The 251616-nt window shown below is 37.6% G+C and overlaps 10 protein-coding genes across 10 annotated transcripts; 3 read left to right on the forward strand and 7 right to left on the reverse strand.

Annotated features, from left to right (window-relative positions):
• Positions 1 to 8488: 8488 nt before the first annotated feature.
• On the reverse strand, positions 8489 to 25200 carry zmp:0000001267 (b(0,+)-type amino acid transporter 1). Its single transcript, XM_056768151.1, has 6 exons — positions 24433 to 25200; positions 17500 to 17633; positions 17205 to 17334; positions 14140 to 14264; positions 12884 to 12971; positions 8489 to 8910 (listed from the first exon to the last, which is right to left on the reverse strand). The coding sequence occupies exons 1-6, from the start codon at positions 25144 to 25146 to the stop codon at positions 8680 to 8682; spliced, it is 1422 nt and encodes a 473-aa protein (XP_056624129.1). The 5' UTR covers positions 25147 to 25200; the 3' UTR covers positions 8489 to 8679.
• Positions 25201 to 35083: 9883 nt separating this feature from the next.
• Positions 35084 to 35928, reverse strand: gpx2 (glutathione peroxidase 2). The gene is made up of 2 exons (XM_056767721.1): positions 35707 to 35928; positions 35084 to 35461 (listed from the first exon to the last, which is right to left on the reverse strand). Exons 1-2 carry the CDS (start codon positions 35926 to 35928, stop codon positions 35084 to 35086), a joined length of 600 nt encoding a protein of 199 aa, XP_056623699.1.
• A 6951-nt stretch (positions 35929 to 42879) lies between these two features.
• Positions 42880 to 54629, reverse strand: exd1 (exonuclease 3'-5' domain containing 1). The gene is made up of 12 exons (XM_056768119.1): positions 54177 to 54629; positions 53255 to 53519; positions 53013 to 53081; positions 52864 to 52897; positions 52702 to 52763; positions 52537 to 52607; positions 52381 to 52458; positions 51340 to 51444; positions 49005 to 49089; positions 48578 to 48717; positions 45640 to 45831; positions 42880 to 43280 (listed from the first exon to the last, which is right to left on the reverse strand). Exons 2-12 carry the CDS (start codon positions 53388 to 53390, stop codon positions 43137 to 43139), a joined length of 1116 nt encoding a protein of 371 aa, XP_056624097.1. The 5' UTR covers positions 53391 to 53519; positions 54177 to 54629; the 3' UTR covers positions 42880 to 43136.
• Positions 54630 to 66603: 11974 nt separating this feature from the next.
• znf292a (zinc finger protein 292a) lies at positions 66604 to 94884 on the reverse strand. The gene is made up of 8 exons (XM_056767743.1): positions 94393 to 94884; positions 93511 to 93665; positions 87852 to 87930; positions 83778 to 83913; positions 83064 to 83266; positions 79306 to 79442; positions 74549 to 74687; positions 66604 to 74472 (listed from the first exon to the last, which is right to left on the reverse strand). Exons 1-8 carry the CDS (start codon positions 94525 to 94527, stop codon positions 68260 to 68262), a joined length of 7197 nt encoding a protein of 2398 aa, XP_056623721.1. The 5' UTR covers positions 94528 to 94884; the 3' UTR covers positions 66604 to 68259.
• A 5548-nt stretch (positions 94885 to 100432) lies between these two features.
• cga (glycoprotein hormones, alpha polypeptide) lies at positions 100433 to 101388 on the reverse strand. The gene is made up of 3 exons (XM_056767813.1): positions 100893 to 101388; positions 100617 to 100804; positions 100433 to 100530 (listed from the first exon to the last, which is right to left on the reverse strand). The coding sequence occupies exons 1-3, from the start codon at positions 100987 to 100989 to the stop codon at positions 100456 to 100458; spliced, it is 360 nt and encodes a 119-aa protein (XP_056623791.1). The 5' UTR covers positions 100990 to 101388; the 3' UTR covers positions 100433 to 100455.
• A 4810-nt stretch (positions 101389 to 106198) lies between these two features.
• fcf1 (FCF1 rRNA-processing protein) lies at positions 106199 to 112534 on the reverse strand. The gene is made up of 8 exons (XM_056767457.1): positions 112444 to 112534; positions 112243 to 112307; positions 111307 to 111378; positions 109672 to 109820; positions 108738 to 108810; positions 108403 to 108490; positions 108230 to 108324; positions 106199 to 106506 (listed from the first exon to the last, which is right to left on the reverse strand). Exons 1-8 carry the CDS (start codon positions 112444 to 112446, stop codon positions 106458 to 106460), a joined length of 594 nt encoding a protein of 197 aa, XP_056623435.1. The 5' UTR covers positions 112447 to 112534; the 3' UTR covers positions 106199 to 106457.
• Positions 112535 to 112541: 7 nt separating this feature from the next.
• Positions 112542 to 130253, forward strand: arel1 (apoptosis resistant E3 ubiquitin protein ligase 1). The gene is made up of 22 exons (XM_056767458.1): positions 112542 to 112609; positions 113247 to 113486; positions 113619 to 113787; positions 115129 to 115349; positions 115709 to 115780; positions 116031 to 116257; positions 116414 to 116651; positions 117446 to 117615; positions 117869 to 118049; positions 119679 to 119923; positions 120019 to 120096; positions 120464 to 120605; positions 120687 to 120808; positions 120912 to 120987; positions 121172 to 121281; positions 121956 to 122135; positions 124565 to 124690; positions 126191 to 126320; positions 126405 to 126463; positions 126550 to 126639; positions 126753 to 126928; positions 129052 to 130253. The coding sequence occupies exons 2-22, from the start codon at positions 113339 to 113341 to the stop codon at positions 129152 to 129154; spliced, it is 3063 nt and encodes a 1020-aa protein (XP_056623436.1). The 5' UTR covers positions 112542 to 112609; positions 113247 to 113338; the 3' UTR covers positions 129155 to 130253.
• Positions 130254 to 134319: 4066 nt separating this feature from the next.
• On the forward strand, positions 134320 to 160269 carry mthfd1b (methylenetetrahydrofolate dehydrogenase (NADP+ dependent) 1b). Its single transcript, XM_056768040.1, has 27 exons — positions 134320 to 134474; positions 135153 to 135237; positions 137979 to 138038; positions 138900 to 138953; positions 139053 to 139189; positions 139982 to 140082; positions 141635 to 141771; positions 144123 to 144234; positions 144553 to 144680; positions 145158 to 145255; positions 146887 to 147060; positions 147190 to 147326; positions 147574 to 147620; positions 147696 to 147803; positions 148192 to 148266; positions 150103 to 150205; positions 150348 to 150424; positions 151614 to 151754; positions 151833 to 151901; positions 152032 to 152143; positions 152725 to 152864; positions 153145 to 153186; positions 153410 to 153510; positions 153789 to 153966; positions 154049 to 154156; positions 156522 to 156674; positions 159910 to 160269. Exons 1-27 carry the CDS (start codon positions 134437 to 134439, stop codon positions 159997 to 159999), a joined length of 2805 nt encoding a protein of 934 aa, XP_056624018.1. The 5' UTR covers positions 134320 to 134436; the 3' UTR covers positions 160000 to 160269.
• Positions 160270 to 166285: 6016 nt separating this feature from the next.
• On the forward strand, positions 166286 to 169730 carry cd7al (cd7 antigen-like). The gene is made up of 4 exons (XM_056767992.1): positions 166286 to 166429; positions 167137 to 167490; positions 168856 to 168962; positions 169161 to 169730. The coding sequence occupies exons 1-4, from the start codon at positions 166372 to 166374 to the stop codon at positions 169353 to 169355; spliced, it is 714 nt and encodes a 237-aa protein (XP_056623970.1). The 5' UTR covers positions 166286 to 166371; the 3' UTR covers positions 169356 to 169730.
• A 50083-nt stretch (positions 169731 to 219813) lies between these two features.
• bmp4 (bone morphogenetic protein 4) lies at positions 219814 to 226069 on the reverse strand. Its single transcript, XM_056767688.1, has 4 exons — positions 225833 to 226069; positions 223257 to 223379; positions 221959 to 222317; positions 219814 to 221240 (listed from the first exon to the last, which is right to left on the reverse strand). Exons 3-4 carry the CDS (start codon positions 222308 to 222310, stop codon positions 220387 to 220389), a joined length of 1206 nt encoding a protein of 401 aa, XP_056623666.1. The 5' UTR covers positions 222311 to 222317; positions 223257 to 223379; positions 225833 to 226069; the 3' UTR covers positions 219814 to 220386.
• Positions 226070 to 251616: the final 25547 nt, after the last annotated feature.

Here is a 251616-nt window from a genome sequence, read left to right on the forward strand (position 1 = left end):
TCTACTCTGAACTTCACTCACGCGTCAGCAGTATTTAATGTTACTGTATGTAGTTTAAATCTATTGTACTTAGATGTAGACACACACATAATCACAATAGCCATATGATGTAACTTCACGTACATATAAAGATTGACGACCCGATTTCCTATATTTCTCATTCTGACATAGTTAACTACTTATTTTGTCCGCCAATCAAGTCCTACCCCTACACCTTATCCCCCTATATTTTAATTTAGAAAAATCACCATTTAGACACACACATACACAAGCTTACAGTCTGGTCCCTTTTAACTAAATCACAATAATAACACACAGTGCCTCTTAACTGTGTTACAGTGATTCTTTACCCATGAATGTGTGTGTGTCTACATCCATGAAGAATACATTTAAGTTAAACTACACAGTCACGTTAAATGCTGCTGACTCGTAAGTGAAGTTCAGAGTAGAAAATAATTAATGATACTGCACGTGATGTTATGGTATATGGATATAGCGATTCTCAGGTGTGACCGACTTGCATTAAAGCTCTTTGTTTTCATAAGCTCTTTTTGTTTTCATTTTTGTAGCCATTGAAGGAAGATTTTAAGTTTATTTAAAACTCCTGGGAACAGCTTGAGGTAAATGTAGGGTATATAAATCACAATGCTACTCAGTATGAAGAGAGTCACATAGAGGTACTCCATCTGAGGATCATCAATAATAACCAGGAAGACAGCAGCCAACAGAACCAATAAAAGAATAATAATGGGTACCCTTAAAGAAAATATAAGAAAATGTTTACAAATACAAGTGCATCTGGAAAGAGTTTATTGGACATGATTTGGAAGGGCACACACATCTCATCTCATCTCGGTCTGTATGGTAGAGTGGCCAAACAGAAGACACTCCTCAATAAAAGGCACATTACAGCCAATCTGGATTTGCATTGATTGAACATTTAATCATTGTAAAGACTGGAAACTGTTAATGTTTGTATGGATGTTTTTCTTAATGCTATATTCTACATTCTCTTGGATGTTGAAATTGTATAGACTTCACAAGTAGATACATGGACGCCGTAAAGGGGTGGAAGGTTAGGACGATTTTTAAGGGCACAGGCTGATTTAGGGCCCAGAAGAGCAGACCCCTTTATATTTTCCTATTTGTAGGGGGCCTAGAAATTTTGGTTCTGCTCGTGCTTCTGCTCGTGCTTCTGCTCGTGCTTCTGCTCGTGCTTCTGCTCGTGCTTCTGCTCTTAGCTGTTCATATATACCTGTTACCTTGTTCCTGTTCCCTCGTGTCAAGTAAGTGTAGTTTAGTGTTCGTTTCAAGTGTTTTGTTTTCTTAGTTTAGTATTAGTCAGTGTCTTTGTCTTTACTTATTTATATATATATATTACCCTGTCCTGTTTTCCCCCTTGTGGGTTTTGTTTTGCCTTTTTGTTAGTGTTTATGGTCAATAAATCCCTGTTACCCCTACCTACCGTCTCCATTTCTGCCTGCAATTGGGTTTTCCCCTGTCCATATCATAACAGAACGAAACAGCCATAACCGAACCCAGCAGGCGAAATGGAGGCAAGGCGATCAAGCCAGGCCCACCGCCTACTTAACTTGCGCCAGGGACACTCTGTGTTGGAGTTCGCGGACCGATTCTTCGAGGTTGCAGGGGAGATGGTCCACGATGAACAGGAACAGATGGTCCTGTTCAATGGCGGCCTCAATCAACCTTTAAAGGGGCGGGAGATGCAGATGCTGAGACCACTGGGCTTCACGGACCTGATCAGGTACGCCATGAACCGGCCGGAGCCCAGGGTCTCAGTTCAATCCTATTCTCCCTCTCCGCTGGCCGCCATCCCCGAGGGCCATACCCTGCAAATTGTGGTCGTGGGCCTCTCCTCACCCCCCGCACCCTCTCCATCGTCCACCAGCCTCACTGGCAAGCGGGGGAGACGGGAATCCTGGGGGTCCTCATCCGAGGCCCCCAATCCGGAGCCGGCCGTCTCGTCTTCTTCATCCCTTCAGCCGACCACCAGGCGGGTGGCTCGGCTGAAGAAGAGGCAACGCAGGTCGGTTCGGAGTCCGTTGGTCTCCAGTCCGGTGCAGCCGTTGCCCAGTCCAGTGACCAGTTCAGTATCCAGTCTGGTGCAGCCGGTTTCCAGTCCGGTGCAGCCGGTTTCCAGGCCAGTGTCCAGGCCAGTGTCCAGGCCAGTGTCCAGGCCAGTGTCCAGGCCAGTGTCCAGGCCAGTGTCCAGTCCAGTGTCCAGTCCGGTGCAGCCGGTGTCCAGTCCGGTGCAGCCGGTGTCCAGTCCGGTGTCCAGTCCGGTGTCCAGTCCGGTGTCCAGTCCGGTGTCCAGTCCGGTGTCCAGTCCGGTGTCCAGTCCGGTGTGTCAGTCGACCTTCGAGCCGGTGACTCAGCCGGCAACCCAGCCGGTGACTCAGCCGGCAGCCCAGCCGGTGACTCAGCCGGCAGCCCTGCCGGTGACTCAGCCTGCAGCCCTGCCGGTGACTCAGCCTGCAGCCCTGCCGGTGACTCAGCCTGCAGCCCTGCCGGTGGCTCAACTGGGAGCATACCTGGGTCCTAGCCATGTCCAGCTGGCAGCCAAGACTGTCCCTACAAGGTCCTCTGGGACTAAGACTGTGCCCCCCAGGACTTCTCCAGTTAAGACCCCTGGGGATTCACGCTCTCGAGCGTCACCCCGGTCTAAATCTGTTCCCCCCCATCCCAACCCTACTGGACATTCCCCCATGAACTTTGTTGTTCCCCCTCCCCCCCTCCCATGTTTGTTATTTTTATTGAGTCACCCCAGTCCCCTGTTTGTTCTTGCCTGTTTGCCTTTAATTTTGTTCACCATGTTCTGTCTGGTCTTGTCTGTATCCCAGTCTGTCTTGTCCTGTTAGTTGCCCCTTGATGAACACCTGGAGGTGTTCATTTTGGGGGGGGCTTATGTCATGATTCCACTATCATGTCATGGTTATTCTTGTCTTGCAGTGGAGTCATGGCATAGGTCCTTGGGTTTTGTGTGAGAAGGACATGTCTTTGCTTACATATTGGCTGACATGCGCCTTCTCATGTCTTGTCTGCGTTTTCCCTACCCTCCTGTTTCCTAGTTTGTGTTGATTACCTTCCCATTAGTGTTTCATTACCCACACCTGTCCCTTACCAATTATCCTATGTTTGTTCCCCTTGAAATACCTCTCATGTTTCATTGTCTTGTGCTGGTTCGTTGCATGTACTCCCGTGAGTCTCGTGTATGTACTTGTGCTTCTACTCGTGCTTGTGCTCTTAGCTGTTCATATATACCTGTTACCTTGTTCCTGTTCCCTCGTGTCAAGTGTAGTTTAGTGTTCGTTTCAAGTGTTTTGTTTTCTTAGTTTAGTATTAGTCAGTGTCTTTGTCTTTACTTATTTATATATATATTACCCTGTCCTGTTTTCCCCCTTGTGGGTTTTGTTTTGCCTTTTTGTTAGTGTTTATGGACAATAAATCCCTGTTACCCCTACCTACCGTCTCCATTTCTGCCTGCAATTGGGTTTTCCCCTGTCCATATCATAACAAAAATCACTTTGTCTCCTGCCTGCTGTTCTTCCCCTCTGACATTCAAATGTGCAATAAAACAGATCTATTAGTTCTGGCATATGAACAAGATGTAACAACAGTACGGTATAATTTTTCTACATTACATTACTCTACATTTTTCATCTACCTGAACATTTTGTACAGATTACCGTAAAGTTCACTCCATGACTGTACCAGACTGTTTTCCTTTACCAAGAGTAAAAGACTGTATTGTTAATGTGGGTTCTGCTTAGTTTGTCAGTAAACTGGACATGCTTAATACCTTCGACACCTGACAAATACCTTTGACACCTAGAGCATCTGAGATCTCTGCTTTTGTAACCCCTTATGGTTTCTTCCAGTACGAGGTAATGCCATTTGGTCTGAGAAATGCACCTGCCACATTCCAACGTTTGGTTAACTTAAACAGTCTGTGCAGGGAACACTCGAGAGATGATCACCGCCTATCACTCTCTTTAGGAAGGACATTGGTTTGCTCGTCTGTCTGTCATAATAAACACCTGTGGAGGAAGCCAATTCATACCAAAGCTCAGCTTACAAAAGCCCCCCTGACACCGGAACAAGCCGATTACTTCCGTCGCCAATGTTTCGTCTTCTTTATTCAGTACTTTGATTGGTGGTCTGTTGCCCTTTTGAGTGTCCGACACTTTTGTTTTTTTCACCTGGTGACAGTCTGAACCTGTGCTGAACAACCTTGACCGGAGTGTTTTAAATAGGGAAGCATGTCACATGGCTTACTTTGTACACCACATAGCTTTTAATAGCTGTTAGACATATTAGATAAGGAGATATATTAGGTAATGATAAATGAATGTAGGTTTAGATTCGGCGTCTTGACCCCAAAGACCTTTGTGCCTTTACTGTTGTATTCAAAAGCTAGTGTATGTTTTTTTGTTTTTCGCTTTAACACCGCTCATGTTATTTCCCTTCGTACTAGTAGTACCAATTGTAACTACTTGTTAATATTATATATATGCCTTACACCCCCTGTTGCACATATATTTTTTCATTGTAAATAAAAGCACTTCATTTTGACGTAACCCATTGGCCTTGTGTCTGTCTATCATATGCATACTTCACAGCTAACCAAAGCGAATCCAGGTTTTTCAAAGTTTATGTTCATCCCGTCATACCCTTAAACTACTATTCTTCTGAAGGAACTGTTTTACATTTATTTTGTAGTTTAGAATTTTATAGGATTTGAGGGCTTAAAATTGTATTTTTTTAATTACTGGGCATGAGATACCTAGAATTTGTGGCGATTATTCAGTGTGAAACACATACATACCTTAAGAACAGGAGATGTTTTGGCTACGCCTATGCCCAACCAAGAATTGAACGTAGTAGAGTGTGTTGCAACATTGATAAGGTGCAGGACACTGGCATCCAGTGCCCGCCACATCCAGCCAGCAGTCCAGCCGGAATCCAGTCTGGTGCAGCCGGAATCCTGTCCGGTGCTGCAGTCATCATTGTTTTAGTTCCCCAGCCTCGTCTTTATTTGTGCTCCCCCCCTTTGTCCCTTTATTGTTATTTATCATGTTTCCCTGTTTTTTGACGGTGTCACGGTCCATCTTGTCTTGTTTGTCACCTTGAGGAGCGCCATGATGTCGCTCCTTAAGGGGGTGCTTCTGTCATGACTCATCATGTCATCCATTTCTTGGTCTTGTGGCAGGATCAAGGCAATGCCTCATGTTTTGTGTGGAGAGCGACATTTATTGTTGTTGTGGCTAGCCATACGCTCTCTCCGGTCTCGTCTTTGTTCCCGCCCTATCGTCTCATTATTGCTTGATAATAATTTCATGCCCTGCACCTGTTCCCATCTTAAATTGATCCCTTCTTTAATGCCCCTGTGTTTTCTGTCTTGTACTGGTTCATTTTGATTGTGTGGTTGAGTTCCTGTGTCTTGTTCAGTTCAGTTTAGTCTAGTTTAGTTAATTGTAATTTAATTCAATTCAAGTGTTGTGTTAGTCTTGTCTAGTGTAGTTAGTTTGTGTTCCTGTTTATCTTTCATGTTTATACCCTTGTTCTTAGCAACCTGTAGTTCACAAGGGGAAGTTGTTGATGTCAAGTATGAAGATTAAAGCTCTCCTGCTCTTATTCTCAAACTGAATGGTGAGATATAAGAATAAGGATAAGTGAATGCATGCATATTTTATCTTTCCTCATGGTTGAACTATCCTTTTGAAATAATGAACCATTCCTGTACAGAAAGTAAGAAAAAACTAATGAAACGTCTAAATCAAATGGAGTCAGAGAGAAGGTAAAAAGAGAAGTGCAAACAGTCTGAAAAAGAGCAAAAAAAGAAAAATAATATTTAGTCCAGAAAACACCCGTGAAGTCCAGAAGAGATTAAAAAAAGTCAAATTTAACTTCCTGATAAATCTAACTGACATTGTTAAAAAGACAACACATGTGTATTTGCTGTTCTGTGACTTTAATTTTGTCTCTGAACTAAGTTTGAAAAAACATAAATTTAAAACAAATAAAATGACATAATACACGTAAATAATGTGAGAAAATAAGTCAAAGCCTTGAGAGCAGAGAATCAGCAACGAAAGGCCCTGAACTTTAAACTGCGAATGGTGGGTGATTTATATACATAGTTATAGATTTTTTGCTATGATTGTATGAGTTTATTTAAACATTGTTTTCTTTATTTAGAGATTATTAACAGAATTGCGGAGTTGCTGCCAAACAGCAGTGTAAATAAGCTTGCTGTGCCAATCTCCCTAACAAGTTCAGCTTGCTGCGCTACCCTTAAAACCAGAGAACTCTTCACATAGTTCTTCTGAACTAGACCATGTGAGAACGCTATGTTTAGATTTTATCGTCACACCATTTACATACGTACATTAAAGATATTGTGTGATTTAAGAATTGTTTTTGTTAGACACAGATTAAAAAAGATTGCCAATTTATTATTTAATGTGTATTGCACAGGTTGGAATCCACAGAAAACGAAATATTAAGAAGGATACATTCCAAGTGTGTGGTGGTAGAAGGGGCACATCATGGTCAGCCATGATCAAGGATTTAGCTGTGGCTGTTTTTGGAAGGAGCATGTTAGCTACCCATAGCCTTTCTGGAAAAAAATTAAATGCCAACAAATAATAATCACAAGCCAAGCCTCCTTTGGACCCACACAAGTGGAATTTACCGTAGGTATAAAATTGTTGAAGGTCTTTAAAGGACTAGTTTTACCAAAAATGAAAAAAAATTTGGGTCACCATTGACCCCTATACTAGGACAAAAGAGTCAATGGTGACCTAAACGGCTTAGTTAAAAACTTTTGTGATTTGTGTAAAGCACAACAAGGAAATGTATGAAGATTTGTAACAACTGCAGGGTGAGAAAATGATAACAGAAATTAGCAAAATTCTCTCATAACAAGTATCTAATACTAAAGTGTATCTTCATTTTTCTTTCGGACACTGTTCAGAAGAAATTTCCAGCCAACTCCCCATAAGGTTCTTCGGGCTTCTTACTGGGAAAAAAATTAATGATGAAAATAAACTTCTTAACAGGTTTTATATTCTAATTTATATTTTATATTCTTATCGCTATATTCTACATTCTGTTGGATGCTACATTTGTATTGTGTTTGAAATGATATGAGTTAAAATACTAAACTTGCACCTTTATGCATAGATTTATACTTATTCATTATACATATTATTGTATGTCCATAAATAACTCAAACATGGCAGCACGTCAGTTATAAGAAATTTATTTGGTTCATCATGTCTTGACAAATTATGATAGCATGATATCATGAACAATCCTCCTGAAAACAAAGCCAAATTGTGCTTTTTTACATGTCAACCAGAAGGCCTTCCGATGTCAGTCTAAAGGTCTGCCTCCGTCAACTTAAGGTCTTGCACATTGAGTACAGAATTTGCGTCCGAAATTTTCGCACGTTAAAAAATAAATACGACCTCAAGTTGTGTCAATCACATTTATCCACTGCCTCCACTGTTTTCATTCGTCATAAAAAAATTGGTTAGATTTTCTGTGTTTTCGCATCCATAGCAAGCATTTTTAGAGGTGTTTCGACAATTCAGAGACACCGTACAAGTGAGTACCAAATTTCAGGATGGTGACTGAGTTTATTTCGTCTCGCAGCACAAAGTACTGTGTGAGAAACAATGTGTGAATTACAAAAACATAGAATATAGAGAGAGAGTATGGCAGATAAGCAGATGATTGCGAAACACCATGATAATATAATTTATAGCCACTGCGCCAAACACGAGAAGACCTTTCCTCAACATTTTGGTAACGTTACCAAAATCCGGGAGACTCACGGGGTTCCCAGGGACGACCGTTTGTGGTTGCGTTTATGAGAGAAACTGCAATGCTGGAGTTCCACAGGAGAAATAACAAAACGTTTGGACGGCAGCAGATGGGTCTGAAAATGGGAGACTCACGGCCAAAACGGGAGTGTTGACAGGCATGCAAGAAAATGCATGCAGAGAGTGAGGACAGTCTACCTAGCGAAGTGATGTCAATAGAGTGAAGCAAGGGATGAAAGGAGATAAGGAGAGAGGCAAAGCGACAGCAGTGTCAGACAGTATTGTTTGCAAAAAAATTTGCACCAGATTAATTAATACGCATTAGGCTCGGTTTGCAAGGTTTCTGTGCTTGAGGAATTTTTAGATGACGAATGCAAAAAAACGTGTACAAATTTTTTTAGGAAAAACCCACAGACTGATGAAAATGCAGGACATATTCTCAATATGTGACGTGTGGGACAAGGGGTGAAAATGCAGTGCCGTACACACAAAGCGGGACGGGTGGTCACCCTATTAGACTACCTGCACCCCAATGCTGTTTTTTTATACAGTATTTCTAATACTTTTCCACATTGAGTTTTCCAAAACATTTACCCTCCCAATATAAGCAAACACTTAGTCAATTAAAACATTTAAAGCACAATTAGGGCAAAAGTTTAATAATTTACATTTGAATTTACATTGACTGAATGGTAAATCATAACATTATGACACTCTTATCTCTTCTGACCTTTCATTATTACATATGATTTGAAGAACCTGGTTTGAATAACTATTTATGATAGAACATTCTTAGTCATGAATTCATAAAAAAATAGTTTTCTCTGAATCACAGATTTTTGTCAATTGGTGCCACTTCTAGGAAGAGTTGGAGGAAGATTGTAAGTCTATTTAAAACTCCTGGGAAGAGCTTGAAGTGAATGAAGGGTATGTAAATCACAATGCTACTTAGTATGAAGATAGTCACATAGAGATACTCAATCTGAGGATCATCAATAATGGGTGCCAAAACCAGGAAGACAGCAGCCAACAACACCAAGATGGGGATAATTATGGGTACCTTTAAAGAAAATATGAAAAGTTTAATTTCTGTCAACATATTCTTTTAAACCTAAAACTGCAATCTAAAAATGTGAAAATTTTGCTTCTTTATTAATATATATTTTTCTTTTTCCAAAAAAAAGAATGGTACATTTGGCTGATGCTTTTATCCAAAGCAACTTACAGTGCAGTTTGAATGACCTCTTAGTCACTTTGGATAAAAGCACCTGCTAAATGAACCTTTAATTTCTTTATGAAAGACTGTAAAGTTGGGTCAACATGGATATTTTTTAAATATAAAATTGTATAATTAAAAAAAAAAAAATTATCCAATCAAGGTAAAATACAAATATGTGTCTAAAAAATTTACATAATATATAAAGCATATGTTAACAGTCAAATTTTCTTTTGTAGTGCATGAGACAGACCAGACACACACTTTCGTTACGTATTTCTTGAATATAACTATAAGACCCTCATCCACAAGCAAGCTAGGCAACACGGTGTCTGTAGAACTACCCCCCAAAGTGTAATTAACACCCAGATGCAGAACCGGACCCTTCTGTTGTCTCTTTGGAGTTTTAAAATGGTGTTTTTAAAACTTTCCACACGTGTTTCACTTGCATACGCATTCGTTGTTGATGAAAGATCGTTACTAGTCACAGACCGGCCAGTATAACAATGAGCATGAAGACAAGGACAAGCAAAGTCTTATGAGGTGTTATAGATGAAATTAGGCTTGTTTGATTTCCAACAGTGCCGCACAGACCAATTGACCAATGACATCGCAGTACTGAGAGAGTGATTTGAAAGCATACAGAGCAGATGGCTTAGAGATGACAAAGCTCGACTGGATTTAGTTATTCTAGGTGTTATTAAAAGTTTGGGTTAGTTTTGAGATCCTAGAGATTGTGATGGGTTGTAACGTGATAGAAGCTCTGTTAAGTAGGTAGGGGCTAAACCGTTTAGGGCTTTATAAATAATTAAAATAACTTTTAAGGCAATATGATACTTAATGGGTAGCCAGTGAAGGGTTGATAACATTGGGGTTCTGTGATCGTATTTTCTGGACGTGGTTAGAACTCTGGCAGCTGCATTCTGAACTAACTGTAGTTTGTTTATTGATACAGGACAACCACTAAGTGCATTACAGTAGTCAAGTCTTGAGGTCACAAATGCATGAATAAGCTTTTCTGCATCAGCAACACATAGAATATTTTGTAACTTGGCAACATTTCTAACGTGGAAGAAGGCTGTTTTTGTGACTTTTGAGATGTGATTTCCAAATGAAAGGATGGTGTCTAATATAACGCCTAGTTCTTTAACTGTATTTGTTGGAATAACAGTGCAGACTTGAATTTTCAGGTTATAATCCGAAATATTCGTTTTATTTGTTATTGGTCCGATAAGTAATATTCTGTTTTATTAGAATTTAAAAGAAGGTAATTACTAGTCATCCAATGTCTTATATCTTTGATGGATCCTGCCAATTTGGATAGCTGAAAAGGAATCATCTTGTCTTGATGAGATATTGTATATAGCTGAGTATCATGTTTTCTAATAATGTTGCCAAGGGGCAGCATGCATATGGAGAATATCACGGGTCCTAAAACTGATCACTGTTATGGTCTACAGTATCGAACGCAGCACAAAGTTCAAGCAGCGCAGTTTCAGTCCAATGATGTGGTCCAAAGCCTGACAGATTTTTTTTGTGAATGTCATTATTTTTTAAGAAAGAGCACAACTTGAGGACACTACTTTTTCTAGTATTTTAGACTGGTAAGGGAGATGTGAAATCAGTCTATAGTTTTCTAGTTCACTGGGGTCTAAATTTGGACAAGAGGCTTAATGACAGCAATCTTAAAGGGTTCTGGGACATGGCCTAGATTAATTGACAGGTTGCTAATGTTATAAATGGGCTCAATTGTAACATGTAGTAACTCTTTTAATATTTGAGTTTGTATGGGGTCTAATAAGCATGTTGTAGGTTAAGATGTTGCAATACGTTTACTTCAATCTTCCTTATTTAGCACTGTAGCTGTAGCTTTCCTTTTGGGGGTTTGGTACTAATTTATAGGACAGACTTGGAGGTTGAGTTTTTTGGAAAATTTTATAATTTAGATTAACCGTAACCAGGAACACTTCCTATAACAACTGATGTACTTTGAGAGCGGAATTCTGCTCCCAGTTGTCTTTTCTAATTGTTCTGAGGTCTGTAACCAGTCCAGATGGTGGAGCTGAAAGAGAGAGGCGGCGACCTGACATGTTCACACTACACAACAAAATTGCTTTGGATAAAAGCGAAATGACTAAATGTAATGTGTCTCCAGGGATCTTCTTGCCAACTCCTAGAGTCTCCTCATGTTTCGCCAATGTTCCAAGGACTCTGTGTTTTTCCTCGTGTTCAGTCGCTGGCCATCTGCACCTCGTCCATCCACCAACTCCTGGTAACGAACGTTCATCAGCACCCAGTTTGTCATTCCAAGAACTCTTTTCAGCCATATTCATACTATGAATATGTTTAAGTACTGGCTCCGCCCTTCTCGTAAGCTCGTAAGTGCCTTGTGATGGTTGGAATGCTTATAATTCATCTGGTGGAGGAGGCACTGACTCAGGTTGTAGAACCTGGCGAATGTATTGGGCGTAGCCCAACTCGCAGCTCTGCAGATGTCTGCTAGAGAGGCGCCCTGAGCCAGTTCCTACGAGGAGGCTACACCCCGGGTGGAGTGAGCTTTCACTGCCAGTGTCTGTTGTCACCATGACGCTTTCTCGAGGCCTGCCCGATCGGGACTCCAGCCCTGAGAAAGGACATGTCTGTCCAAGAAGCTAGGGTTGTGGCTGCGTCCAAAAAGAACACAGCCAGCGGTGACCACAATACCCTGATCGATATGTTGGAGACCCAGACATGTGATGCAGCTATCGTGCCTGTCAGGCTCGAGGACGAGCTGGCCACATTTAAGATAACAGCGGCAAAACATGCGGTGTGTGGTTAAAATATCATTTCAACCAAATTTGAAATTAAGTGAACATGTCAAGTCTGAATATTTTTTGGCGGGTGCACGTACGCCTTGAGTAAGGACCTATGCACATTTTTATAAATGAGACCCCAGGTCTAGTGTGTGCCCCCTGGAATGTGTGGGAGCTGCTGTTGGTGATTAAGGCAGTCCACGCGCGCTCCTGTCCGCTAGTTAACTTCTGGTTTGTTTTTGGCCAGTTTCTAATAATATAACTATCTATATTTAATTTAATTTATGGTAATATTCATTTGTATTATTATTTTGCTGTATACTAATTGTATTGAATAAACAATTTGTTGAAAGGTTCCTGTAGTTTTGACGCATATAAAGAAACTGTATGGAACATTTACATCTGGTGGATGAGCTTGTTATCGGAGTCTAAATTCTAAATATTGGAGAGACAAGTTTAGCCAATTAACGGTTCTTCTCGGTTTTTTTCTGTTTGTTATCAGAATTAATCTAAAGGCACTCTATTGTTTGTGAATGTGTACGGAAAGTTAAGTGGGGGGGTCACAAAAGTGTGCATGCGCAGTAATCAAAGAAACTACAAAGAACTACAAAATGACATGGGGAAACAGGACCTCAGGAAAACAAACAAAAAATCATCAACAAATCATAACAATAATCAACTGTTTTTCAAAATGTCATCATCTCTGATCCTGTCCACATATATTTCCTTTATTGCTTCTGAACGGCTTGACCCAGTATTTGCTATTTTCTATTTAGTTCACATTTCTGTACAAATGAGTTGTGTTTTTTCACCAAACTTGTTCTTACTGTATGCCTTTAAGACATTTGACATATACAGCACAAGTTGCATTTAAATATTTTTTATGATTTGAGTCCTTTTGAAGGTGATCACATTCCCATTAATCAAAGAAAGCTTTGGGGGTTTAAATGACACACTGGTGAGTTAATAATGAAAAAAATAGAAATTCTGTATGAATTATACACCCAAGTCTATGATCGTCTTACCGTAACTGCCCGAGGAAGTTCTGGCTTCTTGATTTTTAAATACAGAAGTCCCGATAATGTAACCCCATAGAAAAACCAGGCAGTGAAACTAAAACACAAATAAAAAAAAGATTATTAGTTATTTGACAAATGCCAAAGTCCAAATTACATTTTTTATATAACCCCTACAAATCTGGGGGTGAATTCACAAAAGATAAATTATTGGAACTTCGTAATAATGTTAGAAGCGGGTGGATTCTCAAACATTTCTTAAAAAGTTCTCACACATTTTTAAGAACATCTTTATTTTTTTGTAAAAATAAATGACATATGATTTGTAATGATTACACTTGCCTGCTCATGTGGTAACTATTTTGTTATATTCATCTTTACAATAAACTTTATTTGTGTAACAAGCACCTTGCATTCTTATGTTAGCGTGTAGGGTGTTAAAGGGCAATGTTACAATATTACATTTATTACTATACTTGTAACTGTGTTGTGCCAAAATATTTGTGACCCAGTCTGATTCAAGTCGTTTTGTCCCAAAATAAATGTCAAAAGCAATAAGTTTTTATAAAGCTGAAGTAAGGTAGCAAGAGATCATAGAGATCGCGATAATTTCCATACTATGGCAAGGTCACTGTACGTAATCACAACATTTGAATGCCCATGACATACATCGTACCGCTACAGCGAGGCTGGTTTTTACACACACTATACGGAGACATATTAGTGTTCAAACACCTGATAAAGGTGAATTTTACAGAATATATCTAATATATGAAGTTTTTCCAGAACACGTAACATTCCTAACTTTTTTCTTAAATTTGAATTATTTTCTTCTTAAGAATGTTTTGTGAATCCGGCCCCCGGTTTTACAACTGGATAATTAAGTAAAAAAACTAACCATTGACATCACTAAAGCAGTTTTTATTGTTTTTGAATCCACAAACTTTCTAGATATGCATCATTAGGCACCTACATCACATTGTTCACCATTATGAACCACATCGTTTCCCCTGAATGTTGGACTCTAAATTCAATATTTTCCCCACTGCAACAGTGCTTTGGTCTTAACTCTGTCATTTAACACAAACATTTAAGATGCCTCATCAAGTATCCATGAAATAATATGTGATGAAGCTAGATTACCATTATCTCATTAAATTACCAATTTGTAGTTTATTGGTTTTTATTCAGTTACATATTCTGAAATACATTTCAGGTTATAACTCAATATTTGCATATGAAAGAAAAAACATGAGTCACTGTACCTGAAGAAGTTGATTATCCCCTGAAAATCCCCAGGAATGAGCACAATAAGAGATATGATTGTGGTGAAAATGAGTGCTGGAGAAGGAGTGAGCCGCTTCATGTGAGCCATTGCCAGAATGTCTGGCTGTAAGAGAGAACAATCAAGGGATTACAGAGTTTGACATTTAAACGGAAATAAATACTATCGTCAACACTATGGGTGAGTTGCACCAACAAGGATTAGTCTTAAATCTAGATTTTATTCAAGGTTGATTTTGTCTGTTGCACCAAACTTTTGACCTTTTTTAAAATAATTCTGGGTTACATTTAAACCATTATTTTAAACCTGTATACAAATTGACAGTATGGCAAGATCAACTTTATTTTGTTGCACCATCAATATAAAACTTAAAACTTAAATATCAGTTACTGTAGCGTATCATGTAGCGAAAACCTGCTGTTTTGATGAGTTTAAATGGTCAAAATGGCAGCACTGGTATGGTGGATTGAAGATAAAAGACCTCCTTTCAGAAAAATAAAGGATAATCTCAATCCTGTTGAGTTTATCCAAAATTTTCAAGGTGGTATCGATTCAACAAGGAATCTGTAATAAGGTTTAATAAAAAATGTATTCTGCAATTAATCATGGTCAGGCCCTGTTCTATTTTTATTTATTTTTTCAAGATTTGTTTTGCAGTTTTTGCCTTTAATTGTACAGGTTAGTGATTAGAGAGGACAGGAAGCAAAGTGGAAGAGAGAAGAAGGTTGGTTCGGGAAAGGACCACGAGACGGGAATCGAACTCGGGTCGCCCAATACGCAACCGCACCACATTTCGGAGCATTGCCCACTAGGCTATCAGCTCTAACCTAGTTCAATCAGGAGTGTACTGATGTATTTTGTGTCTTCTCCAGACCCAGAACCCACAAGCTAGGACTTGAAACCCGCACCTCTCATCAGTAAGTTGTCAGAGAGAGCCGGTTTGGACTTTTTCTTCCGCTTGGCTGTTTGCTCTCTGCTCACAAACATTTCGGATGCTGGCGTGTGCTCAACCAGCCTGTGTGGATTATTTTTGTTCGTTGCGGTGTGTCAGGAGTACCCTGTCCCCTTTTTATTTTTATTTTTTTTATCACATGTGAATAAACTTTCTGTTAAGACCTTTTCCTGCATCTGAGTCCTTATGTTTCATGACCGAACATTGGCACAAAAAAAGGACCTAAGCAAGTTCAACGCAAGGCCGCAACAGAGACATCCGCCTGACGCCGGTCAGAACCCCACCTCATTTCCACTGCCCCCTACCTGGGCGAACCCACCACATTCCGCTGCTTCATGTCACAGGGTCTCTAGCAGGTTATAATAGCAGGTTGCACAATTTCACCACTGGCTTTCACAATGGCAATGGAAAAATATTCCTGGCATCACGTTGGGTTGTTGTAAGAGAATGTTTGAAAATGGGTTGCGCCTATCTCAAATCAGCATACATGGATGACATGACAACCATCACAACAGCCAAAGCATGTACAAAGTGCCTGCTGGATAAGCCCCAGGGGAACATTAGTTTGGCACAAATGGAGTTCAATCCCAGCAAATCCCGCAGCATTTCTATTTTCAAGGGTCAGCTTACTGATGACAGGTTCTATATAACGGTGGGCCCATACTAGCGGTCACACACAAGCCCATCAAAAGCCCTGGACGGTGGTACACTGCAGATCTAAAAGACGCTGAACAGGTGGAACAACTCAGACAAGAGACAGTCAGTGGACTTAAGAAAATCATTAACAGACCTCTTCCTTGGAAACTGAAACTCTGGTGCTTCCAATTTGGCTTGTTGCCATGCCTGATGTGGCCAATTTCAATGTATCAGCTCACAGTGTCTCACGCCAAGAACCTGGAGAGAATGGTGAGTACACACGTAAGGAAATGGCTTGGGCTACCAAGATGCCTTAGCAACATAGGGCTGTATGGAATGGAGCTCTCTCTCTTCCAATATCAAGGAATATAAATCAACAAAACAAGACTGGAGATGACGCCTAAAGAATCCTGTGATCCCTGTGTAAGACATGCTGCTCCAATGGTAGCGACAGGGAGGAATCGAACCGAGCAACAGCGGTAGCAGATGGGAGGGCAGCCCTCAGACATAGGGACATCATGGGGCAAGTTCAATATGACAGAGGGGGACTTGGTTTGGCATCAACCACACCCATATGGCACAAAGCGACACCAAAGGAACAGTGTCACCTGGTAGTGGTTGAAGTTCGGCATCAAGAGAAAGCAAGTAGATGCCCCAGAGCGATCTCTCAATCGCAGCAATGCTGCTGGATGAGATGGGAAGCTTGACTCACTTGACTTGCCAGAACTAACACTATATTCATGATTTTTTTAGAAGTTTATTAAAGCTACTTGGTTATTAAGTCCAAAGAGTGAATGTTTTCTCATCTCGATTTATAAATCCTCAATGCTCACTTTTTAAGACTTGTGTAATGTTGATTCTTGACTTTATATCTGATGTAAAACAATAATTGTTAGTAAACTCTAGTCACAATTTGTTGTTTTCAGTGAAGTGTCTTTTAAAAAAAGTTGTATTAAATTGACATGTTTAGGCAGACTTATATGTCATTTTGATTTCTATTTGTTGCTTAGACTGTACTGGCCTTTAGTACTTATTGGTTTTTTAACTTTGCAAGGTGTCATGAAAGGTCCTGAAAAAACATTTGACATTTGTGGCGCTATATACTGGTTTGTGTATCAGTGCGCAGATGTGTTATGTTGCGAGCTGGGTGTTGTGGGCCGCTCCTGACGAAGAAGTCCAGGGCTACAGGTCTATGTTAAATTTATTAGACTTTTTGTCTTCAACTGGGGCTAGCCTAAGGGGGCTGTGCCTCAAGCAAAACAATACTGGTAATTTTGAATGGGGGGATATTAAATGAGGGTGTAGGAAGCGATTTCAAACACAACGCCTTTCCTTTTCAACTAAAATTATGTCAGTGCATGAGTAGTCAGTGTGGTAATTAAATGTTATTAATTTCCCTCAATGTGTGTTATGTGTTTATATGACTCCTTTATTATTATTAATGATTTTTTACTTACCATGTGTCCCTCTCTTGCCGTCACATAACAAACACGTCCACCACTAAAAAAAGACCCATTAAGGGATCCAAAGGATGACAGTGCTGCAGCAACAGACATCACCCAGCCCCATCCTCCTAATACTTTATTCCTTTCACAGAAACAAAGTACATTCGCAAGGAAAATATAAAAACAACTCTGTTCAAACCTGAACAGAAATAATGCATTTATGAATGGTACCAACAAGCAATGTTTCTTATATAATGTGACGATACAATCAAAAAAGTTGAAAAAGAGAAAAAGGTTGATATCTTACCCCCAAGTAACAGCCACTGCACTAGAGGATATCATCTCTGTTGGTGTCATGACAATGAGATAACTGATGTTGACCAATAGGTAGAGAATGGTTACCATGGGAATAGCAATCATTAGTGCCCTTGGCAGGTTAACCTTAAAGAAAGCAATCACTTTAAGAATAAGATTATTGTGGTAGTAAACCATTACATTCAGCAGCTGTTCATTCAGAGAAATATTAGCATTAATCATCTTAACCACACAGCACAATGATATCACCTTGATTTCATAACCTCACTTCCAGTGTGTCAAGCATGCAACGCATATACAATACAGTTATCATAAAAATTGCAGATGTAGATGTGAACTTTATCTTACCTCTGGCCTTTTTACCTCCTCAATTACACAGTTTAAGTTAACCAATCCAGAATAGGACCATAGACATTGGTACAATGCCATTCCAATGGGACTGATATTAAGTCACTCTCCACATTGTTGAGGCTGACATAGTTTCCTTGTGCAAGTGTCACTATCCCTCCAATGACTATTATTATTAGACGTACAACTTTGGCTACCAAAAAAACCATCTGAATAACCAGAGCAAATCTTACATTTAGAATGTTGACAGTGGCAACCACCAAGATGCACGATGCAGCTATGCACTTCACTACCAGAGTGGGAGGTGTACAGCCTGGGTAAAATGGTGCCAAAGCATACTTGGTCAAGCTTAAGGCAACAGCTGTAATCCCAAATGGCTTAGTCACAAACAGGATTGTAAATGCCACAAAAAATGCAAGACAAGGTCCATTGATACGCAGGATGTATACATAGTTCCCTCCAGATTCTTTAATGATCGTGCCCATCTCCGCATATGAGAAAGCAGCACACATGCACGCTATTCCACACACTGCCCATTTGACCAAACTTGCCCCAGAACTCCCAACGTATACCAATACAAACTGCGGAGACATAAAAATTCATGAACCTATCATAATGCCTGCAACCATAGATACGGCGCTGAAAAGCCCCAGCTCACGCCTCAGATTTAGCTTTTCATTCCCCTGTAATTTCATGGTGTCGAAGCGTTGGAGAAAACTGTTGCGTCTGAGATCTTCAATTAAAGAGATGAAATGAAGAAACAGAAATTCTTTGGGTTCAAAGTTCTCCTTTAATATTAACTTCCCTCGCAAGAAAAGGTCCTTTGAGATAGACCAGGGATTTTCAAACTGTGGGTCAAACAGTGGCATGAGGTGGGTTGTGGAAATCCACTTGGCTTTTGAATGACACGCAAAAAAACAGTTTAGTCCAGTTAATGACGGGCGATAACAATATTTAATATAAAGTTTTTACATTTTACCATTACACATAGATAGTTTGGTATTGCGGCTTAAATTTATTTTATTCTATTTAGGGAAAATAAAAACTCTTCTACTTATAGAGATGAATGTGTATATTCTCCCCATATTTCCATTTAAAAATATTTTGGTGGGTCTCAAAATAGATTATACTTTCTAGGTGGGTCCTGGAACGAAAAAGATTGGGAGTAGCTGACATAGACGATTCTATGGCTGAACAATACCTTTGACAAAGAAAATATTATATTTTTGTGGCATGATAAATAATATTGTAACGTGTATCCTCTTTAATCACCAGGACATACTTTTAACAACAAGACAACATATAACGATACATTTAATTGTAGGACTGTTGTGTCTATGTAATATTCACAGACTTACATGTCTTTAATAATAACTCTAAAATTGCAATACTGGATTCTAGAATTCTGGAGTAGTTTTCAAGATTTTAAGTGATATAATACATGAATCTGATACAGATGCTGAAGTCTGATACATCTTAAACTACATTGTTATTAATGTGTTTAATTTTATGACCTGTAGTGGTGCCCAATTGTCATGGGTTTGATTGTGTGCGTGCATGTATTTGCACTGAGCTTCACACATTAGACAAGAAGTCAAACTTTTTGATGAATCATTGGACTCTCACATTATATATTGTAAGCTGATTTAGGATTAAACTTTAATGTAGAACAAGAAAACGACTAAGTAATCTTTTAGTTTCCATTTAATGTCAGGGAGGAGACAGTCAAGCGAGCAAGAGAGACTCGATAAGACTGGGCCGTCACTACCAAGGTGATCACAGTATTTAGGCATTCTTGGGTGTACTCAAAACAACAATGGTGGCTTACAGGACTGTTTTGGGTGCAGATGCATAGTATTTCCTTACAAAGTGACATGTGAAGACTTTTTGGAAATAGATGAAGATCACACTTTTTCTCAGATAAGATGGGAATGAGTGAGTCTGACAAAGTTTCTGTATGATGATGAAGAGTATGTGTAACGTGAGTTTCCGAGGTCTGCTAAGCAAGTGAAGTGGTGTGAGTTCAATACAAACAAATCCACAGTGATAATTTACATTGTAAATCTGAATAAAATAGGAAATATGAAGAGCCCTACCTCATTTTACCAGCTAAAGACTGGTCTTTTTTATGACAATGCTGTTTTAAGACAATTACAAAGGATACAAAGGATGTTGCAGATCATGGAATGTGTCTAACTTTTGATACTAAATGTATTTTTCAAGTAGAACGATTGTACTCACCTAGCTTCTTGTGTAACTGTGTGTTCGGAGGTTCAAACACAAGTAAAAAAACTCGGTTGTAAATGAAAAATAGAAAAGCATCAGTAATGAGTCATGGAATTCGGGTTGATTCGAGCGACTGCATGGAACCACAGAATTAATTATTTCCCCCAAGATGATGGTTTTACTTCAAAGAAGATGGGTGTACAGCCATTGAAAAGTTAATGTATTGGTATTGGCGTACTATTATTGAATTGGGTCGAAATACGACAATCTTGCTAGCCTGACTAATACTGTATTTGTTTACAGATGCCGGCGTCTGAACACTCATGTCACGTTAGCAGCGAGATAACGTGCCGGCAGCAATTGCAAATGGGAATGAACGAGGTGAAGAGCGCAAACGTAAACAAGCGGGTATATGGAATCACTTCCCGAATCTGCAGGGAAGATGTATGTGGAAATGTTGCTTTAACGGATTGAGCCTGTGGGCATGCTGCGTGGCTGCAGCGCTTTTTAACTCTGTAGGACCCCTTCAATACCTTACGTCAGCCCTGTGCTGATAAAAATCCTTCTTAGAGTTTATTTCTCATTTAAGAATAGTTTTTCAAAAAGCAAAAACAACCATGTAAAGCAAACAAGCTGCTGTGTTTGTGTTTGTGTCTATGAGCAACAATGTTGTGAAACGTCCGAGAGAATGGAGGTAAAATGGATTGACTACTTCTAGGCTGTTAGGAAGATTCCTGTGATCATCCTCGTTGATCGTCATTCTTGAATGATGTCTTGTGGTGCCATCATAAAATGGTAAAAAAAAAAAAAAAAAAAAAAATCGCTCTCACAAACCTTCTCTTGATGCCTGCTGCTACAAGATCAACAGATTCTGTGGCCATCTTTAAGAATCGGCTGAAAACACATCTCTTCCGTGAGCACCTGACCCGTCATTTCTGATTTCTATGTCTTCTCTACATTATAAATATATATTTAAAAAAAAAGAATGCTTACTTGAACTTAGATAAACTAAACTTAGCTATGTACACTGGAGGGCCGGATGGGTCCGGCTCCACGGGATCGGCTCCACGGCGTCTGGAAGCCCGTGCAGGACCGGTTCGATGGCGTCTGGAAGCCCGGATGGGACCGGCTTGACGGCGTCTGGAAGCCCGGACGGGACCGGCTTTACGGTGTCTGGAAGCCCGGACGGGACCGGCTTTACGGTGTCTGGAAGCCCGGACAGGACCGGTTCGACGGCGTCTGGAAGCCCGGACAGGACCGGCTCGACGCTAGGCATGTGCGTTACTGAACTCAGGAACCAGACCCTGAAGGGGGTCATCATCAAACCCCATCAAAAAACATGCATTAAGCGAGCGATCATTCCAGCTCACCTCGCGACTCAGAACGAGGAAGTCCTCGTCATATCTCTCCAGAGGACGGCCATCCTGGCTGAGATGGTACCTCTGATTGAGAGACGTTGAGCCGCAGATAATCCCTATTATGGTCGGTTATTCTGTCACGGGTAGACACGGAGGAGGAATGGAGATGCACACCAAACACGTATATCCAATCCGAAAGGGTTTTAATGAAAACAAACACGGGAGCAGGAGAACAGGGAAGACAAAACTTGGTTGACAATACAATAACCTACAAGGAAATGAGGAACACAAAGGGGTTAAATACATGGGAAAACTCGGGGAAAACAGAATCAGGTGCAGGACTAATTAATAATGACGAGGGACAGGTGAAAACAGTAACAAGTAAAAACACGTGAGAAACACAGGCAGGGGACAAGCTGGAGTGTTACACTTATGCTTTTTGTTTTACTATTGTTGACCCAACTGCTTCCATTGTTTCCCCAACTTGTAAATCGCTTTGAATTAAAGCGTCTGCTAAATGTAAATGAAAATGTGATTGTTTATTGAAAGCCTGCCAAGTTAATTATCTGCACATTCTCCCCCCAAACTTTGTTAATAACACATCATTAGTAAGAGGAGAAGGTTGAGCCGAAACTCTGAAAAAAGCACTAGTAGGGGTTGAAACTACTGGAGCTGTATCAAGGCCAAAACGAGCCAATGCAGCCTGAAGGGCTTGCTTCACCACCTCCTGTTCTGACTGTGAACCTTCTGTAGATCCCCATCCGGTATCCTCAGAGTCATTATAGGAGACCTGAGAGTGAAGCCCTGCAAATCCTCTTCCTCATCTCCAAAAAACTGATTGTGAGAAGCTGCCACTCACAAAACATCTTCCTCCTTATAACTTCATTGAAAAAGACTTTGCTACAGACTAACGTGCATTGACTTTGTCGAGTGTATGTGATCTGCAAATGAAGACACGGGCGCAACGTGAAAAAAGACAACAAAAGTCCTAATGATCAGTAATAATGTTCTAACTAGAGGCAACAAATATCGTGTTTATAATGGGGTTTATTGTCTTTGCTGAGTCACGACGAGACGTGGCGTGACACTGGTTGATCAAGACGGGCCAACACACTTATTATGTTACCATTCCCTGCTGTAATGCGAGCTTGTTTCTATCTTATACAAACTCTGTATGATGTATATGGTTGTTTGTTTATAGTCTTTATAACTATGTATATAAAAGGTAAAACAGTAAGCTTGGACCACTGCCTATACTGTATGTCTTTACTTCTCATCCAACTGCATCCACCTTGTTTGGGAAAGATGACACAGATTTATTCATGTATCATATTGTTGTACAAGTTCATAGAAATATCACTTCAACTAGAACCAAATGCATATTTGTACTGATTATTGAAATTTGATCATTTTAAACACAAATGTTGACATTTGTGTTTTGAAAATGTTTTTGATTGATGTTTTAACTTCTATACAATTTTCAACACAGAAATAGTATTTTTATTACGGCTAGTTAAATTATTATCAGCAACCAAAACCTAAAAAAAGTGCCTTTACAATTCCATACAGAATCGTTGCAGACCCTTAGATTTCCAACTTCATGTTGATGCTTCTCTTCAGTTCTGCAGATTCATTTTCTATAGGGTTCAGGTAAGGGAACTGGAATGACCATGCTTGGTTTTGTTCTCAGTGACCCATTTTTGTTTTGATTTTGATGTTTGTTTTGAGATCATTGTCCTGTTGGAAGACCTAACCGTGGCCCATTACGTGGCCCGTTTGTCAAATGGTCTTTGGACATCCCACTTTGTTTGCTCAAGCTTATAAAGTTTGACCTTTTACACCAGGAAGCTTTATCTGCAAGATTCTGCCTGCACTGAGAAGACTGATTCTCCACAACACTAGCTACTGGCTGGTGAAGTGGTGCTAGGAAACAATTAGAAAAATACCCTGGCCATGAGAAAAAGTGCCCTGGTGGATACAATGTGGGCCTCTGGAAATAAAACTTGTGTTTAAGTCATCCTAATGCATGTATGCCGTTCAATGTTGCCATCTGTCTTGATTCTTGGCTGTATGTGATCCTCGGATCGTAAAATTTCAAAAATAAAATCTCTTATTTGTAATCACTTAACACAATAAACAAATCTAGCCAACATGGCAACATTTCATTTGATCTTTTTACTGGAGGAAATAAATCACATTTTTGTACTATGCAGTAGGGAGGTTGACTATATGATACAATTTGACTAGTCAATGACGTCATTGATAAATAAAATAAGAGCTAGGAAATGTTTGCAACAAGATTTGATGGGTGTGGGCAGTAAGACACTTGAGTGTCTGGGCTGCGGCAGATTTGCTGGATGAAAAATAGCCTCTAAATATATAGTATCTAAATACAAATAAACAGTTTTAAAGTGCGAAGTCGATGGTAGCCGGGCTGTGCAGTAAAAGACCAGCGAGATCTGTACAGCAGCCTTATGTTACTTGAGATCTGAAACATGTGTACAGACAAACTTTCCTGACATATACAACAAGTCACTAATATGAAAGAACATAAAAATGTGTCGAGTTTGTTTGTGACGGGCTGTGACTTTTATTAGCCTAATGCACCAGACGCTTTATCACAGCGGACTTACAAACGTAGCACCTCAGTGACTGCAGCCAATATAAGAAAACAAAATTTTATTCTGTTTCTTTCATGTTTTATTAAATTTGGAACAAGTACAAAAATAGCCTATTATATTAAACGATCTGCGTGTAGAAGCTAGTGCCCTGAAACGTAAGGCTTTACCTGCAAGCTTTTTCAGCATCACAACAAATCGTGAATGTAAAACAGGACACATTGTGAATGATGTGTGCGGATGCATGACAAGATAGCATATATTATTGCCTGGACTGTGACAGAACCCCGCTGAACCGGTTGGGAATGACATCCGTCCCAAGCGCAGGTAGAAAAATGACGGCGCACACCTTTACAAGTGAATGATGATAATTACCTCAGGACGCTTGACCTCCTCAATTACTGCGTTCAAGTTGTTCCATCCATCAAAAGACCACAAACACTGGTAAAAAGCTGTTACAATGGCACTGGCACTCAGTTTACTCCCATCAAAGGACTGTTGTAGACTGTTGGACGTGTTTCCTTGAATGAGTAGAACGACTCCCCCAACCATGATCACCACCATAGAGAGGATTTTTACAGCCGTGAAGAACACTGTAACTGCAATGGACGAGCGCACATTCAGGCAGTTCACAACTGTCAATGCAACAATTCCTGCAGCTGCCAAACACTTTACAGCTCCATCTGGTGGCGGGCAATCATCATAGAAAGGCGCAAGAGCATTTTGGGCAAAGCTCAGTGCCACTCCTGTTATACCGGTGGGTCTCACTACAACAACAGAGCTGAAAGCGAATATGAAGGCCATGAGGTTGCCTGAAGTACGTAAGATGTAAACATATTCTCCTCCAGACTCACGTATTACTGTTCCTAATTCAGCATAGCACAAGGAGGCAAGCATGACCAATAATCCACTTGCAGCCCATATTAACAGACTTGCCCCTGGGCTCCCAATGTTAAGTAGCACATATTGAGGAGACATGAAGATTCCAGATCCAACCATGACCCCTGCAATAAGGGAAACACCACCCAACAGCCCAACTTCTGTCTTCAGTTTCAGTTTCTCAGGTGCATGGTCTTTGTGGGTTGACATAGCGGATTTAAGTTTCCTTTCTAATTTGATATTCTTGTTTAAGAAATTAGATATGGACAGTCGCTGACATGTTCACGTGAGAATGGAACAAAGTAACACATTTTACTGCTCATGACGTTAATAATTACCAGTCTGACGTCAACGTTAAGGACGACTCGACAATTTAGTTAACCATTTCCATACATTTTTTCTTTCTACTTAGCCTCTTGATATTATACATTAATGTATGCTACATGAGTTCTACTCATTTATCAACCTTAACCAAACATAACATGCTCAAACTTGTAAAGTAATTATTTAAAATGCCACCTATAATAAAACGTTTTAATTTGCAATAAGTTGAAATCTGCCAAATAGAATCAAAGAGAAATTTGTTCAAAAAGAGAAATTTTTGCCTGTAATTAATTGCCAGAATTTTAAATAATCTTAAAGTGGATGATTCTTTTCTGCAGCTTTGTTTGGGATTCAGACACACAACATGTGACAGGTACAGAATGTTACTCATTTAATTAGGACTAGATCCTTTATTTTATTTAAACAGCTAGCTATAAACACTTAAATCTTACCCTAACCCACTCTGCACCTAACTCTAAAATTCAGACAAAATTGAATGTTGAGATGCTTTATCGATAAATAACTTGTGACATCTTAAGATATTTAAGTGTAGTGTTTTTTACATGGTGGTCATAAAGGGATGGACATGGTCAGAAACAATGCTCAGGTAGGCCGTGGCATTTAAATGATGCCCAATTGGCACTAAGGGGCCTAAAAAAATCCCCCACACCATTACACCACCACCATAATTGCATTAATGAGAAATTGAACAGGTGTTCCTAATGATCCTTTAGGTGAGTGTTTTTGTACTATAAAACAACAGAAAAATGCTTAATAAGAATGTTCAGCCAGAACACAAGTTTAATACTCTTAGTAGGCCTACTACATAATGGTAAAAAATGTGCAAAATTATTTGCAAATCATTGCATTTGTCACTTATCCATCTGAGTTTCCCTGTTTAATGTAGACTTTGTCACTTCCTGTTTCCTGTGTAGTCCGTTGTAGTCCTTTTGTTCATTGTTCCCCTGTTGATTTGCTCCCAGGTGTGTCTTGTTATCTTATTAGTTCTATTAGTTAGTGTATTTAAGCCCTTATGTTTTTGTCTGGTGTCAGTCGTTTTTGCCATAAGAACACTGGGAGCGCTAGAACAATTTATGGACTATGCTTTGGCGTATGTGGGGTCTCCCTTCAAAGTGGGTACTGTGGAGGAGGAGCGTGTGTGCCCCACACTGAGGCTTCCACCCCAATGGTCCCAAGTCCGGTGGTCCCAGAGGCTTCTGAGTTCAGTCCCCCTGTCTACTGTGCTTACTCTGATGGCTACAGCTCTCGGGTTTGTTTGGGTTGCACATTGTAGTCATGCTCCTGAGCCTACACATGTAGCAAGTGCAGAAAGGCGGCACCGTCGGCTCAATGTCAGCATCTGCGAGAAGGTAATGGGCCAGAGTTGTGCTTACTATCCACACCACTTCTGGCTACTAAATGACTTTTCCTGTATAGGCCAATCTTGGCTGAAAGTAGTTGAACTTGTTCATATTAGGCGCAGCTGTGACAAAACATTATAGATAATTCCTACCCACTCAACTTTTTGTTGAGCATTAGTTTCAACAAAACTATTTTATTTGTTCATCAGATTGAATGTTTTACATATAAAGAACAAAATTGATATTTCATATACTTGTACCAATAGATGTTTTGAAACATATTTAAATAAGTTCCTGTTTTAATAAGAATAAAGACAGCAGGGCTGTATCCATAGTTGTTACCCAATAAAATTAATCTTATGTGTTTTTAATTTAAATTGAATGTAGCCTGTCTGCGGCACAGAAATCAAACTATTTAAGTGTATATATTTCACATAATTCGATTAAAGTCAAAATGTACCATTATCCATGGTGGGGATTATGACAGTGGCAACTAGTCAGTAGGAGAGCTGGGGCACCCGCCCATCAGGTTGAAACTTTCATATTTAATCTTGATTATTTAAACCACTATATATTGCAATATAGTTTTACGTCAGCATCCCTACACTACTTGCAGACTGATGCTGTATTAACGTGCAATTCATGCACAATCCGTACGGCTTCAGTGAAATTAAGCAAAATTTATGAATAAACACGATGGATTTATATATTTTTCATGATCAATATTGATGTCTTGCCAAAGTAAGATGACGTTGTATGATTTTTTTTAAATACAGGTTTAAATAATTTTACAGGTTAGGATTATTTTATATAATCCACCGAAGTACTGAAAACCCTGATGTTACACACCCCGGTACCGTAGGTGCGATATACTTAAGCAATAAACCCTGTGAAGCAGTGGATTACAGTGCATTTTATAACAGCGAAGGGATTTGTGGCACGACTGAGTAACTAAAACCCTGTAGCTGTTGTAAAATGCACTGTTAACCACTGCTTCGCTGGATTTATTGCTTTTATAAAACGGCTGTTTCATATGCTTAGCAAGGTTTCATAAAATAAAGTAAATAAAATTATATTTAAACTATGTGGTGCAACCAGCCGTTACATATTGGGGTATTTTATTATGGCTTAGAACTCTGCTGTGATAATCAGAATCAAGGACCAGAACTGACTGTTTTATAAACCGAAACATGTTGGTTGCAACCTGTCATTAAAAAGGAAGAAGGAAAATAACTTTCGTTGATCGTAATTTATGGTTACTTGCAGTTGGTGTGTTTTGTAAATATAGCTTGTTTCTAACTCAAAACAGTTAAAACTTAATTTGTGAAAATTATTCAACATTTTACTGTGGTTGTTTTATATGTTTTTTTGTTTTAAATATAAAATTCCCAAATGATATGCGGTCACATTTTTCATTTTTATCAATTTTTTTCATTTGATGTTTCATTTATTGTTCATTGCTATAATGTTTACTTTCTAAATACAAACCTGAAAGCAATGTCTGGATTTAGTAACATTTAAGGTAGGCTATTTAAAGGTAGGCTATTTAACATTTTAACAATATTTTGTAGAATTAAAACATATTTATATGCAAGTATTTATTGACATTACAAGAGTGCCGTTTCATAAATTACTTCCAGGTTGAGGTCAGAATTAGCTGACGTATATTCGCTCTGGCTTCGAGTGGAGGTGACGTATTTCCACTTTTAAGTGGAGCTCCATTCCCCCCATCGGCTGCACCCAGCCCCTATTGGGTTCAGTAGGCACTTACTGAAATTGAGTATCTACTCATTGAGTATGCCATTTCAGTCTCTGACAGCATCTGTCTCTGTCTACACTTTAGATTCAGCTCTAATTAAACACACCTGAAGAAACTAATCAAGACTTTCAGGACAGCTGGAAAACTTCAAGGCAGTGTGTGTTGAAGCCAGTCTTTCGATTGTTTGGATAATTATATTTTTCCTTAAGTTGTTTAGGTGCTGTTTGAAAAAATTATGTGACATCAAAGGCATACAATTCTGAAATCGAGACAATTATGATATCATACCTTGAAGGAGGACGGAAGAGCCATGACAAGAACATTTTAATTTAAAGTTTTGTTTATATTCAAATCAACACAGGTTGGGGGGCTTTGTGCGATGGCATGCCTGCTCTCAGCCGCTGAACAGATCGGGTAAAAGGAACTGCACATCAACTGCCTGGAGATGCAGGTATGGCTGGTCCTTTACAACTTACTGCACGTTCTATGTGGACACCACGTCTTAGTCCGGTCGGAGAGTATGATGGTGGTGTCTTACATTATTCACTAGGGAGGCGCCATTTTTCCCTGCTTTCCCGCCTCTTGGAATTGGCCCAGTCCAATCTGGGCTCACTGAGGCCAACACTAGTGCCTGGCAAACTGAACCGGGATATGTTATTTCAGAGCAACATCCATTCACACGAATGGACACTCCACCCTCTGATGGTTCAGAACATCTTGGAGATCTTCACCAAGGCAGAGGTCGACCTCTTTAGCTCAGAAGTCAACTCTCATTGCCCAACCTTCCTTTCGAAGGACAGGAATGCCTTGGTCCACGCTTGGCCCAATCGTCTTCCCTATGCTTTCCCCCCAATCGCTCTCATATCGCAGACGATCAGGAGGATCAGAGATCAGTCGCACAAAGTGCTGTATGTCGCCCCACTCTGGGCGAACCAGCCTTGGATCGGGCACCTGTCTCAGCTGCTCGTGGCAGGACCGTGGCACCTCTGGCCTCTCGATAGGAGCCAACGGTCCTCCCGGAGAGTGTGATGGATAATATCTCTCAGGCTAGAGCGCCATCCAAGAGGTGACTCCATAAAATTAAGTGGTCTGTCTTTTCCGCCTGGTGTGCAGCCCGAGGGAAAGACCTGGAATCTTGCGACGTATCATTGATACTTTCATTGATACTGCCCACACTCAAGGTCTATGTGGCAGCCATTTCGGCTTCCCACGTCCCTATAGCAGGCCAAACGGTGGGAAACTACCCACCACACGTTTCTTGAAGGGGTCCAGGCGGCTCTGTCCACCTCGCCCTCTACTATCTCTTGTAGAACGGCAGGATTGTATTGGTTCCACATAGCTTCCTGCTACACAGTACGAGTGAAGTATCGATAGGGATACTTCACTCGGTTACTTACGTAACCCGTTTACATGCGTTACTTACGTAACCTCGGTTCCCCTTAGATACTGGAACGAGTACTGCCTTCCTGGCCGTGCTTACAAGCTGCATGGTCATCGCTTCAGTCGAAGTAACCTAAGGACACTGCGAGGATGTGTCTGCTTATATAGGTACAAGCCCCGTCCCATTTGGCAGGCTCCATAACCATAGGTCCGTGCAGCTTTGCTGCCATTGGTTTAAAGTTTTACTTTTCACAAACCAAAGGCTGTGCAGTTTCACTGAGTTGTAGGAAAAAGCTTCGATCATCAGAGAAAAAGGTGTTTTCCCCATAGCTTCCTTCTACGCAGTACTCGTTCCCGGATCTCAGAGAACCGAGGTTTACATTTAATGGATTTGGCAGACGCTTTTATCCAAAGCGACTTACATTGCTTTATCCTATACATAGGTACTTGCAATCCCCTGGGCTCAAACCCACAACCTTGCGTTGTTAACGCAATGCTCTTACCACTGAGCTTACGTAAGTAAACGAGTACAATCTTTATTATCGTGGATACACAAAGTGACTCGACAATGTCTACATCGCACGCAAGCGGCACGACGCAGTGTACTTGGGTAAAGAGCAGGTGTATGATCCAAACATTGACAAAACAGCGTTCGTTCGGATATAAAATCAAGCCATGCAATGTTTTAAATAACGCTGACTCTAACTCTTGTATTGCAGCTATTTATAAGGAAGCTTCCGCTTGATGACACCATATTACTGATATTTTGAGAAAGCTGTATGAACGCTGTCTTTCCAGTAAATTGACAGAATGCTGTTGCTTGTGTGAACAGCACATTTGTGTATTTACCTTCAAACTGAAATAATGACTTTACCAGTTGATGTGTGGAAAGGGCTAATGTCTCTAACTCCTAGAGCTTTACAGTTACTGCCACCAAACTTGGCACATATCTTAAGACTCGTCTGACTTATAATTCATGTTATTGTTTATGTGTATATAGATATGTTTTTCTAAATATTTATTTACGGTTTATTTATTTTTTGTTGGGGAGGCTTTTAACAATCTTGTTTTGGTCAGGATTTTACATTTTTTTCGGGAAGTCTTAATTCTGGCAAATTGGCATATTAATTCTAGGGGAAAATATCGACCTTTAATGGAAGGTTTAATTTCTGAAAATTTTTAATGCTTTCAAGTTGCATGTTTTGGGAAAATGCATCAAAGTTAAACGTCCAAGTCGATTCTCTGCCGTATAAATCATTAAATATCTTTGATTTCATGACAGTATGCGATACAATATTAACATAATTTAACACAAATTCAACATGATTACCCTCTTAATCCTTACTGTTTTGTTCAGTAAAATAGAAGTTAACAATATTTTATTTCAATTATATAGTATTTTTAATCTTCGTAATTTACTTTGAATTTATATTTAATAAATCATTACGGTACTTTATTTTCAGCCCTTTTTTGGTCCTTCAGCCCCAGCCCTAGCAGAGGTCTGTGCATGCCACTGTTTCGTATAGTTGTAAAGTTTTGTGAAGAGAACTTGTAACAATGTAAAATATCTGTCTTTAGCCCACTATCTGTATTTTTTTTTCAAAAGTACATAAGCACATTACCTCAGGATGCTTGACTTCTTCAGTAACAGAGTTTAAGGTGCTCCAGCCATCATAGGACCACAAGCACTGGTAAAATGCCATTCCAATAGGTCTTATATTTAGTTTTGTCCCTTCAAATGAATTTTGGAGGCCATGGGAGATGTTTCCTTGAATAAGTCGAGCTACTCCCCCAATTATGATGACTGCCAGTGCCAGAATCTTGACAGTCGTGAGAAACACAGTGACTCCCATGGAGGAGCGCACATTCAGGCAATTCACAAATGTCAATGCCATAATCCCTGCAGCTGCCAAACACTTTATAGCTCCGTTTGGTGGTGGGCAATCATCATAGAAAGGAGCAAGGACATTTTGGGCAAAAGTAAGTGCCACCGCAATAATGCTGGTTGGTCTCACCACAAAGTTAGTTGTAAAGGTATATATAAAAGCCAAAACGTTGCCAGAAGTGCGCAAGATGTAGATATACTCTCCCCCAGACTCACGAACCACAGTTCCCAATTCAATATAGCAAACAGAGGCTAGCATGACTAATACTCCACTGGCAGCCCATATTAGTAGACTTGCAGCAGGACTCCCAATGTTAAGTAAAACATACTGAGGAGACATAAAGATTCCGGATCCAACCATGACCCCTGCAATGAGGGACACGCTGCCCAGGAGCCCAAGCTCAGTCTTTAGTTTTAGCTTTTTAGGTGCATTATCTTTGCCAGTTTCCATAGTGCAGCAGTTTGTCTTTCTGTGATTTGTTTGATAATTTTCGAATGAACAGGCTAAAGGAACAAAGTAACACTTTAGAGCAGGGTTCCTCAACTCTTACCCTGGAGGTCCGGAGCACTGCAGAGTTTAGCTCCAACCCTGATCAAACTTGCCTACCTTTGATTTTCTACTGATCCTGAACACCTTGATTAGCTTGCTCAGGTGTGTTTGATCAGGGCTGGAGCTAAACTCTGCAGTGCTCCGGACCTCCAGGGTAAGAGTTGAGGAACCCTGCTTTAGAGCTTACAGAGTTAATCATTTATAATTTGGAGTTAACATTAGACTGAAGTTGAAGTCACAATAATCAGCAGTCCTAGAAATCAGTCATAAACATAACATCATTCTTGTCTTGGCTATCAGTTTATCTTTCTGTGATTTAGCATAATTGTAACTTTTGAAGTGATTGCATGATAAACAAATAGGTAATATACAAAGTGTAAAGCATACTTTGCATTATGTCTATGTTGTTACAATTATTTAGACATTTTTGAAATCTTAAGTTAGTTAGTTATTTCCTTGAATACTAATAAAATAATGTTAATGGTCTCATACAAACCATTGTGGTCCAATAGTCAGAGCCAAAAATCGCAGTCCAAATATTTGAACTAAAGGGGTAGTTCACCCCAAAATTTAAATTAGCTGTTTATTCCTTTAGGCCATCCGAGATGTGCTGGGCCAAATTATCCAATGGTCATTATGGGCACAGGCCGCGAGGCCCATGCGCACTGAGCGCACAAGCAAGGGGAAGATAATTTCACATAATAGTCTTTCTTTTGTTCATTTTCATTCAATTCAGTCTACCGCTCTCTGGCCCGCATACACCCAAATTTATGGGAATTTGTTAGATAATTTCGCGGTATGAAAAGGCCTCGGACGATAAACAATTTAATATCGAATCGTGCAAAAATGTATGTTGATAACGGAGATAAGCACTGGGCAATTTTACTCGATAACAGACAATCGGAACAAAGCAGAAGTAAACACAACAACAGCCAGTCAACGTGCAGCTGTGAGCATGCGCATCAAGTTTAATACTGCACGAGGAGATGGTAAACATGAGTGGAAGCGGCGACGAAAGTGAAAGTAACATCGATCTGTCATTGAAAGGTGACGAAAACATACAGCATGTTTTTGTGTGAATCGAAGAATCTGATAGAATCATGGGAGGATCTATTGTTTTATGTGGAGAGAGACATTTTATAATTTTAATATTTCAAAATATTGTAATTTAGATGTTTAGAAATTCCAAATTTAGTTCACACATCTTTCCTAAAAATCACTAGTTGAGTGTTAGTCAGGAATTAAACACAGACATTCAGAGAATGGAGAAATCATAAATGGTTATAATAATTTTAGAATGTTGATGTACATAATGTTGTATAAGATAAGTGCATTTTTTTCAGCATTTTAGCTTCAAAATGTGACTTTGAAAATATTTTTTTAGTTTATTTATATAGCGCTTTTCACAATGTGCATTGTTCCAAAGCAGCTTTACAGGATGAAATAAGAAAAACACAGGAAAGGAAAAACACTGTACAGTGCATGGTGTTTATAGAACAAGCAATTCTAGAAAATATCTAATAAATACAGTCTCCCATTGAGCAAGCTACCACGGCCCTGTGGCGAGGAACCCAAACTCTAATGATAAATGAAAAACTCTGGAGAAACCGGTCTCAGCCAGGAGGGCCAGATCTCCTCTGACGTGTCACAGCATGGACTAAGTGATAAAAAGTTACTAAGTAAATGTTAATGAAAAATAATGATATCTTATTAGTTGTGATGTAGGTAATTTCATTTTTTTAAACTGTTTTGGTCTAATTTGGTCTAATATACACTCACATAAAGGATCATTAGGAACACCTGTTCAATTTCTCATTAATGCAATTATGGTGGTGGTGTAATGGTGTGGGGGATGTTTTCTTGGGACACTTTAGGCCCTTTAGTGCCAATTGGGCATCATTTAAATGCCACGGCCTACCTGAGCATTGTTTCTGACCATGTCCATCGCTTTATGACCACCATGTACACATCCTCTGATGGCTACTTCCAGCAGGATAATGCACCATGTCACAAAGCTCCAATCATTTCAAATTGGTTTCTTGAACATGACAATGAGTTCACTGTACTAAAATGGCCCCCACAGTCATCAGATCTCAACCCAATAGAGCATCTTTGGGATGTGGTGGAACGGGAGCTTCGTGCATCCCACAAATCTCCATCAACTGCAAGATGCTATCCTATCAATATGGGCCAACATTTCTAAAGAATGCTTTCAGCACCTTGTTGAATCAATGCCACGTAGAATTAAGGCAGTTCTGAAGGAGAAAGGGGGTCAAACACAGTATTAGTATGGTGTTCCTAATAATCCTTTAGGTGAGTGTATATATATATATAAAAAATATTATTATTGTTTGACTAAAACTGTATAATAATCCAGCAAAATGCATCATAACTCAAATGATATAAAATGATGTAAAACTGTACCATTTTGGTCATTTGTAGATAAGCAACAATTCAGCTTTAGCTTGTTCACACAATTTTTAATGACAGGCAGTCTGCTTTCTGTTCTTATATAGTAATTAAACAATTCAGAAATACAGACAGTTCCGCTGACAAAAGATGCAAATTTATGTTGAAACAGTTACAGCAGTAAAACATGTATTTGATATGGTAAAATAATAATATCATACAGTACAAATAGCATGGAATGTAGTAATATTTAATACTATAATAAAGTCTTTAATCTGTCTTTTGAATTACACAGTTTTTTTGTTTGTAGCAGCAATAATTTGCTAACGACATGATCTGTAATTCTTTTATATTTACAGTTGTCTCAAGTGATACCTCTTTACACTTTGCTATATCACTCTCATTAAGTAATATAAAAGAAAGCGAGATGATGCCGCAATGATGCTAAGTTAGTAATGATGCTAAACAGTGAATCAAACTTAATGATCACTAGCATGTTTTGATTCGTTTTTAGTCAGCTTTAGCAGTCTTTGGATGTCTGGTTCAATATCAATAGTGTTGAACTTTCTACTGTATCTTTTAAAGGGCTCACCCTCTGGTCCAATTAGAAACTTTTCAAAATTCCATGAAATATCATTCCGACTTATAGGGTTCCAGGTTAGATATTTAGGGTTCTGCATAAATGATATAGGGTCATCATCTGGATAAGGAAGCTTGTCTTTCAAGTAGGAAAAGACTGGATGTGCATCTTTTCCGTTTACATCACACTTCTCCAAAATGGAAAATGTGGGCTGAAACCCTTCACCCGGACGTACATACTTCAATGAATTCAGAATTTCTGCATTAGAGCAGTTCTCCTAAAAAGTGACATTGAAGAGAAATAATTAAATAATTTTTGACAAAAAAATTGTATAATCAGCAAAAATAAATTTACAGATATATCATACTAACATTTTTACAATGATATTTTTTTTAGTATTACTAAACACAAAATATTTAAAATGGAACTAACTTGTTCATTTGTGGATAAGCTACAATTTAATGGCGTTTAAGTTAAAATTATTAGTAATTACATGGTAAAACATTTCCTCCATGCACAAACCTGATATCCAAACTGGTTACAGGGAAAGCCCAGGACCACAAGTCGGTGAGGATATCTGCTCTGGAGCTCATTGAGCTGGCTGTAGTCCTGGGTGGTTGTCCCTCAAAGTGATGCCACATTCTCAATAAGAATGACTCTTCCTCGGAAAATATTAAAATCTAATGTTTCCCCTTCCAGTTTAGTCGCTTGCAGGTCGTAAAAAGTCTTTGCTATGAATGTCATTGTTCCGTCTTGCTGTGCTCTGAATGCCATAAATTGTGCCTCAATTCAATTATAATGTTGTACAGATCACATGATGTTATGCATAATGTATGTCTAAAGGCTTTAACAGAAATGTGATATGTGAAGCTCCTCTCTAATAAAATACTCTAAATAAATTAAGCAATGAAAAAGAATTCAGTGCGACCCACCTTTCTTTTATATGCTATATTCTGGGGGAATTATTTGGTAGTAAATGCTTCAATTTTGTTTTAATTTAATACATTAGGCAAGTTATATTGACAATATAACTGTTCAAACAAGGTGATGTGTGAGCCAGTGCGACTTAAGTCTACTTAATTCAAGTAGAGGATATTTTACCTATTTTATAAGTTTTATAAAACTAGCTAAATTACAGATTACCTAGAACAGGTAAATGACATGTTCGTAATTGTTTAACAAACATCCTTAATAGGTCTCACAATAAAAAGGGGATTTCTAAAAAGCTCTCGGGACACCATAAGAAACCATTTGTTTGATTAAAAGCTGTAGAACATTAAATACGCTGAAAAGTTAAAATAACCCTTTTTTAAGTGGTCGCACACAAATGTATTTGTCTTTAATTTAGATAAATACATTATGTTGAACTTGGCCAATTGTTTACCTTATCTTAAACTGAGTTTAGTATATTAAATTCAGCAACTTTAATAATTCAGCAACTCCAATCTAATATTTCTTTACAATCGTCCATAGAATGTTTATCAAGCATATAATGACACAACAGAGCCATTATTTCTTTACTAAATACATTTATTATTGTTAAATGTAATGACATTTTATTTGCATGTTAGGAACTGAGACCAGATTGATTTTCAGATGAAACACAGACATTCAAGTCAAGACAGTGAAAAGTCAAACAAAAGCATACACATAAAGGACAGGAGATGCAGCCGAGAGCAGAGAGTTGTGTAGCTTTGTCAGGGTCAACATTCTCTGAGGTGACTAGCGAAAGAGCATAGTGATGGTTGAAAAAGTTATGACAACAAAAATATGCCTCTCTCCGCACAAAACACAAGGCTCTATAATGATCCTGCCACTAGATCAAGAGAAACATGATGTGATGCGGCAGAATCATGACACCCTGGGAATATTGTCCATGTATCGATGTTCTTTGGATACAGGATTTCTTAATTCATCAAAAAAGCATCACTTAAAGGCACTTGAAAGTGTTATAAAAGTTTAAAAGCTTTTATTAACACATGGCTTTATCTAAAAACACATCGCACACATGCACTGACGTGCTGCGGAAATTTTGATGAGTGATCCTTCATTTTTCACTTGCATTACCTCATTTGTGGTATATCAATTGGATTAAAATTAAAACTAAGATTAAATTAAAACTAAGATTAGCAGAACAGAAAAATGCTATACGAATTAGTAATCCTCAGTACCCCATGGCCCTATTTGATAGAGATAAACATCAAGGTAATGCTAGTACATTGAAATGTTCATTGTTGTTTCGAGATCTATACGAGGAGGAGATATGATAAAAAGGTTAAAAACGAGTCCTTTTAGATATATGCATAGACATAGATATAGGCAAAGACATTTCGAGGTTTAAATGGAGAATACGATTTTTCAGCTTTTTAAAATGTTTTTCTCTTTTCTTTACTCGCTCCTTATTCTTTAATTGTTTGTCATTTCATTTATATTAGAACCAATATTTATGAAAAATACTGAGTTTTGAGTTGCTTCGATACTTAATCAGGTGACTATGTCATGTGACCAGATGATTGTTTAAAGGGACTTGGCTTGTGTTTGTGGTTTGACACCCTGATGAAGACATGCAAACGTCGTTGCACATGTGAAATGTGTTTTTGGATAAACCCATGTGTGTTTTGTAGCTTTTTAACTTTTATAACACTTTCGAGAGATGCAATTTAAATGGGTTATGTTATTTGCTCAACATGTTCTCAAAGGGAAGGCCACAAGAGGGATTCAGGGAAACCACAGATGTAGCATTTTATGAAATATAGAAATTTATAATAAATTTTGTCCAATCAAACGTCAGAAAAACAAGACAACCAACCAACAGAACCTCATGAATTTAAAAAGCTAAATTAATTGACTATTATTTAATTGAATAATTAGATAAATGAGCAAAATGTACTTATGTGAAAATTTAAATGAAGCCAAAAAAAGTTTTTGTATACTGTCCTGAGCTCTGTTGAATTTCAGCCATTGTATTACTTTCCGAGTCATGCATTTTTAATCTTGTCTCTGTCTCCATTACACTGCATGCTTTAAAAATAGATGGCTGCATAGTCTAAACATTCTCAGATTACCAGAGCGCGAATCTTTTATTCATTTTGTGGAAGTTTTTGTTTATGGTGATTGCAATTAAAAATGTTTGCAGCATAAAATGTATACGAGTACTCTCTGACTTTTTCTGCTGGTATAACTTACGGCCTTGACTGGTGACCTACTTCCATTTTAACATATTCAGCATATTTTTAAACTGTAAAATAATAGGTACAGACATTCCCACTACATAAATTTGGTATTTATGATATGATGACTAATGATTCTCAAGATTACCTAAATGGCTAAAGTACTGTAAATAACAAAACCTTGACTCTTAATACTTTCTAACTCATTGTTCTGTCGTTTTTGCTCTACAGTTGTGTTTAAGTTGTCCTTCGTGTTGGCTATGGATACGTTTATTCCCTGCAAGGTCTCATTCGTCCTTTCTCTCTACCAGTGGGTGGCTCCTTGCGCCCTGGCATTGACTATTCATTATAGTTTGCCTTCATAACATTACAGTTAAAGGGGTTGTTCCATGGAATCTTTTTTTTTAACTTCAGTTAGTGTTTAATGTATTTGTTTAAGCATAAACAACAACTGCAAAGTTGCAACACTCAAAGTTCACTGCAAAGTGATGTATTCTTTTTAACGGTGATCATTTACATTTAGTAATTTAGCAGACGCTTTTATCCAAAGTGACTTACATGTTGGGTAGGCAATGGAAGCAATTGGGACAGCATAAGTACAACAAAAGCATTAGTGCAATCAAAAAAGAAGACTGGTCTCATATAACCTAAGACAGAATACAGAACCATTCATATATATATATGTATTTTTTTTTCTTTAAAGAGAAGAGAAGAAAATAGAGTCAGAACAGATCAGTCAGATGTTGACGGAAGAGATTTCTTAAAGATGGCTTCAGAATCTGCAGATCTTGTAGTAGCGGGCAGATCATTCCACATAGGTGGAACAGATCCGGAAAAGGTGCGCGAGAGAGATTTTTTTTCTTTTTGGGATGGCACAAGACGCTGTTCGTTTGCAGAGCATAAGGATCTGGCGGGTACATATGTCTGCAGTAGCGAGTGAAGATAAGGTGGTGCCGAACCAGTGGTGGTCTTGTAGGCCAGGAGCAGAGTCTTGAATTTGATGCGAGCGACTATAGGGAGCCAATGTAGCTTAATGAATAGAGGAGTGACGTGTGCTCTCTTCGGTTCATTAAATATAACTCTTGCCGCAGCATTCTGGATCATCTGTAGAGGTTTGGTTGTGCAAGCTGGAAGTCCACCCAGTTGCACATTGCAGTAGTCAAGTCTGGACAGGACCAGAGCCTGTACTAGGACTTGCGTAGCATGCTCTGACACTAAGGGTCTAATTTTCCTAATATTGTAGAGGATAAATCTACAGGACCGGGTGGTGCTGGCATCTTGATCTGTGAAGTTGAGCTGATCATCAATCACCACTCCCAGGTTTTTTGCCTTTCTGGAAGATGTGATGGTTGATGAGGCCAGTTGAATGGAGAGGTTGTGTGCTGCAGGTGATGGCCATTCATCCAGAGCGAGATGTCGGCTAGGCAAGCTGAGATGCTTGCAGAAACAGTCATATCGTCTGGGCTAAAAGACAGGTAGAGTTGTGTATCATCCGCATAGCAGTGATAGGAAAAGCCATGTTTCCGAATGACAGAGCCTAGGGATGTCATGTATACAGAGAATAGCAACGGACCAAGCACTGAGCCCAGAGGCAGACCTGGGTCGAGATGTTGGGACTCAGATACCTCACCTCTCCAAGATACTCTAAAGGACCTACAAAAAGTTTCAACTTTACCAGATTCTTCAAGGGGTGTGTAAACCTTTGAGCACAACTGTATATATACATGTGTCATTAATTGTCATTACTACCTTTTTTGATCAGGTAGCTAGGAACAGGGGCTTTTGGAGGGGTACAAAGCCTTCACCCTGTGAATAAGAGCTAGTGGAACAGGAGAACTCAACACTCCATGTGATGTTAATGGAGGCAGCGGTGATAGAACTGCATGGAACACAAAGTAAACTAAAGTAAATATATATATATATATACTGTAGAGTATATAAATACGACTAGTACGAACAGCATTACCTGCCTGGTTCCTCAGCTTATTGCGTTGATTTTTATGTAAAATAACTCTTTCAGATCGTATTCTCCAATGGTAAAACGGGTCTCCCCTCCTCCACACAGTGAATGCCTGAAAGATGACTGTTCGAAACATAAATTTCCAGCCACGGAAGAGAAGCCACGCCACGAAATCTACATGTGAGCAAAAATATATTGCATCCATAGTGTTAAGCACTACCATAGAGAACCAATGGGAAAAGTTAAAGAAAGTTAAGCATAACCATTTTCGGCTCCCGCGTTATATATTCATTCTAAAAGTAAAATTGTAATAAGTAGTGGTGGGCCGTTAACGGCGTTAGTGAGACTCTTATCACGCGATAAAAAAAATGTCTCCGTTAATCTATTCTCAAAGTTGGGTTGGGAGCTGGGTCTATACTACGCAAGCTATGATGACTTTCACCTTGATATTTTAGCGCGGATGTATACCAGCTTAACTGCACTGTACGGGGCGAGAACGAGATTTTTCAACTCGCGTGATTCGCGGAAGCACAAGCCGCCTCATCATCTCATAACCAGGGCTTCATTCGCGCGATTCGCGCAGCAAGTAGGTCTATTGGCTCTTTGCATTAACATGTAAATCACTCGCGCTTGACACGCCATTCGCGTTTGGTCTGAACACAACATAACGTTACTGTGAAATTACCACATCAAACGTGAAGTGCTAACATGGATGCAGCTATGAAGCCGCCGGGTTTGCTTCAGGGAATATTAATTTTTAAGAAGCTTCCCAATAGAAACATCGACAAGACTAAGGTTGTTTGCACCTTGTGCAATGTGGAATTGGTTTAAAAAAAAAAACTTTCTCTCAACAGGTAGTGGTCTAGCTTTAGTTGAAACCAGTAAATTTGTATTGAGATCTAATGTATTATGGCTCCTGTATGACATATCGCTTGTTGCTCCCTCACTCTTTGTAAGTCGCTTTGGATAAAAGCCTCTGCTAAATGACTAAATGTAAATGTACTGTAGGAGCTCTTCCAGTCTCAAGTACCACCTAAACAGAAATCATCCCTTAGCTAATGCGGAAGTAAACACAAGTTCATCTTATTGAACATAATTTAATTTTCATCTCCAATTATCATAGTAGAACAGCTTTCTCAAGCAGTTTGTGATGCATTTTGGAAAAAGGGGAGATGAGCCCCTGGTCTAATGCGCCACCTGGCTTGAGAAACCCGTTCTTAAAGACTTACTTTTAGTCATTATTTGGGTAGCACACATATTCTGAATGCCTTCGGCAGGATTCAAATGAGCCATTTTAATCTAGATTAATCTAGATTAAAAAAATTAATCTATGCCCACCACTAAAAATAACTCTTTCCGATCGTATTCTCCGATTGTAAAACGGGTCTCCCCTCCTCCACACAGCGAATGCCTGAAAGATGACTGTTCGAAACATAAATTTCCAGCCACGGAAGAGAAGAAGCCACGCCACGAAATCTACATGTGACCAAAAATATATTGCATCCATAGTGTTAAGCACTACCACAGAGAACCAATGGGAAAAGTTAAAGAAAGTTAAGCTTAACCATTTTCGGCTCCCGCGTTATATATTTATTCTAAAAGTAAAATTGTAATAATAAGAGACTTCAATTACAGGGAAAAAGAATGTCCATAGCAGTGGTAGTCAAATCTGTCTCACACGTGAATCAATGCAGTTTGGAGAAAGCCCTCACCTTTCTGCTGACCTTCAAAGCAGACTAAGAGCTGCTCAAAGCGCCAGAAGCTCTCCGTGCATAGAGGTGCATATTTGACAGTTATTATAAGGCTTGGATTTCCTCCCCAGCAGTGCTGGCAGGTTCGGTACGTACCCAGGCCGGTTCCTCAAGTTTGGACAGGGCAACTCTCATGTTATTCTAAGTCACTCGTTTGACACAGAAAGCACGTGCAGGTTCCCAACCATCTTTATAGTGCGGAGCACTACTTGAATGGAACCCTCTCCAGGCCCATCCTCTGTCTTCTTGACACAATGTTGAGAGACCATAGAAAGGGAACTATGGTATTACTACAACAATGGTACAACTATTTGGCATTTTGAGTATTGGGTACAGCAATAATGTGGTAGCATTGACATACATACAGTGCAACCCTAAATTACACTTTGTGTGTATATATATATATATACACATTATACATTATGAATGGAAAGTAGTACATAAGTCTTTTAAAACCTATCTCTTGGATAAGAGCCCACTGTTATACACACAAAAAAATGAGAATAATGAGAACGGATGTTGGGCATCAATAGCTTGCATTAAAAAGCGACCAAGAGACAAAGAAAAATACACTCAAATGATCTTCATTCTGCAAGAAAAATAAAAGCCAAGAAGCCTGATAATTAGTTTTATGTTGTGTTTAGAAGTTGCCTTAGATCACGTTAAAATAACTTCAAGATATAATTAGTAATAGAATAAATACACATAGCATGAGTTCAAGTAATATCAGCAGAAAGAAGAATTTAATTATTATTATTTGGTTAATGCATTACACATCAATATAAAGAACTGAAGACTTATTAACCTGCTTACATACTCTCATAACTAAAATATGCTTTGATATTTTACAAAAATAAAATATATCAAGATAAATCACAAACAAAAAATATTAAGTGTTCTTTACATGAAAATGTTGCCGTTAAAGTTTGGTATCAATTTCAGATTTTAGTTGTACATTGGCAGACTAACCAAATAATGCTAGGGCTTATCACCTCTTTTCTCTTTTCATCTGCATTTATAGAATACCGTTGCAGTGACTGGAAATAACCCGGGACACACTGACTTAATAATCTATGACTGAAGGGAGGGGGGTTTAAAGCTTGAGCGTTCCAGGAGGCCATCATCAGAAACAACGTAGCAATGAGAAGCCCATTTCAATCGTTTCTGCCTCACTGCCTCCAATTCTCTGGCTTCTTTGGGGAGTTCATTTCCATTCTGCATACAGAAAAAAATATATATAATTCTCAATAAAACAGTTAAGAACACATTGCTATAATTTTTTTTATACTTTTCTGTATTTGTTTACGTTATTATTGCTTAATCAAAACATTTCAACAAAAAAAAACATGGTTTATTAAAATGAATAAAAAAGTTATCTGTTTTTGCAAATGAACTCTTCACATTTACTTCAAGGTGCTCTGTTCAAACAACACTCTATACATGTTACAGAGCTCTCAAATCTCACGGAGATGCATTTTTATCTATTCACACGCTCACGCGTATTTCTCATGCTGATAAAAAACTTAAAATAAGTGATAGCTTATTGAAATGGTGAACTGCTATTTAACTTAGTTTTAGTCTATTTTGCAAGTGAAATTTTCGGCAGCATTGAGTCCATAAAACTAGATGTGGAGTAGTTGATGACGCGTCCTGTTATTTACACATGCCATCTGGCTGTTCTGCGTCTATTAGTGAATGAACTGCACAGTTTAATAAACTTGAACTATATTGCATGTTGAATGTAATATGGCAATGTAATGTATTAAATGGGTTAACTTTTAACAGATATTAATGCATGCAACTTCAGCAATACATTTTTAGTTTTTCTAAAAAGGAAAAAAATTTGTTGTTCATTTCAAGAGACCCGTCTTATTTTCTTTTGTATATTTAGTATTGCTCTTTAATAAAGAAAAAGTTTATTATCTGAATACCCGATGGAAAAATATAGTAGAATACTCTTTTACTAAACTATTTGATAGCTGCAGCCCTACGTTGAAGTAAGTCAGTAATGCGCAGTCGAATTGCTGCGTAATTCGACTACATCTAATATTAATTCATGAGTTGATCAAAGGTATGTGCGCTCAATCTGTGCAGCATTCAAAACATAACCCGCTACCTGGCTAGTGATTTGACACCTGGACATCCATCCATCCATCCATTTTCTACCGCTTATCCGAACTACCTCGGGTCACGGGGAGCCTGTGCCCTATCTCAGGAGTCATCAGGCATCAAGGCAGGATACAACCTGGATGGAGTGCCAACCCATCGCAGGGCACACACACTCGACACCTGGACATGATTCTTATAATTTCATTCACCGTGACCCCGTCCAAAGATTCACCCAACTCATCCCCATTTTCAAAAACTCATCAGATCTACACAAATAACAATAATTATCCATTTTGGGTCCAAAACAGTAAATTTCTAAAATGTGACAATTTTATATCCCTGGTTACATCACCAAAAAACACCAGTGACTTGTAGTATAAAGACGAGGCTTGTCTGCACACCCGGCGTGGTATAAAGAAGACGCGTGTCTGCACACCCGGCGTGGTATAAAGAAGACGCGTGTCTGCGCAGCCCGCTAGGTATAAAGAAGACGCGTGTCTGCCCAGCCCGCGTTGTATAAAGACGACGCATGTCTGTGCAGTCCGTATTGTATAAACAAGACGCGTGTCTGCAAAGCCCGCGTTGTATAAAGATGAGTGTCTGCGCAGCCCACGTTGTGTAAAGAAGACGCGTGTCTGTGCAGTCCGTATTGTATAAAGAAGACGCGTGTCTGTGCAGTCCGTATTGTATAAAGAAGACGCGTGTCTGCGCAGCCCGCTTGGTATAAAGACGCGTGTCTGCCCAACCAGCATTCTATGAAGAAGACGTGTGTCTGCGCAGCCCGTGTTGTATAAAGAAGCTGCGTCTCTGCGCAGCTCATGCTAGTACCCGCCTCACATTATAAGCCTGACTGTTGACATTTTCTGATCCGCCAACCCTAATATACATACAAACATATGTATAATATATATATAAATATACACACACAAACACATACAATTATATATATAACCGTAATCCGATGTGTGTATCAGATAATGGTTACATTTTGTAAAAAGAGGAATACAATCAGGATTATAATGGTTTCCTTTAAAACTGAATTAATCAGTATTTTGACATAACTATTATGTTTGAGCTGCTTGATTATACAGTAGTTGTGGCTCTATTGTCAGTGATGACTTACGTGAGCCACCTGATGGTGCATGTGCAAATAAAAAATCTACAATCTCATATGCAGATTGAATCGCAGCTACTTCAGACATTGTTGTCTGTGGAAAAAAGGCACTAAAAATTATAGGAAATTTCATATTCCATTTGTTTTCAAAGAAGAAATGCAAATAGAAGTCTTGTAGAGTGCAAACCATACCTTACAGCAAAAAAATGAAAAAAATGACATTTTGGACCAAATCCTTAATAGATACAATTCGTTTTTTAGCATTTCTTCTTAAACTATTGTATTAAAGATGTGACCTTAAAGGAATCCAAAAGTAATAAGATTGCATTCCTTTTATTGTTATGGACTTACCCTGTCAAAATGGAGCAGGTTAACAGACTGGTTTTGGTAGCTGCACATGTAGGAATCTACGAGGTTCGTGTAGTCTGACATGAGGGCATCCAATAAAACATGTCGCAGAGGAAGCAGGTGAATGACTGAAACGGCCATGAGGGTCAGCAGGGCAGGTGGACAAGGACGTATATACCAGACCTCTGGGTTCTCCTGATAATAAAAAGGGACATGAAAACAATGTTGCAATAGCATATTGGGGAAATATTTGGATTTAATATACTTTTATTGCACACAGAACAATTTATGCTCAGATTAACGTATTAAAAATATTTCACGCAATTAATCCTTTTTTTCTGGCATCCTTTGTCTAGCATTACATTATACAATAACGCTTTTATCCAACGCATTTATTCACGTGACAGCAGGGGAGTGTATGGGGGGCAATTTTTTGAAGCTCCAGAAAGTGCATTCATCAATCAAAGAACTGCAGGACACCGCAGCTGAGGGATAACTTAAGTTAGACAAAATCATTAATAGTGCTCTCTATATGGATGTATATTTTTCTTAAACAAACGCATTGAATCGCTTCAGAAGAACTTGGTTAAGACTACGGAGCCATGTCAAGCAGTTCTTTGATCGATGGATGCACTTTTTGGAGCTTCAAAGTACTGTCCCCCATTCACTCCCATTCTACCGCTTGCAAGAAAGTTATGTTTAGTGAGGGTACCTTGAGGGTGAGTAAAACATGGGGAAATTTTTGTTTCTTGGCTGAAGTATCCCTTTAACTTCTCTTCGTGCTTGAATTAACAAAAAAGCACATGTTACCGTCAGGTCCATAAATATTTGGACATCGACACAATTCTAACATTTTTGGCTCTATATACCACCACAATAGATTTCAAATGAAACGAACAAGATGTGCTTTAACTGCAGACTGTCAGTTTTAATTTGAGGGTATTTACATCCAAATCAGGTGAACGGTATAGGAATTACAACAGTTTGCATATGTGCCTCCCACATGTTAATGGACCAAAAGTAATGGGACAATTGGCTTCTCAGCTGTTCCATGGCCAGGTGTGTGTTATTCCCTCACCATCCCAATTACAATGAGCAGATAGAAGGTCCAGAGTTAATTTCGAGTGTTCTATTTGCATTTGGAATCTGTTGCTGTCAACTGTCAAGATGAGATCCAAAAAGCTGTCACTATCAGTGAAGCAAGCCATCATTAGGCTGAAAAAAGAGAGATAGTAAAAACATTAGGCGTGGCCAAAACAACTGTTTGGAACGTTCTTAAAAAGAAGGAACGCACCGGTGAGCTCAGCAACACCAAAAGACCCGGAAGACCACGGAAAACAACTGTGGTGGATGACCGAAGAATTCTTTCCCTGGTGAAGAAAACACCCTTCACAACAGTTGGCCAGATCAAGAAAACTCTCCAGGAGGTAGGTGTATGTGTGTCAAAGTCAACAATCAAGAGAAGACTTACCCAGAGGGAATACAGAGGGTTCACCACAAGATGTAAACCATTCGTGAGCCTCAAAAACACGAAGGCCAGATTAGAGTTTGCCTTCTAAAAAAGCCTTCACAGTTCTGGAACAACATCCTATGGACAGATGAGACCAAGAGCAACTTGTACCAGAGTGATGGGAAGAGAAGAGTATGGAGAAGGAAAGGAACTGCTCATGATCTTAGGCATACAACCTCATTAGTGAAGCATGGTGGTGGTAGTGTCATGGTGTGGGCATGCATGGCTGCCAGTGGAACTGGTTCTCTTGTATTTATTGATTATGTGACTTCAGAATTCATCCTGCAGCTTTTGTCAGCAGTGTTTTGGGCAATATTATCTGCTCATATTCAGCCAAATGATTCAGAACTCATTGGACGGCGCTTCACAGTGCAGATGGACAATGACCCAAAGCATACTGCAAAAGCAGCCAAAAAGGTTTTTGAAGGGAAAGAAGTGGACTGTCATGCAATGGCCAAGTCAATCATCTGACCTGAATCCGATTGAGCATCTGCATTTCACTTGCTGAAGACAAAAGTGAAGGGAAAATGCCCCAAGAACAAGCAGGAACTGAAGACGGTTGCAGTATAGGCCTGGCAGAGCATCACCAGGGATGAAGCCCAGCGTCTGGTGATGTCTATGCATTCCAGACTTCAGACTGTAATTGACTGCAAAGGATTTAGAACCAAGAATTAAAAAGTGAAAGTTTGATTTAGGATTATTATTCTGTCCCATTTATTTTGGTCCCTTAACAAGTGGGAGGCACATATGCAAACTGTTGTAATTCGTACACCATTCACCTGATTTGAATGTAAATACCCTTAAATTAAAGATGACAGTCTGCATTTAAAGCACAACTTGTTTGTTTCATTTGTATAGAGCCCAAAATGTTAGAATTGTGTCGATGTCCCAATATTTCTGGACCTGACCGTATCTAGTATTTTCGTAAGCACAGTCTTTAACAAGGTAAATTGTCTCAAATGAATGCAAAAAGTTGTGTCAGATGTGCATAGAGCAGCATAAAGGGGTCACATTCTGTATCTGCAGCTATGACTCCTGACACTAATGTTAATCGAAGAACAAAAGAAGAAATCAAAGGGTCTCATATTATGAAGTATTTTGGTAAACCAACATGAGATATTTTGAAGAATTAAGAAAAGCATAAAGTTCTGGGGCACATTTGAAGGTAGTCAAAGCTAAAAAAAAATCAAAATATATTTCTTTGTGTTAATCAGAACAAATACATTTTTACAGGTTTGGTAAAACTTGAGGGCAAGTAAATAATGACAGAATTTTCATTTCGTGTGAAGTATCCCTTATATTATACCAAAAATAATACCAAATTATAGTTTTTCTAAAAACCTTACTGTTTCACCAAACTGTTTTACTATTTATATAGCAAAATTCACATCCTGCTTGAATCTAATAATAAACATTTCAGCTGAATTTCACCTTAGTGCACTGTTCTTGGGCCCAGAAAGGAAACATTTCACTTATGGGCACTTTTAGGTGTAGTCTGACAACTTCTTGCAGAGTGCTGACCCTGTCTGGTAGGAAGCCTCCTGTGTCCTTGTTGAAAAGCATTATATCAGCTACCTGTGGCACAAAAAAAAATGAACATGCTATTTAAAGGGATACTCCACCTAAAAATAAAATTCTGTCATGATATCCCCCCAAAGTTGTTCTAAACCATCTTTCTTTGAGTACACACGAACCAAGATAGTTGTTCAGGTTTGGAACAACTTTGGGTGAGTAAATGATGACAGAATGTTTATTTTTGGGTGGAGTATGCCTTTAAGGTATGGTGAAGAACAACGTGTAAAAACAACCGCAACCTTTGTTGTTTAAAAAAAAAATCATATAAACTTTGATAACAAACCTACCTGTGTGTCAAACACATTAGTAAGGCTCACTCCAAACTGTGCACTTAAGCAACTGGCAATGCACCGGCAGTCATGCGTGACCTAAAGAGGTGGAAACGTTAGTTATCATTTACTTCCTCAGAAGTAGTTTTCTCAGAAACACTTTAGTGTATCTAACCCCCCATCTCTGATGGAGGGAGAGAGGCGTGTAAATTACGTGACATTAGGGTTCTTTTTTAACTTCTGATCTCTCTAGTAATGTGAAGTGGTCAATAAAATGAGCATACCGAGCTCTGCACCAGACATACAGGTATAAAAGGAAGCTTCGTTCATTCAGATTTATGTATTCAGAGTCCTGACTCTATCAGAAATATTAGCAGGGATGTTAAGTAGGATACTTTTTTCCTCTCCGTAGTGTGATGAACCCGCATCATTCATAGACCACATGATTAGTAAAAACAAATAATGCTGATCAAGTCCATGCTGTTGAAATCTCTAGCTTTATGCACTATAATCAGTAATCAAAGGTGATATAGGGATATATATATATATATTGTGCTAATTAGGGGTGTCACAACATACCAGTACTGACGATAATTGTGACATTAACAACCCTGATCATCAATATTGTGTTAATTCTACACATGATAATATTGTTAATAATCAGAATACTTACGTGTTACTTTATTTTTAATGATTTTGCAATGATTTCAAACAAACTTCTTGACCGTTGTCATTAAAAAAAATAATGGAAAATAATTAATTTAATCCAGTTTGGAATTAGGCTGTAAAATACTTTACATGTAAATACTTTCCAAGTGCACTCTAAATTAAAAAACGTGTTGAAATTAGTTATTTTAATTTGATTAAATAAACAACTTGTTAAATGGGTCGTGTAACTTTGTCGCAAAACGTATGGGACATTGACTTCTAGCAGTTGAGCTTGGTAACCCAGTCTAAATATTGGGGGGCAAGTTTAGCCAAGCAACAGTTTTTCTCCGTTTCTTTTGCTTGTTATCAGAATAGTCTAAAGGCACTCTATTGTTTGCGAATGTGTGCCGGGAGTTATTTTCTGTCGACTAACGCCCGCACAAATAGTAATCTAGGGCTGTAACGATACATCGTTGTACGATATTTCGCGATACACATCGTTGAGAGATCCAACAAAATGATGGGGATGACTAACATATGACTAAAACTAAAATGCATTTTAGTAAAAAGATGACTAAATGACTAACTAAATTTGCTGTCAAAATTGACACTGATATTGAAAATTTAAATTGCACAATTTTTCAGTGACAAACCTGCAGTACGGAAGTTCAGTTTAGTCAATTCTTTATTAAGTTGTATGTGCAACGAAAAAGTGAGTGAAATTGTTAATATATTGGAAATAAACGTTATTTGAATTTTTGTTTAAAATATTATGATGCGTATCGTATCGTGAACCCAGCATCGAGATATGTTCAGAATCTTGATCTGAGTGTATCCTTAGAGTAACCTTAGAGTTTATGTTGTTGATTTGAAACCATTTGCCTAACTAGACAAATTCAAATTGATTGCGAATACCTCACGCTTGTGACGGAAATGTATCGCCACTTTCCATATTAGTAACATCAGCTTCCAAAGCATATTTACAGCTGATTATGTCATCGGTACTGTGTGAGTTCAAGCCCAATTATGATCCAGAAAATGCAGAATACCAACCTGATTAATCAGCTCAAACGACTTCAGCAGAGCATAACAGATCAGTAAGGTTTTAGTTTAAAAAAACTATTGGGTTTAACACTTAGCTAACTATAGGTAACATCTTAAACAGCCTGTGACACTGTATCTCAACACGAAGCGACAAAGTCAATAAAATGTATTAAAACATTTTAATACAGGATGAGCCTCCAGACCTGCTTGTAACTGACAGTACATTCACCACTGTTAGATGTATTGATATGTAACTTTAAGAGCCCTCGACATATCAAGCCGACGATTGGACATCGGTTATCTTTTGGTTAATTCTGCATGAACACTGCTTCCTTGCATCCACAGTTATATCAAAAGTTTTTCCCAGTTTGAATGCAGAGCGCCACCTCCTGGTATAGAAATGTAATGTTCTCAGAAGGTAATTGTTAGTGGATTGTCGACTGTAGTATGCAGGTGATGTGAGGAGACGTCTCGGTCAAGACACCTTGTTCTTTGGTGTCTGTTTGGTATGTCTTGGCCTTTAATCATTTTGATCATTGCATTTGAAACTCCTTTTTGCCAAAAGAACGCAAATAATATTAGAACCAATCAAACCTGCAAGAATTTATGGGCTCGACCTGTAGTAGCTGCTAGCCATAATATTTAAGATCTTCTTACCTTAAGTATGTACTGATTTTCCAGAATCATGCACAGTCCATTCCTAAAAGCTCTTCCTCCAAGCAAAAGGATATCAAAGAGGTACACCACGTTCTTAGTGGCAACCTGTATAAAAAAGCAAAAATGAATGCATTTAAGTTCCAAATCATGTAATTTAATCTTAAAGAGTAAGTAACATTAGATCATGAAAATGACATTTCATGCAGTGTGTTATGTTGCCGTGTTCGAAAGTAAGTCTGCCAAGTTGTAAGTCCGAGGGTGAATGAATAACAAAGTTATTGGCTTGTAAAAAAGGGAGTAGACTCTGAATCACGCAAAAAAGACGTACAGTATGGCTAATATTATTAAAAATGATGTTCAAATTTATGAAAATATCCAGCGAGTCACTTCACGAAACGTCAACATGTCGCCAAGAGTCGCTTTTTGGAATTATGTGCATTAGGAACTCTTAGAACGGTGGACCCCATATACTCCCATTATATGAAACAGAGAGGGCTGCGGATTTACCAAACAATCTTCTTTATGGTTCTACTCAAGAAATAAATAAACAGCAAATTGGAGTTTTTGGCTGAACTTTCCCTTTAAAATATGCACAATTTTCTCCCCCCTAGAGGAAAATACTTTTGGCCCCCATGGTCTCACAAAATGTGGGATACACTGCAGGCACATATAATTGAACTTACTGAGGTAAAACTACCCTGATAGCGCACATACATCTGGCTTACGTCTATATGATATACATAGTTTGCTCATCTGCACTACGTCTCAGAGATGTCTGCTGTCAGACGTCACATAGACATCTAGAAGATGTCTGTTTGATGTTTATGATTTAGAATGGATATAAAGCAGCTCTTTCTCAGACGTTTAGACGATGTTTTTACGTAGCAGATCTCCAGATCTTTAGCAGACGTATTACAGACGTTCAAACATCTCCGGGACGTTTTGCAGATGAGCAAACTATGTATTACAGATGTAAATGCAGACGTCAAATAGACGTAAACCAGATGGATTGTGCAATCTGGGTAAGTATATTCCACTAACCTTAAACCAACAAAGTCTATTTTGCTCAAAAAAGTCAGCTCCAATTCCGATCACTTTTTGTTCTTGGATGTGTGTTACCTATAAGGCAAATAATGACAAATATCATTGGCATACCATAATACATGGGAAATAAAAATGACAGGATTGACAACTCACCGCTGGGCCAAACTGTTCCTGGAGCTCGTCTATCACCACATAATTAATGGTGTCATCGTGTACATTGTGATCTATGAAAGCACAACATACACATATAAGTAAATATGTAATCATTTTAACTAATGTAATGCTAAGTTTTCTGACCAAACAAACACATCTAAGTACCCAGCATGGTCCTGTTTTTGCAAGTCTGAAATTTCGACTTGTGGGCTTCATCAACACCAGACCTAAGAGAGTTTTACAAATAAACACTCATTATTCTGCCTTAAGTAATGTGAAAAAAAAAAAAAAAAAATCTGCATATTAATCTTGTGAAGACAAACTTACATATTGTCTTGATTCCCAGAGAATGGAAATTCAACTAAAATAAAAGAGTATGCAAGATGTCTTATGTGGATTAACAGAACTGTAGAAGATTTGCTTTATGTAATATACTGTAAATCAAAATGTAACCAGATATTTGATTATGGATTTACCTTTAACGATGTCGTGTCCAAAAAAGAGTTTGACACCTGGAAATTTCTTCCCGCTTTGTACTTCGTAAACTATATCACAGATAAACATCAAACTCAGTTTATTATACATGCACAAATACCTTACAAAATTAAACATGGCTTTACTCCCAAAAAAACACGACGGTTTACTATTATTAAAGCAATGGTTAGGTTTCGTAAGAGCCAAACTTCACATAGAAGCAGACACGTGTTTGATGACTTACCGTCCTCTAAAATCACAGTCTTGTTTAGATTGATCCGGTTTATAACACCAATGACTTGTGTATCGAGGAGGGTTATTTTAACACGCTTCCTTTTCAAACATTCTAAAAACTTGCACTGCTCCAAAGACGATGCCATGGCCGATCTGTAGAGTCTGTTTGATGTCAGTCCCGAAAAACACAACGAACGAAGAAGAAATCTTGATGCGCGTTTTGATGATGCGTCGCATACACAGCAGCTCTGCGCTGATTGGCGTTTCTTTGCTTTCTATACACACAGATGCAAGCGCACAAACAAACACACACAGTCACGAAAATGTTCAAATCAAATGTGTGTAACTCACTCCCATAGTTCTATAAACTTAAACCAATTCGATATGTGCACAAGATGGCGCTGGAGAGCGTTTGGGACGCCAGAGTCGGCAGAGTAATTTCCGATGAAACCTGTTTTAAGAGATTTATGGTTTTCAAAGGGCGGAATTAAGATGAATATTCATGACTTCCGTGCATGTGCGCGAAACTGAGAATGCCAACCTTTTGAGTTTCTGAATGTCGAATTGTTTTATAAGAAGGTTAATAAATACAGACGTTTAAACTGCAATCGCTGGCCCAACCGTTAATAATATGCATGTGTCACCAGACTAAATGGATTTGCACTCACATTATTTTAAAAGTCTATTTAAAGTAACAAATTAAAGTGAAGTTCTGAGATAAACCAGGTTTATTAAAGCTGCAGTATGTAACCTCGGTATTTGACCACAAGAGGGCGCATTTCCAACAATAACAAAGGCGAAGCTTGATGACGCTATGAAGCAGGTGACGATGGGAGATGTCGTTTTAAATGCGTTTTCGCCATAGCGATGTATCTAAATTTGATAAACGAATCATGATCACGGATGAGGTAATTTATTTGTTTTTGTATTACCTGTCTATAAATACACTCGCGAGAGCAGAGTCTCTGTCAAGTCCAAGATTGTCGCGCAGCTCTCTCCATCTCGAAAACGCCTGGCCGATATTTATCCTGGTTTTATTCCTCCGTTTGTCACACAGTCTGCGTGTATCCAAATATGGACGCTTCCGTTTTACTGGCACTTCAATACTCGCCAAAGAGTAATCGTGATCCATAACAACCACTTCCGCATTTGACCATGTGATATTCTGGTCTACACCGGAACAAAGTATAGAGCGGACATTGCGTCACTGAGAGGCGACATTTCTTTTCCGGGACGGCCAGTTATTTAAAATCGGAATTTCTCTGAAATAAAAAATCTTTAGAGACTTTTGAAATATTGTAAGTACACAACTGGAGGAAATATATCACACTGTGCAAGTTATTTTCTGAAATTTTATTACAAAATTATTACATACTGGAGCTTTAAGATCACTTTTCTCGCTATGAAAAGTGGAATGCAGGGCCGAACCGGAACGGTCCGATCAGGAACTCCATCCAATTGGTCACAGCGCCACCTGGTGGCAGACAACTCAATCAAGAGAGAGAGAGAGCGAGAGCAACGAGAGGCAAAACAACCGATTAGGCATTGGATTCCTACCGGTGCAGGAAGTCCTGAAAAATGGTTGGTTTTTAATTAGGTGTTTTCAAGGTTTAAAATGCTTGGATTCGGGATAAAGGGCTTGAAACTGCTTGACATGTTAATATCTTAATTTCATATTAAATCAGTATGTGCAGTTCACTTTTTAGATCAAATAACTGAAATGTCCTCATTGATTCCAGATTCCGCGCACGTGGCTGGCGGCAAAATATTAAGAGTTCGGATGCAAAACCCTCTCAGAACAACCTCCGTCAAAAACGAGATGTGAAAGTCAACGTTATGAGAATGCTCTCCACACATAGTATACGTTACTCAAATCTTTTTGCTTCAAACCCCACTGAATACCACACTCTGCCCGAAAAATATATCTGAAATATTTGCTGGAAGTAAAGTTAAATAAAGGTGCCTGATAAAACCACCACTGGCCTCATGTTTTTCGTTGAGCCATGTTCCAGACCAGCATAATCAATCATTATTCTTTCCAATTTAAGTCACATAACAAACACCAGCGCACGCAGTTCTTAACGCCCAATTCCGTTTTTGTGACTATACCCGTTTTTTTGAAGACCCGCTTACATCTTCTTTAATAGTGACACATATCCGATATCTGCATTTACACTGCACGTGGCGATACGACCCTGGTTAGACCTACTGACCAAAGAAAGTTTAAACGTTATTCGCCATTTATTTAATAGCCTTTTCATACAGAGATCTCGATGGTGTCCCAAACTTTGTCTCCCATTGCGCCTTCAGGCTAAATAAGCTATTTGTTTGGGTTATTATTATGTAGCATATGTTGTTTTGTTTTTTCATTTTACTTAAATATATTTTACTTATGTATTTATTGGAAAGTGCAGAACGAAAAAATGAAAGGTTCTAAGAGATAGGTTAAACTCAGGCAATTTACAAATAAAAATACAAATTATAAAGGAATGCAGTAGAGTCTTGAAGTAAAAATGAGCTGCCATTTTTGTAACTGCAATATAGGCACAGGATATTACAGCTGCGCATTTTTCATTTATATGACGTGCAAAAAATGTGAGCTCAAAATTGACTTAATCGTTAATCGTTTATTTAAGTCAGAAAAAGCTTTTTATCATTTAGAATTTTTGAACAATCCCACGCAGACCGAACGAAAAAACGCTTAATAAAGCAAACTGCACTTTATATTACAAAGACAATATAAACACGTAGGTCGGTGTATCAACATTATGTTCATGTTGTTTATCATGTTTTTGTTGAGGAAAAAAATCATTAAATGCTCGGTCAAGTGCAGCCTGTTAGCGGGTGTCTGCAGATAAACCCGAGCTTCTCCGTTGTGTGGAACAGATAATTGCTTTAAAGGTTGGTGGGCGATAAAGTTTTGATCGATTAGTATTTTTGTGATGATATTTTTTGATATTGTGATGGATTTTAATTTTGATAAATTTCAAACTTTAAAACTGCATTTAAGCATACAACGCTATTCTCTCGTCTTGAGATTCAGTTTGATGATTAGGATGTGCATGCATTCATGCATGATTTAGGCCCCCTTTACACTGCCAGTTAAATGTGACCGTGTGATCCACACGTTCTTCCTCATGATCATAGGTCATAAAACTGCAGACAAGTACCAAATTATCGCCGTTTTAATTATACGTAAGGACCGCAATGCCTCAGAAAATCCGATCTGCCTCTTTACATGACAGTGACACAACTGATTTATATCTGATTTATTTCCACATATGAATGAGGCCTGAAACTGATCTCGAAATATCCGAATGCATGCGTTTTTTTCCTGTTTATATGGTGGGTCATATCCGATCTGTGCCACATTGAAGAAAAAAATCGGAATTGGGTCACATGATGAGGTGTAAATGCGGCCTCAGTCTATTGCAGGATTAGGCGGCGGTCTAACGAAATGATGCAAAACTCGTCTCAAATAATAAGCAGTATATTATATATTATATATATATATATATATATATATATATTATTTACAAAGGTAGACAAAATAACTGAAGTAATAAAAAGTGAAAAATATGTTATTTGGCAATAATCCCTCAATATTTTTCCATCTGTTACGTCATAAATCTTGCTAACCCAGGGCTCCAAATGTTTTCAGTTCAGGACCCACCGGCAAGTTATCGGTCTCATCAATTTTTAACACGGGGAAAACACATTCGTTCCCTTTCAGTCTTTTTTTTCTCCAAATACGTTTTATTACAATATTAATATACCTTATGGTAGGGTTGTACGATTATAGCAATGATTATTGTTTATTTATATACCCACTGATATTGTAATTGCGATTATTATTATCGATACATTTTTCATTGAAGTAGCTTATGCTTTAAAATATTTTAAATGCATAATGTATTCTGTATATCAATATTTTGCTCCTGAAACACTAGATTACTGTTGTATAGTCTCAACAGGTCAACATTTTACACATACAAAATCATAAAAAAACTGCAATAAATCATATATCTGTTATTTGTATAAATGGTCGCACATATGTAAAAGGATGAAAACGCGTTCAAACACGCCACTTACGCATCCATTATCCAATCACAATTGGCGACTGCGGTCAGGCCAGCCTCCACTTTGAAAACGTCGGTCAAGCCAGCCCTCACATTGGTTTTCTCTGCGCGCATATATGAAAGATTGCGGTAGTAGCGCGGGACGACAAATTTCAAAATAAAAGCGGGTTCGGACACTTTCATTTGTAAGTGATTTAACGGTTGCAAGTGATGTTGCTATGGTCACTCTTCAGTTTCTATAATGTTTTAATTGATTTCTAGGCCGTTGATTATGTATTTTGGTGGTTAGAAAAGTGTTGCTATGCAGTTTGTGTGGCGTTCTGGGTGGTTGCTAGGGCGTTGCTAAGGCTTCTGGTGGTTGGTTTTGACCTAGTGGGCCAGTTTTGGCCTAGTTGTTAAAGAGACAGACTCATATGGGTGACCATAACTGACAAATAGGTAATTTTTCATACACCATATCAGGACTTTCTGATGTGGAGTTTTGTAATAAAAGTCCCCTCAATGTCCTATATAGACTGATATTTTCTCTATGTTCAGATAGGGATTAAAAATAAACTACCTGTTTCTAGAAAATGATTTCACCTCAGAATCATAGAACACCATCTCTGATTGGCACTCAAACAATATCAGGACATTCTGATGTGGAGTTTTTTAATAACAGTCCCCTCAATATCCTATATAGACTGATATTTTCTCTATATTCAGATAGGGATTAAAAATAAACTACCTGTTTCTAGAAAGTGATTTCACCTCTGAATCATAGTACACCATCTCAGATTGACACTCAAACAATATCAGGACATTCTGATGTGGAGTTTTTTAATAAAAGTCTCCTCAATATCCTATATAGACTGATATTTTCTCTATGTTCAGATAGGGATTAAAAATAAACTACCTGTTTCTAGAAAGTGATTTCACCTCTGAATCATAGTACACCATCTCAGATTGCCACTCAACCAATATCAGGACATTCTGATGTGGAGTTTTTTTATAAGAGTCCCCTCAATATCCTATATAGGAAGTTTTTCTCTATCTTCAGATGGGGATTAAAAATAAACTACCTGTTTCTAGAAAATGATTTCACCTCAGAATCATAGAACACCATCTCAGATTGGCACTCAAACAATATCAGGACATTCTGATGTTGAGTTTTTTAATAAAAGTCCCCTCAATATCCTATATAGACTGATATTTTCTCTATATTCAGATAGGGATTAAAAATAAACTACCTGTTTCTAGAAAGTGATTTCACCTCAGAATCATAGAACACCATCTCAGATTGACACTCACACAATATCAGGACATTCTGATGTGGAGTTTTTTAATAAAAGTCCCCTCAATATCCTATATGGGAAGTTTTTTGTCTATCTTCAGATGAAAAATAAAAATAAACTACCTGTTTCTAGAAAGTGATTTCACCTTAGAATCATAGTGCACCATCTCTGATTGGCACTCACACAATATCAGGACATTCTGATGTGGAGTTTTTTAATAAAAGTCCACTCAATATCCTATATGGGAAGTTTTTTCTCTATATTCAGATGAAAAATAAAAATAAACTACCTGTTTCTAGAAAGTGATTTCACCTCAGAATCATAGAACACCATCTCTGATTGGCACTCAAACAATATCAGGACATTCTGATGTGGAGTTTTTTTATAAGAGTCCCCTCAATATCCTATATAGACTGATATTTTCTCTATGTTCAGATAGGGATTAAAAATAAACTACCTGTTTCTAGAAAGTGATTTCACCTCTGAATCATAGTACACCATCTCAGATTGACACTCAAACAATATCAGGACATTCTGATGTGGAGTTTTTTAATAAAAGTCTCCTCAATATCCTATATAGACTGATATTTTCTCTATGTTCAGATAGGGATTAAAAATAAACTACCTGTTTCTAGAAAGTGATTTCACCTCAGAAGCATAGTACACCATCTCAGATTGACACTCAAACAATATCAGGACATTCTGATGTGGAGTTTTTTAATAAAAGTCTCCTCAATATCCTATATAGACTGATATTTTCTCTATGTTCAGATAGGGATTAAAAATAAACTACCTGTTTCTAGAAAGTGATTTCACCTCTGAATCATAGTACACCATCTCAGATTGCCACTCAACCAATATCAGGACATTCTGATGTGGAGTTTTTTTATGAGAGTCCCCTCAATATCCTATATAGGAAGTTTTTCTCTATCTTCAGATGGGGATTAAAAATAAACTACCTGTTTCTAGAAAATGATTTCACCTCAGAATCATAGAACACCATCTCAGATTGGCACTCAAACAATATCAGGACATTCTGATGTTGAGTTTTTTAATAAAAGTCCCCTCAATATCCTATATAGACTGATATTTTCTCTATATTCAGATAGGGATTAAAAATAAACTACCTGTTTCTAGAAAGTGATTTCACCTCAGAATCATAGAACACCATCTCAGATTGACACTCACACAATATCAGGACATTCTGATGTGGAGTTTTTTTATAAAAGTCCCCTCAATATCCTATATGGGAAGTTTTTTGTCTATCTTCAGATGAAAAATAAAAATAAACTACCTGTTTCTAGAAAGTGATTTCACCTTAGAATCATAGTGCACCATCTCTGATTGGCACTCACACAATATCAGGACATTCTGATGTGGAGTTTTTTAATAAAAGTCCACTCAATATCCTATATGGGAAGTTTTTTCTCTATATTCAGATGAAAAATAAAAATAAACTACCTGTTTCTAGAAAGTGATTTCACCTCAGAATCATAGAACACCATCTCTGATTGGCACTCAAACAATATCAGGACATTCTGATGTGGAGTTTTTTTATAAGAGTCCCCTCAATATCCTATATAGACTGATATTTTCTCTATGTTCAGATAGGGATTAAAAATAAACTACCTGTTTCTAGAAAGTGATTTTACCTCAGAATCATAGAACACCATCTCTGATTTGCACTCAAACAATATCAGGGCTTTCTGATGTGGAGTTATGCAATATAATGCAATATAAATGTCTCATATCGGCTTTCTTCCACATTTTCAGTTGGGAAAGGGAAACTTTATGTTCCTAGAAAATAATTCCATTAGAAATCGAAAAATTTAGTTTGTGTTTTTATTCACTGCTGGATTCCTTAATTCCACCTCACTTCAATTATATCCTTTTTTGTGATGCTTATACGGATAAATTATTTAAAAATAATGACTACGTTTTGACAAAGATGTTATTTTTTTACTGTCTTAAATATTTAAGTCTATGAGATGGTAAAAAGTTTAAGCATCTGTCATTTGTTTTTGTTTTCTTAGTGTAGGTGTTGACTCTTTGCTCTTGAGTATGTGAACATAACAGCTTTCCCTGGCTATATGAATGTACATCTTATTACAATGTTTTAGAAATGATTCTGATTTACACATTAAAGCCAATTGATCACAATAGTGATCACAAATAGTCTTTTTTAATTATTCTGTGCATTCTTGATGTACCATGCTCTACACATGTTCAGATGGTTTAATGCTGATCCAGAAGATTTTTTTAATATTATTTAGCATATTTTAATGAAACTGATATTGACAGATATCAAACAGTTATACAAGCTATTAAATATTGGCTGTCCACGATTTTGCAGCTCACACATTTTTGGGGGAAATTAATTACCCAATAAAATCATATTATTATTAAATTGCTATTATGTTTTATCTAAAAAAGGATGTGAATTTTTTGTCTGCTTATTATTCACTCTTTACCCCCCCGATAATTTATAATTTGTATCAAATGTATCTATTTTTTTCTGTGTTCTAAATATCAATTTCAATAACTAACATAACAAATCACATTCAGCAAGTACCTAAAAATAAGAAGTAAGTGCCATAGGAAAACAGAGTGGCAGAACATAAAATGGAAAATAAAATGGAGAGGAGTGCTGACCCTTCCAACCCAGCAGGATGCCAGTAGCTGTGGCGTCATTGTCACCATGGTATGTGAAGTAATGCAAATTAATATGTGAAATATCATTACATTTTACAAGTTGGTTTGCTAATAGATTTTGTCTCTACATTACGTGCATTTTTTAATTTTAACCTTCAGTTAAAGGTTCTTCAAAAACAATCTGTTCCCCTTCAGTCGGTCTCTCGTTGTGTTGAGAGACAGACTGGGGTTTGATTCTGAGAACCTATCATCTCAGAGATAAAAATAAAAACGCCAATGGAGATTGGCGAATGGCCCACCTACGCCAGTCTCCGCCCCGTACATACGGGTATAAAAGGAAGATGGCTGTGGTCATTCATCATCCTTTGTTCTTCGGAACCTGATGCTACGGCTATTATTGCTCACAGTATCTTTCTCTTCGAGACTTCACTGCTTGATTTGCAACGCGGAGCAGCGGACCTTCCCCCATTGAGAGCGGACTTCCCCTCGGCGTTTCGGCAGAGAGCCACAAACCTAAAGAGTAAAGGCCTCTTTCAGGGCCGCTTTTTTCCCATAGCTGCGGGCATGTCTTGTAGCTGTGTCCTGGGTTGCGAAAGACTCATCCCTGAGTCAGACGGCGGTCGACTGTCCCATAGCGGGCAGGCTTGGAAAAGGGATGAGGACGAAGTGTCTGTCTATGCGTCGGACAGCTACCTTATGGCATCAGATGCAGAAGGCTCCTCCGATCTCCCGTCTTCGGTCGGTCGAGGTCAAGAGGAGTCCGAAGCTGAGATGTCAGCCATGCTAACCCGAGCGGCCGTGAGCATTGGGCTGTCGTGCGGTACGCCGCCTTCACCCAAGCGCTCGCGGCTGGATTCTTGGTTTCTGGGGTTGGGGCCGACCAAAGGCCGCACCCCGCCCAGGTATCTTTTTTCCCGGAGGTGCATGAGGAGCTGAGGATATGTTGACATCCCCCAGGTGGAGCAGGACCAATCTTCTGCAGAACCAAAAAACAGATATTTTGAAGAACTTTGGCTATTAAAATAATACAATGGCCTCCAAATCTGAGGCCATGGTTCTCAGTCGGAAAAGGGTGGCTTGCCCACTTCAGGTAGGCGGAGAGTTCCTGCCTCAAGTGGAGGAATTCAAGTATCTGGGGGTCTTGTTCACGAGTGAGGGAAGGATGGAACGGGAGATTGACAGACGGATCGGTGCAGCTTCCGCAGTAATGCGGTCGCTGTACCGGTCTGTCGTGGTGAAGAAGGAGCTGAGCCGCAAGGTGAAGCTCTCGATTTACCAGTCAATCTACGTTCCTACTCTCACCTATGGTCATGAGCTGTGGGTCATGACCGAAAGGACAAGATCCCGGATACAGGCGGCCGAAATGAGCTTTCTCCGCAGGGTGGCTGGGCAATCCCTTAGAGATAGGGTGAGAAGCTCGGTCACTCGGGAGGAGCTCAGAGTAGATCCGCTGCTCCTCCACATCGAGAGGGGCCAGCTGAGGTGGCTCGGGCATCTTTTCCGGATGCCCCCTAGACGTCTTCCCGGGAAGGTGTTCCGGGCATGTCCCACCGGGAGGAGACCCCGGGGAAGACCTGGGACAAGCTGGAGGGACTATGTCTCCCGGCTGGTCTGGGAACGCCTAGGTGTCCCCCCGGAAGAGCTGGAGGAAGTGTCTAGGGAGAGGGAAGTCTGGGCATCCCAATGGACTGTACAAAGACAAAACATGTCTTCAGTGTTTAGTTTTCAAAGACAATTAGGGTGAATCAATAACATTTGGTGTTTAATTTTCCTTGTAGGGTCAAATTTAAATTATGCATTTAGTATTAATATAAATATACATAAATAACAAATACATGCATGCTAAATATAATTTAAAATATTTATAAATTTGAATGCTGTATCTGCTGCACCAAATTAAAATATGTTAGCTAATATCTATAATATTATTTATGGTTCGATGAGGCCAATAACTGTGCCATGTGTTCAATGGCAAAACCACTACACACTGGGTGAGTTTTTTTTTCCTTTCACATTTCAGCGTCATTTCACATTTTGGTCTCATTTTTTAGTCTGTGCTGGTGTAGTAAAGGCTGAATATGAAGGATAAATTAATACAATTAAATTAACTTGTAATCTGAAGATATTTATAATTTCATTGAAATTTTACCATTCCACTCTAGATCCAATGTGACTGTTGTGACAGGTGGTTCCATGAACAGTATCTTTGATTGAGCACACAGCTGGAATTGTGTCTTAAATGTCTTTGAAACCAATAAGATTGTCATAAAACTGTCTGAATATTTTAATGAGCAACGAGAAATACGTGAATTTTAAAAACAGCATACTGTATATAGGAAATTTGTGGGGGGGGGGGTTATTTAAAAACGTATCCTGATATTGTGTGAGTGTCAATCTGAGATGGTGTACTATGATTCTGAGGTGAAATCACTTTCTAGAAACAGGTAGTTTATTTTTAATCCCTATCTGAACATAGAGAAAATATCAGTCTATATAGGATATTGAGGGGACTTTTATTAAAAAACTCCACATCAGAATGTCCTGATATTGTTTGAGTGCCAATCTGAGAGGGTGAACTATGATTCTGAGGTGAAGTCACTTTCTAGAAACAGGTAGTTTATTTTTAATCCCTATCTGAACATAGAGAAAAAACTTCCTATATAGGATATTGAGGGGACTTTTATTAAAAAACTCCACATCAGAATGTCCTGATATTGTTTGAGTGCCAATCTGAGATGGTGTACTATGATTCTGAGGTGAGATAATTTTCTAGAAACAGGTAGTTTATTTTTAATCCCCATCTGAAGATAGAGAAAAACTTCCTATATAGGATATTGAGGGGACTTTTATGACAAAACTCCACATCAGAATGTCCTGATATTGTTTGAGTACCAATCTGGGATGGTGTTCTATGATTCTGAGGTAAAATCACTTTCTAGAAACAGGTAGTTTATTTTTAATCCCTATCTGAACATAGAGAAAATATCAGTCTATATAGGACACTGAGGGGACTTTTATTACAAAACTCCACATCAGAAAGTCCTGATATGGTGTATGAAAAATTACCTATTTGTCAGTTATGGTCACCCATATGAGTCTGTCTCTTTAACAACTAGGCCAAAACTGGCCCACTAGGTCAAAACCAACCACCAGAAGCCTTAGCAACGCCCTAGCAACCACCCAGAACGCCACACAAACTGCATAGCAACACTTTTCTAACCACCAAAATACATAATCAACGGCCTAGAAATCAATTAAAACATTATAGAAACTGAAGAGTAACCATAGCAACATCACTTGCAACCGTTAAATCACTTACAAATGAAAGTGTCCGAACCCGCTTTTATTTTGAAATTTGTCGTCCCGCGCTACTACCGCAATCTTTCATATATGCGGGCTGGCTTGACCGACGTTTTCAAAGTGGAGGCTGGCCTGACCGCAGTAATCGGCGAGTGAATCAATGAACGGTTTGGGAACCGCGAAATTTAGTTGCCTTCCTGTAGATCAGTAACAAGAGGGTCGTGGGTTCGACCCCAGGGGATTGCACATACTTAAAAACAAATGTATAGGATAATGCAATGTAAATCGCTTTAGATAAAAGCGTCTGCCAAACGCATAGATGTAAATGTATCTGAAAATCGTAGCGCAGTAGCCAATGGACGGACATGAAGGGCATGTGCTCACCCACTGCTAAAAGGCCTAGTCCCAGCGAATTATTATATAAAATGTTTTCTTTATTAAAGTATTGTTTTTCATTGAGGGGGCACGGTGGCTTAGTGGTTAGCACGTTCGCCTCACACCTCCAGGGTTGGGGGTTCGTTTCCCGCTTCCGACTTGTGTGTGTGTGTGGAGTTTGCATGTTCTCCCCGTGCCTCGGGGGTTTCCTCCGGGTACTCCGGTTTCCTCCCCTGGTCCAAAGACATGCATGGTAGGTTGATTGGCATCTCTGGAAAAATTGTCCGTAGGGTGTGAGTGCGTGAATGAATGAGTGCGTGCGTGTGCCCTGCGATGGGTTGGCACTCCATCCAGGGTGTATCCTGCCTTGATGCCCGATGACTCCTGAGATAGGCGCAGGCTCCCCGTGACCCGAGGTAGTTCGGATAAGCGGTAGAAAATGGATGGATGGATGGATGTTTTTCATTGATTTGACGTTTTGTCATTTTACCATGGCTAATTAAAATAAGGGAGATTTCGCGATTTGTCTACAAATAGCAGGTACGAGAAAACTAAAACAGTTTTACCAATAGGATAGTCCTAAAGATCCTATTCATGATTAATGTTCAAAAGCCACGAAAACGTCCAGTCTTTGCTCTTTTTCTAAATTCCGCCGTGTAAATAGCAAATCCGCCATGCCGAGAGCACAACTGGCTGTTAAAGGGAATGGGAGACGAGACTCTGATTGGCCCAAACACACCCATGACTAATTAAGAGAATTGGGACAACCCTTTTAGACCATGCGCATAGCCCAATTTTGGGAAACATGCAAAATGTAGGCCTATTTAATTTGCCAGACAGTCAACAATTTAAGTTGCTAATGTCATTTTAAGATCTTTTTAGCGCAGTATCATTACTTTTTGTGATTAAGTATGTAGACTGACAAAGCATGAAAACAAACATTGAAAGAACTGGAAATGTCGTGGAATTTGACTTTGTGAAAGGTGTAAGAACCCATAAAATTATTTAAAATCTCTACATAAAACATGATGCAAAATGTAGCGCAAGAACGTCTTTTGACAATTTAAATGTAGTTGCGTAAACAGTAGTGGAGTAATTATTATTATTTAAAAATGTATTTGAGTGGATAGTAGAAGTTGATACCGTTGAAAATGTAAACAAAGTAGCCAAATAGATAATTAAATGCAGCATAACCAACTACATTTACTCAAATATTTTACAATTCTCTATAATAAACTAGTAATGTTCAAGGGTTTGTCTTTCAGTGCCAACAGTAATGACAAGGTTTTTGTGAAGTTCTTGTATGATGCTGGAGCAGCACAGTTCATCTGTGTTGTTTCATATGTAAACAAATCACTTCATTTCAACAAATCAATCTTAACTTCATTGTTGTTCGATTCCTCTTTTTACATTCGTCTCCTTTCGTTCACAATTATTATGTTTTTGTAGACTTATCTATAGCCATGTTCTTTCTGCTATACTGCAGTTACATAATGTGTAAGGGGCTCATACTAAACAGAAGACATCCAGCATGTAATTAGTATCTGTATATTCATAATAACAGGTGATGAGGATACAACAACTTTTTTCATAATGGTGACCCTAGGACTTAATTTTCAACATCTATGCAATCCAATCACAAATGTCAACGGTAACCAAATAACCAAACTTATAGAAAGTCAGTTTACATTCCATCCAACTTTAATGTTTTAAGTTTCAGACAACTTTGACTGTTAACATGGAAAAGTCTACCGCAGTTTAGAGATCTATTGAACCATGTCATTTTATTTCATAAAATAACTAGTAAAATTAAATGCAGAATCATATTGTTGCCATTTATCCTAACTAGTGCTGTCAATTGATAAAATATTACAATTAGTCACGGACAACATTACTGTTTAAAAATGTACTTTTAAATTCTAATAATTTCTTTTTTAATCTCCAAATCAATTTAAAAACAACACGCTGTCTATTTTTTATATTTCTTTGATGGCATCGTATTAAAATTAAAAACCTGCATCACTGGTCTAAGTACTACTACTACTACTGATTTTTCTATTAAAGTTTTATCATTTTAACATTAAATATAACTTATCAACATTAAAGTATAATTAAGAGCTATCAATTGTTACATTTATCAGGCTTGAAAACATTTAATTTAAGTGAACTCACAATCACAAGCCCATCATATCTATTTAATCATATATGTGCCCTCCGAAAATATATAGAAATGGAAAGTTCTCAAACACTTTAGAGTCTTTACCACTAAACTCTAGATTGAATACAGAAGAATTCTCATTAAAGCTACAAAACAAATTGATTTCTTATTTTCTTTTGTTCTTTGATTATTAATTAGTGACAGGAGTCAGGCCAGCAGGTTTTTGGAAGGCTGACTCATTAAGAGCTTTAACAACTCTATGCATTCATTTAAGACTTTATTTAGCTCGTAGAACTCTAGACAAAGATATATTCGATAAATGTGGTTTATGGGAAAATCTTGATACTGGTGCGCTGCCTAACAGAGATTCTGACAGATTCAGCGAAAGCGCTCCATACAACAGAGCTGTGCAAGAAACTGTCCATCCTGGACGCATCAAACAACTTTTTTAAACCGTGCTGAAATGGTTTTAAAGCCTTTGCATGAAAAAAGGGCGTGATCATATTATGTAAAGCTAACCAAAGGATGACAAAAACAGAAGCTGTGTTAAATATTTTGAAAGAATTAATCTGAAATAATTAATAACATGCTTGAGCATGTTTTTTGACAGCCCTAATACCAACTCATTGTTTGACAAATTAGACCTTAATATTATGAAGTGCTTCAACTGCTAAAGCAGCATGCTGTACTAATGTTTGTGATTTGAAGAACAAACTTGATTTATAATGACATTTTCTGCAACGGTGCCAAACCAGAAGCAGATACATTTTACACTGAGCAATCAGGTTATTTTAATTGAATATTAGATGGAAGACAAGAACATTAACACACAACCGTTAAGTTAAAAATAAATACTTTCCAAGAACAACAGAAATTGATACAAATCCCACAGGGATATATCATTCATCTTTTTTATCCTACATAAAACTGGAAATGTTAAAAATGTTTCACTTTTATCTAGGCATATTAGAAATACAAACACAATCATAAATACATCAAAAATGTATAGTACAAAAGGATTTTTAAACACAATTTTTTTGCTATTAACAAGGCATTAAAACTACTATAAATGTGTGAAAAGTGTAACTTGATGTACCTGCCAGCAGCATGTGATATACAGTATGTGGTCCTGAGTGCATGGCTTCGTAAAAGCAAACATCAGTATCTAACCAAACCATCAACTGTGTAGCCATTTGTTCAGGATGACTATGGGCTGCATGTCTTGAAGTTGTTTTAGCAGATCAGAACTAGTGGACATATTTTCATATACAACAATTTTAACATTGTTCACAGTTTCAAGTCTTAGGGGATTTCTAAAATTAACAATACACTGGACTTCATCTCTTTCTTGTGTGACTGGTTTAAGTGTTTGCTGTGATGTCCAATAATCTTTTTTTTGTTTAGCAGGTATTCTGGAGTCTTCATTGAACTTAAGGGTGGACGTCTCATATTCGGAAGGTCCGTACAGTTTTAGTGCAACTTCATTCCCAACATAGTTGTCTTGGTGATTTGACGGGTTCAGTATGGACCCCGAGACTTTCAGCATACATTTAACGCCATCACCAGAGCAGTTACGAAGACTTAGCTTTCGGTCAACACAGATTCTCTTTTTACATTCAGATTTTCGTGGACGACCCCTTTTCCGTTTGATTCCGGCTGTGGCAGTGACACAACTTTTACCGACTGTAACAGAGTTTGTCGAAGTTTGAACTTCTGGTCCTGTTATTTGAGAACTGCCCTTAGAATTGTCTGTTTGGTCTTCAGGTACTGTTTCCGCCATCTTAATTTCTTTGCTTTTCTTGCAAAATATGAACTGGCTCCTCTGATCTTCAATGAACCGCTCTGTAAGACCATGAGCAGTATAATGTTTCAATATAGTCGGTTCTGCACTCAACACTGAATCACAACTTTTGAGCATACACGGGTACTGTACAGGAAAGCCTTTATTGCACATTGCAAATGCTTCCTCTGTGGATTTAAGAACCGGCTTCCCAAAGGTAATCCAATTTTGGGCAATGTCCTCTTGTTTTTTTAAATTCTTCTTTTTCTTCTTCACCTTAGTGTTATTTGCAATATTCTCTTTTCCGTGGTTAGGATCCGTACTTCCACTTATTTTTTTGGTTTGAACATCACCTGCATTTCCATTATCCAGTTTCTCTTTCATAGTTTCAAAAGTTGCATGATGTTTCTTCATAACATGTCGTAAAAGGTTGGACTTGGTTGTATAAACCCTGTCACAACCTTGAAATTGACATTTGAATGTGAGGTCCACACTCTCAAAGTCCCCCTCAGCTGAAACTTTTATTGCCTTGTGATCGTTTTTAATGTGATCTATGTATTTCAAATGACATGTGAAGTGAGCTGGACATTTGGACTGGTCACACTGAAATGTACCTACTTCAACACCAGATAACAATGCACTTGTCTTTTCCAATGTGCATTTGTGAAGCAAAAGATAATGCTTCAATAAACTAGTAACTTTCGTGACTACTTTTGAGCATTGTTTGACTTGACATTTGTATTCCTGCACTAGGACAGACCCATCAGTGTCATTAGTACTGGGGCCTGTTTTTTCTTCACGTTCTGACTGATGCATAGCCCTGTAATGAAGAATCAGATTTTGTTGGATTGAAAAGGCAGCCACACATCCTTCATGCACACAACGGTATGGCCTATACAAAGTAAGTGTATCAGCAGAATCAATGTTAACCATTGGCATATTACTTTTGTCTTGAAGTTCCACCATTTCAGCTGATTCTGTCTCAACTGTACGATTGGACTGTGGAGTTATACTTTCAGTGCCTTTCGCTGGAGCATTTGTTGTGCCACAGGGTAAGGGACTTTCTTCACTCAACTTGTGCTCTGCAAAAACTCCTGGCTCATATGGTTCATGACTTTCTGGAGTCAGCAAGGTGCCTTGTAGCTTGTTTATATTTTTTGGAGCTGAATGCCCATCAAGAATTTTAATATTTGAAGCCTGTGACCATTCCACACTTTTGGAGCTAAAACCTGCAAGGGGGTCTTGCATAGGGCTTTTATATTTCTCGGTGGCTACACTGGCTGTTTTTGTCTTTACGCTGACTGCTTTAGTCTTTACACTGACTGCTTTAGTCTTTACACTGACTGCTTTAGTCTTTACACTGACTGCTTTAGTCTTTACACTGACTGCTTTAGTCTTTACGTTGACTGCTTTTGTCTTTACGTTGACTGCTTTTGTCTTTACACTGACTGCTTTTGTCTTTACATTGACTGCTTTTGTCTTTACACTGACTGCCTCTGTCTTTACAGTTGAATCTAAAGATTTCATGGTTAGTTTTGGATTAACTTGGTCTGGATGTTGCCCTGATAAATCATTGTCTGCTTTGGTTATGGGGCTTACATGCGTATCTTTGCATTCTTTTTTCTTTTCCTTTTTTGATTGTCTGATCTTTCTCCAATCACAGCCAATTTTCAATTGGCAGATTTCTTCTTTTGAAAAATGATGGACATTCTTGTAGTGGATTTTAAGGCCTGTTGTTCTGGTAAATGTCTTTGAACATAGATGACAGTTGTAAGGTGCGAATTTGTCTGGGTTTTTCTTCATTTCATTAATTCTTTCCTCACTATAATCATGTACCCTACAAAGGTGTTTAAATAGGGCTTCCTTCGTCATTGCTCCATACATACAGTCTTCAGTACATCTAAAAGGCTTCAAATTTAAGCTTGGATCAATATCCATCTCATTTTCAATTGGGAGTTTCAATTCACTTTTTGTTTCTGGTTTAGAACATTGATTATGCAGGTCTGTGCTCTCAGGCACAAGTGCGCCAACATTAAGCATATCAACTAAATCAAGACGTTCCAATGCTCTTTCAATTTCTACAATGTTGGTATCCTCATCTGCAGTATTTGCAAGCGTGATTTCAGATTCAGGTTTGGTTTCTACTGCTGTTTCTTGCATGGTTTGGAGGCAGAAGGTGGAATTTCCACTCACTTCAGAGGGTTCTTGAGAGGGTGCATTGCTGTTCTGAATGTTGTAATTTGCACCCTCCATGCTTGTTGAACTGTTATCAATAAAGTCATCCGATTCTACCGGTGGATAGACGAAAGATTCCAGGTTTTGATCATGTGTGGAATTTGTAGAAAGTGCCATCTGTACTGTTGAAATATCAGGATCATTGAGAAAATCAAGAAATGACGTTGGTAGATCAGCAGTTAGATCAATTTCATCTACAGGTTTGCACTGGGACCGTTTTGATAAATGACCTCCAAGTGACTTTGTACTTGAGAACTCTCTGTAGCACCTGCAGCAAATGACTTTCCCATCCTGTATTATTGCAGGCCATTTTGTTCTTTTAGAAGACTTGATTTTCTTGGCTTGTTTGGCTTCAACAGAACGTAGATCAATCTGTTCATCTGACTGTGGTCCCTCTGTTCCTTTTTGTGACAATTCAGGATTACAAAAATCCTCTGGATGTTGCTTATCAACTTCAGACACAGCACTGTCAACTGACAAGGATACATTTTCAGATTGTTCCTTAAAATTAGGGGCAAGGTTTGATAAACATTTGATGTCTGATAATCCATCAGTGCAGATTTCGCCCAGTGACTGCTCTGAAACGGATGCAGACGAAGAAAAAGATAAAAAATTTGGACTGACATTCTGCTCAGGCAAAGATGCAGTTTGCAACAAACTGGCATTGACAGAAATCCCACTGGGATGGTTTTGTCCATTCTGACTGTACCCGACATCAAGACTTGCTGACTCAACCTGTGACAAGTCAAAAGTCTGATCACCATTAAGGGCATGAAGTACTCTAAGAGAGCTTGACACATATTTTGAGGCTTCGTTCATGACACTTGAGGGTGTGTGGACATTCAAAGAAAGGGGGATTATGCCATCATAAACAGAGGGAGAAGCATAATCTAAAATGGCCTCAGAATGGTATAATGGGTTGGTTTGTTGATTATCAGATGAAGTCATAGGAGAGTAATTATTCTCTACATAAAAACCTGAATCCAAGTTATCTGTCGTAGGTGTTGCCCATGTCTCCAATAGTGGTAACTGAGTCAGTTCTGACGGATTTGGTGATGCACTATCATGAGTGCCTTCCAGCTGAGAGGACAACTTTAAATTTACATGTGGCATACTTTCATGACAAGAGAGAATACCGGTAGAATCTGGATGCGTTGAGTCCAAACATGTCTGTTTAATTCCTTCACCATGTTGACAAATTTGTCTGGAATGGCTTTTCCATTTCTTCATTGTTTGGGAACAAGTGGTCGTGTGCTCAGACAATGCTTTTCTTGCAGCATGATCAGCAATCCTCTTGTACTTATTTGACAGCTTCCACTCCTCAAATGCCTCTGGATGAACCTTTTTTACATGTCTTGATAAACTTTTTGAAGTGCTGTATCTACGTGTGCAAGTTTCAAATGGACAGATATGAGAAAGACTTTTCTCTGTTTTGGCTTCTTTCACAGCGGAATGTTTAAGCTGACTTGATGGACAACAAAACAACTTCTTATCTTTTAAGAGTGCTTGAGTTAAACTGTCAGAATTCTTTAGAGCATTTCCAAGTATAGGATCATCCTTGATAGTAATAGGCTCCAGTTTTACGTAGCAAGATTCAAGTCGCAACTGATCTGTACTCTCAATAACAGACTGCAAACTTCTACATGCATCAGAACCATCAGGCTGAATGGCAGATGTCTGGGAAGCAGTTTCACTTTCTGACAGGGCTGGACAAGTTACAAGATGCTCAGTATGTCCTGTAGAATCCTGAGTTGTGTTTAAAGTTCTGCTAACTGAGAATTCAATTTTAACCAGGCTGGGCTCTTGTGAAACCTCTTGAATGTTACATGGAGATGGAGATTTCTTTTGAGAATGTAGGCCCTCATCAATAGACAAGTGGTCCTGCTTTGCATGTTCTTGCTGATGCACATCTAACTGCATTGCATGTTCTTGCTGATGCATATCTAGTTCAGACAGAGTGTGAAACACCATGCCACAGTTATGTCTTCTGCAAGAGAAAGTCGTGTAGTGCTGTGCTTCATGATCATACAACAAGTACGTCTCATTGAATATTCTCTCACAATTTGGATAGGTACATTGGGCCTGAAATTCTGCATGCACTTTTCTGTGAATGACGAGCTCATCATGAGAGGAAAAGCTGCAGTTACATCCCAACTGAATGCAATAATAAGGCTTCTCTCCACAATGCATTTGTAAGTGATCATTAAGGTGAGTCAAATTGACAAACTGACGGTGACAATATTGGCACATAGCTTTCTGGCTCTTCGTTTCTAGGAAACATATTGCTTCCTGCTCATTTTTGTGGCCCTTAACATGTGCTACCAAATACTTGAAGTACTTAAAACCTTTTTGACAGCTTGCAACAGGGCATGAAAAATCATTAGTGTTGTTAACATCACCAATAGGGCTGCATTGTCTTGGAGATAATAACCTAATGTTAGCGTTACCGTTTAGACTGGGAATGCTGTTTGAAGCATATAAATTGTTACTGCAAAGTGGTGTTTCTTTGCTAACTTGCACAGCAGTCTTGCTGAGGTCCTTTTGTTGATTCAAGGTACTGCTCACTGGTCCAACCTTGGTGTCTAAACTGGGACATTTCTTGGTTGCATTCATAGCAGCAAGACGTTCCTTGCATGACTGTCTAACATGCAATGCTACATGAGGCTCTAGAACTTCCCTAGTTTGAAATGTTTCAGCACATATGGGGCAACGGAAAATCCCATCTTGGACATGCTTCAATGCATGTTTTACAATCCTGTGTCCAAGAAACTCTTTATCACACAAAACACAATACTGCATATAGGCTTGCCAGTTGCGGAATCGAGCTGACACAAATCCCTTCTCTTTCAACTTCTTCATTTCCCGTTTTTTCTTTCTTTCTGTTTCTACTTCACTAGGCTCATGAGTTAGGCTTTGTGTCAAATCCTTAAAATATTTCTCATTCGGATCTTGGGCGTCATTGTCTTCACTATCAGAAAGTTTGTCAGCAGACAATACAGCTGCAGCCTCCTGATCCATCAAAGAAATGCAATGGCGCTTTAGAGTTTTCCAGTCCCAGAACTCCGGATCAAAAGGCCACTTTGTCTTTAAGGCCAACAACAGGTCACATCGTAGTGAGTTTATAATTGATGGATCTTCCTCTTCAAGCTTTTGGTCCGGTTCATTAAAGACTGTCTCAACCGAATAAAAAGAGTCCACAGAAGGCTTGATCAGGAACTCAGTGAGTTGACAGGCGCGTTTGACTTCTATGTCTAAAGGCAGTAAACAAGATATTGTTTTGCAGATTGTAACATTGCAGTCCTCATTGTCATGAACTCCCATTTTTAGTGCTTGAATGCACATTTCAATACACACTGAGAGTCCTTCTTTGTCAGCCTGAAGAAAACAAAAATGCAATTGAGTGCCAATATCTTATTTTTCACACTGATAATAAAACAAAACCTTTACTAACCTCAGCCTGCACAACTTTAATAAGGAGCAGAATATGGTACACACTCCCAGACAGTTGTGCTAGTAGTCTGCATTGCTCCAAGAACGCTTGTTTTGATTCAAGTCGTATAAGAAGCTTGCTCCAAAACAACGTCAACTCCCTGAAAAATACATCAAACAGACACATCAATTTATCTGTGATTTTATGGTTAGTCTGTAGTGTTATACTGTAGTCATATCAAGTAAAAAATCAATCACCATACTTAACCTTTAACAATTAAACATTGATAATTTAAATGTTAATCAGGCATCTTTTAAGGGGTGATAGCATGCTTTTTCTTTGAGGTGCACTAATAAGGTCAAGAAAATACGATCACATAACCCCAATTTTATCATTCCTTCACTGGCTACCCATTAGGTACGTATTGATTTTAAAGTTCTTTTAATGACTTATAAAGCATTAAACGGTTTAGCCCCTACCTACTTAACAGAGCTACTATCACATTACAACCCATCACGCTCTCTAAGATCTAAAAACTCAGGACTTTTGAAAACACCTAGAATAACGAAATCCACCAAAGGGGGTAGAGCCTTCTCAAACGTAGCACCTAAACTCTGGAATAGCCTTCCTGATACTATTCGAGGGTCAAACACACTCCCAATTTAAATCTAGATCAAAGACACATCTTTCAGCCAAGCTTTCACTTAATGCATAGTTAATGAACAGCAGCTACGCTAATTATTCTCTTTCTGCCTCCGCCTCTGGATGCCCATCCCGAGGTAGGGATAGATTCCACAAGGCCCAGATGAACGTCATGTGCCCATACCCAACTAGAGTTTACGCTAGCTACAGCTGAAATTCCTGTGCCATCCTGCTGCGAGAGCTTGCGGACTGACTGACTATCCCAGCTCCATCTCAGGCAATTCCATCACCACCCATCTATTGCTGCAATTTTGTAAATGTTAAATGTAGTGTAAGGCCATGTTCAGACTTGATTTCTTTTTTGACAAGAAAAAGTTGACAAAGGCGCATTTTTAGTAAAAAAAAATAGCAGCTGCTTGCCAGAGAAGTAGATAGGCAGCATAATGGAAGTCTATTTGAATTATAAACAGAGAGCGTCTATGCAATTATCAGAAGTTGTTGAAAGTGAAAACTAAACTTACATTTATACAAAACTATGCTCCAACGGGCGTTTCATCCGCCATTTTATTTTTTTGAGCTTGAGCCTTCTCGACCAATCACTTTCCTTGAATGTTGTTATGGAAACAACAGGTCTCTGTCAATGGTTAGCTGTGAAAAAGGAGCTTGACGTAGGGCATTTTTTTCAGAAAAATTTAAAACCTCAAAAGACGCTCAGAGTTGCAGAAAAAGACGTTTAAAAAAGCGCTTCGGACGTTTTTTGAAAACACGATTTACTCCATAAGATTACAATGTAAAACGGACTCTAGCAGCTTCGAAAAAGAAGTCAAGTCTGAACACGGCCTAAATGAACAGACTTTAAAAGCTGCGATCAGACAAACAAAATTTGATGGGATTTCCCTAATCGCTAGCTGAATAAGATGGTGCAGATGAGCTTTTGGGACACCAGTGTTGGCAGAAAAGTAAAAGCATTATATCAGCGATGTGACAGAAAATCCTCTTAACATTGCTGAGTACTTGGTTAAACTAAAACAACTTGATGAAATGTCAATAAAGACTGATGTTGTTTTCTACCAGTGTACACAACTCCTTTGTTTCCCTTTGAGAAGAGCTCCACTGATTACCCTTTTTATTGCATTGTGCTCGGTTGGAAAGAGTATAAATAGTCATGATCAGGTGACGTTTGTATTCCAATCATCGTGGAATCAGGTGATTTAGACAGGGAAAACTCAAAAATAAATGCGTTTTATGCTTTTCTTAGTCCCCGAACTGTCAAAAAAAAAAATCTCTGTGTAAATGTACACTACACAAGCTAGTTTATGTATAAATTAATTGTTAGGATTTTGGTTAACCACGTGAGTATGGACTATAGTATCAAAGAAGAGAGAATACATTTTTTTTTATAATTCCATTATATCGAGTTGTTATGCCTCAACTAAGAATTAATCAATGAAAAGAGGATTTCTGTCATATTGCAGATATACTCATTGCTTTCTTTATCTAAAAACAACCATATTTGCTGGCCAAAAATCCTACTTTCCCATACATTAAATAACCGGAAATTTGTCTGCAGACACTGGCATCCTAACAGCTCACTGGCGCCGTCTTGTGCAACTTCCCCTTATCTTAAGTAAATAGATATTGAAAGGAATAAGTTAATCACACATACAGGACACACTCTTCACAGTCTTTAAAGGGGTCATGACATGAGAATCCAGAACGTAAGATGTGTCCGTCCGGACTGCAGAGCTTTTTGACATAATGAAATAAATAAACGGCAAACGCTATTTCCTAATGCAATCAAACGTTTACCAGGCACATCAAGGACCGCTCAGTAGTAGTTTGGGTCATATGGCGCCACTGACAGTTATGCGTACTATTGCTACATTCCTACATTCAAATGTGAATTGAACAGAGCCGAGAGCGGTGTGCAGTCAGTACTGTCAGTGATTCAAAAAAGTTAGAAATGTTAACGTTGAAAACCATGTTTTCTGAGATGAATGGGTCGACAGGTACGCATTTATTCATCCTGCATCGATGTGTACTAGGCCGGTTTGTCTCATTTGCCCGGAGTCTGTTGTGTTTGTAAATCCTGCAAGGTGTAAGTAATGTATTTCATTTCAATACTACTTTGTAATAACCCATTCATACGTGAGTTTTTATCTAAATTGCATGAGGCGGAAGCGGAACGGGGTGCTGACACGGGCAGTTCAAATCTGATAACACTTTAATCATTATTTTTTGCAGCACATGCACTATTTAGGATGCGAACATCCATTTTAACGAGTAAACATGACATGCTGTTTCTGTGCACACAATAGGGGAAACCGATGTCTAAAATCAATATGTTTCAGAATTTGTCTCGGCAGAGTATGGGAAGAAGCACGTGGCCCTGCAGGGGGGGCGGTCGCGGGGGTGGTCGCTGCGGCGATACTGTCTTCTGAGGGGGAAAAGGGAGTCTGCTGCCGCAGAGTAAGGGAAGAAGCATGGGCGATCGCTGCAGCGAAACTGGCTTTGTGTTGCATGGTGTCAGCTGCTTCAGAGCACGAGTTGAAAGCACGGGACCCAGCAGGGGCGATCGCTGTGGCGATACTGGCTTCTGTAGAAATGGTGTCTGCTGCGGCAGAGCATGGGTTGGAAGCACGGGGACCCAGTGGGGGTGGTCGCTGCGACAATACTGGCTTCTGGAAAGTTGGTGTCTGCTGCGGCAGATCACAAGTTGGAAGCACCGGCCCCTGCGGGGCGATACTGGCTCCTGGAGGAGTGGAAGAGTATGGGTATGATTGGATGAGAAAATGTAGTTGTAGTGTCCTCTTTCGTTTGATCGGTTTTGCTGTGCTTGATGAAATAGAAGATCGATTCAGTGGCCTGCTGCCGCGACCTGGAGGTGGAAAGCCTTGCCTTGGCCTAGAGATGGAAAACCCTGACTGGGCTCGAGAAGATTCGGAAGCCTGCTTCGGCTCATCTGCAGCTTTCGGCTGTGAAGCGGAGATCGAAGGGGGGCTTCTGTTTGCAGGCAGGCTGTACAGCTCGGCCTTGCTCAATCCGCCTGCTGAGGCTGACGTCCTGATCAGACAATTGAAGGTCCACTTCCCAATGGCTGGGAGCTCATTTTAGTAAATGCCTCCAGGGTGATTGGTTTTCCGGGGACTTGGCTGGGCTCTTCAAATGCCTTTGATGAGTATCATTGTCTGAGAGCTGGCTATTGCTGGGGAGTCATATATGACTATGTGAATTTTTTATTTCCGCTTAGGTGCCCTTAAAGTAGCTGTCTTGAGGTTATAAGTTGTGCTGAGGAGCTGAGGTCCAGAGCCAGGGTGTTTGGTTGGATATCGTCGGAGTGGCATATGCCAGTGTGAAGGTAGTGCGGGCCTGAGGAAAAGAAAGGAGGAAGGGAGGTGGCCGCCGGAGCATTGAACGGAGCCTGAGGGCTAATGACAGGTATGTGCCACTGGCTGAGGCTTGCTCGCACTGCTGAGGTGGCTTGAGGCAGTGGGCCGGCATGGGGCTGGGAAGGTTGGGGTGATGGGTTCGGCTGGGTAGACAAGCGGTAGAAAACATATGCGGCTGGATGATACAGACAGATTTTAGTTAACCCACATTCACTTTCGGAAGCGCGATCATATTAACTGTTCTCAAGAAGCTTACGTTCGGCTAAACTGCCGTTCGCTGAATGGTACTGGCGCCGAGGAAGTGCAACGTGCTGGCCAGCGATATCTTACGCTTGAGTGCAGGAGTGTCAACGCTGAGTGACAGAGGATAAAGCTAAATCATTTTTATTCAATTAAAATTACATTTAAAAGTCAAGACCTCACCCCCTTAAAAAGCATTTCTTTTATTTTAAGCGTGTCTAACTTGTCATGTTATCTTAAAAATACTGCACACAAGGTGACATACAGTAATGTGTCAGCAAATGATTGTAAATGTATGTAGACAAAAATGTTATGTAAAACATAGCTGTTAATATGTTGCTTTGGAGGTGGAGGTCTTGTCCCTAAGTACATGTCATGTTATGTCACAATGTGGTGTAACGGTTTTGAATTCTGAAATTTGCAGCATGCCTTTTAAGTTATAAGATCAGGAATTATGCTATTACATTAACATCTTTTAAATACTATGGGTGTAAATAAGAACCTTACCAGGCACAATACACATCTCCACTGAGAAGCTGACGCTTAAAAAATGCTGTACAAAGACCGAGAGCTCCTTTCTCATCTTCTTCAGACTCCAAATTGCAAATCATGTCCAAAGCATCTTTGCAGTCTACATCCTTTATCTGCAAAACAAACGAAAAACAAATCAAATTAAAAACATGATCAGTAGTAATGCAAATGATAAAACATACATGTAATTATTAACCAAGGCTGTGCTATCCTACTTTATAAATATAAAGACTGCAATAATGTCTTACAGCAAAAAACACGTTGTGTCAGATCAGCCCCTAAAACACTCGATTTTTGCCGTAATAATGCAGCAATGGAAGGATAAATAAATAATCCTTGAATGCAGGGCTCCAGACTGCACCTAAAATTGTCGCATTTGCAACCATAAATATTAATTTGCGAGTGATGTTTTCGCGGAGATTGCCACTGGCGACCATCCCAGTTTACTTGTTTTTAAATGGTTTCCAACGGAAGTCCAGGACTTTTTCAAAACCCAGCAGCAGGCCTTTCTCCCGCACGCTCAGCGCCAGCACTTTCCGTTTTCTCCACTATTGGTGTACCAAGGCCACACGGAATAAGTACCTGTTTTTCTCCGCAAAATCTGAAAAATCTCCGCAATGAGTCTGGGGACGAATAATGTGATATTTGAGACATTTAAAACAAAACAAACCACGAAGTGGCTCATTTCAGAATATGTGTGCTACCCAAATAATGACTAAAAGTAAGTCTTTGAGAACGGGTGTCTCAAGCCAAGTGGCGCATTAGACCAGGGGCTCATCTCCTGTTTCCAAAATGCATCACAAACTGCTTGAGAAAGCTGTTCTACTATGATAATTGGTGATGAAAATAAATTATGTTCAATAAGATGTACTTGTGTTTACTTCCGCATTAGCTAAGGGATGCTTTGCGTTTAGGTGGTACTTGAGACTGGAAGAGCTCCTACAGTACATTTACATTTAGTCATTTAGCAGACGCTTTTATCCAAAGCAACTTACAAAGAGTTAGGGAGCAACAAGCGATATGTCATACAGGAGCCATAATACATTAGGTGGCAATACAAATTTACTGATTTCAACTAAAGCTAGAGCACTACCTGTTGAGAGAAAGTTGTTTTTTCTAAACCAATTCCGCATTGCACAAGGTGCAAACAACCTTAGTCTTGTCAATGTTTCTATTGGGAAGCTTCTTAAAAATAAATTTTCCCTGAAGCAACCCGGCGACTTCAAAGCTGCATCCATGTTAGCACGTCACGTTTGATGTGGTAATTTCACAGTAACGTTATGTTGTGTTCAGATCAAACGCAAATGGCGCGTCAAGCACGAGTGATTTACATGTTAAATCAATGCAAAGACGCCATAGACCTACAAGCGGCGCGAATCGCGCGAATGAAGCTCTGGTCATGAGATGATGAGGCGGCGCGAATGACGCGAAGTGCAATTCAGCTAGGTATACATCCGCGCTAAAATATCAAGGTGAAAGTCATCATAGCTTGCGTAGTATAGACCCAGCTCCCAACCCAACTTTGAGAATAGATTAACGGCAACTTTTTTTTATCGCGCGATAAGAGTCTCACGTTAACGCAGCACGTTAACAGGATAACGCCGTTAACGGCGAACCACTAGTGTTTACATAAACAAAGTTATTATACAGAGTACACCAACATATATTAAATATAAATGATAAACTATTTTTTTTATTTTGCGAAAAATTTTAAGACTTTTTGAACACATTTACAAATTAATATTTGTGTACAAATGTAAACGCATTAAAAACTATTCCATTTTCACAGATTTTCCCCAAATTTTTACGTGGAATTAACAAAAGCCTGCAGATTATGTATGGCTATGCTTACGAGGAAAACAGCTTAAAAAAAACACTGTGAGCAAAACCTGAGAGGGTAAATGTACACACAATGGGAAAACAAAAAGTATGCGATACAAAAATGTAATTTTAAAAAACAATTTGGCGCCTGTTTTTCCCCTATACTAAATAGTTTTTTTTGTCTGGAGCCCTGGAATGACTTCAAACTTCAGTGCTTGTTCACTAAACACAATAGCCGGTGCTTGGGACCTAGTAATAACAACTGGGTGATTCTCTAAATATTCAAATAATATAAAAAAAAGACAAAAATTGCATAGTATATATAATGTGGTTTGATCATCTGTGGGTTTATCGGATTGTGTGTGAGATGCTTACTTTAGGCCGGATGCTAAACTCACTCATAGAAGACATTATTAAGATGACAGGCTGAACTGTAAATAATAAATAAACATCATATACTTTGAGATACATAAGAAATTAATCTTCAGTGTGAACTCATCGGGCTTGTAAGAAAAGTTTGGTTTGACATACAGCTGTGTTTTGCATGGAGGGGAAAAGAAGGAAACCTCAACAAATCTTTCGTTCTCGTTCTCATTTTCCTCATTATTAATTGGAATTATTTTCTTTTATCTTTACTGATGTCAAATTTACCTTATTTTATGAGTGTTCTGTACAACACTTTGGTCAGTGTAAGCTGAATTTAAATGTGCTTTATAAATTAATTTACTTACTTCTCCAGCAAAACAAGAATGGGATAGATTACCTGGCCCTGGCACATCAGACAGAGAAAATTTACGAGGATTTACGTTTGCCAGCCCCGGTGACCCTCTTTGTCCCATGGAAAGCTTTAAAAAATATCTGTCAATGCCGGAGCGTTCTATTTGCATCCTGTGCAAACTCAAGAGCACTGAAGTGTGGCTCACCAGCTGGTAGCTAATGATTTTTTTACCCATGAATTAAAATTGTTTGCGTTTTAATATTTTCCAAATCTTAACTGAATACTGAAAATTCTTTTTGTTCAGGTGGAAGGTATCTCACAAATTTAAACAAACCAGTTTGCGGAGCACTGCCGTTGGACGACTCTCTTATGCAGAACTAGAAAGTCACCAGGTCATGTCAGTGGCAGGCCACCAATGCGAGTTTGCGGTCATATTGGACCCCATCTTTGTCAGAAAGGAGGGCGTGGAGAGACATACTGACATCTACAGCCTCAACAAGCAAAGAAAAACAGTGTGTGGTGAAACAATTTCACCTTCAAGACTAAACCTGAAATTGAAATGCTGAGTTCGAAATCTAAGTCTTAAGGGATGAATAAAATTTGAGTTAGAACATCATTTTGTTTTTATTTAATTAAATTTATAATTAATTCATTAAAATAAATGCAATGATATTGCCCTACTTTATCTCTGTTGGATTTAAAGAAGGCAGAGTGTTAGAACTAAGGAGCTAGAATTAACAAATGCCATCCCTTAAGTAGTTTACAATACTTTTATTTTTGTTGTCATCAACAATAATTCATTAAACGATAATTAAACTTTTCAGTTAATCTCAATTGATGTTTTTAGTACAGCCTTCAACGCGATTATATATTATATAAAATGTTGCTTGAAAGGATATCATATGAAGGACTCAACTCACAGACTCTGGATTTTATACATTGCAAAACGTTGTTCAGTTCCCCATTTAATAAAAAATGACATTTGTCTTCTTCCAAAGACTTTCTGAATATATTTATATAAATATAACTTGCAGTATTATGTTATGAATGAAGCGGTCGCTTGTGCATGACATCCAGTTGGCCGATTGAATGATGATGACGACAAATACATATGAGCCCAAATATCCTAATCATGACTTCAAACTTAAACTAAATAAATTGTGAGGAGAAAGATTATTTAAAAAGAAACACTCACCTCTTGCATAAGTTCTTGCTGTGAATATATTTCACACAGACATACGAGGTAGATTTGTTTGAAATTCTTTTTTCCTCCAAATTCAGGAAACTCTGCACATGTCTTTGCAAGCCTTGCAGCTTTGTCCACGAGCTTCTGTTTGATGAGGTGCTTTATACGCATATGAAGAAGTTCAGGTCCTTCTCGTGTTAAAATCTCATGAACTATTAAAAGAAATACAAACCCATTCAATACAACAGCATTACCATTAGTTAACTGACATTTTTGTAGTATTAGACAAAATACTCAGACAAAACAAATGCTAAAAGTTGAGGTCGAACGATTGACCGATTGGGATTTTTAGTTAACCGGTATCAGCTGATGCAGGTGCATCTGAGAGCAACTAAGTTTCCACCGGAATAACACTGTGCTGTCCCCCTCTACCTGCTAAGTTTTTAACTACCTAAACTACACAAGAAAGCGGTAAGATTTTAATTATTTTTATTCTTTGTTCTTTATCTAGGCTTGTATATTTCATTGATTTTAGCCCAGCGGCTAAATTATTAACATAGTCCGCATTGTAAAGCTAGATAAACTCAGATTTTATCAATACTGTTAATGTACCGGAGAATTTCTCTCCCTCTGAAGCTGTGTGTGAGACGGATAACTTTCTACACATATCGGTCGACCTCTACCTAGAAGAATATTAAACCAATAAACAATAAAACATTTTACCTTTCTCTACATCAGGCATGTTATTTGACAGAAGGCTGCATAGCGTGATGTTGGTCCACACGCCACTCTCCTCCACAAGAGTCAACAGGGTATGAAGCTGTGAGTTCCCATGTCCCTGAAGGATGCCATGAGCCACCTGTCAAAACAGAAATCATCATGCAAAATGAATTGTAAAGAAGATTTTGTTTAATCTGAACCAATAAAGACTTCCATGTACATATAATATGGGTATAAGGGGTGGGCAATCTGAAGATCTTAAATCGCGATCGATCTTTAAGGCGTCCTCAATTCACTTTTCAACGGAATCACGAGGATCGTGACCTTGTCTGTAGTCTAAAACAAGAGGTGTGTTCTGAATTTAGTGTTCTTTAGCATTGCTGCTACCGTGTCATGAACCCTGCCCCCACATCAAACAGAACCGAACCGAGGCACTAAAACCGTGAACTGAATTCGTCAGAGAGGTTTATCAAGGCATGTGCAGCATACACTTACCAGCTACTTTATTTAAATGCTTGTTAACAAAAATTGTTAATCAGCCAATCGCATGGCAGCAACTCAATGCATTTAGGCATCTCGACATGGTGAAGACGACTTGCTGAAGTTCAAACCAAGCATCAGAATGGGAAAGAAAGAGGATTAAAGGGACTTTGAATGTGGCATGGTGGATGATGCAAGGCTGGTCTGCTGATCTACTGGGATTTTCACGCACAACCGTCTTTAGGGTCACAGAGAGTGGTCGAAAAAAGAAAAAATATCCATTGTTCAACAATTATTGCCGAAAATGCCTTGTTGATGTCATAGGAGAATGGGCAGACTGGTTTGAGATGATAAAAAAGGCAACAATACATACAACAATACTGGGAAAGACAATGTTATCGCATACTGCAGCCACATTTCAGAAGGTGTGGCAGTGAATCGGTTTATTGGTTTAGCTGACCTTGAACACTGCCATGCACATGGAGATTGGATAAAATGAACTGCTTGTTTAGCAATTGTAAACAAACCGATCATGATTGGTGGCAGAAGAAAATTACTGCGTTTGGTCCAGATGGCGCTGCAGTTAACATGGTTGCTTCAGGTGGAGTGGGTGCTCTTCTAAGAGAAGAAATAGGAGGCCACATTCTATCCTTTCACTGTCATGGTGGATCTTCAGAGATCTGTTCAAATCATTGAAAAAGTCCATGATTTGCTAAAGCTTGTATGGAAAACATATCATTTCAGCCCCAAAAGCAAGAGTTGAAAGCCATCGGTATGGAGTTTGGATGGGCCACACGAACACCCTCTGCAGTAAAGACCCAACGCTGGATGCCTCACATTTACCAGGCCCTTTCCGTTTTTCTTGTATCTGATCACACTACAGGCCAGGGTCAATAAACAGATGTGACACTTCGCTGCCTCATCCAAAAACACTGAAATAGGGGGAAGAGCAAAACACAACAAATGGAAAAGTTGTCTTTAGTGGCATCTTGTCCATTTCTCCATGACCTGTTTGGAGAAATTTCAAAATTGAGACATGTGCTTCAGAAGAACTTGGCTATTCTTCCTCTGGCTGTAGGAGCGACTGATTCCTGTGTTGGTACAATCAAAGGAATGAAGGACAAACTAGTGAGATGTGGAAAGTTGGAGGAATTTCTCAGTCATACAAATTTAATTTCAGTTTCTCAGCCTGAGAATGCGGTGCAGCAGGACAAAGCTCAAAAAGAAAAACAGACCAGATGGCAGAACAAAGAAGACTCATCTGACTTCACTTGCATTTCCTTTCAGAACATACAACTGAAAGGCTGTGATCTCGCAGGTATCAATGAAGAACTAAACCACTTGGAGCTAGAAAGGAAATTCTCCAGCAGAAGCAACCAACAAACAAAGTCAAAAGAACAGAAGCTAAACCTCTTTTCTTGACTCACTGCTTGAGTCTGGAGGCAGCAGTGAGGAAGAGAGCAGAGAGAAGATGCTGAAGAGGACCTCAATGCTCAGATAAGAAATGAAATCCTGGCTTAATTTGGTGAGAGGCCAAGGAAGCAAATCCTTTTAATTTATGGAGAGATAATCAGGATAAATCCCCATCTTGGTCAAATTAGCTAAATCCTACTTGTATCGCAGCCACCTCAACGCAATCTGAGCGTCTGTTCTCAGCTGCAGGTCACATAGAACCAGCCTCAACATGCTGACATTTTTGCCTTCCAATTCTGAATTTTGGGAAAGTGAATAAGAAACATGTTTGTATGAACATGAACAACTTTGAACAGTGACAGTTTTCCTGTTCTTCTTCTACCTCGTATCAAACAGAAACATTCAGTTTTGGTTATTATTTGTTTTGTCATTTAAAGAAAAGAGCTTTGATAAAAAAGAAAGGTCAAAATCCAGATACAAGCAATAAAAAAGTAATCCGCTCCTGACGACATATTATGAAGCGAATTGATCGTTGTCTAAAATAATTATTAAATATCATCTGTAAACTACTGTGACTGAAACTTTGGACGAATATCAATGGCACCCAAGTGCTTTACTCACTCTACTCAAGGGCAGAGCGCTAAAAGTTGAAATTCGAAAGGGAGATTGGCAACTGTCTCTCATAACGTAGCAGTTTTCGATCGGTGAACTGAATAATAAATATTAACTCAATTTTCTCTTTGACAGACACATTGTATTCGTCCCTTTCAGCAATGCTTTTCACATGCGCAAAAATCACGTTTAGGGAACCAAAAAATATGACGTTGTTAGCTGTTATCTTGATTCTGGTCGACCCAATGAATCCAGGTGCTGGACCAAAGACGTTTCAGAGGGTTGAGAGTAGACGCCTAAAAAAAAACCCCCCACTCAAGGAAAAAAAATCTTCAGATTTACACAATTCACATATATGAACAATTTTTGATTCAAAACGGCAAATCTCGCCGAAAAGTGACTAGTTTGCACGTATGTTATACAGTGAGACACATATAAATCCATGAGCATGTAACACGTTAAACTGTGCAACACATTCACTCATTTACGCAGAACCGGCAGATTACAGATTTAAATAGCAGGATTACGCATTTCCTATTTATTTATACATACAATTATTTATCTCAGAGTAATCGATTATCTTCAGAGTCTGCCCTAAACATACTCATGTCTGCTGGCCTGGAGTGGTCCATGCTCCTGTCTGAATTGAATATAAGGTATATGTAGCACGTATGGGTTCACACAGTAAGCCTCAGAACCTGAGGGCAAAGTCAGGCACTGGATATCAAGTGTGGGTGTGACATTGTCCACTAAGGCCCAGTATACATCCAACTCCTTGCAGCACTGACTTTCCTCAGCTGTGACCATCGTTGTGCATTTCCCACACAAGCAACTGTGAAACAAAGCGTGTTTATCTCGCTCTCCTGAGAGAGAGGTAATAAGGAACCGCTATATCACGTCACGTTAATGTTTACGGATATTTATGAGTGTGATGTACCTATGCTATTTTTCTATCCCTTTACTCTCTGGGGTCTCTAAGCTGCAATACCCAGTTTAAGATCATCAGATCGCCTACCCCTACCTAAGGCCATCCAGAACACTGAACACATAAAGGCCCGGTTTCACAGATAAGGCATAGCTTAAGCCAGGACTTAACCTTAGTTAAAGTACAGTGTTTAATTTTTTGGAGGATCTATTGATAGAAATGCAATATAATGTACATAAGTGATGTGTATAAAGAGCATGCAAGCATGCATTATGTTTTTATTACATTAGAATGAGCTATTTCTATCTACATACACCGTGGGTCCCCTTGCATGTAATTCGCCATGCTCTGTCATAGTGTTTCGAAAGGGAGGGGTCGAGTGAGGGATTGGTTGCAATTAGTAACTTTTAAATTAGGATATTTAAGGCACCAAAAAAACAAAGAATGGTTTGCTTCTTGATACAAAACTAGTTTAAGATATGTGAGGCAAATTTATTTTCAGTTTAGAAAGGGTTAAACATTCATTTTATTCTGGGACTAGTCTAAAGCTTTGTCTGTGAAACCGGGCAATAACGTATCTGCGGTCTATTCTCTTAATTTATCGTAACTGCACATGCTATAAAGAGACAGATAATAAAGTTTCCTACCGTGACAGAAGTTTGAAGCTCTTCCCATAAGGCACCTGGGATATGTTCAGTGAATGACAAAAGAAGATTCAGACAACTCCTATCAACAGAACAAGGATAACAAGTTAATTCATGTAGTCTCCAATGTACACTGCAACAAGTTAATTTGTTTATATTTATTTACATTTGTCTTTGTTTTGAATTTACTTGCCAATAATTGAAACAGGACAAACTGATGCGGTATTTGCAAATCTTAAATACTCCAAAGAAAACAAGTTCATATTCATGTTTAAACAACACAATGTTTTACATGCATCTTGGGACGGTACAAAAATCAGATTTTTGCATTCTGAGAAATGTTACAGCAGGTCACCACATACACTGGACTGGAATTGCCACAATACATGCAGAAATGCTGGAGAAAGGTAAAACTGCAACAGTCTCTTATTTGTAAAATTTAGGAGCACATTTTTTTAAAGAGAGTACGCATTAAAGGAATAATTTACCCGCAAAAAAACAAGTAGTGATGTGAAGTTTTGCAAGCTTTTTGCAAACAGGATCTTTCGGACAGTTCGTTTTTAAATGAACCGTTTGAAAAGAAAAAGTTCACAAGTTCACAGATTCTTTTGCGTCCTAACATAATGACGTCATTGCCCATGACGTGACGCGTCAAGTCTTTCATCCCGGCCGGCTGGGATAAAAATACACTCAGCACATTCAATTATATAAATCAGTAATCATAATTTTTGGCAGTTAAAACATCATCGTCATGATGTGACACGTTTCTTACATTTAAGTTTTGCAACTGAAGCACCCATGTACAGACACGGCAATATGCAAACTATGATATTTTAAGTTATAAATATATAAAGTAAATAAATTTATCTTCATAAACTTTGAACAGAAACTGTATGAGCCATGCATAATCCAATGAGATTTATTTTACCTATATATTTTGATATACTATAAACAAATAATAATTTAGAAATAAAAACTGTACAAATAAATTGATGTTCAGTCTTGTTCACCTTTTATGTTTTATTGTTCATGCAAACAAGGAGAAACTTTAGGAAAAAAGTGTGAGCAACAACAAAAATGCCTGTTGTTGGGGCAGGAACATTGGTGACACGCTTTGACACTTTACATTCATACAAACAACAAGTAAAAAACTGTCCAACAACAGGACAACATGTTGCTTGCTGGGGCAAAAAAATATTTGACATGCTATGACAGACTTTAGAGGTTTCTGGCAAAATAAACAAGCTGGTCAAAATTATCTGGCTTCAGACATGCCCTTCTACAAGTAAAAATGTGGCCACCTGTACTAAAAACCCTCTCAGAGGCGGAGCTTGTGGCCTGAATGTTGAAGTAACGTTGTGCCAGCACTGTAGGCTTACTTTGGGGAAATTATTTTTATAGACTTTCCACCAATCCAGAGGATTTGAGCCATAGTAAGCATATGGATACAGAAGGTAGTTCCCAAGCTCCCTCTTAGATCCTTGCCGTGTCCTCAAGCTTTCTGTGCAAGTAGTAGTAGTGGTGTCCATGTTTGAAAAAAAGCCAACCAGAGACCGGTTTGTTTTCTTGGCTGATGCAGAAAAGTCCCCCATGGCTTCTTCTATGGGCTCCTTTTCCCTTACCACAGCTCTCTCCCCCTTTAGCATGATCTCCAACACAGCTCTCTCTTTGATGTTTTTTCTCTTTTCCTCAGTGTACCGAAGCTTTAACTTTGGGTCAACGAGGCATGCCATGTCAAGTAGATTATCCATAACTTGGTAATCATACTTGTCGTTGAGGTATCCCATCAATGTTGTCTTTATGGTCCCGGTGAGCTCTGTGTCATCCACTGTTTGCTTCAAGATGGAGGTGTTGAAGAGATGCATCAATGGTTTAAGGAATGATACACTGACGTAGGACTTACAGGACAAGGTATCAGCGAACTCAAGGAGTGGTCTTAGAGCTGCATCAATAGACTCGAAAACATTTACATCTTGCCAGGTAGGAACAAGAAGCCTACTCTTCTTGTCCTTCGAGAGGTCCTCTGTGATGGCACTTTTCTGCTCCAGAACTCGCTTCACCATTTGTTGACGGGAGCCCAATCTGGTCGGTGTTTAATTTATCAGCTTGTGCTTTGGCAAGTGATACTCATCCTGAGCAGCTGCAAGTTCCCGTTTCTTCCTCCAGGAGTAGAAGAAAGGCAGCCATCAACTTTTAATAGACCCCAACTGCTCTGTCCCCTCTTGAACAGTTGCTTAACTTTTATCATAAGACAGAGAGAGAGAGAAAATATAGCAAATTGCAATGACAATGTTATATTTTAATAACAATTTAGTTTTTTATACTACTTTAAAATCAAATGTAAGCAAAATATTCTCCTGCTTTAGTTTTTTACATGTGATTCGGTAAAATAAACATCTGTGCCCACGCCAGTAAAACACTACCCGTACAATACCGTATAATCCATACAAATATGTATGTCTTGAAATAAATGAAATAATTCTAGCCTATAAAATAACCTAAATGGGGGAGTGAAATCACTTAATCAAAACGATGGGCCAATAAGTACCAAGTAATATGCTATTTAGTGTCTGGGTTTATGTAGCTTTATGCTAATTAGCAGAGCAGCCACTAGAGAGCACCACTGAAGTCAAGTGCTTTATTTCTTTATTTATATTTGTGTGAATATAAAAAGACTATAAATAAAGTACTGCTAGGATAAGCTAAGCCTATTCGCCTATTTGTTACTGCAGTGATTTTAGTAATATATCCTCACACCCCATTAATGAACAACAACAAACATTTATGTGAACTGTATAACTTACCAACAGCAGAGTTCAGTTGGTGCCCAAAGCATTTTAGTCTTGTCCATCCATTCAACTCAGCGGCTTTGATTATATTTGTCCCGCTATCCGTGGTGATGCAAACCTGGCGGTCCTCGCCGAGTCCCCATGAGGTGAGCGCATCCCTAAGTCCGGCAGCAATTGCTTCGCCATGTGATCCTCAGGAAAGTAGACCGTCTGGAGGCCTAACCTGACTAGCTTCCAATCTTGGTCAATAAAGTGGACGGCCAGGCTTAAGTATGGATGCGAGGTTCAGCTGACCACAGGTCAGCTGTGGTCGCAAAATACAACATTGACGTCAATTGCTCCTCCACCCTTTCCCTCACTTCACCATACAGTGTAGGTATGGCCGTGCGCCAAAAATATTTTCGGTCAGGTAGGACGTATCTGGGGTAGATGAGTGATGTAAGTTTCCTGAAGCCCACCTCTTCCACCATACTAAACGGCATCATGTCTTTAGCCAAAAAGTTTGTAACAGCCTTAGTAATGTCTTTAAAGCGTTTAGACTGTTTGTCATAAGGCATGAATCCAACCATCTGTGTTTGCTGCTGCACAGATTTCTCTTTTGACGTAATGTTAGTTGGTGTCAGGGCAGATGATGATTCAGGGACAGTTTTGCTTTCACTTTTATGGTGCCACATCTTCTCACTCTTAGAATGTACCATCGGGTGAAAGTACTTCAGATGGTGGAACAGATTGGTTGTGTTTCCACTGTTAGTCGGCACATCCACATTTTAAAGCACACTGTAACCTGAAGTTTATCAGATCTTCGATAACCGAACCACTTCCATACCACTGAATTAGTCTTTACTCTCTTATCAACTATTTCTTCTGCTTTCTCCTTCCTTGTGGAAGCTCGTTCTGTCACGTCTGTATTGTGATAAGGAGTACTCATTTTGCAGCTAGTTAAAACTTTGCGTCGGATCTTGCCCTCCAACTCCTTAGCACGGGCTGCTGTGTACGTCATCACTTAATGACAAACGCTAAATGTATATTGAATTACCAAAAATATGTTTAAAATTCATATCATCGTTATTGAAAAAAATTATAATGCAATATATATTGATATTCAGTTATTGACCAGCCTTTATCGGACATGTCCAAAAGAAACAGATCTTGGTTCAGTGTACTGTTGATGTGAAAGCTGCTGCAACCGGTTCTTGACTCGAGAACAAGAACTGCTCAGTTTTTAACTTAACCAGTTAAGTTCAGTACTGTAGGAGAGACTAAGTACTAAAATGGTTTATTTCGAATCAAGAGGGACTGTCAGACAAGCCAGGAAGTGAGTTATTCAAATAATTTGTGATTTAGTGCTTAGTGGAGATGCAAACTGTTTAGAACAATTCAGTTCGATTTGGTGAACCTGTTCAAAAGAAACCGGTAAACACTTCTTGTAAGCTGCTATTAATGGAGTTCATATAAATATACACACGCTATGTTAGTGATAGCCAGCACGACATGATAGCTTTTCCCTTGTAAAAATATGGCATTCAATATAATGGTGTTAAGTATAAATATGAACATAGTATCCACTGGGGCTTCTCATTAATATCACCTAGTATTTCATTATAGCTTCGTTATTATTTCAAAATAGGCCTATAATTAAGCTTTATGCACAGCAAGTTTAAATTATATCCTGTGTCTTTTGTTAAAAAATGTGTGTGTAGAAACATGAATAATAATTTACCCTGAGTTAATATACACTCTTTCCTGTTTTCATAACCAAGTTTTACTTAATGCACATGAATGAAGTGTAAAACAAGTACACAGCCTTATTAATTATAGGTTTAAATGTTTTCCTCATAATGTAAGGTTGTGCACTTTTGTTATACACTTCATTCTTGTCATCATGACTGGCCGATATGAGTCAATGAGCTTTGCCATCTCAGTTGCCACCCCAACGCTGACCATACAGTCACAACTTGAAAGCTAATCTAATGTACAAAGATTTTTTCATCATTTTGGAACCAAACTCTTCATATATTCAAATTTATTTTTTATACACAGTGTGTCTGTTTTTATACATATCATGTAGCCTGGAACTAAATAATATTTTTCTATCAGGATTTTGGATCAAATTCAAAACTATTTAAACATCTATGAGTACTTAGGCCTATAACAAGATTCTGCAGTCTTTCAGAAACAACAATATAAATGAGCACAAGTTTGGATTGAATTGTGCTGGGGAACAGACAATTTTGTGTACTTCTGCTTTGAAACAACATGCACAAAACCTAGAAGGGGTGAATTTGCAGTTTACACAATTTCTGTGAACAATATTTATCCTTCACTATTGTTATAAAGAAGCCATCATCATAATCATAACCTAAACCCTCTGCATTTTTATGTAGCCAAAAACATGTCAAAGTTAAATGAAACTCTTTTTCAGAAATGCTTATCAGAAAAAATGATGTGAACCAGACAATAATAAGAAATCAATAATATTCCTAATCCTGACAATGCAACTGCAAAAATGAAGATTTATATGTTTAGGTTGCCACCCCTCATTGTGCTCTTGTCCCCCTTTGCCACCCCATGTGCAAAATCCTGGACACGCCCCTGCATCAGTCCCAATCATTCCAGCTTTAACTGTAATGCACTTTCTTTGACAGTAAACCTTAAGTAATATCAAAACAAGTTATGCAAGTAATATTGCATAAATAATACCAAAGATGTATGCAATAAAGTAAAATAGTGATCACTTAAACAAAGCTTCTTCTCATTTACACTGAAGAAATCAGCATGAATCATGTAATAAAACACATGCATTCAACATAGAAGGTTATAGTTTTAAAACCCAAAATGACAGTTAAAACTTTATCACAAAAGTAATAACATACCATGATAACTTGTCCAGCACATCTGTGAAATGTTCGCATTCGGGACAGAGGAATGGGCTGGCCTCAGCAAAACATTCTATAGATACTGTGTACATCTTTAACAAAGACAGCGAATCTTCATCCTGTTTCCTCTGATGTACTTGATTCATCAAAACCTGAAATAAAGAAAAACTGAAGCATAACTAAACTGTCCAGTGTGCTTTAGGCCACTCTTTAACTTCTCTCTCAATTCTCCTATGAAATAACGTTACTTATACTTCAGTTAAAAATTTCCAAAGCAAAAGCAATAACTAGATATAGTATTAGTACTACGGATAAAAAAAACGTGGTATTTAAATTTGAAAACAAAACATATAAGAAGGTAAGTAAGTAGCCTACTGACGTAAACCTCACCAAATACAGTGTATTGTCTCATACCGTTTGTAACGTAGCAACTGTTTTTTCCCTTCTCAATAAAAGACAATTCAATTGAAAAATTACCTCGTGATAAAACTGCTGCTGATGTCTAGTATTCATATATCCGCATATCAATCATGTACATAAATATATATATATATATATATGTGTGTGTGTGTACTATTATTCAGTGTGAAGGACGGCTGCAGCTACAATAAGCTAAATGCGTTAGCCTACAGGAGCTCTAAACACTCACAGTTAAACATAACCACGAACAGCATGATTGCAATATTTGCTTACAGTATAAAACAACCATGCCACATCTCATCCACAAGCAGCATTGATTTTAGGTGTTCTTTATACTAAAACATTTGATGACTGATTTAAATAGTACTGTTGTATTTGTTATCGTCTGTGCGGCGATGCAAACATGCAGCATCGTCCATGAACAAAGCATTATAGATTAAAACACATAGAGACTCGTACTTTGCAGAAATCCTGACAAAAACTATTGGATGCGTCAAGCGGCGACTGGGAACTCCTTTTAAATTCAGATATGAGATCCTGAAATCTGTGTCTGAGGGCCACAGCCTCAGCCCCGCTATCCTCCTCCTCCGCCATCTTCACCACACTCACACGAGAGCCCAAATTTCCCGAGCTAGTACGGTCAGGGCTCGACTATGAATATTCATAAGCTATGCATTCGCTAGGAACGGCTTGCAGTTAACATGCAACAAAAGCCGCCGTAGTAGACGTCAGTGAGCAATTTCTTCACAACTCGATTAATGTTAATAAAAAGAAACCAAAGAAAATTTCTCCCTCGCGTAACGTTACAGCGGTGAATGTAGAGGCGGTAGGGGCGTCCCGCTTCAGGAGCGTTACAGTTACAGTCGCTATCCTATTGCAAACTCCCCCGTTTTGTCCCTAAATTATAATCTCTAGCAAAGGGAAGTTTCGCAACACTGTTGTTTATGTCCAGTTGTTATACTTAGTTTAGTTTGAAATGTTCACAATAGTTGAGGACATATTTTAGATTTTTAAACAACAGATGCAGAAAAATACTTGTAGATTATTAAAAGATGGAAACTCTTTTGAAATGAATTCCATGTATTCCCCCCATTTTCTAGCCACGCATATCAGTATCTGTCAGGTGACGTCACACACGCGAGAATCGAAGAGCGTCGCCGCCATTTGTGAGGTATCAAAGCCCAGGTGTTCGGTAGTTGGAGTTATTTAATTTGCTTTATTTCAATTATAAAATCAGTATTCAAATTGTATTAAAGATCTTGGGGGTCCCCTAACCCAATGCTTCTCAAATATTTTGTTGTAAGGCCCACTTTTGTGTATGGTTGCAGCCCTCCCAAAAACGATTTTTGAATCTTGGTTTTAGAATTTGAATTATAACAAAATCATATTCCGTTATGATATTCTGTAACATCATTTTTTTGATTGGTGGTCTAATTTTTAGATGTTTGAAAGCATTATTTATGATTAAAAAAAATTATACGTTTCATACAATGCCACAAAAACTGCACCCCACTACCCTGCGGATCCATCTTGGGGGCCCCACGTTTGAGTACCACTTCCCTAACCAGCACTCAATAAATAAAATAAATAGTCTGAGCTGTCAGTTCAAACATCAACCACATTTGCTGGTCGTTTCCACTTCTTTACTTTTTGAGTTTGGATCACAATAATTTGACCACTTTACATAGAATAAATGTCCTAAAATGTTGATAATCCATAAAGAAAATATTAACAAATGCAGAATAAAATAATATGCAATATGCAAAAGTCAAAAGTGGCTGTCTGTACAAAGCTGCCAAATAAGCCAGTGACTGTATGAGCCTTTTAAACGTGATTAATCTCCTGATAATGTTGATCAAGTATATGAATATTTTTTACATTTTATAATTCCCACTTCAACCCGGAAATAATTTTTGTCCAGATTCATGTTTACGTGTTGCAGCAAGGTTTAAATGAGGATGAAGGAAGGAGACAGGTTCGTCTTGGGTGTGACTCGATAAGAATCTCTAATGATGCAAATTAAACTGTGTGCCACTGCACTATTCAACAATAACTCAGAAAAGTAAGTCTTTGCTCTCGAGGTTTCTTTCTTTCCGCTATCAGCTATCCTGAGCTCTCAGGCACTCTCTCTCTCACTCCTCTTCCGCTCGAGCTGGCTTTTAATCCTCTCCTCAGCAATCACTGAAACGAGATACAGGTGTTTACAATGTGTGCTTGACCTACTTACACACCATTCTTCTCCTGCCTCGAGCCCTCGGAGCAGACCTCGCTGAACCATGCCCCCTTGCCACAAACCCCCATCGCCCGACTCAGGCCGGGGACCCATCCGGCATGCAGCCTCCTCCCCCCTCTCCTGGGGAGAAAGTAAGCTAGATACCAACGGGTGATCCACGCATTGGTATCCTTTATGCGGTACAGGCATTGGAGGGGTGTGGTCCGAACTGAGCGTGAACTCGTGCCCCAGGTGATAATAGCGGAGGGTGAGGACGGCCCACTTGATCGGTAAACATTCCTTTTCAATTGTGCTGTACATCGTCTCTCTCCCTGAGAGCTTGCGACTGATGCACATCACCGGTCGCTCCGCACCCTCTACCTCCTGGGAGAGGACCGCCTCCAGCCCCCTGTCCGATGCATCGGTCTGCAACAGAAAGGGAAGAGTAAAGTCAGGAGAGTGCAATAACGGGCAGCCTTGCAGAGCAGCCCTGACTTGGGTGAAAGTGAAGTCCACTGGACTGGATCTGACGCCTTTTTTTTTAGTGAGGTCCAAATAATTAGGTTTAAACTTCTGTAATATCCCGCAAGCTCCAGGAACAGCCTCACCTCCTTTTTGGTCTTGGGTCTAGACCACGTCGCAACCATTGTCTTATCAATTTGGGGACGCACCTGACTGTGACCAAAGTGGAAGCCCAGATACCATACCTCCACACCAAGGGCACACTTCTTTGGGTTAGCCGACACCCCCAGCTCCTCTCAGCGATCCCAGAACTGCCCCCAGATACTGCATATGCAGCTACTGTTCCGCGGTGCTGATGTCCGTAGAGCAGCTCGAAGGGGGAAAACTCTTTTTCGAAACAGGCCGTTTGCTACGCTTTTCACAGAAATATTGCGGAGTGCCACTTCCTCAGGGTATCACATTGCATATTCCACTATGACAAATGCAAAGTGATGCCCTCATGCAGATCGTTCTAATGGCTAACCAGGTCCATACCAATTCTCTCGAAGGGGACCTGTACGAGAGGAAAAGGGCACTCGATATAACCTGTCCTTTAAAATGGCAAAGTAAGGATCGGAGAGCGAACACGTTGGGTGGAGTAGCTGTTCGTCGATGGTATGGACCTGATCAAACGCATGTTTGAGTGACTCATCCTGAGACTGTTCCAGGGAAAGATCGTTGCACTGAGAGAAATTTCTCCCCTCCACAGCGCTCAATTCCCCGGAGTCAGATCTCAGTGGTCCCAGCTCAGCTTCTACCACCTGCGCAACCACCCCCTTTCGCTGCCCTCCGTTCTGTCAAGAGACATCCGCCCCAATAAAACAGAAAAAATTGACCAATTCGTCACCAAAATTAGCGGATGTCGGAGGTGCGGGTTAATGGCCACCTCTAAGCTATGTTTTTGGCCCCGGAATTGTACAGCCAGCGACACTAAATGATATTCCACCACATTTGGCTGCTGATGGGGAGTGCCAATGAGCATAACTTCGGTTTTGACCATTTAGAGTAAGATAAGACCTGAACCAGTCAAGTACTGTCTCTGATAGGCCAAATACAGATTCAAGATGGCTAAGCAGCAATGCATGGTCAATGGCGTCGAAGGCTGAACTAAGATCCAAGAGACTGCGAACAGACAGAGAGACAGAATGAAAAGCTGTTAGCAAGTCATTAGTGACCTTGACCAAGACAGTCAAGGTGCTGTGCAGTTTACAAAAGGGTCAATTGATGTGTATTGAAGTTTTAATGAGTATTTAATTTAGAGTTTAGAAGTAAAGACTGTAAAGTTTTTAAAAACTTCATTTAATTTCTGTAAATTTTCTACCCGTTAGATTGCCTGTTAATAGTTTATAAATCTAAAGCTTTTGAGACATTTACTTAGTTTGGTTTAATTTGTCCATTTGGTGTAAATTTGTGACCAGTAAAAGGGGGAGTTGCCCTTTTTTCAGTTTCAGCACATGCCCCTCAAAAGTTCTGTGCATGGCCCTGCTGCTTTGATTAAACATGAGATTCTGTTGCTGGACAATAAACCAGTCCGACTGTACATCCTCATATTAAACAGCTTTTGAACTGTAAGGTGATTACTCGTCCCCGATTGTCCTGGTACAGAAGATGAATGAAACAATTAGGATGTGTGTTGATTATCGTCAATTGAAGGCAAAGACTGGAAGGATGCTGTCCACTGCCAAGAATTTTGTCTCTGGGTGGTTTGACTGGGGCAAGGGCATTTTCTACCTTTGATCTAGCAGGCTGGTACAATCAGATTGATATAAGTCAAAAACAACCTTTTGTACCCCATTTGGGTTATTTGAATTCAATTGTATGTCCTTTGGGCAGTGTAGTGCACCAGGACATACCAGAGCTTTTTCGGGGTAAGCGGTTCTCTTCTTTGTTGTTGTATTTGGATAATATAATTGTGTTCTCTAATTCTGTACATTAACATTTGTCACAGTTTGAGGAGGTAAGAAGCCTTTAGCTTCTGTGTGGGATGCAGAGTACAAAACAGTTTTCAAACATTAAAGATCGGTTTATATAGTATATATGCAATGTCATGCATTCTGACTTCTTTACACTGTTAAACGTGCTGGCCTCGCTTCTCATGCTTAACATGGTAAACTTGTTAAAAAATGAGATGTGTGACATAATATTTCTGTACTTGAGACATTCCAACTTGTTTCGAAAGTTTTTTATTATTCTGGATCCCGTTGTCGTCACGGGGATCCGAATCCTTTTATTGGCCATCCTCCTGGAAAAGCATGGCAGGGTGAAAGTAAGAGCCCGCCAACGACCCAACAGATGAGAGAGACCCGCTTACCATCAATAGTATCTGCGCTGCGTCAAGATGGGCTGCGCTGTGCTGCAGGTCATTTCTCTTGCGATAGTGAAGTTTATGTGTGTCTGTTTGTTCACAGCGTTTCAGCGATGGATGTTATATATACGGTGGATATAATGCTGGATTTTGAGATCGTTTGAAACTGATAGATGGCCCGGACATGAACTGCACACGGTAAGTCAAACTAAGTCATACGTCCTTTGTTGGCAATAGGCAAGTATGTGCATAATGTACAGATGGGCTTAATGTGATGATGTGTTGCTTGCTCGTGCTATAGTTCCATCCCGCTCTCCCCACTAGTCCCCATCTAGCAGCTCGTGGGGGCCATTTTGTCCCAGGAGCAGGGTGGTAGGCTTCGTCCCATTGCTTATGCCATTAGGGGTATGCGGAGGAAAGAGCAGAATGTGGAGAATTATAGCTCCATGAAATGTTTTTAGCCCTAAAAGGGTATGTATTTGATACATTTAGGGAGTATTTGTTGGGAAATTTCTTGTCTATACTGACAATAATCCACACTGTCACCTGCAGAACTTAAAAATATCGCAGTAAAACCACAGTAAACACTTTATTAATGCTTTATATCATATGAGCAAAGTATTTGCATGATTTATGGTAGTATTGGTTTTGTTTTTTGGTGTTTCTTTGCTTGAAATATATTATGATTTGGGGGATTTTCATTTTTTTTTCTATTTAATAAGCCTCGATTATGTTGGGGTTGTGGAGTAATGCTGATTATTAATATTTTTGAGGGGGAATATATTTCTGTTATGTGTTATATTTTCACGGTTGTTACGTGATTTATTTATTTGTATTAATAAATCTTTATTTTTGTGAAAGATGAATCTTTCCATTTTTTGTATCGTATAGGTAAGGCGCTATTACCCTTGTCAACAGTAAAAGTCTATTGGTAACAGTTAGATAGGGGGATAACAGGTTTGGGAAACACTGTTCTAAAACACCAACATATGGGTAATGTCATGTAAACATCTTGATCGATGTGTTAACTTTGATTATATCTTAAGAAACGCAACGAATCGCAGTGATCTGTCAGTCAAATATGGAAAGTGACAGAGTACCCTTAGTCATTTTTCTGGAACCAGGCCTGTGCCATAAGTACATTTATTCAAGATTTGTGGCTAATCCAGCAACAACAGCACTTTATGTAGAGTAAAATAAAATAGTTATTTGACAATCCTTGCATTTTAAACATCTTCATGCCTTTAGTATAGAGTACAGTCAACAATGATTGCAACATTTTCTAAACTAATTTATGGACTCAATCTAAATGTGGTTATCAAAGATGTAATAAACATATAACAGCACTACTGTGAAGAAATAAAAATGTCATTTTCAATTTAAATACACTATAGTCCACATGATTTACATAAAGAAAACATGCATTTGAGCAAAAATGACTGCTAAACAAGAGAATATAGCTAAAGCTGAACCAGAGGTCAATCAGAAATGTCATAGTGTGTCTTTAAGATTTATGATAGTAACAGGTGCTGCAGTGGCAGTCTGTGTGGTTCACTAGTTTGACATCATTGACAAGTACCTACAGGAAACAAAAACAATATTTGTTATACTTGTAAAAGTAAATGAGATTAATAAAGTACTGTATTGTATTAAGTCTTATTTTACCCGCTTGACTTCTTTGGCTACGCAGCATGTAGCTTCTGATGTGATATTTTTTGGGACAAGCATGGTTTTTTTGGATCTTAAGGGTGTGGGGTAAGCCCTGGAAAAGCAGCATCCCATACACTGATAAACAGGAGCTCCAGGCTTCGAGAAAATGTTGTTCTCCTTGAGTTTGCATTCCTCACATCCAACTATGGAAAATAGAAATGCAAGTATATTGTAAAGAAAGACTTGGGCAGCAGCGCATTTGTTGAATTCTGTCACTAGTTGTAAACTTACAGTTAGTCATATCACTTCTGGCATATAGCTCTCCAAAATGAATAAGCATTACAAACAATAAAATGCTGGATCCTGCATGTCTAATGGTCCAAAACATGATGACTATAATAAAGACAGTGGGAGGAATAGCAATAAAAAACAGATAAATACTGATATACACACACTTCAATCACACTTTACATTTATTTTTAAGCTTAAGACATAGTGTATTTAATTTGAATTATTACCTTTTGTCCTCTTAGACGGAATCAATCTGTCTTCTCACAGCCACACAAAACGCACTGATAAAGGTTTATATACCTCTTGTACCTTGCTTACGTATCCCCCATTGTGTGTGTGTGTGTGTGCGTGTGTCTGAGTGTATAATTGTTCCCTCACTGACCTTGTAGTCCATTAGGTAAATGAAGGAAAGAAATGAATATGTAACTGCACGGCAATAATATCAAAAGACTTTAAGTGAGGAAAACCACACATTAAAATACTGTTTTAATCTTGGCTCTATTTTTTAGCTTTTGTAACATTTTCTGTATTTAATATTGTTCTTTATCTCTTACGCGCATACACACAGTATCAAGTTTCGAGGATGAATGCTTCTTTGCCTTCACTATCTCTTAATCTTTCCATCTGCAGCAAATCCACACGACCTTGGTTTGATTTGAGCTGTTTCATGCCTGATGCAAAGGTAATTCAATATTTTCCATGCCAGATGGAGAAGAGTATGATTAATAACAGTTAAGTATTACTGTAGGAGAGGCAACATCTTGTGATACTCTAGTAATGTGTGGTGGAAAATGTTGAAGCGAAAACAGCCTGGATCCAGATGCAGTAATGTTTAATGTAATCCATAAACAACTGGTTATCCAAACAAAGTAGGGAATGTGAAACACAAACGTGACATAGGAACATCTTTTTCTTTTTACCTATGTGTTTCATGAGTTTCATGAAGTTTCCATTCATGTCAATATTTGGGACAGTGTTGTTGTTACAGCAGAGTAAATAATTCAAATTTACATTCATACAAGGAAAGTGTTAGTCAGGTTGTAATTTATTCCTAGGTGGCTGTTACTGGTCTACATTAAGGTTTGTGATTGGCTGTAGACGGACCTCCCCTGAGAATAATAAACTGCGTCAGTGACCAGATAAATCAGCAAATATATCATTGACGTCACTGACTCCAAGTGCATCACCACACACTAAAACCCGAACCAGGACCCGAGACTCCACCAAAACATGGAACACAGACGCCTTATGATAGTAACACGAGTTTACAAAATATCCAAAACCATCAAGGAAGCAAGGCTCGCCACTCAAAGCCACTACCATGGTGCAAATGCTTTGAGAGGCTTACCAAAACCCTGCTGCCCTCCATTTGGGTGGTGGTCTACTCATACTTCAGTTCAGCATTCAAAAACAATTACTCCTCAGCATCTGATTGGAAAGCTGACCCACCTGGATCTATACACCTCTCTCTGAAACTGGTTCCTGGACCTCCTGATCGAGATTAGAGACAGGCAGAGGCATAGCGAAGAAAGCCCAACAGACCATCTCCAAGCACCCATCCACCACTTTTAACAGAGAGACTGTTGAGAGCATTCTTAAAAGCTGCATTACTGGCTGATTCGGGACCATCTCAGATCACAAGACCAGGCAGCTGATAGTGAGGACAGCTGAGAAGATCTTTGGGGTCTTTCTACACACCATCACAGACGTTTACACCACACGTTGCATCGAAATAGCTAAAACTGTGGGTAACCCTACACCCTGCATCTCAAGGACAAAGCACATACAATTTACATGTGAATGTGACGACAGAGGACTAAAACTGCTCTGACAGCCACAAGATCACTGTACATTTTGATACTATAAGTGTGGGTTAAAAATCTGGAATAGTGAGAAAACTTCTTTGGTACATGTTTCATCTTCAAATCAATCTTTAAGTCTTAGGCCGGCTTAAATCCTGTATGGCTAGCGCACTTCTTATAATGTTTATGCATTATGTCCGTAGGCAGAGAGTAGAAAAAAGCATTATACCACATGAGCATCTACACTATTACACAATGCAGTCAAATTCATTTTCGGCATCCTCTAAAAGTTGTCAAAAGTAGACACGATCAAAATAATTTAGACCCAGTGCCTTAGTATATTTAAAAAGAAAATTAAGTGTGTATCTCTTGTTGACTTGGTAAAGTTACACTGGGTCCTGTAAAAATGATGGCTCATTTCACTTAAAAAGCAGTCGAAATGACAAAAAGTGCACTTTATTTGTTGAATGATGCTCCCAAAGATCTTTTGGTTCAGACATTAAAGTTCACCCAAAAATAAAAAATCTGTCATCATTTACTCACCCTCATTTACTCAACCTTTATGACCTTCTTCTTCTGCAGAACAAAAAGAAGATTTTTGAAGAAAGTAGGACACAAAACCAATACAAGTGAATGTGGGCAAGTTAACCGCATTCTTCAAAATATCATCTTTTGTGTTCTGCGGATAAAAGAAAGTCGTACAGGTTTGAAATGACAAGATAGTGAATAAATGATGACAGAATTTATATTTTTGGGTAAACTATAACATTAAGCCTTTGTAACCCTTTCATTTCTGGTTAATGAATGTATTCTGCTGAAGTGGTCTACAACCCAGGTCCCACTGTTACTATGTGGTCATCTCAATTTTCATCTGGAGAAATTAATTTACGATCTTTATCATAAGTCAGACAAATTTTAGAGACTTTGGGAACCTCTTAATTCTCTTTTACAAAAACTTTGATCACACGCGCACACACTCATGTTTTTCATATTTGACACCCAATACTCCAGAGGGCATCACAATAACAACTTAATAACGTCTTTCTGCTCAAAAAAAAGGGAACACTTTCATCACACTGTATTAGATCTCAATGAATGAAATATCCAGGTTAATGTGAAAATGGCCGATGAATGCCAAAATCATAAACACATTCAGGGGCTGGAAACACAATAAAATACTGGCTCATTCACCTTATTTGAATTTCACCACATTAACTCATCATGTCAGTCAGTGGGCGAAAGGCCCAACGTGGATGAATGAACTCCCAGCAATGTCTGGGCCGACTCCTGATGAGATGGCACATGGTGTCCTGGGGATCTCCTTCCAAACCTGGGACAGAGCATTAATGAGCTCCTGGATGGCTTCGGATACATGAGATCCCAGAGGTTCTCGACTAATTTAGGTCTGGGGAACGTGAGGGCCAGTTAATCGATAATTCTGGTTTTAAAAAATCCTATTCTGGGAAACTGCCCATAATTTGATTTAATTTTGAGCATTGTGATGTTTAAGGTATTTATTGTGTGATAAAAGCATCTATGAAGACTGTGCTAGCAGGGTGGTCGGTTAAGGAGATGCAGAGTCATTTTATTCTTGTCTTAAATCTTGTTTGAAGAACCAAATCATCTCAAATAGACCTACAACAGCTTTTGTAATCACAAAATCAGGCTCATCCTATTTCTAGTGCTGCGGGCATAGTATCATACAGTATTCAGTTTATTGTTACTCTGACTATATAGATTAATATCAGATCACAGCATTGATCCAGAAACTTTGCAGTTATAGGTCAGATAACTCCTATTTAAAATACGACACAAGCATGAAAATATTCTGTCATCATCTCAATGTTTATTTGTAAAATGATGATATAGCGTTTTTATACCGTGACTCCCTCATGAGTGCCTCAAATATAATTGTCTCGTTTCTTTTAAGCAAAACAGCAGCAAACATCTGCACAGCTTACTTCTGGTATAGAAATATACTTTATTTTTCTCCTTTTTTTAAAATGATAGTTTACCCAAAAATACAATTTCTGTCATTATTTTCTCAACCTCTTGTCATTTCAAACCTGACTTTCTTTCTTCTGAAGAGAAGATTTTGAAGAATGTTAACTACCCCACATTCACTTGTATTGGTTTTGTGTAAAAATAGTTTATTTAGAAAGCCAATGTATTTAGGAATTTGCTTCACACGTATTAATATTTCATGGTTAACCAACAATAACTATAGTGAGATTTTTTTTTACAACAAATAGGTAAACGAAAGTTGTTATTATTATTAAGTTTCACTTTAAATGCAAAAGTTTAACTTCCTTAAAAGCATTAATGCATTTAAGTAACTTGTATATGAAATATTTCTACAGTAAACAAATTAATATGGTGACAGTTGCAATTACATTTACGCATTTGACAGACGCTTTTATCCAAAGCGACTTACATTGCATTGTACTATACATTTAGTAAATTAAAGGTCTTTAGAAAGATTCATCAATTTGCATCACATCTACAGACTGCCAGAAGGGGTCTTTAAAGAAAGACACAATTTATGAACATAACAATACAGTATTCTCACCTGTTAACAGTTTAAAATAACCTGAAAACAAGAAATGCTGGGCAGCTTGATGAAAAGCTCAAATTGTCATGTCGTGTTTTACCATAATCACAAATACAGGGGCGTACTCGAATTTCGCCACGCTCCAAACTGCAACCTTAATCTCAACAATGTAACACAATCCTGAAAGACAATCATAGAGCAGTTTTGTTGTCAGGCTATATTAACTTTATATCGATCTGTTGTTTGGTGTGAGATTAATTTGGGCAGAGTGAGTCTCTGCTTTAATCCCGGTACTTCTGTGAGCATTTGCATTTACTCACGCAAAACGCTTAATCTCTGTTTGGTGGGAACCCAGTGTAAAGGTCCATTCAGATTGCGGGAGATGCGAAAAAGCGAAACCAGTACCCGATGAACCAAGTTTTCATAACAACGACGAAACGAATATTCGCTTTCTTCTATTTGATGTATTCATTGTAAAATGCTCGATTCTTATTGGACGGTCCATTTTTTCGCTGTATGTAAGGTTTTGTTCTAGAACGTAATCGCGATGATCATTCGCACAGAATATTCGCGGCCAATCTGAACTAGATTTAACACTTTACAAACTTTAAAATAACAAACTTTTCCTGAGAGGAACAAAGAGCGTGGAATGCGATTGTTCGCACTTGGTGTGAACCCAGCATTACTGAGGATAATGCTTTTGCTGCATCACCAGCACAGATTGAAGCGTTAGGACTTTAGTCCAAGGTGTAAGTTCATAGACACACGAGAATCGTTGATTTTCATTAATGAGATCGTGTGGGTGTTTGAATCGAGATCGCGTATAACACGTAAAATCTGCGCTTTTCTACTTTGGCAACAAAAAACTTTAAAAGCACTAGTCTAAGCGTGCAATAACATTTGAAATCACAAGCAAAAACTTGCACATGTGAGTGAAGACAAACAATCAAGAGTAGGGGAAATGATCATATATATTTAACAAAGTACAAAATTATTTTAACTGCATAGTTCTTTATATTTAAAACTGCACCTCCAATTGATTTATTTGAATGTGTACTTAACCACTTACGACACAAATCTGCCACATCATAATCTTTATTGAGAAATAATTAACCAATGTATTTTATAGGAAAAATTATACTGGGGCAAATGTCTTTTTGATATTAATATTTACCATCACAACAATAAAAAAACAAAATATCATCCGTTGCATTACAACCTTGGTGCACCATAATCATCCGGCATTCTCTCAATGTTATACCTGTAAAAAAGAAAGGAACAAAAATATTTTAAAATAAATCATGGTAACACTTTAGTATAGGGGGCCATTCTCACTATTAGCATGTCTACTATTGGCATATTGGCTGTTTATTAGTAATTATAAAGCATTTTCTGCATGACCGTATATTTTACATCCCTAATCCTACCCAATACCTAACAACTACCTTAAGAACTATTAATAAGCAACAAGTTAAGAGTTTTTTGGGAAAAAGTTTTAGTTAATGGTTTGTTAATAGCGAGAATTGCCCCCTATACTGAAGTGTGACCGAATTTATTTTATAAAATCAAACAATCAATACAATTATTTAGGTTATATAATAGTGCATTAACCAATGTTAGGAGTTATAACATTTAATAAAAAAAATATATATTAAATTAACAAAGTAAGATTAATAAATGCTGTAGAAGTATTTTCAATTGTTAGTTAATGTAAGCTAATGCATTAACTATTGGTTAACAAATACAATCTTATTGTAAAGTTGAACCACTTACAATAGTATCGCAAAAGTATTTCTTTTCAAGACAGCTTTTATTCAACGTCAATTATCTTATTCAGGGGTTTCACGTGACGTCACAAAGTAGTGTGGCCGTCATTTGTATGACTGTACAGCAACATGCGTCTATCGGTGATAACAGCAAATCTCAAAGAAATGTGTTCATGTTTTACAATATCCTCGTAGTATGGACCCTGTGAGGTCATTGCCTCCAAATCCGTGGCCACAGTTTTGTTATTCGTTCTCTCGGTTCATTTGTGAAATCTGTACTCCCAAAATAAATTCAGAAACGGTGCTCATTCTTTTGATTCCTTAAAAGATAATGACATACTTCAGGAGCAGTTTGTTTTGGATGTTTATGTAAAAATGCAGCATGTATTACTTTACAGAAAGTCATTAAGAATTCTAATAGACTTAAAAGTAAAATCTAATATCAACAATAATATCAAGAAAAGCAATAAAAAGGCTAATTATGATTTTTGCCATAAAGGAAAAATTAATGCGGTCCTTAAAGGAAATGTATGTTTTTTTGTGTTTTTCTATTCCATTATAAAAATTTGGCGAGTCTTGAGATATTAGATAGCCTATTGTAGAAGGGTTTCTTTTGAATACATTTAATTTCACATGGACTTTGCTGCGTGGAGAATAACATGATTGCAAATAAAGCCTAATAAATGTTACAATAAATAGCAGAAAATCTAAAAGCCAGTGGACAGAAAACAGTTATCACGCATCTGCTACATGCTTCTCGCGTAAAGTTTTTATTATTTATTGATTATGAAATTTCATGAAAATAAGGCGAAAAGCCCAAACATAATAATAAACATTTATTTAATCTAGTTTCTATAAAAAATCTTATTTCTATAATCAAATTCTATAAATGTAAAAATCAACTATTTTAAATTTCAAGGTAAAAATTTCGGTGTAGTTTGCAAAACTGTGGGAATGGAAAGCGTGAGCACAGTTTATGTATTTGTGGTAGGGATAAAAAAACTGAGGGCACGGATTGGAAACTCGTGGGAATGATTTATCAATATATGGACACGATTAGTTAAACAGAGTAAAAGAATTACAAAACTGCGGCCTCGTATCTGAAGTCCTAATGGGCTCTGTAATAAGGAGAGGATGCGCATGGTCCTCAAAATGGCAACCACGCCAAAATGGTGACGTTTCTGAAAGCCATAAATAAAGTAAACAGAGATTGAGTACCTGTGATCTGAAATGTACATTATTGGCACTCCGGGAATCTTTCGAATCCTCCTTTTCAGGTCCCTGTCCACTGTGGCCACAATGTAACATTTGTGCTAGTGGACCAGCAAGAAATCAGTCAGTCAGAACGTAAAGCAAGCAATAAATCCATAGGGGGAAAGAAATCTGTGTACCTGTGTTACTCTTTGGACTAAGCAGTCATCAGCATATGTTCCTTTGTGTGAGCAAGGCAAGCGTTCAAAGCGAGGATCTTTTGCTATCCTGCACAGAAAATTCCAATGGATACAAAACCCGGAGAAAACTATTTGTGTTGTGTAATTAACACAGTTCATATTGCTGGTATTCTCCTAATATATGATAAAAAAAAACTATAAAAGGACTAATAACTTAGCCAACCAAAAAAACTAAACCACTGGTACACAAATAAAGGATATACCTGTATTTAGAGACTTAGCATCCATTTACCACAGTAATGTAGAATAAACTTTACAAATGTGTGTGCCATTACCGCAAAGCCACTCGGTACTTCATGCCTAGTTTCTCAAGCTCAGCCATCACACAGTCCGTTATACAAGGAACACCTAAACAAAATACATGAAATCATCATATAATAAAAAAATAACAGCCCCCCACAACAGTACAAAATATCCTTTACTTTACATCATCAACCATCTTTTTGAACATTCTATGTAAACCATACATTTTTTCGATTACATTATTCTTTGCACAATTTTACAAATGACATGTGGGTGAGTAAATTATGAGAGAACTACTCCTTTAAATTATTCTCACCCCATCCAGACCCGATCATCACATTATTCATTCTAAATCTTTGTTTTAAGAATTAAAATAATTTCTGCTTAAAGAACGGACCCCCGTTTCATCCTCGCAATGCACGTTTTTTTTTATTGAGAGTCTGCAAACAGTGCCTGTCTGCATGATGAAAATCATATAAAACACATTCAAATTTTAAAGAACGTAGTAAATGTTTGCATAATTAATGACTGATCTTATCCACCCGCTATTAATCAGCATGTACTTTTTATTACCTTACCCACCCAACCCGCGGATTATCCGCAGCGCCCGGTGACTTAACCACAATCTGCGCATCAATTGTGCAGACACACACATTCCCCACTGAAAAGCCTACCACTGCATTTTAAAAAAATCACTGACAATGACTTTTGAAATGTGATATTGGAAATGTGTGACTGAATTTATGAACGCCCCATAACTAAGGAATTACTAAGTAAACACAGAAAATAAAATACCATTCACTAAACACTGCAATGATTTATCTATAGGTTACGATGTTTCCTGGATTGCCGACATTGTTTGTTGTTACTTACTAGTGCCCCTCATATAATGTTGTTGCATCCAAATAAACAACACTTCTTCACCCATTTTTATGATTATTTGAAAAAAAAAAAAAGTACACTCACATTTAGCATAAAGGCAATCCATCATTGACTGAACAACATCTAATTTGGCCTTAATTGAGAAGTTGATGAAGTTGGTATCAACAAGGATATAATATGGCGGTCCAAGCTGAGTATTGTACTGGAAGAACATGCATGATGGATACTTTGCTCTGAAAAACAAAGATGACAATTAGTGGGTTGAAACATATATTGTCCAAACAGAGACATTCAGTACAAGTATTTCAACAAAAAAGGTTGAAAAAAGGTTACATAAGTAGAACAAAGAACCAAGTACTGCTGCGTTGTATGACTGAAAAGTGTTTCATTTTTAGTATCTTGAAAACAACTATTTCTGCCTAAGTTGTGCCTGTTTAAACTTTCAACCGATTTGACTCACAGACGTTTCTTCTGACATGAGTGCGGCGCACACAAACAGACACAGCACAGGTACAAGTTCTCTTTCACATCTTATTAGCTATAGAGCTATAATGCACACAAGATTATGCCAAAAACACATAAGATTCACAAAAACACAGTGGATGTGTACAGTTAACACAGTTCACAGCTAACAGTGGATGTGTATCAGCATAAGCACTTGCACTTAAAGTGACAGTAAACCTGATGATGTCTATGTTAAAATAAGTCTATTTACCACCAAAATACTTAAAAGTAATACAGTCAAAATGGGGAAAATGTGAATGATTCAGTTGTAAAATTGTGCAATTTTATTACTGTTTCAGAGGTATATGACATTAGTTAATACCAGGGACATACGGAAAGTGCAGACTTTTTAGTTTATTCTGTGCTAAAACTTTGGAAAAATCCACAGAATCCGACCAAAGATGAGATTTCTGCCATTAACCACTCAGTTTTTGAGAATAATGTTGGTCATACAGATGTTTAACTACTTGAGGGTGAGTAGTTAAGGGCCGAATTTCAGAATGAATTTTTGGTCGGAGTTAGCCTTAAATCGTTCGTCACAGGCTCAAAAAATCTGTCACAGCAAACAGCGAATCACAGCAATGCGCTGACGTTGTGTCTGTGCTGTTTATTCTTACAGCAGTCTTGTTAATAAAATGGCGGCGTTTAATCTAGAAACTTTTTAAAGATTTCATATGGGGAATATCATTAGAAATGAGACAGATTAAGACAGATTATTAAATCCATATAGGAATGAAAAGTAAAATGTAACTCTCCAGACACAACTTTAGTCATCTCTCAAAACACATGATAATACACATTATTAGACACGTTCTTCAAAAGACAGATGGCTAATTCTAAGCAAAACGGTATGGGCAACTAGGGCGCAAACAAAACACTTGTGCTTTCTTACTGTCAGCACTTTCAGATCACAACTGAACCATCCGCAGATGTCCGTCTACCACAAATAAAGCAATGGATCAGTAGTTTCCTACATTGTAACCTAAAATGCAAACAGTCAATCCTTATTCAGATGCTTATAATGCCAATCTAGTTTATAGCAACACTACTTTGCAAACGAGCCACATTTGTCAAAACACTGGCTCTGTCACCATGTGATTTCCTAAACATCGTAACTGTTCAGGAAAAACAGATAGGCCTGCCCAAAACCAAACTGAAATGGTTTTTAAAGCTGAGAAAGTGTACAACAACATATTAATTTATAGAATTACTTACACTTCTTGTTCTTTAATGGCAGAGGGATCTTCTTTCTTCTTTTTTTGTGTTTTTGCTCTATCCTTTTCCTTTCTAGAGAAAATACGGCCAAAGCAACTTTACGTCAGGATATTGGTTGTTGACTAATAAATCGCACACGTGACAGAATTTTTTTGAAAAAACAACAACAAAGATTAACCTCTTATGCTATTTTATATTATATATATATTTATAATATAAACTTATATTATCAACAGTTTGTTTTCTAGTATTTTGTAACTTCTAATGTGTAACTTATTCTTTGTTTCTATTAAATATAATTATTACACTTAGAATGGCAAGAGAATCATTTCAATTAAATTTAGTTTTTGGGTGAACTATTCCTTAAATGTATTCTTGTACGTCACTAGATACTGTTGCTTTGACCCTCTTTAAATTAAAAATGAATGAATATCCAGCAATGACAAATGGTTTTTATATCTAAATGAAATGTGTGTTGGTACTGCAACAAAATATTTCATCATTCATAAACATCATTTTAGACAATGTAAACAGCACTAAACCAGAAGCACTTCCTGTTTCAGTTTTATATTATTTTATCATTTTATTCCACACATTTAAGTGAGTCTTGAAAATATTAGTTCAACATTTTAATTTATTTACCAAGATTTATGTACAACATATGTGGTTTTCAAAGATAAAAAAGTCACATATATTTATATGTATATTTAAGTAAACTGACAGTGATTATAAATATGTAACGAATATGTGAGACATACATTTGTGAATTACTTCCTGTGATTTGTATTTGTTTACAATCTGTAATCAACTATGTGTGTACAAACTCATCTCTCATCCTATTTCGGTGTTCTTTTCAGTGATAGGATACGTTTTAAACAAAGTTGTAATTGCACATAAAGGTTACAGGCTTAAAGATAGATGGTTAGTTATACTCACATTCTCGTGTCCTTTAGATTTATCATTCTTTTCATCGCAGCATATTTCTGCTTTTTCTGTTTACCCTAATTCACACAAAATACACAAAGAGACATCAGACAAATCATCGTCATTAAGCAACAAAGGAGAAAATAGATGTTCACTATTACTACATTTTCAACCAAATCTGAATAATCGGTTTATTTTAATAATTTAACGTACCATCACGGTGGAATATACAAGAGATTTTCAATCCAACCCTCGTGTGTTGCTCACAGCGTTTCCGACGTCATCATCATTCGACACATTAAACGCGCTACGTCATTTCCTGCGTCCTTTTGCGTATTTGATATTGCGGTCTTTCCGGTTCTCACTATATAAAAGCAAGGTAATAAGGGTGATTGATTATATCAATGCTGTTTTCTAAATATGAACTATTTAAATCTGTCGTTCAGACGTATTGGTTTTTTATTAATGCATCGTATGTCAGTGCTGTGTGTTGGTATTAGGTCTGTATCTGTTGTTATGTGTTTGTTCTGCATCGAAGGAGCTTTTTAATTCAATATAAAACATTTTAGCTTTAACTTACATTGTCTTTTGATGAGCACATATTAATGGTGCTCTCGTTTGTTTTAATTCTATGTCTGCATTGTTAACAATAGAAATGTATGACCACAATAACAGAACTGATGTCTTATCACACTTTCCCTGCAGCTTGTGTTGCAGACGTGTTTTTGGCGGATGCAAAGTGATCGAGTCAAGTTTATTACAAATCCTCTTGCCATTTATTTTGGATTTAATATTATACGTCTCAGACCATTTTCTTACCTCAAATACGTGGACGTGTCTCTATAGCACCTTGGACAATTTTACAGTGTTGCAAAAAGCAGTTTTACAGCACATACATTTTTTGTAAATACATTATGGAAAACAAAAAGTTATGAAATATATAGAGTTTATTTATTTTTCAATTTTAACAAAGTCAGAACAACACTGATTTAAATGCATCTCTTTTATCTTCCCAGTACTGGAGGAACATGATCGAGATACTCCGCACCAAATAACTGCTTAGAGAGATCACAGTTGGAGGTCTAAGTTGGAGTCTAAAGATGATCTGATGGACAGCCGCTTTTTGCTGACCTCCATCTTTTGTTCAGTCTTGTGGGCTTTCTTCTGGGAGGTGAGCTGGAAGAAAAGCAAGGAAAATCAACTTGAAGAATGGCTCCAGGGACTCCGCCTCTCCGAATACATGTATTTGTTTGAAGGTCCGTTTTACGCCATGATCATATTTGAGTCACAACAATTGAATAACAAAAAATGTTTTAGATTTTTAAAAATACAGTAGTCCTGCAAGCAATATGTGTATAATGTGCGTTTGCTTTCTATATGTATACTAGATGTTCAGACTCTGGAGGAGCTGAGTTTGAGTGTGCTATCTCGACTTGAGGAGGTGGTAAAGGAGAAGCATCGCTGGAGGGAGATCACTGAGGCACATGTACAGCTCCTCAGAGACTTTGCCTTCCAGGAGTGGCTTTGTTCCCAGAGCTTGGAGCACTATTACCACACGTGAGTTCAAAACAAGAAGCCAGAATATGCTGCAGGGTTTTCTAAGTATCCTCTTTTACAATCTTAGACAGGGAAAAGTATTTATTCCCAAAAGGCAATAGCTGTATGAACATTTATTTTGCATCAAGTCCGCGTTTAACACCATTAATGAGTGCCCCACCTACAGAGAGATGTATGTGGATCAAGACTAGCATTGACTTCATAATTGTGACAGAAAAAAACATCTAACTGTTATGTTTAGAAACCCTAACATGATACTTAAACTCCGAGGCCATTTTGCTTTGTGTCAAAATACCTGAAATAAAGAGGTTTCAACTCAAACCTGTTTTCTTAACGCTACGGCGAGGATAGCATGTTTTCTGTAGATGTCAATATATCAGTAAAATGAATACACAGAGGCATCGCCGTAGCCATGGTTTGTAAATTAGTGAGGTCTGTGGTGAGATGTCAATAATTATACCTTAATATTACCAATAAATGCTTTGAATCCTTCAACTTCAATAAATATAAATAATAATGAAGTTAATACAAATGATAAGCTTATTGCTATAAACAGGTCTTCATACTGTGGCTAGTGGTTTTCCAAATTACAGACTGGTCCTACTCCACCAGCATCTGTCTGGTAAGGGAGACGAGCGCTCTAATGAGGATGCTAAGCGTCTGCCGCTAGAGCAACCCTTGAAGTCGGGGAGTCCGGTTTACTTTCTCTTGTCGGTCTCCGTTACACTAGCCACCCAGCATTTTCACTGTCAACAATTTTGTTCTTGGGAAATTATTTTATGTCTAAAGTCGACAATGGCTTGCTGTGAAAGTATAACGAAAATGTTCTCATACGCAACTCCCCACTATATTAACTTCCTAAAGTGTGTGATTACGTGAAAACCGGTATGCAAGTGTGTCATTATGGGTATGCAGTGTGGCACTCACTCACAATCAGATGACGCCGCAAGCCTCCCGTATCAAGTGAAATTAATCCATCTTTTACACCAATGACAAAAATTACTTTGTAAACGGTATAGACTTAATTATACACGTGTAACGCAGACACTCAGAAGCGTTTTAAAATTCTGAATATTCATTCAGAGCTTCGCATTTTATTTTTGAACATAAAAAATGACAGACGTCTGCACATAGCCTGTAAAGTGATCTTCGCAAACATAGGGGACTGTCTTAATCTTTCAAGTCTTCACTCTGAATATATTTGGGAAAACCATCTGTTGTTAAAACCAAAAACGCTCAAGTTGTGAAGAGCCTGTAGTCAAAAAGGGAAAGTGACAGTATCTGTACTCTAGCACATCAACTCATCTTTTCCTATTTAAAATATTCTTTGTATCTTTGCAGTTTAAAGACACTGGGCTGCACTAACCTGGATGATCTGGCGCAGTTTGACAGCCAGCTTCAACTCTCTCTGGCAGCTTGGGGCTATTACTACGAAGATTACATCAAACTGTCCACAGGTGTCAGGGTTCTTCAGGCATCCAAGGAAAGCAGAGACCTGGACTACGAGATTCAGCTGGTGTGCAGCCTTGCTGAAAGACGACTGAATGAGAAGTGGTCTTTTGGTAAGTGTCATACTTATATATTTTTTATGTTATGTTATATGTATTATATATTATATTGTAATTTATTAACATTTACTAAGAGTAAAATAATACTGTTATTGTATTACACTGGCACTTATTAAAGCAATAAGCCCAAGGAAGCAGTGGGTTACAGTGCATTTTATAACAGCTAAGGGCATTTCGCGTCATACCTTAAACCCCCTTAGCTGTTATAAAATGCACTGTAACCCATTGCTTCGCGGGGCTTATTGCTTTTATAAAATGGTTATTACATATGCGTAGCAAGGTTTCATAAAATAAAGTACATTTTAATTTTAACATTTTAATTTGCAATTTTGTTTTAATATGTCACTTCTCAGCTGGAGCGCTGATATTTGGCTGTACCGTTGCCCTGTGCTTTCTAATAAGGGACCTCATGTTTTACGTGATTGGTGAGTTTTTATTTCCATTTATTTGTCTCATTAACTTCTTTTCCATACAACAAACATACTCGGCTTTGTTTACCAAATACACCAGGTCCTTTTGAGATGTTGTTCGTGAATCAGTTTACAATTATTCCAACAACTTTTTACCTTGGACATGTTTTTGTGTTTATCTACTTGCGGTTGGGTTATCGATAATAATGAATTTAATGCATTTTAAACATTAAAGGGTAACTTTTAACACTACTCTACTCTCTAGGTGGAATAACCGTTTCCATCATCGCATTCGTCTTCACTATTAAGTTCCTGTGTGAACTTGCTGCTCGTGTGGTCAGCTTCTTACAAAATGACGATCCTGCCCGAAATGGGGACCGCAGTATCTATGACTATGTGCGGGGAAACTATCTGGACCCACGCTCTTGCAAGGTTTCCTGGGATTGGAAGGAGCCACAGGAAGTGGGCCAAACCATGAGTTTCCGTGTACAGGTAACCAAGCTTTTTAAGCCACATGTGAGAGCATTTTTGAGTTCATCACACTCTTTACTGACTATTCAGTAACTGCTTATTTTATCCAATGTGTCAATTCAAATGCCTACAGTGTGTGTATGGAGATTTATTAATTATTTAAAATCTCCTTTTAAGCTTTTCTACAAGAATGGCCAGCCGTTTCCAGCGCACAGGCCTGTGGGATTGAGGGTAAACATCACTCACATAGAGCTGGCTTTGGAAGTCCCCGTCACCCATGAGGTTCTTCTAGAGCCCGAGACCAATGTAGTCAAAGTGGCCTTTACTGTGCGTAAGGCTGGACGCTATGAGATAGCTGTCAAACTTGGAGGCCTCAATGTCGCCTACAGTCCTTACTACAAGATATTCCAACCAGGTAAAATGCTCTTCTCTCCATAGATATGCATAATAGATAGAATAGATAGGAAATGTATAATTCCTTGCGTCTGTAATAACATGTTACTAAAGGAATTAATAGCTTTTTTGTGATAATGTTTTAGAATACAAGGGAGATGGAAAGAAAACAGTGAAGAGTGACACATTTTTTTACGGCATCCCATTGCTGTGGTGCTCCTAAATTAGCATTTGTGGAGTGTCTCTCATCCAAATCTGTTTTAAACACCTCTACGAACTGCATATTGTACTACTGTACTACATACACTGCAGGGTGCTATGCTACAATACTGTAATTAAGCCACAATACAAAAAAGTATTAAGATAACATTGCAATATATTGGGATCCCCATTTGCAGTGTTTCTCACAGCTGTGAAATACACTTTTGATGTTACCCGTCTCAATTGAGTGTCACAAAATGATTTACTTTGGAGAAAGCCAACCCAATCTCATAGGAATTTGTACATGTTGTATGAGGTGGCTAATTTATACGACGAGAATATTATAAAACGCAGAATTATTCGAAAAAAGCAATAGTGAAGCCCCACCCCTAATCCTAACGCCACTGGTGCGAAAGCAAATTGTGTTACAAATAAGTTTGTATGATTTCATATGAATTATCTACTCCTTAATTACATACGAATTCCCATGAGGATGTGTTGTAGAAAGAACTGCCTCCTTACAGAAAGTTCCAGTGTAACTGTGGTTCTGTCTTTCAGGGCTTTCAGAAATAAGCTGTATGTTAACATTTCACGAATCGGATGCATGTCTTGCAGGTACAGTGGTGCCATCCAAAACAAAGATAGCGTATCATTTCTCCACAATAGTGCTGACCTATGGCCAGCAACACACGCTGCAAATAGAACCACGGGACGAGTATGGCAACCCCACCAGTAACACAGTCTCACTCATGGATGAGGTCAATTACAGTGTGCAAGTCCACTCGGTAAGAGCACTTATGGCACACCCAGAGTTTATAGCTATAATAAAGCGAGGTGATTTTCAATTCTGTGCATCCTTTACACATTCGCTGAATAGTCAGGAAAAGTAAGTGTTCTCACAATTTATGTCATGTAAATGTTTCTTCCTGAAGCAGAGCATGAAGATACGAACCTAAACAGATTTATAGGTTTGCGTTTTAGTGGAAGCTTGAATAACGTTGCTAGTTTAGTTCCAACATTTAATTTATGTTCCTGCAGCTGGGCCCAGGAGAGGAGGAGAGCTCCGAGGATTACTACAACACATCTGTATCATTAAATAAGCCACAGTGTCAGGTTCTGATGAAGCTCACATTCAGGAAGAAAGGCTGCTTTAGAGCATGTATTTCGTACAAGGACCTGCCCCTTAGCAATGGCGAGTTTGATATCATTGTACTCAGTGGTAAGTTACATTTTTTTTGTGGAGGACAGATTTTCCTCATACCATTTTCTGTATTATTTCATGCAACTAAATAACTTCAACTGTATGGTGCATGTTGTTAATTATTCGTTCTCGGTGTACTAATGTATCATTATGCTGTAACAAGGACACCTTGTAATAAAATGTAACTAACATATATGCTCTCAAATGTTTAGCGGCTTGATAATAGTCAGGGGTTAAATTGGGCCGGGGCTGTCCGGGGCGGAGCCCTTGCACATCTAGGCTGACCGTCTCGCTATGCTCCCCGCATGTGTGTGGCTCTTCTGGTGTTCTGGAGCACACTTGCATTTATAACTGCGGAAAAAGCAGATATGCAACATAGTAACCCAACTCACAGTCACACATAAACCACGTGCGTGCAGAAATCATTTCCTGCATTCCAATCCGGAGTGATCATGCCCTACTCTCTTCGAAGAATAAAGCTCTTAATGTGAAAGATCTGATGGGAAAAACGCAGTTTAACATTTAAAATTCATTTGGCAAAAGGATCAACGTCATTTTCTCTTTATTTGGAGTGACTTTTTGTATGGTGTCCCCTTCCTGAAGGTCCCTTCGGAGGGAGATTTATTCTGTTTGGAAAGCATCAATGAACAACGTTGCTAGCCTCTACGTGCACTTGTGTTTCCTTTCTGTAGGGCCCGGCCTATTTGCGAGTTGTAGACATGATGCGCGCTGATGTTTCTAGTCCGGTGCGCACTTTCGTTTTAACATTTCGAATCATAATGAGCTGTTTGTGAAGAAAGGTTTGACTTCCAAATGATGTCATTTTAATCAAATTTGAGCATTTAAAGCGGTTTGTTCATGGTGTGTGTGGCAGGAACGATGCACAAGTTAATGGGTCATCTCAAACATTGTGAGTGTTATATCTTGTTTTGACAGAATAATACTGGAAATACACACAATTCTGTGGACATTAATAAACAAAGGTATTTGAAATTGACACAAAGAAAGCGCACAGGCCTACAGAAAGATTTCATTCTTATCACATGTTGCTTTGTAAACTTCTGGCATCTACAATGAGATTGATCAGCATTTTATTGTTCATAGCAAATGTCTCCATCAACTTTTATTTTACAGTTTGTGAATTTAATAAGATTATAAACTTTTTATACGCACCCCTCAAAATCCCAATTTAACCCCTGATTGTCGGTACAAACTATAGGTATAATCTATATATTACTAACCTACCATAACAATTATAGACCCTTCATATCTTTGTAAGCAGGCAAACTTACAAAATGAGTAGGGGATCAAATAATTATTTCCTTCACTGTACCTATAAATAATAGGTAAAATCAGACAAACTGATAATGAAATGGTCTCTTTATTTTCTCTTAGGATGTAAGAACCTAGCATTTGTAGCAACTTTTAATAGTCTTTCCAAGGCTTTGAAAAAAGTTTATGTAGGAATTTGACCCTTTCCACATATACTATAGTCTGAAATATTTAATGTAATCTTTGTAATTATGTGAGGTTTGTAATAATATAGCATAAGCATATGTTTTTTTTGTTCATTTACATATAGCAGTAGCAGTGTAAATGAATGAACACAGTTAAATCATTTGTATAATCATCTTTATTATGTATCAGAAAACGAGAAGAACTGTGTGGAGAAAAACGTGTCTACCCCAGGTATCAGCATCTGCTTTGAGACTTACCTCTACAACATTGGCAACTACAGTAGTTGTCCATGGCAGTTCCCAGCATCCTCCCAGCTGGCCCCACAGAGACGGCCCTCTATGGGCGAAGAAGAGGAGGAACAGGACTCCACAGCAGAGGGTCAGTCAGAGAAGATCAAGAAACCAAAAAAAGTTTACTGCTATATTTCACCAAAGGTAAAGAAATTCCAGATAAATTGTTTTATGAAAGTGGTTATGTTTTTTAATATTTAGATACCGACATTTATCCCATATTTATATACGTTTTTTAGCAATTCTCTGTAAAGGAGTTTTACCTGAAAATTATTCCCTGGCGCCTTTTCACCTTTCGTGTGTGTCCTGGAACTAAGGTTAGACATTGAGTCTTAACATTGCTTACTACCTACAGTGAGTCTTTGAAGTCAACTTGAAAAATGTATTCTGTTTGAATTCTCAATTTTTATATTATGTTTGTTTATCCAAATATTATTTTTGATCAAAGTTTAATGATTGCTTTTACTTTGTCATACCATTTGTATTATTCCTTAAATCAGATGTGTGTAATAGTGCATGCACTGTGAAACCTCTTTATTTCTTATGCTCTTACCTCTCCTTATTTTCCGGAAATAATTCAATTTAGTTTTTTCTGCTTTTCTGGGTTTAGTCAAAAAAATAATTGCTGCCTTGTGTATTCTTCCCAAAGGTTTCTGATTTCTTTCTTTCTGTTGTCCTCCACAGTTCACATACCATGGGCCAGACCCTGTACACAAGTACTTGACACTGGTGGTGGATGATGGGATTCAGCCTCCAGTAGAGCTCAGCTGTAAGGACAGGAACATCATGGCTGCCACCTTTATACGGTTTCTTCACAAGAACATTGGTAAGTTTGAGTCCTGTTGTGTGTGAATTCACACGTTCATACGTGGTTGTGTATATTTTATTGTTTTCCATGTGCTTGCAGGAGGATCAGAGACTTTTCAGGATAAGGTGAACTTTTTTCAGAGAGAGCTGAGAAACATTCACTCCAAAAGACCTCGTACTAAAACCTGCCTGAAAATCAACCGTCACTCCCTCCTCGATTCGGTGAGTCTGAAATCTCTTCAAAACATTGTCTTTGCTATAATACTGTATGTTTTGTATTTACCTAAATGTAAATCGGTGAGTGAATTATTTTTTTCTTTTTCAGTCTCTGAAGGCCACAAGAAACTTTTCAGTGTCTGATTGGAGTAAGAACTTTGAAGTTGTGTTTCAGGATGAGGAAGGCAAGTTTACTGAATATTACTAATCATTTGACTAAATAGCGGGTGCAGAGATGGATCAGCAAATTCTAAATGACAAATACATGTTTTAAAACATCTTAAATCAGTTCAGCTAATATTGTTTGTGATATTCTGTGTTTTAAATTTTTTTAGAGGTTTACTTAAATTCTGAGTTGTTTGTTTTTAGCTTTGGACTGGGGAGGACCAAGGCGTGAGTGGTTTGAGCTCATCTGTAAAGCTCTGTTTGACACCAGTAACCAGCTCTTTATACGCTTTAGTGACAACAACCAGGGTTTGGTAAGTCACAAAAATCCTACTTGAGTACCAATAAACTGTTTGCAGTGTGGTACTTTCACAGTTAAAAAAGGAGACGAAGACCCTCTAACCTGTATATTAAACTTCTGATAAACCCACTTGGGTATATTTAAACAGATCAGGTTATTTTACATTTAAGATACAGTATAACTAACAATATTTCTCTAAATTAGCTGTAAAGAGATGTAAATCATGTGAACCGCTGCCTTTTATGTGAAGGTGATGTTAAATTGGACGACACACCGCATCTGCCATGTTAATTAAGCAATGAAAAAAAGTGATTAGCAGCTTTTGAGACTGCATTTAAAAACAACGTTAATAGATTTAAAAAAAAAGCCCAGGCCTCAATCATAGTGTACATGAGCGTAATATTTTGTTGTGCTGCCTTGAATTTAGAGAAACATTGTGTAACAATCTGAAGTAAAACTACTTTTTCTGCTTTTCTTATTTCTTGTTTTCTCATTCGTCCTTGATAAAGATAAAATGGTAAAAAAATGCCCATATTGAAGGTTGAGTAACCATTTACAACATTAACTGATAAGGAAAATTTGTCGTCTCTGTACCTTGTTAAAAAAAGAGAATTTTTTGCTTGGGTGTCGATTTCATTTTTCAGCAACATAATATCAACAATATGTTGTTCTTTGTTTTTTGAGCAGGTCCATCCAAATGCTGATCGTTCCCCTCATTTAAGAGGGAAGATGTATGAGTTTGCTGGGCGAGTGGTGGGGAAGTGTCTATATGAGTCAGCTTTAGGTGGGGCCTACAAGCAGCTAGTACGGGCCCGGTTCACCCGTTCCTTCCTGGCCCAGATTATTGGTTTACGGATGAACTACAAGGTAAAAAAATGCTTTGATTCATCAAATTCAAATTCTGCAAATAAACGTGCAGTAAAGCATACACTGATGCATTCAGGTATTAAAATGCAGAAACTTCACTTACGTTTATCATGTAAACCCAAGGCTGGAAATGGAGGGAACACTGAGTCTGTGGAGTACATTTTAAGGGGGGACGGAGTTCCACTTGCAAAACATAGGAATATACTCTATGCACGCAGGGTGATGACATAGGTCCGCAAAAAGCCACTTCCGCTCTCATAGGGCTGAGGTCATTTTTCACCAAGTGATAAGGATATATTTACTGAAAAAACTAATTTCTGTGAACTGACAGCACAACAGCTCCCTATTGTTGAGTGCCTCTGTCATCAAGCCTCAAGTAATGGCAAAAGTTTACTTTTTTATCATATTTGTTGATGTAGCTTGAAACGTATAGCCTGAAGCCTTTCCCCTTTTTTGAGGTCGATGTATGATGTAGTGTTTGGAGAATTTGACTCACGTCATGGACTGTAATCCTGTGTACATCTTGAGTGAAAACATCATTGTTCCTTATGGACGGGGTGTGCATAGAGTCCATTCCATGAAATAACATCTAAACATTGTGGAAATTGCATACCTATATACACTGAGATGTTCCAGCATATTGTTTAAATGTATAAATGCCCCATCTACAGTCACCCCAGTGAGTCTTTGCCCTTTTCGGCACTGTGTGTACTAAAGATGCGCGGATAAGCTAAAATGTCACCCGCATCCGCTGCTTCAAATAAATTATCCACCCACCCGCACGTAAATTTTTCTCTGATATATATATCCGCACCCGACCCAGACCCGATCGTCATTTAAATTACTCAGTAAATTTTCTAGCACTGTCTTTGTCTGTAAATACTTGAATCTAATATTTCGATTTAGCACACACATGATGTACCATATTATAGGTACCAGTCTTATGGCTTTCATATACATACAATGCCTCACAGTCATTGCATATTACATACCCAGTACTTGATTCATCCTTGTTAAACCACTTCGCCAAAACGCTCCCACACGGTACTTTTCTTTCCTACCTTTTATTTTGTTTTTAATTCTGCCTTTTTAAATTTCTCTCGGATCTGTTTTGCCTTCATTTCTTCTTTAAGAAATAGACCGTCCTCTACTGCTGCCACGCGCATATTTCTTTTAAATTACTGCAAATTAACGCCTGATGAAAATTGCATTTAAAACACATTTGTATTTTTAGTAGTGGTGGGCATAGATTAATTTAATATGGCTCATTTGAATTCTGCCGAAGGCATTCAGAATATGTGTGCTACCCAAATAATGACTAAAAGTAAGTCTTTGAGAACGGGTTTCTCAAGCCAGGTGGCGCATTAGACCAGGGGCTCATCTCCTGTTTCCAAAATGCATCACAAACTGCTTGAGAAAGCTGTTCTACTATGATAATTGGTGATGAAAATTAAATTATGTTCAATAAGATGAATTTGTGTTTACTTCCGCATTAGCTAAGGGATGATTTCCGTTTAGGTGGTACTTGAGACTGGAAGAGCTCCTACAGTACATTTACATTTAGTCATTTAGCAGACGCTTTTATCCAAAGCAACTTACAAAGAGTTAGGGAGCAACAAGTGATATGTCATACAGGAGCCATAATACATTAGGTGCCAATACAAAGTTACTGGTTTCAACTAAAGCTAGACCAGTACCTGTTGAGAGAGTGTTTTTTTTAAACCAATTCCGCATTGCACAAGGTGCAAACAACCTTAGTCTTGTCGATGTTTCTATTGGGAAGCTTCTTAAAAATTAATATTCCCTGAAGCAAACCCGGCGGCTTCATAGCTGCATCCATGTTAGCGCGTCACGTTTGATGCGGTTATTTCACAGTAACGTTATGTTGTGTTCAGACCAAACGCGAATGGCGTGTCAAGCGCGAGTGATTTATATGTTAATGCAAAGAGCCAATAGACCTACTTGCTGCGCGAATGAAGCCCTGGTTATGAGATGATGAGGCGGCTTCTGCTTCCGCGAATGACGCGAGTTGAAAAATCTCGTTCTCGCCCCGTACAGTGCAGTTAAGCTGGTATACATCCGTGCTAAAATATCAAGGTGAAAGTCATCATAGCTTGCGTAGTATAGACCCAGCTCCCAACCCAACTTTGAGAATAGATTAACGGCGACATTTTTTTAACGCGCGATAATAGTCTCACTGCGTTAACGGCGTCAACGGCCCACCACTAATTTTTAGAGAAATGTTGTTAATATTGTATATGATATCATCCACCCGCTATTAATCTGAATGTATTTTTTTATTACCCGACCCGCGGATCATCTGCAGCGCCCGCGGATTTAACCGCCATCTGCGCATCACTAGTGTGTACTCATAGGGTTAGAAGTGAATCTTGCATGTAGTAAGGCTCATTCTTTTGTTGTTTTGGCAGTACTTTGAAAGTGACGATGAAGAATTTTACAAAACGAAGGTTTGCTTTATCCTGAACAACGATGTCAGTGAAATGGACTTGGTGTTTGCTGAGGAAAAATACAACAAGTCAGGACAGCTGGAGAAGGTAATGTACATCTATTTGGCCTGGAAATAAAATTGTAGATATTGGTTAAACAATACTTAACATTATTTGTCATGACTGATCGCCCCGACATAATGTTTTCTGAATGAGGTACATGAGCTTCTGGCAAAGTTACAGGCTTTGAGTACATTTCACACATCCAGTGCCAGGATAATGCTTGGAATGGTATAGCTAATGCATGATTTGAGAAAGACTAGGACCCAGAACATTCAAAATGTTGCCTGTTTTTAAAGTAATTATTCAGAGATCGGAGAGGAAGCGCGATCTAGCCATGCTAAATGAACAAAGCACCAGTTTACTGCTGCACCTGAATCACTACTCAAACCAAAGATTGTACGTTATTTGAACTCTGAATCTCCTATATTACTTGAAGAACCCCTAATCTTTATTTACAGGCTATGAACAATTCTGTAAAGACGTAACTGCAGTTTGCTACTGTGAAAGTGAGATCTACACAGGGCCAAGGTTATGGGGTTATAAAAATGAAATGGTTGGTGTTTTCACAAGGGTGTTTTCTTCCGAATTGTGACACATCTGAGTGAAACAGGTTCTGGAATGACAGAGCTTTGATTTCGTCTTTTAGGAGTTGATTGGCTGACCTTTAAAAGTTGGAAGTCTGGCCATTGGATGGTCAATAATATTGTTTCATTCTCATGCTAAGACATATGACAAGCAGAAAAGAGACAACGTGAGTTTAAAGGGAGGTTCATGTTTGTGATGAACGATTATACGGATAAATCATTTATAATCAACACTGCAATATTCCATAGAAAATAAGAATTGTTGGTCAGAATTGAATTTAAGATAATCACATCCCAACCTACAGAGATCAATGCTCACATATGTTTAAGGAGCAAATGGAGCAGTCAAAAATGTAGGACTTGAATATCAGAATATTATTGTAGAACTACGTATAATCATTACGTGATTACAGAATTTATTTAGTTTTATCATTTATTTTTCACACCTACATGTAAAATAAAGTTAGGCTCTTTTTGCATGTGCAACTTGAAAAACTGATAAAATTGCACATAGTTTCATTAAAGAATCGTTGTGCTACATGCATGTTTTCCACCAAAACATGGATGTTATACTATGAATACTTGCTATGGAGACTTCACTGAAGCAATACCGTCTGTATTCATGACTGGAACACCGTTTTATAAGGAATGTATAGCCTTGTTATAATTTTCCAAGTTTTGAATTGGACTGCTCACCAAAATTTGTTTAACTGTTGATAGACGTGACCCGAGTCACTTACTGTTCTTTCTCCTTGTCACCTTGACCTTACTAATGGGTGCTTTGGGCAGGCTATAGAGGTAACAAGCTAACATAGATATTGATGTGTTGTGGGGGAGTTTAGATACAAATGTCTACGCATGAAAATGTGAAGGAGGTAGAAATCAACCAGGCAAACCTTGAGCCCCTGGTCTAACCTTTTTACTATGTGGATGTGTTTAAAAGAGTGTCATTACTTTACAGGTGGTGGAATTGATATCTGGTGGTGCTCAGATTGCTGTGACCAATGAGAATAAAATTCACTATTTGAACCTGCTGGCCCAATATAGACTAGCCAGTCAAGTGCGAGATGAAGTAGAGCACTTTCTGAAAGGTAAGAACCCATAATTGAAGGATTCTTTGAGACTATTTTTCCTGTTCTCTGAGAAGTCTTGAGCAAAATTGAATCTTCTTTCAGGTTTGAATGAACTTGTACCAGAAAACCTTTTGGCTATTTTTGATGAGAATGAACTGGAGGTAAAACAAATTCTTGTACACATTCTCTATGAAATGTTGATGTTAAAATTTAAGCATGATATGTGACTGTTCTCTCCTGTTTTTAGTTGTTAATGTGTGGTACAGGAGACATTAATGTGCAGGACTTCAAAGCTCATGCCATTATTGTTGGAGGGTCGTGGCACTTCAGAGAAAAGGTAAGTGACAGGCATTTTATAATGTCGTAAATTGGTCCCATATATCAGCTGGAGGCTAGCTCACCGTTCAGGAACTTTTTAACCAAGGGTTAATACAAGTCTCTACTGTTTAGGTGATGAAGTGGTTCTGGGCAGTTGTGTCGTCCTTCACACAGGAAGAGTTGGCACGTTTGTTGCAGTTCACTACTGGCTCTTCACAACTCCCACCCGGTGGCTTTAACACACTTTGCCCATCCTTCCAGATCATAGCAGCTCCCACACACAGTACGCTGCCCACCGCACATACCTGGTAAGCACACATGTATGCACTCCAAACATAAATCTTTCTAAAGAAAGATTTAAAGCATGGTTGGGCATGAGTCACTGTCCTGCAGATTTTTTCCAACTAGCTCCAACACACCTGCCTTGAAGTTTTCATTTATAAATGTAATGTGGTTTGACCGTGATTTATCTTAAAATAAATCAATTTTCTTGACATGGTAAAAATTTTTGTATACAAATCTTTAGTAAATCACTTTGGCTTAAAGGGTCTGCAAATGTAATGGAAATGTACCATTTAAAGTTTAGAATAGGGTTGCACAGGTATGTAAATTTTGGCTGATAATGATAATTCTTAAACATTGGTAGTCGATAACCAATATATTTGCCGATATACAGTATGTAAATATTAATATCAAATATCAAACAAGGTCTTTAAAATCATGTACCAAGACTACTTTAACCTAGTTTGCGATTCTTTAACCTTCAAACTTTTCTGGTTTACTTTTTATTTAATAAACAAATTACATCTGTTCTTCTAGAGCAACCCAGAAACATGTTCTTAATAGCCACGTGTCTAACAGGTCTCAAGACAAAAAGCATTCATACAGTCTGATTCAAGCAATATGCTTTTGTTCCTATAATTTACACATTCATAAATGCTGTGTCTACATAATGTACCTACCTACATCAACAATGTTTTGTTAATAGCAGTATGTGAATGATCATGACAGAAAGATTGTACTGTACAGTGGTGTGCAGCTGAAGAAGTTTAACAAGAGGAAATGATTTATGATCTATCAGCTATAATATATCGGCCTAAATATATCGGCCGATACCAATATGTCTGATAATTTATCGTGCATCCCTAGTTTAGAAACAAAGTATTTGCATCTCTTTGAGTTTTGTAAGTAATCATCTCTGACCCTTGTATGAAACGCTTTTGGGCTTGCTGTTTAGGCTTAACGTACTTTATAAAGTAGTCAGTTGCAGATATTTGAGATATGTGATTTTTTTTGCTTTATCAAATATAAAACATTTGGCGTTTGGGATTTATTTGGGACTTTATGCTTACTTTTTGTTCTTGTTAACTTTTTTCTGTCAAGACCTTCCAACACTATCACTTTCAAATACCATCAGTGGCTCTTTCTTGTTCTAATGTTCCGCTTAGATTTTGCCTGTTCTTAAAGTGATGGTCCCCCCCTAAAATTAAATGTCGGTCATCATTAACTCAGCCTCTTGTCATTTCAATCCTGTGTAACTTGGAACTGCAGAACACAAAATAAGTTATTTAAAAAAAAATGTTGGTAACCGAACAACAGCGGTACCCATTTACTTGGATTGGCTTTAAATTGGTTCAATTTAACATTTTAAGACAGACACAAGTTAAAAGTACAATAAGACAACATGACAATCTTCAAAGGTGATTTTTGCTTTCCAATATGCAAGGGATAATCCACAGCTAGCTGTGTGTTAGATTTTAATGCAAACCTTCCAACCAATCAAAATCGAGTATATATATATAACCATCGGACTCAAACTTTTTCATGCTATTGCCGATATGCCATTGGTGTTAGTAATATTTTGTTTTGTTTTTTTGTTCGTTTTTTGAGATGCATAGTAATTCAAATATAAAGAAAACTATTTTATTTTACTTTTTTAATGAAGCCATTTCAAGTGCATTGAAAAAAAATCGGTTTCGGTCCAGATTTTTTTTCGATGCATCACTTATAGTAATAAAAGGGTTTATTATATCAAACGTTTGAAATATTGCTGTCAAATATTTCATGAAACTACAAGAACCACCTGTATTAAGTGATTGTCTTGAAAATCTGTTTTAATTAAATGTTGTAATCCAACAAAACAGGAAAACATCTCGGAGGGTTTTGTATCGTCACTGAAATTTTGATGAAAAAACATAAATTTGTTTGTTTACAGATTATAAAATGTGATTTAGTTGTTAGCTAAATTAACAGGATAATTCTTTAAAATTAATCTGAATTTTATAGGAAAGGCAGACTAACTGTTCTGCTTGTCAGAAATGCTACAAACACAGACAATTACAGTGATAAAGTATACAGCAGTTTTATTTAGATTTTAGGAAATCTGTTTGAATTCATGTTTACCTTGTTCTCTATCTCCTGTCCTGTCCAGTTTTAACCAGCTGTGCCTCCCAACATACGACTCCTATGAGGAGCTTCACAAGCTGCTGAAGCTGGCGATTAGTGAGGGGAGCGAAGGCTTTGGGATGCTCTGAACATCTGTCCACACTTTATGGACATCTCACTCCAGTGTATTCTTCAAAGCTAGGACTCTGATCATAAAATTCCTCTGGAAGGATTCAAAAGTTGTGTATATATGTATTTTTAAAAAAAATAAGTTTTTCATTTCTGTTGCCTCTTGCCATGTTCAGGCATAAATAAATGGCCAAACTTCGAGTCAAGATGCTTGTATTGCATTTGGCTTAAACAGATGGATTTCTTTTATGGAACATATTAGACTGAGATTTTTTTGAATGACTGCATACCCCCTTTGGCCTTAACTGTTAAAGAATATATATTTATTGCTTATTTGTTTTGTTTATACATTATATGCATCTTTTCTTTGTAATTGATAATTTTATATATTTGACAAAGGGACCTTAGACACGTTATCACTGCTCATAACTGTTAATCTCAAAAATGTTGATTCGGTTCTGGGGATTTACATTCCAGAATTAATTGTTTGTTTTAGCTGATTTCTGTAGGTTTATTTGCCCTGTGCTTTTCTCATTAAGCCCCATTATGTTCAGGTGGACTTTTGTTAGACATTTAACTTATGAAAAACATATTAAACAAACAATTATACTAAAAAGGTCATGTGCATTTAAAAAACCTTCAAGTATTAATTCAACAAAATTTATCAAAAATCTTTTAAAATCTGTGTTATTTTCTGTTATTTTGACATCCACAGTATGTACTAATGTTTTCATGACTAGTAAAAAAGGTTGGTTACTGTTGGTTAATATCCGTTAACAGATACTGTATATGGTTAATACTTGTTTTATTAACAGAGCCTATGGCAATACTGTAAGGGATGTTAAAATCTGGAAGGGTAGTTTTGTGACCAATACAAACCATTTGCAGGGACAGGAAGTAATGCTGAAGCAACGACTACCCTAATTTTATTCTGTGCTCTTGCTTTTGTCCTGGTCGTTACGTTCTATGTATATAATGTAACATACTGTATTTGGATTTGAATTTAAAATATTATTTTTCTTTTTCATTAGGTTAGCCTTTTTCAGACTGAACATTGTGTGTAGATGACTACACTTTATCAGTTATTTATGAAACAAAAATTAAACGGCAGCAAAGCTATCGAAGTGGTGTTTTAATCCATATCATCCATTTTATCGTTTAAAATTAATTTGTTTCATTTATCTAGATATCATGTAACAGTAATTAAGTCTTACAAAAGTTAATTTTTTACATTTGGACTATATTTGCAGTTACTTTGTACACAGAAATGTATCTTTTATTTTATTGCTTCTTTGCTATACTAAAAAAATGCTGGGTTATTTTCAAGGCATGGTGGAACGAAACTAAACGTGGTTTAAATTACACTGAAAAAATGATCATGTGCCTTTAGATTTTATTCAAATGAATTATTAAAATAAGGTAAAAATCTGGAGAATAAAACCCACTGATTTTGGTTGTTAAGATTCATATCAGAATTTTTTTTTTGAGTAATTTCAATTGAACAAATTAAATCCAACTTCATTTTATTATGTTAAACCCATTTAAATTGGTCAAATTAAGTTTACATTTACTTAGTATTGAGACTACATAAGTTTTAGATCTGACTACCTTGGCAGTTGATCTGTAGTTCCCAGCATGCTTTGTATCTGACTGCATTAGGAGATTCATTTTTAACATTAACTGTCATTTTAAGTGCTTTTCAGTAAAAAGTGTTCGTGTTTTTGTTGATTTATCTTTGAGATTTAAGAAATTTATGGAATTATTTTTAAGTCTGGGTTTATTAAGTTGTTAACGTTGTTCAGGTGAGCAATGCTTGTACCTAGGCTGAGGGAGGCATGATAATAGTCTTGTAGCGTATAATTGAACTTATTGAGCAGTATCTGTGCTAATGCCAGTACAGAGACCACCTGCCTCGTCTTACTTGACAATCTTATCTTGTAAAAAAGATGTTTATTTTAATATGAAAGCAATTGATCCGTAAAGTTTGAGTAAGAGACATTTTTTTTGTTTAAGTAAAATTGACTTGATGTATTTAATAAGTAGAATTTACTTAATTCTGGTTAGTAAATTGTACTTGAATAATAGCAGTACATTTTACTTAACCAAATTTTGTGCAAGGATTTTAAGTAAAATCGATTATATATTTTTTCAGTGTTGGCCCCGAAAATCAAATGTTCATATTTGACCCAGTGAGGACCTACGTTTTTCGTTGAAAGAAACCAGAATAGGTAAATTTGAATTTATAACCCAGCTGTTGGATCCGCCCCATTTTGACACAATCATGGGTTGAAAGTCACCCAGCGAATAACCCAGAGTGTGGTCGATGATAGTAATATTATTATTTAATATTTATAGGGTGATACATAAAGTGTGAGATCACATGCAATGAATGAATTATTGTGAATGAGTGTTTGTACCAAAGGGGAATCTGAACCAAAATCTTGGGGGTGAAAACAGAAACTCAAATTAGAGAGGGTGGGAACTAACCATTAAATAGCCTAAACATTCCTTGTGATCTGATCATTCAATTGATCTTCAGATCATTGGAAAAGAATAGGTCACAACTGCTCTGCACAGGAATTAAGCAAGACTCTCTATGTTATCAGGTGTTTTCTTATCAAATTCACTTTCTGCCCACAGGTGATATTCCTATAATCCTGAGTATCAATCCTCATCAAATTATTAAATGCTTGTGTCTAGTCCATTTTATATCTCCTTGGAATTTCTTATAAATTTAAGTTGAGAACTGTACCACTGTCTTTGTAATGTTCTGTAATGTTGCTAATTTGTTGCCTTTATAATATCAGATATCCTCCATATTTGTTTTTGTTCAGATGTCATGTTTGATCATGCAAGTTTCTTCAAGATCTCGTTCCACTCATTACTATCTGGTCTGCCTGAATAATCACTTCTGTGCACTCTGAGAATTCTAATGTTAAAAATCGGTCCTTATGTTTTTTCTTTTGAAAATCTGTTACGATTTGAAAAAAAAAATGTCGTCCCCCAAGCCTAACCTGCATGTTTTTGACTGTGTGAGGAAACCCATGCTAACCCCACACATAAAGGCATCCTGGCACAGTCTCGAACCAGGAATCATCTTTTTGTGAGACAAAAAGAAACGAATCTGGAGCCTGGAGATTGATGAGAAAAGCAGTCAATGTTTAGAATGAAATTATTGTTTCATACGTACAATTTAGCAACATGTGCAAAGCTTTGATCTTTTAGTTTGCTATAGGTATTTGATTTCACGAGTTGTTGATCAGCATAATGTACTTTGCCCCCTTGATTACAATGAACATAGTCAAACATAAGATAAAGATTTTGCAAGAAAATCCCCCCAAAATAGGCCTACTGTAAAAAAAACTGCATCTACGGCTTGTGAATTCCATAAGCATTGAAAAGTGTACAGTTTGCACAATTTTGTAACATTTTATCTGGCAATGTTATGATTCATGATTACGTCTTGAGTTTTATTTTAAACCCTAAAAAACCTAAATGACATAGACAATGAAATACATTTTTGTTAGCATGAAAATAAAACATTTGTAAATGATTTATATAGCGTTTTCACAATTTGAATTGTTGCAAACAGCTGTACATTATATGCTTATTATTACAAGCACAAGAGAATAATTGAAACATGAAATATATAATCCACATTAGACATTAAAGAATGCATTACTGAAACTGATGAGATGCTCATTATTAAATGTTTCATTTCAATGTTTCCCAAACGCATACACTTCTAATTTTATAAAATACATGCTGTCGAACTGGTCTTTATAAGGATCTTTATGAAAATTATCCAATTTAAAAGTGGCTTTTGTGTGGTTGAATGATTTTCTATGAAGACTAGTCGTTAAATTAAAATATTATCTACCTTCTCACTATATAAATTATATAATAAACTGTCTAATTTTTGTCAGTGATAAATATGATTTAAGATGGTTAAAATATAGTATAAAATATAGAGTTTGTTGGAAAATATGTTTAAAAATAGCAACTTGTTTATAGGTTTCCTTTATCGTATATTTCTTTATCAATACCAAGTGGAATGAAAAAAACAAACAACGGTAAAACATAATTACACAATATTCAACAAAAAATATTAAAATGTTGTTTATTTTCCACAAGACGAGACAGTAATGCCTTAGACCTTTCAAACAGTTCACTTCAAGGGTTCAGCCTCAGGGCGTAGAATGCTCACTTCCATTGGGAAAATGCTCAGCAAAGTCTATAAATGAAATCTGTGGTTTTGAAAATCTGTTACGATTTGAAAATAATCTGACGCCCCCCAAGCCTGACCTTCATGTTTCATGGAAACGGTGTGCAACAGGGTTTGAGATATGTTTTCTCTTGTTTGGTGGGTGTGTCAAGAATGTTGCCAAATCAGCAGCAGCATGTACATAACCCATGAGGTTTAAAAGAGACAGCTCGCACAACGGGTCCAAGTGAAGTAGTTTACAAAAGTGTTTGCAGCAGCTCGATATACGCAACAATTAAAGATGTTAGAAGACATTTATTTTGCAGTATTCAACATGATTTACTCAGATTTTATCAGGCTTTCATCAGGCCTTCTCAGCTGGCATTGTTCAACTCTTGGATCATCACAACAAGATGTAAAATAATGGTTTGCAATGTTTTGTCTGGGCTGTATCCAGCCCTGGTCTTAGCTGTTCATCTGCTAGTTTAAGATGGTCAAGTGGTTCCTCACCAGCTCAATCAATGTCACTTTCGTGAAACAAAAAGACAAACGCATATTAAAAGTATAAAGCGAATAATATAATAAATTAATAATAATTTATAACTTCAGCACGAGGAATCGTTAAGATATAAAACTCAATAGCGTTATTTTTTATTAATCTCTAAACTAAAATATTTTTTTAAATAGCCAAATTATGAGAAAAAATACTTGTTCCAGTTCAAGAGTTCTGCCGCAGGACCTCTGTGCGCAGGATTTAAGATACCTCCACTGCGCATGCGCACTTCAATACAGCATCAATTTTGTCTCGCTGTAAACGGTTATATTAATATTTTTTATCATTGTAAGGTTAGTTTTAGGGTTGGCGTTAGCTAATGTACTTTATTGTAATTATAAGGCGAGATTTTGCGCCACTTCCGGTTTCCCTTCTAGTCAAAGCCCACTGCTTACGTCAATATACCCACAAGTTGGTATTCACAAAGACTGACAAGTTTTATTGCGTAACCACAGGGGCAGAGTTCTCTCACGTGTTATCAGGACAAACTGCAGAACAGCAAACAGTCTTCTACACGTTTTCGAAGACTCGTTAAAAGTGTGAAGATGTCAGCCCAAATCATCAGCGGGAAGAATGTTTCAGCGTAAGATATTTTATTTATTCAAAAGAAAAGACTTTTATTACACGAGGTTAAGAACTTACCTGAAGATTTCATGAATCATATTTGTACGTGCGTTTTGGTTGCTGTTACTTTTTAAGCTACTCAAGTTTGACAAATAACTTATAAGAATGATTATAGTGGAAATCTGCTTAAAAGTTTACTTTTGTTTTTTAATGAATTCATCGACCTACTGTTACATTTTGATAGAGTACCACAGCATCCTTAAGTGTTACTGTTAATGCACGTATAACGTTAATTTGTGGTGCACCAGCTGTTTTTTTATTTAGCTTTTATATAAAATGTGGGCAAGGGGGTGTCTGCATCCCGCGGGAACGCATGGGACAATGATACCCCCCTATGGTGCACACCCACCACTAGCAATCATATAACTGTTTTAAAGCATCCTAGTCGTTCTAAAATGAAATTTTGCATATGCTTAAGATGCTGTCTATCGTTAGTTGATAGATAGGTGTGAAAAAAGACTGGGACGGCATATTCTCTATATTTTTTCATAATAATATAAATCATGATATTGTTCTGATTGCTGGATACACTACAGATACTAATAATGTACATTTGCATGGTATTTTGTTGTGCATTGGCTTGCTTTGATGGCATTGTGTCCAAGGAAATAAGACTTTGTGACTTTTATTTCTCCAGTCAGCTCAGAGAGAGGCTGAAGAATGAGGTGGATGCCATGAGGACTACACACCCAAATTTTAAACCAGGTCTTGTAGTCTTACAGGTCAGTGGGGACGGGTCAACTGTCTTTAGGTGAATCTTTTATGATCAAGTTTAATGGTTCTGAAGTGCTGGTGAAGATGTAATGTGTGTGTGTGTGTAGATATTTAAAATACTGAATATTTTAAATCATAACAGGTGTTGTTTGTAATATTGTAAATGTTATTTTTCTTAATGTGACTTTGCTTGATTTAGTGTATTACATAAAAATAGTTATAATTTTAGTGTGATTTTACAAAGAGCCTTGTGTTTTTCTAGGGACATTTAGGACAAACACATGCTAGAGGTCGTAGTCATTTCCCTTGGATTGTTTTTATGTGTACAATTCCTAACTACTACTACTACTATATACAATGTTTACATTAATCTATACTTTCTTCTCCATAATAATGTCAAAGCAAAAAAAAAGATTTGTGGCAAATTTATAACAAAAAATAAAATAAATACAGTACATTCGGAAAGTATTCACAACGCTTCACTTTTTCCACATTTTATTTTGTTACAGCCTTATTCCAAAATGGATTAAATTCATTATTTTCCTCAAAATTCTACAAACAATACCCCATAATTACAACGTGAAAGAAGTTTGTTTGAAATCCTTGCAGGTTTCTTAAAACAAAAAAACGAAAAGAGCCCATGTACATAAGTATTCTCAGCCTTTGCCATGACTCTCAAAATTGAGCTCAGGTGCATCCTCTTTCCACTGATATTCCTTAAGATGTTTCTACAACTTGATTGGAGTCCAACGAGACAGGATTGTATCGAGGCACAGATCTGGGGAAAGGTACAGAAAAATTCCTGCATCATTGAAGGTCCCAAGGAGCACAGTGGCCTCTATCGTCTGTAAATGGAAAAAGTTGGGAACCACCAGGACTTTACCTAGAGCTGGCCGCCCTGCCAAACTGAGAGATCGGGGGAGAAGGGCCTTAGTCAGGGAGGTGACAAAGAACCCGACGGTCACTCAGACAGAGCTCCACCGTTTCTCTGTGGAGATAGGAGAACCTTCCAGAAGAACAACCATCTCTGCAGCACTCCACCAATCAGGCCTGTATGGCAGAGTGGCCAGACGGAAGCCACTCCTCAGTAAAAGGCACATGACAGCTCGCCTGGAGTTTGCCAAAAGGCACCTGAAGGACTCCCTAACCATGAGAAACCAAATTCTCTGGTCTGATGAAACAAAGATTGCATTCTTTGTCTGGAGGACACCAGGCACTGCTCATCACCTGGCCAATACCGTACCTGCAGTGAAGCGTAGTGGAAGCATCATGCTGTGGGGAAGTTTTTCAGCGGCAGGAACTGGGAGACTAATCAGGATCGAGGGAAAGATGAATGCAGCAATGTACAGAGACATCCCCAATGCAAACCTACTCCAGATCGCTCTGGACCTCAGACTAGGGCGAAAGTTCATCTTCCAATAGGACAATAACTCTTAAGCACGCAGCCAAGATAACAAAGGAGTGGCTACAGGACAACTCTGTGTATTTCCTTCAGTGGCCCAGACTTGAACCCGATTGAACGTCTCTTGAGAGATCTGAAATGGCTGTGCACCAACACTCCCCATCCAACCTGATGGAACTTGAGAGGTCCTGCAAAGAAGAATGAGAGAAACTGCCCAAAAATAGGTGTGATAATCTTGTAGCATCATACTCAAAAACACTTGAGGCGGTAATTGGTGCCAAATTGAGCAAAGGCTGTGAATACTATTGTACATGCGCTGTAAAAACTTTCCGGATGCACTGTAATTACACTGCATAAGTATCCATCCCCTTAACTTAATTCTTGTTCAAAACACCATATTTTGGGGTATGATGTGACAAGCTTTTTACACATCTGCATTTGGCATTTTTCTGAAACCTTCTGCCCGCTCTGAGGTTCTGAATTATCTGGTCTAGGTTTTCATTGAAACTGAGCATTGTTTCTGACAGTTTGAAAGATTATTTTAAGTGTTTTTTTCACTCACGTGTCTTCACTGAGTTTTGAGTTTGGCCACTCTGAAATTGAGCCCAGATTGGTGGAGTTTTAGACAGTCGCGTCCCCAACGGGCCACCCCCAAAAATCACTGGCGAGCCGCCCCATTGGACCATCAATCAGATAGAGATTTGTATTCCTATATTAAAACTTCAACATTCATACGAGGAGTAATGTGGGACACGAAACTCATTAGTACAACTTTTTTTTTATTAAGATCAGATTATCACCTTTAATGTTGGGCTGTAACTCACCGAAAATGGTGTTTTTTGTGTTGCTAAACGTTTGCATGGTGCTTTCATATTTACTTTTTGCCTTCGCTTACACTGCCCTACCAGATCTAAAAAGGAATGTCCCTTTGCAATCCTGCCAAAAAGGAGAGTATGATTTCCAGAGCAGAGTTATGATTGCATCATCCGTGATATTTGGGTATGACATGATAAAATTATATCATGCATGATTCAAAAGCACCTTCAGATTGCATTGTTAATTGTTTGTCTAAAAAGCAAGAGCTGCCCAAACCCAGTCATATACTGTATCCAGGCATTTTAGTCATCACTATAAATTGAGACCCCTTCCTCTGCCATTCCCAGGTCAAGGGTCATTTATACTGACCTAACACTGTTAGCACATCTTTAATTCTCTGGGACCCTATAAAGTTTACATACAAAAGACTACATTTATTTTTAATGTTTGGCTATAGACCAGTGTTCTTTTCTTGTACCTGTTCACTCGAACTTCCTGTTTGCATGTTGATTGATTTAACCTTTGTTTTAGGTGGGAGACAGAGAGGACTCTAACCTGTACATAAGTATGAAGCTGAAAGCCGCTGCTGAGGTAAAGCCACACACTAGCCTCTGTAAACCTGGTGCAGTAGTTCAGCAGTTAGCTGATGCATCAGGATGTTTTGATTCAATAGCAGGCCAGCTCTATTCTGGTACATATATTGTATATACTCTGATCTGCCACAACTTTACAACCACCGGCCTAATATCATGCAGATGCCCTAATAAAACAGATCTGACCAATAAACATGAAATTCTAAATTAAATAAAATGCTTGATTATTTCACACATGGTCGACCTATTGGTGTGTACTGCGATATGTAAGTTTGGTTCAAGTCAAAGAAGACTTGAGTCGGTAGGCTGGCACTCGTAACCCTTTATTTACAATATCTAAAAACATAAACCTTGAGCCTGAACCACGCCCCCTGTCTGTATATATCGTATGATATTGTAATTTTACTGTATGAGCTGGTAAATGCTGATATGTGTTCTTATTTAAACAATACTTATGACTTTCATAATATCATATTTTCACTTCATCTTATATGGCCTAAAAGAATCTGTGGTAACGGTATTATCGTGATGTCTACTTGAATGTGTTTTTTAAATGAACAAATAATGCTGTTAGTCACAGGTTTTATTTTATGCCTCTTCAAATTTTTGGCTCTTAAAGAATATTGACAGGAGAGAATTAAACGTATGCTGAATTATTTACGATAATATCAAGTGTCTAGAATTAAAACGGTATCAACAAAATGGTTTTTATGTCACAGTTATTGACAATACCGGTATATTGTGAGACCACTTAGTTGGAATTTCAAGAGCCTTAATTGCTCTCATGCCAAAGGACAGAACAAAAGAACACTGATGTATTAAAGACACTGTTAATAACAATAACTCTCTCACTCTTAAGATTGGAATCAATGCTGTACATGTGAAGCTTCCACAGACCGCTACTGAAAATGAGGTACAGCAGATAAGTCAAAGAAGTGATAACTTAATATTTAAATTATTTCAAGTCTGTCTCTGTCTTCATTTTGCTGTGGTTTCTTTGTGCACTTTGAAGATTATGTCCAGGGTTCATGAAATCAATGAGAATTCCAGTGTTCATGGACTCATAGTGCAGCTGCCCCTCGACTCCATTCACACTATTAATACAGAGAGGGTCATCAACGCTGTGTCTCCAGAGAAAGATGTTGATGGGTAAAAAGAGATTTAAAGCTTTTATGGAATTGTTTTTCTTCTTTTTATTTGTATTTCAACTAGGGATGCATTGATATGTACATTTTGACCGATAACCGATAAGTCTTCAGCATTGGAAGCCGATAATCGATTTATTTGCCGATACACCATATCTAAATATTAATATCAAATTCCCTAAAGGCAACAAGTGGATAACTGCTTTTATTTGAATACATTGACTGCAGAAAACTGCTGAAATTTCCCCCTGAAAATCATGAACAAAGCCTATTTTACACTAGTTAACAATTTTTTAACCTACAAACTTTCTGGTATATTTTTTATTTAATAAACAAATTATAGATGTTCCTCCAGAGCAACCCAAAAAAATGCTCTTAAAAGCCACGTGTCTAACAGGTCTCAAAACCAATGGATTCAAACAGGATTCGGCTTCAAACAATTTGCTTTTGTTCAAATAATTTACACATTCATAACGTATCTATATACTGTACCTTCTTCAACAATGTTTTGCTGATAGCAGTAAGTGAATGATCACAACAGAAAGATAGTACTGTACTGTATTTTAACTCTGAGCAGCATGCAGCTGAAGAAGTTTAACAAGAGGAAATTATTTATCGTCTATAATATATCGGCCTAAATTTTATTACCGGCGAAGCCGATAAAAATGACCATTTATAGCCCATCCCTAATTTCAACAAACTATGGCATTTAACTTTTTTCTGGCCCATCAGAAAAGCATACTAAATGAGAATGACAAAGATGTTTTGATGTCTTGTATATTTTTGCTTTCTTAAGGTTGACCAGTATAAATGCAGGAAAACTTGCCCGTGGTGATATTGGAGACTGTTTTATACCATGTACTCCGAAAGGATGCATGGAGCTCATCAAACAAACAGGTGGGAAACGCACCTCATAATTCTTATTTTGAAGCGTTACTTAAGTAAGGGTGGTCGCTTTTAGTAAAAGACAAAAATACATTTTATGGGTCAAAGTTATCGAATTTTCTTTTATGCAAAAAATCATTAGGATATTAAGTAAAAATCATGTTATGTGAATATATTTAGTAAATTTACTACCTTCAATATATAAAAACTTTATTTTTGAGTTGATGGCCTGTAACAGTGCCCCTGATTAACAACTTTGAAGGCAATTTTCTCAATATGTTTTTTTACCCTCAGATTCAAGAGTTTTAAACGGTTGTATCTCAGACAGATATTGTCCTATTTTAACAACTTATTTAATCAGTTTTCAAATTATGTAAAAATCTAAAATAAAAATAAAATAATCAAACAATGGTTTTGTTTTCCAGGGTCACAAATGTATAATATTAGCACCCCTAACCACTCTGGACAGTGCTCAGAATCCAGAGTTCCATGATAGTTGTCTTAGAGGCATAGTTTACCCCAAAATTTAAATTCTGTCATTATATCCAAATATATTACTTTGTGTTCAGGAGAACATAGAAATGTAAACAGGTTTGGAACAACCTGCGTAAACGAGTTGCATTTTTGTTTAAGATACTAAATCTACCCTACACTGCAATTGACGTAATATTTACATTTATGCATTTGGCAGACGCTTTTATTAAAGCGACTTACATTGCATTGTATTATACATTTGTTTCTGACTATGTGCAATCACTCGGGATCGAACCCATCACATTGGCATTGCTAGTGCCATGCTCTAGTGAAGAAAGGGTCCAAATGATGTGATTTAATTCAAATTCAGTTATTTAAAGCGGTTTGTTCATGGTGTGTGCGGCAGCAACGATGCACAAGTTAATGGGTCATCACAAACATTGTGAATGTTGTATGAAGTTTTGACAGATTAGTACTGGAAATACACAGGTCATACACACAATTCTGTGGACAATGATGGTATTTGATATTGACACAAGGAAGGGGCACAGGGCTACAGAAAGATTTTATTCTCATCACATGTTGCTTTGTAAACTGCTGGCATCCACAATGAGTTTGATCAGCGTTTTCTTGTTCATAGCAAAGGGTTCTATAAACTTGTATTTTACAGTTTGTTTGTACAGTAAGCTTCATATCATTCAAAATCATACCCCTCAAAATCCCCCATAGAGCCCCGGCTAATAACAAATCCCAATTTAACCCCTGAATATAACCGTGTGTGGTTACACTTTAGTATAGGGACCAATTCTCACTATTATTTAGTAGTTTATTAGCATGCCTATTATTAGCATATTGGCTGTTAATTATTACTTATAAAGCACATATTCTGCATGACCATAATAAACATCCCTAATCCTACCCAATACCTAAATCTAACAATTACTTTACTTACAATTAATAAGCAACAAATTTAGAGTTATTGAGGCAAAAGTCATAGTTAATGCATTGTTAATAGCGAGAATTGTACCTTAAAATAAAGTGTGACCCAGTCTGCATTACTGTATATTCATTCCGTATCTTTGTGTCTCAGGTGTGCCTTTGGCGGGAAAAAGGGCTGTGGTGATTGGCCGCAGTAAGATTGTGGGTGCACCAATGCATGACCTTCTTCTTTGGAATCATGCTACTGTGACAACCTGTCATTCCAAGACTGCAGACCTGCCCTCTGAGGTGACATAATTGTATTTTGTGAATATTACTGTGTTAAATATCTGTGTCGGAGTTTAGTTACTAAAGTAGTAAATGTGTACAGTTTATAAATCTACATTCCTGTCAAGTGTTTAGCACTTAACTCTTTCACCGCCATTGACGAGTTATCTCGTCAATTAAAAAAAAAAGTTTTTATGGCAATCAGTGTTTGTACTGTTGTACAGCAGGTGGCACTATTACACACCTTTGGGTAAAAGTACAGAATCTCAGAACCTAGAACGTATATGTTTTAGCGGTTTTTAATGATTGTTCTAAATATAATCTGGGCGGAATCTTTGACAAAAAACGTTAATTATCTCATCTGTTTAATCTATGTGATGCATTTTTGAAGAAACCTACACACATCTACGGAGTGATAAAAACGAACACATGAAGATAGAAGAATAAGGTTTCTTTTGTTTAAAAGCTGAGACTCTGTTCTTTCATTTGAAATATTGTTTGTCCATATATACAGAAAATTGACTGTGAGCCATTAAAGTTTGGTGAAAATGTAAAAAAACGCTGGCGTAGGCTGGCAACTTTTTTTAAGAGGCTGGCGGCGAATGAGTTAATATTATTTATTTATTTATTAAGTATTTATAATAAATGGAGCATTATTGAATTAGTCACTATTTTTCTCAGTGAATATATTTCTAAAGGTGCAGTTGACATCAAATATGGTTCTTGGGTTGTTTCCTAAATCTGGTTAAAGTTTCATGTCAACAGCTCCTTTTGAAAGATATTAACTGCGAAAAATGGGGACATGTTTTGTTCCAAACATTTGACAAATTCATTGCCTTGGAATTATAAGGTTCTATCTGCGTTTTTTAGTTTAGTATAACATGCAGTTTATTTTCAATTTATCGGGCAGCCCTTCTCACAAACTCATTTACAGAGAAGCCCAGCTGTATGAACAAAAACGTAATTGTAATGCCCATTTTGTGTGTCCATAAGGTTTATGTATTACACCCCAGGTCAGTTACTCAATCTCTGTTCTGTAACAGGGACTAAATCTTGACTGTCAGAGAAAATAAATATTTTTACATTTTCAAAGTGAACAAAATTGAGCTAAAACACTAAACCAAAACAAGACGTGATATAAAACTATTGATTATAAACGCACAGGGGTAGAGGAGAGATCTAAACTAAACAGAGGTGATTATAGGTTAGATTATAGATTATAGAGGTGAATAATTAAGTGAGGTAACAAACAGGAATACAGTTTTAAACCATAGAAGCACATAAGGGATTAAATGAGGTCATCAAGGGTAATAATTAACTAAAACACCAGGAACAGCGAGTCATGGTTTCCCTGTTTTTTAACCAATGACTTTAGGACCAAGGAGACGCCAACAGGTAAACCAGAACCGACTCAAAGACAGAGGCAGCAGTAAATGGCAATCCCACTTAATTGAATCAAATCAGTCTTTCAACCAATCAGTGACGTTGTCAATGCTTATAAGCGAGGACACACATGCTGGATGCTGATAGGAAAAGACTGCATTAGACAAGAATTTTACATAACACCATTAATATTAATGCGCTTTATGTAGACATTCTGTAGAGAACCTTTTGACATGATTCAGTGGTGATTGTGCACCGACATGTTGTGTAGTAGCACTATAATAGCCTATGAGAGAGAACAATGCTTGTCAATATGGTGGGGTTGGAGTACCTATTAGCATATTTGCCTTTCAAACCCTCTTTACAGAGCTTTAGGTATATGGGTATAAGCGTGAAAAAGAACTTTTCAGACGTATTTGAGCGAAACTTTGTTCCTTTGTTTAATTTTCTTAAACAGGATTTCAGTCGTTGATATCTACTTTCTCTATCATTGGTCGGTAGGGTTAACTCCAAAATTCTATATCTTCTATTTTATATTTATATGGAATATGTTTCACAGCCATAGTCCTTTCCGTGTAAATGTTGTGTTTACATCTGTATTTCATAATGGCAGTAATTTATTTTAAATAAACTGCTGCAAAACTCAACACATGATTAGCTTTAGTGTTCTTTACTAGACTCCATGTATTGTTAGTTTAACACAGAAAATGATATACAACCCTCCAAAAACTGAGAATGTAACTTTATTTAGGTTAAATCATTTTCGATATGTAAAATAGCACCAGAATAACAAGTACATGGCCTTACCAAAATTTTCCTGGTTAAATGAAATACTCGCTTTCATGCTAGTATGTTGTGACTAGCAATAAATAACTGATACAAGTTGAGCCTGTGAATATGAATTTGGTTTACTGTTGTAGATAGTCCTATTTTAAAACAACACTTAGATTCAGTGTTAATAACTGATTGCTTCTTGCTTCATTTTGTAGGTGAGAATGGCAGACATCCTGGTGACTGCGATTGGAAAACCAGAGATGGTTCGAGGAGACTGGCTAAAGAAGGGAGCCGTGGTCATTGACTGTGGTATTAACACCGTCCCTGGTGGGTCATGTAGCCCCATGCCTTTTGTTTATAACCTTCTCTAGATCTTACGATGCATGACGCATTGCTTACATCAATATAGTTTACATATGCCTGTTATGTGATACTACCGCACTTATCATTACCAGAAAATCAGAGATGCAGGATGTATATATCATTTAAAATGAAAGCCACTGTCAGTATTTATTCAAACGCATATTTTTGCCAATAAATGTTGATACATACATTTTTTAAATGTTATATTAGCTAGTACAGTTATTTAACTTGAATGATGGTACTTTTGATCAAATGCTTTTCCAAGTAATGATGTCCTCTCAGACAGCAGCAGACCTAGCGGAAAGAAAGTCGTTGGGGACGTTCACTATGATTCTGCCAAAGATCATGCTGCATTTATCACACCTGTACCTGGAGGTGTCGGCCCTATGACCGTAGCCATGCTTATGGAGGTATTGTGGTCTTTCACTACTTTATCAAATAATAGCACATTGATTGTAGTAGGAATAGATGACAAATAGAAAATGAACCATTGCACCAACAGGGACTCTGCTTTTCCTAAACACTTCCAATCAAAGCAGATATTAACTGAATTAATGCAAGGTAGCACTTCTTCACAGTACCACACTTTAATTCTCTAGGCTCTTAAGAATGTCCTATTTTTCCACAAATAAGTATAAATGCAGACTGCATAGCAAGGTGCTTGATTTTACCTGTGGCAACGGGGCTGACTGAAACAGTCAATGCCAATAATTAAGGTGCATCCCGAAACTGTCCATATGTAGTTGGAAGTTCTTTAACTTTTATGCCGTCATATGACAGACATCTTTTGACATTTACCATTTTTATGTAAATTTTGTTATTTGCTTTTGAAACAATGTTTTTATGATAGAATCATAGAATTAGAATTGTCTCTAATATCTCATCAGAACACAGTTTTGAGTGCCAAACAATTCCTTCAAGCAAAAGAACCAGGGAAGTGGAACATAAGTTACACAAAACTCAACCTGCAATGCCCTGTTCCAAGGTTAGATGCATTTTCATTTTACTTTTCACTTTTTGTTTACTAATAGTTTTCTTGATCAACAGATCGATAGCTCTGTGAAATACAAAAACATTTTTTTATGAACCTGATTACTTTGATTCTTCATTGCATTCTTAAATTGTGGCAAATCTGCTCACTGTATTTGAGACAATTTACAGTTTCAATTCATTTGAAGTATTAAAATGCTACTTGGGACTTTCTTTTTAACTCCACATTTTACGGCATTGAAACGGCAATTAATAAAACTGTTTGTAATGTGACCATGTCTTTACGAAGTGTCCAGTAAATAAAAAAACTGTATTAAAATTTTTACATCTTCCCAAAAAATATTCTTGTCCGTACAATCTCTATAATGTTGGGTTAAAAGGGGGTTTAGGTGGAAAACTAAATTTGACACTTCTAAACATTGCATATAGCAGGGATGGGATTCTAGTGAATGCATACATTTAAATGAACTAAAACCGCAAAATGCAGCGTTTCCAAATACACAAGGTTTAATGCTGACTTGGGATGTATGGATGACATAGATATGCCATCTAGTGACCACAGTATTCTTTACTTTTTGTGTTTGATTATTGTTTAATGAATTAATGCTGATTACAATAAAAATAGGGCTAATATAAACTTCTCAAGGGGTGCCATTTGTTAATCCCATTTGATTTGACATTAGCATACGATATTTGCACAAAGCATCAACCAATATAGTTACAATATTTTTAAGGTGACTGTTAAACTAATAAACTTTTGAACTAATATTTCCAAAATTGCCAGTCTGAATTGGAATACTATAATTCTTTGTTTTTCTGTTTATAAGTGAAGAATATCTATTTTTGGCAAACAGTTGCATGTTTTAATCATGTAACATTTAATTAGTAACATTAAGGACTATTTTTGGGGGGGGATTGGGGTTGGGTGAGGGTTTGTGCAGTCTTCCTTCTTTTTATGTCCTTGGCTGAACACATCCCTGATATGTGTTGGTAAATATTTTTATGTTTAAGGTTCTCCATACATTTCTCACTGAAATGTTTTATTTAATAAAGATGCTTTAGGTAAAAGTGCACCAAGGGCTAATAGACAAATATTACTTGCCATTTTAATTGTCATATTTTATTGATAAGACAGTAGCTTTTTTGTTTACATTTTCATTATTTATCACACATTTCTAAGCTAAGCTAAGGGCCCCTCACATCTTGGGAGAGAGAAAAAACCATTGGCATGTGCAAACACATTTTCCAAATGCAAATAGTATTTCAAAGACAAATCTGACATTTTAAATTGTAAACGATTGAGGGTTTTTCTCACAGTTATGTACTTAAGAAGATACCCTACAGGCTTTATGTAGAGGAACAATACATTATCTTCAGTTAAAAAAATGTTCAATCAATAATGTACACTTTCTAACTTTTTTTTACTGTTTTAATTTTAAGTTAAACTGCCTACGTTTTGAATATTACATCTTTTCTTATCAATATAAATATATTTTGGATTTTTAAAAAAGGCATTTTTCCTTTGTTAATTTACTCTGGCAAAGGTTTACATTTTGACAGCATATCCACAAAATGTATTCTGTCTTATTTAAAGCTGATAGTATATTTGTTTCTTTTCCCCTGCAGCGATATTGTCATCTCTCGCTCCTGTGTACCCAAACCCATTGAGCATCTTAGTAAGGAAATTGGTATTTTTCCGGATGAGCTTGAACTTTATGGTGAAACCAAGGCCAAAGTCCAGCTGAAAATGCTTGATCGGCTGCAGGCACAACCAAATGGCAAATATGTGGTTGTAACTGGGTAAAAATCTTTTTCATCTCTTTCACCTGTTAAGTTGAATTCACATTGTGTAAGTTTGTATAGGTATAGGTGGTCTTGGTTATTCTAATTGAATGAAACACTTATGCATGTGTACTATTTTAAATGTAGAATCACACCGACTCCTCTGGGTGAAGGAAAGAGCACAACTACCATAGGCTTGGTTCAGGCACTCGGTGCTCATCTCAAACATAATGCATTTGCGTGTGTTCGCCAACCATCACAAGGGCCAACATTTGGCATCAAAGGTAAATTAATCTGATATTCAGACATTGAACCTGCACTCACCTGTTCTACGCATATCTTCGCCTTATATGTTAAAAACCTCAGATCATTTTATGAAACTTTCATCTCCTTATAAGAGTGTAGTATTGCAAACTCCATTAAACATTTTACCATATTTAAAAGGTTTTTGCATTATTGTAATTTGACTTGCCATTTGTTGCTTTGTTTTGCTACAGTGTATTTTGTAAAAAAATAATCCTGTATCTGTAGGTGGTGCTGCTGGAGGGGGCTACTCTCAAGTTATTCCTATGGAAGAGGTATTATTTTTAGTAGATTTATTAGTTCACATCAGTTTATGAAATTGTGTGTTTTTTTTGTGTGTTTTTTTAAAGTTCAATCTTCATTTGACTGGTGACATTCATGCTATAACAGCAGCCAATAACTTGGTTGCTGCTGCAATTGATGCTCGTATCTTCCATGAAGCCACTCAATCTGATAAGGTAATACTTGTTTTCAATCATATCTGCAGTTACTTAGTTTAATTGTTTGTTGTTGGTGTTGATTGTTTTATCTTGTTGTTTAGTAAAAGATTTTGGATCATTGGTTTAATTTCCATGAAATACACAGATTTTAGAACAAAAATATTTGCCACAAGACACGAGTCTTTCACTGGAGTGCTTCAATGTGCACAACCAAGTATTTTAAAATGCATTTAGTTTAAGTGACTGGTTAAGGCAGCTTTTCAACTTTTTAAAGTTTCATTGTTTTTTAAGGACGCATACTCTCCAGACATACCACATAACCTACCGTGTTATAATCAATGTCATGGTCATGGTGTATTCCCAGGCACCAGTGAATATGATGAAGTGATATTTATTTCTGCTGTAGGCTCTCTTTAATCGCTTGGTACCATTGACTGATGGTCAGAGAAAGTTTTCTCCAGTCCAGACCAACAGACTTAAAGTAAGAATACATCTTAATTTTCTCCTTTCTAACATTGTTTTACATCAATAATATTGCTGAATATCTTCATTTAGCATCCACGTCATCTAAAGTAGATATTAGTTCCTTCTCCTGAGAAGAAATTTGTAAATGATAGTGAAAGCCAAAATATCAAATACAATAGATGAATATTTACAATAAAATGTAGACTCTCTGACAATGTTATCAGTTCAAAAATCTGAGAGTGTGAAATGTTTAAATTAGGAATGCATCTTCCTTCCTATGGAATTATTTTTGTGCTGATGAAACAAAACTGGACAAAAAGAAGAAAAACACATTTTATAAATCCACTGCTAGTTTAGATTTGCGCTGTACTGCTGTATAGTAGCAGTTCTGTCATTACATGGCTTGTTTATGATTTGTTTTATTATGTTTTGTCAGGTATTATTTTGTATGAATGATCATAAAGATTATTTTCTTGACCAGGAACAATAAGATCCAATACATAAAAGGACAAGTTTTAAAAAGGACATTTTTAATATTACCATGGCAGTGAGAAATTTTTGGTTTGAATAAAACCATTGCTGCATACTGTACAGAAATTAAACTCACATTAACTCATTCCTCGCCAGCCTTTTTAAAAAAAAGTTGACAGCCTATGCCAACATTTTCTTACATTTTCACCCAACTTTAATGGCTCGCAGTACATTTTCTTTAAAGAATATATGGACAAACAATGTCAAAAATGCATCATATTGATTAAACAGATGAGATAATTAATGTTTTTTGTCAAAGATTCCCCCAGATTACACTCAGAACAATCATTAAAAACCGCTAAAACATAAACGTTCTAGATTCTGGGATTCTGTACTTTTTCCCAAAGGTGTGTAATGGCGGCACCGATTGCCGTAAAAACTCGTCTTTGGTGGGGAAGCATTTTTTTTTTAATTGCGAGATAACTGGTCAATGGCGGTAAAAGAGTTAACCTGAGGATGTCTTTCATGTCCGGAGGGTGATTGTAGTGTGAATATCTAAATTTTGACAAAAATGTCTAAAAAAACCCAAAATTTTTCCCATGGCGACGATATATCAAATATTGATCTATTGAGAGTTTTCAAATACATTTAATATTTTTCAAACATTGCTAAACAAATTATTACACAGTTGGAGGTCTTCAGAAAGAACGCTATTTTAACTCGCTCTGCTTTTTGCAAATAACCTTGCCATTGTGTATAAACACATCTACAAAAACAGTTTCAAGAGTCGCAGAAAAGACTTTGTTAAATATAAACATAAAAGGTCATTTAAAGTTTGACACAGTTGACATCTATAAAGATTATCTGAAAACATAACCTTTTATTATGCTATTATACCTCAAACCTCACCTGGCAACTCAATGCTCTAAAAGCATTGTTTCTATGCTTTTTCAGAAATCACTTTAAATATATATTCTAGCAGAAAGATCATAAACTTTGATTTGCAAAAAGGAAACATCAACTTTGCATTGGGTTTATTATTTTCGGAGTATTTTTTTCTTTCTTTCTCACTGTTTCATTTAAAGTTTGCATTTGTTTATTTTTGCACAAAAATAATCCCATTCTTTCCTCTATTCAATACAACTTGCTTTTAATAGTTAATTCATAATATATTTGTATCTGGCTCAGTAACATTTGGAAAATGGATTTTATTAATAATGGTGTTAAAAAAGTGTATTACTTGGTAATTTTTTTGCCTTTCAGAACTATTATTTATGTCTATCATAATAGTTATAAATATAACCAAAAACTAAATGTGGTTGATTTGTTGTGGAACGTCCCAGTAGCATGTTATCTGTCTTTGATTTTTTTTTACATACAGAATCTTGGCATAGAAAAAAATGACCCCAGCACATTAACAGAGAAGGAGATCTCGTCCTTCGTCAGGCTAGACATTGACCCTGAAACCATCAGCTGGCAGCGAGGTGTGGTAAAGCCGTATTCGATTACATTTCCATTATTCCCTATTTTAACTTGGAACACTTTTGTATCGGCTTGGGTGATATTGCTAAAAATTGTGGTGAAGTGTACACATTTACATTTTTTTTTATTTGTAATTTTTAACAGTGGTGGACACAAATGATCGTTTCCTGAGACAAATAACCATTGGCCAGTCTCCAACTGAGAAGGGTTTCACCAGAACTGTAAGCAGTGGCAGACACTTATGAAGAAGGATGCTTCATAATACTAATGAATAAGATTCAGTGACGTAGTCACTCAGGATTGGTCAACTGTCTTTAGCTTGAATACCAATTTGAAGGGCTGTACAGATGCTATGAAAAAAACGGTCTTTGAGAAATATAAGCGTGTGACACAGTTTTCCACGTGGTTTAGACAGAACCGCTTGTTTGTGTGAAGTGTGTTTGTCGCAAAGCTTTCGTCAACCACACTCCCTTTCGACGACCCCTCAAAAGCCCTATTCGCACGGGATTAGTATTACCTGGGGACTTCTAGTCACTTTAATAATTGACAGGTTTTCTGTGATCTTAGTCCTGTGCGAATCGGCCATGTTGTTATTTGTGACGTAAAAATTCCCCCCACAAACTACCTACCATATTTTGACAAACACAGAGATCTTGTGATTATATTAGTCAGGTGTGAATCTGCATCTCTGATTTGGCGGGCTCATATATCATTTTTCAAGGTTTTATCCACCGTTTGTGAATAATGGATGCTGTGTTGAAGTGTTTTGATATTATTTCGGGTGCTAGATCATATCCATACCTGCCAATACTGTTGTTTTTGCCGGGAGTTTCCCGTTTGATTATTTATCATGGAAACTCTCGTAACATTTGGTTGGGGAAGCTTCGTCAGTGGGAATGAACAAAAAATCCAACAAATCACTGCGAAACTACATTTGAAATCACAAATAAGCATGCATTGCAGAAATGCATAAACAATCACTAAAACCGCTTTTAAATGGACATTAAATGTAAATTAAATTTAAATATCTTTACAACTGCAGAGTTGTACCATAATTATTGTTCTGAAATAGTAGTTATGTTGAAAATAATACAACATTTTAATATAGACCGGAAATATTTTACTAATTTCTTTTAAATGCTGCTTTGCTTTCGCAGCCTAAACCATTATGTGCACAAGGTAGCATATCAAGTCTCCTGTCATTTTAGTTGCTAGTATTATAACATGGTATTTTTGATTACGATTCATTATTTTTAAATCCACAAATTTGAAGTACGAGGTACATGCATGTAATGTCTATTTTGATCACAATCTTGTGGGAAAGCGGGTCCACAGAACTTTACTGACTCAATGGAATTTACTTTCATTTTGTTGCTTGCCAAGGTTCAGTAACACTGTTGTCTTCTGCAGGCTCAGTTTGACATCACCGTGGCCAGTGAGATTATGGCAGTTTTAGCTCTTACCACTAGTCTGGAGGATATGAGACAGAGGCTATCGAAAATGGTGGTGGCCAGCAGCCGCAGCGGTCAGCCTGTCACCACAGAGGATTTGGTGTGAAGCTCTCTTCTTCACCTTGTATAAAAAGATCTTCAGATGGGTTGTGTGTTTTTAATCATGTTTGTGTTTTAGGGAGTGTGTGGAGCTTTGACTGTACTCATGCGAGATGCTATCAAACCCAACCTCATGCAGACACTTGAGGTGAGAGTCGTCATCCTGTGTTGGGTGTTTATTTATAGATTCACGCAATTGGATCATTCTTCTGCTTAGATCAATACATTTCAGCAAGCAATCAGATATGTTTTAAGCCCTTTAATTAATATTTAATCAGGGAAATCCTGTGTTTGTTCACGCTGGACCTTTTGCAAACATTGCACATGGAAACTCATCAATCCTGGCTGATAAAATTGCTCTGAAACTAGTTGGGCCTCAGGGATTTGTGGGTAAGTAACACAGATCATAGGCAACATTGTTTTGTTGTTTAAATATTTTTGTATTGTACTGTAATTATACTTGAATTTAAGGGGGCTTATGTTTTTCATGTATCAAATAAAAATGTTTTTAGTGGCAAATAATATAACTATTTAATTGAATTTCTATGAATGCTCATTTCTATTTTTATTTTGTATAATACTATTCAATTTAATAATTTGTTACACTGTATTGTATAAAAAAATTTGTTGAATCTTTGTGTAGATTTGTCGCATAAGTTAAGCCAAGTTTCTAGCTGTTGTATTGACTTGTATCTTTTGTTTGTAGTCAAAATAATCTGCAGGGAAAGTTACGTTTGTTCACAAATCATTTTACTTCAAAACCCGCTAAATACCACACTCTGCCAGGTCTGAAATGTGTGGTATTGCTGAAAGTAAATGTATGATGTAAAATGCTCATGTCAACGAAAAGTTTTATAATAGACTTAGAGGGCTTTGCATCTGAACTCTGTGTTAGTGTTTTAGAGGTGAAAGTCAAAAAATATTAAGGGGGTAGTGCCATTTTACTGTAGTCTGTTTTTATTCTTTTGCAGTCACTGAAGCAGGTTTTGGAGCAGATATTGGGATGGAGAAGTTTTTCAACATCAAGTGTCGTTATTCTGGCCTCAGGCCTCATGTTGTGGTTCTGGTTGCCACGGTTCGAGCACTAAAGATGCATGGAGGTGGACCCAAGGTATGTTTAATTCTTCTTTTATTGTATCAAGTATCAAACACAACCAAAGAAGAAAGTTAACCCTGAATGAACATTTGAATTTTCTCAGATTTATGCATTTTTCAAACAGAAGAAAATTCACAAATTCCGATTAAATGTCTGAAAAGTGCAGACTGCAATCGCCCACAATACTGTACATTTTAGAACCCATGGTTCTCATTTGCGTTTTGTCAGTCATTTTTCAGGGGTTTGTAATTTTTTACATCTGGAATGCATAATTTATACAGGATTTTTTTTATAGGTCACGGCAGGTATGCCTCTGCCAAAAGAGTATGTTGAGGAGGTAAGATTGTTTTAAATGCTCTGTGAATGTTTACCTGGTCTTTCAAAATAATTTTTGTCAGTATTGTTATTTGGGTTTAGATTTAAAAATAATTTCTACAAATAATAAATGTTTAATCAAAGTATCATTAAGATAACGTTTTAGCACATGTCATGGACTGTGGCAACAGTTTAAAAATATCCTCGACCATGAGTAATAATAAAAGTGGTTCTGACTCTTTCAGAATCTGGCACTGCTGGAAGCTGGATGTGGTAACATGAAGAAGCAAGTGCAGAATGCTCAACTTTTTGGAATTCCTGTAGTTGTAGCTGTCAATGCGTTCAAGTAAGACTGCATTTACTTGTTCAATATGCTGTTCATGCTTATGATAATATGCACAACATTGTCTGACAGATAATATTCAGCCTGTTTTAAAAAACCTGTAAAAGTTGGTTAATGTACAGTATGTTTAGAGATACTTCTGATTTGAGTAGACAAGGTTCGCAGGAATTGCATTCTCTATCAGAGAATGTCTGAAATGTTTTTTAGCGTATGACCATAAAGAATGAAACGGCTTGATAATATTCAAATATTGTATAATATCATTGGCTGTATGTTTGCAGGACCGACACAGATTCTGAAGTAGATCTGGTCTGTAAATTGGCTAAAGAAGCAGGGGCATTTGATGCTGTGAAGTCTTCTCACTGGGCTGATGGAGGTGCCGGTGCTGTTGATCTTGCCAGAGCAGTGGAAAAAGCTGCAGAGTCACCCAGTTCTTTCAAATTGCTTTATGATACTGAGGTAAAAATTAACTCTAATAATTTTTTATTTTTTCACGTGTACATTATTGTTATTATAATCTGTTCGTACCTGTACCTTACAGCTACCCATTGTAAATAAGATCAGAATTATTGCGCAAAAGATCTATGGTGCAGATGACATTGAACTCTTGCCAGAGGCCCAACAGAAAGTGGACCTGTACAACAAACAGGTATGATTTTCAGACTACAAAAAGTAATTTAAGTCCCCCTGCTGTCAATAATCACTTAAAACTAAACCTGAGCATCAAAATGGGATAAATGTTTATTTTTCCTGTGATAGTGCCTTGAAATGACTTGAATCAATGCCGCTAAGGTGTCCTCACTCTCTGCTTGCATTTTCTTGGATACCCGTCAACACTCGGGTCGTTTTAATTTTACCACGATTGCGGAAAAAACAGACGTGGAACCCTGGACGCCCCACGGACAGTTTTGAGTTTTCCATGCATGAGTGAGCTTGTAATGCGTGCAATTGGGGCTTTTCCCAAATGTCCAGAGACCTGGGAGTGGAAATAGATGATGAGCTAAACTTCACAGATCAGGTTGCCAGCATCACTCGGTCCTCTACAACATTAGTAAAATAAGACTTTTCCTGTCCATGCATGCAACGCAAGTCCTAGTACAGGCTCTCGTCCTGTCCAGACTGGACTACTGCAATGTGCTACTGGCAGGACATCCAGCTTGCACAACCAAACCTCTAGAGATGATCCATATTACAGTGGCAAGAATGGTCATTAATGACCAAAGAGAGCACACTCTTCATTAACTTACACCTATAGACGCCTTTCCTGTTAGTAAAGATTGTGACACGTTCTTGTGGGTGAAGCTTAGCTGGATGCAGAAAGATCCCTCTGACCACATTACTAATGCAATGGAGCATGTTTTGTCTGCTTGGTTTTTAAGAATGACTCGAAAAAAATCTGATTAAACTTAAACATGTAATATCCATCAATGTCTAGGACGGCAATTGTTTTTTAAAAAAGTTGACTTAAACGCAAGGAATCTGGCTGACCTGTACACAATCATTCAATGGATCAAGAGACGAACTAACAGGATTACCTCCAGTTTAGTGGCCTGACATCTACACCTACCGGACACTATAGTAAAGATTGTTAGCTAATGCATTTACTTGAACACAATCCTGTCACATAACATGAGCCTTCTTACTGTTCCCTTTACCTTATACTAATGCACTTGTGACAACAAAAAATAGATGAATTTTTTTTTTTTTTTTTTTTAGTTTTTGGTCGATAGTTAACTGCTAGTTGTATAACTAACAACGTAAGCGAGCATACCCTAGTTCCCCAGTTTATGATTTAGGCATAAGTGAGATCTTTTTTTAGACACACACTAGAGATGCGCGGATAAGCTAAAATGTCACCCGCATCCGCTGCTTCAAATAAATGATCCACCCGCCAACCGCCCGCACGTATAATTTTCTCTGATATATATATCCGCACCCGACCCAGATCCGATCGTCATTTAAATTACTCAGTAAATTTTCTAGCACTGGCTTTGTCTGTAAATACTTGAATCTAATATTTCGATTTAGCACACACATGATGCACCATATTATAGGTACCAGTTTTATGGCTTTCATATACATACAATGCCTCACAGTCGTTGCATATTACACACCCAGTACTTGATTCATCCACTTCGTTAAAAAAACAACACACCATAATCCACACCACAAAAAGACAGTGTTTTTTTTATCTTAGGTTTCTGTTATGAAGTGAAACGCGAGCATGTTAAATTATTGTTTCTGTTCAGTCCGCTCATTTTATTGTTTAACTACAGCTGTCGTCAGTGTTTTTGTTTGACAATGGCAGAAGAATGTGTTAAAATATCAAATTGGAGACTTTATTCATTCGATTACGTCACTAAACAACACAACAAGATGATATTTAAACTCCTTATGTAGCAGAACCTGTGCTGTATTGAATTGACCGCCTCCAGTTTTCCCTTTGTTTTGCCTCCAGCTAATCCCGTGACGTGGGCGAGAAAGGGATCTGTTTTTCACTAGCTTCCGTCAGCACCGGACCGATTAGTTTTGACTTCTATTTCTTCTGTACTCTTTATATCCTGGATATAATATATAAACCTACGCTTTGTATACTTTGGTAGGCTATATGAGACCGGTTTTACTACACATATGCTTTATGCAGTCCATTTGTTGTTCCGATAGCTTTAATTGTTTACCTCATTTAGAAGTCGCTTTGGATAAAAAGCATGTAAATACATTTAAATGTAAATGTACTCTAAATCCATATGTCACGGTATCTTTCAGTTTCAAAACTTTTTCAGTGTGAACAACAGAACACTGACCAAACATGCACATTTTCAGCCAATGTTGATGAAAGTGGAGTGACTGTCAATTGTTTTGATGATCAATCATCTCCATTCCCAGATAAAGGCTGTCTTTCTTATTTTGTCCACTAGAGGGTAGACATTTGTAACTGTGTCCATATTATCCATAGGATCTGTTGAGGTTAACATGAGGTTGGTGGGTTTATAATTTTCTTTGTCTCCCTCAAGGGTTTTGGAAATTTACCCATATGCATGGCAAAGACCCATCTGTCTCTCTCACATGATGCTGAAAAGAAAGGTGTCCCAACTGGCTTTATCCTTCCCATCCGTGACATTCGTGCCAGTGTAGGGGCAGGCTTTCTCTACCCACTGGTTGGCACAGTAAGTATTATAATCTTTTTACTTAATCTTTTTTCATAGTATGTTAAAATGTAGACTACAGAAGCAGTTGGAGTGTTCACAATAAAAAGAAAAAGTTCAGAGTTTGGGTGTTGCAGACTTTTTAAATTGTCATGTAAACTACAACTCGGAGGACATCTTACAGTTGCTTGAAACGTCCGGACTCCGATAGTGTGATGATGGAGAAACTTGTGCTGGCTGACCAGCAAATTTAAACCCAATTTATGGTTCTGTGTCGGACATACGCCGTAGCTTATGCAGAGCAAAATACCCTACGCTGTAGCCTGGCGGCCACCTCTCCAAAAAATCGAACAACGCTGTGATTGGTCTGTTTCAAGCCCTCCCTCGCTACATTTACTTCGTTACATTTGCTTGAGTAACATTTTGGAAAATATTTACTTTTAATGTAATATGTACGCAGAACACAAGAGTGTGGATGAAGTGCATATGTATCTATATCTATCCAATCAAAACTGCAAATGATTCACATTGTTTGCCATATTGTATGATGAATGCCCGCCTTATGCAAATGACCTGTTAGACACAGAGACGTGGGCTGGCAGAAATATACATTGAAGAACAAAATGAAGAAAACTTGTTGATGGGCGTGTGTTTTCTGTATGTTTACCAAGTAAGAGTTTTTCACCACACACATACATGTGTGACACAACATGAGAAAACATGAGTTTGGTCTAAAATCAGTTTGTATTTCATACAAGAGAGCACTGCAGATGTTCTAGATCATCTTAGGAAATGCTTTGAGTTTAGTTAAATGCGTTGTAAACGCAAAACTTCACTTTAGTTTGACATGGTCTATTATTCTTAATAAGTTAGAGTTGTGTAGGGTACATTGACATTGGGAATAGATGAAATTTAGAGAAATGTTTGTCTATTCTTTAGTCTCTGTGTGTATATTGCTTATGATAATAATTACAAATGTTGATTAAAATATAATATAAAACTATTAGCGTTTATATTAATTTTAGGAATAGTAGCCCTATATAATCAGAGACGAAGTAACTAAGTAACTAGCTACTTGAGTAGTGTTTTCATTGCATAGTTTTTTACTTGTACTCAAGTAATTTTTTAAATTGTGACTTTTACTTGAGGAAAGATTTTGGCTACTCTACCCAGCTCTGTTGATTGTGAAATATCAGCACAGAGTTTATCTTCTGATTTATCTGAAAGATTTTGCAATATTCTGGCCGAGTTGTAGAGTCTCTTACTGTATTCTTAACACGAGACTGATCAAAGTACCACACAATAAGCTATCTCGAGGTTCTTTGTTGTCATATGTCCTTTTGTATTTGCAGCAGCGCTTAGTCAAAGAAATACACGGGCACTATGATTTCTTTGATGTGGAAAATGTGGATGGAGTTGCATAATCCAGAAAAAACTGCATTAAATGTATAACCAGTGTTCAAATAGAAGGGGAATGAGAGGGGGCTGGGGGTCCCGGACCGCTCATTAGCATTGAGGGACCACCGATAAAGCCATAAATAATGAACTTGGGGGTCCCTGTTTTTATAAAACTAGAATACAAAAACACCTTTTTGTTAAATTATTGACAAAACATAAACATTAAGCAAGATTGTCCTTTTATTTCTCCCAATGTATCAGCTTTGAGGAGTAATTGATTAATAATGTAATGTCGTTACACAATCAAGGTCAAAAACTGGTAACTAATTCATTAGTTATGTAAAAAAACACAGCAATGAGATTACAGTTACATAACAGTGGTTTCTATTAAAACAAAACTTTGGCATAAGAACACACTTATGAGTGCTGCTTTTTTAAACAGTAGTTCCTTGTTCTTTTGTCAGTGATGACTCATGTGAGCCACCTGCTGGCACATGCGCAAATAACATGTCTATATATGCAGATTGAATCACAGCTAGTTGAGAAGATGCTGCCAGGGGGAAAATTTGCAGCTCTTTGTCTTCAAAAAAAATGCAAATAACATGGTTGTACAGTGCAAACTATGCCATAAGCACTTTTACCAAAGCTTATAACTAGCCTATATGACATTTTCTTAAATAGGTTATACTCTTCATCAGATATTTAACATTTTGGGCCAAATCCTTAATAATTACATAAAGTTGTTTTTTAGTATTTATTCTTAATTGACTGTATTTATATATCTGACCTTGAGGAAATTGAAGTTGTAAGATGACATTTCTGTAATTTTTTGTTGCTTAGATTAAGTAACTGAATACGCTTTTATGAAGTAATTTTTGTTACTGTAACGAAATACATCTTAAATGTGAACCCCGCGTGTCTGCAGTTTATAAAATGCTACTTTAAATATTTACGTCAGAAAATGCATATGGCTCTCTCTTTATGGCTGGTCAACATTTTTTTTTAAAGATTTAATGCATTTCAAGTAGTCGGATAACTGTGATCCTTACTTTCAGGTGATTGACACTTGTACTGGTTTGTATTTGACCACTTAAAAAAGTGATATGTCCTGAATGTTGATAATATAAGAGAAACACTGAAAGAAAATCCTTTGGAATTACTTAATTTTAATGTGTAAAACGGTCCCACATGATCAGATTGTGTTGAACTAAATAATATTTCATAAATTTTTGTGTGTCAGACCTAAATATTTCATTTGTTTTACTACTTAAAACAATCATGTTGACTCGAGGTGTTATTTTTCATTAATGCAACAAAAGATTATTTTGTAACATTAAAGTAATTTCATCATGTCGTAGGTACCAGATTTTCAAATAAATTCCAACTGATTTTTTGAATGCAACTCTTGTAACATTCCTTTATGTCTGTGGTACCAGAATAATTTAAATTGCTTAGAACTTTTTTAAAATCCTAGAACTAACTTTTGTGAGAGTGGATTAAGGACAACACAGACCGTTAATTCTGCGATCACGATTAGAGGTGCACCAATTGACCAACCAGTCAGACTCACGTTGTCTCGCCAGCTTATTGCTTTATTACCAGCTATATAAAGCAATTGTATATGTGTGTGTGTGTGTATATATATATATACCCTTCCTAAATTACTGCTCATGCAGATGTATTCGTTGCTGTTTGGGTTTGTCTACACGTCTATTTAAAAGGTTTTTTAATGGATTTACTTTTTAAAGACTGTTTATATAGCGATCATTTATAAGTTTTTTTTTCGCAAATCCATTGTAATTATATAAATATATAATGCACTTTTTACATAAACATTTTCTTTGCTATTTTTTTACAGATGCCAACTATTCCAGGCCTTCCAACTCGTCCCTGTTTCTATGACATTGATCTTGACCCTGAGAGTGGAAATATAGTTGGTCTGTTCTAAATGACCCATTTTTAATTAGGGAATGTAATGATCCTTGTAATTTTGCTAAGCATAATGTTACATTAATATTGTACATGTCTTTGATTAATATTGAGGTTTATGGTGGTCTGCACAGGACTGCTTTAAATGTAATAAATAACTTAATTTCTCTCATAACATATTTTACAGTTATTGTTAACATCTGCCAACTTATCATGAATGTTATTCCATTAACTACATTTCTAATAATTGTTACTTGATTGGACCAGAAAATAAAGGATTACATGGCTAGGTCTGGACTTAATGTTTTTATTCTTGCCGTTAAGAACAAATCATAATTTCTCAATACTTTGTCAATTGTCATGTATGTTTTTGGTGTAAAGATCTGTTTAATTCTGGATGTTTAGTTTTTCATTAAACCTGCATATTAAGATCTGATGCAACATTTACAGTTTGACCATAAAACCATTTTAGGTTTCTCTCTATATAATAAGAATTATTTCTCTGTGAACTAAGGTTAGGGTTAGTGATCATTGTGTAAACTTAGTTAAATAAAAAAAGACAAATTTAGAATACAGACAGCTTTTCAGTTGTTATTTCCCTCTTTTGATGATGCTGAATACCATTTCTTACTTCCATATCGTCGCCGTCCTTCAGAATATTTGGATGTCCAAATTTGCTGTTTTTCATGATTTTACTTTTTAAATAATTAAATACTGTGTTGTTGAAGTTGACAGCGCACTTTTTAATAGTTTTTATTGGTTGGGTATTTTCAAAACCCAGTGAGGAACATAAAGAGTAACTAATAATAATAAGGGTGCTTCCCAAATTGAACACTTATGCACTATTCTATGCCATTTTGTAGTATAAATAGTGTGAGTAGTGTGTTACCATTGAAAATTCTCAAAAAGAAGTGCACTTTTAAGTACCCGGATGATGCACTTTCAAACGACACGGTTGCAGTTTCTCTTGCGTAGGAAGGAATGAGCCCGGAGTCATGCTGGGCAAAAACAGATGAAAATTACAATTAATATACAATGTGTAAATAGGTTTTTATTTACACTCATTGTGCTGTGCGATTTGACGTTATTTGCACTCGCCTATAGGAAACCGCTATATGTCCGTAAACCATTTAGTATTCCAATTGGGACCATAATACACTTCTAAAATTCATACACTAGATGGTTGAGTGCATAGTATGTTATTCGGGACACTGTCACACAACTAGTGATTTATGGCAAAAAAACTAAAAATGGATATTCAAGGTTTCAGACGCACAAATGCAACCTGCAGGAACTAATGCAGAACATACTGTTGAAACTACTGATAACTAATAAGGAATAGTGAATAACTAATCTGTATTATGTTTGGAGTAACAATTAGTGACTTTATTCTGATGTATTACTTGGTCATAAAAATTATTACTTCGTTATGAGTCACTTAAGTAATTTAAGTTTGTCACACACGTGGTGATGTGACAATAAAAGTGAGTTTACCGTGTGTACTGATGTATGACTGACCAAATTTTTTCAGACGTTGGTTTGAGTATTTTGACAAGAGCGAGTTCTCCCTATTTCCACAAATTAAATCAATCAATCCATCTATTTTCTTTGCTACCCAATAGTTGGGTTACAGACATTGAGTCTTTCTGTTGGGTTATATCTCGTGTTTATTGGGTTATTTCTGTAACAACTCACCCAGTTGGGTTAAAATTGGGTTAAGTGAGCGGTTATTTTAAATTTCAACGGTCGACCGGTGCCACTGTTGTGCTGACAGATAATACTTAATAATACATCATGTGTGTGTGTGTGCAAAAGGTGTGTTGGTACACCCCCTCGCTATGTTTTTTCTTTGCCCGAAACTTTTAGTTATAAATTGTTGGGGAAATTATGTTAGATATTTAACCGCAAGGTAAAATTGGATCTTTATGGTGATAATCACAGTTTCACCAGTTGCCTAAACGTGTTAGAAACCAATGGCGCTATCCAAACGTTATGTCGTTACAGCTAGCACAATAGTATTGTTACATTAGTTAACTAACACTCTAACGCTAGCTAGGTTGACTTGGAGAATGTGACATAAATGCATATGATTTTGCCTTTTAAATGGGGCCACAGCGTCAAAATCACATGGGCCCTACATGGGCTTAACCATGCTGGACCCACTTGGGGTTTGGTGTTTACATGATTTTTTTTTATACTGATGTGAATACTAAATAATGGCGACCTAGCTTTACAGGAGCAGTGTTGTTCCTCAATGTGGTGATTCTCGATCACCAGTTGATACAGTGCTTTCAGTTTTATTATCTGTGGATTTGTAGCTTCGATCTTTATTTTGTCATTTTCACATCCTGAATATATTCTTCAAATGCACGTTGCAGACCTTATTTCTTTTGGTGGAAAGTACATGTAATTGTTCCCCAGAAAAAGATTATTTCCCGAATAATAATTCTTTAGAGCACTGGCTTTGGCTAAGGTCAGACATGGCAAAAGGGGGTGGGCTAGTAACAGACTTGCATCATGGACTTTTAATGACAAGCTTTCAATTGACATGATATTATTTACATTTTAGAGAGATTTCTATGCGAAGGAAAAATCTTAGTGGGACCCGGAACCCTTAACTGACGAATTTGCAAGGAAGAGATGAAAAAGTCTGAAAAAAACTTGTAATACATCCGTATGAAAAAGGATCTAAAATGTTTACTGCTTTGATATTTAAACAAGAAAACATGTAATCCTCTTTGAAACCGTGCATGTGAAATGTACATTGCCACGATTAAAAACAGATCAGTAAATGGAAAAAGGATGACCTCTTTATTCCATCAGGCCAAGATGTGAAGATCTATGCATTCTAGATCGTAAGTATGCTTGTACTTTTTTGACAATACAATTTCAATACTCAATAATATAGTGTATATGTGCATATTTACAAATTATAATATCTGTTATTTAGGTTGGAACAAACATCAGGATGAGCGATGGAGGACAATTCCTTCACATTCTGCAAATTGGGGATAAAACCAATTGCTCTCAAGCCTTTTTTTGTCTGGTTTATTAACAATTCTTCCACATGTACAGTGCATGCATATAGCGGATTGAAACCCTCAGACCCTTGGTGCATACAGATATATTTATAAAATATAGATTATACATATTTAAGATACAACATCACAAGCTGGGATATTTACATAATAAGATAGATAATGGCAGATAGAGTGCAAACTAGTGAAACATGTGAGTGCAAAGTCTCATCCCTGATGGCAGCAGCCTGAAGAACTGTGTGTTGTGGGTGGAATCACCTGCAATGCAGAGAACTTTTGGGTTGAGTTGGGTTTCATAAAAGTCCTTGAGGGAGGGGAGAGAGACACCAATGATGTTCTCAGCTAATCTCATTTAACCGAAAACATTTTACGACAGGGTTAACGTGTGATTCATCAAACATTCATATGCCGCCAATCTCATCGCACCAATGATCGAACCTTGATAAATGCGGTGCCAGAAATCAGTCGTAATTTAAATATCAGGTCCCTAAAAATTCAGTGTAGACACCCCGCCCTTAGATTTTGAGACATGGAGAAACAGAATCCGGCCAAATAGAGGAACTTTTCCGATGTAGAAATTAAAGTGTAACCTTGTAAAGGGAAATCGAAGGAAGTAAAAAAAGGAAGTTTGAAGAGAGATCGCTGTGGTCACCGGCGTTGGTGTAGTAGACAGAACTCCAGAGGTTTCTATTTTTTATTGTATATTTATTTGTAAATATGCACGCAAATATTTGATTATTAGCGTTTCGATTATTTCTGCACTGAAATTATGGTTGTTGTTTTAAATTTGTTTGCTTATATAATGCAAATATAAGTCTCGATAAGCTTTGTTTAAATTACATTATTGTGTTTATGTAAAAACGAATGGAGATATAATTTACTGATCGTTTTGAGGGTGCAACTAAAGAATAATGTTTATATGTAAATGTTTTCATAAATTTTTCTTAATTGAGGCCTAGGTGAAGGAAAAAGGGTCTGTGGCGGATGCGTGTTTCTATGCTAATGCTAATCTTGCATTTCAGGCTGCTTAAATCAAGCACACACGGTTTAATGTTCGCTTCATTTATTTTTACTCTTTCAGATCAGTCAGCTGCAGGACCAGCGGTCTTCAGCCCCCACGAACCGGCCTGGAACCTGCCACACAAAGCCACGCAACCCCGCTCATTTCCATCTTGATAAATGCAAAGTGTGGAAACGACCGTTTCATAAATGAGGCCCAATATCCGTTTGAGGGTTTTGCAGCAGGACGTGTTGGGGCCAGTGATGCAGCTAGTCAGATGGCTCTTGATGGTGCCTCGGTAGAGAGATGTTGGGGGCTGGGGCTCTGGCTCTTCTCAGTTTTATAAAAACCAATAAACCTGTTTGGTAGTTTTTGCTGAGGTAGTTTATATAAGCTATACTAGTCTCTGTTCTGTTTAATCATTTATTTGATTCTTGTATCTTAATGGCAAGTAACTGTATGATAAAAGGAAGTACATTCATAAAATTGCAACCAAAACGTATTGTAGTAGAAATTTCTTTGGTGTAGATTATTAGTTTACACATCAATAAAAGAATCATAAATAAATATATAAAAATTAATAGGTTAGCATTCTGGCATCTTTTTTTACAATCTCAAATAAGAGCGGCATCAACACAAGTGACTTTCTATGAGCTTATTGTTATTGAATTATTTAATTTTTGACACCTGTCAAAAACATCACAGCATATTGTTTACTTATTGACTTTAGTGTTACTAATTAAGTAGAGAGTAAACGAAATTAGGGATGCATGATAAATTATCTGCCTTTTTGGTGTTGGCCAATAAATAGTCATTGCAAATGTTATCGGTATTGTCATTTCCTTTGGTTAAATCTCTTCAGCTGCACACTGTTCACAGTTAAGATACAGTAAAGTATAATCTCTGTGTCATGATCATTCACAGCAATACAATGTTGATTTAGATACAGTATGTAGATACAGTATTTATGAATGTGTAAATTATAGGAACAAAAGCACATGAATCAGACTGCTGTCTGAATGCTTTCTGTCTGGAGACCTGTTAGCAGTGTTGGGTAAGTTACTCTGAAAAAGTAATTAATTACAAGTTACTCATTACATATTCAATAGTGTAATTAGATTACTGTCCAAATTACTCTGTCCAAAAAGTATTTAGTTACTCATTACTAATTACTTTCTATATCCTACATCGACCTTGATTAGTTAAGTGATTCAAGGATAGACATGAAACGGCTTATTTAATTCATTTTAAATAAATAATATTATTAACTGACCAAAGTATTACAAATGTGTGCACTGATTTTAAAGTTAGACTTTGAATTTTGATGTCAATTACACTATTGCACACGCATATATTTCACAAAGTATTTAGTTTAAGTACATCAAAAGTAACTGTAATTAAATTACAGAAAACATATGAGTAATCCCTTACTTTACTTTTTCAAGGGAAAAGTAATTAAAATACAGTAACTAATTACTTAGTAACTAGTTACACCCAACACTGCCTGTTAGACATGTGGTTCTTAAGAAAAAAAAATCTGGGATCCGTCTTAAGGAACTTTATATTAATATCAAGATACTTTATATCGGCCATATATCAGTTATCGGATTCTAATGTTAAAGAATTATTGTTTATCGGACAAAATTTACATATCGGTGTAATTGAAATTAAGCAAAATATATGAAAAATACAAAAAAAGAGGAAATTTCAGAGTAAGAGCTAAATCACTATTTCACACTATTTTACTGACAGCACATCTCTTATTGTAGGGAAGAAACATCACACACTGCACTTTCTGCATCTCCATCTGTGCTGCTGTGACTGCCCGACTTTGTCTGTTAATATGAAGGTCCAAAAAATGTATAATGTAAAAAAAAAAAACCTGCGTCGTAAAAGCAAAATATAACACATTAAATAATAAAAGCTCTGCTTGTTTTTTGACACCTTGCTCAACATGTTTGAGCAACGATTTTTTATTTTTACTCAAATACAAATGAACATACTCTTATTAACTTAAATTACAAATACATATTCTTGTTTTTGTTGAACCACATAAGCATTGGTGTTTTAGTTCTAAGCAGCTCTTTAGTTGATTCCAATAGTTGGTTGATTATTGCATTATATTTTACATTTGCTTTTGTTTTTGTCCCGTTGCACCAAGTTCCTGCCTGAGTTGTTTTCGTAACACTTTTTGTAAAGACTGAAGTTGTGACACCTCACTCTAGTTTCCTTTTTCTCTTCTTTTAAAAAACCAAAAACAATGCCCACACCCTTTTAAGGTGGACTCATACTCCGTATTTTCATGCGAGATGCTTTATAGTTCACAAGCAGTTAATATTTCTGTGTTTTAAGGATGGTTGTCTTAAATTATGCTCAAGTTATTCTGTTGTTTCTTACAACTTCTATAACTGGTAAGTTTAAGAATTTTTGACGAATTCACATTTTGTGTTGGCAGCAAAAGTAAAACAGTCGTTTTTGAGTTGCAACATAAATTAAGAAGTGTTGTTTATCTATAATATTTAGCAGTTTTATATATTTTTTGAAAACTGGTCCTTCTGATGTATATATATAACTGCTGAAAAAAATTAACAGACCATTTCAGAGACCGATTTTAAAATGTGCTATTAATAGGTTTGCGTTTAGGTAAAATGATCCTTTTTGTTTGATTCTGTGAACTACTAACAATATTTCTGTCACGAAAAAAAAATATTGTTTCTTTTTGCAGAAAATTAAAATCTGGGGAAACAAATTAACAGAAGAGACGCTCTGTATTTTTTATATGGCATATACTGCAAATAAATCAATTTTTATATTTACTTTTAAGCAGTACAAAAGTTAGTGTATTGTATGTATTCAATGAACCGTAAAAAAAATCTCAGTTTGCGCGTGTCTTGTCATGCTGTCAGTCTTTCAGATTTGCTGTTGGATGACTCGACAAAGTCCTGAAATTTGATTATGTTGAAATTCAACAGACACCTGACAGGAATGGCCACATACATCTAGAATTGCTGATTTGAATTGAAATATTACAGTGGTCTCTTAATTTTTAAATTGTTTTTTTTTTTGTTAAAGCATGCATCTATAAATATGTGACTAACATTGAAGTTCTTCCTCCCAGTACATGAGGATTGTCTTTATTTCCACCGAAGAAGAAATTCATCTGTTGACATTTCCTGTGAATCTTCACAGAAAGAGGAAAAGCTGTTTGCCTTTTCACTGAAACGAAGGCTTTTACAGTCTAGAGAAGTGTTGTATCTTAATAAAGGTAATACACCATATTTTAATATATCTGAGGACAAGGATCGCATCACTGTCCTTGATAGGATGGATAACCACACCGTTCATCTGAGAATCTCAAACCTGCAAGTACCGGACACAGATGTGTACTACTGCGAATTCTACTACGGTGATCTTCCATATCATAAGAACATTCCTGCCAAGATGGAGTATTTCATCCATGTTGAAGACATCTGTAGGTGACCTTCACAATTGTACTTAAGTTATACAACAAATTGAATGAAAACATGTAGATGTTCTTGGTAATTCCTCAAACAAGCAGCCAATTCATCATTGATGGTGTTTATGAACTAGCATCTGGTGTTTTACTGACTTCTGTCAAAATCTTGGGCAGGGTGGGTGGTAGCCACAGATCTTTTTCACCCACATGTTTAACTGAAACCCTACAGACGGTTTCAAAGTGACAACGTAAACAAACGTTTCTGTGCTTGCGGGTGTTCGTGGACTGCCCTGAACTTCCGGTACACATTCGCAAACAATAGAGTAAAGAGTAGATACCGAGAGGCGAATCTCAATAGAACGTTCCGTTGCAACACCAGCGCCCTGCACTTCCGCCTACTTTGTTAAAAAAAATAACATTAAAGCTGAATAACAACCTGAATGATGATAATACATGATGGCATTAAGCATCTAATCCCATAATGGCGGCCGCCCTGTTTCCCAAAAAGCACCAGTTTCGCCTCGTACTCTTTCAATACAGTGCCTGTAGATTATTTCTGATAACAAACAAAAGCAACCGAGGAGAACCATTACTTGGCTAAACATGTCTCTCCATTATTTTGAAATTAGACTCAGCAGAGCTCAACCGCTAGATGTGTACCATACGGTTACTTTAAAATACGACCAAACTACAGGACCCATTCACAAAATTCAACAAAATACAATAATAATACAATAAAGTTAACTTTTTTGAATGTGTACTATCAGGTCTCTCTTTTGTCAGACTGGAGATGTAGAGATCTTTTATTTCATTTCAACTCTTTCATTCCACCAAATCCTTAAAGAGCTCTACTGGAAGATCTGACTGTGACCATTCAAGTGCACTGAATTTTGAGCCCAACATCTTTATGTTTCATAAAAATTGAGAAAAACAGAAACCATCATTAGTACTTTATTTTCCAATTTTGGTGAGCTTGTGCACCGTGTTTGCTGTTGTATCGGTAGATAATGTAGGTCTTTAGCTGTTTAGCACATCTGCTTAAAGTTGTTGCGTGAAATGTAACCTTTTGTTCGTAATGATCATTATACAGCTTACCGTATGCGTGAATGTATCTTCTAGTTTTGTTTTACAGTTAAAGCAAAATTTCAACAATAATATTCTCATTATAGTTGAAAATTATGAGGGACTGTGTTTGAAACCAACAAAGGAACTATTCATTGGGAAATCGCTTTTGACTTTTGTCACAGTGTGACAACAAACAAAGAAAAAAGGAGTTGCATATGATTTCATATTTAGTGCATAAATGGGATATTAAAACTAAGACGTTCAAATGAAAAGTACAATGTTTTTATGTGATAATATTTTTTGTGACCCTTTCAGCTCATGAACCCTGTAGTTGTATAAGTTACCTGCCACTGCTGTATGTGATCTCTGCAGCTGTATGTCTTTTGGGTGTTGTGGTGATCACCTTCGCTTCAGTTTACTATGTAAGTATCATGTTTTGTTTCATACTTGCCACAGACTTTTTGTTGTTGTTACGAACAGATAATGCAGTCACACACGAATCACTAAGCTTAGTGTACAATTTTATTGAAACAGTTATTTTCTAATTTCTACATACAGTATATATTCCACTATCTAAACTAACTGTTTCTGGTAACCCCACCCTTTCCTTTTACATGCAGTGTAAATCGGCAAAAAAAAAGCCAGAGCCTGTGGTTCCTGTTTACGAGGAGATGACTGGGGTGCGAACTGACAAAAAAGAAATCAACGGCTGTCAAATGGATATCACAAAACAGCAAGACACAAATAGCTCCTTTTCAGCATTGCTCAGTAAAGAAAACCCCTATGTTATGCCTGAATCCACAAAATGTGATTGAGGGTTTATCCTTTTGGGGGTCACTTGTAATGTTGCTTGTATTGACCCACAGGATGTTACTTGGTTTAAATTTTAGTTTAATCAGTGTTGTGTTACCTTTGTTTGTATGATAAACATGCATTTGCAAAAAATATTAATGCAGCTGTACATCTTTTATGTAGCCGTACATATTCATACTGTGTCATGTACAAGTCTAGATCATTCAGTGTTTGTACACATTTGCATCTTCACGACATGCAGCTTCCCGTCTGGCCAGCCACTTGGATGTTTTTGGTTACAGATCAGTGACTGTAAACTAAGAATGTTAACTGTCCCTTTCACAGCGAGACAATTAGAAAAGTTACAAGAAATAAAAAGCAAGATGAAGACCAAGCAAGTGTTGTATTTTGCTAATGTTGTCTGTTTTCAAACATACGTATGTCTGTTTATTTGACAATTTATGATATTATTTTATAATATCATTAAACACATACATTTAAGTGTTTAATTTTTACTTCGATTTTTTTCTTCTTTATATTCGATTAACCTGCCTTAGAAAAAAAGACATCACTGATGTGCATCCTTAGACAAAACAATGGCACTGATATATATATTTACCAGAAAAAATGTATGTCAGAAAAAGGTTTTTTTTAGGTAAGATGGCTCAAACATGCATTTTAGTCTGGGACTAGATTTAAACATTGTCTGTGAAACTGAGCCAAAATGTTTAGGATCACTTATTTATTAATGTTGCTTTTTTCCACATAATAGAATAACAGGAATCATACGAGAAAAAGAGAACACACGTAACCTTGTGATTTATAATGTGACTAAAAATCCAAAGGAAGTAAAAAACTTAGTGCCTAGAACAAATTTGACAAGAAATTATAAAGAATAAAATATCATCTTAAAGTTAAGCATCACAGTTGTCCTAAATATCAAAAGGTAAGATGTTTTATATTTGGTTGTTTCACACGTGACATGTATTTAACTGGGCCAGAATTGTAATTTTGTCTGTTTACTTGCCATTGAGGATTTTTGATATGGATGTAATTTCAATTTTATTTTTAAATTATTGCTGAACAAGACAACCAAAAGCAAGAAAAACAACTAAAGTTCAACTCACAGAAAGTAAGATAAACCTTAAAGTAATATGAAATACAGAAGGTAAAGTATAAAAGCTAATGCATACACAGACACAAACACGTATTAACAAACATACATAGGGATTGTAAACAACTTGTGAACGTGAAGGACTGTAATGTACCAGGAGCTCAGTCAGATACTGAGGATCTAAGCCATTCAGGACCTTATATGTAATTAAAATGATTTGGAAGTTTATGCAATGCTTTAATATGCAACCAGTGCAGTGTTGACAGAACTGGGGCTGATGTGATCATACTTTTTTGTTCCTCTAAGAACTCTGGCTGCTGAATTTTGGAACAATTAAAGTTTTTGTATCAGGTCGGCAAGCACCCAGTTAGCAAATGCAATAGTCTATTCTTGATGTCATGAAAGCATAAATCATAAATCTGCATCTGCCACTCACAACATATCGTAGATTGGATATATTTTAAGGTGATAAATCCCATTTTTGTACAAATACTGGAGACATGGTTTACAAAAGACAGATTACTTTCAAATATATACAAATGTCTAAGCTCTTAGCAGTCAACGAAGGCTTTATGGAACATTCATCAAGAGTTAGGTAGTATTCTAGGCTGTTACGTGCAGAAGTTTTCGGCCCTGTAAGTAGAACTTTAGTTATGTCTGAATTTAATAGAAGGAAGTTGCTAACCATCAAGTTTTTTATTTCCTTTTTATTGCATCATATTGGTGAATTGATGCGTTTCATGGGTACTTGATTAGATATAGAGCTGAGTGTCATCAGCAAAACATTGAAAACTATCTCCATGTCTATTAATTATATCTCCTAGGGGTAGCATGTATAACAGATCAGAGGTTCTAACACTGAGCCCTGTGGCACTCGGTACTGTCATCATCGAGATACCTCTTTTTTAATGGCTTTACGTGGAAAATGGTCAGATAACCATTAAATAACCAAAATGGGACCTAATAATACTCAGTTTTAAGGACATATCCTAATAACAGAGATGATTGAATAATTTTAAGAATACGATCTATGGTTTCCGGAAGCACTTCTTTAAGTAAGCTAGTCGGTATAGGAACTAGCATGCATGTTGTCAATTTAGATGATTCAATAATTTTGCACAATTCTTACTTTCTTACTGTACTGAATGATTGCAGCTGCTATTTAAGTGGACTATAAGATGCTACTTAATCAGGTGGAACATGCGGTTGCATGTCAGGCCCGGTTCCTGCCAGGTGCAGATGGCAGAGCTAGCAGATATCCTGGGTGGGCATATACAGTACCCCAGCCATTTCAAAAGAATTTTCCCCTTTTCTGATAAGAATGTGTTTTGTTTACTTCTGTGAACTTCTGACAACATATCTCCTAAAATTCTAATAAAGATGTTATTTTTGTTCACCTTTATGTGCAGAAAAAACCAACAAAAAAGATGATGTGCGTTTTTTTAACTGAAACATGCAAAAAAAGTTCATATTTATTTTTAAACAACACAAAACTAATGTTTTTGTTTGTGTAATGTTATATGTACAGTACACTACTATATATATATCTACAAAAGTAATTTCAATCATTTAAGCATACACCTGATAACAAAACTTAACAACAGTATTTGTTCATCCCGTTAACATTGCAGGGTATTCAGAATCAGGTGTAAACATATGAACTGGGTTATTATCAGCCAGTGTTGTGTTTTAAAGAAGAAACAATGTCAAGAAGAAAAATTAAAGATGGTGAAAAGAAAAACTGGAAGGAAATCAGGGTGAAAGCTTCATCACTGTTTTGCAACAGAAAACATAAATTGCTACATGTCACAAGTTTCACATCAAATGAGGCATGACAACATAACAAGTAAAGATCAAAATAAAATATACCTGCAAGCAATGTGTATGAAAGCTCAACTATAGACTGCATAAAGGATAAATGGAAGATATTTTTGGACACATCATTATTGATTTTATAAAAAGCTGTTGAAAATAACAACTAAGCAAATAGTATTCACCACACTAACAGAGCAATCATATTAACATTTACATTTATGCATTTGGCAGACGCTTTTATCCAAAGCGACTTACATAGCATTAACTTATACATTTATATATGGTGTGTGCAATCCCCTAGGATTGAACCCACAACCAATGCTCTTACCACTGAGCTACAGGAAAGCTATCAAAGAACTCATTCCCATGATTCACTAATATGTGTACGTTTTGTTAATTTGTTCCCTTGTTATATTCATTCATTCCCTCACTTTAGGTAAATCATACTCACAATTTTTACAGTCTTTTCCTCTAGGTCAATCGTGCTCACGATTATTCATTTTTCCCCACCATTTATAGGGCCCCCAATAGTACTTTTAAAAACAATGCACTGTAAATTTTGTTTGAACAACTGTGTTGGGAGTGTGTATATAAGAGAACTCTAGAATGATAAAAATCATCCACCCATTCATTTTTTTAATCCCTTATAAACCACATTTCCCTTGAACGAGCTGTTAGCATTCTCTCATTGATAGTAGATTCACCCAAAAATTTTACATTTGCCCCCATTAACTACGATAGTAGAGGAAAATACAATGGTAGTCAAGAGTGCCCCAGGACAGTTCGCTGTCCTACAGTACATTCTTCAAAATGTCTTCTTTTGAATTCGACAGAATATTAGTTATTTTTTTCCTACAATGGGAGTCAATGGGGGGCAAGATCTGTCTGGTTATAAGCATTCTTCTTAATATTTTTCACTGTGTTCCTTAGAACAAAGATATGTCAACTGATTTGGAACAACTCAAAGGAGAGTAAATTATGTTGTACAGTGTCCACTATTGTGTCACACTGGACTACTGACGGTGAGCTACAAGAATCTTTTGTAAACAAACAAGGTGTTTTGTTGTTGGATGCAAGATTAATAAAACTTCATTTACTCCCCACCTCTGAGCCGCTGAAGACGCTGTGGATTAGTTTTATTTTTTAACGAAATGTGCAGACAACATCATGTGAAGTTACTTTACATCGGTCTGCTTCACAAATGAATGTAAATAACATGCTGGATTCATAAAATGTCATGTTTTCACTTTTTAAACATGTGATGCATTTGTCTTGTACTTTCACAAAGTGCACGTTTAAAAAGACTTGATGCGTTTGTGCATTCACTCATAGAGAGCATATTTTTAGTTTTTATAGATAGGACACGTTTGTCCTGTAACCTTTCACTTTTAAAAGCAATGTTCAAGTTGTAAAGACATAACGCGCTTGTAGATTCACTAAGAGAGAGCATATATTTAAACATACCTGTGGTTTGTTGATTCAATTACATAACATTACATTAGACATTTGGCAGATGCTTTTATCCAAAGCGACTTACATTGCTTTATCCTATACATTTTTACATAGGTATTTGCAAACCCCTGGGATCGAACACACAAACTTGCATTTTTAACGCAATGCTCTTACCACTGAGCTACAGGAAAGCTGTATTTAGAAACAGTGTGTTCAGTTTTAAACAAATTACAAATTTGTCCTGTCTACCTTTACTTTTAGCAAACAAAGTGTTTGGTTTTAAAGATAAGAAGTGTTTCTCATTTGCTTTGTGTCCATTCTCTTCAGTTTTGTTGTTTCTGGAAGTACAGGCTCACACAGCCCTGCGCTTTCTGCTGAAAAGGGGTCGGAGACCAGCATCTCCTTTGCATTTAAAGAGACACACATCAAAACAGCGTGATTTCCCTCACAGGCAAATCTGGACATTTACGACACAGTATAATAAAAGATCTGTGGTGTTTTTTGAGCTAAAACTTCCCAGACACATTCTGTAGACTCCTAAGATTTATATTTCACTTTGTAAAAGGGCTAGATTTGGGGCTCTTTAATGAAACCATCAGATTTTACTAGCTAATACTTAAAGACGTTGCTACTCTTATGGAAAGACAAACTTTTATAGATTGTTATTTTGAGTTGGGAATGAGTTATAAAGACATTCTCAGAAGCCTTGCATTGCAGCCACCTGCATCACATATTGAGGGCAAGGGGGCTTTAATGGTATTCATTCTAATTGTCCTACCTTTCAGATTTTTGTACCGCAGCTGAAAAATAATATAATTTGAACCACAAACCCTGTAAGATTCTCGCTGCAGTGTAAAATAAACAGGTGTGTGCTGTGCGCATGCCCCGTAAGACAATCTGATGGGTAGGATGAAATTTCAGGACACCGGCATTGATAAAACTTTGAAGCTGGTTATTACTTTATTGTTCACCAGTTGTCACTAGTTTAGGCGATCCCTTATACCTGAGCTAGTGGTCCATATGTAGTGACTCTCCCCTCCCGGGTGACTCTCCCCTCCCGGGTGGACCTGTGTGACGTCATTTCCATTCTTCAGTTCCCATGTTGGTAAACCTATGTTTTCCCCTCGGTGGACATCTCCACCTTAGTCTGTGCTCCCCTTAGATGGGGTCCTGCACACTTTGTTTCTATGAATTTTCCAAACTGGTGAGACCTCACAGGGATATCCACATGGATACCCTGGTAGGATTCGGTCTCCCTAGTGTGCTTTCTCAGCCGAGAGAGTAGCCCTTCCCAGTATCCCTTACAATGCAGGTAAGCTATCTCGCCATTAGAAAAGGATGGCCACTGCCTCATCTTTCAACATGCTGAAAAGTGATAAGTAGAGCTGAACGGTTCCCAGGGTATCGAAATTGAAAATATTTTAAGGATACCCAGCCCTATAAAGAAGTAGATAGTAATATTGCATGCCACACCTCTGTGCTGTAGTTTGATTATTTTTCTTAAATAACTGCTGTTATAGCTGAATCTATGGTTACACTTCATTGTAGGGGCAATTATCACTGTTAGCTAGTTGTTATTAGCATGTCTATTATTGGCATATTGGCTGTTTATTAGTTCTTTGTAAAGCACATATTCTACACGACCATACTCTACATCCCTGATCCTACCAAATCCCTAAACCCAATAACTACCTTACTAACTATTAATAAGCCACAAATTAAGAGTTAATTGGGGGAAAAAAATCATAATTAATGGTTTGTTAACAGCGAGAATTGCCGCCTATACTGAAGTGTGACCGAATCTATAATTTTGTTTAAATTCTGATTATAGTTTTCAAAATCAGAGTGGTTTTAGATGAATATGTCTCGCTCATATTTCATTTATTGAGAGTAAAAAAAAATGTTTGTTGATAATGTATTCATATTTGGGCTTGGTTTTGAAGCTATGGTTACTTATTTGTCCTGTAAGACTTGGCAACACTGCTACTGGTGTTTTATCTTTGCTGTCTAATGTTATAGTACTGTTTTCATATAGATTACTATTCCATGAAATCTCATTGATGTAATGATATGTAATGACTGTATATGCACTTTTTGAAATCCGTGATCGTTTCATTCGCACTCTCATACATGTGCAAACAGAGGAATTCTATAAGAAATTGAGGTTTAGTTGTTCTTACAGTATTTTAGTATGACTGTATTTACAGTGCTGTGAAAAAGTATTTGCCCCCTTCCTGATGTTTTCTTTCATAGCACATTTGTCACATTTTAATTATTCACTTCAGTACACAAATTATAATATTAGACAAATAAAACTATCATGCCCCGAGTCTGATCCGGTTGACTTCTGTTGTTATACCCTTGTGTGTGTTTTGACCGTTTCCCATGTGAGCATCTCTGCGTCGCCATCCTTATCCCAAATATTCTCACCGGCCTCGCATTTTGTCCTCACCTGCTCCTTGTTTGGTTAATTGCTTCTCCCTCTATTTTAGCTCCCCCTGTTCTCTCATCCTTTTTTAGATCGTTGTGTGTTGTTGCACTACGTTTGGCCCCCTTGATATTAGCTAGTCAAATCTTGCCTAGTATATCCAAGTAGTTATTCTTGCCCCCAACGATCTTGTCTCAGACTCCATTGCTATATGGTTTTTCCTGTCTACCTCTATCTGCTCTACCAGGACTCGCCCGCTGACATTCACTTTACTATGTAGCATCTTACAGGTTCATTTTACGCAACAGCACTTTAACAAATGCGATGATGTTGGTTGGCTAGTAATACTCACATATACTCAAGGTTGCTCGATTCGCATCTGATAAATTTGGTCCCCGTCTTCTTTGTCCACATCCTCCTCCAGGTCTACCTCTTCACCTGTTGCTTTTTTGTGTGCTTACACCTGATTTCTGAGTTTACAATAAAGCACCTATTAGTCTGCACACCCGAAGGCCGTGTTTGAGCAGCGTGACATCAGGTTGGAAAAGACGTGACATCATTTTAGATTTCTGTGTCGGATGTATAGAAGTGTGTTTAGTGTTTTGCCAAACAATGTGTGAGGTGTGCAGATTTTGCAGATTTAGGCTGAAGTTTTGATCTTTGTGTGTCAGGTTTCACTAACTGTGTTATTTTAATCGTAAAAAAATGTAAAACAACATTTAAAACAAAGAACATCATACCAACAGTCAAACATGGTGATGGTAGCGGGATGGTCTGGGGCTGTTATTTTTTTCCCTTTAATATATTAAATCATCGTTTAAAAACTGCATTTTGTATTAACTTATGTTATCTTTGTCTTTTGTTAAAGATGATCTGAATAATGTAAGTTTGACGAATATGCAGAAAAAGAAAAATCAGGAAGGGGCAAATACTTTTTCACAGCACTATCAATGTACACTACTTCCCTGAAGATATACAGTTACAGACTACACATCTTATGCAGTAAGAAACAGTTGAGAATAAAGTAATAATCCTATGAAAAAGACAAATGTAGAGTACAACACTGTATACAGCTTATGCAGCAAGAAACCCTTTAAAAAGTTATAATGTGAATACTACATCATTTACAGTGTAGATTAAATGCATTAATAATTAATAATTAAATTCCACATATATGTTTGAGCATATTAGGTGCTATTTTGTTATTTTTAAATAAAATGTGACAGTAAGTGTAGTACGCCAGATCACAGAGTGACCACCATGAACTGGATTATGAAAGCACTATGAACTTTACAAAATAAAATCACCTGACTTTACTTTAAAATTTTGACTTTTAAAGATGTCTTCCTAATTTCCTTAAATTTCATGTTTTATTTGTTATGAGCAGTAGACAAAACATTGCAATGCTGCCGTTCCACCACAAGATGGAAGTAAATACTTTCAAAATGTAGATAGTCACAATCTAGAACCCACATCACTTTGATTCTGCAAGGTTAATAAGAAGCCAAAGTAAAATTAGTGCTAGATTAAATGTGCTTTAACATTAAAGATGACTAAATTCCCATAAAAATGTTTTATTATAATCAAAGTTTATAAATATTTGTAACACACACAAATATTTATATTTGTGTGTGCAGATAAATACACAAATATTTATCTGCTGTTCTGTAACTGTAAGCCATTATATACTGAATCACAATGTGTGTTAAGCCAGCACAATCTCACAGCGAAAGCAGTACTACACATTTTGGCCAATTCGTCAGTATTGCTTCTAGTAATCGTACGTTTTTTATGATTCACAACGTACAAATTCATATGAATAACACACCACCTTGTAAAATAGTTGTGAATTCACATGAGATCTTGTTAGATCGTAGATTCTCTAGAAAGGGAAATATCTAAAATATATTTTTGAACAATTTAATAATCTAATATTTCATTAACTTATTGATAAAAAAAGGTATAGGCATTCTTTTATAACTACAATTTGTCAGCATGAACATAAACTTCAGCCAGCTGACCTGAGCCAGTTAAAAAATATGCACAGTATTGCACAACAACAGTTACTTTTTTTCTTACTATATTTTGTTATGGCTGGGACCATATGCTTATCTCCTGATTCAATACTATCCCAATACTTGTGTGCCGATTCAATATTCATATTGCGATTATTGAGAATTGTGATTGTATAACTATTGCAATTCGATATTACAATTTATTGTGATTTTCGTTTGCCACACTCAGGATTTTAACGGGGCTCTAGACAACAAGTTGAGAGGGATGGCATTGGCACCAGCCCTAAACTTCATTTTTACCCCCAAAAATATAGTATAATTCTTTTTTTTATCTGTTGTAAGCAGCTCATAAGGAGGGTACAATTCTTTTGGTATCACTACAGAAAGCTTCACTACGCTCTAAAGACATTATCTGGCTAGGACTTGTAATTTGATCACAACCAGGCCTTTTAAATTTATTCTGATGAGATCGTCTAGTGTCTACTTTGAGACTAGTCTGTACATCACACACAGAGCTCAACACTAAGGATTTTTGCTACTGGCCCTGCCACAATTACAGTTTTTTACAATTGCTTACACACTAAAATTTGAAATAACACACAGTTAGTGAAACATGACACTCAAAGAACAAAACTTCAGCCCAAATCTGCACAAATACGAGGACATTCTCAACCTCATACGTTTTGCAAAACACTAAACACACTGCTCTAGATTCATATACATGACTAATTGTTTAAACACCGCCTTCAGGTGTGAGCACAATAAAAAGACAACAGGTGAACTTACCTGTCTTCAACAAAAATGGAAGGCGACATCAGAGAAAGGATGAGAGGGGGAGCGCATGGAGGTAGAGGGGAAGAGAGAGAAGGGGGAGAGGAAGAAGTGAGAGAAGGGGGGAGCAAGAGGGGTAGAGAGAGAAAGGGGGGACCAAAAGCAAGAGCAAGAGGAAGATGAAGCGGGAGACGGAGACCTGGAGGAGGATGTGGACAAACAAGACTGGGACCAAATTGATCAGATGCGAATCGAGCAACCTTGGTAGACCATGTTGTAATCCATGGGTTGGCACTGAGAGAGGCTGGACAGAAAGTTCAGCCTAACCTCAGCAGGTGTACTGTTGCTACAGTAATTCTGACATTTCGACAAGAGCACAGGTAAAACAAATCTAGCCTGCTATATGACATCCATCAGTAATATTTGGTTCCAGTCACTGTGTTCCATGTTTGAAGCGATGTCTTGTTTGCTGTCCTGTGAGATTTACCATGAAGTGTATTTTGACATTGAGGGTCGAGAACGTGGAGGAAGGGGCCCCATATTAAGAGAAACAAGAGCGAGCTATCATAAACATGGTTTTAGCCAATAATGAGATGGGTCTCGGAGAAATTTAGACAAATATTCTGAACAACCAGACAGTTTCAATAAAGTCCACCAGGTCTCTCTGTCAACACTGGGACGAATCCTTAAAAAACATCACATACAGATGAAACAACTGTACCACTTGCCATTTGAAAGAAATTCTGAAAGAGTAAAAGACCTACGGCATGAATACGTGGAGGTAAGTATTGTGATGTACACTTCAGTCCTGCAAACAGAACCTTTTTACATGTTGTCTTTTTTTCAGAGAGTTTTGCTAATTGATGCTGATCCAGTCCAACGTGAATTTATCTTCATAGATGAGGCTGTGTTAATCCTGACTAAAGTAAGAAGAAGAGGGAGAAACATCAAGGGCCACAGCTATTTAAAATGTCCCAGGCCAACATGGAAGCAACATCACAATGTATGAGACAATCACACCGCCATACCAAGTTAGGTTTTTAGTTAGTGTTCTGATTCTCACTGAAAATTGAAGTGAATGGTTTTCCAATGTGGAAAGAAATATTTTCATCAGCATGCAGTAAACTGGTCTTGTGTTTACTGTTTGGCCAATATATTTATGTACTTTTTACCTCTAAAAAAAAAGAATCCCAGATTATATCAATAGCACTTTAACAAATGTTTAAGATTAAGCACAGCAGTGCGTAGGTGGTTCAAACAGAATCCCACTGTATGAACCATGCGTGTACCATACGGTACCAAAACTGGGTTTTGTAAAATTATTGTGAAGTTTCAAAGGAAATTATTTGTTTTGCAAGAGATCTCTGAGATGTTCTGCTAATTGTGTGTGTAGATGTATAAACTGTGTAGTGTTTTGAGAAAATGAGCCTTGTTTCTAAAATGTCCAAGGAATCGTAAAAAACTGTAAAAGGAATAAATAAATACAAAGAAAATAAAAAAAATAGAGAAAGTCAAAAATAAATAAGAACCCAAAAATGTATTTCGAGCAGTAGCAAAAATGAGTGTAATAAAGCAAACATATTATTAACAGTGCTTCATCTGTCTATCAGATACAAAAATTGGATAAATTGTCTGCTTCAAACGGATACAATGTGATCTAATACATTTCGCCCTCTGCTGGAATAAACTTCTCTCCAGCACCTCTTAGGAACAGAAAAAGAAACGAGATATATATCGATTCTAGAATAAAGCAATTGCGGAATTTGCCGCAACCCAAATGTTTATAGTGTTTGCCGTGGACTGGGGAAAGCTAAGCTGAGAGCAATGCAGTTTACGCAATTCATGAACAAAATGTCATAGGTGTTAATAGATGGAGTATACCAACAGCTCACTGTAGAAACAAAAGAGTCAGTGAAAGGTCCTTGTAATGATAGGATTACCAACATGTGTGTGTTTGTAATGAATCTGTCCAGCTCACATTAGGGGCCTGTCACACACATATCAAACCACATCAATATTATTCCAGCGCTGGCATCCAGCACACGTTTCTTCTTGCTTATGGGCATGTTAGGAGTCAAATAAACCCCTGGAGGTCAAAGGTCACTCACTACTGACTCAAAGCTTTCTTCTTGTGTGTGTGTGTGTGTGTGAGTGAGTGTGTGTAGACAGGACGGGCTGAGGTAATGGCTCTCAGCGGGAGGGGTAAAAATAGGAAAGCTTGTATCCAAATGAAAAAGCGAAGAAGGATTATATAAAATGGACTGCAGTGAAAATCTTTAAAGTACATCCAAATATAGGAATTGTCTTCATTTATTTACCCTCATGTGGTATAAAAACCTCTATATTACTGGAACACAAAAGAAAATATTTTGAGAAATGTCTTTTTGTGATCCAACAATGGAAGTCGACGGAGGCCAGTGTTGTTTGGTGACCAACATTCTTCAAAATATATTGTTTTGTCTCCAACAGAAGAAAGAAAGTCATACTGGTTTGAAATACCTGGGTCATATTTCATTATGTCTACAATCAAATCATCATTAGAAGAATATAAATACATAAGAATATACAATCCAACTTCTCTTCAGTACAGTTCTCAACTGGAGGTTAACTTTAGTTAGTAGGTAGGGTGTTGTTAGAGTCTGGCTATGTTGTTGCACAAGGCTGATAGTTTATTGCTAAGAGATGCATTGGTAGAGTAGGGTGGTTCTTGAGGTGTTTCTTGGTTCCTATGTGTTTCAATTTCACTTGAAGTAAAGTCTCTAATGAAAGGTTTGTATGGTGTTCTGTTTGGATGCTAAGGTGTGTTTATGTTGTTCTGCATGGCTGCTAGTGTGTTCCTAAGTGGTTGCATTGGTATGTGGTTTGTCTTTTAGGCTCTTGAACATTTGCTAGGCAGTTGCTAAGGTACATTGGAAGGTAGTTCCTGAAGTGTTGCCATGTGGTGACGCTAAGGTGTTCATGCTTGTAACACTGATGTGTGGTTTATTGGGCGTTTTGGGTGGTTGCTTAAAAGGATAAGATTATCAAATTCCTAAATTATAAATCATGTTCCTGATAGTCCTGATAGATCGTTTGATGTCAGTACCCCCTTATTCCACTTGAGGAGCTATAGTGGAAAAAAATGAAGATTCTACTGATGCATTTATGGTTCATATTAGTTATTATTTGGTTTAGCAAAAACAAGGCGTAATCTCATACATGTACTTACAATGGAGAATACTAGTGTATTATGTTCATCCGACCTAGTCTCACAGCATTTCTTTGCATAGCCACGATATTTGGAATCTATTGATTCGTGTTCATCGACACCAATTTGACCCTTTTCGTTTCAGTCAGCACAACCTTTTCCGTAGCACTCAACTCAAGTCGTGTCACACGACTTTCAATACACAGACACACAATACAGTATGTAGATTTATAACCTGATATCAAAGGAAGTCATACATATTTATGGAGGTGGCACACCTTACCCCACCCCTAACCCTAAAATTACAGCCGCAATGACTCATTTTGCTAAAACGCACAAATTTTACAAGCTGGCAAAGCATTGATAATTGGCCACCCTAACCCCGCCCCTTACGTCACAGGGGCAAATCATAACAAAACATACAAATGAGATCGTAAGAATTCACACAAATGACCCACCTCATAAAGTTGGTTCGAATTCCCCTCAGATTGCATTGATATATACTAACCATATGAAAGCTAACGCATTTTAAAATACGCTAGATTGAAAGTCGTGCTGCGTGACATGAAAGAAAGGGGAAATTTATGTCTATGAACACGAATCAATAGATTACATTTCGTTAGAGTCCCACAAACACCCGTGAGACTGTGTTGCATCATCATATGACACTTCTTCATTCAGAGATGCCTTTGGGCTCAACAATGTGAAGTCTATGTCTCAGGCGTGCATATTTGATTTAGCATGGATGCTTCAGTTTGACACGGCCCTTATTGAATCACATCTGATGCAATTTACTCCAGCGCTAGCTTTGATCCTCGTTCATCCAACCTCTTTCTGTCTCTCTCACTTTCTGTCCTCATCAGCATGTGCATTCTTTTCTCTCCATATTAATGGATCCAGACAACTTCTGACATGCTTAATGGATTCACAAGAGTCTCCTTTGGAAGGTCCAGAAATTAGGAGCGCACACACCATTATCATTAATTTACTCTCATGTTGTTCAAAACATGAACATGACTCTTCTGTGGAACACAAAAGAAGATATTTTGAGAAATGTTTCAGTGGTTTGTGTCCAGACGATGGGTGTCAATGTTTGTCCAAATATCTTCTTTTGTGTTCTGCAGAAGAAAGTCATGAAGGTTTGGAATGGCATGAGAGGGAGTTATGATGAAAGACGTTTTTTTAATATTTAAGAATGTAAATAGGGTTATTTTGATTTTTGTTGAGTGTAATAAGATTCTGAACATTGTTGGCGGTAATTCTTTTTTGTTTCCTCTATTTTTAAGGGGAAACTGCTCCAAAGCTCTTGTATTTTTATATTTATATCCATGTCCTGCAGTAGAAGTTGATGTACCTGTTTCCAGCTGCAGTTAATCCTGATGGAAGGGAATAAAGTTACAAAAACAGGAAATAGTTCCCTGCATAGTCTTCGTGCTGCACCTGGCCTTCAAATACAAGAGTCCTAAAAAAAGGCTGGCCCACACGCTGCGTTCAAAACAACTCTGACATTCAACATGTTCGAGTAAAACAATCACTTCTCCAGAGCCGCCAGGACAGGATGAGTGTCTTCTTTCCTCCTGCTTTTAACTGGCATGCGTTGGACTGTACTGAGCCGATGAGAGAATAACAACAGAAGTGAAGGGTCTGTTTGTTACGACGACAGGTTTTGTTCATGTTGTAACAGAATAAACAGGCAGAGAAAACTGTAGTTGAAAATTTTGGATGTAGTTTTGGAGTTTTTTGGACGTGATCAATGCTGAATGTATGACATTCTGTGGAGATGAGGCTATGTTGACTTTCACTGAAAGTGGTAAACCTGTAACCCCCCTCCATGTCCTCTTATTTTCTGGGGATTTCTTCAGGGTGGTGGTTTAAGGGTCAAGCTTGTGAAGGCATGGAAAATATTAAAAAGTAGACAAGTGTGGTTATGACAGATAGCACTTTTTACCAACAAACATTCAGACTTCATTTGAAGTTTGGTTTGAACACTTTTTTGGAACCTGTTAACACCTGGCTTGGATCACCAAACACAGATTTTGATAGCTATGTAGGGTTCTGAATCTGTCCCTGATCTTTACGGGTGTATTTGACAGCGATAGTTCTTCCACTGTTTTCACCCCCCCCCCTCACATACACACACGTGTGGAGGTGCATTTCCCACGTCTATCAAATCTCTGTGGAATTCTAATCTCCCGCAACTCCAAAAGAGCCACACTTGAGCTGTGACCTCATTTGGATTGCAAACAATTATCCTATTAGTGTTAAGAGGTGTGCCTCCACATCTAAGGCTAGGCCGGGTGCAGTAGGTGGGCTGCAAAGATCAATGGTCCCTTCTTGGTTGACAGCACCCAGACAAAACCCTCTCTAAGGCAGAACACCCCCTCCCCACACCTGGAAAGAGGACTCGTTGCAAAAAGCAATCACAGAGAAGCGGCCAGCACTTCAAAGCATGGCCAAGCACCTGCGCCAAGAGCACGCCCTGCACACTGTTGTGTGCCTGCCGTCGTGATAACACACAAAACAAAAAAGATTTTTATGAAGCTCTTTCCATAGGCGAACTTCCGTGCACCCAAAATGTCAATGTTTTTTTCATCCAGTGCGAAAAATGTTTTCACATTCACAGGCCGAAGACACAAGCCGTCCAATTAGATGTAAGCTTTAAGTGTTAGGAGCTGCTGCTGTCACAAAAATGCTAAAGCAACAAAAACTGACTGCAAACTCTCTTCAATAAACACAAGTTTAAGATAAAAGTATTTTTTCTAGGGTTATTGTTTCAGAAGATAATTGTCACATTGTTTGGGATTTGCATACACATTACATAACGTATTTATCTGATAATTTTGATCATCTACAAGTCTTTAAAATGATAAATTTGTGACTCAATGTCTATTATTTGTGGTTATAGACAAAAATAAATTGTAAGGGTCAAAATTATAGATTTTTCTTTTATTCAAAACCGGAAGGATATTAAGTAAAGATCATATTCCTGAAGGATAATTTGTAAATTTCCCACCATAGTGAGTGGATGGAGCACAATTGCGAACAAAAATGCCAGAAACACGACGGCAAACGTTTCTCACTGCTGCCCGCTCTTTCAGAATTACCCACTATATATATTTGGTTTAAAGATTAGAATTTCATCTTTCGGGTTCATCTATTTTCCACAAAATAATTACAGTGGTAAGACCTTAGAGAGCATTAAAACAAACCTGTTTCTTTTTATCAACGGCCTGCTATAGCACCTCAGATTAACTACTTTAAATAAATCAACTTTTTCTAAATATTTACATTTTTTATAACCTCAGATTCCAGAACAAAATTTTTTTGGCAAAAAAAATTGACGTTCAACATACAAAGTACTGGTTTATATTTCCTTTAGTTAAAAACATTAAAGGGATATTTCAGGCAAGAAACAAAATGTCCCCATGTTTTACATCCTGACTGAATGTGACTTTCTCCTTCTTGAAGAAAAAAGTCGAAGTCATACCTACCACGTATCATTTTACTTCCAAGCAGTAGAATGTGAGTGAATGGGGATAGACTTTTTGAAGCTCCAAAAAGTGCATTCATCGATCAAAGAACTGCTCGACACGGCTCTGTGGTTTAAACAAAGGTCTTCTGAGGCGAATCGATGCGTTTGTTTAAGAGAAATATCCAAATTGACAGCAGTATAAACGTTGATGTCTAGCATCCATTTTCCCACAGATGGGTGTGAACCAGAGGCTTGTTTTGAACATGACATTTTTCATTTTGCTCCAATAGGATGCCATCTCCTCTGCGCTGGAGCCTTCGTCCCCGTTATTTGCCGGAAAAAACAAGCCCCTTGTTCACAAGCAATGAATAACGGAAGCTAGACGTCAACGTTAATAGCGCTGTCAATATAGATATTTATCTTAAACAAAGCCATGGATTCACTTCAGAAGACCTTTGTTAAGACCACGGCAGCACCTTCTCACAGCGACCGCCTCCTCTTCCACGCCCACTTCCACCACCATGGGTGCCAGTGTCACCACCAAGCCAGACCCCAGCACCATGGTGCCGTCACCGTCACGACCATCGTGACGACCATGGTGTCTGAGCCAGAGTTCCCTTGGCCACCAGAACTGCCAGCACCCCCGTGGCCACCCGAGCTCCATCCTGGAGGCTTTCTGTCCTTTCCTTGTCTTTGATATGAACGGTGGGTTCATCGGACATTTGTTTGCTTTATGGCATCACCCGCAATGTGGAGGAACCTTAAAGCAGAGCAGACACAACAGTCACATTGTTGGTGCCATTTTTTACTTTTTTCTCTTTTTTTCTTCATGGACTGGATTGATTTAATATTTAGAACTTATGTATTAATTATGTCCTATGAATATTTGCATATTTTTGTTATAAGTTGAACATACACCTTCGTTATTTTGGTCAAACAGAGTATTAGGGGCAGGTAAGGAATTGGGTGGGGCGAGTAGAGGGAAGCGTAAACAGTTTTAAGACCGTGCTGTCTCCGTGTGCTAGGTGGCTATGGCTAATCTGTTTGGCTTTATCTACTTTGTTCGTTAAAAATAAATGACATAACTCAAACTATGCTCAAGTGTCAATTGTTCACCTCTACGTGGATAGCAGCTCATCGGAAGTGTACCGATGCACACATGACACGTCCTATCTCAACAAAGTTCTCGTTCCTCTACCTTGTTCATTCACAAACATCTTACTTTAAAAACACCTAACATCTTTACGTGGACCATCACTCAGACGCACCTCTCAGATCCACACGCTGTGCCTGGGAACCTCGCTGTATGACTGCAGAAGGAGCTGTTTGAAGCCAGCTGTCACAACCTGACAGGCTGTTGTTTTAGGGGCCTTTGGTATGGCCGAGGGGCCGAGGGAAGAAAAAACACCAGGAATGTGTGCAAGTCAGGACCCAACAGTAAATCCTTCCTCCTCTGCTTCTCTGGAAGATCGCGGGAAAAGCCGGATCACCAGAGAAATGGTTCATCTTGTATGCCGCACTACATGATCTTAGGTGTCGATTCTCCAAACATCTCACTTATTTCTCCAAGACGTTCAATGGGCAGTAAATTCACTTTTGCTGAAGTCTCATCTGAATCTCAGATATTTCTCCTGAGAAAAAAGATTCTGAAATCTCACATATGTCTAAATTAGAGTTTCAGAAGAAATCTCAACAATGTCATAAACCGAGCTCAGATTTTTCAGGTCTACAATCAAAAGTCAATATTATTGAAGTTTTCTATATGGAACATTTTTCATCAAATTACTCCATTACAATCTACATTTATTTACACCTCCATACACTTTTTTTGTGTTTCAACAAATACATTCTCATTTGTTTCTGTTTTTATTACTCCAAAGTAATTGGAGAAACATCGAGTCTAAGTTGATACTTAAATGGAACCACTGAGAACTCCATCAGATCTCCTGAGCTATGATGAACAAATACAATTCAACAAAAAGACGTAAACCTTTCAGTGTGCTTACATAGGGGATATGAACAAACCAGTAAGACTAAATGTTTAACTGTAGTAAATAACCTGTAAATAAACACATTAAAATGTACATCATACTAATAAACAAACACACAGCGGAACACTGAAGATAAAAACACACTACAGTTGGTGTCCACCCGCCTGAGGGCAGTCATTTCTGAGCACACCCACAAGGTCATCACAAGAGAGACATGTAACCATGTGCGATTACCCGTGTTAGAGGTCAGAGAGAGGATGCCGGAGCCATGTGTGATAAGACTTATTTCATGTCATGACATCACAGACCCATTCGACACAAAAACACTGTGCTGTAATACTCTGGTGGTCTGTGTACTTCTAAGCAGTCATATATCAGCTCTCTAACATTCCTCTACTTTGAACTTAAGTCACTACTGCTGCGCTTTAGGGTTCAATTCATTTTCTAAACCTCAATGTACTGAACTTTTATGCAGCTCTCAATGGAAAAGACAACAGATGTTCTCCTTCATCCTTCATCTTCTGCTTCATAAGTCTGATTTGTGACCTTCACTCTGGGATATGAACTGTGTATAATGAGAACAAGACAGAAAGAGCCCTTCAACATGTGTCTGTCAAACATAAAATAGATATGAAGATTTTGGGGTTTTGGTTTCCACAAAGAGACCAGTTTTGGATGTCTACTGTAAAAAAAAAAGAAAATTAAAAATTTACACACAAGAAGTAGTAGTCTCGGCATCAGAACCCCAAAATAGTAAAAAGGCAATAAAAAAAAGGCTGCCAAGCTCCTGAAAGCACAAATGTTTACTTTAATTATGCATTTATTGACTTGAAGATTTTTTTTAAGGACATTCAGCTGAACTTCACATTTTGTGTTCCACTGAAACACATTCAAAAGTATGGCACACAGAAAACGTGCGGGTGAATAAATGACGACCTTTTATTTTCAAGCAAACTAATCCTTTTAATCCATATTACATAAATGACTCTAAGTTCTGTACACAATGAAGAGGCAGAAGAAGAGATGGCTGAAAGATTACGAGTCTGTAACTAGAAGCAGGAGGGAATATAAAGCACTTGGTGTTCTCTGACTACTCTCTGCTGTCTAAAACACATTATCACTGACAGCTGCTTTATGTGAGCAAACACAGAGAGGAAATAAAGATATAAACACACTTACTCATGGCCTGCATTACACATATACACACACACATAAACATACACAAACACACATCAACAAACACACACATTCACACAAACGTTTTAAGTAATCAAAAAAAGACATCATTTAAAATGATGGCTAAAAATATTACAGTGAACAGAGACTTTAAGTTTATGCAGGTGCTTGGAAGATTCTTAAAGGCTGAGTATTCAGGGCGTATGTTGTTGTAATGATAAACATATCAAACAAATCAAGCAAATGGCAGAGAATACGTTTATTCAATTATTTTCAAGGCAACGGTCACAGTCAACACACACGAAGAGTTGAGATTTCTGTGGACTGTCAGGTTTTAATCGACATCAAGAATTTATAGAATGTTTAAAGGAATAGTTCATCTAAAAGAAAACTCTTATTAAAATTAATGCATTTGGCAGAAGCTTTTGCCCAAAGCGACTTACATTGCATAGCCTACTATACATTTGTTTTTGAGTATGTGCAATCTAAGGTTCTTATTTGTTTTCACGTACAAACATTTTTCGCTACTTGTAACATCTTTTTGATTTGTTTTCTCCTACTAAGTATTTTGCTTCGTTTGTATCATGACTATTTGTAACATAAATTTGCAGAGTTGTCCATTGGCACTGCTCCTCTATGCCGATGAATCTCAGTTGCCAGATCTTTGTGTAAAAACACCCTGATCGCCTAAAACAACAAAAAATATTATTATAAGCTTACTGTTGTGAATTAGGGCTAGGTGTTGATTTTTTTATGCTTAGTCAATCATTTATTTTACATTTTATTTTTATCCAAATAAGTTTTAAAGTTTTAAAGCTTTAATAAATTTTATTTGACTTATGCCCCATTCAGACCACCAGTAACAACCTGCGACAAAGAGTGACGCGATGGCATTCATTTGAATGGAAGCCCAGCAACACAAGCGACAGTGACCGTTGGCATCAGGAAGTGGACTTGTCTAGCGACTCAACAAAGTTGAGATTTGCTCATCTTTATGCAAATGATGAGCGACTACCAATAGGAGTACAGCAGCGGAGCTTACGTCATCCATCTCTCGTCTGATACTGCAGGGTTTGCAAATAAGTGTTTATAGGACAATCAAGATAGTAACGCCTTCTAACCAGTGCTCAAATTGAACCAGGTCTTATGGGGGTCCCCCTCATAAGACTTTTTTTACTGACGGTATTGCCTAAAGACACATAGTAAGAATAAGCGCTGAAAAGGCATGAACACAGCTGTTTTTGTGACTAACTTAATTGCATATGCATTTGTAGGAGTTTCCTTTTATGAAGCAAACTTTATGGGTGGAGATTATTTAAATGAATCACGCAACACGATTTATTAAGGTTTGTGCTTGTCATTGTACTGGTATTTGCGGACCCCAGATCCTGATTTTAGTATCATGAAAAAAAGTGATCCTTCTTTGGCTTTGAGACAGAAACAATTGAGGGAGAAAAATGAATGAAAGCGTGACCAGACAGATTTCTAGAGAGAAAATTAACAATGACTCACACAGAAGGGAGGAGATCCTAAGAGAATGACAAAGGAAGAAAATAGAATCAAATTGATTCCTTAGAAAGATCAGCCTAAGGGACGATTCACATTTTACATCTTTTACGTGCGCATATTCGTTATTTTAAATATAGACGTGCGTCAAGCGTGCTCAAATAGGCACCGCATCGAGATGAAAATATTTCAACTTTTCAGAATGCCGCATGCCAATATGGACAAGTTAAGTAAAGACTTAAAGATTAAGAGTAAGTAAAGATTAAGTAAAGATTATAGACTTAAGAACTGACATAAAATTTAATGTTTTGGGAATATTTCCTTCATTTTATTTTAGATTGTAATGTTTTGTCTATGAACAAATGTTTAGTCTTTCTCATTTAATGTTATAACTACCATTTCTGTCCTTTGGTTTGACACACATAAAATAACCACAAATGAGTTTTTATCTCATAATATCTTAAAGATCAGTTTGGGTATTGCAGTAGGGGAGTTATAGACACTCACCTTAAAAAAGTATAATTTTCCTCAGTTTTGAAAGGATGACAGCAAATCATGGGGAAAAAATGATGTAATTTCATACTAAACAAAATACACTTCATTAAAATAAGAGTCTAAGAATGAATATAAACTCAGCAAAAAAAGAAAGTCCTCTGACTTTCAACTGTTTTTACTTTCAGTAAACTTAATATGTGTAAATATTTGTATGAACACTAAAAGAGTCAACACCATAAGACATAAATTAAAAATGTTTCACAGACATGTGACTAAAAGAAATAGAATAATGTGTCCCTGAATGAAGGTAGGCTCAAAATCAAAAGTACCAGTCAGTATCTGGTGTGGCCACCAGCTGCTTGAAGTACTGCAGTGCATCTCCTCCTCATGGACTGGACCAGATTTGTCAGTTCTTGCTGTGAGATGTTACCCCACTCTTCCACCAAGGCACTTGCAAGTACCTGGACATTTCTGGGGGGAATGGCCCTAGCCCTCACCCTGCGATCCAACAGGTCCCAGACGTGCTCAATAGGATTGAGATCCGGGCTCTTCGCTGGCCATGGCAGAACACTGACATTGCTGTCATGCAGAAACTCACGCACAGAACGAGCAGTGTGGCTGGTGGCATTGTCCTGCTGGAGGATCATGTCCGGATGAGCATGCATAAAGGGTACCACATGAGGGAGGAGGATGTCTTCCCTGTACCGCAAGGCATTGAGATTGCCTGCAATGACAACAAGCTCAGTCCGATGGTGATGTGATATACCGCCCCAGACCATGACGGACCCCCCACCTCCAAATCGATCCCGCTCCAGGGTACAGGCCTCGGTATAACGCTCATTCCTTCGACGATAAACACGAATCCGTCCATCACCCCTGGTGAGACAAAACCGTGACTCATCAGTGAAGAGCACTTTTTGCCATTCCTGTCTGGTCCAGCGAAGGTGGGTTTGTGCCCATAGGCGGCAAAGTTGCTGGTGATGTCTGGTAAGGACCTGCCTTACAACAGGCCTACAAGCCCTCAGTCCAGCCTCTCTCAGCCTATTGCGGACAGTCTGAGCACTGATGGAGGGATTGTGTGTTCCTGGTGTGACTCGGGCAGTTGTTGTGGCCATCCTGTACCTGTCACGAAGGTGTGATATTCGGATGTACCGATCCTGTGCAGATGTTGTTACACGTGGTCTTCCACTGCGAGGATGATCAGCTGTCCTTACTGTCTCCCTGTAGCGCTGTCTTAGGCGCCTCACAGTGCGGACATGGCAATTTATTGCCCTAGCCACATCAGCAGTCCTCATGCCTCCCTGCAGCATGCCTAATGCACGTTCACGCAGATGAGCAGGGACCCTGGGCATCTTTGTTTGGGTGTTTTTCTCAGTCGGTAGACAAGTCTCTTTATGCAGTGTCCTGCATTTTTAGAACTGTGACCTTAAATGCCTAGTCTCTGTAAGCTGTTAAAGTCTTAACGACCATTCCACAGGTGCATGTTAATTAATTGATTATGGTTAATTGAACATGCATGGAAAACATTGTTTAAACCCTTTACATTGAAGATCTGTAAAGTTATTTGGATTTTTACAACATTTTTGTTGAAATACACAGTTCTGAAAAAGGGACGATTCTTTTTTTGCAGAGTTAAGATCTTTCTCATGCTATTTGTATATTCAATTTTAATTCAATTTTATTTATGTAGCGCTTTCCACAATGTACATTTTTCTAAAGAAGCTCTACAGGAGAAAATATGTAAAACAGAAAAACACAGAAAAGGTAAAACACAGCCCAGTGCATGGTGTTTATAGAACAAGCAAGATCATTCTAATAAATAATATCTATGCAGTCTCCCAGTGAGCAAGTCAACACTGCCCTGTGGCAAGGAACCCAAACTCCAATGATAAATAAATGGAGAAAAAACCTTGGGAGAAATCAGTCGCAGCTGAGATTGCCAGCTCCCCTCTGACGTATGTCATTAAGAGATTTTTTTTCTTAATTCTTGCCCTATTGTAATAAAAATGCTCAAAAAAACAGTGAAAGAGTTGACTCATTTTGTGACACCCTATATTCAGAAACTTCAGACTTCACCTTACATAAATATTAGGGCTGTGCAAAAATTACGATATAGCAAACCATAGCAATATGTTTTTCACGATAGCGTATCGATAGTCCAACCTGTGCTGTTGATCATTTTTTTTAAAATCACGTTTAACGTCACATAAAGCAGATATGGCCAAGCAGGAGTGAGCATACATAGAACCCTGACCAAACCACGATAGAACATTTAATGGATTTAATGGTGATAATGGGAATTGTATTGGTTTTAATAGAAACTATAATGACGTCTACTGGTATGTGATGGAAATATATTTTTAAAAAGTATTCCAATATAATGCAATATTGTATCGAAATATAAAACAATATATTAAGTCATGACTCATCTATCGTAATATGTATCATATCGTAAGGCCCTTGCCAACTTTTCTTAAGTTATTGCCGAGTTTTATCATATCTGAGTCAACAATTAAAATACAATCATTTTAACACAGAGGTGTGTTTGCAAAACGTCTTCTATCTCAGATAGCTTGAAGTGATCCTTATAATGATTGACTACACAGACCATGTGCTGCTTTCAAAACATTGTTCTGACCGACTCGACACAGTTACATTGTCTTTTAACTACCACTCTGTTGTCAATTACATTTTCTCAACACAGATAATAAAAGAAATGCCACTATCCAAATAATGAAACAGCTTTGATGTTGACATCTGGCATTACTTTGAGACTTTTATAACATCTTTCCACAACAGACAGATAGTGGGGCATACAGTCCGATAGTATCAATCATAAAATCCCACTTGTTCTCCAAATCTTGATTATTTAGAGCAGCACACGGAGCTGGATTTGCCGCGGGGGCCTGTACACGCTTCTCTGGCCTGTGACCCGGCCCCAGAGATCAGCCCCGTGCTCTACACCGTCCACTCACAGCGCCTGACGGATATTTTTGTGCAGAATTTGCGTCTAATCCACAATTCATATGTAGAGATCACGTTACGACCCGACTCTGGCAGTCCAGCTGTTAAAACATAGTGATTAATTAAAGGAATTCTGTTTGTAAAACAATCCAGCGCGCTTCCCCCCACTTCACAATCCTCAACGTCTGGACGCGCTGCTTCACCTCCAGCATCCCATTGGTTGATCTTCGTGCATTAAAGCTGATGGTCCCTGAGGTATCTCGCATTAGCAAGACAAACACCAAAGAGCTGAGCAGGGGGGTTGTTTGGGAGCGGGGATGTGAGCTCTCATGTTGCAGATTATGCGACTCTCGTGAGTTGTGCAGGTGTGCACTATCCATCACACTGAAATCCCTTCAGACCTGAATGCGTGCTGATCTCTGCTGCACATGCCTTGGGGCTAAATATTAAAAGGGCGACCGGCCGCAGCATTAAGCATGCACTAATAACACGCACACTTAAGTACTCTATAATTCACGTATGTTATGCAATATCACAGAGGTCCTTCTGGGAAGTTCTTAAAGGTTCAGTCGTCATAATCGTGATATACTATCAGGTTATCATCAGGCTGAGTAAAGGCCTGTCCACACCAAGAACGACAATATATTTACGCATACAGCGACTTACATTGCATTCATTATACTATGCATTTGTTTCTAAATATGTTCAATCCTTGCATCGAACTCATGACTTATTAAGGCAATGCTATGAGCTACAGGAAAGGCAATAACTGAATGGGATAAGATCGACAGCCTTTGTTTATTTTCTATTTATTCATTGGTTACTGTAAGCTTGTGTGCTGCAGTTTCACCGTTGTTCCTGCATGACCCTTTAAATTAAAATAAATAGTTGATTGTTCGTCTTGGTTTTATTACTCACCAGGTGGAGAAAACTCACCATGAAAGTGACATCACTAATTACACGTTTCCAAATAAATAATTAGAAGTACCTTATTGTCTGAATTGTTTAGATTTGAAGAATGTACAATTGCTTCTTTTTCATCATTTATAACACTGCGTGTGAGCTGTGTATAAGGAAAATAAGATTTTGGCTTCAAGTAAAGGTGAAACAGATGTTACATACGAAAATGTCGCGAAATGTGGTTAAAATGTTAAAAAACAAAAACAAAAGCATGGATTCGATTATAGTATCATAAATTAAACATTTCAGCCGTGAGAATATTGGTTGAAAAAACAAGGACAACAAACAGTAATGTAATAAACGTTACAGCAATTATTGTGATATGAAAAATTGAAATGTAGTAAAAAAAAAACCTAAGAGCTTTTTTGTCAGTAACTTTCCATCATCCTGGTTTTATTCACATTTTAAAGTTTTGCATCAGAAGCAAATGAGTGTTTCCCAAAGGATTTTGTTACACTCTGCTGCTGGATGACGTCACAAGCTAATAACATATCTGTGGTGTCATTGTGTCATATTTGCATTGTGTTGAATGTCAGATCCTTCAAGCTTCTGAACATGTATTTTAATACAGTTTATTGTCCGTTAAAGCCGTTCTCATGTCTGTCTTGGAAACAATCTGCATATTTAAAGAAACATTCCTATTTGACCCTGGACCACAAAACCAGTCATAAATAGCATGGGTATATTTGTAGCAATAGCCAACATTACATTCTATGTGTGAAAATTTTAGTTTTTTCTTTATGCCAAAAAACATTAGGATATACTGAATGAAGGAAAGATCGTTTTACTTGAAGATATTTTGTATATTCCCTACCATAAATATATCAAAACTTTATTTTTGTGAGTGGATGCAGCAAAATTGTGAACAACATGGCCAGAAACCGCTAACAAACGTAGCTCTTTGCTGTCCACTCTATCTTTGTAAAGCTTAGAATTTTTGCTTTCGGGTTCATCTACTCTCCACAACATCATTACAGCGGTAAGACAAAAAATGGCGAGCTGGAATAAATGTGTTGGAAAACATTTTGTTTGCTGAAGCGAGTGGCAAAGGTGCGCACTTCTGTGAGTGTTCTGAAGTAATCATCAGCTCTTATATTTCTTTCTATCCTTGCCATCGGGGATGAACTCTCAATTCAAACAAACATATCAAAACAAATTTTGTGTTTGCTCATCCTTTGTGTAAACACAATCATGTCTGGAATCAGTTGACTCAGACGGTACTGTCAAAGGTACCAAAGTTTTGTTTTGACAGCATGTGTACAGAAATTAAACAAATCCAGATCATCCACACCGCCGGAACATCAGCTCTCTCTCTCTCTCTCTCTCTCTCACTCTCTTTAATGTCAATTCAGGATTGTGGCTGCATTAATGGCAAAATCAAGATGGAATTATATACTAGTTCTTAAAGTTTCGACTGTGATAAACATAAAATAACGGTTAAGAACATACTATAAATGAAAAAAACACGTACATACTGGTTTAGTGAAGTTCATGGAATTACTACTATTAAGCCCCACTGCAATGCCTTGGAACGCAAAGCATATGTACACGTGGGTCTGTGAACGGTGCCGTAATGGCACTGGACCGGATGGCTGCTTGCCGGAGCTGGATTAACTTCCCCTGTTGCAAGTCTTGTCTATGGTGTATTATGTGTATCTGTTTTTCTCACCCCTTTCCTCATGTTATGCTGTATTTTTTTTCTTAATCCATTTCGTTACACTGTACTTGTATATGTGTAATCACAATAAATTAAATCCAAATCCAAATTATTTTATGTGTTGATGTAATTTCAACCGAAAATTGTAGAGATGGCAAGACATATCGAGTGGCCCCTCCCCCTTTTAAAACGACCAATAGCGTTTCGCTAACACCACACTGTCAGCCTGGCAAAGCTGCATTTATCACCTTTAACAGGGGCGTAAAAGCCATTTTAAAAGCAGGGACGACAGCTGTCAGGTGATGTGACCCTCAAATGTACATTATGCACATAATGTACATGTTCATAATATAAATTCTATATAGAATACCCGTTGGCATTTTAGAACACCCTAGTAGCAATTTTGGGAAAATGCCATGATAGCAAATAGCCCACCATAGTAAATACTTTTGAAACACACTGCCTCTACCATATAACCAATTTTATTGAACAATTTAAATATACAATTAAATGTATATATATATATATAGATGTTTAATTCCTTAAAACACTGCCTCGACAATAGTCAAATCTCAACTGTATACATTCTGGAGAGGTTGAGTTACTGTCCTCATCTCTCTCTTTCTGTCTGTGACGTGACAGCCTGCCTTTCCTACAGACCGGTTAACGTTAAGAACGTAACAATAAAGAATTAAAGTACTAAATATAATAAAGTATGATAATACATTGTGAGTATTCGGCACAAAACACCTTTTCTTTGGTGGGAATTAAGGATAATTCCATTCCGGATGCGATTATTGGAAGGCTACAGAACCCAATAATCAGTTATGCATTTACTCATTCAGAAGATGCCTTCATTCAAAGCGAGAAAGCGACTTACCAGTAGGAGAGAATATAACACACACACTTGGAGTGATGTGACGCGTCACTTGCCTCGTTTTTGTCACTATGCATCTTTCGCATCATTTCAAATCATAATGTGGTAATTTGATCAGGTGATTCGTGTTACCGAGACAACACATTTTCTGAGGCGCATTAAGGCTATCCCCAAACTGCCAAAAGAGCAAAGCAATGAAATAAATAAATAGCACAACTCCCATAAGTAGATTAGAAGCTCTTGGCATGCCAAGACATGATTCAGATTGTGATTGGCTGAATGTTACTTCCCTCAAATCTAAGTAACAAACCCAAGACACAGGCTGAAATATAGGCGGTGGGTCAAAAATAGTGCAGGGAACAGAATCACCTGTTTCTAAAAGCTGCCACTCCCAAGGCCTTTAATGTTATCTGAAGCAGCTATGCATGAAATCATGTAAAGATATAAAGTAACTAGCCTGCACTTTCTCAATTCCTTTCACGAGCAAATATATTCAAGTGCCCAGTTGCATAAAAGCCTTTAAGTGAGGGGTTTCCTGAGGGGAATGCCTTGGGTAAGGGATTTCTTTAAGAGTGTTGCAACAAAGGTCTTAACCGTCACCCTTACCTAAGTGTTTATACTAAGCATTCCACAATAGTTTCTGTCAAAACATGGCAATAGAGAATACCATTGAGTTTAATAGACCACAAATTTAACATTACAGCTGCTGAAACATTTACGTTGCGGTTTATATTAACAGTATAGGGAAATTGACGACACTAAAGAAAAGCTATTATTTTAAATACATGAGCAAAAAGAAAAAAACGCCCTCTAAATGTGCTATAACTAAAGGTTTTCTTAACCTAAGGATTTTTGTGTAATTTTTTGGGTAACGGAGTGTAATACAGTTCAAAGTCTTAGGGAAGGAAGGAGGCAGGAACCGGCGAACATTCAAACTAACTTTAATAAAAAAAAACACTGAAGTAAAAGTCTGGAAGCCACCTCACGGTCGACTGCCGGCCACAAAAACATAAATACCATTTTAGGGGCCCGGTCCTCTCTCGTCGTACACTCCTGTCGCTCCTCCTTTTCTGCTTCCGGTCTCCTCTGTGAGAGATCGTTCCCTCAGGGCTCTCGTCCTGCCTTGCTCGTCACATGCCCCCATCACCCCTCGCAGGCCGGGGGGTATTCCCGAGACTGCGCTCTACTCCCCCCGGGGGCCAGTTTCGGCGGCTGCAGCACCTGGGGGTATGGACAAACGAGACGAGAGAAAGGGAGACGGAAACACAAGGAGCGACAGTGACGAGAGAGTGGAAAAAGAAAACAAAAATCTGGTCTGGTTCCCCGACACACTGTCGCTCGGTCCTCAGCCAGCCGAGAGGTTCTTCCTCGTGGTGCCATGCAGTGGTACTGCACTCTCGGTGGACGGCTCAGTCCTCCTCCGTCAATTCTGTGCTAGACTTTGAGTTCATCTAATGCCACATGCAGAATAAAATGTTTTAAATAAAAATAGCATCAGGATAGTTTTCTAAAGTAAGCGTTCATGAATGTGAAGCACTTTATTCGGAGGTTAACAACTGTATAGTCTGTTGATGAGACGAAAACTCGTGTTTCGCTGATATAAAAGTGCGCGTAGTGGGAGAGAGGGCCCAGTAAATCAGATTGCCGAAATGTTCTTGCACGGGGCCCTAGGCAATTGCCTGGCTTGCTTGCCCCATTCCTACACCTCTGTAAACACACACACACTGCTAAAAGTGTCTAGGATAGACAACCACATGTAGAGTTCATTTGAAAAAAATCAGAAAACTCTGTATTAATAATCAAAACAACCCAACTGTTTAAATGGAAGTACTTGGGATGCATAACAAAAAAACATATTTTATGAAAGAAAATGAATACAGAGTATCTGTTTTTGGAAATGAACTCTTCACATTTACTTCAAGGTGTACAGTTCAGCTACGGATGTGAAAAGCGCAGAAAAACTAACCCAATCCGATTTTTTTATGATGGACGAAAATATAAGAGGCAGTGTGTAAATGTGATTGACACAACGTGAGGTTGTATTTATTTTTAAACATGCAGGAAGTTCGGACGCAAATTTCGGACTCATGGCGACACTTACTGGTTGGTTAAATGTGATATTTCATTTCTATTTAAAATCATGTTTTTATCAATATTTATTGTCTGTTTTTGTCACTTTATGTACTCACCCCGAGCATGATGCCAAATAACGTACATCTTTAACATACACTTTCTAAGCCAAGATATATTTTCAGTGGACTTTAATTACTTTGCTTGAGAAAGCATAAAGCTGCTTTGTTTTTATGTTAATGTGATTTTCGGCAATCGAAATCTGGCAGCAGCAGCGCATTTTTCAACTTTTTACTGTGTTGTTATTTTATTAAATGTTTAAATGTTGGCCGGTTCCCATCTCCTTCCTTCCTTTTATTGAACCTTATTACAGTTAGGATGCGGTGTTCAGTTATCACATGTATGGCGGCTATTGTGTAGAATCTGTAACTAAGATAGATCGGCTGCTCAAAACATTATGAATACAAAGCAGTTTACTGTCAACTCCATGCACGAGTTGCCTGACAGGTAACTACCCAGCTAACACAGTACGTTCTGACAACGTCGCCAGTTTGTCTTCATTTGGTCACCTTGACATTACTTTTTGACCAAATGAGGAGGTCCTGGCAACGTTCCATTTTTTTTATTTGTGCTTATGTTCCAAAAAAAATCCTAGACACGTCCTCAAATAACATCGTGAATTAATCCTATGGAGAACTTTGTAGCGACGTGATGTAATGTTCATCAGATAACAGGGACGCTGGTCATATGATTAATGAATCTGATACTTTTTGCTTACGTTCCAGAAACGTCCTAGCCATGTCCTCAAATAATGTTGTGAATTAATCCGATGGAGAGTGTTGTAGCGACATGATGTTCTGGTCTTCAGATAACCTGGACACTGGTTATTTTTGCTTACGTTCCAGAAACGTCTGAGCCACGTCCTCAAAAAACATTGTGAATTGATCCCGTTGAGAACGTTGTAGCGACGTGATGTGATGACCTGGACATTATTATGGTACCTAATGGCAACGAATATGGTCTAGTCCAGGTATGTCGTTACAACGTTACTGTGTTAGCTGGGTTGTTGTCTAGTACGGTTCCTTTTACACAGCAGGGCTTCTCCGTAAATTGCGGTTGTCACAGTGATAACGCACTTACCCCATATTATGTTACTTGGGTCAGCGCCATTGCTTTCAAGGCAAACAAACCAGCGTGCCTTTACTTTAGTGACGGGTGTGTTGAAGTAAGTCAGAAATATGCATGTGCTGCGACATTCGACTACATCTAATATTGATTCATGCGTTGAGTGTGTGCACTCAATCTGAGAAGCATTTAAAACATAACCCGCAAACTGGCCGGTGATTTGACATCGTTACCGCAACATCTGAACATGATTCTCAAAATTTCATTCACTGTGAGTCTGCGACCCCCTCCAAAGACCCAAAGACCCCCCCTCACCCCCATTTTCAAAAACACACCGGATCTAGACGAATCCCAATAATGACCCAATTTGGATCTAAAGACAAATTTCACCCATAGGTTGCAAGTCTTCATTCCTGCAAAAAACAGAAGAATGTTTTAGGCAGGGATATTAATACTTTTGTTGTGACTGCTTTGTGACCAATCCCAAAAAACAGAAGAATGTTTTAGGCTGGAATGCTAGAGGTAGCTGAGTGCAGATATAACTTCAAACTTCCAACATGTAAAAAAAGATGGTGAGTATTCTAAATACTAAAGTAACAAGTAGTCCGTCTTTGCCCTTGGTTGGTGATGCAAATTGCCTGATCTCATCCCTTCGGACCAATCTGATCCAGCTTATGTTACCTCTGGGAAATAAATGACAGACATACTGAGAGTAAAATACCATTCCATACTATTTGAAATAAGAAGTTAATCAGTTTTAATGCTGGTCTAAACGGCGCTCGCCGACAGTGGCTCCTCTCATCTGTTCCAGGCCTAAGGCTCGAGAGAGATTGACACTGAATTCCCTTTGTTGTACCTTGATTCTACATTTAAAACAATGTTGTCTGTTTTTTACCACAACATTTACTTCATACATTAATACCTTCCCCTTAAATTATTAACAAGTATAGACACAGAGATGGCAGTGATGACAAAGTTACATCTGTTTTCTGTAAAATCTTTCATATGTTTTTACATATTTTACATAATCTTGTATATGTGATGTGTTAAAAAATGTGATGCTTTGTAAAATATATTTTATATGTATTGTGGTCAACAGTACTGACATAGAGCTGTTTTTTCCTACCAATTTCCACCAACTTTTTTTTTCCAATTCTGAAACTTCATATTCAAAGTGAAGAATTATGCTAAAATATTTAACTGAAATAATTGTCATATGTTAACAAAATAACAAAACAAACAGATTTTTGACTTTTTGGCCATTTGAGGTCAGGGGTTATGGTTGTATAGTATAGTACATTACTTTTATTGTGAGGACTACACCACTGACCACACTTTGTATTTGAGTATGTGCAATCCCCTGGGACGGAACCTATGACCTTGGCGTTGCTAGCGCCATGCTTTTACCACTGAGCGTAACATATAACAATGTTAACAACCTTGACACCATACTTATCCTTAAAAATGTGTATATTAGTTTTATACTATTGTACTATTTTGTTTCATACTATTTTTATTTTATAAAATACACAAATAAATATTATTTTACTGCTTTTATTTTTTACTATTTAATATACTATTTAATTTAGCATCTAAAGTAAACAACTGTTTTCCTATTTAGATATTTTATATTTCAAATCTATCATTTAAATTACTGTACTTTACATCAGCATCATTTCCACATTATATTTACTCTGAGCTATTTAAGGTGACTTGATACATAAATATGGAAGTTAATATGACATTATGTAGAACTATGTTTTAAATTACAGGTTATACGTCTCAATTGGAAGCTTGAATACAAGAATATGTCAGATACACTCTTTTGAAAATAGGCTAAATCAAGTACACTTCAGTGTCATAAGAAGAATTCTGAGAAGTACATAAAATGTTGACTAAAAGTATACCTTGCTTTTATTTTAAAAGAAGTATACTAATAGCAAACTTAAATCCTTTTTCTACTTTAACATGTACAGAGAACCTGTGTAAATGTTTTAGAGCCTTAATTGTAAGTATCAGAATCTCAGCAGCGTTATTCTTTCAGATCCACACTGCATACAGTGTCTCTACTTTTAGTTTTGTATTGTGATCAGAACTGAACTTTGTAACGTGTAAATGGACAGTGTTTTGAATGCATGAAGGCTGAAATCGCAGGCCCTGATTTCATGTCTAAAGGAGTTAGTTATTTACTGTAGAAAAACATGAGAAATGTTTGGAAATTCATGAGATTATGCTGTCCGTTTTCAGCATTTGGTGGTCAAAACAAAAGATAAGCCTCACACCTTAGGCATCCTAGAGACAAGTTTAGAGAGAAAATATGTGTGTTAGAAGTAGGAAATATGATGCCCATGTTCTCATCTTATATCTTTAGAGATACTAAGGAACCAAAACCATCATGTTTGGTTCAGACACTGGTTTCCTGTTTATGCCATGTGGGCATTCGCTCTTTACAAAAATTATCTGTGATAAGACACAAAATCATATGCTGATAAGAATTTGATGAACTTCTTATCAGAAGCATGTGGGTCTCGCCACCTGAACCCGTATGGCACTTTAGAAACATGAAGGACGTAAGATGTTTTGTGGCTGTTTGTTTCATGGTGTCCACAGATTCTTGTCTTTGTAGTTTTGTATGAAGGCTCTCCAGCGACTGTTTTGGATACAAGCAAAGTCATTTCTGTTCGTTTTGAGACCAAGCCTTGTGTGTGTATGTGAACTCTGAGAGCTCTTGGATGGATGGCTATTCCAGGTCTCTGTCCTTGGGTGCACCTTAAAGTTTTGGATTAGTGCTCTTCAATAAGATAGTCCAAATTGTAAAAGTGGCCAGTAGAGAGCAAATCTTCTGATAAGCTGCCAGACCTCACCTTGAATTTTATATAGAAAACAGGTTTAGTACATTTGAGTGTAAAACCACAAGACCTTGTTCCAAATCGCAAAACCTATTATCAGGCATTCTGCACACATGCTGTATTGGCACGTAGTTTTAAGACATCTGGAATAGCAGATTGTTGGAGTCTCTGTATTGTTTTGACACTTTATCAGTTTTAAAACAAGTCTCCTGTGACCACTGGTTTTGGAATTTCAAGTGGAGGGTCTCTGACATCCTGACTGCATACATCACACACCGTGTCAGTTTAATGCGTGGCAATAAAGTGCAAAAAGTTCAAATTAGGAACGCATTATGGTTTTATATTATTTTAAGCACAAATATGGTGTTTATACCAGAATTCGAATTGATCTTAGTGAAGTACTATTAATAACTGAAATTGCGATGAGAAACTTTAAACATTTGTTTTAGCACAGCAGTTGATTGGCTGGTGAGTATACACTTAAAAATTATTCTTTGAATAAAGTTGGGCTGTATGGTTTCGTAAAAAGCCTTAATATCAACAGGATCCTTATGTTACACAGAAGGTTCTTTGCAGTGAAGAAAGGAACTATAAAAAGGAAAGAAATGGTTCTTTTGAGAGTCTTTGACTGAAAGGTTTTTTGGGGTACCAAAAATGGTTCTTTAATAACTCTGCCGTGAAGGAGTGTATATAGGTATTTACTGACAATCAGGCTTCAGTCACATGTGTTTTGGAGTCAAACCTCCGTTTGTGGTTTAAGTGTGTGTTTAGACAACATTTTTACTTGCATTTGGTATTGATGACACAAAACACAGTGACATTTCTATCACTGCAGCTCTTATTAGAAATTACGACTTGCAAAATCTGTAACTAATAATCTGTAATTTTGGAATTAAAGCTGCAATCTGTAACTTTTGGGGGTACAAATAAAAAATCAGTTATTGAGGAAGAAGGCTGCACAAAACATCACTTATAGTCTTATTACCTTAATCTGATAAAAAAAATTAGATCATAATAATGATTTATAAATTGGGGTGTGGGTTTGACATCTTTTGCTATTTTACACAAGTAAAGTTTAAAATGTAACTTGTAATTTTATGTTTTAAACAAAGATGGTTATTAATGCAATATCGCTTGGAGTGTGATAATAATCATTCTGATATTGAGCACTATCACACAACTATGAAAGCGATATTGCATTTTTACAACCGTTTGGTGGTACAAGTGTGTAGTTAAATAAGAAACAACATCGGAGTGTCTATAAAACAATCTGGTTTGAAATGGAAACGTGAAACTTGAATCTGAATCTGAGCCAGGCATAACAAGTGAACAAACCTCCGTTACTAATTCCAAACCATCACATCATTTAAATTAGCGCAGTGCTGCATCAGTGAACTTAACAGTGAGAAATACTGAGAAAACATAAGCGTGTGAATGAAAGAAAGGACTGTAAAAGTACACTCACAGGCAATGCGTTATTTCCCTTCCCTTGTGTACAGTAGCAAGTTCTCTCTCACACATGCTGTTTATATAGCGGCGTAACTAACTTGTTCAGGTGCATGCGGCCACCTACTGAAACAGCTATGATTTGCTCTTAGAGACGCTGCCAAATGTATGTGTTTCAATCAAAAGTATAGCGTTAGGTCTGGCAGATCACGTGAGTCAAGCGCGCATCAGCTGATACTCATATACCTATAGAAATATGACACTGCTCACTACATTTTTGGATTACATCTTGTTGACTGTCAGGTGCCCATTTACTGTGGGTGAGACTGAGGAGGAAGCTTAATGGTGGCCATCCCGGTCATCATGGCCGCCTCACCCGAGCCTGCTCTTAAAATGGCCACTAGTCCAGAGCCCACTTGCAAATTGACCGCCAGTCCAGAACCCGTTCACAAGATGGCTGCCAGCCCAGAGCCTCAAGCTATCATGGCCACCATGCCATTTACATTTAGTCATTTACCAGACGCTTTTATCCAAAGCGACTTACATGTGGGGTAGGCAATGGAAGCAATTGGGACAGCATAAGTACAACAAAAGCATAAGTGCAATCAAAAAAAGAATACTGGTCTCATATAACCTAACACAGTATACAGAACCATTCATTCATTCATTTATTTATTTTTTTCTTTTAAAGAGTATAGAAGAAAATAGAGTCAGAACAGATCAGTCAGATGTTGACGGAAGAGATGCGTTTTTAGACGTTTCTTAAAGATGGCTACAGAATCTGCAGTGGTCAGTGGTCCCAAGTCCATGGATCCCGTAGGTGTCCATTCCTGAGGTTCTGCCCTTGGAGCCTGATCTGCTGGTTTACTTTCATGAATCTTACTTATTTGTTTCAGTTAAAATGATAATTAAGAAACCCTCAGTATATTAATACATAACCACACAACACAAAAACATTAATTTGGTAAGCAAATAACATTGACTTCCATGTTATGGACACAAATCCTCTGAAATATTTCTCAAAATATCTTCATTTGTGTTCCACAGCTATCCCCATGTCTTTAGTGGCAGGTGAAGACCCACAGCAGATCTGACAACTGCACACCTTGGCAGATGGACAGCTGTCAAGATTACACAGCCGTGTAGTGATGGAAATGTAGAGAGATGTGGAGAGAAGATTAAAAGATGAGGATTTCAAAACAAGATTTTAAAAGAAAACACATACAGCCCGAGGCAAGATCTTGCCGGAGGTGTTGTGTAATGTGACACTTAAATCCTGGAAGTTTATCTATATCAAAATACCTCTGCAGTGATAGTGGGAATCATTAGAAAAAAACAGGCAGAAGCTCTCTGTAGCTGTGGATTGATGGTTTGATCTGCATCTATCTGGATTTTTCATCTACTCAATGTAGAGATGGCTTGTTGTCACGAAATTGACTTTACGGTCTGCAGGCAACAATCCCAACTTAAAGAGCTTTATCACACTACATGTCAACGGGTACAAGATTTGTTCTCCGATCTCTGACCGCTATCGGACACGATCAGGTTTTGTTATTGCGAGTGATGTGCTGAAAATTTGTGTATATCTGTTTAGGTATTTGGTTATCTCGCAGACCTGTCTGTGGCCTACATTCAGATTTAGGGATAGAAGAACACAGCTGGAATTTCTAATTTCAATCCATTTCAGTTAACGGAGCTTGGGTCTTTCAAAATTTTTATATTGTCAAGCCGTAAATGCCGTGCAACTCTAGTAATGAAACGGCAAAGCTGTTTGGCTCAAAAAGGGAAATAGATTATCCAACTGAACTAACCAACTCACCCGACCCAAACCCAAAATCTTACTTTACTGTCCATTATGCTTTAGTTCAGGATTAAATACAACAGTCTATAAACAAATGCATGTATACAAACAGCTTTCAATCGGCCCAGTTATAAAAATTTGCTAGTTGAACAGGTGTAACAGTTAAATAATTTCCTCTTGGACCAAAACATCATCTTAGGGGTCCAAACACAACTGTCAGTGCTAAATGCAGGTATAAACAGGGCTCAATGTGTTTGTGATCCAATCCCTCAAAACACATTTGGATGTGTCCACGTTGCTCACCAATCCTGATGATTTCCAATATTGTGGCCCGCTTACAACACACTATTACTTGAGAAGATGCAGTAATGGCGACATGTAGCACATGTACAGGTGATCTGTTGTAATATCAATGAACATTTTGCTTTTCGTTGGTTTGAAATGAAATAGTATTTAGGAGCAATATTTTTCATCAGCGCACACAATGACCTTGAGAGGGATCCATGAATAACACACCTCCCTTTTGATGTAACCCGATCACATGTGGTCACAGGAGACACAGCTGAGATACATGTTAAGAGCAGGTGTGGCGGTCTGCCAGGTGTAAAAGATATTCTGCCTCAGCAGACCGACTTTGACCCCATCACCAGGTGTAAGCTGGCCAGTCAAGGCTCAAAAGCTTTGACTCCCTGCCCATGGACGCAGTTAAAGTGCAGGAATTTTTCATGTTACAAATGCCTGGTTTTATAGCTGTGACTTATGTATAAAACCATTGCCTCTGGGCTATTTTCTTAATCGTTTTTTTGTCTTGTTTTCCAGGAAAAACATCTAAACCTCCTTAAAGGAGCTGTATGTAGCATTGACATCTCGCGGTTGAGCTTGGTAAGTCCAAATTCAAAATATTGGCAAGGGTTTTTCCACCTCCCTCCACCTCAGACTCGACGCTCACAGGAGTTGCCAGACACTTACAGGAGTATACTGGAAATCATGAACTCTTACACTGTAAGTTTATCTGATAATTTGTAAGTTTGCAGTGGTTTTGTTGTTTGCAAATATAACTCAATCAGCAGCTCGTTTCAGAGGTTGAGTCCTCCGGAGGTCACATTTACGGGCCATATTACTGTCTCACTTAAATAAGCGAAATAAAATTGTATATTACTCCTCGTAAGTTGTAAAATAATATAGTAATTGTTTGCAACGTAATAGTACCGGAAAGGGTGGAATCTGCTCTGACCCAGATCATTTGTTTGCTGCAATATAAGTGATTGTCACCAACTGGCAACCGAGCTTTCGAAATAAACTAGTGTGTAAATCATCAGTGGAAGGGATCACACGGACCAAAACAAAAACAGACCTTCCTGCACGGAAAGCACATTTCAGAGTGGGATAACTGGCTATTGCATTGTTTTTTTGACAAGCTAATATATTAAATTAAGCATTTTGTAAATATTGAACATATATTGTTTTGATGTTATACAGTAAAATTATTACATACATCTCCTTTAAATAGCAAATTCAATTGAGAAGCAAATCTTTGTAAAGTAATAAATTCGTTTTTTGGAAAGACATTTTTTTTTCCGATTTCTGTAACAATTCTACAAATCTTAAATTCTTCATTACATATTTTATATTTAATTAAATGTTGAAATAATCCATGTAAGAATTGATTTCCTCTTAATACTGCTTTGGTTTTAAAGCGTATTATCCATTAGAATGGCCAATGAGGGCAGAACTGTTAAATCCATGATTTCAGTTTCTGTGCACCAGCTGCACCCAACCACAGTGTGGTCCACCCTTCTCAGAAACACAACAGGGTGCATGAAGTTAAGTAACATGGCCTACAAGTTACAACATGTTTGATTGTTCCCTTTTACTGTCTGGATCCATCCCAAGAACATTCTGACAGAGAATAGTGTAGATTTATGTCATGAAGTGTAATTAGTAATACTAATAATATCATAATGTAGGAGGCCCCCAGATACTACAACTGGTTAGTTTTCAAGAACAAAAGAAATTGACTTTCAGGTTTTGGAGTTGCAACATTTAAACTTCAACGCAAAAAAGTATGCAAGATTTAAAAGGGTTATCTTTCAGATGGAATGGACCTCAAACCAGCAGAGCCTCCTGCTAAAGACGATCCCATTGACCTCGTCCCATTTTGAAACTGGAAATTAAGACTGGAATCATGGTCATAACTGCCTAGTGAAATGGTCTCTTCCCATCAATGTTGCTTTTTGATAATGTGCAGTAGAGAAGAAGCCATATTTAGTTTCCCCATTCTTCACACTTTTAGATTTTCAATCGAATATTTCATAGATGGTTGATATTTTTTTACATTTTACAAATAAACCTGAGTAACACTACTCAGGTTTATTTGTAAAATGTAAAAAAAAAAAGTAATATAAAACACGTTGTCCCACACATCATGTAGGTTACTGTTCATCATAAATTCACTTCTGAAGTATTTATTTGTAGTAATGTTGATTTTGTATTGGTTTAGAATGCCGACAGTGTAAGTGCACGTAAGGACCAGAAGAAGTTTAGACAGGTGGAGTGATTCTGTGTGTTTGGAGGTGCTCTTTCAAACACCTGCAGTTTCCCAACAGCTGCATGTCTGCACTGAAGCAGCAAACACCTGCAGCTGAGTGAATGAGACGAATGTGTTTAATGTTAAACTTAAGGGGGCGGTTTCCCGGACAAGGCTTATGACTAGCCTTAGTCTAAAGTAAATGTTAGAGCTGTCTACACTGAAAACAGTTAGCAGTGACATATCTTAAAATACATCAGTAGCATTGTTTGGTCTCAAAATGCACCCAAGTCATGTTTTTTGTAAGGTATGTTTGTAAAAACTGGTTTGAACTAATCCATGTCCGGGAAACCGCCCCGATGTGTTTACATCATAACATACAGCGAAAAATATATATTAACATAAAGAAGAATATGTTAAGCACTTACACTTATAAATAATTGAAATGTTTGATAGAAAAATGCATTACATGTTTAAAAATCTTATTATAAGATAATAGCAAATATTTACTATAAACATAACAACATAACAATAAAAGCTTAACATAACTGGTTGGCACGTAAAACTTTGCGTACACTTTTAAATGTTTATTGTGAATGTTCAGATGTTCAGATTTTCGAGGCTATGATGCCATGATGTATATTTTTCCTACTTCGCTTACCAGAAATATCAGGAAAGTCAGTCCACAGATCAGTTTAGAAATGTTTATCTCAACCGGCTGTCTAAAACACAAGCTGGTTCCTCCTCACATACACACTGATGTCCAAAACATTTAGAAGTGGCTCAGAATGCACATCAGATGCCGTTTCTCTGTCCGGAGTGAATCATGAACATTTGATACAATTCAAACAGCACCAATGTAAGCAGAGCGATGATGAGAAACACCAAACACTGTCAAACTGCTGAGATGTGCGGTCAAAACTGCAGCTGTGGAGGACGTTTTAGCACTGCCTGTTTCCCTTGAGCTCTCTCTCGTAACACCCCCACCCCCTCGAGTCAACGCTTGTAAGAGTTGCATTACCTGCACTCTAATGCAGTCCAGACTCCTTCGCTTCCTAATGACTGTCTTTACTCTGAGCTTTTCCGGCCAAGACTGTGGCCACAGGCCACCCTAACACATGGTCACCAGACAGACACTTTCACCTGATAAGACCACTCAGCCTGGAAAACGTTCGGCCCGACTGTCTGAAATGTCCAGAGATGGTAAATCAGAATGGTTGACAGTCCTGTGAGAGCCGGTGCCCCTCTCCACATGTCTGGTCTTCATTAAAGCACATTTCTCTCCGCCCTCCATCTAATTCTGCTAAGCGTTATGGAGAAGAGAAAACAGCACAAAGACCTTCATCTAAACCGCAGAAAACAACATCTTATTCTATTCATCTGGAGGAACATTTTGGTTAATCTGTTAATTAGTTAGGAAAAAAAACATAACGTCTGTTGGTGTGAATAGAAGGGCCGTCTGACGATAAATCGCATCCGAAGTAAACATTTGTGTTTACATAATATATGTCTACAGTACATAATACAGTACTTTAATAAACACAAGCACTCTTTAAAAAATGGTTCTAAATAGCACCAAAAAAAGGCTTGTAACAATAGCCGAACCATTTTTAAAGGGTTCCATAAATAACCCTGACTTGAAATGTGCTATATAGAACCTTGGTGGTGCTATCAAGAACCCTTCCATTATCAGAGGATTATTTATATATATTTTCCCACATTTTAAGATGTTTTACTGTATTAAAACAAGAAACTCGACTTGTTAATCAATTGATAGTTTTATTTCCTACTGGTCACATCATTGAATGTCATACAATATTCAATATTTTTGAATCTGTTAAAATAACATTGTTCCAAGTTCCTCTCACACTTTTACATTATTGCAAAGCAGAGGGAATGGTATTAACTTTAATAGAAACATGAATGTATCACCATTAAAAAATTATGCTTGTTTAGCACTGCTAGAAATACCCGTCTCTTCCAAGTTGACTCAAAGCACAAGCTCACAAACCTCTGGAAAATCAATAAATAAACCTAAATACATGTTGTACAACATACTGCTCAAGAAACATCAGGATAATGTGAATGAAAATATTTTAGAAAAATGGTTTATGGCAGTTTCTGAATCAGAAGTAAAAAATGATAAATAATCATATATGTGTGTGTGTGTATACTGTACATTCTCACAAATTATTATCCTAAATTATTGGTAAAGCAGATTCCTATAAATTATGTAACCATACAACATCTCATTAATAATTGAAAAAGCATAAAATATCACTAAAACTAAGGACTGTAGCTTACCTGTGTGGTGTGTCAGTCTGCAGGCAGATCATCAGTACTGTTGAGTCAGGACAAACAACCAATCAAGAGGCAGCTTCCAAATAACTGATTAAATGTGAGCTGAAAAAGCAGGAATAAAGAACTCTTTCCAAATACAAACAACCATTTCAGCAGAAAAAAAGATTCTTCTAGAAAGTTTACCATCAGTAAAGAGCCTTTTAATATCTATATTTTTTAAAGTGGATACATATATTTAATAAAAATATAAAAAATTATAAATTATTTAAATTATTGGACAATATTATTAAAAACATTTACATATTTCCTATACATGCATATCCATGTTTTTCTTTATTAATACATAACTAATATGCACAGACATATATTATGTAAACACAAACTTTTATTCCGGATGCTATTAATCGTTTGACAGCCCTATGGACACTATAATTAAAATATATATTATATAATTAAAAACTGTTAAGGATCACTGTGACTTTACCTTTTCCTTTCTTATCCAGCATTACTGTAGCTCAAAGAGTAGCACTTCCAAAGCGAAAAATAAACCAGTAACGATCATCATCTTTTTCCCACTTACTTTTTTCTGAAAATTATATAACTGTGTGCCACACTTTCATCTCCAACACGATGTAATGATGTTGTGTAAGGACAGCATTTTTCCAAATAATAAAAAAACAGTAAGCTGATACAGAATATAAACAACATGCAGTATTGCCTCCCACCAGCAGAGGGTGCACATTTCTGCCCTGTTTTGTTGAGATGCTGAACTTTTACACATACAGCTGTGATGTGTTCATCTCATTTCCAATACACGTGTAACACTGACGTTTTTATGCATATGTGCTGGTTATAGTGACAGGGCACTACATCAAACCCATGTTGAGCGCACCACCAATCCAGCTGTCTTCCCTATAACATCCCAGCTGATGTTTGAAAGCAGGGGACCCTGCTTTGATTTCTGCATTTGTAGTGTAAAATGTTTCACATTGGTCTCATATTTGTCTTGAACATCTGCGTCCCTGCGGAGGGATCACACTGACCTTTAGTTTCAGTTAGCTAACTGTACTGTATCAAAGAAGATTAAATGCATACAAAACACTGGCAAATATCTACTTCTGTCATTTTTTCTTACTAAGGAATATTTCATCCACGAATATAAAAATCTATAAAAGTCTTTATTTTATGCCAAAGAATAAAAACAACACATGAAAATGATCTTCTGACTGTTGTGTTAAGGTTTTGTTTACTAAAACTATTCAGACATTTCATTTATTTGCAATGAAAGAAATTTTGCCTCTGCAATAAACCAAAATATATTTAAGAAAATGATTAATTAAAAATAGGCCTTATGAAGAAAACTAAACAACTTATATAAAAGAAACTAATAAAGTTTACGCATATAAACAAATAATTATAACTAACATAATACAATTCTTAAAATTAAAGTGAAAATTAAATAAAAAATGAATGGTCATTTACAATATCAATAAAACTAAACTTTTGCTGTAAGTAAATAAAAATATCATCATTAGAATGACATGAGAGCAAGTAAACTAATTTGAATCTATCTAATAAATTAAAATAATTTAATATTGCAAATGCTCCCACATAAATAGGATAATTCAACATTATTTATTCAGTTTTCCTTGATCGGTTCACTTTAGCTTGATCTAGAATGGGCCCATCAGCACCATGACAACACCGCCTCAGTCTCAGCCTGCACGGTTCGGTCCGTATCCCCATAACCTCCCCTGACACTTCAAAGCCCAGCCTGCCCACAGAGGAACAGCAGTGCCTGGGGAATCTGGGAGACAAAGGAAGCAATTAAGAGATAAAGATCACTCTGAGATATGACATTTCATCCCAGGCGGATCCGATGGTCACACTCCTTTCAGGGAAAGAATACGAACAGGAAAAAAGGAAAAGGGTGGGAATTACACCCTCCCACGATTTTCCTCCTGTCTGTCTGCAAACATGAGAAAAGGTTGACTGGTCTGGGCTCCGAACCTTTTGCTAACCAAACTGGTTTCTACGCCCGTCCTGCGAACACGGTGCAGTGATGTCGACTTGACATGTTAAAGACCGACATGGCGTGTGCCGAGTGCATATTTAGAGCCATAAATCTCTTATTTTATTTTCTTAAAACATCATTTGAAAATCAAAGGAAGTGGATTAAATAAGCGTTCTGTTGTGGATCTAATTGCCTACGGATCGAGTGACAGATCTGGTTTCTCATCTACGCTTTCAAAAGGCAGCGTACAAAAGCTGAGTCTCGCTTACCTGCCTGTATAGGAAGAAAAAAACATACTGACAATCATTCTGAATCAAGACACATATTAACAAAACCTCTATGTTAAAAAATTTAAAACGGTCATCCATTAATATGTTAAACTAAATGTATTTATTTTAATTATAATTTATTCACCATCATGTCATTCCAAATCTGTATGACTTTCTTCTGAAGATGTTTTGAAGAATTTAACCAAACAACAGTGAACACCAGTGACTTCCATTATATGAACAAAACCACAAGTCATTTCTCAAAATATCTTCTTTTGTGTTCCACAGATGAAAGAGTCATATACAGGTTTTCAATGACATGAAGATGAACAAAATACTTTTTTTGGGTGGAGCGTCCCTTTAACTTTCAGGTGTACTGTTCCTTTAAGACAATTTCCGAAAGCACATTTTGGGTGTTTCTCAAATGCAAGGACCCGTCCTGGGTAGGTTGCATATCTCGGCTGCCACGTCATCAAGTGCCATCGAAGGACATCTCAGAGGGTGACCAAGATTTGGCTGCCTCCTCCGGAGGTTGCGCATACGTCATCAAGGTTGTCTCATTTGAGTGAAAAAACTATCAAATTAACAGTTATTTATCTTAACATGCAATCGTTGCAGATTCATTCTTGCCTAGAAATTGAAATTGGGCTTTCCTGAAATAAAGCCTGAAATAATAAATCTTGATGACGTGTGTGCCACAGCTATAGAAATCCTTTGTTCAGTCTGTTTTAAAGGATACATGAAGTGTATCTTTCGCAGCCTCAAATCCCCCACAATCCTTTGCGTACGTTCCCAAAATCATTAAAAGAATCCAGTCGGCACTTTTTCACAAAATTGTTTGATGTGATAAAAGACACAAATAGCTGAAAATGTTATTATATGTATTATGATGTATATGGTACATGACATTATTAAAATGAAATGTCATCTGTTAACATTGTCTATTACATGCCACGGCTCGTTGGAATGCTTGATTCTGATTGGCCAGTCGCGACATCTGTCGGTTTGTCACTCCCAGATAACATCCTCTCAAAACTAATAACACACAGTAACCCGGTGTAATCCGAGTAACCAGGCCCGAAGCGGATCCAAGTGCAGTGTTTATTTAATGAAAATAATACAAGATAAATCAAACCAAGGTGATCCACAGAACGAAGGAGGCACAAAAACAAACACATACAAAGACCAACCCCAATAAAGGAAACACTAGGGTTTAAATACACTGGGGTAACAAAGGAAACAAGAAACACATGGGGAAACTAATTAACAAGAAAAACTACAATGGACTACAAACATTGCACGCGACAGGAAAACAAAATAAAAGTCCAAACCCCTGGTTTCATGTCCAGTTTTTTTTTCATGTGGCAAGTAGCCGTGCAATAAACTTGTTCTAGCGTGTCATGTTGACGAGGACTCAAACCATCAAACCTTAGCACGACTGCTCTGGAAAGAACGCAGACTCGCTAGGATGTGTCCTTGCATTTGTAATTATTGTGAATGCATGTGTGTACACAACATCAATTCAGCTGGACTACAGGTTCCTGTGTCTGAAAAGATAAAGGCCACAGGCAGAGACTTCAAACACAAGAGTACAACACCTGTTTGAAGGATTAAGAGGCATGATGGGAAATAAGTAGAGACCAGTAGACAGTGAGCAGCAGGGATATCCGAGGGCCATCTTTTCATTAGCTGTACCTAATGAAACCGCACAACAAGAGGGACGAGAACCCCGCCACAGAGAAATGCTTCCCGCTTCGAAATTGCACCAGCACAACGGACAAAAGACCTTCACATCGTCACATCAAAGCGTTTCCACTAAAAGAGAAATGACAGGTCGTTCAAAGCCTTCAGAAACAAAGTGCAGGGAACCTTGACATGATCACCGCCACAAGATCAATCTTTAAACATCATTAATGATTTATATTTACACTGTGTTGCAAAAGTATGTAAACACCCCTTCAAATTAGTAGGTCTAGATATTCCAGCCCAACCCACCGCTGACAGGTGCATAACCTTAGACAATGGGCCTTTTTTCTGTAAACCGCTAAATTTATCTGATCTGCGTCACTTCCACGTCCAGTGTGAGGTCTATAAAAATGATTTATAAAGAGAATTTTGAGATCTACATCAGATCTAAATGAGACCTACATACAGCATCCCAGTGTTTCTCCAGTGATATTAAAAACAAATTCATAAGGAGCTGCACTATTACCGAGAGACTCTTGAAAGGAGAAGTATTTTGATATAAAGATATTTTGAAAAATGTTGGTAACAGAGCAGCACAGCCCCCCATTCACTTCAATTGTAACGAATGCAAGTGAATGGGGGGCTGTTAACAACATTCTTCTAAATATCTTCTTTTGTGTTCTGCAAAAGAAAGATAGTCATAGAGGTTATAAATGACAAGGAGGCGTGTAAATGATGTCAGATTTTTCATTTTGAAGGTGAACTTCTCGAAGTAAGTGATCTCAATATGAACTCATCAGATTCGTCCAAATGATACAAAAATGCCATTCCTCTCAGTTTTGTTTCTTTGAGATGATTCTACCAAAAAACAAGAAAAAATTAAATTGTAATTGTTGAAACACATGAAGAGTATAGGGGTGTAAAATACACTCTTAACATATAGGTGCTTGAAAGGTTCTTAACAGTGATGTCATAATATAAAAAAAAAAAATTCGCAAAGAACCATTCACTCACAGGTTCTTAAAAAAATCATCTCCTTCGTTTCTTTTTATAATCTGAAGAAATTTTTAAATCATAAAGAAGCTTTTGTGAAACAAAAAGGTTCTTTGGATGTTAAAGAATCTTTACGGAACCAAAAATGGTTCTTCTAGGTCCTCGTGAAGCACCTTTATTTTTAGTGTGAATGTAGATTTGAGATGTAAAATTATCTGGATTTGGGAAAATATGATGAGAAATGTTTGAGTTCATATTGAGATCTTTAATAATTTTGATTGACAAATGTGACAGATCTGAGCTCAGTGTGTGATATTGTTGAGATCTCTTCTGAAACTCTAATGGAGACATTTGTGAGATTTCTGACTCTTTTCTACTGAGAAATATCTGAGACCCAGATGAGACTTAAGCCAAATTTTTCATTTGCTCTCCATTCCCCACCAGCTATTAAATGATACAAGCCTCAAGTAGAGCATCCAGTGCCGGGTTGAATATGTGTGACACCAATTACCCTGCAGTTGTAAAGATGCAGAGTCCCGACGGTAACGTATGGCCCACTTGGCTCTGCACACTCGGGGCAGCGTATGAATGTGGCAGTAAGTGAGGGAATGAAACAAGAGGATCTGACCTCCAGCTGCACTTACATCAGCCGTTATTAGCCACACGATCTCCTCCCATCCAAACAAACTGCACAACCACCGCTGCAGCAGGAGCGCATGATGGGACACGTCTGAGCCAGCGACCGCACAGAGAGACACCGAGTCTTAAGTGCTCAAACTTTTGATGGACAGCACCTCGAATCTGTACCGACAACTTTTAAACCAATCAAGTTCCTCATCGTGCTTCAACAAGGCCTTCGGGTGTAGAAGTGCCACAATACAAAGTTTAGATATTTGTTAAGAAGGCAGCAGGTGACTGCATCTCTGAGTGCATGAGAGCGTTTTGTAATGTTGATGCAGGAAGGCTTGTTGATGTGCATCTGCTCACCCTCACCGCTGCCCTAAGCCACTTCAAAATGAAATTCCTCTCTCGCCTCATCTGACATAATCTGCGTTTGATAGAGTCTTCAAAGGGAGAGTGGCAGCCGCCACCTCCAGGCTCAGGTAATCTGACGAAAGGTTAGCAGCCTTGCAAAAAGAAAAGACAAATGTCAGGGGTTTCCCCCCCTTTTTTCTCTTCATAGACTATGATGACGCCCGCTTGAAGTAAACTGTTGTCAATTTAAGGGAATGGACTCATGTGGCTCTGAATCAGGATATTCTCTGAATCTCATATTCAAGAAACCACATTTTCCCATGTCAGGGGATGATCAGGGGCCATAGCCATGAGACCACCACCAACGCACATGCTACAAATTCGACAGCATTTGTATTTGACGAATAACTGTTATTTTGGTTGTGATATTTCGTTTTATTAATCGATTACACACTACAGTTAAAATAAATATAAATAATCCATAACATTTGTGCAAACCCTGCTATATTCTAATTAATTGGGGGTCAAATATATTGATAATTGGTAAGTGTAAGGAGACATATTGAATACAATATTTTAATGTCAGTATTTGTTTGTTTATTTTATTTAAGAAAAAAATAACGTTAAAGAATGCAAATTGGCTCAGAAAAACAGTATCAAAACCATAACACCCGAAGAAAACAGGTTTTATTTTTTGCCATGCACAAAAATATTTAGCAAAAAGATGTAGCCTAATGAAGCACATAATATTGCTAATCATTAGACACTTTTAGGACTATTTTCTAAGAATAAATGAACCAAATATATGTATTCCGAAACATTACGCATTACACAAATTTATCCAGCCGTAATTTTCTTCTCTTTTCAATAGACATTTGGCAGATGCTTTCATCTCAAGCATCAGAATTCAAGGTTTAACATTTTATTGTGTGTGTGTTTTCCTTGGGTATCGAACTCACAACCATAGGTCTTACTAAAACCTCAATTTAGACACTTTGGGGAGGGCCATGGACACTTAAAACAACACTAAACCCAAACCAATATTGTATTGTATTGGAACTTTGCTCCTTAATAAAATCCAGTAACTGCTCAAGAAGTTAGTTATAAATAGTGGTAAAGATGGCTACATAATGTCCATTAGGAATCAAACCGCATATGAATGATCCTTTAAGTCCATCTAAAATGATCCTGTTTGAGTCTCTACAGATTTGGAGTTAAAAGGTTTTCTTCCCTATTAAAACAGGAACTCTGTACACAACCCGTGTTATTAATGCAACACGTAAACGGCAGCAGAGATTTCAGAGTAAATAATGTCCGCACAAGGATGCCAAGCGAGTTCAAAGCGCTTCCGCTGGCGTTATCGAGAAACACGGGCAGTAAATGAGAGCGATTAGTCTGCTGGGCGTCTGGGGCCTCACACTCACCTTTGATTTGCCCTCGCGTCGCGACGTGATGATCGGAGCGGCTCGCCGCGTCGCCGCGTCTGCAAAAGTGTCAATGCCATTGAGTCTCACCGCTGCGTGCCGTCATGTCTAGCCGCTATTGTATTAATGCAGACTGCGCCTTGGATGATGCATTTACTGCATGCACGGTCTCCTTTATGTCCTGATCCAGTTCCCCTCTGTCTCTCACTCCTTTCTCCTATAGGTATATACTGTCTGTCTATCATACAGTAAAGAAAAACATAGGTGTATAATGTAAATTAATATGGATTTGATCCTTATACTTAATCTATGATGAAAGAAAGTAGGCCTATTTCAGACACACATCTAGCTTATTCATGACTACTTTTTTACTCACTTTTTTTTTTTTTTTTTTTTTCAAACTGGTCTACAGTGCATTCAAGATGCACATTTTATCATTCTGTTAAGTCACTGGAATACACAGCCGTTATTTTTGCATTGCTAAATGCAAACAAAATGCTCTACCAATTGAGACTCAGTTTCATCAAACAATAGCTTATCTTTCTTCTGAATGTAGAATTATGACCTGAGGGTTTACTTTGAGAGATTATATGGGATTCCCTAGTAGTGACACTCAGACGAGTTCATTTATTGCTTATTTAAAAGTGCGCAGCTGGTTCGAATGCCCTATTACCATGATGAGACTTTTGAGAATGAGCTATATATATATTATTTCTAATAATTGCCTTTCAAAGTCAGTAATTTGTATGTTTTCCACAAAAAAAACAATATCCTATCAATACAATATAGTAAAATATGTATTGACAACATGTAATATTTTCTGATAGATGTATAAACGAATTCAACTGTTTATAAGCCACATAAAATACACTATTTCAACCGAGTGTGGCACACTTTTCCAAATAAAGTTGAAGTGTGTTTTAAAAGGTGGTGTTTACGCGAGCAAATTTACACATGGCAGTTCAAGACCAACGGAAAAATCTAGTTTTTAAATTTGGTTTTGTAAATTATGAGGGAAAACTTCTCTCTGTGAATTGTGAACGCTGTACTTCAACGTGTTTAGAAAACAGTGTGTTGACTGAAACTCAGCTCAGAGCAGTACACAACCTTTATTATTCTCACTGTGTTGCTTGAAACGTTGACAATTTATGTAAAAATGAACAATGTGCATCATCCACTATCAACTGAAGGAAAACATTACAATCACAACATATCTGATGCCTTGGACTGATAAAGCAGTTACAACAGTTCTCCTGGGATTTCACACAGTGCTCTTTTATAAGTACGCAAAACATGCTTTGGATCAAATAAGAGGTCGGTTGTCGGAATCTGTGGCAGACTATTTCATCCTTTTGAATGTACACTGTATTACACAAATAAATACTACCAGTAAATAAACAATTCAGTGGCATGTTTTCTAATTCTCTCATAAAAACCCTTACACAGTCTGATATACATTATGAAAAGCTGTACAGCTTTATTATATTCAAAATAAGGACACTTTAGTTTTTTGTTATAATTACGTTGCTATAAATATATATATATTTTACATATATCATTTTTTGTCAAAATATATGATCATATGGTCGAGGAGACAAATGCGACAAACACACAAATCTCAACCAAAAAGTTATAAATAAGCGTCCAGGTATGGTCATTCAGCTGTAAATGTGGCTGACCATCCTTATGTCCGGTTAGCGGCAGCCACACCCTTCAACCACCATCTCCTGGTAGTTTTTCAGGACCACCCTGTCCGTTTCATCCAGGTAGAGCATCGAAATGGCACTTAGCTCTGTGGGGACACAGCAGGCTTTGGGAATATTGGTGTTTACCGAGTTAACCAGTGTTTGTACGATAGCATGATTGGTGGAGTTCAGGTGATCGGCCAGAGGAAAGGGGCACTCTCCATTACAGTAGAACGCCTGGTACCCGGGGGGCGCCACGATCCAGTCGTTCCAACCCACGTCGCTGAAGTCGACATAGAGCGCGTGTCTCCGGCAGTTGCGATTGCGCTTTCGACCCCTTTGCTTGGGGCTGCGCTTTGTCCTGCGCGTCAACGGGTGACTTTTGCCGTCGTGACCAAACGTGACCAGAAGGGGGCGAAACTGGTCCCAGTCTTCGCTTGGAACTGGGTGCAAGGAGCGGCTTACGCGCACGTGGCGCCCCTGCTGGCGGGGCGTTTGGTTCAGGTGCAGAACCTCCACAGCAAGGCCGTGGTTGGAGAGCTTATCGCGGGTCCAGCGCAGTACGGCAGGGCCCACGTCGAAGCTTTCCCAGTTGGACGAGTTGTGACGCACCAATCGGGTGTCCAGGAGTTGCGTGATGATTTGCCCAGCCCGTGGAGGCTTCAACACCTCGTAAATGTTTATGCGATGGAGACCCTCGTCTCCTGTGTGCCGGGGATCTGAGCTTGCATCATCTATCTGTTGCCTGTAGAGACGAAGCTCTGCGCTGGAGATGAGTTCATCCTCTGGGATGTTGCTGAGATTAAAGAGGAAGCGCAGGGGAGTCGACCATGACCCATCTGCCTGGAGCTCCTCCATGTGCTCTAGAGAGGCGAAAGAAAAATAGATCAGAGCACTGATTCCTCTATCAATTACAAATTCATTATTGATCCCAATATCATCATTTTTATTTTCATAAATGGTACAAATTCTTTATTTAGACATTTATCTTCAATATTATATATATACAGCAGTGGCCAAAAATGACGTCCAATGTTGTCACAATCTTTGCTTTTAATGCAAAATATGTTGCAGCATGATACAATCACATTTATCTAACAATAAAGGCCCGAAATGGCATTGTGTTTTCGAAACCTTTCTGTTGTCTGCCATTGGTTGGGCAAACAGATAAACCGCCCGTATGCGATTATTTGGGTGGTTGTTACATGCTTTGATGTTGGTTAGAATTTTCAAACATAGCAATGCTTTGAAAGAGCCAGTTTTTACCTTTTGGGGAAATCAGCAGCTCAACTAATTTTCTAAGTTAATATAAAAAAAATGACTTTGAACCAGAGTGTTTCTAGAAACACATGAGTTTGCTTTAAAAAAAAGCTAATTTACTGTGACTTTTTTGTTTTGAATAATCTGTTCGACATGCATCAACCCAGTATCTCCTTGACGATTTTTTATAGAAATACGTGTTGAGAAAAGTCTCTTCGAATGAGCTACATAACAATTTACTCAGAAACGCAGAGCGCTGTAAACTGCTTTTAAACGTTAAGTTCAAAAATATGTTTTATTCTGTTATGTTGGTGGTCTTACCCTCATGGTGGAATCCTCTCACAGTATTCGCTCGACTCGTGGACCTCTCGGGATAATCAAAGTTGACGTCGTGGCCAGGGGCATCCTCAAGCTCCCCGGACTGCAGGCGGTACAGGTCGAGCAGATACTGGGGCACAACTGCTTTGTCACTGGGTCGTGGACGCCTCTGCAACCCGAACATCTGCAGCAGCGTGGCTTCAAAGTCCAGCAGCAGGTCATGACTCTGAGCCGGATGATGAGCTGACACCTTCTTTTTCCCCTCCTCAGGTATTAGACTAGCATAGCTGCTCTCTCCCAGTAGGACTTGGCATAATAAAATGACCATCAGCATTCGATTACCAGGAATAATCATGATGTCTCTGGTGAAAAAATACGGTAATAAATGCTTTCAGTAATTTGTGTTTCACAGATGCAAATGAAATAGTTGGGTTCCAAATGCTTGTCCAACACACTGCAGCATGTGCAGTTCTTCATATTTTTTTTTTGGCTTCTTGCAGTGATTAAATCTAGGAGTTCCAGGGGGCGATAGAGTTCCCTAAAAATATTTGTGTCTTTAAAAAGAAAGAGAATAAAGCTGGCTAATGTCATCTTTTAAGTCTGTAAAATACCAAACCAATGCTGAAGATATAGCGTTGACAAAAGCAGACTGTGGTACTAGCACATATTTTCACCTTTTCTATTCTATTATTAAAACGTACAATTTAGCACAAATATTTGACCATAATATATAAAATACATCATATAAAAGAAAATGATTATCATAAAAATATGTATGGTAATCAGAATGAACTCTCTCACCGGCTAATTCTGACGCTTATTCAACACAAAACGGCATGGACTAAACCGCAAAAACTAGGGTGACCAATTTGTCAAAAATGGATCAAATTACCGTAGACAACAGTTTGTGCCAATGCCAAAAATAGAGCACCTTGCGACAATGCTTAAGATGCATACTTGTGTTGTGTAACTAAGCTTTAGTATTCATGTCACCCAAATAAGTGTTGGAACATGTTTACCATTGAATAGCTTATAATTACACATCTTTTATCCTGTTAACAAGAACATACTTAAAAATGTGAGTAAAATGCTAGTTGAATTCAATAACGGGCAAAGCAAACTACAGTTTGAACAACCGAACAAATAACCTGCAGCGTGCATGCTTTAATGGTTTATAGTCGATGTGTTTAAATAAAAAAAGATCAAGATTTTTTTTAAAGAATGACTAAGCTTTTTAATTTGCCCCAAATATGTAACAAGCCTGTTACACACATGAATGTCGATAGGCGTGGCCCACTTACCGACAGAAAGTAAAGTATGGGAAAACAGTCCATGTTTGTTGAGAGCTGATCCAGGACGAGTTCCTCAGGCAAAGGTTACTTGTTCCTGGAAGGCAGTTTAAGAACTCTGGCGAGGCTCTTTTCCTGCAAGACAAGGAACGCAAAAGTTTCGTTTGGTTATATTATTATAGAGCAAACGTTGCACGTAAGAATTGGTATAGATTCACTAAGAGTCCACAGAGCAAATGCCATGAACTCCAGAACAGACAGAAAGCTCAACCAATGAGATGCGGCTTGTGTATCAGACGACACTTCTGCTCATTTAAGAACTAGGCGCGAAACACCTGAAGGACAGCAATTCCGATTTACATCAAAATTGAGGTTAGTTTCTTAACACAGTGTTCTATAAGACGGCCTCTTTTAATAACGGTCCGCAACGTCAGGTTAAAATCCCTTATAAATAGTCTTTAGTCCCCCCTAGACCCTGTTATAGTATACTCAATGATCTGTTAATTCCGTCAACAGTAGAGCCATTCCAACCAAAAGAGACATTAGCCTTATTTTGGTGCAAATGTTCAAACCCACGACACATCTCTGTAACGATTAATAGAAGTGAATGGAGAATATGCTGTAATAACAATCACAAGAGTTTGTGAAAGGTCTCAGAAAACAATGGCATCACTAAATCCACAGCTGAGCTTAACGCTTGAGCCAAGCAGCTCTTGTACTTTGTCATTTCTTGGATCTAGTTCCACTGGAGCGAGTCCAAGCATTACACAGGAATGATGCATATTAACAAAAACATTATGTGTGTGTGGCCACGAGTGCTGTATTTTATTTCTCTATGTGGTCTGTCCACACACAGTCAAGCAACAGTTGAGCAGTTTGGATACATTAGGATGTTGTTTGTGTTCTGTCACTATTCTGAAGACAATTATTTAAGATGATACATTACGGGTTAGGGTCTTTACATGGCATTTACAAGTTTAAAAAAAACGTAACGATTCAATAATGCGAGAACGTATGAAACAACCGGTTTCTTCAGACCACCTACTCTTGTTTAAAAGCCCACAAATGCTGCCCTAAATATTTACAGGATCTCTTTTGATGTGTTTGACGATGAAGTGCAATGCATGTGCTGTTGTAAAGCATGTCATTTATAGTGCCATTTGCTTCCTTTAATTTGGCAGAACCAGGAAAAGCTCTTCACAAACCCTGCAGAATCAGCTTTGATTATACACGTGGTCATTTAGGCTTGTGGGACAGGACAGAAAATGATGAGTACTTAGTGCCAGGACTTTACGTTTGCCATGCTTTGTTCAGACATCACTGGCCTGAATTGGCCTTTAGATTAAAACTAAACAGATGTGTTGCAAATGACATGTGGTACCCTCCCAAAATAGCATGATAACTTCTAATAACACACTTTTAAAAGAAAGTGACACATCTTTATGCTAATGATAAATAATCTCCATGCACCAAACATTTTATACCCGTGTGGTTCAGTGTAATAATGTTTCTTTGTCGTAATTAATTTCAGAAAATCCCAGACGGTTCTAATGCTTGACTTTGAGGCATCAATCTTCACCCCAGCTCATTTGAGACACGGCACGGGTCTCCGGGTCAAACGGACGGATTCAGATTTAATCTGCTCAAAGATGTTTAACCCTTTCCCCCAGTTTGCAAACACGTTCATTGTTTAATTTCGCAGAATTGAGAACAGAAACAGTTACTCTATTACCACTAAATTGAGATTAGAAGCCAGAATGCTTCTTTTTGTATATACCAATGGAAAGGTTAGCCAGACATGTTTTTAAACCGACTTTCTAAAAACTTTTATAGGATACTTTCATGCTTTTAAGTTAACCATGGTTCTATAATCGTAAGAGTGTAGTGATCTATTTTCTTTGGCAGTCTGCTTGCCATTTACCATTTTACTACAAATATCATGGTTAAACTGTTTCTACGGTTGTGAGACTGTAGTATATGTGTGATTTCACTACAAGTACCACAGTAAAACCATGGCTGATTTTCGTAAGGTGATTCTATTAAAAAAAATCAGTTTTACAATTATTTTAATTCAATAACAACAAAATTGGTAACAACGCTGTCATTATAAAAGAAAATTATATAAAAGTTCATGAAAGCTTCTTACAGTGTTTTAAGCAAATGCCAAATACTTTTTAAGTATTTTTATTATTATAAGGGAAAAATGTATCTAACCAGACGCTATTTGAAACCGGCTGCTTGCGGTGCGCAATGTATCATTCGTACGTGTTGCGCGCTCTTCTTTTTGAAAGCAGCGCGTTTGATAATAATTGAAGTTTGTGGCGTCGCATATTTGGACGCGCAGACGGATTTTTCGATATAAAACGAGCGTTTTTATTTTTCGCGTCGCTGGGACGCACTGGAGATATTTGCGCAAAGTAACCAAATCGCGTACGCGCGTAATCTGCGTAAAACGCTTTTACAATGTTTCGAATTAGCGCACACATGCCATATGCTACCCATTATACGTGACTATGTTAAAATATCGCAACACCACACCTGGTCACTTTGTAATAGGCTATGCTGAAAATACGACAGTGACGACTTACCATTGGTGGAGGTGCAAACGTTATCCGTAGGATGAGAAGACGGTGAAAGAGAGGACACTTCACACAACAAAAGTCCAAAGCCCTGGAGGAAATGTTGAAGTCATTAATTCCCCATCAAATCATCTAGAAGGACCCTAAACAGTCTAATCTCTGTAGCTCCAAAGATGTCCAAGAGTTCTCCAGATGGGAGAAGCGCACCGACTGATCGTGCATACTGATTTAGAAGCTGTTTTTATGGGTCCGCCCTATAAAGTCCCCATGCCTCCTCCCCTACACCCTCCTTACACCGAACACCTCGCATAAACCCCACAGATATGATTATCTGTTGAATTCACGCACGCTTTCCTCAGTGGGACTTTGGATACTGTCGTATCGTGTGTCGGTTCAACAGCAAGCACATGTAATCCATTACAAAGTCTTTGGAGATTTCATCATATGGGTTGACCACACTACAATGACGCAGAGAAGGGAATAGAGAACGAATGTATGTACTGAGTCACCGAGAAATAAATAGGATGAAAAAAAACGTGCTTTACCGTTTTTGCTGCAAGTATTGCTTTTTTTTGGCTGTGTAGTGTTCATGGGTGGGCTTTATTACAAAAGCAGAAGCGCAAAGAAAGTAATGAAAGATATTTGTGGAAAGCATCCACACTTTAAAAAAGCGCAGATGTTCGATTTATAGCTAACTTTTCTTTTAAAATCAAATTGACATGATTGAACCTAATGCAATCAAATCTATTGATGTCATAATAAATATATAAATAATTTTGGAATTGAACCCTTTATTTTATATTACACATCTGACCGGTTGATTACTGCCAATTTGTATAAAATGCAGTCTTGGTCTAATGGTTTGCTTTGCAAACACACCTTCATGTATTGGTTTTTCAGATGAGGCTGCAAGAAATTCAATTCATTAAAAATGAGAATGAATTAGATATTAACACTTAATGACGATGCAAAATAAATCATTAAAGTTTGTGAAAAACTCAATATAATTCACACAAGTCGTTCTTCGTTTGACCTTTTGCCCCATGACAACAATTAACCCCCAGTGTGAGAAGAAATCCTCGCAGACATTCTCATTACCATATTACTTACCTGTCTGGCTCAAGGTGATAAAGTAACATGCACCCCTCCCCCGTTTGCACAGTCTGGGTCATTGGTAAAGAAAACACAACCACATATTTAAAGCCGAGAGGTTTTTATTTTGTAGCATTTAACAGGTTTTTGTAGCAATAAAACTGTTGGCTTTGTTGTTTCACATTTCTGCTCTAAAAGTGGTGTGAAATCGATGCTCCCCTGTAAGATCGGAAGTTTGTTGTCATGTAGGAGGAGCTATAGATTGATTCTCTCTCCCGCATGGTGTCTCACAGGGCCGTTGGGTAGCTATGGAGGTCAACACTTAACTATGAACACCAGCCCATAATTAAAGAGTTGAGAGAACAGACCCCTGCCCGGTGTCATAACACAGTGCTCTCATCTTCTCTTCTGGTCAAGGGCTATGAGGCACTTACCAGTGCAGACATGCACCTGATGATCGATCAAACGGCACTTTCACCAGGTCTCCTGCATTCTTGAGGCTGTCACCTCTTGGCTCATCTACGGTCTGAGCCACAACATGCACACAGTGTTTTTGTGGTGGAAGGGCTTTGGATAAACGTTTTAATCCCCCTGCTTGACACGGTGTGGAAAGAGAAGTAAATGTAAAGGAGGGACAATTTGAGCCAATATTGGGAAAGGCATGTTGCTTCATAACCAAAGTAGATGGCAAACATTGTGAACATTTTAACCATGTTGAAACCAAGAAAAATGAAGACCATTCCAAGATAGTGCTGATAATGCTCCAAAGAAATTCGCTAAGCATTGGTAAGACCAAAGTGTGCACGGAGGAAATTGTTTCAGCAATTCAGAGATCTAATCAGTGCTAAGTTATTTAAAAGTTCAGCAACATACATGTTTTAAATTGTACGTGGACACAAATTTTACATTTAGGCTAACAACTGTCTTTCCCTATACTTTCTTGCTTACTAAAAGGCTGAGTTGTTTCAACCCATTGGGTAAAATAAGGACAAACCCAAGCGTTGGGATGTGTTAGGTTGTTGTTACCCAACCATGGGTTGACACAAGTTCCATGAGAAGCCTCTGATTTGCTCTGATCATGCAGCATTTTAAAGATGTCTAAAGCCAGATGTGTCTGCATCTCTCCATTAAACAGAGCGTGGCTATCTCTTTTCCTCTGACAGCTGGCCAGAAGATGTGTGGATGGATTTATCAGAGCTGCTTGCTGAAGTGTGTAGGACCGCAGACCTTTTTTTAGTTTGTTTTGTAAGTGTTGGAAGACACTCTTGCCACAACATTGTCCAGACCGTAACAGCGCTGGACCTCTGGAGGTCACTAAGGGGAATTTTCACAAAAGATTTAAAAGCTTCTTTTATCAGAAGATGGAGCGGCACTTGAGACTGTTCCTTTCAAGAAGACGCACTGACACTTGAGCGCGATCGTCACTGTTAGTACTGAATCAGCAACACAGAGGTATGAGTGAGTATGAATCTCAAATGTGGAATTAAGAGCGATGAAAAACGTTATCGATACTGATGTTTCAATCTATGTTTCAGATATAGAGTTATGCAAACCTGTCAATTCAATGAAAAATAAACTGGGGCAGGTAGACGAACGCAACTAGACCTGTGTTACACATGGTTAACCGCGGTAAAACCACTGTACTGTATTCTGCTGTCTGGTCATGTTTATTTGCATTTTATCAAGCACTTAAATTTGCACGTTAAACCTATAATAATCTAGAAAATTATTAACTATTAAGTAATTACTTCTTAACTAGTTCTTCATTTCTTACCAATGACGCAACAGTGTCAGTGACGAACACATTTGAAATAAAATATGGCATGTAATGAGAAAAAATAAAGATTGATTCACATAAACCGTAAATAGGAACAGAATATGCAGTACTATGTCATTTCTAAAACTGTAATTTGCTGCAATTATATGTGCAAAAATATGTTTTCATTTGTATATTTAGGAAAAATAATATGTTAGCTATGATCTTCAGCAGGAAAAAGTCCTGCAATCCTATTTCAAAAATGTTTACAAAGTGTGTCCACAGGGCTCAAAGTATTTAAACACAGTAACATGAAATGTGCATTTTATGACTGTTCGGAACACAATCCATCCATAAGAATTTACAGTCAGAAGCAACCATTTTATATTTATAGATCATCAAACATAAACATTCTCTGCCCAATCCTTTGAACTGCAGACCGTCTTTGACCAAATGCCAGAACAACAAGCTAAAACCTTTAAAGGAAGGGATGGCACTCTCGCACCCGTGTCTATCCGCTCTTGCCTCTCTCTCTTTCTTTTTTCCAGCATATTTATTTTTACTGCACATCCATATCCTTAAGCCCTCTTAACATTTCATGCCATTGAGAAGCTCTTAGGAGGATGAGCGAGCGTTAACTGCATCTTTTCAAACCATGACATTTAATACTCAATATAAATCTCTCCAGAGACCTGTTATTTTTTCAAGAATGTAATTACATACTTTCAAATAAAACTTGAAAGGGCCCAACAAGTTTTAAAACACAGTGTGTGCTCTCCGGACGGCGGGAAGGAATTCCAAGCAGTTGGAATATGCTAACTTCTCAGTGTGTGTGTAAACCGCGAGCTCTTGGAAGGACAACATAGTATTCTGCGCTTCGGCTTCGTTGCATACAAAATCTAGAGACAATTAATCAATGCACGATTTAATTTGCTTTTGTTCTGACTTGTAAAGGGATTTTCTGACCACAGATAGTTGCTTCCAATTGCGTTTTGTTAATGCTGGCAATGTGTTATTGCTTTGCAATGGGTATGTCATATATGATGTTTGTTATGCAATTAGTAAACAGTTCTTTCAAAACGAAGCATTTTAATTGATCATTTATGCCTGACATGTTGATGATTATTTACGACACAACACAATAACCTGGCTATAAAACATTACTCAATGTAGTCTAGCCATTAAACTACATTGAGTGACAGCTTAATAGATTTTCTACCCTCTTACATAAAAAGTAATAAAATGTTCATGGTGTTAACATTATCAGTGCTAATGTGTCATCATACCTCATCTCCTCATCACGCATGATGACACATTGTAACTTTTTACAAGGTTTTTTGAGATTGCATTTTGAGATACGCCATTTTATTTTTGTAGTAATTCACGAGGTTTACGTCTTTAATTTCGGTGTGTGAGTGACGTTCGGTGGAAAAGTGTGCGATCAGGCAGTTAGCTCATTCTGCAGCTGTCAGACCTACAACAGCAGTTTAAAGATCTCAACATTTCCATTCTTATAATTTCTCAGTGGGACACCGCGCATTTTATGTGAAGGACTATGGGAAAAAAACAACCCAGCAAGACCTGAAGCCTTTAGGTCAAACACCAGAAACACAATTAAACAAGGACAACAGCTCCTTAAAGCAAAACCCCTCCCAAGTTCCTTCCAGCTAGCATGTGATTACCAGCAGAGCGCCGCTTTAACTTTGGGAGTGGTCAGGAAAACTTGGCAGGGCTCAGGGCAACAGTTCTCCAAGTACGAATGAGCTTGCTTTCCGGCCAACTGTACTGATCCAACTGAGACGAAGAGGAGAAAATACACACAGAGCAAAAGAGCTGTGGATCACTAGAATAGAAAATTCATGTATTTAAGAGAAAGAATAAACAATAAAAACATTGTTGTCAGTGAGGCTTTAATAGTCCGTTTTATAATTTTGTGTAAATTCAACACAATCTCATGGCGATTCATGAAGTTTTTTTTTTTAGGTAGATACACTTGGGGGAGGTTGGAGAACCATAGGTTCATAGTTCAGCTTATACGAGCTATTATTACATTTTAAAGTAATGTGCCCTCTAGATCACATAAAATGACTTTTGACAGTCATTACCACTCAAAATGTGTGTTTGTTTATGGCATCCAGTGAGGCATGAGCGATTTAATTAAGATCCACAAAAAATGAGAAGACGAAATTATTTAAAAAAATCCCAACCCTGCATGACCAAAGACCGACAGAACACAAGATTAAAGTTGCGTCGCAATATCACAAGAGAGCGAGTTTAGTGTAGTCAAGTCACTAAACGAGTAAACATGTTGTCTTTTCTGAAAGGGACAATGTTAAGTGACACAACGGCGTTATAATAATATTAGTACGAAATGTACATCCCGTGATCGTTCCCTGGATTAGCCTTCTGACTGACAGTCATTTCTAGCTAGGTTTGTAATTGTGGGTTATTGTACCCGTGTGAGCTATTTTAGAATGAAGTCTTTAAACGTTTCTGCTCGGCTGAGCATTGTTTGTTTTTTGTGCTGCTTTCTTGTACTTGGAGAGATGAGGTTGAAAATCACCATATCATGACGGTAAGTCTGTGTTTAAGTCCCGCCGCAGTTTTGCCCCTGCTGTAGGTTTAGAACAGACTGCCGTCACCTCCTTTTTTCTACATGTGAGTTAGTGTGCAACGTGACCTGAAAATCCATTGAAGGTGAAAGTAGGCACGTGACTGGATCATCTCATGTGTGTAAAAAATGTAATTGTTACAGAAATGTGTTAAATGTCACCTCAGGCTGGTATAAGACAAAAACCAAAATATGAGTAATGTAGAATAAATCATATTTTTTAAAGCTGCTAGTAAGCAGTACTTCGCGATGTGATGAAATTACATTTACAATAATAATAACAACTTAAATTACATTTTACCTCAATAAATCAAAAGCATTATTGTAGCTCATATCAAGCAGCACCCACATCACATAAACTCTATTTGGGATAAATCCAGATTCAATAATTTAAGGTTGAAAGAACTGATGAATGTCAAAACAAATAGCTTTATCACTAAATTAATTAAAATGCATTAGAAAATGGATTTGTAAATTCACTTACACAGGTTATGGATAATGTATGCAAGACACATGCACAGATATTGACACCATGTATAATCTGTTTTGTGAGTGTAAAACAGTGTTGTAAATTGACATTTAACGGACGAAAACGAATTTATAACAGATATGTGATATTAGTATAATTGATGAATAAGATGAAATTATGTATAATTTGTAAATTTCACAAACAATTGTATTGTACATTTTCTACTTTATCAGGAATCAAATATTCCGTCTCAATATAATATAACATAATAATATTATATAATTCAGCCATCTTTAAATCCGGGCAATTATTTAACAGTAGTACTCATTACATCCTATGAAAAACTAAAAGCACTACAACAGTCGAATTACAAACGTGCACAACTTCAGTTGTGATTGTTTGTTTACTATAATGGATTTCTATGTAAAACTGCTTTGCAAACAAAGCAAAACTTTGAAAAGTGCTTCAGCGCTATATTTATAATTGAGCTGAATAATTGAACAATTTATTTTTTTATGTAATAATAATTACACTTTTGAATGATGTAATGCACCAATTAATACCGCTGTTCATTCTCTCCTGCCTCAGCCGCATGTTGTTGCCAAAAAAACCAGGAAGTGCTGAAATGGGGGTGGATGGCGTGCTGCGGGGTCTCTACTGTTGCCATGACAACAGACCAAACACAAATGCAAGTGGAACGTGCGTGGCAGCCAGATCTTCTGCATTACTGCATTGGTTTTCCCGCTGGAGCTCGGCCTCATCACCTGCAGGCTGTCGTCACAGTGGGAAAGAGGAGGTGAAATAAAGGGGTAGAGGTGGAAACGCCTCAAACCTTCATCAAGGTCTCCAACCCCATTCCGGTTTTAGCACGATCACAATATTCCCTGTGGTGAGTTTCTCAGCAGGCCTTCAGCTGTTAGCAGCCAGTGAAAAAAACCTTTTTGCTCATTCAACCTGGAAGATTTGCCAGGTTTAATCTAAAGGTTTTTGAACCTGCTAATTATCTCTCTATTCAATATTCACTGTTGGGAGCAAATCCAAGGCACACCTAGATACTGTCTAAACGACCATTACCAAACACAGCCTCCCAACATCAGTCACCAATGATGTATTATTATAAATGCTCAGTATCGTGACACAGATCTGCGGTTTCCATAGAGCGTTTTGTTTCGTGCGCTCACAACCCATAGGTTAATTGGTCCCAAGTACAAACTAATTGTACATGAAGTACAGATATATAAAGTTCTCCTTTGCATTTTTTTTAATTTGGACACAGTTTCAAGATTCACATCGAACCAAGAAAATGGCTAAAAATATATTATGCAAGCCAGGCCAGTGGTTGCCTATAGATTACTCTGTATAGAAACACAAGTCGCCTGCACACGGGGGCTGTTTGAATACCCTTTATTGGTGTAGATGTGGGTTTAGAATTGGGAACCTGTAAATAATGTATCTACATTGATCGAAATAGAGGTGAAGTAAATGTGTACTTTTGTGGAGAAATGTTAATAACCATACAAACAGTCCTGTTGTCTGTCACTGTTGTTTTGGTTGTCAAAAACTTGTGCATGCCTACAGGCTCAACACGTAATGTGAATGATGTCACCGTTTTAACATATTCTCATATTATAGTCTAGATGAAACCATCCCAGTATCGTTCTCACAGTTCCTGTTTTCAAAAGTTTGCCTTTTAAGGCCAAATAAACAAACAACCAATTTTCATTATGTGTAGGTGTTTCCTGCATGGTCTTTTAAGTATCCACTGAATCAGATGCAATGAATCTAATAACTAAACTGCAAGGTTGATTAAAATCAATAATTCATTTTTGTTTTTTGCTAATTTTGTTAACTAAAAAAACATTTGTTTGTTAACTGAAATTGCAGTACCCTGTGACCCTCTAATCCTGTGTAAAATAAAAAAATGTCAAGGAAATTCAGATAAAATGCAAAGGCAACTTTAACAGAGCATTTGGTTTAAAATGAACTTCTAAGCCAGTGGTTGTCAAACTTTTCCGTTGTACGGCCCCCTTTGTGTAGAGTGCATTGCTTTGCGAAAAACTTTTCATCTTAAACTTAGATTTAAATTAGACCATAAACAAACTGTTTTATACAATACTAGAACATCTATACTTTTGGTTGATGGTCTATTTTACTAATGTTTGATAACATTAAATTAATGATAAATGTCTCCTTATCATTGATAAAAAGGTATTTATGAAAAATGACCAGGACATAAAAGAATGATATATGGCTATATAAGAATCGAAAACTGCTAAGGTGTAATAAATCATGTAAAAATTATTTTATTGGAAAATTAAAGAACATGTTGTCAAACTTTGATAACTGCCTTAATCCTTTAAGCAACAAGAAGCTCTAATATCTCAACCATCAGCCGGCAAAAACAATTTCCGGGGTTTGTTTTAGTTTTTCAGTTTTATACATATTTTTAATTAGCTTCATATTTTTATCTTTTCATGTTCATTTCATGTTAGTTGAATTTTTTACTATTTTGTTTTGTAATTTCCTTTGGTAATTTAGCATATTATTTTAATACTTATTTGTTTGTTTTAGTTTTAGTTTACTTTCAGTTAATAATTTTAAGTGCCTCATCTTTGTGTCTTAAATAAATGACATTCTATTAATTTGACATGTATCATAAATTCTGTTTCAAGCTCAAATAAAAAAAATCCAGGTTACGTCCTTCACATAAACAAAGGTTCACAACACTCTGCTCAGAGCCCCTCCCTAGACACTCATTTAACACCTGATGATTGGCTCTTTTAACTTGAAGGAGGGACTTCAGTCACTAGATCTTCCATATTGAGTGCTACACTTATCCCCATTCACAGTAGTAGAATTTCGGCATCTTGATAATATCTAGAATCTCCGATGGCTGATCATGCAAACTCAACATTTTTGCCACGACTCCATTCCCTACAGTAGAACATTGTATTCATTTAACAAATTCATATCAGAGTACAAACTGTTGCTCCTTTAGGTCTGACTGTTCTCACACCTCACAAGGGACAGCGGTATGCTGCAGCTGAACACGTCAAGCGCCGTCAGCGTAAATTTCCACATATCACCCCCATTGGAGGCCTATAAAGCTGATTTATTATAAATACAGCTCCCCGGTGTTTACTGCACACATTCTTTTGTCTGCTACATCTTTCAAAGTGAGCATGTGCAGGTGCTGAATGTCTGTCTCAGCTGTGCAGACGTGAGCAGTGAATTTTTAAAAACAACAAACCCTTTGCTGTTGAAAGGGCTTGTGTATATCTATAAAATAGAAGTTCATCACATATTCAGAGTAGCATCAAGAAGGAGTTTCATCGTTATTATCAGCAGCAAAATCAACATCTGAAATACTGTTTCTACAATAATTTATTTTGGTTGAGAATTTCGTAATATTCATGATGATTAAAAGGTGCCGTTTGGTTAGCTGACTGCACCAAAATTCCCACTAAAATAGACACACCCCTGAATCTAAAACTCCGTCCCTATAAAGATCCACACCCATCTTACACAGATAAAATGATGCCAGAGGTCAAAAACAATTCTGACAAAATTACATTCTCAAGATAAACTAATGCTCTCGGTTTCCTCATTGTGACCCGTCAGGTAAACTTAGAAATGAAGTTTGTTGTCGGACTGTATGGTACCATACCTAACCTTTACATTCCGTGACATGAATGAACATTGATGAAGTGTTTACATCAAGACCAGAAATTATTCAATTAAAATAAATGATGTAAATAATGTTTGACTTCATGTTGACAGTAAAGGTCTCATTAAAGTCTCAGGGTTTGAGATGAAGGAGACTCCAATGGATCCACCCTGTCATAGAAACATGTTTAGCTACTGTGTGAACTCTGTTCATTGACTGACTGTAAGATGAAGTTATTCAGCTCGGCTGTGTTGAAAGGGAGACACTTGTTATTCGCACAGGACTGTGAAGCTCTTAAACCCCCCCGCAGACACCTGAAGGCAACACGTTCGGCCCACCTTCCAGCAGTAATTACACAGTAAGATGACAGGTCAGAAAAATAGACCTTTACTTAGAATTGCTGTGGGAAAACTCCAAAAAGTCGGCTCCAAAGGGAGGTTTTCTCCGTAGGACAACAATACTACAACGAATGGTTCGATGGGTCTACAGTGGGCTTCTTTTGTAAAGCTAAATGTCAGTATATCACTTAGTTTAATAATTCCTACCCAAGATGTGCAAAAAAGTAGGAAAAGCCTGATTTGTTGTCAACATGTCAACGGGACGCTGTTTTTTCACCCTGATTCTAAAAGCTCTTTGTTTGGGCTTCTTAAGACAGACGAATGTTGATGTGGAAAAAAAGCTATAGGCTAAAATACTTTTCCACCTCTGTTTACTGTTCATAGTTCGGACCTTCTGTGGGAGGCCAATCAAAACAGACTGGGCCAACTTGACCAATCCGAGTAGACTGAGCTTTCGAAAAGGAGGGGCTTCATAGACTACAACAGAACATGACAGATTGGAAAGAGAGGTGTTACAAAAATTAAAAACATAAAATATAACATTGCATTTTCTATCTAGAACACCCCACAAACAAAATCACAAAAAGTCATCATTAAACCCTTTAAAGATGTTAGATAAGCTTCATAATGCAAAATGCAATCGTTCGACAAAGGACACGTATTTGTGAGGTCATGTTTTTCCACCCAGATGTCGACTGTTGTGCAAGGTACTTTTGTCAGCCTCTAATTGTAACATGTCACGATAATGGGGTAAGCGGTGGGGTCTTTGATTGCCCCTCTTACAAGCTCTAAACAGTTCAGATGAAACCCGTTCCTTGAAATATTTCAAACATTGTCTCAGAAAGCACAACAGATGATACATTATAATCCCGTGACAGAAGTGAGTCAGATGGGAGAGAGATAAACAGAAGAGATGAGTCCGAGGTATTTAAAGTCCTCCAACACTCTTACACTTCCTCTAAAGTGCATGTGTCAATGGCCGCTTTTCATCACGGCGGATAACAACGCTCGGGTCGGGCTTTTATCAGCCTCCCAGGAACTAAACAGAAAAGATAGCAGCCATTAAACGGATGAGCGGCAGGCGTGTGTGGATGCGTGCGTTTATCTCCAGCTGCTGGTAAATGGAAGAACTGGCTGCGACTTTGGCCTGCGAGATAGTTGCTTTGCTAACAGCAATGCGTTATCTAAACATACACTTGTGCAGGAAATTATGCAACTAGCCAGGAAAAAACAACTTCCTGCTGCTCACAAACGTATTTGCTTCAAACTTGTTTTGTTTCTCAGGAATTTTGTTCCACTAGATATCATTTTGAGCTCAAAATCCTTGAGTCTGTTTACGTGCACGATAAACGTTTTCAGTCAGACTACGTGGATAGAAATTCTTGATTTTAACTGCACATGTGAATATTCATCATGGGGTTGATTAGAACATACCTGGAGAGATGTCGGTGACCGTTTCTCTATATCTGAATGGAAATTCCAGAAGTATGTATGATGTCATAGACAGCCATTTTCAGTGACATTTTATGAACCAATCATTTGAGCAATATATGTCATGTGGCTGACCTGTCTACATCAGAATTCATTGCAGTTAAGAAATCAGAACATTAATGGCTAAAACCAGCAGGGACTAACGGCCCACTCTCAAAAGGAATGCCAAATGCATCGCTAAATGTATTAGCATCCACAACACAGACTGTATAAAAGATGGACGGCGTGACACCGCTTCCTTCCATTGTAATGAATTGATCGTAAAACGTCCGATGATGGGCGCTGACATGTTACGCAAACCGGTCAGTTTGGACCCTGGGCTTGCGCAGAAGGAATCGTCAGTGAAGCCAGAGCTTACAACCAAGCTTATTAAAGAAAACCAAACACTTGGACATACATCAACGTGATAAAAATTGACTTAAATACCAGAAAACATCTTTGGAAAAAAATAATTTGAAGTGTAATTGGAATTAATGTGGCTCCTGTCCCGTTTGTTTACATGGAGAGGGTGGGGTTTATGACTTGTACTGCACAGAGCCACCGGGGAATGTTCAAAGAGCCCGCAGCTTCACTTTTCAGGAGGTGTGAGGCACCCCTGATCCACACCAATGGATGACGCAGTTCCACATTTTATATGTGCAAGCCCTTCAAATTCGAATTGGTTTATTGTTCATCAGCTTAAAAAATCTCTTAAAAGAATATCAAATATATCATGCCTCTATATTGCCATTGTTATAGTTGTAGAGAAAGATCACATTGGTTTTTAGGCAAAACAGACATATGTCAGTGTGTGTGTGTGGCCATATAAAGAACTTGAGTACAGAAAGAATAAACATCACTTTTTTGTTTCCTCTGGATTTGGGCAAGTGTGTTCTTTAGTTCATTTTTACACTGTATTATGTAAAGCATGCGTTTTCTTAAGAAGGCTGTTTTGCTAAATGTTCTTTGCTCTTTGTTTATATGGTGAGTCTTTTAAAGGAGAGGTATAGGAGAAAACATTTGTGTGCTCTTGAGAAGCTCTTTGAGAATGGCTTTGCGTAGGCTAAACTAGAGGCAGCTGGCCAGATTCCTGAGCAGATATATAATCATGCTATGATGTGTATAATTATATATTGGATGTCAAAAAACAGAAGTGGCCAAAAGGGCAGCGAGTAGCGACAAGATGAATTTATTGTTTTTCTCTTTCCTTTCTTTTCAGTTTCAAAAGGGTTATATCACGTGGAATCAAACGTTCCTGTTTCTGTATCTTGTACTGTACTACACTAGACATACTGCATTCTGTCTTTTAAAAATCATTTATTGAAACCAAGCTGCCAAAATATTTCTTTCAAAACAAACTTAGTGACATCCCAGGAGTGGGTCGGTGTGTGACTATCTAAACAATGGGCATCACACCCAAACCTTACAAGAGGACCTTAAATGCGAAATAATGTAACAGCAGTAAAAATTAATTATAAATTATAATTCTCTTATCTATATTTCCACATGTTTGGGAAGAATATCATGATTGTTTGCCTAAATTCAGTTCTCACAAGCTTTTTACCTACTTCCACCCATTTGATAGCTGATACAAATTGAAAAAGACTGACATGAACATGAGGCAGATGTGTCATGGTGTAGGATCCACCCTGGTGAAAGAAACATGATTGCTGGTTACCGCTCAAATGAATCTGTAGGACCCCGGCCTTGAGCTGTGAATTGTGCTGTGATTGCATGTAGGGTGGAGAATAACAGCCTGTGATCTAGTATGCAGCGTGAGCTAGTGTGCAGAGATCTGTAGCTCCTATTGTATGCACCATATACCACAGTTTCATCAGCTTTATGCTCTGGCTGTAATGATACACCAGTCTGGACCAACATACTGTACACATAAATGCATCCTTGCATCAGGGTATGCACTATACAGAAAATAATTGACTACATGTATGACACATTTTTTTATTGTTCACCAGCAAATTAATATTAACATGTCAATTATGAAATAAGATTTTTAATAGGATCCAGTGTCATGGTTCCACTACCATGTCATGTTTTATTCTTGTCTCAAGTGGAGCCATGGCATTGCCTGATTGTTTCATGTGGGAGAGAGACAGTTTTGGCACTTATTTGCCGCCATACTCTCTCTCTAGTCTGCGTCATTGTTCCCTACCCTCCTGTTCCCTAGTTTGTGTTAATTAGCTTTCCTTGATTGTTAACCCCTATCACCTGGTCCCTATTGATTATCCTTTGTCTGTTTCCCCCATATATACCTCTCATGTTTCATTGCCTAGTGCTCGTTCATTGTTTGATGTTACATGATATTGTGTGGCGTTCATTGTTCCTGTTGCTATCCACATATCCGTAAAGCTGTGTCTTGTTCCTGTATCCCTGAAACCTTTGTTCCTAATTGTGTCTACTCGTGTAAGTTTAGTTTTTGCATCATTTGAGGTGTTTGTTTTCTAGTTAGTAAGTCCGTGTCTTTGATTTCTTAGAAGTCTTCTTGTCTTGTTGTTTTCCCCCTCGTGGGTTTTGTTTGCCTTTTTGTCTTGTTTTATATCAATAAATTCCGTGTTAACCCCTCAACCTCTGAATCTGCCTGCACTTGGGTTCTACCTTCCCCAATTCCTGACATCCAGGTCCCAACTTGTTTCAACTACAAAAAGGACATAAATCCATCATAAATATAAATCCATAGGATCCAAGTGGGTTTATAATTGTCCTATGAGGAGAAATTACACGTTTTAGAAAAAAAAGATAGCCAGATTGAAACCTATATGTGTGCTACGTTCAACAGGCAGCACATTAATAGCCCAAGACACAGGAACAAATAACATTTAAAGTTGTTGATATGTCACCAAATTTGAATTTGGGGCTCTTGTGGGTTTGTTTTGGTTTTCATGTCAATTGTTTTCTCACACTGTATCACTAAAGCAACTGTAATGAGTAAAGGAAAGTATGGGAAGTGTAACTGGGAGTTGAGGTGACATCAATAACAACAACATTTTGTGAAGAAATGTGGTTCATGAAGTTTGGAAATTAGGCATTGATATCGACTCGACATCCCAAGCATGATCAAATATATACAGCTGTGGAAATAATTGAGAGACCATTCCAAATTTTCATGTCAATTAAGCATTTCTATATGTATTTCTATATGTACCATTCCAGTCCAGTGTTTGTTGAATTTCAACAAAATCAAATCTCAGGCGTGACAAAGTCATCCAACATCAAATGTGAAAGACTGACAGAATGACAAGACACATGAAAACTGTGATTAAATAAAAAATATTTTCCTGAATACTTACTCATGTTTAAATATTAGTGTTGTTTTGCTTAAAAGTGAACATGAACTTGTTTTCTTTGGAAAGACGGGTCAAAATGACCAAAGATGCTGTGTATTTTATACTCTAATACTGCAGTTTTCAATACTGTGAATATATATTTTTTTAATTTGGGAGACATATTGTTTGTAGTTCACTTGATGAAGCATAAATGATAATTTTACCTAAATACATACGTATGAATAGTCATTTCAAACCAAAAAGAGTCTATGTAATGGTCTCTTTAATATTTCGCGGCTGTATATTTTGGGGATATACTATGTTGAAAATGATATGTTTTAGAGAAAATGAAAAGTCAGTCTAGAGTGAGAATTTAACGTCCAACTTTGCGAATTGTGCTTTGCTTACAGACCTCCACACAAACAGGCAATGCTCGGCTGTGTAACTTGTGTTGTGTCTCAACCCCATGAACACCTGTTCTTATGTCCAGAGCACTGTAGCACACATCTGCCCAGTTCAAAAAGCCTTTGGATGAGATCGTACGTTTTCAGACTCCAAAGGTCATTAAAATCATTCAGCAGATGTTATGATTACCTCAAGCCTCTGCTATGCCATATGACTGCGTGCATCATGTGATTTTTATTATGACTTAAGTCGATGTGTGTAATTCTTACAATATTTTACAAATATTTTCCAATCCCTCTCATATGCAGACATATCTATACGTCAAAACTAGAAGCACTATAAAGGCATTGAACTGTTTGTTTTTACTATCTGTTAGCATTCCCATTCATCTCAACAACACGCAGAAGACTGTAGTTTAAAGATTTTTGTGTGATTGTTTTTTGTCGTTTAAATGCTATATGAACAAATGCCAGTACAGTCCTGAGACCTTCAGTAACCGAGACAGAGTAGTACAGATAGAGCACCAGCTATAGTTGAATGAAATGTTTGCCACTTAGGTTTTTTGAAAATATGTGTTTATATACACAACTGCGTCTTTGATTTCATTCAAATTAAAACAACTATTATAAAATTCTGCCTTGGTTTTATTTATAAATTACATTAATATCTATTATAATGTTAAATGTGTCCTCTGATTTGATGGGGACTTATTAAAATCTTTGCCATATAAACAGCTTATTTACGTCTACATTTATGCATTTGGCAGACTTAGACTTACATTGCATTATACCATACATTTCTTTCTAAGTATACGTAATCCCTGGGGTCAAACCCATGACTTTGGCGATGCTAACACCATGCTCTAACCACTGAGCCACAGGAAAGCTTTTGCTTGTAAACACATTAAAACAAATAATCTAATCTATAAATGCACAACGATGATGATTGGTGAAGCAAATACTTCAGATCCCTGGTGAGGATACAATGACCTCTGCTGGTGCATCAGGGTGGATAAGAGAGAGAATGTGATGGAGCTCTATTAGTTCAGGTTTAGCCCAGGTTTACTCGAGATCTTTAAAGGAGTAGTTCACCTTCAAAATGAAGATTCTGTCATCATTTACTCACCCTCTTGTCAGTTTAAAGCGTTATGACTTTTGTTTTTCCGCAGGACACAAAAGAAGATATTTTTTAAAATGTTGTTAAAAGCCCCCACATTCCCTTGCATTGGTTTTGTGTCCATATAATTCGAGTGAATGGGGAGCTGTGCTATGCTGTTCCGTTTGAGATGACAAGAGGGTTAGTAAATGATTACAGAATTTTCATTTTGAAGGTGAACTACTTGAAAGAAAAGGTCTCCGCGTTGGACAGTTTGTATAGGCCAAGGCACATTCTGAAAAGGAAGTGTAATATGGCCTGCCATGTCTTATCCTGAACCCTGTTTTGTTTAGTTTTATGGCAATGCGTATCTATTTTACTTCTAGGCAAATTGTGGAAATCTGCTACACCCGAGCGATGTGTTTAGAGGTGGATCGTCATGCATGCTTTTTTATTGTTTGTTTTTGTTTCATTCATATTGCACCACTTTATATAAAAGCGGCATATCTAGAATCACTGTAGTTATGTATTTAATTAGTTATGTAACACGTTTAGTTATGAGTGTAAGTTGGTTTACACTGGATTCATATCAGCATACTGACATGGTTTTTGATCTAAAGGTTGGTCAATAGTGTGTACTTGCATTAAATACTGACCACCACCACGCATTCACACCCATGTTTTACCCTAACACATACACCATGCAGCGTTCAGCGCACAACCCGGATGTGAAAACACACCGTGGTGCTTTTATTAACGTACATCATAGACTGACATGAAAGAGAAGAATATGTTCATTCATTTTGGTTTCTTTTGCGCACATGGAGTACTCTTGTTGCCTAATAAAAATTCAATTCAACCACCACCATTTTCTTTACCTTGACAGAGAGAACTACCATGATGTCTATGATGCCTGGAAAGCTCTCGCATGTCATCAAAAATATCCTTATTTGTGTTCCGAAGACGCGGGGAGGTCTTAAAACGTGTAAAACCTCATGTAGGTGAAAATATGCAACATTTCGATTTTTTGGTGAACTAAAGTGGTCCCTTTGAGCTGGAGATACGTTGTAAGATACATAAGCTGTAAAGGCCTGAAATCCACATCACATTTATAACAATAAGGACAAAGAGGAACAATATATTCGCAATTTGTCCCAGAGCAATTTTTTCCAGATGATGAATCATAAAACATGACAGAGTTTTCATTATTTGGTGCTCTATTCTATTCAAGAGATTGCACTTTTGATTAAAGAAAAAACAGAGTTGAGATGGCCAAAGGGTGCGATTACAAAACAGGACAGGGAGATGACAGTCATTTGTTAATTTCACAAACTCTTATTCAAAAGAACTCCCAATAGACTAAACAAACATAATACATCGCTTTGGCAATTAAGGGTGAATTTTCCTTGCTGTAAGGCAAAACTGAGATCCAGCACGAGTGTGATGTCTATAAACCTCCAGCTGCTCTAACAACTTGCATAGAAGATTTTGCAATGAGCATTCACATTTATATTTACGTAGATTAAAAGTCATGACAGATGAAGTGATAAACAAAAATCATAATCTCAACTCAACTTTATTTATATAGCGCTTTTTTAAATTTTCATTGTCAGCTGTACACGAAACATATTGACTATAAGCAAAACATTAAAGCACTACAAGTAAAAACAAAAAGTGAACAGACAGAGAATAGAGACACGCACAAAGGTTCATACACATTTTATATTATCATTAATATTTTAATAGCAGTTGTCATTTAGTGTGGACTTGTCATCATGTCGCCGGTTCCCTCTTTCAGCTCTACATCAAAGCTCTTGTTGGGTCGCCGCTTCCCTCTCTCAGCTCTACCATCAGGTCTGAAAATGGACTGCATCCTGCTCACTGTGGCAGCCTCGGAACAATGAGAAAAGACAGCTGGGAGTAGAGTACTGTTCTACACTCTTTGAAGGAACAAGTACATCAGTAGTTATGGGAAGTGTTCCTGGTTCCGGTTGATTTAACTCAGCCAGCCTAAACCCTTAGAGGATTTGTATTATGGAAGTGAAGTGTATGCAAAGTTTGAAAGATGCGTCTAGATTTAAACTGACATTGAGTGGACAGTACAAGGAAGACTATTCCAAAGTTTAGGCGGATAGGAAAAGGATCTACCACCTGCAGTTGATTTTGAAATTGTAGGTATTACTGTCCGGAGCCCTGAGAGCGTAGTGAACATGAACAAAACCATGTTTGTAGTAATCTGACAGTGATCATCTCGGGATATGTGACCTTAAATGTGAAATCTAGCTAAATTTTACCTATCAAACAGAGCCATATGTTGTGTTAGATTTATTGTTTATGTAATGGTCAGCTTTGCATGTTATTTGACATGCTGTGTTAGCCACCGTAGTGCTTCGAAAGAGCGAATGGGGGAGTGAGCCCGCGGTTGAAATTTGCATCCTCAGCACTGGAAGCCCTTAATTAAAATGAATTAAAAGTCCTCCCCAATTGAAACATAACTTTACATAAACTCGGCGATGAGTAACGCTGCTGTATCTGATCAGTGAGGATATAAGGATAAAACAAAGTACATTTCATGTTTCATTACTAAAAGTGACCTGCTTGGCAATATAACGTGTTGTTGGTTGAGTTTCTAAGGTGACCGATACAGAAATGTGAGGATAAGTGGTGCGCAGAACCTCAGCTGGATGCGTGGAGGGTGGAGGGCCGCTGAGATGCTGGCTGAGGAATGTATGGAATGTCCATTCCCCTTTCTAACACCGGACGATTCACACATGCAGGTCAGGGGCCGATCATCGGTCTTCCATCTCTAACGCTCAGCGCCTTGTCCTCCCTCATTACACGAGGGTCGAGCTCAGAGGTGAACTAATTAAAAGCTCATTACATCACAGACTATATCCATTAGCATGCCAGGTCGAGCTGCTAATCCAGACCTCATATTTTAAAAGCCCCTCCAGCACAAAGTACACACTCACTTGCACAAGCTCTACACTGTGTGACAAACAAAAGATGATTTCAGAATCACATCGTAAGACAGTGTTTTGCAGCACAGAATCCAGAGCCCTATCGACTGTGTTTGTGGGAAGCTTTCCCATCATTCCTTGACCCTTGACATAGATCACATTTTGATTGCAACAAATAGTGTACAATTGTACACAAAGACCCTGCTGCAGAGTAAATGTATAATATACCATATAAAATGGTTATTTGCTGCAGAATTATCTTTGTGTATGACATGAAAATGACAATGTAACAATATTTAAAGCAACAATTAGTGCTGTTTAAAAAATATATATATATATAAACCAAAAAACTGTTATTCAGCAAGTTTACACGTGCAAAAGAAGCAGAAATTTATAACAAAAATCAGCTTACCTGTTTTCACATGTTTACATGAATATCAATAAACCAGCTATGCAGAAAATAAATTTTACATGGAATTATTAGTACGGTATATCTAGTAATTTAAAATGTTGCAGGAAGTCTGTCAGAAGAAGCATTTTAGTTATCTCTTTATATTCACTGTAAATGGTTAGATTTAGGTTTGGGGGTGTGTTAACAGGTCTAAAAATGTATATCACTTTTTCGATACTATACAAAAACACACAATTTAAAATATATTAATGATATTAAAGCTTTGGAAATATTTGATGTTTTTTGCAAAAATATTTTATGTACGTTTTGTGCTTGTACTACGTACAAATACCTATAAACAATGAGACCAGGCTGTTTCGTCACATTACTGTTAACATGCTCCTTTTAAAAATGTTAAAAACACTTCAAAAACAAAATTATTGCAAATTTTCGTAATTACTTGGAATGATAGAAAATTTTTAATTTGTACATTTTTGGAATATAGTAAACATCTCAAACACAAATATTTGCAATTTTAGAAGTTCACCTAGGTCTTATGTTTTAGTCTCATTGTTATGTCAGAAAAAAAGGAAAGGCTTCAGAATGATTTTGCTTGGAAATATAAAGCTATTTATACCAGAGCCATTTCTGATGCGCTAATGGCCACAAATATTCATGATGTTGAAAACCATTGCTCTCTCTTACTAGTCCAAGGATGCAACCAAATCTGCTCTTTCAACAGTAGCATCAATAGTAAAAAAGGTGAGATGAGCATACGTCAGCGATAACTGAACTACATCTGACAGTACAATATGTTTTACTGTTATTTTGAGACATAAAACATTAATTATTGTGTAGCATTTCTGATTATTTTTGTTATATATCAACAAAGGGAAAATGATGTCCTTATTCTTTATGATGTTATTCTTAATTCTTTGTGAAAATTAATATGAGTGTTGTTTTGAATAAGTTTTGGTCTGGAGGGGAAATTAGCTGTTTGGCCAAGATTCATATTAAAAATGTACAAAGAGTTTAGAAAATGTGGCTCCGTTGTTGACCAATGCTTGTTAGCGATTTAAAAAACTATGATGTCATGAGCTATGAGCAAGTTCATGATATACAAACCGTCCACATCTACAAACTTGTGTTGATTTAGAAGAACAACTACCAGCAATGCCATAGAAGAACCAAGTTGGTTCCATCAAAAGAAACAGAGAAGAACGGTTATTTGACTAAACTTATCTCTCCAATATTTTGAATTTAGACTATACCAAGCCCAACCACTAGATGTGTACCATGAGTTTTGTTTTAAAGCAACCAAACTAGAGGACCCATTCAACAAATTGTTAATTTAATAAAATGAACATACAGCCAAATAATAATACAAATTAATATTAACATAAATAAAATAAAATATAAATATTTATATTATTAGACGCTAGCCAAACACAAACCGGAAGTTAACTGGGGGTCAGCCGTGCATCTGATGAAATGGTCTATATTCATGCAGTCTGCTTTATACAACATGTCAATGCTTCACAAGCAACAGACAGTGTGTGGATTATGTGCATTATATAGTATCTTTTCCCCCACACAGGGATCTCCGTTCTCTATCAGTCTGCAGTTCAAAGGACAGCCCATGCACCTGTGAGCTGAATGCGTGTATTTATCCCTACACCGGGGACTGAGTCATTCAGAAGCATTCTGCCGTTTCTTTGAACCCGCTTTCCCTGGTGGCTTTCCTCTATACAGCACTCAATGCTTTGTAAGTGATTCCAGCGGTAGGGGGTGGGGGGGTCTAGCGAAGAGAAAGGAAACTTAGCCGGGGGAGAAGAAACACTTAAGCAAATACGAAAGACCTACGCGACCAGTCTTTGATGCATGAGCAAAGTACAGACTGATCAAAGACCTTCACCCTGACCTTCGGCCTTTGTCTTTTAGACACTTCATTCAGCTGATTTCTGGACACCTATGTGAGTCACTAGCACATTTCCCCTGAGGGACGTCAACGATTCTTCTAAAAGACCCATCCACTGTCAACACCCACTCATGTGCCAGACGCTTCCAGAGTTTCAAGTGAACAGGAGGGCCATCGAAATCTTTACCTGTCAGTCTCACAATAAACCCAGTCATGGGTGGATTGTTGAAAACCTGCCTCAGTTCTGAAGCTCCATGCAAAACTGAAGAGTTACACAGGCATTGGGGTGTGGGGTGGGTATGATGTATGACCGAAATCATCCTATGAGTCATTTTACAACATGGTAATGGTAAACTGTATATTTCTCCGAATAAAATTCTATAATAAAATACATTTTATATTAAAGGGGATGTCTAATGCAATTTTGTGTGTTCTGACTTATTTACAGTATCAAATTTAGGGCTTGGGCGGTATATTGTGCGATTCTGCTTTCAGTTTCTCAATGAATTACAGTTAAATGCCGCCAGATCCGAAAGCCAGAGGGCGCTCTTGCGCAGAAACTCTCAATAGGAAATTACAATGGCCATAGGAAATGAGTTCCAGGAAATTACCTGGTCATATTCTATCGCTGTTCTTCAAACCTTTGCAGGTATTTTCATGATGATAAAGTATATTTTTAGCAATGATATTTGAAGATTGTTGCTCTTTTAAGAGCACGTTAAAAAAGCCTCAATCTCATAGTGATTTTAGATCGAGTTTTGCTTCCTACTGATCAAAGAGCCGTAGTTCATTGAAGAGTTGTGCATAAAACACAGAATAGATTTCAGAATCGATGGAGACATGTATACATAGTGTGAATTGCAATATATATGGCCTAGTCTTAGTCAAAGGTGTTGGATGCTCATGCTAAAAATGGCCAAAGTTTTCTGTGCCGAATGAAGTCCTCCAGAATTTGGTCCTGTATGACATCATACAGGGCGGAATTGCTTATATGGGCATTTCTCCCGGAATGGCGCATGTGCAAAACTCAACCAGACGGAGAGTCAGAGAAAGAGCATGCAGTGTGCTTTGTTCGGGCTATGGAAGATGCAAACTTGTCACCTCTTTTTTATCAGTCATATTTATTAATATTTATTTTAATTATTTGATTATTTTTTAAATAATTAAAAGTTTGATTTAAATTAAGTGTATAATAAAACACAGCTTTTTGAATAAACATTAAGTTGTTACCATATGTGACCCTGGATGACAAAACCAGTCTTAAGGGTCAATTTTTCGAAATTTAGATTTTTACATCATCTGAAAGCTGGAGAAATAAGCTTTCTGTTGATATATGGTTTGTTAGGATAGGACACTATCTGGCGGAACAACAACTGTTTGCAAAGCTGGAATATGAGGGCGCATAAAAAGCAAAATATTGAAAAAATCGCCTTTGAAGTTGATAATCTTAGGCACTTCAGCAGGCCATCCACTCAAAAAAAGGAAGTTTTCATACATTTACTGTAGGAAAATTATGAAATATCTTCATGGAACATGATCTTTACTTAATATCCTTATGATTTTTGCATAAAAAAGAAAAATCTGTAATTTTTACCCATACCTTGTATTTTTGGCAATTACTAAAAACATTCCTGTGCTATCCTATAAATTGTCGAGGGTCACATATTATAACATGTTATTATATTATTTATATTTGAAATGTTATTAAAAACTCATTACATTTGAGTATACTTAAATTTGAATGCCTCACCATTATCACCATCTCTGTGTTAAACATAGTTTAAACACTTTAAGTATGTTAAAATGAAATTAAGCCAAAGTGACAGTTCCAGTGAGGTTCTAGCTGCCGATCAAAATCATTATAATAAGCTTTCAATTTGGGTTATATAAAAAAATAGCACTGACACCGTAAAAGATGAACGCAGTTATAAAAAGGTTCTATTAAATATATTTTCATTAAATCTCATTCAAAAATTTTGCTTTCTCACATAAAAGCTATATTATCAGATCCTGCTGGCTGGTGCGTAATCGTGAATAATGATTAATAGATGGTTTCACAGGTGATATTTTAAGCATTGTCAGGAAGTGAAGCAGAGATGTGGGTTCAAGTATGTTGGGAACGGCCGCACACTAATTGTGCAGCTTTCATTAGCGTGCTGAGTGAAATCTTTCCACAGAGCTCGATTCCCAAGACTCTCAGATAACAAGTGGCTTCTCACACTGAGCCTTTCTGTGTCCGTCTAATAAAACGACAAGATAAAAGAGAGAAAGAGGGAGGGAAATATGGACCGCTGAGACGGATCCCAGCAGCCCGCTGTTATCTTCTCGCATTCACTCGCTGTGGAGTTATTTTGGTTTATTTATCCTGAGACCAATGAATGGCTGCCGACAAGATATTTCTGATAGCTGTGATAAGAGCTGCCATCTTCTAAACATGCCCTCTTACCTCAACGTTAACCTAGCCTCTAAAAGCCATTAGTGACAGACATAAAACCGGGGGGGTATCAACGAGGTCTTTTCAAAAACATTAATCTAAGCTCAAGGTATTCTAGATATCTCTGAAGCAGGCCAGAACAGTGGAATGTAATAAACGCTTACTGCCTATTTATCAAGGTTAAACACCTTATTTTGAAATAAATAAAACCTAGAGGTTTACTGCTCAGATATCTGAATCCTTTTGACAAATATTTTGAGGAATATTTGAGATGCAGGAGAGTTAAGCCAAAGTTTCCATTTGATCTCAATTTAAATGTTGTAAACTTAACATAATTACGTCAAATCCAAATCCAAAAATTACGTCACCATTTACTCGCCCTCAAGTTGTTCAACACCTGTATACATTTCTTTGTTCTGTTGAACACAAACAAAGATATTTGGAAGAATGTTAGCAATTTTCAGTTCTTGGACATCATTGACTCGTTTTTTTTTTTTTAATTTTTTTTTAAACATTTTTAATATGAACAATTATGGGAAGAGCAACCTTATAGAAAATGTATGTATTTTTTCATTTATAACTATAACAATCATACAAAGTCCGACCTTACAGGCTTGACATACTCAGTCCATTTTGTCCAGATTATGTAAAACATGTCTCTTTGAGACCTGAGAGTAAATGAAAGCTTTTCCGTCTTGTAGATGCCTTGGATTATGCTGATCCGCTCGTTGATGGTCGGAAGGTCCGGCTTTAACCATTTCTTGGTTATAGTTTTCTTACTTGCTGCCAATAGTATCCAAAGCAGCCTCTTGTCTTTGTTTCTCCAGTTGTCGACATCAACATTGCCCAAATACAAATTCACAAAATTACAAGGTATTTTACTATTAAACGTATGGTTAATGTGATCACATATTTGCGACCAAAACGGTCTCAACAATGGGCAGCCCCAGAAAATGTGGTAGTGATTGGCCCCTGAAAATCCACAAAGTCTCCAGCATGTGTCTCCACTACCTTGGTGTCTCTTTTGAGTTGGTGTGATAAAAAATCTGATTATGTTCTTCCAACAGAACTCTCGCCAGGTATTCGAGTCAGTAGTACTCCATTGTAATTGACTCGTTTTTTATCATAGTTTTTATTTGTTCTGTTGAAGATATTTTTACAAATTTAGGAAAGCAAACAGCACCTTTAATTACCATTTATATTTTTCCTACTATGGTAGTTAATGATATCCCAGAACTGAAAATTGTTCCCATTCTTCCAAATATCTTCCATTGTGTTCATCAGGACAATGTAATTTGTACAGGTTTGGAACAACTTGAGGGCGAGTAAATGATGACAGATTTTTTTTTTTGGGTGAACTATCTCTTTAATGTGCTTAAAAAGTGTATTTTTTTCTTCATTTGTTAAATAGATTGTTAATACTGGTTCAAGAAAAATCCTTTTTAATTGGAGGATTCAAATTAACCAAGATTAAACAATAAATAGGTATCTTCTTCGTTCCTGCTCACAAAAAATCTGCCTGCTTGTTGAGAGTGCTGCAAAACAAAGTAATATATGGACTGAAAATGTGTCTTTTCTGATTGGTTTGAAAGCAAAATCTCATAATCATAACACAACAAATAATAAAGGTGAAAATTCTTCCCAAAGATACCAACATTTGTTGTTTTAGCGGCACAGCACTAGCCGCTCCATTACCGCTCTGGAAAATGTTGCGTCTTCATTATGAATCATTCTGTTTGATGACAGACAAGAACAAGACGAACCTTCTGTCCCAAACCAGACAACTCCCTAAACCTCCAAAGATCTCAGACCGCCGGGCCGTGAAGGTTCTCATTTCATTCAAGCACACACTTCAGTCTGAGTGTTTGAGAGCAGGAAGTTTCCTGGGGAGAGAAAGTTTGCTTTC

This window comes from Triplophysa dalaica, chromosome 15, assembly GCF_015846415.1.
Source record: "Triplophysa dalaica isolate WHDGS20190420 chromosome 15, ASM1584641v1, whole genome shotgun sequence".
NCBI lineage: Eukaryota > Metazoa > Chordata > Actinopteri > Cypriniformes > Nemacheilidae > Triplophysa > Triplophysa dalaica.

Bases quoted from the DNA above. Each gene is read 5' to 3' on its own strand.
- zmp:0000001267 (XM_056768151.1), bottom strand. From the start codon at position 25,146: ATGTCAACCCACAAAGACCATGCACCTGAGAAACTGAAACTGAAGACA. The intron at 17,634-24,432 runs GTAATTATCATC...GCTTTCTTTAAG, and splicing joins AGGAGGTCAAGCGTCCTGAG to GTTAACCTGCCAAGGGCACT. The intron at 12,972-14,139 runs GTACAGTGACTC...TTTGTGTTTTAG, and splicing joins GGGATAATCAACTTCTTCAG to TTTCACTGCCTGGTTTTTCT.
- exd1 (XM_056768119.1), bottom strand. From the start codon at position 53,390: ATGGCATCGTCTTTGGAGCAGTGCAAGTTTTTAGAATGTTTGAAAAGG. The intron at 52,898-53,012 runs GTAAATCCATAA...CTTTTATTTTAG, and splicing joins TGGACACGACATCGTTAAAG to TTGAATTTCCATTCTCTGGG. The intron at 43,281-45,639 runs GTAAGTCCATAA...TTCTGTATGCAG, and splicing joins ACCTGCTCCATTTTGACAGG to AATGGAAATGAACTCCCCAA.
- znf292a (XM_056767743.1), bottom strand. From the start codon at position 94,527: ATGGCGGAGGAGGAGGATAGCGGGGCTGAGGCTGTGGCCCTCAGACAC. The intron at 93,666-94,392 runs GTACGAGTCTCT...TCTTTATTTCAG, and splicing joins TTTGTCAGGATTTCTGCAAA to GTTTTGATGAATCAAGTACA. The intron at 79,443-83,063 runs GTGAGTGTTTCT...TTTGTTTTGCAG, and splicing joins AGCAAGAACTTATGCAAGAG to ATAAAGGATGTAGACTGCAA.
- cga (XM_056767813.1), bottom strand. From the start codon at position 100,989: ATGTTTTGGACCATTAGACATGCAGGATCCAGCATTTTATTGTTTGTA. The intron at 100,805-100,892 runs GTAAGTTTACAA...TATTTTCCATAG, and splicing joins CAGAAGTGATATGACTAACT to TTGGATGTGAGGAATGCAAA. The intron at 100,531-100,616 runs GTAAAATAAGAC...TGTTTCCTGTAG, and splicing joins TAGCCAAAGAAGTCAAGCGG to GTACTTGTCAATGATGTCAA.
- fcf1 (XM_056767457.1), bottom strand. The intron at 108,811-109,671 runs GTGAGTGTACTT...TATTTTGTTTAG, and splicing joins GGATTGCCTTTATGCTAAAT to GTGTTCCTTGTATAACGGAC. The intron at 108,325-108,402 runs GTACACAGATTT...CTGGTCCACTAG, and splicing joins TAGTCCAAAGAGTAACACAG to CACAAATGTTACATTGTGGC.
- arel1 (XM_056767458.1), top strand. From the start codon at position 113,339: ATGGACAGCCGCTTTTTGCTGACCTCCATCTTTTGTTCAGTCTTGTGG. The intron at 115,781-116,030 runs GTGAGTTTTTAT...TCTACTCTCTAG, and splicing joins CCTCATGTTTTACGTGATTG to GTGGAATAACCGTTTCCATC. The intron at 121,282-121,955 runs GTAAGTCACAAA...TTTTTTGAGCAG, and splicing joins GTGACAACAACCAGGGTTTG to GTCCATCCAAATGCTGATCG.
- mthfd1b (XM_056768040.1), top strand. From the start codon at position 134,437: ATGTCAGCCCAAATCATCAGCGGGAAGAATGTTTCAGC. The intron at 151,755-151,832 runs GTGTGAAGCTCT...TTTGTGTTTTAG, and splicing joins CTGTCACCACAGAGGATTTG to GGAGTGTGTGGAGCTTTGAC. The intron at 152,144-152,724 runs GTAAGTAACACA...ATTCTTTTGCAG, and splicing joins TGGGCCTCAGGGATTTGTGG to TCACTGAAGCAGGTTTTGGA.
- cd7al (XM_056767992.1), top strand. From the start codon at position 166,372: ATGGTTGTCTTAAATTATGCTCAAGTTATTCTGTTGTTTCTTACAACT. The intron at 166,430-167,136 runs GTAAGTTTAAGA...TCTTCCTCCCAG, and splicing joins TCTTACAACTTCTATAACTG to TACATGAGGATTGTCTTTAT. The intron at 168,963-169,160 runs GTAAGTATCATG...TTTTACATGCAG, and splicing joins CCTTCGCTTCAGTTTACTAT to TGTAAATCGGCAAAAAAAAA.
- bmp4 (XM_056767688.1), bottom strand. From the start codon at position 222,310: ATGATTATTCCTGGTAATCGAATGCTGATGGTCATTTTATTATGCCAA. The intron at 221,241-221,958 runs GTAAGACCACCA...TCGCCTCTCTAG, and splicing joins GAGAGGATTCCACCATGAGG to AGCACATGGAGGAGCTCCAG.